Below are 288,358 nucleotides of genomic sequence, written 5' to 3'. Positions count from 1 at the left end.
TACTCCAGGAAATAGAGCCAGACTGCTCACTTGAGGGAATGCTATTAAAGGCAAAACTGAAGTATTTTGGCCACATAATGAGAAGACAGGATACCCTGGAGAAGATGCTGATGCTAGGGAAAGTGGAAGGCAAAAGGAAGAGGGGCTGACCAAGGGCAAGATGGATGGATGATATTCTGGAGGTGACGGACTCGACCTTGGGGGAGCTGGGGGTGGCGACGGCTGACAGGAAGCTCTGGCATGGGCTGGTCCATGAAGTCGTGAAGAGTCGGAAGCGACTGAACGAATAAACAACAAATACACCATTTACCTAACTTATTATGGGCAGTGCCAGGATATATCTTCTAAATTTCAAACATTGAGGCAAATCTTCCACTAGTCACCATTATATTGAACACTGATCTCATTCCAAAAGCATGCCACCTTTTCTCAAATTGAATGATGTCATTGAAATGCCGTCATCCAATGTTTGGTCCATTATAAAGCAAAGTACTCCATACACAGAGCCGTACAATTTCTTTACATCATCTGTAAACTCGAAATTAAGTTTTTAGATGAAAAGGCCACATTTAGAAGGGTCACTGTTCTCTTCAACAACGCTTCCTTTCTGGTAGAGTGGAGTCTAAAGAATTGCTGCATTCTGCAACTGCTGTTGGTATATGACTAACACTCTTGGATCTCTCTACAAACAGGGACATCCATGGAATTCTTGACACAGCGAACATGAATCAGCTACCCCCAGTATGATTTGGATTTTAAACTTTAAAGGGTCACCAGAGATACTAGGACTCATTAATATTGGCTGTGATCATGTCATAAAATTAAGCAAGACTAGGCCTATGGCAAAAGAGAACAGGACTGCTGTACCTTTAATAGTTGTATAAAAGGAGACATTTTGGCAGCTGCAGCTATTCCTACTCTTGTGTGACACGCTGAATCTTCCCAATGTTCCTAGTCCACTACATTTCTATCAAAGGTGCAGAAGTCTTGTCTTCCATTGTATCTGGATCTTCCTACTTATGGCACTTGCTCTAGGTATGAACTTAAGATAGTATGAAATTATGTTACAGTGCATTATGGAACATTCTGGAATGTCATATGCCAGGCAAGTCACATGGTAACCTTTGAACTTCAGCAGTATGAGGAGGCTGGGTATATTCCACCTTGGCTGAATTCTGCTCAATCTGCTGCTATATATCTCAGAAATTGCAGGTGCAGTTCTGTTCCAGTTTTGACCTTTCTCCCCTAGTTTTATTTTGTTTTGTTTTCCTGCAGCAAGGTGTTTCTCCAAACAGGTGTATTTTTCTGACCTTTCCTACTGAGACTTCTAGTGATTTGTACACTCCAATTTGAACTTCTGTGTTGCCGCACAGGGAATGATGTGTTTTCATTTGATCCTCCTGTTCCCCTTTCCTTGTTCACTAGGCCTCTTCTCATCTAGCACTCTAGCTCTTCTCTTTTGCCATTCCACTCTTCTACCATTCACCTGCCAGGTGAACTTGGACTTTAGCCAAATTCTCATCTTCTTTTTTTGAGATGATAAACTCTCTACCTGTGACCTTCCCCCCTCATCTGCAAGTTGTGAATATTTCTTCTGACCTTTGCTCCACTTAATTAGAGTTATTAATAAATAAAACAACAGGTAAAACCCCATGGAGTTTCCAATGCCAGAAGAATTCCTATGCCATTTTACATCACCTGGATCAGGGTAGGCAACCAGTTGGCTTCAGATGTTTTCATTCATTCATTCATTTATTATATTTCTAATATGACTAGAGGGCACGGTATAATTCTATACCGCCCCATGGCCAAAGCTCTCTGGACTACAGTTTACATAATCCCTGGCTGGGGCCAATGGAGGTTAACCAAAACATCTAGAGGGCACCACATTGCCTATGCCTGCTAGATCCACTTTGCCAAAATCAATATCTGCCCTTTACGGCAATAATAACAACAACGTAACCTTCAGCCAAGAAAAGTCTCTTGTATTGTCACATCTTCCACAGCCCCTTCTTCTTAGATATTTCCTTCTTAGGGTACCCAGCAGAAGATGATATAAAGATGAGCATGTGGACTGTAGATCAGAAGATAAGAATAGCCCTCCTGGATCAGACTATAGGCCTATCTAGTCCAGCATTCTGTTTCCCACAGTGGCTAAGTAGATGCCTCTGGGAAACCCAGAAGCAAGACAAGACAGCATTATCACCCTCTCCCACGGTTGTTCCCCAGAAAGTGGTATTCAGAGGCATGGTGCCTCTGATCCTGGAGATAGCATATAACCATCAGTGGCCAGCTGCCATTGATAACCTTCAGCTACTGGGTGGTATAGAAATTAAACAAACAAACAAACAAACAAACAAACCCTATCCTTTATACATTTGTCTAATCCCTTTTTAAAGCTGTCTTAGTTGGCAGCCTTCACCACATTCTGTGGTAGTGAATTCCATAGTTTAACTGTGCACAGTGTGAAGAAGTACTTAATTTGGGGTCTTCTGAATCTCCTGGCATTTGGCACTGATGTACATGTTGAAGCTAAGGGCCTAGGGCAAGAGTGGGCAACTGGCTTTTATATATACTGGCAGTGTTCATTTGACCCTTTCTCTAACTGTTAGTTCTTTGGCTTGCATAAAGTCCCACCACACATGTCTGGTCATAGAATGCTCTAGAGGAGGAATGGGCAACTTGTGGCCCTCCAGATGTTTTGGCCAACTACTCCAATCTGCCCTAGCCAGCATGGCCAATGGTGAGGGACGATGGGAGTTGTAGCTACACAATGCCTTTTGATTGGTAGCACTAGGAGCCTCTGTCTGGAAGAACCCATGGGAGTTAGTGGCATACCATCTCTGAACCTGGAGGTTCAACATGGCCATTGTGACAAATAGTTGTCCATGTATTTGTCTAATCCCATTTTAGAGGCAGATGAAACAAGCCTAATTTTCAGTGGCTATCAATGCTCTAAGGGTCAAAGCACTAACACGACAGTCATAATTCAGAAGGGGCTAAACAGACTTTGCCCCATACACTGGGGTCACCGGGGTTGTAAAGCAACTTTAGCTTCTCAATGGGAACACTGTGCATAACTGTTTTCTTACTGTGTGTTTATTTAGAACATTTAGATTCTGCCTTTCCTTAAAAAACAAGGCAAAAAAGTTCCAGACTGCTAATAACAGGAGTAATATAGTAAAACCAAGCAATTTAAAAAACAAACCTAACAAGAGGAAAGCAAGCAGAAAATCGTAAGAATTAAAAGCTATCAGCACAAGCACTACAAGTCAAAGAGAATCAGTTGGATGATTCTTCCAGGGAGATTGCAGAAATGGTGAACAATTAAGAATTTCTGAAAAGGAAAATTTTTATATTGCAGGTGGCAGAAGGCTATCAAGGAGGCAGGTGGGGCAGGGCTGATTTCCATGTAGGAGGCCCCAGGTTCAGTTCCTGACATCTCCAGGAAAGGCTGGGAAAGACCACTGTCTGAAACTCTGGGGAACAACGGTCGGTCAGTGTAAACAAAACAGAGCTAGACTGACCATTGGACTGATTCAGAAGAAGGCAGCTTCCTATGTTCCTACATCTCCCTAGACAGGGAGTCCCAGAGCCTGGGCATTGCTACGGAAAAGGCCCTCTTGCTTGTCACAATCAAATGTGACATTGTCTGGTACATTCCTAAATGGGAGAACCATCTCTTCCCATACACGGCTGTCTGAATCCTAAGACCATTATCAGCAATCCTTCTCCAGGAGCCCCACCAAAGGAAGTGAGGTGGGTGAGTACTGACAGGATTGATTCTGAGCACAGGGAGATAGTTAGCAGCTCAGATTCAGAAGAGGAACAGCCAGAACCAGGGGATGCATTTTGCCAAGCCAGTTCAGATATGGATAGGCGTACTTCTCAGGTTACTAACTCCCAGATGGCCAGGCCTGAAGCCCCCGTCCTCCTCTGTGAGAAGCCAGGAGGAGGAGAAGAGTGGGGGCTGTGAGCCTAGACTGCGGTGCAGAGCTAAGAGGGAAACATCGGGGCGTAGACCAGACAGTCGTCCCGGTTAGTGATGCATGAGAGGCGATGTAGGGAAGCATCACTGGAAGGGCGAGACATCCCTCCCTAAGTCAGTCTAGCCAGCAAGCCTCACTTCAAACTGCAGGCAACTTGGTGTTCCCATTTGAATCCCCTGCTGTCATTCCTTTGTAGCCTGAGAGTCTTTGAGGATTTGGATCTGCAATTAACCTGTTGATAATGCATTAATGGCCTGAGACTGAAACCTCTCTATTTGTGTGTGAGTGCATAAGAGGGGGCCCAAGGGAAACGTGACAAGTACTAAGAGGAGGGCCTTTTTGCTGTGGCATCCCAGCTGTGAAATGAGCTTCCCAGGAAGGCTCACCTGGCCCCTACATTGTGCTCTTTTTGGCGCCACGGGAAGACCTTTATAATTTCCCAGGCATTTTAGTTTTTCGGTTTCTGTTTTAGATCTGATACTATATTTTAAATCTTTGTACTGCTGCTAAATTCTATTTGGTTTTTATTTTTATTTTTTTATACTATCGTTTTATACTTTTATATTTTATTGCCTTGTATTTTATGATTTTAATTGTTGTGAACCCCTGGAGAGCTTTGGCTATTGGGCAGTGAAGAACTGTTATAAATAAAAATAAATAATAAATAATAAATGCGGGCTTCGGACACAAAAAAGAGCTTCTGATTATTATTTTAATACACATTCTCATATGGGAGATGTCCTCCCCCAACCATAAAGGAAAGGTTGCCATTCACTCCTATGGGGAAAGTGCTGAACCTGGGGGCAATGTTGCAGAGAGGACAAAATCTGCCCAGTACCCCTGCTTTTGGCTGGGCTGGACCAGGCCTACTGACAGCAAGCTGCAATGAATTTCTGTGTGCAGAACAAACAGAAATGCAACTTGCTAGAGCTCCTTGCAGCGCATTGGCCCTCTCTTCATATCCAACAACACCGTTCATAATGATGGGCATTTTTTCTAGCTAATCAACAATACAGACTTTGTGTGTTTTTTAATTTTCCTGTACCGCAGCTGTTGCTACGGCAGGCTCTATGGCTACAGCTGTGTTCATCCTTTGTGCTGTCAACTCAGTGATTTATGCTCATCCCTGAGCTTCTTAGTTTCAAGGCAGCTCCTGTTGATGATTTGGCAGTGCAAAAAAAAAAAAGTGGCAGAACAAAGCGTTCAGTAAAACCAAGGCCTGGAGGAAAGATCAGGTGTTAACATCTAATAAAAGCTGAACATGCCTGAATCAAAGCACATTGCAAGGTACCTCTTAAACAGTCCAGACAAGAACTGACCTAATGCCGAGGGTTTTTATTACAGTTGCAAGAAACGTACTAATTATAGAACCTGGACTGCATCATGAACTGACTTGTCAAGTTAACTTAGCATCCCAAGTATCGACAATTACATTATGAAGGCTTTTCCATCCTTAAATAACTTAGCGCGTTTGGCCACTGAAGCAGAGGGCAGCTAAATTTGAAGTGTTGAAAGAAATACAGCACGAGAAATAATGTTTTCATTGATGGGGAGGGGAGGGTTATATTTCTCAGCCCAATTAATGACTTGGTTGTTGGGTATATCTTTCTTTCTTTCTTTCTTTCTTTCTTTCTTTCTTTCTTTCTTTTAAGACTCTTTGGGTAAATTTCAAACATTTTCTTTCATAATGCCAGGTATTTCAACAGTGTAAATCAATTTTTACAGGTCACATGTGTTTGTTTGTTTTCTCAAATATGGAGTTCATTAAATGTGTGAAATTCAACATTAGCTGGAGGGTGTGGCCAGTGGCCACAGTAATGAATAGCAAATTGTTAAGGCTGGCTTCTTTCTCTGCTTGCCACGTTTTTAAAATGATAATTCCTTCATTTAAAAAAGAAAAGAAAAAACTATTCTTCCATTCTTCTAAACCAAAAAGAAAAGAAAAGAAAAAGAAAAGCCAGATTTCCTAAGGCTTGAAGAAAGACAGAAGGGGCTTAAAAAAACAGAGGATACTGGTTTGATGACATCAGTTGGATGCCCTGTAAACAGTCAGTGAACAAAGTGTGGCTATTCCAGAGGGTTCCTAGCACTACTAATCAGAAGGCTTTGTGCAGCTATTCCATCTTTTTCTCCTTAATGGATTTTCTGCAGTAAGAAAAAAGATGGACAATGTTGTGGGAAAACACAGGAGAGTTATGAGCAGAGAAGGAGAACCGTTTTGGACCCCCTGTAAAATTCGGGCAATGGCATGACAACAACTGCATCTGGAAGCACCCTTAATTTATCTGAATCAGGACCTGATTGGTGTATAATCTCCATTATTCCTTGGGAATGCAAACAATGGGCTGAATGATACAAGAGGAATTTAATAAAGGCTTCAGTGTTTTCCAAGGCATATTTCAATACACTTTTTAAAAATGTACCAGATGTTGATTGGCTCTTGAAAGAGGCGGATCATTTGACACAGTTTATACCACTCTACAGTGCTTCTAATTTGTTTTCTGGATACAGTTTAAAGTGCTTGTTTTGATCTATAAAGCCATAATTGAATTTGACCTTGCCCAGCTTAGAGGTTCACCCCATGCTTAATGCTTTATCATATCTATGATTTAGGAAAATTGCCATCTTGACCATACTATATGTGAATCAGATCTTTTTAAAAGGGCGCATATAGAGACGTTCTTGGTGGCTGCTCCACAACTGTGGAATTTCATCCCACTTGCTGACTAAGGCTACATTCCAGTGCACATTCTTAGTTTACTTCAAACTAAACTTGCATAGGATCAGGCAGTACTTCTGACTAAACATGCATAGGATTGGGCAGTCATATGCTTGCTTGCTTTAGTGTATTAGCCCACTGAATACTGTGGGGCTTACATCTGAGTAAATGTACTTAGGCTTGGACTGCACACCTCAAGTGGTGATGCAGGCCACTGATGTTGCTGGTTCTCAACTCCACACTGGCTCTTGAGGCCTCTCCACAGACACGTCAAGAAATGAACATTACCAAAATGGTAGGAAATGGTATGAAATCCAAAGGAATGTTGTTGTTGTTGTTGTTCAGTCGTTCAGTCGTGTCCGACTCCTCGTGACCCCATGGACCATAGCACGCCAGGCCTTCCTGTCCTGCGCTCTCTCCCGGAGCGTGCTCAAATTCATATTCATTGCATCCGTGATGCTATCTAGCCATCTCATCCTCTGCCGTCCCCTTCTCCTTTGGCCTTCAGTCTTTCCCAGCATCAGGGTCTTTTCCAGGGAGTTTTCTCTTCGCATTAAGTGGCCAAAATATTGGAGCTTCAGCTTCATTATCTGTCCTTCCAATGAGCACTCAGGGTTGATTTCCTTTAGGATGGACTGATTGGACCTCCTTGCAGTCCAGGGGACTCGTAAGAGTCTTCTCCAGCACCACAGTTCGAAAGCATCAATTCTTCGGCGCTCAGCCTTCCTTATAGTCCAGCTCTCACAGCCATACATTACTACTGGGAAAACCATAGCTTTGATTAGACGGACCTTTGTCGGCAAGGTGATGTCTCTGCTTCTTACTATGCTGTCTAGGTTGGCCATAGCTTTCCTCCCAAGGAGCAAGCGTCTTTTAATTTCATGGCTACAGTCACCGTCTGCGGTGATCTTGGAGCCCAAGAAAGTAAAATCTGTCACTGCTTCCATTTCTTCCCCTTCTATATGCCAGGAAGTGATAGGGCCAGATGACATGATCTTAGTTTTTTTAATGTTGAGTTTCAAACCAGCTTTTGCACTCTCCTCTTTCACCCTCAACAAGAGGCTCTTGAGATCCTCTTCGCTTTCTGCCATTAGGGTGGTATCGTCTGCATATCGGAGGTTGTTGATAATTCTCCCGGCAATCTTAATTCCGACCTCTGATTCATCCAACCCGGCATTTCTCATGATGTACTCTGCATATAAGTTAAATAAGCAGGGTGACAATATGCAGCCTTGTCGTACTCCTTTCCCAATTTTGAACCAATCGGTTGTTCCATGTCTGGTTCTTACTGTTGCTTCTTGACCCTCGTACAGGTTTCTCAGGAGACAGGTAAGGTGGTCTGGTACTCCCATCACTTTAAGAATTTGCCACAGTTTGTTGTGATCCACACAATCAAAGGCTTTAGCGTAGTCAATGAAGCAGAAATAGACGTTTTTCTGGAATTCTCTTGCTTTCTCCATGATGCAGCGAATGTTGGCGATTTGATCTCTAGTTCCTCTGCCTCTTCGAAACCCAGCTTGTACTTCCGGTAGTTCTCGGTTTGCATACTGCTGAAGCCTAGCTTGTAGGATTTTGAGCATCACCTTGCTGGCATGTGAAATGAGCGCAATTGTGCGGTAGTTTGAACACTCTTTGGCGTTGCCCTTCTTTGGAATTGGAATGTAAACTGACCTTTTCCAGTCTTGTGGCCACTGTTGAGTGTTCCAGATTTGTTGGCATATTGAATGCAGCACTTTAACAGCATCATCTTTTAGGATTTTAAATAGCTCGGCTGGAATACTGTCATCTCCACTAGCTTTGTTGTTACTAATGCTTCCTAAGGCCCACTTGACTTCACTCTCTAGGATGTCCGGCTCAAGTTCAGTGACCGCACTATCATGGCTATCAGGGACATTCAGATCTTTCCTGTATAGTTCTTCTGTGTATTCTTGCCATCTCTTCTTAATCTCATCTGCTTCTGTTAGGTCCCTGCCTTCTTTGTCCTTTATCATGCCCGTCTTTGCACAAAACGTTCCCTTGAGATCTCCGATTTTCTTGAAGAGATCTCTAGTCTTTCCCATTCTGTTGTTTTCCTCGATTTCTTTGCATTGTTCATTTAAGAAGGCCTTCTTGTCTCTCCTTGCTATTCTCTGGAACTCTGCATTCAGTTGGGTATATCTTCCCCTTTCTCCTTTGCTTTTCGCTTCCCTTCTTTCGTGAGCTATTTGTAAAGCCTCATCAGACAGCCACTTTGCTTTCTTGCATTTCTTTTTCTTTGGGACGGATTTCGTTGCTGCCTCCTGAACAATGTTACAGACCTCCGTCCATAGTTCCTCAGGCACTCTGTCTATCAGGTCTAATCCCTGAAATCTATTCCTCACCTCCACTGTATATTCATCAGGGATATGATTTAGGTCATACCTGAAAGGTTTAGTGGTTTTCCCTACGTTCTTCAATTTCAGCCGAAATTTTGCAAGAAGCAGCTCATGATCTGAGCCACAGTCAGCTCCAGGTCTTGTTTTGACTGACTGTATGGAGCTTCTCCATCTTTGGCTGCAAAGGACATAATCAATCTGATTTCGATATTGACCATCTGGTGACATCCATGTGTAGAGTCGCCTCTTGTGCTGTTGGAAAAGAGTGTTTGCTATGATCAGCATGTTCTCTTGGCAAAACTCTATTAGCTTTTGTCCTGCTTCATTTTGTACACCAAGGCCATGCCTGCCTGTTATCCCGGTGATTTCTTGACTTCCTACTGTAGCGTTCCAATCCCCTATGATGAAGAGGACATCTTTTTTTGGTGTTAGTTCTAGAAGGTGTTGTAGGTCTTCATAGAACCGATCAACCTCAGCTTCTTCGGCCTCAGTGGTTGGGGCATAGACTTGAATTACTGTGATGTTGAATGGTTTGCCTTGGATTCGTACTGAGATCATTCTATCATTTTTAAGATTGTACCCCAGTACTGCTTTTCCCACCCTTTTGTTGACTATGAGTGCTACTCCATTTCTTCTAAGGGATTCTTGCCCACAATAGTAGATATGATGGTCACCTGAATTAAATTCGCCCATGCCTGTCCATTTGAGTTCGCTGATTCCCAAGATGTCGATGTTCAATCTTGCCATCTCATGTTTGACCACCTCCAGCTTACCTTGATTCATTGATCTGACATTCCAGGTTCCTAAACATATTGTTCTTTACAGCATCGGATTTTCTTTTCACCGCCAGACACATCCACAGCTGAGTGTCCTTTCGGGTTTGGCCCAGCCGCTTCACTCTTTCTGGCGCTACTTGGAAATACCCTCCGCTCTTCCCCAGTAGCATATTGGACACCTTCCGACCTGAGGGGCTCATCTTCCGGCGTCATCTCTTTTAGCCTTGTGATACGTTCCATGGGGTTTTCTTGGCAAGAATACTGGAGTGGGTTGCCATTTCCTTCTCCAGTGGACCACATTTTGTCAGAACTCTCTGCCATGACCTGTCCGTCTTGGGTGGCCCTGCACGGCATAGCTTATGGCTTCACACAAAGCTGTAATGAGATGCAATAACATGCAGTCATTCACTCACTCCATATAATTCAATTCCATAAACCTTGTAACAACAGGTTTGTCTTGGAGATCTGGAGCAGTGATGCACATAATCTGTTTAAAATGGATATCTGTCTTTCAAACAACAGACATGAGTCTGGGGCCACCAAGGCTCAGGGTAGGCTTTGCACGCGGAAGGTCCCAAGTTCAGTCCCTGCCATCTCCAGTTAAAAGGATCTCAGGCAGCAGAGCTAAGGAAAACCCTGGCCTCTGCTACTGGAAAGCTGCCAGTTCACATAAACAATAGCGGACTAGATGAAACAATGGTCTGACTGAATATACTATAGCTTTGTATGTTCATAATAATGTGTAAAAGTTTAGATTGTGAGCTCCTCAGGGCAGGGACTCCATAAAACAACATGTACACTGATGGCAGTACAGTATATTGAAATATTAAATAACATAAATACCAAATACAGTTTGCTTTTCAGTCTTCCTTCATTGCCTAAGATCCTAAAGGTTACATCAAGGTACTTCTGGGCAGCCATGAAATTAAAAGACGCTTGCTCCTTGGGAGGAAAGCTATGGCAAACCTAGACAGCATAGTAAGAAGCAGAGACATCACCTTGCTGACAAAGGCTCGTATAAACAAAGCTATGGTTTTACCAGTAGCAACGTATGGCTGTGAGAGCTGGACTATAAGGAAGGCTGAGCGCCGAAGAATCGATGCTTTCGAACTGTAGTGCTGGAGAAGACTTACGAGTCCCCTAGACTGCAAGGAGGTCAAATCAGTCCATCCTAAAGGAAATCAACCCTGAGTGCTCATTGGAAGGACAGATACTGAAGCTGAAGCTCAAATATTTTGGCCACCTAATTAGGGATGTCAGCAAATTCTGCCACGGATCTCGGGGAGGCCGAATGCCAGCGCATTCGGCCCCCCGAAATCGGTGGTGGAACGGTCTGCCCCCCTGCCATCCCCCCGGGACGGGACTTACCTTGGGCGGATCTTCCTGGTGGCAGAGGCTCCAGCGGCGGTTTGGCGGCGGCGGCGGCCAGTCTTCCGATCGGCTGCCGCCGCCGCCATTTCCAGTTAAAAAAACAAACAAACAAAAAAACATGATAGGCTACGTAAAGATTTATGTAGCCTATCACGGCTAGATTTTTAAAAAACACCATGATAGGCTACGTAAATGTTTATGTAGCCTATCACGGCTGGTTTAAAAGAAAAGAAAAAAATGCGCATACGCAAATGGCGGCGCCCATGGGCGCCGCCATTTGCATTCCTTATTTTGGCACATCTTAGTCTATGTAAACATTTACATAGACTAAGATGGCGAAAATAAGGAACGCAAATGGCGGCACCCATGGGCGCTGCCATTTGCGTACGCGCATTTTTTTTCTTTTAAATCAGTTGTGATAGGCTACGTAAACATTTACGTAGCCTATCATGGCTGACTGCAGGGACGCAAACGACAGCGGCTATGGCCACCACCATCTGCATCCCTGCTAGCCAGCGGCCGGATGTCCGGCCGCTAGCGGAGCCGCCTAGCGGCTCCGCAGAATCCCTACAGAGCGGAGCCGGCCAGCCAGGATTCGGGGGGGAGGGACAGAGCGCCTCCCCCCCCAGCCAGAATTTCGGGGGGAGGGATGGAGCGCCTCCCCCCCCAGCCAGAATTTCAGGGGGAGGGACGGAGCGCCTCCCCCCCCCCATGAATGTCACCCTTCGAAAAGGTAAGTGACTTTCGTACATCCCTACACCTAATGCGAAGAGAAAACTCACTGGAAAAGACCCTGACCCCGGGAAAGATTGAAGGCAAAAGGAGAAGGGTCCGGCAGAGGATGAGATGGCTAGATAGCATCACCGATGCAATGAATATAGACTTCAGCACACTCCGGGAGAGAGCGCAGGACAGGAAGGCCTGGTGTGCTATGGTCCATGGGGTCACGAAGAGTCGGACACGACTGAACGACTGAACAACAACAACAACTAACATGGAGACACTCCACATGAGTGGATCGACAGATATGGGAAGAACCTTATAAATGCTATGGTCTCTAGACAGAGCTTGGCCACATGAAAGTGGGTTTTGGTGGCCACCAAGCATAATATGACTGCAATCCTCTATATACTTTCTTGGGATTAAGTCCCACTGAACAGCTTGAGTGGACATGTGCAGGACTGCATTGTGTATGTTTTTAACACATGAAATTGATGGTCTTCAATGATGTTTCATTCTGTTCAAACAATTTCTCAGCTTCTAGTTCCTTTCAAATGTTTGAGTGTATATCTTTCTAATTTATTTTTTTCTCCCATGTTCCCAATAATAGTTGCTGCTGGATTCAGTGATTTTAGAAAAAGAAGAAAACCCCAAGACTTATAATTATTTAATGTGACATTTAATAAGCAAAATTATTATCTCTAATTTATCATAGAATCATAGAATAGTAGAGTTGGAATGGGCCTATAAGACCAACCCCTGCTCATTGCAGAATCCAAGTCAGAGCATCCCTGACAGGTGGCTGTCCAGCCTCATCTTGAATGCCTCCAGTGTGGGAGAGCCCACCACTTCTCTAGGTCATTGGTTCCATTGTCGTATTGCTCTAACAGTCAGGAAGGTTTTCCTGATGTTCAGCCGGAATCTGGCTTCCTGTCACTTGAGCCCATTATTCTGTGTCCTGCACTCTGAGATGATCAGGAAGAGATCCCGGCCTTCCTCCCTGTGACAACCTTTCAAGTACTTGAAGAGCACTATCATATCTCTCCTCAGTCTTCTCTTCTCAAGGCTAAACATGCCCAGTTCTTTCAGTCTCTCTTCATAGGGTTTTGTTTCCAGTCCCCTGATCATCTTCATTGCCCGTCTCCGAACCCTCTCCAGCTTGTCTGCATCCTTCTTAAAGTACGGTGCCCAGAACTGGACACAGTACTCCAGATGAGGCCTAACTAGCGCTGAGTAGAGGGGAACTAGTACTTCCTGGGATTTGGAAGCTATGCTTCTATTAATGCAGCCCAAAAGAGCATTTGCCTTTTTTGCAGCCACATCACATTGTTGGCTCATATTCAGCCTTCCCGCTTGTAGTGTTGTTGAGCCAAGTATCCCCCATCTTGTAACTGTGCATTTGGTTTCTTTTTCCTAGGTGCAGAACTTGGCATTTAACCCTATTAAATGTCATTCTGTTGTTTTCTGCCCAGCGCTCCAGTCTATCAAGATCACTTTGAATTTTGCTTCTGTCTTCCAAAGTATTAGCTATCCCGCCCAATTTTGTGTCATCTGCAAATTTGATCAGCATTCCCTGCACCTCCTCCTCCAAGTCATTAATAAAAATGTTGAAGAGCACTGGGCCCAGGACTGAGCCCTGCACTCTGTGAGTCCGATCCTGTAGCCAACTGTGGATCCACCGGATCATTGTTTCATCTAGCCCACTTTGAGCTAGTTTGCTCATCAGGATGTCATGGGGCACTTTGTCAAAAGCTTTGCTGAAATCGAGGTATATTATGTCCACAGCATTCCACAGTCCACAAGGGAGGTTACTTGATCAAAAAATGAGATCAGATTCGTCTGGCGGGATTTGTTCTTGACCAATCCATGTTGGCTTCGAGTAATCACGGCATTGTTGTCAAGGTGCTTCCAGATGGATTGCTTTATCATCTGCTCCAGAATTTTCCCAGGGACTGATGTCAGACTGACTGGTCTGTAGTTCCCAGGTTCCTCCTTCTTACCCTTTTTGAAGATAGGGACAACATTAGCCCTCCTCCAGTCATCTGGCACTTCACCTGTCCTCCATGATTTCTCGAAGATAATAGACAGCGGTTCTGGGAGTTCTTCTGCTAGTTCCTTTATTACTCTAGGGTGCAAGTTCGTTCTGTTTGTTTCCCATACTATGGGCATTAGTATATAGACTTCGAAGACCATGTGCTTCATGGTCTGGCCTTCTTCCTACATGTGTCTGAAGACTATTATTAGGTGCTATTAGAGCTCTTCTCTCCATTGCGGTGCATGAGCCTTTGTCCATTGTTACCCCCAACTTTACATCTCCCTTCCCTGTAGGATTCAGTTTAAAACCCTTCTGATGAAGTTCTTCATGCTGTGGCCAAACACATTCTTCCCAGCCTTTGTGAGGTGCAACCCATCCCTTGCCAACAGTCCATCTTCCAGGAAGTATAGCCCGTGGTCCCAGAATCCAAATCTCTCTTATTGGCACCACCTTCGTAGCCAGTCATTTACCCGGAGTATTTTTCTTTCCCTTTCTATCCCTCTTCTAACTACTGGAAGGATGGATGAGAAAACTCTGTGGGCCCCAAAGTTCTTGAGTTTCCTTCTCAAAGCTTCAAAGTCTGATGTGATTTCTTCGTAGCTCTGCTTGGTGGTATCATTTGTTCCCACATGGATGAGAAGAAAGGGATACCTGTTAGTGGGCTTTATGAGTGCAGGCAACCCTTCAGTCACGTCCTTAATCCGTCCGCCCGGGAGAGCGCATACCTGGCGAGTCCATGGGTCTTCGCAACATACTTGGTTTTCGATCAGCAAGGAATCTCCCACTAATACTACTTTTCTTGTTGTTGTAGGTCTTGGTTTCATTGACTCTGCTTGACTGACCTTCAGCCTCTTGCTCGCTCTCATGCAGGTTCCCCTGTAACTTTTCCCCTGCAGTCCTCCAGCCTCATCCTCAAGTACCTGAGAATGATTCCATAGCTCCACTGCTTCCACTGGCACAGAGTGGCTTCTAGTTCTTCTGCTACTAACTGTCACCCTTTTCCAAGGAGTATCCTCTACTGCATTTTTCCTCACCTCAGCATTTCCCACTTCTGCCTTAGCTTGCTGTTTCTCTTCAAGCTTCTGTTCTTCACTTTGCTGCTGTAGTTCCACTGTTCTGTCCAAGAACTCTTCGTGTTCCCTTATTCCCTGGAGGGTTGATACTCGCCACTCCAGTCCTCTTACTTTTTCTTCCAGCAGTGTGATCAACTTGCACTTTTTGCATGTGTAGGCCATGTTGTTCTCAGGCAAGAAATGGCACACACCTTGCAGGTCACCACCACTGGAAAGTCTTGTCCTTCTGTAGTCTCTTGTCCTTTTTGTGTCTAGCTTTCTGATTGTTCTAGAGTAGCCTGTGCCTGGTCCTCTACTCATTAGAGGTTAAAAACAAAGTCCCACTGGTATGGAAATGTGTGTTACAAGTAGGGATGTCTGAGAATTCCTCCACAGACTCCAATGAGGCTGAATTCCCCGGACTTCTGCCCCGGAGACCATGGCGGAACAATCCCACTCACCTCCGCCTCCCGCCAGACCATCATGGAGACGAATCCTCCTCACTGGCAGCTCTGTTCCTTAAGCAATACGGCTGCCATTGCCGTCCATATCTCTGCTGAGCAGAAACAGGAAGTGATCCAGATGCAAATGGCGTCTGCTACGCCATTTGCGTCCCTGTTTTTCCTTGCGATAGGCTACGCATCTGTATTTACGTAGATATTTACGCAGCCTATCACGAGAAGAAACAGGGATGCAAACGGCGTAGCGGACGCCATTTGCGTCCGGATCACTTCCTGTTTCTGCTCAGCAGCAATAAGGCACAGCAATGGTGGTTGTATCGTTTGCGGAATGGCCGGCCAGCGGCTCCGCAGACTCACCGCGGAGTGGAGCCAGCCAGCGAGGATTCTGGGGGGGAGGAACAGATTGCCCCCCCATGGAGGAATGGATTGCCTCCCCCCCCTACAGACCCCCCCCCCCCGCAGATTCAAGGTAAGGGGATTCGTACATCCCTAGTTACAAGACAAATAAATTTTAAAAAATGAAAAAAATGTTTTTTAAAAAATGTTAGGGGCCTCCCCCTTGACCTCCCTCGCCAAACTGTCAGGGGGCCGTAGGCGGCCTCTTTCAGTCTACTACAGTAGCCAACTCCAGACACAGACAAAGCATTCTTTTCAAGGCTTTATTCCTTTTATAACTTAATAACTCTATCACCAGCAACTAAGCTATGAACAGCAGAGTAACCTATGCCCTGGGTAGGAAACAGTTGGTCCGCGTTTGAACAAGAATCGCTTGCAGACCCTGAACTTATGGGCTAGGGAGAGTCCCTCCCCTTTTCCCTTGGGTCCTCTGGATGCGACCGTTGCTTGCGTGCCAAATGGACGCTACGCCTCCTTTTCACACCCTCCATAGCTCGTCGCTCTTTGCGTCTGCGCTGAGCATTCAGCCAGCCCTCCTCCCGCGCTCTTTCACTCCCAGGACCGCTATCTATGTCTGGAATGCCGGCAGGAGAAATCTCTGCCAGCTGCAGGGCCTGGGAGGGATGAGCGCATTCCTCTCCCACGGACAGCTGTTCCTCCTCAGAATCAGAACTGCTCTGAGGTTCTATGGGCTCAGTGCCCACCCTGACACAAACTCCTGTTTGCTCCACCTGTTCGCTTTCTCTGATCGCTCTCTCTCTGGGAGCTTGCTTGCTTCTGTAGTCCCTATACCATCTGGAACAGTGTCCTCTGCTCTGCTGTGCTCAGCTGGGAGGCTGGAAACAGACTGAAACTTCCTGCCCACACAGCTGCTGGGAGTACTCAGGCCACCCCCCCCCCCAATTCAGTTGGACCTCTCAGGAGCACTGGGTGAGCTCACAGCCACTCAGAAGGAAAAGGACAGCCCCCTGGGCTTCCTCCAGCCCACTTGCCTCTTTGCCTTTGTCTCCTTTGTCTCCTTTGTCTCCTTTGTCTCCTTTGTCTCTTCTTCCACTGCAACTCCCCTGGCCAACTCCTGTTTGCTCCCCCTGTTGGCTTGCTCTGATCGCTCACTCTCTGGGAGCTTGCTTGCTTCTATAGTCCCTAGACCAGCTGGAGCAGCTTCCTCTGCTCTGCTCAGCTGGGATGCGGGAAACAGACTGGATTGAATCAACAGGATTAAAGTTGTCTAAAAGTATCCCTTAAATGTGAATTGAAAAGTACAATGCAAAAAGTTGAATTTTGACATTTTGCCAAATTTCAAATTACTGTAGACGTGTACCTTGGCTCTTAAAATCACCCTACCACCTCTCTTCCCTCAAATCCTGATTATGCATTTTCATGGATTTCATTTCAAGTAAGATTTTCTGTGACACCATTGTGTCCTTCACCATCATGACGTATCCAGGCAATTCCTGTTTTTGGGCACCCTGCTGCACTAAACTACAACATTACAGTGCTCTCGTTTTTATATCTTTCAAGACAACATAAATGTTGGATTAAAAACTAGCCTCTTAATACTTGGCTTGATATGGGATACTGATTTTTCCTCTTCTAAAGAAGTTATGCTTTCAAAACCTTTGGGTTTTATAAATGCAATCTGCATGTACGCACACTGAACATAAATAATCTAAGCTAATCATTGATAGTCATTTGGATTGGAGTGTGCATCCAGTCTGGATGGCTTAAGTGTCCCCTGAAAACAATGTCTGATAGATTAAAACCAATCTATCATTCAGTGTAAACATCCTGCTTTGCATAAAGTGAACCAAATCTTCCCATGCAAAATATGTTTAGGTACTACAAAACAGCTATCTGTTGAATTTAGCTGATTCAAATGGTCCTATCTGAATTCATTCCACCTCCACAGCAAATTTGCCTTTCACCAGCTGGTAGGGGATGGGGCTTTCTCTAGGCTATCTCCCCTGGTGTCACAACACAACAGTGGTAACCTTACAAACCAGCCTACTGCTGGGTTCAATGACTGGATGGCCTTCTATCCTCACAACCCACGTGGATCTGTAAAAGGTTTAACAGAACCCAGAGATTTAACCAGTGCTGTAAAGAAGCCCACAACAATTACTAGCCTGCAAACATTTTTGCAAGCCTGCTAAGAGACTGGCAACCTAATTTCTTTGCAAGTTTCAGAAGGAAAGGATGTCTTCTCTTTCATAGCCAGCATGGAAATCAGGCAACTAGCCTCTTAGCAGGCTAGTAAAAAAAAGGAAAAAAAGGTGCCTTTGTCACATGGACTGATGAGGGATGGAGATACCTGTCCCTCTCTGCCAACCCACTCACCCACCTGTATGAATTCCTTGCCACCTACAGCTACCAGGGCCCCATCTATATGGCATCGCTTTGACCCCCCACCCAGTTGCAACTGCGCAGCAGTGTGGCTTTGAATCAGCAAGCCCTGCAATACACTTGCGATGTACTGCGCGCTTCCCTAACAGACTCACTGTGCCCTTTTTTTTTTTGCTATTATACCGCAATGAACAGCTGTGCAGTTCCATGAGTGTGGGGGTGCGAGACTTTAGTGGCTGTTTTGTATTTGAGGGGCTCTGCTGTGTCTTTCCGTCCCTTTTTAGGTAAAAAGTGGGTGTTTTGTGCTCCTTCATTGTGACACCATCAGTTTCAGTTCCCCAGCCTGAGACTCTTGCGATGGTTCACACTCAGAAGCATGAGCACTACGTGCCTAGCCATCACTCCAAGATGGTGGCTGGAGTGATGTTGGTCCTCCCCCAACCTTCCCCCCACCCCCAGCCCTTGGATACTGAGTCCAAAAGCAACCGTTGCAAGGATACGAAGCTGCAAAAATGTGCGAAAGTGTGATTAAATAGATGAAAACGCCCCTCCGTGCCTCTCTAACTGCGCAGCTGCGAAAGGATGAGGGGAATAAAGGGTCGTCACAGAGTGATGCAGGCACTACGCACACCTACAACATGCCCCCTGCAAAATGCGAAGTCGGTTTGGGGAAGGGACAGACAGCTCACAAGCGCGGGGAAACCCGTAGCGCGGGGAAACGAAAAGCATCGCAGCAAAACAACTCCTTGGAACTCTGCATTTTCCAGGCGAAAACCATGGATGGCTGCAAAATCACGACTGTGTCATCTATCATGAGGGACCTCAACTCACACCCGCCCCGGAGTAAAAGCCGGGTGTAGATGGGGCCCAGGTGAATTTTTAAATAAAAGGCTGGATTTAACTGTTTAGAAAGGTACAGGGCTGGAGCATACCCAAGTGACTATCTATACATATCATGCTTTGTAAAATTCTCCCTTTTATTCTGATTTATTTGTCTAATACAACTACTTTTTAAAGTATGTCACACATTTTATAACACACATACACAGGCACTAGTACATATGTTTAATATGTAGGCAGCTGTACTTATTTTATAGCAGAAATGGCATTTAGGGTGCAATCCTATGCATGTTTAGACAGAAAAAAGGCCTACAATTTCTAACAATCTGGGAGTTGTAGGCCTTTTTTCTGTCTGAACTTGCATAGGAGTGCACCTTTAACTTATAAGCATAACATACGGTGGCAACTTATGCCTCGTCAAAAAGGAGAAGTATCACCAAAATAAGAGGACACAGATTTACATAAAAATTGCATATACTAATGTATATTGAATAGAAATACAATACGTCTCACTATAGTGGGGAAAATGTGACCAAGTGATCTGTGTGCCTGATGCTCGGTCTGCTATCCAGGGGTGATGATGGACAACTTCATGGTCCTTCCTCCCCCTTCTTAGGGTTCTTTGTCTTTAACCGGACTTAGACTGGACAGCCCTTCCAATAGAGGACATTTTTAAATAGAGGACTGTCCTTTGTAAAGTAGAACACCTGGCCACCCCAGCACTTTCACTGAAAATAAAGCAGGCCTGTCCTACCTTTTGGCAGAGTGACGCAGACATTTTCAGCAGCAAGTAAATCTTGGGTGAGGTTCTGTTGGTCGGCCCATGTGGTTCCCCCATATTCTTGTAACAATTTTAGGGATGTTTTCTAGATCAGCGGTGGGCAGAAGGTAGATCCCAGAAGCCCCTGCCAGCATGGCCAATGGCCATGAGTGCTGGGAGTTGAAGTCCAAAACATCTGGAGATCTACTTTTTGCCCACCCCACTGTAGGTATTGAAAAAATAGAAAGCAAAAGGTGGACACCAGCTTCTTGATGTAACTCTGTGGAGAGTAGTAACCCGTTGTGGGATGCATGTTCCTTAAGAACTGCTGTTTGGGAAGTGAAGGTTTCTTTCAAAGAAGATTGGGAGAAACTAAGGAGAGCTGAATACTGAAGAAAGGAAAGCGAGGCCAAAGTGAAGAAGTAAAAACAGGCCCTCTCAGAGGTCGAGAGAGGCCCAGGCCACTTCCATTTTTTGATGCTCCCAGTATATTAAAAAATGAAGAAAGGCCAAAACAGGGTTAAAAAATTGTAGTATATTTTAAATGTTTATATTTAACAAATTAACACTATTAACACAAAAAATGCAGTGCAATAATTTATAATAAATGTTCCTTTTTTATTTAACAAGTGCTTTTCTAGCATTTTTCTGTGCAAATTCACCCATTATTTCTTGCAGTCATACAGTCTATTTTAAGCATAGCAAGGCCATTCAGACAATCCTGTCCCATAGCTGAATGGTAGTAATTCTGCTTCAATGTCATTCACAAACAAAGTTATAGTACTGATGAATGATTCTTGATGCATAAGAAGTACATTTTCCTGTTGCTGATGAGTTTCTTCGTTGCAAATGAAATCATCAGTTGACTTTCTTGGTGCTATTGCTAACACATCTTTTTGTATACTGTCATCATGGTTAGATATTGGCACTGAAGTATTCTCTGCTGCTGTTGTCATTGCTGAAGTTTTGTCGTCTGCGATACTTTCTTCTGCCAAATCATACACAGAATCTTCTACTGCATCTGCTGGTGCATCACTTTCTTGAACACTGTCTTCGCATTCATGTATTAGCACTGAAATATTGTCTGCTGGAGTAGCAGAGGTTTCATCATCTGTAGCACTGTCTGTTGGGCGAGATGTGCTGGAAAATGATGTTATTGATCTCGATGCTTTAGCTGCTGCTTCACTTACTTGTTTACTCCGTCTCCTGCTTGCGCCACCTTCAGATCTCCTCTTCATAGTGAATGATGACCTATTAAAATATGGAATGAAAAATTAAAATATGGAATGAAAAATTAAAATATGGAATGAAAAATAAATTCAAACACATCATAAAACCAAATCTCTCTCAGAAATACAAATTATTAGAATTGACCAAGAAAGTTAAAACTTGACAATATTTTATTTCTCTGCACACAAAAAGTATAACAATTGAAGTATTTGTGACAGGTGTGAAACATCAGAATTTTTGAGGCAAAATGCCACTTTAGAATTTTCGATAAAACAGAGTATTATACCAGTTATGGTTTGAATGATAGCTATGTGTTGCTCATAATCGAATAGTCTGAATTCTACTTTAAATGTTCCACCACAGATGGCAATGTCTTATGACATAATTATGCTATTCACAAACTAATTACAGGATTTATATATATAAAAAATAGAAATTCATAGTGGACTACAGGTGGTGTTGCGAAGAGAAAACTCTCTGGAAAAGACCCTGATGCTGGGAAAGACTGAAGGCAAAAGGAGAAGGCGACGGCAGAGGATGAGATGGCTAGATAGCATCACCGATGCAATGAATATGGACTTGAGCACACTCTGGGAGAGAGCGCAGGACAGGAAGGCCTGGCGTGCTGCGGTCCATGGGGTCACGAAGAGTCGGACACGACTGAACGACTGAACAACAACAGGTGGTGTGGCCCAGAAATGGGGCACAAGTTTAAAGTTGTATGACGAATGTTTTCTTTTTTCAATCCTGTCAGTTTATCTCTGTGTCTGTTATGTATAACCTCATTTGGAGATAATGGCAATTCTAAATTTGAGGCCCTCCATGAAAGTGAGGCCCAGGCCAAATGGCCCTCCTGTGTGTGTCCCCTCCAGCCCCCTGGTGATAGGCCTTGAGTAAAAGAGAACCATCCAGAGAGGACCAGAGCTGAGGGAGGAGCCATAGACTTCTGGTCTCACACAGCAGCAATTCCATCACCAGCATGTGTGACAGAGCCTGAGGCCTACACCTGCATCTGTAGACTGTGTCACCAGGAACAGTCTGAGAGACACCAAATGCTCACCTGTGTCTAAACCAATTATTGGACTCCATCCCCTCCTATTTTGTTCTTTAGGGTGCAATCCTTTGCATGTTTAGACAGAAAAAAGTCCTACAGCTCCCAGCATTTGGCGACTTGTAAGACTTTTTTTCTGTCTAAACTTGAATAGGATTGCTCCCTTAGAGACTCACTTTAAATTAGGGCTGAGCTCAATACACACACACACACACCTTTGCAGGACCATTTGTCCCCTGCAAAAAAGGAGGGAAATTTGGTGATTTTGATGGGGCAGAATATTTTTTGTGGGAGGGTTCTTAGTATCACTGTTCTAGAGAGGTATACTGTTTGCCAAGGTTTTTCTTTTCCTAAGAAAAAGAAGAAAAACCGCTGACCACCTCATATTTATTAAAGCTAAGGCATACCCCCTCCCCCCAGAAATGGCTTAGAATTCCACCCCACACCTGCCAAAATGATTGATTCGATCTTCAGGGGACATTTCTGGCCCATGCCCATCATGATGAAATGCCTAAAAACCCTGGGCCAAATACTTCAGACCTGCTTTACTTTACATTCTGAGGGAGCAATCCTATGTGGATGGACGGTCGCCTCTGACCCCAGGGGTGACCGCCTATCCAGTGCAGGGTGGGAGGAGTGGTGAGGAGCAGACCTCCTCCTCGCTCCGCTTGCCCTGCTTTCATGGCTAGATAGCTGATTTCAGCTGTCTAGTCGCGAGACCTCAGAGCGCAGGAAGTGGCAGCTGGACAACACATAGGATGTGTTGTACCAGCATTTCCAACCTCACTGCTCCCAGGAACACCCTGTTTTCACCTCTCTGCACTGCTCTTATGAGCGCATAGCGTGGGGCCGATCCACGCTGCCTACAAGGCAGCGTGGGAGGGAGTGGGGGCTGGTTCTCTGGGAACCGATCTATCCTATGGCCATCTAGCCGCTGACTAGCAGCCATAGGATTGCGCCCTAAGTCATCTTGAGTAGTTTCTTTAACTTCCTCCCCTCTTTCCCCTTCCCAATTAAATAAATCCTAGCTCTTGTTTTTTTAATCTATTCTGCTTAATTGCCATTAGTTATTTTCCCTACCCCAGCATTCTTCCCCCTGATCCATCCCACTACTGTTTGAACCCAGGTCCCATAGTTTCCTACAATAAGGGAGTGAGATGAATGAAGCTTCAAAGTGGAGTTTGGAGAATCTCCACAGGTTCGAGCATCCCTGAATCTCCTATCCCTACTAAATTCAGCAACTCTGGCTTCTTAATAAATCTTCTCCTTTCTTCTTCCCACTTGGCATTAAATGCAGATGGTCCCTCTTCCAAATATTAACTCCCTGTTCCCTAACAATTGTGTTGTATATTATTTACGGCATATATATACACTATTGGAGAGATATAGGACTGGACCATACTGATGTAGCTTCCATGCCCCTATGTGGTTGGAAACATGAAAATGATCTGGGCCTATGTCATGATGGGTGAATCTGTTTATGATCTGGCTCACTATGGTTACTCACTGGGCAAGTTGTCCCTCATTTTTCTAGAACAGCTTTCCAAATCCAAGCAGCAGTTCCACATCTGTGGAAAAGCAAATGCTCTTAGACATCATGAAATTCAAATGAAATGGCTCTACAGTTAATAAAGCTATAGCTATTTTGGGCCAAATTTGTTAGGTCTGGGTGTTCCCTTTACAACTGTGCTTACTATATATGCTTTGCTTGGTTCCCCCCCACTCCTGTGGATTTGGTTTACAATCTGTTCTCAATAGCTACAATGGCAGAGTCTGTGTGGGTTATTTACTTTGGAAGGGCAAGTGTCTTTTGTCAAAACTACTTATTGTTGCTGTGAGACTGGAATGCTTTTGCAAATGAAAAACAGAGTTGGCTGTTATGATAAGCCCCAAAGAGCTGCCACCGAGGTTTTGGGAGCACATCCTCAGGAAACCTTGAAGGCTGATCTTCTCAAAAGCCCAAGAAAAAAAGGTGGCAATTTTGGAGTATTTGCTTTGCTTTCCTAAACATCTCTTTGCATCCTGCCACAGTCTTTCCACTGAATGAATTAGGTCAGGGATCGCCAACTGGCGCCCATGAGCTGAGTCTATCCCCTGCATCAATTTTATCTGTTCCCTGGATACAATCAGGAAAGGACTGTAGTTCAGTGGTAAAGCATATGTTCTGCATGCAAAAGGTCCCTGGTTCAATTCCTGTAATCTCCAGTTAAAAGGATCAGATAGCTGGTGACAGGAATTACTTCTTTGTGATATCCTGGAGAGCTGCAGCCAATCAAAGAAGACAATACTGAGCTAGGTGGACAAATAGTCTGTTCTGATATAAGGCAGCTTCCTATGTACCTATAGATGGCCATGCCAAATTTTAATCAAAATGTGATAAAAGTTTGCTCACAGTTTTACTCAAAAGGAAAGGAAAATACATTTTCAAGTTTTCTGAAGTAGACATATTTCATTCCTCAATGTTACATCTCTTTGTGGTTTTATATGCCTCGTTTAAGCTTGAGTACGTGTGCTGCATAACTGTGAAGTTCTCATTGCTAGATGCTAACAACTTTATTATGGAGCCGGACCACATGTGAAGGGGTTAGTTTATTTATTTCTTAACTGCATTTCTATACTGCCCAATAGCTGAAGCTCTTTGGGCAGTTCACAAAATAAAGATTAAGACCATAAAATACCTAACTATTATAAAACCACCATAATGTAAAATCTAAAACAATTCAAAACAGTCATAGAATGAAACTATATGAGAACAGCAGTGCACAAATATAAACACAGATATTTGAAACTGGAAGACTAAAAAGCCTGGGAGAATAAAAAGGTCTTCACCTGGTGCTGAAAACAGTACGCTGTAGGCACAGCAAAATACACTGTCTGGAGACTAAAATGGCCCCTAAAATTTACAGAAATTTCCATTCCTGAATTAGGTAAAATGCAGAACTATTTACTCAACCTATTCAGTGTAAGGAAGGGAAGAAAATAACTGTTTACTGATTTCTTGCCTATACAATAAGGGCAGTGATAATTATCTGTGGATGCAAGGCTTCTAATAATGAAGTGCGGTACATTTGCTACAGTACTAACAAATAGTACTGTATTGCCTGGGATCTATGTGTAATTTGAGTGTAAATCCTTGTTTTCCTCCTCCCTCTCAATCCCCTTTCGTCTTGTGTTGTGTCTTTTACCTTGTGAGCTGAGGAGGACAGGGCTGTCTTATACTATGGAAGGCTTTTCAGTGGAAGAGCAGGGTAAAAATGCATCAACAAATAAATATGCATGCTGGAGCGTATGCAGATGTATCACTGCAGTTTGCACTTAGATACCACTTGAGCTATAAACTCTTTGTAGCTTTTGTTCACAAATTGCACAAGGTAGTGTTTTGTTTTTTTATGACTGGCTATTGCAACCTTGAGAAAAGCCTCTAAGGGTTCTTAACTATTAACTGGATGAGGCAGCATTCAGATAATTGCTTTCTCTTGAGATCATCTTGATCCTATTTGCATTGTAATGAATGAGTGAGGTTGTTGAAGGGCAGCTTGAATATGGGCACTTCTCCTTTTTTTTTATGAATCAAAAGCCCGGTTATGTGCTCGTTTATGTGCAGGGCATGGATCTGTGAAGCTATGCATGAAGAATGTGGGTGTTGGTGCAGTGTGTGTGTCTCTGGCAAGCATCCATGAGTGAGCGATTGCCCCATACATTCATATTACTTGATTTCTTTTTGCTTGAGATACCTTTTCCCCTAGTGCAGGTTTAGGGCAGTGATGAAAGTAACTAGGTATGGTCAGAAACAGAGTACCAGCATAAGGAATTACTAGTATAAAATCTGACTATATTCTCAGAATACTGTCAAGAGAGGTAAGGGTAGGACTTAATTTCTAAAAAGTGAGGCAAAGGGTCTCAGGCCAGTATAAGAAGCGCTCCTATTAACTTCAAGCGTATGTGGATAGGCTGCAGTTGCTTGTAGTGAGAAAAGGGCACTCTGTACATGCTCAGAGGTAGTGCTCTTTATTTAATATTTCACAGCTGTTTCTTTAAGGGGAATGGCCAAAGAAGAAGGTGGCAGTAAACAGGCATGATTAAAGGAGGAGACACAGGGCTACAAGATCAGTCATATTTGCAAGCTGGTTGCTCTTCTCCTTCTTCCTTAATGCTACAGGAAACCAAAAAGCATCCTTGTTAGGTCTTCAGCCAAATGTGCTCCCCCCTGCCCCCCAAGTACATTTGGCTGTCGACTATTGCTTCACTGGTCTCCCTTAATTTGCTTTGTTTTTCCAGACACCCCGTGCAGCTTGCCTTGCTTGCAAGCATGGGTTTGTGAAATGTATTCTGTAACCATCATACCTGAGGTGCACCTGCATTGTGCTTGTGGCATCCTGTGGCTTTCATTGCATAGGCTTGTGTGCTTGTGTGTGTGTGTGTGTGTGTTAGTGGTGAAAGAGGACAGGTGTTCCAGCATCACAGCATGGGTTAAGTTGGATGTCCTTTGGAGGCACAGTTGACAGCCCAGAAAATTACCCTACACTAGCCCTACTGAAGTGAGTGGGACCATCCATTTCAGTAGGGCATGGGCAGGAGGATTTCCTGGTGCTCTTGGTATCCCCCCCCCCCCGCATTTCTATAATTACAAAATAAAGTTCTGGGAGGTGGGCTTCTCCTCTAGTTGGCGACTCACGGTATGCCTGGCCCTACAAACAGATACCTGGCCAAAACAGGTGAATGTCTGTCCTAGTTTGACCCATGCTCCTTTCAGGGGGACAAGAGACCCAGTGCAGATGGAAACCAACTGATTCAACATCTGGGAGAAACGGTGACAGGGGGAACATTTGAAAGGAGGAATAAATAGCCATATTTTGTTTCTCTCCTACAAAAATAAAATCCATTTTTGTGTTACTAAAAAAAGAAAGGAAAAAAGCGGGGGAGGCATCTGGCCTTCCACTGAGAAGGAATCGAAATATATAACTATATAGAAAACTCTTCTGGTTTCTAGGGAAACTCACTCCCCTCCTCCTTTGGAGTCCTGGGGGTTATGTAACAATCTGAACTAGCTCCCTTCCCAATCCATGGTCACTCTCAGGTCTCCTGTAGCAAAGCCAGCCACAGAAAAGGTTCCATCAGGAAAGTTTAACTCAGCGGCAGAGCGGGAGTCTGTGGAGGACAGGACACACACTTCTCTTGCTGGCCTGCTCCAGAAGCCTTGGAAAGCTGTCAGATGCTGGGTTGGTTGGGGAATGCTAGCGTTACGAAGGCAGTCTCTCCTGCCAACCTTCCTTTTTGGAGCTGGACTTGAGTAGCAGGATTCAGCATTTTTCAAACTTGGAAAAAAAGAGAGAAGATACTGGTGGAAAAGGGATATTTTAGGAAAACTCTCTCATGTGAACCAGCAGGAGCAGATGGATTTGAGGCTATTTAAAGAAAGACAATGTATTTTTAAAACTGTCCTGGCTGAGGGAGGCCAAACTGAGTGTCCTAACCGCGGAAAGGGGATTCTCCCAGTTGTAATGCAAGAATGCGGGGGCAGATCTTTCCACCTGGGCAGCCCAAATTCTCCATTCACTACGGGAAACAGGTTTGTTTACAAGATCCCCCTGCCCCTGAGGGTAGCCAGCGGACACTATACTGGTCCAAGCCATTCCTCTGTGATCAATACCATCCCCCCAGCTGGTCAATATTACCCCCAAACCCTGTGGAGTAACCCACCCACTCCCTTTTGATTTTACAAAAATGCTACTTCACAAGGAGAAGGGCATTGGAAGTGTTATATCCCCCCTCCCCGCCCATTAATATCTCACTCTCACACACACCTCTGAAGAAATAAGATATGTTCTTCATTTTGCCTTTCTCCCAGTTGGAATTCAATTTCTTAGATCAGCAAAACATGTATATTCCTCAAATCTTTACATTTTCCAAATGTTTAAAATATATTCACCACTTCCATGCACATATTCTTCTCATCCATGTAAAACATTTTCAAGTGGCCTTCCAAACATAAACACAGTTCCTGCAAGAAATATTAGACATGTGTTTTGCTTACTCAGTGGGAGGTGTGCGTGTGCATTTGTCTTTGTATAGGGAGAAGCAGCTTGACCACAGGCCTCTGGTGGTTGGGGGAATGAAGGTGGCCTGGCCCAGCACCCCTTTTACCTCCTCAAGTTGACTTTTACCAAGGTAAAGTAAGGTGACTATAAATTATATCACTTTAGTGTATGGGTGCTTCTAGATGGAAGGCTCCTAGTACTACCAATCAAAAGGTGTTGTGCAACTTCTCTTTAATATATTTTTTCTGGTAAGAAAAAATGTGGCTGAAGCACTGGGAAAACACAGGAGGGTTATAAATGGAAGACTACACCATCTGGATCCCCCCCATAAAGTTCAGTGTTTGCAGGAGGGTGATTTGCAAGATAAAAGCCTCTTCTAGAAGCATCCTCTCTTTCAGCTCCAAGGTGCATTCAACTTTCTAAGCAGCAAGAGTCTGCTTGGATGTAATTACCTGCATCCTCATAGAAACTCATTTCAGGATTTCCTGAAGGAAGCACCACTACTTCCCCCATTCACATAAGGGTTCATTCACATATGTCCCAAGCACTCTCTAGAGCATTTTTTAAACAGTAGTGGAAAATCCTAATATAATAGTGTAAAATGCACAAGAGACTGCTTTACTTTAGGAATATGTAGATAAACTTGGGGCATTTCCTGCTGTGGCATCCAAAAGTGTATATATGCACTACATTGATTTGCACACAACAAGGTACACGCAAATAAAATGCCATGTGTGAAGTACCCCTCATCCCACTGAACTCAGTGGGATTTAAGTGCCTATTTAAATGTGTGTGCCCCATTTCAATGGGATTTTAGCACATTTACCTTTCGCTTATTGCAGTCCCTCCCCACCTCCTCCCTGCCCCATCCCTAGTTGAGCTGCCTCATGAGAAAATCTTTTCTTCCCTTAAAATAGCATCATCATCTTTAAGGGAGGAACGTTTATATTCTGGAAGCCTTTTGTGAATATATTTTGGAAGACTTGTGAAGAAGTGAGTCTGATGTGTTCTTTCTAATGCGATTTTTATCTACTGTTTTAAATGTTTTGATATTTAGATAATTGCCTTGGATGAGAATAATGGCAGAAAAAATGGTATATACGTTTTTGAATGAAAGGAAAAAAGAAAGATCCACTGATTTCGATGACAGCGAGTTAAGCTTGTGTTTGAAATCAGTTGGATTTACCATGTTTACTTTTTGGCTGGATTATGTCCATTGTTTTTAGAGTGACCTGCTGACTGATTTATTTCTGCATAGCTTTATTCAAAACAATGGTGTTTTCAGATGTGAGGCTTAAAAAAAGGTATGCACTTAAATAGGTCTCTAATGTAAAACTTGCATTGGTTAGAATGCACATTTCATTTATCTCCTGCAAACATATAAACTGTATTCACAAGTGGCTTAAACAATGCAAGATAAATCCAAATTTACTGTTTAGGGTGGTTATCATGCTTGAAATAGAACATGGGCCAACTGCTTTTCAGAGCTGAATGTTTTCCCCTTCCAGATTTGGGAAAAGGGATGCAAAATTTATTTAAGAAATAGAAACTTCCTCCATTCAACTACTCAGAATAAGATACTGAGTTTCCTAGTCAGCTGTTTTTCTCCCCCTCCCCTTCCTCATTTTGCTTCACCTCCAACCTGAAGAACACAAAAGCTTGCTCATTACTTTGTGACATTTTAGCTGGTCCTAAATAAAGGCATTACCCTACTGCAACTTCATCAGGATATGATAGCTTTAGCAACCCTCCCATACTTTTATATTTTCATTCTGGGTGGTGCCAATTGGAAGTCTCCCAATTATGGGTCCCAAAGGCCACAGTGTGGAAGCCATTCCCATGGTTACTATGTCATTCATTTTAGTAAGTCTACAAAAGAAACCCACCACCACCACCACCCCACTTACCTGGAAGCTTCTTACTAGTGGTGCAATCCCATATAACTCTGCACATATGTTTGGGCAAAGTTGGCCACTGTTTCATTTGATCTTAAGAAAGAGATTAGATTCCCTTCATTAATAACTGTAACCTTCAGGTTCCTTACTCGGGTCTTGTTTACACATCAGAATGAAGCAGGAATGAGGTGGATTGGACCACGTCGCAGTGCAGGTAGGGTGAGTCATATTTCAATTGCACAACAGAAAGTTCCCCTAGCAGGGAACAGTCTAGTCTAGAACCTTTCTCCCTGATGTGCTAGCTTTTTTTTTTACTTGCAGATGTATATTTTTAACCTGGGGAAGCATCCAAAAATGGTACTCCCACCTGCCATCTGAAATAATATAGTCTGCTTTACCATCACAGGATTCTACTGCTTCATTCTCCTGCACGTGTAGAGTATGCTAAAACCAGCAGGAGAACACTTAAACCTCCCAGGACACTCTGTCACTGACCTTAAACTGGCCATTGTGGACCAAAGAAACTTCAAAGGGAGATTAGAGTGAGAGACTGCTGAGTTAGAATCCATCAACAGGTTCAATTCTATTGCCAGAGGCTTGAATTGGGATGTTTTGTTTTGTTTTTATCACACTACATGTGTTAATTTGTTTACCTAGTGCTAGGATGTTTGTGTTATTAGTGGCAACTGTTTTGTGAATTTTAATAATGTGAATGACAATGTCAGTACTTCCTGCATTTGATTTCCTTCTGACCTCAATGTTGACAATTCACCACCACCATCACCACCACACATACTGTACATATACCTGAAACTCTCAATAACACTGCATCTGTTGAAGTGAACTACAGTCCATGAAACTTATGCTAGAATGAATTTGGTCATCTTTAAAGTGCCACAAGGCTCTTTGTTGTTTTTGCTGTAATACATGGTTACTCCTCTGAAAATTAACACAGGTTAGAATAGGTGGTGGGCTCTCCCACACTGGAGGCCTTCAAGACGAGGCTGGACAGCCATTTGTCAGGGATGCTCTGACTTGGATTCCTGCATTGAGCAGGGGGTTGGACTCGATGGCCTTGTAGGCCCCTTCCAGCCCTACTATTCTATGATTCTATGATTCTAACCTTTAAGCATTTATTAAATGTGTGGGAGGATATCCACTTCTTTGCCACACTTTTAACTACACAGAGAAAATACACCAGGATGGTTACAGTGGCTAAAGAGATAACTAAACCATCCTGTTTTGTTCAAAAGGAGAGTGGGTAATGAGTGGTTAAAAAAAAGTGTGTGGGGGTGGGGGAGAGAAGCATAGAGCTGGGGTGGGCAAACTTCAGGCTTCTTGGGTCGACTTTTTTTTTTTTAACTAGAATCCTAAGATATAACAGGTGCAAAAAAATATAGCCTTAGAATATAGTCTTAGTCTTAGATATATAGTCGTAGAGCCCAGTCCTATGCATGTTTAGACAGAAAAAAGTCCCACAACTCCCAGCATTCCCCAGCCACCATGGCTGGGTGGGGAATGCTGAGAGTTGTAGGACTTTTTCTGTCTAAACATGCATAGGATTGTAAGTGATCCACAATATACATTCTTTAAGAGTCATGAGACTATGATTGCCAGTTTGGAAGAGCGTAGCCCCCCGCCCCAGTTCTGAAGGGGGATCTTCCTTTCCATTCCTTTCATTACACCTTGCTCATTACATTCCAGGTCTCCCCCCTCCTCTTCAATTGAGCTCATGCTGGCTGCCTTGTGCAGCTTTTTAGAGTTCAGCAGAGGTTGTGTTACATAATTTGGTCCCCTAGGCACCAGAGCATTTCCACCTAAGTGTTTCCAAAAGTGACACCGCAGAGGAGAGGGCAACGTGTTTCCCTCGCCTCGCTCCCAGTTGCTACTACACAAACCCCACCACAACCGAAAAGAACAAAACAAAAAACCAGAAGCAGAGACTCCAGAGATGTGATCTGGGCACTGAGGAGAGGATGGATGGAAAGCTCTCGTTTGGTGCCAGCCGGCCAGCAGTTTGTACAGCTGGAATCCAAGTTCATCTGTAAAAGAAGGCGACTCACCCTCTGCTACTTCCCATGACCACCTCTGACCCTGACAGCGATTTGTATGCTGAATGGCAGTTTCAGGGTACCCCAGAAGGTCAGGCATGAGGGCTAAAGAAGCTGAGTGTTTTTATTTCATTGACCTTACATTTTTATCCCACACCTTTTCCAAGGAGCTGAGGGTGGTATACATGATTCTCTCCCTTCCAGTTTTATCTTCACAACAACCTGTAGATGAAGGCTACTGGGATCAGCTGATGGATAAGGGCAGACCCAATATTGCAGTGGAGAAATGTGAATGGAGCACATACATCAGCCAGAGTGAGAGTAGAAGCAAGGAGCTCACTTCACCCCCTCCCTGCCAGAAGGAGCACACTGTTCCAACTAACTGCAATTTCCTGGGATTGCAGACTCTGGCCTCATCCATCCGCCAGAGAACCAAAGGCCACTGCACCCGCTGCCTTCCAGGAAGAACATCACAGCAAGCAGGACACCAACCTAGTCTCCTTCATCAGCCAGAGAAAGAATAGCTGCAGGCAGCTTGATTTGCACTTCCCTGCCAGTAAGAACACCTATAAGAATTTTGAAAGGAAGAACTTGTGCCTGAGTTTTGCTTTTTTCCTCCTCTCTCCCAGCCTCTTTTCCTTTAGTGTCGTGTCTTTTGGGTTGTAAACCTGAGGGCAGGGACTGACTCATTCTTAATCTTTGTAAGCCACTCAGGGAGCTTTGTCTGGCTGAAGAATGGGCTAAAAGTACTATAAATAAATAAAAACTTGTGAGGCTAGGTTGTGTGGACCACAGACCTTCATGGCAGAGCAGAGATTTCTGAACCAGGGCCTCCCCAGTGCTAATCCAGCCCTACCCTCTTTATCATGCTGGCTTGTCTTGCAGATTATGGTATGTTCAGACTCGCAGAATGTCCATTGAAGACCACTTCTGCAATTCTGTTTAATTATTGCAATGCGTATCTTTTAACCTTCGATTGATTGCTTTAAAATGGCCACAAGCCTCCAATCCCATACTCATAAATTATAATCACCAATTCCCACAAGCAAATCCTTCAAAAGTGGAGGAAAACTAATATAAGCCAACACCTTATCACTAATGCTAACAAGAACCCCTGCTTTACCACTCAGCAAGTGATGTAAGGATGAACATACCCAGTGAAAGTATTTGTCCATCTAGACCAGCGATAGACAACCAGGTGCCCTCTAGATGTTTTGGACTACTGCTCCCATAAGCCTTAGCCAGCATGGCTAGTGGTCAACAATTATGGGAGTTGTGGTCCAAAGTCATCTGGAGGGCAGCCAGTTGCCCACCCCTGATCCAGATCAGGTTCAGCAACTAGCCCAATTTTGTCTACTACCTACTGCCAGCTGCCATTATCTTGTTAGCAGCTCAGCAAAGTCTCAGGCAGAGAGAGAGAGAGAGCTTTTGTAGCTCCTGATTCTCTCTTAACTGGAGATGCCAGAGGTTGAATCTGGAACCTTCTGCTTGCAAAGCACATGCTCTATGGCAGGGCAGGCAGAAGGTGGATAGGGATTTACTGATAGATCCCTGGGTGATTTGCAGTAGATCTGCGAAGGTTTCTGACTCCTAATTGCTTAACAGTAGCAGTAACAAAACAAGTGTGCCCACCCAAATTAGGCTGCTGAAATGAAGAAAGCTTAGAATAACCAAGAGAGGAGTTTTGTGTGCAAGGACTGTGAAGGACCAAACATTCAAGTTCAGTTCTGGTACTGAAAATAAACTCCTAGGTTCAAAATGTGCACAGAGGTACCCTGCTTCTTAATTCTAAGGCTAAGGGTGCAATCCTCTGCATGTTTAGACAGAGAAAAGGCTTACAACTCCCAGCAGGAGTTGTAGGCCTTTTCTCGGTCTAAACATGCAGAGGATTGCACCCTAAGACTATATTCTAAGACTATATTTTTTGCACCTGTTATATCTTAGGATGCTAGTAAAAAAAAATATAATGTCAACCTGAGAAGCCTGACATTTGCCCACCCCAGCTCTATGCTTCTCTCCCCCAATACACTTTTTTTAAAAAACCACTCATTAACTACTCTACTTTTGAACAAAACAGGATGGTCTAAGGCACAATCCTATGCATGTTTAGACAGAAAAAAGTCCTACAGCTCCCAGCATTCCCCAGCCAGCTATGCTGGCAGGGGAATGCTGGGAGTTGTAGGACTTCTTTCTGTCTAAACACACATGGGATTGCACCCTTAAGCAACTCATCTGTAGTAAGTGATCTTGGGCATGATTTTTTGTTACTGAAAATACAAAAAGGAATTTAGCGTGCATTTGCAAGGTCACAATATAAGCGAGTCAGGTGGGGGCCCCTTTGATGTCAATGCCCAGCTTGATTAGCCTCTGGTTCTATCTACCAGCATCCTGTTTTGAGCACTGGCCAGCCAGAGTTTCTAGGAGGCTTTCAGGTAACAGAGCATAAAGCAGGGGTGTGAAACGTCTTTCAGCCCAAAGGCTGAACTGAACTGAATTTCGGAGGAGCTCTCTGAGGCTGCATTCCAGTGGTGGGCGGGGCAAAAGGGGAGGAACCAAAATACCAGCATGTTTTAGCTCAAAGCTCTCACTGCCAGTAACTAAGCCTTAGGGGAGGCATTGTTACCTTTTAGAATTGAGGGTGGGGGGATGCGCAAAAGCTGAGGAATTACAAAATGATCCTCTGTCAAGGGAAAGGGGTGGGGCCCGGGGAAGGGGAGGTGGCCATCTGGAGAACAGAGTGGACCAAATTGGGACCCTAAACAGACCATATTTAGCCAAGGGCCTGAGGCTCAACACCCTGGCATAAATGCAACAGCCTCTGTTGTTCATCTTCAGCTTGGTACCTGGGTATACTGTCTTGAAGGTTCCATTTTGCTGCCCCCCCCATTCCACATACAAAAGCTGACTGGACTGGCATATGATTCTGTCTTAACACTGATAAGACAGCATCCTCCACTGTACCTGAAGGCAGCAGGCTAAATTAGGAGGTGAAGAGCAGATTACATGGCACACAGGTCTCCCCACCAATTCCTTGCTGCCACCTCCCAGCATCTGCCAGTTGAGACAACTGTTTCATTCTGCCTAATGGTAGGGCCAGCCCTAGTGGATAGACTTCAGAGATGTCAGCTGGATAATCTAATGTGAATGTTGCTAGATCCTTAAAACCCCACATACTTAAAAGGATACTCAGTGATTATCTGTTTTCACCCTTGGTGAAAACTTTCCCGAAGTTCAACCCAATAATTATCTTCCATCCAAAATGGTGGTTCATTTGAGACAGTTATTACACTGGAAGAGGAAGAGAGGAAGTAGCAGCACTTTGATTAATAGCTGGGTCAGAAATGAAGCGTGTTTTAAGTCACATTTGATGAATCGGAAAGATTTAAGGACCTGCTTAATGGGCACACACACTTAAGGATGCAAGCCCCTCATTGTATGCTTCTCTGGGAGTAAGTCCCATTGAACTCAGTGGGGCCTTCTGCCAAGTAGACATGCCAAAGAACAGACATGTCCTCTGGCTTTCCATGAGACCTCTATTCCCATGGAGAGATGTGTTGCCTAGTGGTTAGTGCTGGATTAGGACTGGAGAGACCCAGCTTCAAATCCCCACTTAGCCACCAACATCACTTTGCAGCCATCAGTCACTTTCTCTCAGCCTAGCCTACCTCACAGGGTTGTTATGAGGATAAAATGTGTGCTTGAGAAGAAGGGAAGACCCATTGTACTCCAAGGAAATGGAGGATGCAAATATAATGTAATAAATGTAGTCATGGTGACTGCCTTTAGCTCGAACCAGTTCAGGGCCCAGGGCAGGCGAGTGCTCAGTTTGGCCGGATCCGGTCCCCCTGGGATTTATTTGTTTTCTTGGAAAAGTCAGCTGGTTAGATTAAAGGTTTTCCTGCAGTGGTGCTGGTGCTAAGGTCTCTCTCTTCCTCTTTAAACGGCTTTAAAAAAAATAAATAAAAAAAAATAAAGGAAGGAAAGGAAAGGAACCCCATCATCCATCTTTTTTCTCTCTCCTGGTCTGTTCTACCCGCTCTTCTCCCTCTTCGCGCTGCTCAACAATCGGTGCTTGTGCTGCAGCCTTGAAAGAGCGAGAGAGAGGAGAGAGGAAAGCCACAGGGCCGCCTTTTGGCTCCGACACAAGGAGACGTCATGGATTCCTGAGTGTGGAAGTTTGCAGGAAAGCCCTCCGTTTAGGAGATGGAGCCGATCCAAGGGTTTCCATGGCGCTGGGCATAAACAGGAGGAAACAGTGAGGGAATCCCGTTATTTTACAGCATTCAACGACTATAAACACTCAGCGCAGGGAAGGAAGTGGCCTTTCCCTCTCGAGTAACCCACACCTCGGAGCACGCAGAGAGAGAAGCGCCCTCCGCCTGCGGGACCCACGCGCGGATCTCCTCCACGCGAGACGGAGACACACACACACACAGACGAGCCTGTACGGGTGGAGGACAGCTGCCCTCGAATCCACGGGGTCGATGCGCGACTATGGTCTAAAGAAGAGCCGATCTAGATAGATATAGATTTGCTTTTCTTTCTCTCCCTCTCTCTAAATATATCTATATAATCACAATCCAAATGCAGAGAGAAACCGCATGCCGGCTGGTACACTACCACCACATCATGAGGTCTATGGATCAAGGTAGAGTCCTTGCTATTTTTATTTATTTACTTACTGATCTATTTATGTGTTTGTTTCCAGCTCTCTCTCTCTCTCCTCCCCCCCTTTTTATTTATCCCTAGCGTCGATTCTGTCGTTCGTGGGCGTTATGCTTCTCTGTGACTGCGCGTCGCCGACTGCGCGCTGTCTATCTTTCTGTCTCGCTCGCTCCTGCCGCTTTCCTGCTTTTTGGAAAAGGCTGGCCGCCTGCAACCCTCTGCGCAGAACAAGTAGGGAATTCAGTGGGACTTTCTTCTAAGTCAATACAACTTTCCTCAATGGGCCATTTTCTCAAGAGTTTGGAGATGATGTTGTCTGAAGGGACCTGGGGGGTGGGGGGAGGAAATAAGGGATTCCCCATGGGGGAGGCGTGCGAGCGCGCCACCTAAAAAAAATGAAAATAGTATAGATGATTGATGGCTTGGGGCTGGTGAGATGCTGCGTCCCGTCCCGTCCCGTCCCCCATTCTACTTGGAAGAATTTTCCTCTCTCCAATCTAGGCTGAAAGAAATCGCCTTTCAACTCCATCCAGAGAGACCTTCCTCTTACAAACCCATCGGAGAGGTTCGGGTTTGCTAAGCAGTTGGTGTGGTTTTGGTTTAACTCTTGATTAACCTCTTCAGAGTCCAGCTTTCAGGAGGCTTCATGGGTGGCTGTCACGTAGAGTGGATTATTTTTACGTTGGCAGTAGATGATTTAAGATCCGCTGAGGAGTTACCGTTAACCAGGCAGCAAGTGACAGATTCCCGACTTAAAACTCCGACTGTCCGATCCTATCCGTGCTTGCTCCGGAGTAAGCCGCACAGAGCTCAATGGCGCATAAGTATGCACAAAACCGCAGCCTCGCAGACCTCTGCGTTTTTACTCAGATGCACACCTCAGTTTACTCCCAAGTAAGCATGCCTAGGATCGCAGCCCTTAGGCTGCTTCTAATCAGTGCCCTTGTATACTTTCCCAGAGGCTACTTAATGTAGACATGCATCACCACCATCACTGTGATGATTTTGCAAGTTACACGCCACTTTCATTGGGGCAGTTACTTATAGCGGGCAGACATCCGTATCAAGACCCTGCCCTTAAATAGCGAAGGCTAAGGGCGTCACCTTCATACCTTGGCGGTAATAACATGATTGCATATTCCTGTTTTATATTAGATTACACGGACGCTTCATTGTTGGATATTTGGGGCTGTGGTGTGTACACTGCTAGGAGGATTTCTCTCTCGTCAATTTCAGCACCGTCTGAGTCCCGGGAGAGGCGGCTCTAGTCAATTTCAGCACCGCCTGACTCCCGGGAGACGCAGCTCCTGGGCGAGACAGAGCTGCGGAGATCCATCTGGGGGTGTCTGGTAGTTTGCGGGGCGCATCAAGCCGAGGCCCGTCTCCACATAGTGAAGGAAGAGTTAAGGGAATCGTGAGGGGAGGAGTTTTCGCGGCGTGTCACGGAGGCCGAGCAGAATGTAGGTTTGGTTGTGTTCAACGTGGACGGCTCCCGCGGCAATCAGGTCTGCGCAATCCTAAATTTGGGAGTAGTAAACTCCACTGAACACAGTGGGACTTCCTAAACACGCCCGGCATTGCGCCGTGAAAGGTGTCACTGAGGCCGACCAAGTCAGACGTTTCGGTTTAAATAAGCGGCAGCAAAAATAATAGGCCGGGGACTTCATGAGGTGCCCGAATAGAATCGCTTTCTCATAACGTTTTTGTAAATCTAATCTAGCAGAGAAGTTTGATGTTTTCTCAGGCTGTCCCGGTAATGAAGAATGTTACATTCTGTACGGCAGGGATGGGGAAATTGTGGCCCTCCAGATGTTGGACTACAGATCCTACCATCCCTGACCATTGCCCACGCTGGCTGGGGCGTATGGGAGCTGGAGTACCTGGAGGGGCTGCACGTTCATCACTCCTGCTCTAGGGGTGGTAAACAGCGTATTACTGGCAGCAGATTTTTAGGCTGCAAATCCTCCTCCTTGGGGGCAAGTCCCACTGAGCTCGCTTGAGTAAACACGTATAGGTGGATCGCACGGGTCATCTGGCTGTTGCCACCAGGAATGACCCATGCGTTGCGTGCCTGCCGCTGCGTCGGGCACGCTGTAGCTAAGGTCACAATCCTCGCTCAGCGGGCTTAGAGATCAGCATGAGGAGTCAGAGTAACAGAGCTCAGGAATGAACGGAACGGCTGAGATGCGGTGGTGGAAGGGCAGCGGCAATGCTGAGCTTGCAGCGGAGGTGAGGTTAAGGAGTGGTTAAGACGGGAAGAACGCTTGTTTTGGGGGGGGAGGGGGGAGGGGGGAGGGGGAGAGATGGCGTCGCTCCCTCTAGTTCCTTTTCGCATTCATCAGGTGCAGTCAGCGATGCAGTTAGTGACGCCCAGGGTCCCCACAAATAAATAGCAGCAAGTGATGTGTGCATTAAAGTAACAGAAGCAAACTTCTTTTTAGTATTCCTGGTGGTGCTTTCACTGAAGCGAGCTTATAAAATGCACAGCTGCGCCCGCTCAGAGTATAGCAGCGCTGGCGAACTTTCTAACCTATAAAGAATGCAGAAGCAGCTGAGAAATGTTAGCACACAAGGCCACGTGAAGGAGGCTCCCGCCAGGCCATTAAGACCAGCGCCTAAAAGCACGTGGCAGCTGAAGACGCCCAGTGGTGTGGAAAGGGGTGCTGCCTGCTTTAGCGGGGGTGGCGCTGTCAAGTGCAGCGCCCCGACTGGGAGGGAGAGAGGGGGATGCGTTTCCCTTCGCAATGCTCGCACGTCCGTCCACATAGCCTCTGTGGGCGATGAAGCCGTGAGTGGGCAGGGCGAGCTGGCTGTGGGGGCGGGGTGGGGGGGAGAGTTGCGGATTGGGAACAGGATGGCAGGAGCCACGCAAGGCCTCCCGTGTGCACACAAACGACCCGTCCATAAGCAGCGGTGGTTGTGTGCTGTGTCTGTGTGCACGCCGCGTTCATTGCTCCGGAGAAACTACCCCACCGTTACTCACAATGCCGAGTAGAAGACTCGCTTTTACCCTGAAGTGCTCAAAGAGTTTGCGGAGAGGGGGAGAGAGAGAGAGAGAGAGAGAGATTGAGATTATCCTCTCAGGCTTTACGCTTTGGGGCACCGAAGCGTGGCTGATTAATTCAAAATTCACACTTAGCATTAAATAGCCAAATAATATCTAGCATTTCTCTAGTGCACCCTGAGTGTGAAAGGCACTTCAGGGAAGAGCACATGCTTTGCATGCAGAAGACCCCGGATTCGATCCCCGGATTCGGCTTCTCCAGGACCAGGCAGGGCAAGGAAAGAATCCTGCTGGAAGCCCTGGAGAGCGGCTGCCAGTCGGAGTCAATAATATTGGGCTTGATGGACCGATGGCTTGACTCATTGTGTCAAGAAGCAGCCTTGACTCACTCTCTCGGTAATCCCCACAACGGCAATTTACTAGTCAGTATTATTATCCCTGTATTTCAGGTGACGGACAGAGACTGAGTATATGCCTTACCTAAAGTCATCCAGTGCGTTTGTGGCTGAGGTGAGATTGAACCGAGGTCCTCCTGGTTTGTAGCTCACACTCTGCCGACACACTACTTCACCAGCGTTCCCCAACCAGGCGCCCCCCAGAGGTATTGGACTACAACTCCCATAATCCCCAGCCAGCACAGCAGGGGATGGGAGCTGTAGTTCAACACATCTGGAGGGCGCCTGGTTGGGGAAGGTTGTATGCATTACAGCAGCCTTTCCCAACCTGGTGCTCTCCAGATGTTTTGGACTACAGCTCCCAGAATCATTGACCATTGGCCATGTTGGCTAGGGCTGGTGGGAGTTGAAGTCTAACACATCCTCGTTGGGGAGGGCTGCACTACAGCGCCAATCCAAAATATTAAAGGGTAACTAATCTAGTTCAGGTGATGTTGACTACATGGCTTATCAGGCTGCACATGTTTACCTGGGAGTAGGTCCCATTGAACTCAATGGGGTTTGACTCTGAATAGTTATGCATAGGATTGCACTGCCAATTCCTTGGCAAGTAGTAGTGATCATCTATCTATCTATCCATTCATTACATTTATTAATTGCCCATAACCAGAGTTTTCTGGATAACATGCAGCTTAAACAGTTTTACATTCACTCTTTAACCACCCTAATCAGGTGGTTGGAAGGTGGATTTTCCCAATATTTCACGCTCAGTGAAATGGGAATTTAATTTAGAATCCCTTTTAGTGATGTTGAATACAGGCGTGCTAGTAACCCTGGATTAACTAACACGGAGTACAAGCATCCCCATGCACACGAAAACCTTTGCACACGAACCCATCCCGCGGAAAACCATTCGACGTGCAGGGGCCTCGGGGCGAATGGTTTACGCGTCGCCGCAGTCACGCTGCTGGTCTTAAAGAGAAACTAGAGTGGAGAGGCGTGTGACTTGTTTCATCAGATGAAGTATGGTTCAGAGAGGAGAGAGATACTTGCTCTAGCTGGCCGGGGTGGGATGGGGAAAGACTCTCCCCCTTCCTGGCTGCGTCGTCCATCCTAGCGACTCCACTTCTCCTTTCACCTCGCTGGATAAACGCCTCGTTTTCTCTCGCTTGGCGAAAGTAGATCTACATTATTTCATAGTAAACCCAGATGTTGCTACCCAGTTGTAGGCACAGGACAGGCTGGGATAAACATAGTGGAGGCTGGTGGCTCTGATGTCCGTGGGGCTGGAAATCCGCTCGGGGCTTCAGTCAGAACTCTAAAGGAGCTATCCAAAGTGCTGAATCCTAGTCCCCAAATAGGTTCAGCGCACTGGGAAGCTGTTTTAGGGTGCTGACTGGTTCTGACTGAAACCCAGAGCGGATTTGCGGCCCCATCGGAGCCACCAGCCTCCACTGGATAAACAAATAGGATTCAAAGTCGCAGACAGAAAAGCCGTCAGCGAGCGATTCCCTTCGCCCCTTCAACCATTGGTTGGACGACCCCTCAGCCCACCTACCAGGAAGGCGGAATAGGTGCGAGAATGCACCATTATCTCTCCCCCGCCCCCCCCCCCCGTTCATAAACAATGAATGGATGAGCGAATCCCCTCCGTGCCATTCACTAAGCAGCGTTCAAATCCGCCCAGTTCCTTTGCGCCTCTCCACTGGGAGTCTCCACCCAGCAGCACCGAGATCAGCCAACGACTGGCAGCAGGGAACACGTGGCGTGACTCGAAAGGGAGGGATTGTACTTCAAGCATCTGCTGCTGGAGAAGGGCCGCTCCTACCGAGGAGGCCCGTCTCGCCCTGCGGACTGTTTCATGGCTCCCTGGCTGGCGGGGAAGAGCTGGGAGGCAGCCTTAAGAAGGCAGGCAGGCAGCAGCATCTGGCGTGGGAAAGATGAGGGTGATGCTTTCAGCCTCTGGTCTGCAGAAGTTTGCTTTTAATTAATTAATTCATTTTTCACTTGCAAAATTTGTGGGCTGCCCTATAACAACAACATAAAGTCAGCCAAGTTAAAAAATTAAACAACTGTGACAACGAACTATGATGCAGCAGAAAACATGAGAAGCAGAGAATTAAAAAGTGGACTAAATCAGATTTAATAGGCTAACGGGGCAATCCTATCCATGTTTAGACAGAAAAAAGGCCTACAACGGGAGTTGTAGGCCTTTTTTCTGTCTAAACTTGTATAGGATTGTACCCTAAACAACCTAGTATTAGTTATTCAAATACATATGAAAAACAGTCACATAAGTAACCATAAACCTACACCTATAGCACTGCAAAATGAGAGGAGAAGCCCACGCGTGTTATATAAGGTGAAGAAAGGAAAGTCAGATGTACGGGTGATTCTCAATTTAAGGTGCACAAGAATTGCGTACAGTATGTTAAGTCCCACTCTTGTAGAATTAGATGCAGACACCAGGTAAAAAACATAACCTTCCAATCATTAACTGACCTCCTTTAACCTAGGAAGTATATAATAAAGGAACTGTCTTTCCTTTAATACTGAAACCTAATTCTTGATAAGTTGTTAAAGCTATGCTTGGACTGTACCATTTCAGTCTGCAGGTGTGGGCTGCACATGGTTGAAGGCTCATCTATACCAAATCCCTTCCACACAACTAGAACATCAGGGAATAATCTTCACTGGTTTTCCAACAGGAGCAACTTCGGCTCCAGGCACTACCTCTGAGGCTGCTTGGGAGCCTTTCTTGGGCTGTGTGTATGTGTATGGGTGTCTCTCTTCTCCCCATCCCCAACCCTGGTCAAACAGCAACCCTGTGCTCAGCTGCAGGCCTTTTCTCACTTCTGCACAGGTCCACCTTGCGCTGTCTCACCTGCGCATTGAATTTCCCTTCCACCTCCAGTGGCTGCACTATTGCACCGCTACAGCTAGCCAATCACATTTCTCTTTGCTTCTTGGGCTCCTCCCCACCATAGCTAATTGGCTGATTGCTCCTGTGTTGTTCTCTCCCCGCCCCCCCCTTACAGCTGATGAGTGGTAGGTCTCCTGATGCTGCACCCCAAAGCCTCCAGTGGCAGCTCAGTTCCCAAGAGCCAGAGCCAGGCCCCCTGCTAGAGCAGTTAACAAGGCAAAGCTAGAGAGCCCCTGCTGAGAGTGAGCAGTTACTGCAAAGAGCAAGAGAGAGCGAGCGAGCGTGGAGTGATTGCATCAGAGAGAAGGGCAGAGAGGCACACCTGAGCTGACTAGGAGGCACCATTGGTCCTTCGGCCTTGCAGTAAAGAACACCCTGGCATAACTAACTTTCTGAATGCAGGATTTTATTTTTGTAGAGGGAGAACATTTGACCAAGTGAACCCCTCCTACTGGCTGAAGTCCAGATACACCTCAGTAAGAATTAGGCTGGAATTGCAGCAAAAGTGCTATTCAAGATTTCATGGTCCCCAGTCAGATACTTAGAGAAAGAAGCTGTTTCCATCCTAAAGAAGTTCTTTGCCCCCCACGCCATCCCTGCTTCTTGGCTTCCAAACTGGGTTCTAGAGACCCCTGCTCTTCTTCAAAAGGTTATCACAGGTTTCTGAATGAGAAGATCAGTAATCACAGAAAGGCTTCCCTGAAAGACAGCGTTGTTTTCCTGCCATGTCCAATTGCAGGAGACTTCAAGGAGTTTTCTAGGGGCCAAACTATATAAGTATTGTTTTAAACTGCAATTGCTGATGTGCTACCCTCCCTCCCCGAATCTAGTTGGATTCTATGGCATGCAGGGATGGATTTTCTATAAATCCTTCCCACCCTGTCACAGTTCCAACAAATATATTCCCTCCCCAGCTGCAATTTGATTTGGAAGGGAAGCTCCCACTGGGACCAATGGGAGCTTCCCTTCAAAGGCAGCTGTGGGGGTGGGTGGGGATTTTTTTTGGAGTCAGGGGAGGGTTAAGCCCCCTCCCCAAGGACTATGATCCCAAGCCAGATTGAGGGTCCCTCTGGTGGCAATTGCTGTTTAAAACTACAGTTATATTAAATGATGAAACTTATTTAACATAGCATATAGTTTAGTCCTACGATGTAATCTCAGTTCATACAAAGCAACACAATCCATTTGGTCTGCCCAGCACTCTGTCTAAGCTGCTGTCCCCCTAGATCATGCTCCAGAATCATGAGAGATACATGAAAAGAGTTTCCTGAAAGAGACAGGTCCGCACTTTTGGTCAGGACTGAAACACAGGGGCAGCATTAAGGCAGGCATGGTTGGGCAGCTGCCAAGGGCCCACACCCCAGCAGGGGCCCACTGACAAAAGTTCCCTGGAATTGTTTCTTCTCTTCACCATTGCAACCTGCTTGTTCACCTGCCTCTCTCTCTGGCCCAGACAATGGTGGGTGTGATCAGACTCTACCACTTCAGAATGCAACCACATGATTGAAAGGTCTACTCAGTCAAAAACTTGCCTGCTAGTTTTCTATGTGCAAGGAGCTTTTTCTTTTAACATAGAAAAAAGCAACATAAAATTGCCTCACTTGCATTCTGAAGTATAATAATTCCAGGAGAGCCGCATGACATTGTTGTTTTGAATTTATATCTCTGTTCGAGACACACTTTAGAGTGCTGCTCTTCATGATTCTGAGACATAGCTACTGTATACCCTGTGAAATCACATAATAGATGAATACTGGAAGTATGTTTTGGTAGATGTGATAAATTCATGTTTACAGCCTGCATTATTATAATTTAGCAAATTAATTTGTGAATACTAGTAGATTCCAAGAGCTGGGTAGGTAGGAATGCATAGCTACAGCTGATGTATGCACACCATGGGCAGTGCAATTTTATTCATGCTTACTCCAAAGTAAATGCCATGGGGTTTACTCCCATGTAAGTGTGCATAGGATTGCATCCTGATAAGTGTGTATAGGATTGCAGCTTTAGTCTTTAATGTGCCACAAGACACTGGTGGTGGTGGTTTTTCAAGATTCAGGTGTACTCTTTAAAAAGAAAAAAAGATAAATGCACAGGAATAAAACATTACATGAGGCCCCAAACCCCTAACTTTCAACATCTCAAACAGCAATTCATGGCCAAAATCTTAGCAAAAATTCATATTCAAGAGATAATGGGTGTGAACTTCCCTGAGTTGAGCAAACTCTCTTGCTCAACTAAAATAATTTCATCATTCACCTCTTTGGAGAACAGGCCTGGGATAATAATATCTTAGGAAGCCTTTTCCACTATTTGGCTTAATATATATACTTTTTATTATGATATGTACATTCCATTGGTTTTCAAGGCTGCCTTCAGCATTTTTAATGGGTACATGGAGATTATGAGCAATTTTTCCATTGGCGTTTCTTACCAAAACCACATTGTGCCTCAAATTGGGAGAAATATCTCTGACTCAGACTGACCCCAAAACTGAATGTTTTTTCTTTCTTTCCTTCAAAAATGGACCTGAAATAACATGGTTTTGCAGAGTGTGGGGGTGGGGATGGTCTCCAATGTGTAAGCTTTGTTTTTAAGTATAGGCATTTATAATGAGCTTCACTCTTAGCTGGAACCCATGATGTACAGTTAACTGATTGTTTACACATCCTCACCCACCCCTTAGTAGTTATGTCAGCTGGATCCCAATCAGCAGAAATGTGTGTGAATACCTTTGTTCCAGAGTCCAACTCTCTGGACAGTAGGGTCTCTCAAAATAGGGTGGCTGTATGTCCCGCTTTACAGAGGATAGTCCTCTTTTTGAAGATACCCTCTATTTGAAGGGCTGCTGTCCAATCCAAGTCTGGGTTAAAGATAAAGAACCATAAGAAAGGAGAGCAGGCAGGAACCTTAAAGTTGCCTATCAACTGTTAACACCTGGACAGCAGACTGAGCAGGCCATCACCAAGGTCTTCTCCCTGTGGTGAAATGTACTGTATTTCTATGTAAATGAGAGTATTTCCAAATTTGCATCTATAGCTTTAAATTAGCATATGTAGATTTTATGCAAAGCAGTACCCTCTTTTGTCCTCTATTTTGGTGACACATTTCTTCTATCTCAACTAAGACCAACTTAACTGAGACCAGCTAGGGCCAACTAAGGCCTAGTTCATATCAGTGGAGGCTGGTGGCCCCGAGTTTGGTGGGGCTGTAAATCCAGTCCAGGTTTCAGTCAGAATGAGCCAGAACTCTAAGGGAGCTATCCAAGGTGCTGTACCATAAGACCAAACTAGGTTTAGCACCTTGGGTAGCTCCTTTAGAGTTCTGGCTGGTTTGGACGGAAACCCAGAATGTATTCACAGCCCCACCAAAATCAGAGCCACCAGTCTCCACTGGTTCATATAGTGGTGTGGTTGCAGCTTGAAAATGGAACCATGTTTCTTCACATGAGCCCTTTTTAGGCATTCAGTATGAAGGGGCATTCATGCATGAGAGAGCTAGCCTTGCTAGACGCCAATGCCACGCACACTAAGTTGACACATTTGAGTCTTCCTCCAAGGGAATGCAAACCCTGATTGACCAGGGTTGACATTCCCATGGAGGGATCTGTACATGCACTGGCCCCCTTCAGACAGACACTGAGCCTGTGTCAGCCAGGGATCATGACTGGCATGCATGTCAGATCTAAGGGGCAAGGCTAGCCAGGCACGTCCTAGAGATCCCCTTCATGCATTCAGCATCTCCAGGTACCGAATGACTGAACACAGGGGTATGATTGTAAGGCAGTTTAATTCAGTCCGACCTTGTCTTCCCAGTATTCCATGTTCAGAGAGAAATCATTCCAGTATTGCATCCTATGACAAAGGGTCACTATCAGGGTCAGCATTGTTGGGCACCTCCTGAGGCCCATGCCTCAATAGGGGGCCTACTGCCAATCTCTGGAGCCCCTGGACCTGCTTCTCCTCCTCCTCGATGTCCCTTCCTGTTCACCTGCCCGCTCCAAGTGAGCAAGTAGAGACAGGAGTACCAGAAGGAGCAGTACCCGCCACATACCCTTTCCTCTCCCTCTGGGAGGTGGTGTTCTTGGGCCCAGAAGAAAAGGCAAGTGACAGTGGTGGGGGGGGGGGAGAAGTGGGCCGTCTCAGGGAGTGGGGGGCACTGAAAGCATCATGCGCAAAAGTCCCCCACCCTGGAACCAGTACTGGATTAATGTAGAATTGTAGGGCTGGAAGGAATCAGAAGACCATTAAGTCAGGGGTGGGGAACCTCTTTCAGCCCGAGGCCAAATTCAGCTTTGAAGAAGCTCTCGGGGGCTGCATTCCAGCGGTGGGTGAGGCTGAAGACAAGGGGGCATGGTGAAAGGTGAAAGGGGTGGGGCCAAAATGACAAAGAATACCAGCATATTTTCACTTACATCTCTTACTGGCAGGAATCAAACCTTAGAAGAGGCTTGTATCTTATTTTTGTATCTTTATTTTTAAGCAGTGTTATTTTAAGCTGTGTTTTATTGTTGGATTTTTAAAACAAATTCTTTTTAGTTCAAAGTTGTTTTTAGTTATACGTCGTTTGTCCATATGTTTTATGTAAATGGTTTTTAAACTTTGCATATTGTATTTTAATGTTTTAACTTTTGTACATCACCCAAAGAACTTGGCTATGGGGTGGTATAGAAATAATAATAATAATAATAATAATAATAATAATAATAATAATAATAATTTTCATCCTTTTAAAATGGGGAAAAACTGCACAACAGCCAGGAAACTACCAAACAATGGTTGGATGGGGGGGAAGGAGGCCTTCTCGAGAACCCTGGAGGGCCAGACTGGAACCCCAGGAGGGCTGGATTTGGCCCCAGGGCCTAAAGTTTCCCATCCCTGCTGTAAGGAATCAGAAGGCCACTACTCCAGGGCACGATCTTCCACAGATCAGGACTCTTATAAAATGAACCCAGACCATAATAGTCACACTCAGTGAGCAGGTGCAAAGTGCTTTACACAAAGGTTCCTGTAGAGCAGATTGCTCTGGATGTCTCAAGCAAGTGTGCCAAATCACAGGGCAGCCACCCCCAACCTGGTGACCTCCAGATGTTTTGGACTACTACTCCCAGGATTCCTGGGAGTCATGCTGGCTGGGGTTGATGGGAGTTGAAGTCCAAAACATCTTCAGAGCACCAGATTGGGGATGTCAAAAGCATCACAGGCTCACTAGCCAATAGGAGTGAATGTCCTTGTAACCCCCAATATGGCAGCCGGGCTCAGTTGATGGGTTACGTTTTTGTACAATGAATATTTTATTTGATCCTCTCCTGTGGTGAGAGTATTATTTACCACTTCAGGGCAAACTTAACAAATCAGGTTTGCCCAGACTCTTTTAATACCAACACTCTCCACTCGAGGGCACATTCAAACAAAATATTCACAGTTCATCAGTCACATGGTAAGGTGACCTTGACTTTATCAGGTCAAAAATAGAGAAAGCAATATGACAATTAGATATATGATTCTGAGTGTGAAGTGAAACTTTTATCAGGACACCTTCTAAGGAAATGTTATTGTACAAGTATTCATTGGTAAGGGAATATAAACTGATGTGGTTTCCCTTGATTGGCGATGGAAATACTGACAGAGCAAGTCATTTCAAAACTGATAACTATTCTGGACATAGAATCATAGAATCATAGAATAGTAGGGTTGGAAGGGGCCTACAAGGCCATCGAGTCCAACCCCCTGCTCAATGCAGGAATCCAAGTCAGAGCATCCCTGACAAATGGCTGTCCAGCCTCGTCTTGAAGGCCTCCAGTGTGGGAGAGCCCACCACCTCCCCAGGTAATCGGTTCCATTGTCATATTGCTCTTACAGTCAGGACGTTTTTCCTGATGTTCAGCCGGAATCTGGCTTCCTGTAACTTGAGCCCATTATTCCGTGTCCTGCACTCTGGGATGATCAAGAAGAGATCCTGGCCTTCTTCTCTGTGACAACCTTTCAAATACTTGAAGAGTGCTATCATATCTCCCCTCAGCCTTCTCTTCTCAAGGCTAAACATGCCCAGTTCTTTGAGTCTCTCTTCATAGGGCTTTGTTTCCAGTCCCCTGATCATCTTTGTTGCCCTCCTCTGAACCCTCTCCAGTTTGTCTGCATCCTTCTTAAAGTGTGGTGCCCAGAACTGGACACAGTACTCCAGATGAGGCCTAACCAGTGCTGAGTAGAGGGGAACTAGTACTTCCCGGGATTTGGAAGCGATGCTTCTATGAATGCAGCCCAAAAGAGCATTGGCCTTTTTTGCAGCCACATCACATTGTTGGCTCATATTCAGCTTGTGATCAACAACAATTCCAAGATCCTTCTCGCTTGTAGTGTGGTTGAGCCACGTATCCCCCATCTTGTAACTGTGCATTTGGTTTCTTTTTCCTAGGTGCAGAACTTGGCATTTGTCCCTATTAAATGTCATTCTGTTGTTTTTTGCCCAGCGCTCCAGTCTATCCAGATCACTTTGAATTTTATTTCTGTCTTCCAAAGTATTAGCTATCCCTCCCAATGAACATATGCAATCATTTATTTTTATTTACTTATTACATTTATATCCCACCAAGGGATTTATATCCCTGCCAAGGAGCTCAGATCAGCCTACATCAGACCACCCCCTCCCCAATTTTAAACTCACAACAAGCCTGTGAGGAAGGTTATGCTGAGAGATAGTGACTTGCTCAAGGCCATCTGGGAGGCTTCATGACTGAATGGAGATTTGGACCCAGGTCTTCTTGGTCCTGGTCCGACATTCAAACCACTACACAATGTTGGCTCCCAAGCAAATGTTCCTAATGCTTTGCAGCTAATGCTGCATCCTGAATGTGCAATAGTGGAGGAAAGCCAGTGGCAATTAAGACCCACTGGCCTTGCAAACACAAAAAATGCTGCCCCATTGGTGCACATGATATGTGATTATCTCTTGGTGATGGGAATGCTGTCCTGTTCAAGAGTTATCTCCAGCATCAGTTACTGCTGTAGCACTGCATCATCATTTGAGGACTGCCTTTGATGTTCTCTTTGGCAGCCATGAAGTGGTGCTAAAGATAGTATGGTGGGTGTTTCAAGTTGTGCATATGCTTAATTTAGCATGTAATGTGGGAACAGGCTTTTAAAATATCTGAGTGCCAGTCCCTGTTTAACTTGTACACCTCAGTAGACCCATCATTTCCTTTTTCTGTGAATGGGCACAATCTTAAAGGTCATGGCATTTGAGCTCAGCTTTTACCCCAGGGCATGGCCTCTCTCAAAGTAGAAAGTGGTAGAGTGCAAATGTAGAAGCATGAAGATCAATATGATTCATCCTCATATGGACATGGAAACTTCAAGAATGAATGTAAGCACCTCCTGTGAAAAACAGCCAGCAAACATGACTTTGGACGCAATAGGATTGCACCTTTAGTCTGGTTATTGTCATTGTCAATGTACATCGCTCTCTATGGAGCAAAAAAAAAAAAAAAAGCAGTCCCCTGACTCCAAGCAGCTTACAATCTAAAGATTGGTAGTGGGTCAGACAACAAAGTGAGGGGAAGGCAGAATGAGACAGTGGTAAGAAGCAGGAATGAGAGGAATGGGAGAGAGAAAAGAAACAAGGAACAAGAGAGGGGTGGGTGGGTTAGAAGCATGTCTGTTTTGCTGCCGAGACACATGTTTGGCTGTATGACATTCAAAGCCATTCCATATGCTTGTCTTGGCAGCACCAGAGACATGCATCTAAACCATTCTTATGTGGTGCAGGCATGTTAAGTCTCAGCTGTTAAAAATGCACGTGTCTGTAAAAACGAAAAAGAAAAGTAAGCTCAGAAGCGGTATGGCTAGTATTTTAAAACTCCACTCAAAACAGGGTTGCGTACGTAAGTACAGCAACCGTGAAAGTGCCATAAACATTGGCTTGGCCTGTTGTACTTTGTTCCATTCAGTTTTTATGATGCGGATGTCTGAGAAGCCATCCGCAAATATGATACAAATCATAGGGCTGGATTATTGCTCACAGGGACTCTGGGACTAAAGAACACTTACGGAAGAGAGGAAATACCCACCATATCAATAGAAGTGGTTGACATTTTTAAATGCTTAAAAAACACACACAACTGCTACTCTAACTGTGGTCCTTCGAGATGGCCATTGCTGTGCTGATATTTGCAGCGACACAGCAATGTGCAAGACACTGGAGAGCTGCTGTCAGTCAAAATAGCTTGTATTTGGCTGGAAGGGGCCGGCGTCCAGGGCCCTGCAACCCAGGGGTCCCCCAGATGACCAGCAGGCTCAGTGTCAGCACCTGGGCTGTCAGGCCCCACTGGGCGGACGCTGGTTAGCTCAACATCCTTTATTTCTTCTTATTTTGAAAAACATTGTTGCCAGGAGGTGACTGACCTGGCATGTACACAGTTACAGTCGCTCATTTTATTATTTTTACTTTTGAAAGATATCATCCTGTTCTACAACAACATAATTCTTATTCCCAAGTAAATGTGTTTAGCATCAGGGCAGCAGAAGCAAACTCCATTTTATTCCTGTAGTCAAGATGGTGCTGCTGTTTCAGTGAGTTTAAAATGCAAAATTGCACATGCTCACAGTACCTTCTTTTTAAAAATCTGGGTTAGCAAAGACCTTTGTTTTTTTCTGCTCTAACATATTAGAAATGTAGACGCAGTTGTAAAGCATGGGATGGATGGGCGTGGGGTGGGCAGGAGAAATGTTAGTTGTATGCTTCGCAGTGGAAGTAATAGACATTGACAGCTAAAGCCCCTCCCCCCCAATTATTAAGTTCAGCGTCTAAAATTACCTAGCTGCACCACTGGCTAGAGCAGCCTTCTCCAACCTGATGCCGTCCAGGTGGGTTAGGCTACAACTCCCATCATCCCCAGCCAGCATGGGGCACTAGGCTGGGCAAGGCTGGGCTAGAGGGACTGAAAATCTAAATCAGTACAAAGCACCTCCTTCTAAATTTAAGCTCTGGATTGCCTGTCATTCTTTTTTACAAAGTTCAACCTTTCTTCAATTAAGTTTCCCAGGGCCAGGTTAGACGTGATGTTAAAAGCATCTTTGCGTGTAACATGCAGGTTTTTTTAAAAAATGCAAATAATGTCAGCCAGGGGTGGCTGGGTGGTTGAAAATGATCAGGATCACAGTAGGTGTGGAGCCGATTGGGGATTTCCTCCAGGTGCAAATATCACCTTCAGAGGAGGGTTTTCTGCAGGATTGCAGCATGGGAAGAAAGGGTTAAATCCCATCCCATGCCCCTGCTGGAATCACAGTAATTATTAGCACCCTCAGCTGAGTTAAACAACCTTTGCATAACCCATGGTCTGTTCTAGGGTTATGTGAGGGTTGGTTGTTTAACCTTCATACAACCCCCTCTACTCAGGTTCGCATGATACGACAAGCCACGGCAACTGCCAGCTAGGGCTTGCATATTCAAAATAGTGCCTGGCATGAGCTGCACAGCCCAAGTGTTAATTAACTCATGGTGGCTTGTTGTGGTGTGTGAACAGGCCCTGTGGGTTAAGTTTCAGTTGTTGTTGAATCATGGGTTGTCATTCCATACGAACCCTGTATTATGGTTTAGCTGTGGATTGTTTATCACAAACAACCCAAAGTTCACAACCCAGCAACAAACTGTGGGCCAGTTTGCCTGTCACGACAAGCCACCATGGGTTAATTAACCCTTGAGGCATTGCAGCACATGACAGCTGCCATTTTGAATATATGACGCCATCCAGCAGTTGCTGTGGCTTGTCATGTCATGCGAACCCAAGTGGCAGGGGTTGTTTGAGAGTTAGACAATCCCCAAATAACCCATGGCTTGTTTTAGTGTATTTGAGGGTTGTCTAACTCTCAAACAAGCCCTGATGCCTGGGTTCACATGACACAACAAGCCACAGCAAGCCAGGCACCCACAGACACCATGTAAAAATTGTGCCTGCAGCTGCCTGGCACAACACAACAGCCCCTGTGGGTAAATTAAGCCATGGTGGGCTGTCATGTCGTGTGAACCAGGGTTGTTTGCACTTAAGCCATAGTTAACCCATAGTGCAGGGTTCTCATGTAACAACAACCCACGATTCAATGACAACGCATACTCAACCTGTACTCTGGGTTGTAATTACGTGCGAACTAGGTCTGTATGTTGAGATCTAGTTTGGGCCCCAATCTCAATCCTTTCTGAAAGGAAGTGTGAGATAGGTAGATACATAGATAATAAATCACCATCCTCATCATCCTCCATTTTGGTGCTGTACTCTTCATACTGATTTATGGTGAATCTACAGGCAGTTGTTAAAAGCAAAACTGAAAATGAGAGGAGTCCAACTCTATTAACTGGAAGGGCCTTGTACATCTCAGGGATTTCTTGAAAAATAAGCATAGGCACCTGCGTTAGTCAAAGTCATACGGGGAAGATAACCCAAGAAGGAGCTTCTTAAAAGGTAGAACTTGGCAGTAAGAAGGAAAAGGTGGGATAGCTAAACAGGTATTTGCCTCCATCAGCACATTCTTTTCACCACCTCCACAAACATTCTTTCACTCCTCTTAAAACTCTGATTTGTCATTTCATGTACACACGTGTCTTTAAAGATTTCTTTCTCTTGAAGTCGCTTCTTTCTTCTCAGCTCACCCAGTCCATCCAAAATTTCTCCCTTGCAAAGCCCATTGAAATGAATCAGGCTTGTGCATTGATGTCTGGTGAATTGCGGCCTATGATGTCTATGCATGCGTGTGCAGTAGTTTTCTTCCCTAGCTTCATATTTTCTTTTCGTTTAATGTCTTTGCTCTTTCATTATTTTTAAAGCCTGTTTTGAAAAGCAATATCCAAACCATTTGGGAGAGAATGCTGTCCATAGAATCAATGGGAATACGTCAGAGTAAGCTTTTTGAGGGAAATGGTGCACTGAAATGTGGCGGAAGCAAGCTTCATCCATGCATTTTCATGCTGGGAAAAGTTTCACCAGATGCATTTGTGCAGTTGTCAAAAGTGGAAGGGGAACCTGCCAGCAAAAAAAGAGGTGCCCCTCCCCTCCTAGCCTTTCTGGGTAGAATCCAGCGTAAGTCCTACTTAGAGTAGACCCATTAAAATGAATGGGACTTCAGTTTGTTGTTGTTGTTGTTGTTCAGTCGTTAAGTTGTGTGCAACTCTTTGTGACCCCATGGACCATAGCACGCCAGGCCTCCCTGTCCTCCGCTCTCTCCCGGAGCGTGCACAAGTTCATATTCATTGTATCTGTGATGCTATCTAGCCATCTTATCCTCTGCCGTCCCCTTCTCCCTTTGCCTTGAATCTTTCCCAGCATCAGGGTCTTTTCCAGGGAGTTTTCTCTTCGCATTAGGTGGCCAAAATATTGGAGCTTCAGCTTCAGTATCTGTCCTTCCAATGAGCACTCAGGGTTGATTTCCTTTAGGATGGACTGATCTGACCTCCCTGCAGTCCAGGGGACTCGTAAGAGTCTTCTCCAGCACCATAGTTCGAAAGCATCGATTCTTCGGCGCTCAGCCTTCCTTATAGTCCAGCTCTCACAGCCATACCTTACTACTGGGAAAACCATAGCTTTGATTATACAAACCTTTGTCGGCAAGGTGATGTCTCTGCTTCTTACTATGCTGTCTAGGTTTGCCATAGCTTTCCTCCCAAGGAGCAAGCGTCTTTTAATGTCATGGCTACAGTCACCGTCTGCGGTGATCTGGGAGCCCAAGAAAGTAAAATCTGTCACTGCTTCCATTTCTTCCCCTTCTATATGCCAGGAAGTGATGGGGCCAGATGCCATGATCTTAGTTTTTTTTAATGTTGAGTTTAATTAAGTTCCATTCATTTTAATGGGTCTGTGTTGGATTCTACCCTCTGCCTCCAAATTTACAACGCAAGCTCCTGTGCGTCTCCATTGTTGTTTGTTTGTTTTTAATCACTTGGCCACGTTTCACTGATCGCTCCGATCTCTTCGCCCTCGATTGGAAGGCCCCCTTTCGCCCTGACTGCTCTCTCTCCCCGCACACCCCGGTCTTTGGCTTTGAAGGGCCGGAGCGTCCTCACGCGTCCACCGCACTCGTTCCCCTCTCGGCGGTGGGGCAGCGGCTGCTCCACCCCGTCCCCCAGGCAGTCCCCTCCTCCCAGCCGCAGGTGGCTGCTGCGAACAGGAAGTTGCTACTGTGCGTGTAGCTACTTTCACGCTCTTGGTGTTGAACTGTAGCCAGGGGCGAGGAGCAGAGACTGGGCGGCTCTGTGGGTCCCCGGCGCCCTCCAGCTTCTCCTCGCGTGCAAACGCATCTTCCCGGCTTGCAGGTTTTACTGATGCAAGGAGAGAGCGGCGGGCGTTTCCTCGGGCTTGGTTACAAGCGTGCTACTCCGAGGAAACCCCAGAAGCTTACAGCAGCCTTGCAATTCATTGCTCTAGGTGCATTTAGAAGGGCTTTTTAACATTTTGTTTTGGGAAGGGGGTGCGGGACGTTAAGGTTTTTTAATATAGAGCTTGTGCGGGGAAGGTGAGAGTTTCCTCTCCCACCTTCTTTTGTCAGTCTTTCCCGCCCCCTCCCCCCTGCCCCCTTTTAACAAGAAAGAGGTCACCGACAGACATACAGATGGCTTCTTCCAGTCCAAACGATTCGAATCTGAACTCCCAGCCGGGAGACCCCGATCCGAATCCAAATATCAGCCCTCAAGAAGAGCTGGACTTCTCGATTTTATTTGACTATGACTATACGAACCCTATAGCAGGTTTGTGACTTCTGATTCTGATTATTTATTTTAAAGGTTGTTTTTTTTCTCCCCAACCTGGAATGGATATGCTAATATAGCTGGATTTATGCCATCAAGGTGCAGGAATACTACATACTATTTAACCTGTATTATTGGGTGCCTGGCATAAAACAATGGCTCTTTAGTACTTGGGTAGGGAACTAACTGTATCTGAGTAAGAGGCAGGTTGCGCTGGTACAGGAAAGCATTGTTTTCTGTATTTAACCCTAAAGAGGGCAGTAGGGAAACATTCCGATGTTTTCAGGGGTTGGTTGGGATTCAGTTGTGAGAAAATCGTTACCTTTCTTCTGTCAGCCTAAGGTGGAGTAAAAAGTTGGTGCATACATTTCTGTTTGTCATCCTGAGAGATGGATGATCAAAAGTTCTGATTGCTGAGGTTCTGATGGGATGAGCATATTTGAAGGAGGTTGACAGAAATTCAGTGGGCAATGAAATTATGACAATACAATATGAAATATACTGTCTTGGTTATTGTAGCAGATCAAAAGACTGCTCCCTGCCCTTTCTGGCTAATGCAGATATTTGCTTTAAACAACAACAACCCAATACAGCTGAAATATTTTCAGCCTGACAGTATTGTAGGTTGGTAGCACTTATCACTTGTATTGCAGGCATTGGACTTGTGATACAATACAGATCTAGAGGTGGTGTTTCTGTAGACATGGAAATAGCACTGAAATTCTTATTGGAAAATGGCTACTGTCTGTTAAATTTAGCTTGGTATAACTGGTGGGTTGAGTAACTGAAAGCAATCTCTACAGGACTTGACTGCTTTGTATAGAAGGCCAAACAGCAAATCAATAGTAAATTAATACTTTATGTTTGTAAGTTGCCATAGAATATCAGACCATGCTGATATGTATTAGGGCTGTTTCACACATGTCCCCCAAACATGGGTGTACTTGGATGTGAGAAAATGTGTGTGTATTGCCATGTTTTGTGTCACATGTAAATATTGTGCATGCACTTATTCATGTATTGGGAGCCCTCTATTCATTGCAGCCCCCCAGGCGTTCTCTTATTTCATGGTACATCCACGTTTGGAAGAACATCATATGTTAAATACTCCTGAGGGTGCTTTAAAAGAATGTTAGGAGGCTGCAGTTGGTACAGAACATTGCAATTTGCTTCCTGGTGTGGAGTGGTCACCAGTTAATCCAGGGTCATCACTGAGTCACCACTTAATGCTGATACTGTCAAGTTTATGTAAGCTTCCCCCCCTTCCCCCCCCCGCTAGCACTGTGTGTATTCTGCACCATGTTAAAATAAACTCTGCAACAAGGTTATCTGATTACCATTAAAAATACTAAAATTTACACTATATCTTAATATAAATTAAAGCAGCCTTAAATGACACAATTATTTCCCAGTTATGAAGTAGCCAGTGCTCTCCCAAATGCTCGACAAAACGAGTAGATATTACAGTGCAATCCTAGGCATGTCTACGCAGAAGTAAATCCCACTGAGTTCAAGGAGGCTTACTCTTGGGTAAGTATGTATAAGATTGTAGCCTTAGGGCATAATCCTATGCATGTTTAGGCAGGAAAAAAAAATCCTACATGCTGTCTGGGGAATGCTGGGAGTTGTAGGACTTTTTTCTTTCTAAACATGCAAAGGGTTGTGCCCTTAACTAATTTTCTGAAATGGTGTGTCTCTTTTGGTAGGGAATTGGATAGGAGTTGGGTTGTCATAAAAAATGCCTCCCCCCTGAGCTCTACCTAGTAGTCTTGAACTTTTGGGGGACCCTCTTAATTTTTTACTGTGTATTTGTATGGTGGTAGTGCTGCAGTGCAACCTACCATAAGTCAGGTTGACCTATAATGGGCCCCGACCCAACGTGACCTAACCAAGCTCACCTCCTGGACATTGGGAATATGGAAGAATGCTCATTTTAAAGAGCAGGAAGTGAGGGTTCATAAAGGAAGAATCAGCAACTTGAAAGAGAACAGCCTAATTGTAATTCAAATACAGACCATCAAACACAGACATACAAGGCCGGGAGAGAAGAGGTATTCATTCATTTATTAGCTTGGAATGTCACTCAACTGGCAAATGCCCTCAATCATAAAACTAAACAAGATAACAAAAAATAAAAATACAATAATACAAGTATCAAAACAATACAATATTTACATTTTAAAGTCATTAAAATATTAAAAACATTGTTCTTTATTCTTCATTGTTGCCCCATCGTCCTTTCCTTAAATGCTAATTAAAGCTTGAATGTTTTCCAAGGTGATGGGATGACTTTAATACTCGGTGCGGCATTTTGCAAACCCATTATTTTTAATGGCTTCCCTTTTCTTGCTTATTTGCGAACACATTGTCCGCTTTGTGAGCCCTTAGGATGGAACAGGATGTATAACTGTTCTTAATGGTCATTTTGAATGTATGATGCTACTGAAGGTAGTAGAAGTTGAAGACATCATACTATGATCATCATCAACTGACACAGCCAAAACCAAATTTGGATATATGGCTTAAATGCACGTAGTCAAGTGTATATTTGAATGAATATTTTGAGTATGCTTTGGCATCAGTATAGGATAAGGCATTGGTATAGGATAAGGCAGGGGTGAGGAACCCGTGGCCACGCTCATCTGTCTCAGCCAACATGGCTGTAGGTGAGGGTAATGGGAGTCCTTGGGATAAGGGAACTTGTACTATTTTCTTTCTTCAGGAGATAATGTGACTGAGTGTGCTTTACAGCACTTTGGAGTACGTTTGTACTTACTTACAAATAAGTGAGATCTGGGTCACAATCTAAGATTGTTAAGGGTATGCCATGATTTTTGAGCGTGCTCCTGCTAAGGGTACAGTTACTGCTTTATCATACACTTTTTGAATGAGTGAAAGCAATGAATGTAGCTAAGAGTAGTCTAAAATGGTATACTCTTACAGCGCCCAAACCGTGACTGAGAATATCTTTTCCAGTACAATAAAAGCAAGTGTAGTTGCTTATTTACATTTTCAGTGACGGGCCTAGAGAAATTAGCATGTTTAATATTTCTGCAGCACTAATACAGTGATTCAGTTAAATCATAAACCCAGTCTAGGCTTAGCTGAACTCTGAGACAATAAGGATTTACCCTTGGTTTCTTGCTGTGCAGGAAAAGAAAAAGATACTGAAGTGATTTCTTATCAAACCAACTTATGTTTGTTGCTGTAAGAACATAGTAACAAAATCTGACTTTCTTAAAAGCAAAATCAAGGCCTCAATATTAAACACATTTACTAGGGAGTAAGTCCCACTGAACTCAGTGGAAGTTGTTTCTGAGTAAACATGCATGCTGCAAATCCCTTTCACCTTGCTAGCATTATACAGTATGTTTGTGATAGTTAATAAGGTATTCAGTTTCTGTATGATACAAAGGGAACTCAGTGTGTTGCAGTGGTTTGTAGTTGGAAAGAATTGGGTTCAAATCCCAGTTCAGCCATGAATTTCACTGGGTAGTCTTGGACCAGTCTCTATAGGTGGGTTGTTGAGGATGGAATGGAGAAAACTCCATATATGTTCCGCAATGCTTTGAAGGATGCAAATTTATTGTAAAGATCCCTGTCAAACCTGAAACTTAAACTTGGTAAAATGTATGCAGTAGCTAGCTGGAAGGCAATACTTTTTGAGTTGAGCATTTTTGTGACTGACTCATAGTGGCGTTGGACGTGTGCTTACAACTTCCAAAGCAGCAATTCTTGATATGTGTGGTGCTTCAAATCGAATATGATTTCTGATGATGCGGCAGATTTTAATTCATCACTGAAAAAGAACATGCAGGTGTCCTGCATGTACTGAAAGCTCTGCTTGAGCTGGCGATTGCATGTCTCAAACCACCTTTGTTGTGAAGACATTTCTTTCCTAGAGCAGAATTGAATGGGAAAGATGCTAGTAGGTGTTTTGGTACTTGAGAGAGAGCAGGTGCTCTGTCATGCATGACCTTTTCTAGACATGGTTGTCACTACTGAATAGGACAGTGCATCCCCTGGCCCCCTGGTTCATCACATCAGATTAAGGCACATATAGCATTGCTCTATCCCCTATCCCGGCATGGAAATGATGACTAAGTAGGAAAATGATCATGTGTGAAGTCTGTAAACGCACTGATTCTAGGATAGGAAGAAACCCTCCTACCAAGGCAGGCTTGGTTAAAATAATACCATTTTTAAAAACCATCTTGAGTTTGCGACCCTATGCACACTTACTTGGGAGTAATTACCATTGATCTCAATAGAGCTTATTCATGAGTAAACATGCATAGGATTCTGGTGTGTTGGAATCGCAGCGATAAGTTCGCAAAGTGCTTAGAAAAACTGTGGAGCAGAGTTGCTGATTCAGGTTAAAATAATATTTTCCAAGGATTGGTCTGTTATTTAGGTTAGTAGTTTTGCAAATTGCTTTTCTTGGTTGTTTTTGTGGTAGGAAATTAAATGGCATGATGTGGTATATGGGCGAATGTATTGGCCTTAGATAAGGGTTCAAATCCCTGCTTTAGTCACAAAGGCTCACTGGGTGACATTGGGACATCATTATCTCTCAGCCTAACCAACATCACAGGGTTGTTGTGAGGATAAAATGGAGAGGAGTATGTATACCTTCTGAGTGTCTAGGAGGAAAGGTGGAATAAAAATGGCAATAAGAATACCATTATAATACTAGTGCAATGATTGTATGCATTGCTTTACCCAGCACTAATGCTGGGTAGAGTAAGCTGGAAAGACCCTCCAGGGACTGTTGTCCTTGTACTGAATGCTGTGTATTTCAAGATGGAAATAATTAGTGTAAGAGAGATCACAACAAAATATATAATCTGGAGGACATTCCTTGTCTTTCAGAAGACACCATTATGAGTCTGTAAGTAATCCTTTCTACATCAGTGATCTTTAATGTACTAAGATTAAAGCATGTTTACACAGAGATGGATTTATTTTTTTTAAAGCTTCAGTCCACATGTCTTCTGTGTGCCTGGCAGTTGTGGAACATTACTTTTTTCTAAATGATGTTAGCTGCATCTGAACTGAAGCTGGTAAAACTTCCAGTGTTGGGATGTTCACCAGAAATGTAACCATAGCTGTGCGTCAGTATCCCAGGCTTTCTCTTCTTCCTTCCTAAAGGTTCTCAAACTATGTGCCAACTATGCTTTTCCAGGTCAAAGGGGTGGAGTAGAATCACGTGAGCCTCTTTGTGTGAAACTTAGAACTGGTTCACATGTGCATGTTGAAGCCTGTGACAGAAAGGGATTACTTGCATGTGTGAATGGGTCATTGCAGATACAGTGCTTCAGGCAAGACTTTCATATCGACTGATGTCACCTCAGATGTACTGCTTTTCAGCAGAATCAATTCACAGATTCAGCAGCCAGTCAGGAAGTGCTGAGACATCAGATAATGTGTGTGAGTGTGGAAAGAACGGTCTTAAGATGCTCAGTTTTGCTTGTCTTAAGTCTGGAGAACAGACATACTGAATTGTATGGAGATCTAGTGTAGTAGTGTGATTAGAATTTTGGACTGGGTCTCGGGAGACCTGGGTTCTAGTTCCCACTTGGCCATGAAGCTCACTGGGTGACTTTGGGCCACTCACTGACTCTTGGCCTAACCTACCTCACAGGGTTGTTGTAGGGCAAAATGAAGTGGAGGAGGTTAATGTACTCCTTCTGCTCCTTGGAGGAAAGGCAGGATATAAATATAACAAGTAATAAATAAATAAATATCCAATGCAGTGAGAGTTCAAGGACAGTCAAGCAAGGGGGATTTCTGAATCTTCCTTCCCATTGCATGGCTCCCAGCATCATCTGAAAAGAAGGCTTAGGAAACTCTTATCAGGAAAGATATGGGACTGGGGGGGGGGCACAATGTAATGGGGAATTGGGCAGAGACATCTTATGGGAAGGGGAATCTAGTCACAAGCTGCCTCTGTCTCATTCCTACTGCAGCCCCTACCCCACATCCCTGGAGCCATGGCTCAGTGGCAGAGCTCCTGCTTTGCATGTACAAGGCCCCAGGTTCAACCCCTGGCATCTCTAGGTAGGGCTGGAGAAATTCTTGCCAGGAACCCTGGAGAGCTACTGCCATTCAGGGTCCACAGACTGGCCTAGATGAACCAGTGGACTGACTCAATATAAGGCAGCTTCTGATGTTCCTATCCCAGGACTTTCCTGAAGTTCCCCCAACCTTAAGAGAGTATTTGGGGAGTGGCACAGGGATCTGCACTGGGAAAGAGGGAATGGGGAATTCCCCTTGCATGAGCATCCTTGCACAAGGACTGCATTAGATACAAGCTGCTGTATGATTCAAAACCGACTTGTGTATAAATGTGGCATTATCACTGCTGCCTGTGTTTAACTTGCCGCCCCTGGAGGTAAAAGTATCAGTCAGGCATACACCCAAAATGGAATAACAAAAAAAGGAGTCAGGGGTACATTTATTTCCTAGCAACTGCCTGTGTGCTTCCCATGGGAGGCTGTCTTCGCATTTTCAGGAGTTTCAGATGCTGGGAACAAACCACGGAAGGATATAACTTTCCCATCCTGTTCATAAGCACCCAGACGCATCTGTCTGGCTAGTGCTGGAATCAGAATATTGGTCCAGGTGAGCCTTTGGCCTGATCCAAAAGGACAATTCTTATGTTCTTATGACCTTTATATTAAGGAAACGTGACTGTCCTCTAATGAAGCTGAATGGTGGGAAATTCAGGACAGAAAAAAGGAAGTACCTCTTCACACAGCACATAGTTAAACTATGGTATGTGCTACATTCATGGAGGATAAGGCTATCAAAAGCTACTAGTCATGAAGGCTATATATAGGAGGTGGGGAACCTCTTTTAGCTCAAGGGCCGGATTCAATTTTGGGGAAGTTCTTGGGGGCCACATTGTGGTGGCATGCAGTAATTTAGGCAAAAGGGGTGGGAGTGAAATAAAATGAAATACCAGCCTATTTTAGCTTAAACTGTTTCCTGCCAGTAACTGTGCCTTAGGGGAGGTGTTTTAGCCTTTTAGAATGGGGGAAAACTTGCAAAAGTCAGGAAACCACCAAACAATTGGTGGTTGGGGAAAAGGGGGTGGGGCTAGAGGAAGGTTATGTGGCCATCTGGATTTGGCCCCTGGGCCTGAGGTTCCCCACCCCTGCTATATATTATCTCTAGTATCAGAGGCAGTATGCCTGGGAATATCAGTTGCTGGGGAACATGTGAGAGGATGCTATTGTACCGATGTCCTACTGGTGGGCTTCCCATCACGTTGGCTGCTGTGGGAACCGCATGGTGGACTAGATAGGTCTTTAGTCTGATCCAGCATGACTCTTCTTATATATTATTATTTTTATTTATTTAAAACATTTGTATCCCTCCCTATATCCTTAAGATATAGTGTACAGTTAAATCAATTTAAACAGTATGAAAAAATAAATAATTTAAACAGCTAAAAGTGTATTAAACCATTAAAGAAGCTAATACCAATTAGAAAATCTAGAACAATAAAACAGTTAAAACAGTGTGCAACTTTAGGGAAATGAAACCAACGTCTGTGCCAATCAGGCCTCCAAGGAGAGGGCATTCCAAAGCCAGGGTGCCACCGCAGAGAAGGCCCTCTCCCATGTCCCACCATAGTTTACGTCTTGCACTGGTGGGATGCAGAGGAGCAACAGGTCTCAAATCTCAGGCAGGCATATATAGGGAGAGGTGCTCCCGCAAATATTGAGGTCCCAAGCCGCTTGTGTATAAAGTTCTGACCTCTCAACTAGAATGCAGAGGGCAACAGACCAAAAGAGCAGGGATCAATGTAAGCCATGAGTTGGGATTGTAGGTTCTCCAAGCTCACTGAGGAGGTAAAGCTTGTGTCTGAGGGCTGAACTACAGCTATATTAAATACATACTATGTAACTGGCCCTTGTTCTTTTATTTTCTTCTGTGCATGTGTGTGGGGCCCTGATCTGGATTGGGACCACCATACACAGATAGGGGAGATTTTTTTTTAAATTTTAATCCCCCCCCCCCCGAGAGGGGGCTAAAACAAGAGGGAAAAAAATTCCATTAGCACCTTTGGAGTTCCCCCCTTTTTTTCAGCCCATGCAAGAGCATAGGAGGGGTGGATTTAAAGAAAAAAGCAGCTGGGTGGAAATGTTTAAACCTACCCTACCCATGCGCGGTGGTTCCAATCTGGATCCAGGGCCCCACACACTTAGATGGAAGTAAATAAAACAGCAAGGATCACTATTTAATGTAGTGTGTAGTTTAGACCTGAGCTGTACCACTTCAAGTGGAGACTTATATGACTGAATGCTCCTCCATAAAAAATAAAATAAATCCTTCCACATAGAAAACCAGCATATGAAAGAGAAGGCTAATGTAGAACTAGTCTCCTCAACATCTAGTTTTATACATGCAGGGAATTTGGTATATGAAAGAGCATTCAGTGATGTCAGCCCCCATTTGCAGTATGAAGTGGTACAGCCCAGATGCAGCTTTACTGATTTGGTAACTTGAGGCCCAAGTGATAACGTTTTTTCTTCTGATAGATTGTCTCTGTTGAGGAATCTTGTTCCCATTATAAGAAACTCTTGTCTACAGTCTGTAGTATAGTGGTAAATTTTGAAGTGCAGACACTCATCATGAGCATCCCTGTAGCCTCGTCCCCAAGGAGAGTCCCAAATTGCAGGCAGCTGGGTTGATACATATCAACAAACCAGGTCTAGCAGTTTTCATCTCCATCAGTAGCAGGACTTTTGTAAAGCTAATGTTTCTTAGGGAGCAATCCTATGCTTGTTCAGACAGAAAAAAGTCTTACAACTCCCAGCATTCCCCAGTCATCATGGCTGGCTGGGGGATGCTGGGAGTTCTAGGACTTTTTTCTGTCAAAACATGCATAGAACTGCGCCCTTAATTGCCTTTTCAAGACAAAGCCATGCAACAATACTTTGCATTACAACACGGATAGCTCACAACAATGACCAAAGGCTTATTACCCCCAGCCACCCCCAGTGCATGCTGCCTAATTTCCCTAATTACCCTTGCGAGGTGTGGCTTGTGCGAAGGGGGGTGGCTGGGGTGGTTAACAAATACCCAGAACTCATGCTTGTAGGGTTGCTGGGTGGTTTGTTAACCGTTCCAGACATCCACCCACACCGGGTTCGCCTGTAACAACAAGCCACTCCCAGCAAGGGTAATTAGGGAAATGAGCTGACACTTGCGGGGGTGGTTAATAAACCATCGTGGCTTATTAACCACCTACGCATGTGAGAACCCAGTCACTGTGAGGGCTGATGCTAACCTCAAAGGGAACAGGGAAGCCTCAGAGAGGTGAGAGAAGGCATCATCCCAGCTAATCAAAACATCTCAGGGTTTTTTGACCCTGCAAGCCCTGGCTTCCTTACATCCCTGTCCACAATGCCTATCTATGCTAGCCATCTCATACAACCAACTGTTCTACCTTGTTAAGAGCTGCTGTAGCATAACAAAAAGTGTTTTCACACTTCCAGTCTCGCAGCAGCCGCAAAGTCACAAAGCCTCACCACCTGCCCTTCCATAATGTGCAATATGTGGGATAATAATGCTGGTCTACTTTTCAGATCTGTTGTAAGGATTATTTGGATGCCATACATGAAACATGTTGAGTACTTGAAATGCATGATGATAGCTGTAGTTCATTCTTGTATTTATTCTTAGGGTGCAGTCCTTTCCAGATGCCTGTCAGCCCCCAAACTCAGGCATCTTATGCAGAGCAGGAGGAGTGTGGCGGCTATCTTTGTCTCCATGCTTCTCCCGCTCTGCATTTTTGCTAGATGGGTGTTTTTGCCTGTCCAGCTAGGGCTCTGCAGAGGGGGTCAGATAGAGACCTGGGAGGGCCAAGGATAGCTTATGTCCCTGCTTTCCCAGTCCCTTCCCCTCCCTGCCCACAGAACCATCCCTTTCCCTCCTCTCCGAGGTTGCTTTTGCGATGTTGGAGAGGCAGCTGGCATTGTTCTCTCTGCACCGGCTGCAAGGGGGAGTACCAGGGGGTGGGGAACTCAGACTCCTGGGTCTGAGGTCAGAGTGCTTTCTCCGACCTCGATTCCAGGAATCTGAACCATCGTATGCCCCTCGCCCCTGATGATGTCTAAGAGCCAAAGGATTGCTCTCCCCAGACATTAGTTCCTGTTAGAGGTTTTCTAGTCTGGTCCTTAACTACACCTACACCTAAGATCTGCAGGCCTCCCTTTTGGGGACACCATTACCCACAGAGGTCTGTATATTGGGCACGCATGGAAGGACTTTCTCCTGTATTGCCCCCAAACCATGGAATGCTCTCCCTCAAGAACGACGATTGGACACCACTCCTTTGGCCTTTAGAAAGGGCATAAAGATACATCTTTTCAATTTGGGCTTTCAAAATGTACACTGTTAACGTTCTTACTGTTTTAATGCTCTTGCTCTCATTGTTTAAAGTTTTTATTATTTTAAATTGTTGTACACCGCCTTAATGGCTTTTTAGCAGATAAGGCAGTATATAAATGTTCACAATAAATTAATAAATTCCCAGGGTGCTCAGGGAGAACAGAGAAATAGGAGGAGGAAAGATACAGGTATTTCCAGGGTTTGCAGAAAAGGTGATTGTGAAATATATAGGTCTCTTGAGAAATGCTGTATCCTTGGTTTTCTAGTTGCCCTCCTCTGCCACAGCAATCCAGACCCATCCAGTGGGCTCTGCAGATTCACTTTATTTCCTTATGGAGTAGGGGATATGTCTGCTGTGGCTCCTGCTTGTTATGTTATCATTCCTAAACATGGTCATGTGCGAATCATCACATGGTCTTGTAAACTGGACTGTAGAAGAGATGCAGGTGACGTCTTGTATTGGACAACTTTGTCAATAGAAAATGCAGAAGAATAATGTCAGAAATCCCAGAATTTCTGGTTTCTCACAGCTCTTTGGGCTACGATGGAAAAATCAGGACAGATGTTTCAAAAGAAAAAAAAAGATCAGGAGTTTAGAGGCTGGATTTTGCTAGGTGTTGACTTCAAAAATGAGCACCAAGGATATTCATTTAAGCTGAGATCTACTGCGTGATACGGGTAGCAGTGGTTAATGCTAGAAATTATCTTGTCTTCTGCAGAAATCCTGTTTTGCTATTATGGTTAAGAACACGTATCTGTTCAGCCTAACAAGAATACTAACATTCCTTGGGGTTTTTTGTTCTAGATATCTAGAACATATGTGAATACTCCTATGTTCAGGCCAGTTTTATTTTCACATACTCAAAAACACCCTTGCATTGTTACATTTGTGTAATAAATGTGGTGGAAGTCCTAAGGCCTAAATGAATGTTTTATTCAACAATTTAAAATGCAGTGAAGTAATATGAATAAAGCTGGAACTTGTGGTTAAGTGAGGTGAGTCAAACTAGTTGCACACACACTCATCACCCAAGATGATGTTTCTCCCCCTGTCAACTCATAGTGCTTTTTAATCTTGGGTGGCTGATTGCAATTTAAGGCACAATCCTATGCATGTTTAGACAGGAAAAAAGTCCTACAACTCCCATTCTTCCCAAGATTGCATGGCTGACTTTTTTCTGTTTAAACATGCGTAGAATTGTGCCCTTAAACTATTTTTAATTGAAGCAGAGCATTAGCCTGCTTTTTGTAACATCTTGCCTGATGGAATGCTCTGGAGATCTCAAAATCTTGCACATCTTTTGTGATCTTTCAGTTAGCCTAATAAAGGTATTACACTATATGGACATCAGTAAGTAGGCACTCTAACTAAAATGAAGAATGCTGGCTTGCCATAAGGGTGGTGTAATGTCAACAACTTGGTTTTGTTTTAGTTGCTTTTTAACAAAGATCCAGCATGGGAGTGGTGGTGTCTCCAATTTCATGCTAAATTGTTTCATGTTAACTGGCAGGAGAATATTTCACAGAATCTGCAGTTGCTACGTTATTCAGGAAGGGAGCCTTTTAGAAAACCACCTTCCGTGTCGAATAAGTAGGGGTGCTGTTTGGTCATCCTGTGCTTTCCAGAGATGCATTCCCAAAAAAACAGCAGTAGCCCTTGTTGAGCCAAGTCAGCTTGGCATGATCGGCAGCTGAGTGTTTGCTAATTGCGTGCCCTGTTTCGGTAGCAATGAAGTCTGGACTGCTTGATTTAAATTGGAGTCAAATCAGGGAATTTAATCTTAAAAGCAGGAACTGCTGTGTTTGCATCAGCCTTCTTCTCCTCCCATTCCATAGTGGAGTCACAATGCTGCATTTGTACCATCACTGCTGTTCCTATGGCTACAGACTGTGATGTCACAAACACATGCATCGTCGCCATACCAGCTTGGACAGTGATTCCATACTTTCTTCTAAAGTGAGGCAGGGCTGGGAATAGGTGATCCACCTCCAAGAAAAACCTAAGAGCTTCAAGAAGGCATGCTGATGAGTCAGCAAGTAGCAGCTTCCCTCTGAGTCAGAAGTGGACCAATGTAGATGGGTGTGTCCAGGGTGCTTACCATATTGCTGCCGGTGCCACATATTACATATGGCATGTCAGTAGGAGGTAACTGGAGAGCCACTTCATGCAAAATGGGAGACATTACGTTTTGCATTCATGCAAAATTCCACCTGGGTTATAACCATTGTCATAATCATTTAAGCAAAAGCGTAAATGTAAAATGCATTTCTTTCTTGCTAGTGTGAAAGAAAAATCCAGTGTAGTGTTTCATCCTAGATGTCCCAGCTCTAGGCTGACTGAAATGTTGCAATGTCTTTTCCTGAAGGAAAAGGATGAAAGCCATGTGTAAATAGTCACTGATGGGGTGGTCCTAGGTCAGGGGTAGGCAGCCGCCAGAGGCTTTGGACTAAGCTCCCATCGGTCCTAGGCAGCATGACCAATGGTTAGGGATTATGAGATTTGTAGGCCAAAACATCATGAGAGCACTAGGTTACCCTAGTTGCCCAGGAAAACCAGTTTGTAACCAGCCTTTTCCAGCCTGGTGCCCTTCAGATGTTTTGGACTTCAACTCCCACCAGCCCCAGCCAACATATCCAATAATTAGGAATGCTGGAAGTTATAATCCAAAACATTTGGAGGGCACCAGGTTGGGAAAGATTGTTGTAGACTACAGTCCTAAACTAGGCTTTAAACTTTTAATAGATGAATAAGAACAAATAAAGCTTTCTTTATACTGATATAACAACTAATCCATCTAGCCTTCTGCATTTTTGTGAACCGCCCAGAGAGCTGCAGCTATTGGGCGGTATAGAAATAAATAAATAAATAAATAAATAACCCAGTACAACACCTGTCTAGAGTGTCTAAGGGCAGGTATTCTGTCTAGAGTGGGTCTCTAGACAGGTTCTCAAGCAGTGCTACCTTACACCCTTTTTAAACTGGAGACACTGGGGATTGAACCTGGGACCTTCTGCATGCAAAGTATGTGCTCTACCAGTGAGCTATTGCTGCTCCCTACTGAGCTTTGGCTAGCCTATTGGGCTTGTTGTTGTTCAGTCGTTCAGTCGTGTCTGACTCTTCGTGACCCCATGTACCATAGCACGCCAGGCCTTCCTGTCCTCCGCTCTCTCCCGGAGCGTGCTCAGGTTCAGATTCATTGCATCGGTGATGCTATCTAGCCATCTCATCCTCTGCCGTCCCCTTCTCCTTTGGCCTTCAATCCATCCCAGCATCAGGGTCTTTTCCAGTGACTTTTCTCTTCGCATTTGGTGGCCAGAATATTTGAGCTTAAGCTTCAGAATCTGGAGGTTGCTAGTTGGTTAATAATAAGTCAGCCAAGGTGCCTGGCTGCGATGAGTAAGAATCACTTCCCAGCAACCAGCAATGAGTGTTTTTATTAACTGGGGTAGATTTGTTTCTCTTTTTTTCATATAGGACTTCAAAATGCCACAAACAATTAACGTAAGTATGTGTAGGAGGTGGGCTAGTATTTTTTTTTCTAGACCAGTAACCCTCTTGTGTACTTTAAATATATATATATATATATATATATATATATATTTAACGAAGCTATCCTAAACATTTAAATCAGTTGGTCTTCTGTCCTGCAGAAGGGGGTGGGAATGCAAACCATTTAGGATGTTAGTTTGCAATGTGGTTTATTAACTAAGAACATAATCATTTGATGACTGATGAATAATGAGTGATGAAAATGTGTAGAGTTGCCACTTATGCATCGCCAAAGAGGACATGAAGAACCTCAAAAGAGGACATGAGTTTGCATAACATTTGCATATGCTAATTTATACGCAAATGTAGAAATAATTGCTATAATTTAAGGAGAAATACAATACACTTCACCATATATGCTTGGGGAGACTATGACCAGGTGCTCAGTCTGCTGCCCAGGTGCTAACTGCTGATGGGCAACTTCATGGCCCCTGCTCTCCTCGCTTTATGGTTTTTTAAACCAGACTTGGATTGGACAGCCCTTCAAATGGAGGGCTGTCCTCTGTAAAGTAGGACACATCAGGGCCCAAGCACAGAGTGTGTGTGTGTGTGTGTGTGTGTGAGAGAGAGAGAGAGAGAGAGAAGGTATGTTTTACCAGGAACTGAGGCCCCAGGGTGGGTTGGTGGGGGCTGCGGTCTTGCCCAGGCTGCAACCCTATTACTGTGAGGGGGAAAACTGATGTTAAATTGTAGATCATGCTTGAGGATATTTATGGCAACTTATTTCCTTGCATCATCCAGATCTTGTGAGATTTGCTGGAGCCAGTCAGAAACAGTGTTAGAGCAGGACAAGCACCATACTGAACAAGAGGTTGCTGTCCCAGGCCCTTCTCTAAAAGAGTGTGTGTGTGTGTGTGTGTGTGCTTGTACAGTTGAAACTAGTCCTTGTAGTTTGAGAGATAAATTTATGCTTCTGCGACACGTGCTCTCAAGAACTACCAGTCTCAGAGGTCCCTGTGCATAGGCACGAGGGAGAGATGGCTTGTAGGAGGGACAAGGCACAATAATGGTCAGGGATACTGATCCCTAGGACAGTGGGAGCAAGTGGTGCTGGTAGGCCCAAAATATATGTGAGTAAATGTCTAGTTCACACCCATACCAAATTGCCACATCTGGCTAGAAATACAAATCATGGGATTGTATGTGTGGGATGGGATCACAGTATGTGTGTGGAAGGGGGCCTGTGCTACAAGTTTTTAGTGGGCCCCCCAAAAGATGCTTGGGCCCTTAAAACCTGGCCACCCTAAGTATGTGTTAGTGATGCCCTATTCCCTAACAAATGTCAAGTGGAATAAAAGCAGCTTAAATAAATAAGGGTGTGACCTTATGCATGTTTAGGGAGAAAAAGGTTCTACAATCCAGAATTGGAGTGTGGTTTGTCATTTCAGGTCTAATTAGGAATGGAAGGTTAAGATCTTACATATGTGGCATTTTGATACTCTTTGGATTGAATAATTGGCACACTAGATTGCTAGCAGTAATGCAGTGTTCTCGACTGACACTGTAAATACACCAGACAAATGCTTATAGTGGATAAAAATAGTAGCTGATGCTAAACAAAGCAATAACGAAAGCAGACAAAGATGTGTTCAGGCAACTTTTTTTTTCCACTGTAAAGTAATTGACACTTATACTGGGTTATCGAAAAAAATCCAGCTTCAGAGCGTAAGGTAACAATAGTTAATGAGCCTTAAAAATTAGATCTGTAGGATAATAGTCTGGGGTTTAGTTTTATAATCGAGTGACATGTAGTGTCAGGGTGGACACTGAGCCCATAGAATCCCAGAGTAGTTCTGATTCTGAGGAAGAGCAGCCGCTCCTGGGAGAGGAGCGCGCTCATCCTTCCCAGGGCCAACAGCTGGCAGAGATTCCTCCCACCGGCATTCCTAGCATAGACAGCAGTCCCGGGAGTGAGAAAGCGCGGGAAGAAGACTTGCTGGACACACAACGCCGACGCAGGGAGCGGTGCCAAATGGAGGGCGCGGAAAGGAGGCGTAGTGCCCGGTTGGCGTGCAAGCAACGGTTGCGCCCAGTGGATCCAAGGGAAAAGGGGAGGGACTCTCCCTAGCCCATAAGTTCAGGGTCTGCCAGTGATTCTCCTTCAAACAGGGACCAACTGTTCCAACTTAGGGCATAGGTACTCTGCTGCTCATATCTAGTTGCTAACAGTAGAGTTGTTAAGTTGTAAAAGAGGAATAAAGCTTTGAAAAGAATCCCTTTGTCTATGTCTGGACTTGGCTACTAGATTAGACTGAGAGAGGCCGCCAAGGAGCCCTTGACATGTAGATTCTTTGCCGTGTATTGAGACAAGTAACAGAACTTGGTATAGATAGGATTGTTGCATCTGGAACACATGTCAAGACAGTTTTCCAGGTCTTGAATTATATATGTCCCATTTTATGTTGCTTACCTAGTACTTCTTGACGGACATAACCATCAAGGATTTGCACCCAAAGATTTGCATAGGCATTCTACATTGTTTTGCTCTGGGAATACCTACCACAACTGCTTGCAGCGTTAGCAAAAAAGTAAATTTACTAGTCTCAGGTACAAAGCCTTTACCAGCAGTAAATCCCATGGTACATTTGGTGTATGTAATTGGTGTACAGCATACACGTCCTTCTTGAACATAACTATAATTTGCATTAAAGACATTCATTTGAGGTTGGATGATCATTGCCAAAGGATTTGGTTTTTGCTTCTTAGTTTGGGTTACCCAAAATCTATATTCCCTAGAATTTGAAGGGAATGTTTAAAAATACATTGGTAGGTCAATGACTTTATCTTACAGGCTTTCTCAGTGCCACCTTTGTCCATGTGAAACAAACAAGGGATCTTTTTTACCCTCTGTCAAACGTAGAAGGCAATATGAACCGTATGTATGATCTTAACTTTGGGTAAGATCTTAAGAGTTCCAAGGATGCATTATATTGCCAGCATCTGTCTAGATACACTTTCCTCCCTCATCTATTGGAATGAAATAAAGCATTGTTTAAACTTAAATGTGGAACTGTGCAATACTTGTGTTTATTAACACACACCCCTTCCTTTATTGGCTCCCATGTTTCTGCCAAGATTCTGCTCAGTGGAGCAATTCTTGGTCTGTAAAATATTTGAAGTGAAAAATGAGACTAGTGAAAATGAGGCATATTTTGTCATGATTCTTACAGGAATCCTTCCCCCACCCCCAATAAATAAATAAAATTAAAAATGCCCCTTTCCTGGATTAAAAAAAAAATCTAGTAGAAATATCTATTACACAGGACCATTTGATTTATAAAAGGCAAAACCATGGATGGTGCAGGTTTTTCAGTTCAAAAAACTATTATGCGCATAAAAATGGATTTTAAAGAAACATTTGATTAAACAGCCCAAAAACAGTACACGTGTTTATAAATAAAGTATGTGATACAATTATGTAAATGATAAAAGTGCTTTATCTGTAGTGGTGACCCAGTTATAGAATGCCCACCCTAAAGAGGCTTGCTTGGTGCCTACTCTGCAATCTTTTCAGCACCTGGCAAAAACATACTTATTCACCAAGGCATTCTAACTTGCTGGAGTTCTAGTTGTTTTAAAGGATTTAAAAATCTGTTTTATTGTTGCATTGGTGCTGTGACTCAGTTGGTTGTACACTGCCCTGAAATCCTAAATAGGATGAAGAACAGTATTGAAATGTTTTAAACGAATAACAACAAAGAAACATCAGGGGAAATTAAAAGGAAAGAAAGGGGATAAGAAGATGGAAGAGACTAATGGAAATACATGGTGAACAGTTATAAAATAGTGATTTTTTTAATAAATTAAGCAGAAGGTCCATTTCAAGCTTTGGAGAGGGGAAGACAATCAAATAGTCACCCCTAGATGCAGCACGTGTGGATCTTAGCTTTGTGGGAAGTTGCAGCTAAGATCTGATTCTGGCAAAGTAGGCAAGGATCAAATTGGCCAGAGGTAGAAGACGTGGTCATAGACAGACTAGAGATTAGGCAAGCAAGGACCAAGGGCTGGTGGTTGGGTGCTGGGTTGGCAGATGAATCAAAGGGCCAGCGGTAGGAATGTAATCAAAGATAAACCAGAGGTCTGAGATAAGATGATCCACACTGTTATTCTGTTAGATTATTTGCTCTGAGTAGCAAAGCAATTTGGAACAGGCATTATATGCCATCAGCCATGCCCCTATTGGACCCTCACGTCACATGGTCCAGCTCTGGCCACCATATGGCGCTATGACAGTGTAACAGAGATTGGGCAAGTAGTGGCTCAGCCAGAAAGCTGTCCTGGTAACACAGGGAATAAAGTGAGTTTGGGCATTGTGAGTTCCTGGTTCAAGTCTCCCAGCAGATAGGCCCAAGGTATTTTGGAAGCCAGTGTAGCAATTTGGTCCAATAGCGGTGCACCCATTTTTGTTCTGCTGCCTTTATGCTGAGAATGAACAATGGGTTCATGCTTGGAGGCGCTTGACCTGGTATCTTCCGCGAGTGATCAGCATTGAGATGTAAAGGTATTGCCATCTTTTCCTAATGCACTGTCGCTAATGCCTTCTTGTTAACCCGCAATTGCTCAGCTTCTGCAGTGGTGTGCCTAGTCTTAAAAGCGACCCTTCTTTTTCCAGAAGAAACGACTCCTTCACATAAAACCATCAGCCCACCCTCTGGAGTTACTTACCCTCATGACGATGTCTCGGATTATGGCCTCAAGCCGTACCCCTTCGCTTTGTCTAGCCTTTCGGCAGATCACATGGGCAGATATGGACAGCCAGATAGCATAGGGTCAAAATGCTACTTGGACCCTGTCAAGGCTGCAGGTCTTGAGTTGGGCCCTAGGATTGAGATAACACCATTTTATGAACTGACTCACTCGGGGGGTCCCTTCAGCAGCAGAGACACAGATCTATCGGTAGAGCATCAATCCAGCTCAGCTACCGCTAGCCCAAGGTTTACCCTGCCTGTCCCCGGCTTTGAGAGCTACCGAGAACCGCTGTGCCTGAGCCCTCCTAGCAGTGGCTCCTCTGCAAGCTTCATTTCAGAGACAAATTTCTCTCCTTACACCTCACCATGCGTTTCACCAAATAATGGCCCTAGTGATGACCTTTGTCCACAGTTTCAAAACACCCATGCTCATTATTCCCCTAGAACCTCGCCAATAATGTCCCCACAAGCAACCATCGTGGAGGATACCTGCTTGGGGCCACGTTCACCATCACCACGTCCCAACTCAAGGTCGTCGTCGCCAGGTGCAAAGCGGAGGTACTCTTGCACTGAGCACTACGGGAGTCAGCAACCTTCAACTTCTCCACGGCAATCGAGGACCCCCTCTCCACAGGCCTCTCCCCAGATCCCCCTGAGAGAAGACGGATCTTCAGTCACTTACACCCAGTTGTCCACCTCCTCTAGCCTCATGGATGCAATGAGCAACCTCACCACTGATCCTTCCTGTGGAGTTCCCACAAAAATATGGAGAACCAGCCCGGATCCTTCCCCAATGTCTTCCCACAAAGCTGGCATGCCGTGTCATGTGCTTCAGCCAATCGAATACATTGGGTCTTGTGAGCAGGATGACCGGAGAAACCCACCACCGGAGTCTATCTTGTTGGTGCCGCCATCTTGGCCAAAGCAGCTGATGCCTGCAATACCCATCTGCAGGTAAGCAGCATGTCTTGTGGTCACTCCTCCTAACATATTTTTTATAGAATCTGGCCCTGATTCCAGAAAATCCCATTATGCATGTGTCTGGGATTGTGTACCTTTGACGTCTTTCCTAAACAGCAGCCATCACCATGATACCCAAGGGTAGTTTATAAAGGGTTCTGTGATGCAGTGTGGTGGGACCTGCTGTTTGGGTTGCCAGCCAGTCATTAAGTTGTATCCAATCTTAGTATAAGTTAAGTCCCATTCATTTCAATGGGTGTACTCTAAGTAGGACTAACATTGGATACACCCATTATCTTACAGGTACATCCAGTAAAAACACATTCTGGCATGTAACCGTTGGTTGGGAGCTGAAAAGTTTACCAAGGAAAGATTTTTGCTTTTAACTGCTATTGATTCCATCCCTAGATTTGGCCAGACCTTACTCCACTCCCTATCTCTTGCTGCACTTTGGGGCCTGTTAATGTCTGTGGTGTAGTGTGATGTAGTGACTGTACAAACCAGCATTACTTTCATGGCACCCTGCAAAGTGTGATCTGTGTTGGCAGGATCCAGAGGGATGAAAATGGCCCCTAGACCCCCCCACCCCAAAGTTACCCATCCCTGGGCTAGAATGTTGGACAGCCACTGGGGATACCCAGGTTCAAATCCCCTCTCAGTCATGATGCCCTTGAGGTGATCTCTCTAGTGACTTCACAGGATTTTTCTGAGAATGAAAGAAGGGACATGGGTGCTGTTCAGAGCCCTTTGAAGGAAAGGCATGTTAATTTTTTTTAATAAATATTATGTATAAAGTTTAGAAACTCGCAATCTTAGCTGCTGTTCCAAAAAGAGAGGTGTTTTTAACAACACTCCCACCCAAACTTTCTGTAATTCTGGCTCTTCTGCATGCTTCTTTTGGTTTAGGGCCTTAATGTTTTATAGGTACTCCTGTAACTTTACAGCTCTGTGGCCCTCTGATGTCAGGATCTTCTGGATTTGAACTAGGAAACTTCCTGGCCTCAGGTTGAGAGCCAGTCTGTGTGAGCTAATTTGTGCTGTGTGCACCTGGCCTTAAGAAGCCCTCTTTGAACATAGAAGGGTGACACCGTATGAGGCATATGGGTTGGCTGGGCCTGGTGTATATCAATATTAGTAGCTTGGTCTTTGGCTGGTCAGCCTTAGAAGGGACTGCAAAGGTTATCAAATTCAGCCCCCTGCCGATGTAGGAGGTCCACTAATTGGTGGCTATTGAGCCCCTGCTTAAAACCCTTCTGCCTGTTGCACTTCAGGCTATTGCTTACAAATCCAGCAGTTGATCTTGAGGAGTCTGAGCTAGAGAACCCATCCTCTAGATTTGGCTACAGCCACCCATGGCCCCCAACTGGCACTGACACTTTTCTGCATGATCAAAGCATGATTTCAGAGCCTTTGTGCTGTACTCGTCTAAGTCACCTTTAGCTGACATAGTGCAGTATCCTGCCTCTGCACCCAGTACACGTGGGGTTAACTTTGCTGCAGAGGAATGAACTCATAAAAAGGATTCCTAGGCACCTGTGAGGAACCCTGTGACCTCCTCCGCCTTCCCTCCCAGTGATGTGCTACAGAAGGTGCCATAGCTGAGCGGTAGGGAAAATGCTTTGTGTGCAGAAAATCCAACGCGTTATCCCTGGCATGTTCAGTTAAAAGGATCTTAGTTAGCAGGACTGGGAAAGATACCTATTTAAGATCCTGGACAGTCAATGTTAGTCAAAGTACTTGGGCTAGATGGACTGAGTTTAAGGCAATTCCATTATGTCTCCAAACTGAAAATAAAAAATACAAGATCATATGCACACTAGACTTTTACACCTTGGTTGCTGTTCATATGGGCATACCTCTATGTAATTGCAAGGTCTACCTATAAGCAGTAGGTAGAAGTCATTTGCTAGATGTAAATGACCATCTACCAGGGTCTTTTTGTTGAGGTTAGGTTAGAAACAAGCAAACAGGTGAATCCTAATGGGATGCTGTGAAGATGGGCATGGGGTTTGTGGAAGAGAACTTAACAGAGGAGGAGGATTTGGAGACAGGATTGAGGAGTGCTTAGCCCTTTATATACCTACCAATTTTCCCTTTCAGATTTCTCTGCTGTCTGGCTTTCTTTCAGCTGGGCTCATTTCTGGTTTCAGAGCCCAGTTATAGGGAAAGGAAAAATCAATTAAAAATGATTGGGGGTGTGGAGCATTTGCGGACGGTCCAGTTGTGGGATCAAGGTTAAGCATCCGTTCTTGCTCACTGATTCTCCCCTGCAAGTGTTCCCCCTGCAGTATGCCTCTGGGAAACCCAAACACAGGTTATGGTCAGTATCCCTCTTCCACTGTTGTGCCCAAGCAAATGGTATTCTGAGGCATATTGACTCTAAAGCTGGAGGTTCCATCTAGTGATCATGATGAATAGTCATTGATCCTCCGTGAATTTCTCCAGTCCCCCACAAAGGCATCTGAGCTGGTGGTCATCATCCAATCACATGTAAGCGCATTCCATAAATGGAATTATGTGTTGTATCAAGAAGGGCTGGATGCGCCTGATCTCGTCTGATCTCAGAAGCTAAGCAGGGTCAGCCCTGGTTAGTACTTGGATGGGGGACCGCCTGGGAATCAGGCTTCCTGCATTGAGCAGGAGGTTGGACTCGATGGTCTTGTAGGGCCCTTCCAACCCTATGATTCTATGATTCTAAGTACTTCCTTTCATCTGTTCTGAATCTCCTGCCAATCAGTGGAATGACCCCATTTTTTTAGTACACTGAGAAATGGAGAAAAAGTTTGCCATTTGTTTTAATGGAAAAAGTAGACCCTATTCTTGGTGGTTTTTGTTTTTAACGAATCTGCATTTCATAATGATGTTCAAACTTACTTTTGACCCCTCTGCCTAGCATTCCTGTGCAGTCCCTCCCACCGCTTGAGTGGCCACTCTCCAGTCATTCTGGCTCTTATGAACTACGGATAGAAGTGCAGCCAAAACCCCACCACCGTGCCCATTATGAGACAGAAGGAAGCCGAGGGGCAGTCAAAGCACCGACAGGGGGGCACCCTGTGGTCCAGGTAAGGTATTTTCTTGGTGTAGATGAGCTGTGGAGGATCTTAAAAGTTCGATGTCCCTTGCTAATCTAATGTAGTGCCACCTTGTTTGGAAAACAGGGGCAGAACAATGTCACCATAAAGCTTAAGTTACACTTTAGGCTTTCTGGGAACCATGGCACATGGCCCTTGTCGGTAGAACAGCCATGCTCTTGTTGTTTATGCCATTTTAAATTCCTGACATCAAGAGATGCCATCATGTTTGGGCATAAATAAGGTCCTTTTATAATCCTTTAACAAATAAAAAGAAAAGGCTATTGTAGGGGGAGCATGCTTTTGGGGCCACAGAAAACAAGAAGGTGTAAAAATATTTAGCTTGGGAAATTGAAGTGAAATATTATTGATGTAAAACAAATTGACAAGTTTTAACAGATAACTTCTTTGCTTAAAAAATAAATTAAAAAAAACACATCTTAAGTCAGTCTCCCCCAACCTGGTGCACTCCAGACGTGTTGGACTGCAACTCGCTTAATTCCCAGCCACTGTGGTCATTGATTGGCTGGGAATTATGGCAGTCCAACACATCCGGAAGGCATCAGGTTAGGGAAGGCTGATTTAAGTTGTCTCTCCAAATGAAATTTGAAGAGTTTTGAATTTCAACAGAATGTTGAAATTCAACAGAATGTTGAAATTTAACAGAATGTTGAATTTGTGCAAAATTTCATTTCAGGTGTTATTCACATGACTCAGAAAATACACCGGAAGAGCCCCCCGTCTTGCATTTTAGTAATTTGCATTGGCTGGAATAATTTTGTTGGGGTGATGCTGACTAAAGCAACCTGGATATGCCTTGCCTTTTGCAGGGCTTGCTGCTGCTCTAAATCAAGCTGTCACCTGGGTAGTTTTCAATCACAGTGTCGCCACTTTTTGCAATATCTTCTTTATGTGACGCCAGTAGGAAATCTTTTCATTGGCAAGTGAGATAAGGGGAGAGGAGGAGGTCAGCTGAAGCATTTCACACAGAGTCGGCACTTAGTTCAATGAGGCATTTGATAGCCTGCTATAAAGTTGATGTAGTTGTAAAGTGATAGGAGCACAGGTTAATGGGTTCATGAATCCATAGGGGGAAAGGTGAATGAGGCTGGAGCAAGAATACTTTTTGCAAGTTGGACTGAGGTCATGAAAGCAGTGAGATATCTTTAAGTTGCAGGAGAGGGCAACCTGTTATTGGACTCCAGCTCCTATCAGCCCCAACCAGCATGGCCAGTGGTCAGGGATGTTGGGAGTTGTAGTCAAGCAACACCTGTGGGGCTACAGATTCCCACCTCTGCCTTAGAGTATCGAAGGATGAGGTGAATTCTCTGTTTTTAATTGCAGGTGTGCACATTCAGGCAAACTTCAATGGGAGAATTCCAGTTCAGCTCTAATCTTAAATTATGGCAGAATCAAAATTTGACCTCTGAGCATAGTAAGGGTTCTGTAAGGAAACCTGCCAGCTGCAGACAGAACGTCCGTGCCCTTGCGGGTTCTGCATTCTGCTGATGTATGTTGTGATCCAGTAACGGCCAACACAACCACCAGTTCCAGGCTGGTGCTATCCAAGGTCCTGTGTATAGCTTTGTGTTGTTCCATGTCATCCCATCCCATGTTCAGAAGGCATAAGTGGGTGGGATTGTTTGTGATGCATCTGTAAGAGAATTCTTGACACCCTGGCAGCATTGCAGTCCCCGGGATTCTTTCTTTAGAGGAAAGCACAACAGCTAAACTTGTATAAAAAGCAGAACTGTAATGTTGATTGCTCACTTGTAATTCTTGCTTCTACTGTAGCAGAAGGGTGATCAGGCTTAGGATCTTGTTGCAGTAAATCCAGATGGCAGTATTCAGCCCATTAATGCAATTTATTTCCCTATCAAAGGAAGGTAGAGCCACCCTCTATGGGGAATAGTTCCTCTCTAAATCCTTGGCAAGTGTAGTTTCATTCATATGAACCATTTATATCAGGGGTGGGCAACATGTGACCCACCCCTCCGCCCCCCCAAATGGCGAAACATTAAAAAATGGTGTCTGGAGTGGCCATTTTGACCCCCTTTTTGAGCCTTTTAGTGCTCTGTAGCTACCGCAGAGCACCAAAAGGGTCAACTCAACATTAGCTTGTAAACAAGCTAATTTTGACCATTATGACGCTCCATAGCTGTTCCGGATGCCATTTTAAAAATTATTATTATTTTAGTTTTTCAGCACCAGGGGGGAAGAAGTGCTGCTCATCCGCGCGAGGGGGGGGTGTCTAGGAGGCAAAAATGTCCCCCAGATGCCCCGAAGTTGCCCACCCTTGATTTATATACCTCAGGTAGCTTTATCACCATCCATGGTTGCACCTCTAATGTATCCCAGGTGCTAGGGTGACCTCTCTCTCTCTCTCTCTCTCTCCTGTCTTTTTACACTTGTAACTCCTGCTTGCAGTTTTTCCATAAGCCTGTTACACAGTGCCTTTCGTGACATTGGATTCTTAGCCTCAGAATTGTGAGATGGCTTTGGAGATCATAGAATCAGAATGTATAAGAAGCTTGTGGATATATTTATCAGCCAAACCACCAAATTTTTATTTATTTATTTATGGTTCTTTTAATCCACACAATAACAAACATTTTCTGGGCGGATAACCCATTAGGGCTAGAAAGCGCTCTCTCTCTGTGTGTGTGTGTGTGTGTGTGTGTGTGTATAGAAGTTATTATTCTTGAGATACTTCTTCAGTTCCATGGGGGACACAAACATCCTTTGTAACAACTTCCAAGTCTTTAAAGTGGTTGCTACATTAGTCTGATGCAACAAAACCCCCCAGAGTCTTGTAGGTAACCTTAAAAACTTGATTGTGGCATGCACTTTCCTGGACTCAAGCCCACTTCATCAGATGCATGATGTCTTATGCTCAGTTGGCAGATATACACATGCATACAAACACATAAGCCCTATTCAGTGATTTTACCTCTCACACAATTAGAATTGCGTCGTGGGGAAGGTGGGGAGGTGCTTGCTGGCCTCACTTCCTCTTTCGTATCTTTACTGTCTTCCATGTTTTGGATGGGGAAGGTCTGATGGGTGTAGGCTCTGTGCAGGATTTATAAAATGGCTGCCATGGAAGGCATGGCAAAGAACATGTAACCTGCCCAAAAGACTGAGTACAAGGCCACAGTGGCGTCTCAGCCCCAGCGTGCTACATAACTCCATTGAACCCATAGTTTTCAGCAACAACACAGACCTCTTTCACAGCTATTCCAGCTGCAGGCACGAAAATGCATTAATTTAAAAGAAGACAGGTGAGGGATAGGGCACCTTTGTGGGTGCCAAAGAAAGTGCCTGGGGTTGCACTGGTGCCCGTGGGCACCATGTTGCCTTCCCGTGATTTAGAACCTGGGTTCTAAATCATGTGTGTGGGGTGCACGTGTAGAGCAGGCTCACCATTTCAGATCTTCCCCATCCTACACATGGAAAATGGCAGGGCCAGGGATTCGGTGAATGGAGTGGGGCCAGTGAGCCTGGCCTCCTCCTTTCCCTCATGAGATGAGGGTGATTGCTTAAATAGGGCTAGTGTGTGTGTGTGTGTGTGTGTGTAATGTAAAGAGTGGCTCCAAAGGCCACAAAATGCAAGAGGTACAGTTTGTGACCTTTTTACAGCTCCTTATACATGTTACATCTGTGTAGAGTGGTCCTGTGTAGAAGGTGGAGCAGGCCGGTGCTACAGGATCTGCCCCCAGCATCGCCCACCAAACAGCCCTGAACGTTTAGCATGGATGTCTGCAAAAAAGCACCTATGCTGTATGTCATGGGTGGGAAAGTCCAGCCCTTGACCCTAATGTGGTCCGCAGAGGATTCCCCATTCAGCCTGTGAAGGCTTGGACTCCCTCTGTGGGCCCCATCCGCTCCCTTCCCTAAGCCCCATTCCTGGCCTGGAGGCTACCAGAGGCTTGGAGAGGAGGCGCAGAGAGGAATCCCCTTGTTATCTTTGATCTGTGTGTGTGTGATTGGGGCTTCCACACATTTGGTATTTCTGACTGTGTGGAGCACCCACGTGGGTTCAGCTACTCACACTCTGGAACTGTTCACACAACACGCTAACCCACACTCAGTGGTTGAGTGTGGGTTGCTGTTGAACAGTGGGTTGTTTGTTGAACTGTAGGTTAGCATTTTCTTCAGGGTGGAAAACATTTTCCACCCAGGACATTTTCCACAGGGTGGCTTGATAACCATGCAATATGGCTTGTTAACCACCGTGAACAACCCAACAACAAACCATGCGTTCTCAAGGTGGCTTGTTTGAGAAAAATAACCCACATTTCATGGTTAACAAACTACCCTGCAGAAAACGTTCTGGGTTTAGACACCACGCTAACCCACGCTTTAGCAAATAACCCACACTCTACCACGAGTCATAGGCTCCCCTTTGCAGCTAGCCATGCCAAACTTGTAATTATTGAAGGGGCAGGGCCCAGAGAATGGCCCCGCTTCACCATCTACATGGAATAGCCCTACACATATATAACGCATGGAAAGGCCTTATGTAAAGCTAAAATCTACACAAGATAAACATAGTGACCATTCACAGCAGAAGCAGTTGACCATCGCACAATCTCCCTGATCTTGCTATGATTGCTTAACCCCTCAATTGGGAGACAGAAGCTTAGGTTCTGTTGAGCCCTACACAAATTGAATCAAATCTGTTAATAAATTCTATGTTGTGTGTACATATTGGAGTACATTTTCCCCATCCCTGACATTATTCAAGAAAGAGTTTTAGGAAGGAAATGCCTGCTATATTGAATGAAGTTTTGAAATATGACTTTGCTTATAATTTTTTTTTAAGTTTCCTTTTTTTGCCTGAGAGTTGACTTTGAGTGAAGGGAAGCTGCACAGCAGTGGATCTCATATCCTCCCCGGCTTTATCTTGTGGTTTTGCTCTCTGATGCCACTTCCTCCTCTTTGCATGCTTGGTCTCAGGAGTTTGGCACACTTCATCGAGGAGCGTGCGCTCGTAGGGTACTTCTGGAACACCAGAACAATTGTCTGTCTGTTAAAGTTGGAGCCTCTGGCAGGACAAGATGAATTCAACAAGGACATGGGCTTTTGTGTGTTTAACATCTTGTTCGAGGGCTGAGAATAGCAACAACTGCCTCTGTGTTGAGGACAAAGGCTGATGTTGACATGAAGCTTTTTTCCCCTCCAGGTTGGCACAGCCACCCAGTTCAGAGAGGATGTGGCACACACATCCTTTGCCTCTTCGTAAACTCCTTGTCAAATTCTACCAGCAATTATTTTAAAAGTTTGTAAAAAGGGATGGGCTCTCAGCTCAGAAAACTGGAATTGAACTGTGAAATTACTCAGCAGTAAAATACTCTGCACATGCCCCAAAGCACCTGTTTTTATAACGTTGATGTAGATGTGCTAGGGTAGTACCTGATCCTGGCTCCAATTAAGCCTAATTGTCTGAATTAGAAAGCCCAGAAAGGAGCAGAGAAAAACAAAGAGAATTGTTAACTTTGCAATTTATACTTTGAATTCTGCACTCAAAATAAGTTATCTGACAGCACAATCCTATACATGTGTACTCAACGCTAAGTCTCAATGGGGCTTATTCCTAGATAAGTGGGTATAGGATTAAGGAAATTTTCATATATTGACATGATCTGGGGCTCTTTCACACATTTGTGATAGCTGAAAATAGAACTGTGTGTTCAGAGGCAGATGAACACACCTTTGCTTACCAGATGTTGGAAGGCAAGTAGGAGGGACGTTACCTCCATCATGCTCTGCTTGTCATCTTCCTATGGGTATGTTAACAGACACGTTGAAGGGCTTACTAAGAAAATATATGTGAAGTAGCTTGAACACTCTTAAGCACTAAATAATATTAGTATTACTATACTAACATAAAATGTGTGTGGGTGCTTTCTTTGCAAAATGCATGTTCCTCAAAATGTTCCACTGATTCAAATCTCATTGAGCAAAATAACGCTTACTTCATGTTACATAATCTGAATATAATACCCCGCTCCGGGTGTTTTTATTGCAGAAAAGCAAGTTTGGGTCATGTGATTTTCAGGGGGAAGTAGTCAGGAGTGGGTGGGGAGAAGGGGTGCTTAACCCTTTCCCTAGCCACCACTTTTCTGCTGCAATTTATTTCTTTAAAACATTTTACATACCACCCTTCCTTGAGATGGATTCCAGGGTGGTTTGGAAGCATTAAACTACAACAGCTGGATCAAAAATGCAAAAGTTTAATAATGAGGAACAGATTAAAAAATTCACTTCAACAGCGCATAAGGTGCTTAAAATGCATGGGAAAACAAAAATATTTTCACCTGGCACCTAAAGCGAATGACAGTGGCGCCTTGCAAGCCTCCCTGGGGAATGTGCTCTGCAGTTGGGGTGCCACTGCTCAAAAGGCCCTCTCTCCAATAGACATAAGCCTTTCCTCTGATAGAAGAGGGACTTGGAGGAGAACCTGGGTAGGTGCCCTTATACTGCAAGCAGGATGATATGGGAAGAAGCCCTTCATCAAGTCTCAAGCTATCCAGGGCTTTAAAGATGAGCACCAGCACTTCAAATTGAGCTCAGACCCAAATAGGCAACCAATCATACCCTTTTAGCACTAGTGGGATGTAGTCTTCCCCAACCAGGTGCCGCCCTGGGTGTTTTCCTGCCGATTGGCCATGCTGGCTGGGGCTGTATTAGAGCTGAAGTCCAAAACATCTGGAGGCCACCATGTTGGGGAAGGCTGGTCTACTGCCTAGGGCCAGGTGTAGGCAACCTGGTGCCCCCCAGATGTTTTGGACTACAAGGCCATCCCAGTCAAAATGCTAACTACTTTTTTTATTCTCAGGGTTCTAGATGCTTGTTTGCAAGGAAACACATGTCTGGATCCCTGCTAGTGTGAAATAAGAGTTGCAGTGGGAAAGTGGCAGGCAGGGAAAGGGTTAAGCGTGCATGCGCGCACACGCGCACACACACACACACACACAGGGCAATATCTAACGGTGTCATTCCATTACGCAAATGATGTTGCGCTAGCAGAAACTCGGTTCTGAACTATGTGCAAGAGAAGAATCCAACCAAAGTTATGCTTGTTCAAGCACAGTTGTGCAAGTGGCTGTGCATTATGCTTGTGGAACCTGTTGTGCAACCCATTGCACATACCTCTTGTGCAGCCCGTTGTGCATAACTCTTGTGCGACTGGTTGTGCAACCAGTTGCACAATGGGTTGCACAAGAGCTATGCGCAACAGGTTGCACGACGGGCTACATAAGCATAATGCGCAACTGCTTGCGCAACTGTAACTTCAGTTCTAGCACAACCGCTTGTGCAAGTGTAATGGGCAACTGCTTGCTCAGCAGAAAGAGCTCCACTAACTCTATTTGAGTTTGCAGAATGACACTGCTGGATACTGCCCACAGGTAAAATGTCTCCTTTGAGAACAACCCCTTTCCAAAACTGCTTTCCCTTAATAACAGTAGCTGGTGTTTTTGGGGTTGCATATGTTTTTGGGTTGTTGTTGTTGGTTACATATATGTGTATGCAGTTAGACCCTTAGAGTCAGACTGTCTACAAAACACTTATCTCCTTAATATGAGGATTGTATGCTGTTATCACATTGCCCGCACAGGCCTCAGCAGTCTGGTGCAGAATAATGTGCATCAGTGTTTGTATATTAAAAGAACAAGAAGAAGGAAGTGGCAACAATTAGAAAAGACTATTCCCCCCCCCCCGCAACAGATCGCACCAAACTATGCCTTGCCTCCTTTCATGCCTGAACTTTTGCTTAGCACTAGTAACACCTTTTCATTTGCCCTGTTCTAGCCATGTTTCCTCATGTGTAAGCCCTATTGATTTCCATATCCTCACTTTTTTTAGCTTGTTTTGTGAACAAAACACACACAAGGACACTTAATAATAACCTTCACTTGTCTTTTCATTTTTCTCTCCAGTAAGAAATAAGGTAGTAACTGGCTGTTCTCTTGTGGTTTCAAGTCGGAGAGTTTATTTTTTTACCACTGCAGGCTTCCCTCTGTAACTCTACATTATATGTGCCTTATAAGTGCAAGCGTTTACTGTTTACTGAATTACTGCAGTAGATCAGAACCGTTGGTACAAACACAGGGTTGGACTGTCGGTATCACAAAGCAATATTTCTTCAGAGAAATGTTATCACAAATTAGGGATGTCAGAGAATTCTGCCATGGATCTCGGTGAGGCCAAATGCTAGTGCATTCGGCCCCCCGAAATCTGTGGTGGAATGAAGACCTCCCCGCCCCGCGAAAGGCACGCAAAATGGGACACCTACCTGCTGCCGTTCGCGCTGACTTGCGAATGGTGGCCGCGTCCGCAGCTGCCATTCGCTTCATCACTATAGCTGTGATAGGCTACAGAAATACTTACGTAGCCTATCACGGCTAACGCAGGGATGCCATTTGCGTCCCTGCGGAAGCCGTGATAGGCTGCGTAAGTATTTATGTAGCCACAGCAAAAAAAAGGGAATGCAAATGGCAGTGGCTACGGCGGCCGCCATTTGCGTTCCCTTTTTTTTGGCCGTGATAGCCTACGTAAATATTTACATAGGCTATTACGGCAAAAGAGAGGGGCGCAAATGGCGTAGTGGCCGCCATTTGCGTTCCTTTTTTTTTTGGCCGTAATAGTCTAAGTAAATATTTACGTAACCTATCACGACAAAAAAAAAGGAACGCAAATGGCAGCCGCCGTAGCCGCTGCTCGCTGTATTGTTGTTTTTTTCCGTGATAGGCTAAATATTTACGTAGCCTATCACGGCAAAATACAAGGACACAAATGGAGGCAGCTACGGCAGCCACCATTTGTGTCCCTGCAGGCTGCCCAGCGGCTGGATGTCCAGCTGCGGGCGGCCCCAGCCGGTGGCTCTGCGGAATTTCCGCGGAGCGGAGCCGGCCAGAGAGAATTTCAGGGGGAGGAATGGAGTGCCTCTCCCCCACCGCGAATGTCACCCTTCGAAAAGGTAAGTGACTTTCGTACATCCCTATCACAAATTCTGGACTGTGTGAATTTCACATATTTGGCAGTTCACTATGTGTTAGGTGAAACCTAGTGTGGAAAATAACATTCTGACCTACCTGTTTCCTTTTTCTCTCTTTTTCTTTTTAGTCATCAATAAAGCAAGTTTCTAGTCCTCATGATTCTGGAGAAAAGCATCAAAGTGTGACTACAGACTTTTATGAGAGCTTTGCATGTAGGAAGGACAGAATAAGGCTTTTTGCTCAAGGATGCACTCTTAGCAGCCCGCCCAATTCCCTATGGCTGCCAAACAACGAGTGTAACTTAGAGCCAAACTAAAGATGACGTTAAATGCATGAATACATTTAAAATGTATTTTAAAAACCCTTTCAAAATAAAAGCTGCAGGGGGGCTGATCAGGACTTTGGCACATGGGGGCAGGGAATTGACCCCCGCCCCCATGCTGCAGTCCCAGGGAAAATGTCCTCCCCCCTGCTGCTATTCTGGTGTAATGGCAGTTTTCCTCTTGGAAAAGATAGCAGCTTGGAGGTGTCACTAGGACAACATAGTTTTCATGTGTGGGGAAAACGATTCATCCTCCTCCCCACGCACCAGACTTAGTTTAATTTTTTCATTTCTTAGATTTTTCAGCTGTCCTTTATCCAAATGGATTCAAAGGGAGTGTACAATAATATTGTTTGGGCACCCACCCTCTCAGATATTATTTTGAACATTAAAAAGAAAATACATGTTCAGTGGAGTCATGCAGACTGGTCCTTTATTTCCATCAACATGCTTTGAGACACTCCAACTCCACCCCACCACCTCAGGAATCCAAATTCTTTGAAAATCTGATGCTTGGATGCAGAATAATGGGTGGGTTTTGTGGGGTTTTTTTTTGCAATAAATATAGATGCTTGTATTTCATTTAAGTTATACAATTATTTTGCATTCAGAAATTCTTCAGCACAGAATTTACACTGTTTTGCTCCAAGGACTTTCTAGTTCACTAGTTTTATGCCTATATATCTGAAGGGCCATGCTGTTTTTAGGAAAACATGTTATATCCCCTGTTAGAAGCACTGTGGGTGCAATGACAGGTAGAATTTCTGGGTTTGGATGTGGAAGACACAAAAATCCCTGCTCTGTAACACAAAGTGGACTAGTCTTCTCATAGGATACATGATATAAAAATGGCAAATACTTCTGTATGCTGAAAAGAATACTGATGAAAAAATAGTAATAATATGAGTTGATGCTAGTCATGAGTTGCAATCCTAAGCCATTCCTTTGACACCAGAGGGAGAAAATGTTTCAAGTGTTTTCTTATCTCCTTGTGTGCAGCAGGAAAAGGGAAGAGGTAGGAGGAAGCGATTTCTCACTGAGCTTTATATTTGCCTTTAACAGTAGACACGGGGGTTCTGTTTTCCTATTATTATTCTTTAACCAAAGGTTGATGAATGGGTCTCTGAGAATCACCACAGGATTATTGAAAAAAGCTGACCACACACATGCGTGCCCCATTTGGAGAGATCCTAAAAAGACTTCTCTCGGAAATACGATAGTTTCCATGAAGAAGTGACTAGGTAAGCTCTGAATGCGGTAAAGAACTCAAGCTATCAAAAGCAATGAAATAGACCAAATGTAATAGGGAAGGTCTTCAGGAGTAACCACATCAAAAAGTATGTGCACACACCCCAGATGACTATAGATTTTAACAAGTCCTAACTTACCATGGTGTATATATAACTACTTGGTAACCTGCTTGTATCTTGTCCTGCCAAGGGGTGAGTTTCTGATCAGGTGCTGTAGAAAATGTGGTGAGATGTTTTCCTCATCACTTGGCAAGATGACATAAACATACAATATTGCCATATACAAGGTCAGACCTAGTGCTGTGCTGAAAATTTCTCCCACATTTTTTGCGAGGGGACCGTTCTCATTCAATGTGATAGAAAAGAAATTGCTTTCGAAAAGAAATCCAAAGGAGGAGAAATTTTGGAGAAATTCTCATGGGTTGGGTTTGGGGTTCTTGGGCTTTCCTTACTTGTGAGGTGGCTGAGGAGTGTGCATGAGTGTCCTGTCTGTCATTGTACAATAATCTCTGTGGTGGCCTGTAGCCTCCTCGGCTTCCCACACTTCAGTTAAAGCCAGCATGAGGAAGACATCATGAGACAATTCTTCCCATGGGGCTTTTTCAGTTCAGGAAGTGCAGGTGGCCTGGGAGGCTGCAGAGCAAACACACCGCAGCACCCTCAGCCACCTCGCAGTGATTAGGTAAGTGCAAAAACGCCACCAAAAGAAATGCAAAATTCTGCCTCAAAAAAGTGCAAGGCTCAACACAGTTGATGCTGTTGCCACCTATAGAAGCAGTGCAATAACCCAAAAACATTTAGGAAAAAAATAAAGGACCTGTGTGACAACTCCTGCCAATAGTGAGCCCTGTCTGTGAGAAACTATTGATGAATTTCTCCTCCCCTAGGAGAAATTTGGTGAACCCCTCCCCCCCCCCCAATTTCTCTGCCTGCAACTGGCTGGAGAATTTTGAGAGGCCATTTGCGCACAGCTCTAATTTAACCTGGGAATCTCTACTTTGACTCGTGATGGCTCTCTACAACATTAGGCCTATGAGCCAAATGTAACCCTTTTGGACCCCCAGTCCAGCCCTCTGGGTTTTCTCAGATGGCCACTCTCCTTTTTGCTGTCCATCAATCGTTTGGTGGCTTCCTAGCTTTTGGGGCATTTCCTCCTCTCCTAAAGCTTAGTTAGCTTTAGCTCCTAAAGCTTAGTTGGCAATAAGAGCTTTTAGCTAAAATATGCTGGTACTTTTGGCATTTTGGCCCTGCCCTGTTTTGCCTTCAGCCCCACCCATCACTGGAGTGTAGCCCTCGAGAGCTTCTCTGCAATGGAATATGGCCCTCAGGCTGAAAGAGGTTCAACACTAAAGTCTGAGGCAGAGTGGGGTAGTTCCCAGCTTTGCCACCTAGAAACATTTTAGCTGAAGATGCCAAGGATTGAATCTGGGACCTTCTACATGCAAAGCATGTCCTCTATCACCAACCTATATCCTCCTTCAAATTTTGAGAGGTGCCAACCATGGCACCCTACTTCCCAGCACAAGTTAAAGAAAGTTTTGAACCTTGGACCTTGTGCATGGAAAGCCTCAAACTCCGAGCAGAACCGTGCTGAAACAGACCACACAGATAGCCGGCCAGCTAAATAGTTATATGCATGCTGTGGTAAGTTACCACTTGGCAAATGGTCCTCTGACTTAGACTTAGCCCTCTCAGTGACATAGGAAATCCTAATGTTTTCATCCCGCTATGTTAGTTTTCTGCTTATACCAATCTTGTAAACATTCGGATATTGCTAGTGTGACCTGTGCTCATTTGTTTTCTGGTCAAACCTGCCTAGGTCCCAATAACTGGTCTTTCATCTCCAGGTCTATTGCATCTCTATTAATACCTAAATTATCTCCAGTTTGCCCATTATCTTCTTCCACTGTCTTGAACCCTAATACCCACAGAATAGAGTGACCTAGAAAGTAGTAGACTCCATTAGCCCAGTCCTGACTGTAGTTACTCAGGCATAAGCCCCATTAATTTTAGTGTGACTTATTCCAAGTAAGTGTGTTTTTAAAGCTGAAGCATTAGATATGTATCAGTTTTCTGGCATTGTATCCTCCTGCCCCCCCAGACTCCTGGAACATCATACTATTGAGTCAGTATATGATTTACTCTGTAAGCTTAATTTATCAAAAGGAGGCAGAGCAAATCGGTAGGTCCTGTGAATTCATTTATATGTATTACTTTTTCCTTCTGGAAGAGTGGTCTATGTTGTCTAGACAGGAAGATGAGTGTGATCATCTTTAAAGATCTTGATTTGTGGAGAAAAGCATATTCCCTGGAAGCAAGATCTCTGGTAGAAAGAATGGGAAACAAACTCTTTCTTTCTAGTTCTTACTCCACCATGCAACCCAATTTTTGATTTCATAAAGCACGGTCAGAGCTGGAGCTCTTTAGACCCATACCTGCTAAGCTTCAGCAAAGTTGCCAGTGAGCCAGTGTGGTGTAGTGGCAAGAGTGTTGGACTGGGAGCTGGGAGATCCGGGTTCTAGTCCCCACTCGGCCATGGAAGCTCACTGGGTGACTTTGGGCCAGTCACACACTCTTAGCCCAACCCACCTCACAGGGTTGTTGTGAGGATAAAATGGAGAGGAGGAGGATAACGTAAGCCGCCTTGGGTTCCTTGCAAGAGGAAAAAAGGCGGGGTATAAATGCAATAATAAATAAATAAATAAATAATTGCCCTGTCATGTGCCTTCAAACCATGACCTGGGATCAGAGAACGTGCTAAAATGGGGGTGGCGAGTTCCGCCTCCTGCCCTTAAGTCCCTTAAAGCCTGAATTCAGATTCTACAGTATTTATACATCATTAATGCACAGTATCATATGTTTTGTATGTATCATTCAGCTCTGGTCACGATTAAAATCCAGTCATTGCTGTTCTTTCCCCTTTGCAGTGATAGAAATGTTTCCGGGTTGAGAGTTTTTGCTAGTGCAAAGGAGTTACGTTTGAATTTTTTAACACCTTTCTGCAGGTTAGAAGGAACCCATGCAAGGATGCTATGGCTCAGATTTCCAAAAAGGTGTAAACCAAGTTTGTGTACATGCACTGGGAGTTCTGTAGCTTTCACTCATGCATAGTTATGCTATGTGTACTAAGGTGGGATTTTTAACCAGCCAGTTTGTGTGCAAAGGAGCTGTTTCTGCTTCTATGTCACTAGTTGAATGTGCAAATTAAACATTCATGGTTTTATTGGCATAACTACAGTTTTGAAAACGGAGAGCAGACACCTCACTTTTGCACACACCAATGAACAAATGAGGGGATGAAGCTCATTGTGAAGAGGTGACTTCGTAAATTCACTTGTGCATTTAAAAAATACCACCAATAAAATCAGCCCAGAAAAGTCTCCTTGTTTTCTGAATGATGTTATTTATTTATCTGCCAGAGTGCCTAGCATTTCCTTGGGTCACAGACCCAGACTAGCAGTGTTAATGTTATAACTGTTATGCAAAAGAAGAAAAAACACACACCAGTCCATTTCTACCAAAAGAAAGAAATAAAACCCCAAAATAGAATATGGAAAGGTACACATCATGTCTGGCTTCTCTTTCCTTTTTTGGTAAATGTGACTCAAATGAGTTGGGTTTTCTCCAGTCTCCTCTATATATACACTTTGGGGGGTAGAGAGGCTTATTGTGAGTTGCTCACCTTATAATGCAGGAGGTGAGAGATCTTTTTCAGGATTCCCATTTCTAAAGAACTCGTATTTCTTTTTTTGCATGACTCTCCTTCAAATGTAGATTTTTTTTGGTTTGCTTTCTCTTTCATTGGAAGCAATGGTGTGAAAAATCAAGGGCAAAGGCTTAGCCTTTGGCAGCAATCTTCATTCCTAAAGGTGTGCATATATAGACACTTTGAGAAAGTGGTCATGTCTAGACTTGACCTCAGTGTGAAAACCTATCTCAGAAGTGGTATCCTCCCCAAGTCTCATTGCAATCTTTGGGGATTGGATGAGAAAACTCTTAAGAATAGCAACACGTGTTAAGATGGCTTGGGGGCATAGAGAAGGCCTCCTTCTGGGGCCTGGTCTATATAGGTGGTAAAGCCATAAGATGGTAGAATGGACATTGCCACTTTCCTATTGAATGCTCCCCTGTGTAAAAAAAACATGCAAAACAAAAAACCTCAGCAAGTAGAAAGCTAGCTAGAATGTTGTTGGTTGTTTTTTTTACTTGCAGGGAGTGTTATTTTTCAAACATGGGGGAGCATTCAAATCAGTGCTTGTTTCTGATATTTCTATATCTGTATCATCAGGGTGATTTACAAACAAATAGCAATCAACAATGAAATAACAATTAAAATGGTTGAAAACAGTTTACAACAAGGTTGGGGAAGTAAAAGCCTGTAGAAAAGCAATATCCTGGAAAGGGCTGCTGAAATGCACATTAGGGGAAAAAATAGTGTCACCACCTACAATTTAACCTAGTATAGTTAATTCTGCCACCTCCAGATTGTACCACCTCATTCTGCTGCGTTTTTAGATCAAGCCTGCGAAATTAGCTGAAGTTTTAGCCTTTTTCAGAATGTACTGAGATGCGGGGTGCACATTATGCCGATCACATGGACACAGCTGAAAACAGCCTGTGTGTGATGATTTACTTGCCACTGTGGCTCAAACATGAGGCATCAGCCATCATGCCATTTTGGTGTTTGGTCTGGAGAGTTCTGTGCCAGTGCTACCAATTCTAGGAGGCATAGAAAGTCTCCTTGCCAGGCACCAGATTGATGTGGTGACTGGCACTACATTTCATGGCTTTGGCAGGAGGAAGTAATCATTTTAAATCCAAAGTGGGCAGACTTTAGAGTTGTGGGATGAGATCTACTTTTGGGGTTTTTTTGCTAGATCCCTGAAAGATACCAAGTGGCGCTAAGTGTTTGCACAGGGGCTCAGTGGGGCAGACGTACACATAGAATGAAAGAAGGGTAAAGGGTACCTCTGAGCACATGCTTAGCCCAGGAACTGGTTTTCATTGCAAGAACTGAGCTCTCAGTTTTCTTGCACATAATTCCAGTCCTGGTCTGCCAGGACTGGGAGGCCAGAGAGAGAGAGAGAGAGACCCTCAGAAGCTTGGAGGGTGGCTACACAAGAGAAGGCCTTCTCTGTTGTGCCCCCCCCCTTTATGTAATAGTTGCATAAGAGCCTGTCTAGCCCAGGATTCTATTCCCACAGTGGCCAACCAGATGCCAGTGGGAAGCCCACAAGCAGGATGTGACCGCAACAGCTCCCTCCTGCTTTATTTCTCTGTTACAGGAGGTAGAATGTAGCCATCAGGAGTAGTAGCCATTGATAGCCTTCTCCTCCATGAGTTTGTCTAACCCCCTTTTAAAACTGTCCAAGTTGGTGGCCATCACTACATCTTGTGGTAGCAAGTTCCATGGTTTCACTATGTGCTGCGTAAAGAAATACTTCATTTTATTTGTTCATTCAGCCTCATTAGATGACCCCAGTTCTGGTATTAAGAGAGAGGGAGAAAAACTCCCTATCCTGTCCATTTTCTCCACACCATGCATAATCGTATACACCACAGGGGTCCCCCCCTGCTTGCCTTTTTTCTAAGCTAAAAAGCCCCAAACATTGTAACCTTTCCTCATCAGGGAGTTTCTCGATTATTTTGATCATTTCCCCCTTTTCTGCAACTTTTCCAGCTTTACAGTATCCTTGTTGAGGTGCAGCAACCAGAACTGTACGTGGTACTCCAACTGTGGTCACACAGCAGATTTGTATAAAAACATTATGATATTGGCAGTTTTGTCTTCAGTTCCTTTCTTAACAATCCCCATTTCCTATCATGGAATTTCCCCTTTCATAGCATCCACACACTGGGTTGACATTTTAATCAAGCTATCCACCACAATCCCAAGATCCCTTGGTCAGTCACCATCAGCTCAGACCCTAGCATACATATGTGAAGTTGGGATTTTTTTGCTCAGCTGTGCATCACTTTATACTTGCTTACATTTGCCTCTTTAATGCATATTCCCATAGTATGGAAAGATCCTTTTGGAGCTCTTCGCTGTCCCTTTTTGTTTGAACGTCAGCAAATTTGGCTACATCACTGCTCAACCTAACTCCAGATCATTTATGAACCAGTTAAAAACCACCAGTCCCAATACAGACTCTTGGGGGGACCTCACTGTTTACATCCCTCCATTATAAGAACGATCCATTTATTTCTACATGAGGCATTTATCCTGCACTCATCATTCCCTACTCACAGTTGTTTACTGGTTCTTTAGATTACATTGTGACCCTCCATTTTCACTTCTGTGTCTAAAGAGCACATACGGTGATTTTTTTTTAGAGCAGGGAAAAATGCTCTAAATGTGTGTTTATTTGTAAAAGTGAAAGAAAATGGTTTTTTCACTTGTGCATTTGCTGTACACAACTATACCACAGTGCCACCTAGAGGTTATGTAGCAGAAAAACAAGAAAGGAAAGGCTCTTCATGTAGTGCTGGGATCTCAATTCTGTGATGAAATCGAGAGTAGATACAGAAGATTAACAGTCCCGTGTAGAAAAGCTCGTACTTTCCACTTGCTGTTCTTTAACCAGTTACCAGTCCATAACACTGGGCCCTCCCCCGTGAGTTTTGCCTGGCAGTTTTTTGGCTCCAGCCAAGGACTTTTAAAAATTCTTCCAGAGTTTTAAAGATCTCAGTGTCCTAATGTTTCTGATATTTTAATTCAGTTGATATTACTGAAGTAATGCTAAATAATTAGACTCTGTTTTATTTGTGTTTTAGCCTTATGTGATTCTTCTTTTTCTTTCTGCTGTATAAATGGATATGTATAGTTGTTTGTACCACTTTTTACTTGCTGATTTTAGTGTTTAATCATACACACACACGCACACACACACACTCACACATATGTGTGTGTTTACTTTTTATGCACTTTTTGTCCCTCTGGGAAAATTTTTGTTACAGAACAACTCATAAATATAATAGCTCATTCTTCAATAATCCCTCTTTTCTATTTGCACCTAAAATATCTTATCTTTCTCTCTGTGTGTACCAGCCACCATGAGCTGGTGAGAACCAAGGCCAGGATACATGCTAAGAGCTATTTAGAATTTTTGGATATAGGATATTTGGTGCACTACTGTAACTCCTTTTTCAGTGAAGGGTGGGCATTGTTGTCATTTAATACTTATAATAATATCAGCATTGATGTATAGCGGGCTAGAGCAGGTCTTGGGATGAGAGAATGACCATTTACCTGAAACCAATTTCGTGCATGACAGAGGTGAGACTTGAAATGGGGATTTTCTGGCTTAGGCTGTAGGATGTACTCTGTGCCATAATTTGAGAAAAGATTTAATAAGGCCCTGCGTGCCAGCTTCCTTTCTAAACTCTGTAGTGTCTGATTAGAATGCTATTATCACCATGGCAACCCAAGCCACTATTTTCAATCTTTTTTTCAGGACAAGCCACAGCTTAAAGTGGCAGGGTGTCGTGGCAAACCTGTGTAGGGAGAACCGAAGAACATGTTTTGGACTGGGGAAATTTCAGTTGCCTTGAGTTCAGATTGCCTTTGTAAAGTTCTTTGGAGGATCCTGGGCCAGTTTCTACCTCTCAGCCTGAGCTACCTCACAGTGTTGTTGCGAAAAATGCCCTGTGCTCATCACCCTGAGAAAGGGTACAAGAGTGAGTGAGTGTGTGATGGCCAAACTTCAGGTTCCGATAAACACACTTTTAAAATGATGTGCTTAAATGGGCTACTTGTATTCTGAAGAAAAACAACTAGTTTCCAGTTTGGATCAGGCCCCACATCATTCTCCTCCCAAAATTACAGTACCTTTGGGTTTTTAGAGTGTTGGCAGGGAGGCGGGGGCAGGTTAACAGCAGCTAGGGGGTGGGAAGATGTTTGGCAGGAACCTGGATTGGATCAGTAGTAAATTCCACATCCGGGTCTGACATCTGCTTTTTCTTCAGAATAGAAGTGACCAGTTTAAGAACAATTTTTTTAAAAGGGTTGCGTCATCACAAGTTCTTTGGGCATGACTGAGTGAAAAAGAGAAGAGGTTTCATGAATCAGAAACAACAGAGTCTTGTGGCGCCTTGAAGATGAAAAGATGGGAGAAATATTGATTTTTGAGGTCACCTAAATTCTCTAAAAATCACTTTGAAGCTTGTTTGAATAGGAAAAATGCGTACTTCTGTGCAGATTTTTCAAAAGTGTGCACTTTCACCCCAATGACTAAAGCATTCAATATATATTCTTTGAAACATGTGCAATTCAAAGTGTGCATTAAAAAAAAAAATTGAACGCGATCACAAATTTCGGAATTTGTAAACATTTTTTGAAAAAAAAGCACTGTCTCTTAAGTTCTTCTCATTCAGGATTCTGGATGGGACATGTTTGCATGATTTGCAAACAGAAATGAAATTCTCTTATGTCCCTTATTGTAGCAAAGGTTTTTGTGGACTGGAGTCCACTTCATCAGATGCATGAATCGTATTGCATACATTGAGTTAATGGGTTTATATGAGTAAAAGTTACAAGTTTTTCTTCCCTTTTTTATAATCTTGCAAAGAATATGGAGCAGTGTTTGGTCTTCAGTACTATAGGGTGAAAGCAAGATGGCTGGCAGCTTTCCTTCAGCATGGTATGGCAGCCAGCAATGCATAGATGCTGCATGTGGTCTCTTTCCGGGGGGTGATGGTGGAGGATTAATTCTTCTATGCAAAGATACCTCCTGCTGACTGTTGAAATGGAGAACAAAGGAAGACTTTTTTGACCATGGATGCTATTAGCTTAATGTTTCTGGTCTCCGATCTTCCTGTCCTGTATGCTTTGTACAGCTTAATCAAGTTTTTTTTAACTATGTGGACCAAGTAATTGAAAACAAATTTAGCATGTCTCAGACCATCAAGTTCCCTTTCAGCTAGATGGCTGGCTATGCGGTAGACACGTCTGCTTTCAATTTTCAGTGATGTGAGAAATGTAGAATGGCTTGATTTGTAATTGTGAATGTTAATAATGAAAGAGATATTCCTTGGTCTCGAGCCTACATAGGCATTCTGGCTCTGTTACGCTTCACGTAACAAACCCCAATTCAAAATGTTGCTATTTTTTACTGAAAAGTTTTACTCTCAGCTTTTTTTTTTAAACTAAGTGCCCATTTTATTTCCTCAAAACATGTGCTGCATACAGGATACATAAATATTTGTGCAGGGAAAGATTACCATGAAAATTTCAAAACCTGCTTGTTTAAACACAGATATTCATATTTTAGCTGGTAAAGACTTCTTCTGTTTTTTTACCTCTGTCTGGCACCATAACTGTCAAATTCTGTTAATAGAAAAATATGGCAAGATCTAGCTTATAACATAAACATATATATTTATGTAGAGCTGTGCTTTCATTTTCATTAGTTTTTTTAATTTTTGTCTTGAAATTTGCATGTTTGATAAGAAAGAACCATCTGTCAAATTGCATGAAAATAAAAAGCGTTTATCTGCTTTGACAGTTATGTGCAGAAGGTCCCAAAGGCCACATTTGGGAACTTGCCTTAGCAGGAAAGGAGCTATGCAACTATGGAAGCTCTTCAACCTGACTGGAGCTGACATTTTGGCAGGATCTCTTTATATACTCTGTGAAAGCCTTCCTTTCAGCCCATGTGGCTGGGGGCAGGACTAAAGCAGAACAGTTCCAACTAAAATGGCTTGGGAGAGGGCTTTTAGAGAGGTTTTTTTTAAAAAGTGGGGTGGTGGTGGTGGGGTGTTGAACTCTTTCAGCCTGAGAGCTGAATTCAATTCTGGAGAAGTTCTCAAGGGCCACCTTCCAGTGATGGGTGGAGCTGAAGGCAAAAGGGGGTGAAGTCAAAGGCAAAAGAGGCAGGGCTGAAAAATCATATTTTAGCTTAAAGCTCTTGTCAGGAACTAAGCCTTCGGAGAGGCATTTCAACTACAGCTGTGCACAAATGGCCTCTCAAAATTCTCCAGCCTATTTGTGGGCAGATAAATGGGGGGGGGGCACTGAATTTCTTGTAGGGGAGGAGAAATTCTCGAACAGTTTCTGTCAGATAGGGCTCACTATTGACAGGGGTTGTAGCACAGGTCTTTTTTTTTTTTCCTAAGGGTTTTTGGTTTATTGCACTGCTTCTGTAGTAGGTGGCAACAGCATCAAGTGTGTCGAGGCTTCCACTTTTTTGAGGCAGAATTCTGAATTTCTTTTGGTGGTATGTTTGAGCATACCTAATCACTGTGAGGTGGTCAAGGATGCTGTGTGTATTTTCTCTCTCGGTTATACATCTTTCCATTGCTCTGCAGCCTCCCAGGCCACCTGCACTTCCTGAACTGAAAAAGCCCCATGGGAGGAATTGCCTCATGATGGCTTCCTCATGCTGGCTTTAACTGAAGTGTGGGAAGCTGAGGAGGCTGGAGGCCGCAACAGAGATTATTGTACAGTGACAGACAGGACACTCATGCACACTCCTCAGCCACCTCACAAGTAAGGAAAGCCCAAGAACCCCAAACCCAACCCATGAGAATTTCTCTGGAATTTCTCCTCTTTTGAATTTCTTTTTGAAAGCAATTTCTTTTCTATCAAATTGAATGAGAATGATTGAAAAACACACGGGAGAAATTTTCAGCACAGCACTAATTTCAACCTTTTTGAATATTAAAAAAATGTGCAAAAGCAGAGACACCACCAAATGATTGGTAGTCAGGATGGGGCCAGGGGGAGGGGATGAGGCCATCTAGGGAGCCTTGGAGGCCTGGATTTGGCCCACAGGCCTGGAGTTCAACACACCTGGCTTAACGAGAATATATTAAGGGACTCTGCCGAAGTGTATCTCAGTCAGGCAGAGCCTCTCTGCATTTGTTCAGACAAACATGGGGTTTGCACAGCTTCTGTGCTCTGTGTGGGTGGGGTGGGGGGCTTCCCTGGTCTGTGCTGTGTGGGCTAGGACAGCCTTTGGGGGGTTTGCACACTTCCTTTTAGTATCTAGGACGTGGATGAAAAAGAGATGAGGCTTCAAGAAGACAGTCAAAAGAAGACCAAAAAAATGGAGATGCTTTTAGATGATGATGATGAAGATGATGAAGATGATGATAATAATAATAATACAAGCAGGTGGGGACCATATGTACCACTCTGAGTTCCTTAGCGCAGGGGTGGGCAGCTTGTGGCCTTCCAGATATGGCATCAGCCCTAACCAGCATAGCCAGTGGTGAGGGGTGATGAGTTGTACACCAAAATATCTGGAGGGCCACAAGTCATCCACCTCTGCCTTAAAAAAAAAAAACAGCCAGGTACAAATTAGACAGGTAATTAAGGGGGAGAATGAAACTTTGCAAAGTTTGACTGTATAATTTTATTGTTTGCTCCCTCTCAGTTTTTATTGTTAATAACGGTTAATTTGTTTTTATGGTATGGTATTGTATTGTATTGTATTGTATTGTATTTATTTATTTATTTATTTCATTTCTATACCGCCCAATAGCCGAAGCTCTCTGGGCAGCTCACAAAAATTAAAACCAAAGAGCACACAATAAAACAATATAAAATATATAAAACATTGTATTGTATTTGTAATTCTGAAACTTTATGCCTGTATACTATTTTGGAGGAAGAGCAGTCTAGAAAAATTTAAAATAAATACAGAATGAACTAATTTTTGGAAGGTTTGTAACTCAGTGGTAGAACATATGGTTTGCATGCAGAAAGTCCCAGGTTCATTTCCTAAGTAGGGCTGGGAGAGGTACTGTCAGTCACTTTAGCCAATGGCCATATTAGCTAGGAATGATGGGAATTGCAGTCCAACACATTGGGAGGGAACCATATTGGGAACGGCTGCTATAGATAATATTGAGCCAGATGGACCAAAGGTCAGACTAGGACACCGTCCATTGTTCATAACATTAGTTTTGCACTTCAAATTAACTGGCAATCTTATATATTTTTTTACTACAGTAGTTTTTATAGGTTCTGGTTCTTGCAAACTATCTTGACCAAAAAGGCGACATCATAAATACAAGACTTTCCAGACACTTGGCTTCTCCCAGGTGGGATTGCACAGCTGTTGCTAATCCACCTACAGTGGAGGCACCTCCATAGGGCCAAATGGAAACCCCCACCCCCGAAAGAAGAAAAAGAATTGGGCCCCTCTTCTCAGGGAATTATCAAAGCTTTCAGCCAAGGCTGTCAGCAGTTGTAAGGCAATTTTCAACCAATCACATAAACCCAGTGAGCCTTGAGAAGGGCTGCCCCCTTGGATATCTGTTGGATACCACTTCCCTCAAATTGGCTAACCTTTCTCTATCGGGGCAGGGCCATAGAGGAACCCATTGCCACATTAGGAAGAAACAGCATAATTCTGAAGAGCAGATTCCCCCATCCCTTTGCAAGAGGCCTGGCTCCGCTAACAGGCCCAGTTGGTGTAAAAAGGTAGGCCTGACCTAGTAGGCTGTGATGTTCAAATATGTACCCCATTGCCCCCTCCCTCCCTACAAGGAATTGTGTTCAAATTTGTGTCCCTTCCCTGCAAGAAGCTCTAATTGGCAGACATGTAATTCCCTCAACCCCCCTGTATCCTCACAAAAACCTTGTGATAAAGTTGTGAGATAAAGAGTGGCCTAGGGACACCCTGGGATCTAGCTCTGGATCTAGTGTGATAATGAGGCAAGAAGTGTGTCATTTGCTAGGGGAGTGGCAGATTAATGCTTTTGAAAAACGCATTACAGGGAAATGCCAGTGAAAGGCTTTTGTCTGGCACAGAATGTTTATTCCAGTGTTTCTCAGACTGTGGGTTAGGACCCACTAGTGTGTCTCAGCCAACCTTCAGGTGAGTCTCAGTGCTGCAGACTGACAAGTAAGTGCCTCTTTGCTTGACTGCCCGATGTCATGGCCACATCCTGCACATTGCATAGCCAGGTGTGGCAGTGGGAGCCGGTTAGAGAGCATGACTAATATTTTTAATAATAATAATAACAACAACAATATTTTTAAGAAGTGGGTATAAAGAGGAATGGGATAAGACAGGGACATGTATTGGAGGAAGTGAATGTAAAAGCAGCAGGAGGGAGGAATGAAAGAAACTGACAGTTGGGGTACAAGTTAAGTTTGAAAGAAGGGGAGAAGATAAGACAGGAGATGGGTAAGAAGATTTTGAGAGGCGTGTGTGTGTGGAGGGGGTGGAGGAAAACAATATAAAATAAACAGTTTTCTCTACTTAGAGAAGTGGTCTCTAACCTTTTGGGTCGGTGGGCGCATTCAGAATTTTGACAGTGTCATGGGTACTCTCCCAAAATGGCAGTCATGGAGGGGCTTGCTCATCATAAAATGGCCAGTCAAAAAACACTCAGTTCCAAGAAGGCAAACCGGTGAGACTAATAGAAAAGTAACTAGCCCAAAACCCTAAGTACAAGGCAGAGATGGTAGGTCTGAGACGCAAAATAACCCCCCCACACACTCTTTTGAACCCAAATAAAGATTTTGAACCCAAATAAAGGGCAGCACTTTGCTTTGTAGCATAGCAGTCTCCCAGTTATTTTTTAAAAATATATATATTAAGAAATAAAATTAAAACCAGGAGAGGCAGGTAGCCTGATGGGTGCCAAGAGAAGTGCCATGAGCACACCCAAACTTAAACCATTTGGATTAGCAAATTCTTCCGGAAACGTGGAGGCTAAGTAATAATACCTCTAGAGCCAATGTCTGTACTGAATTTGAGGAAAGTTGAATTATGGAACTTCCTGCTACAAGGAAATAGCTGTGGCAAAGAATTTACCAATTGTCAAGAAGGGATTAGATACTGAAATAAAATGATATCAGTAAGTGCCAGTTGATTATGCCAAACTTCACCTCCATCTGCCACCATTTTGTGACTGGCTCTGGCCTTAGAACATCATTTTGTGACTGGTAGGCCTCAGTCGTTTTCAGCTCTCTCAAATGGGCCCTGGGGGTAGAACATTTGAGAGCCGCAGAGTGTTACCAACAGTGAGAGAAGCTTGTAGGGGCAAACCACTCTTTCCCAGTGTTCGGATCATGTACCCACATAGTTGTTGGGGAAGAGCACTCGAGACTGTTATGGCATATTTTTCTCTGCGAATTACTCGTGCTTCCTCTTCTGCTGCTTTTGCATCTCACGCAAAGGAGGGGTGTGAGCATATCCTGTCTTTTCTGAATACCTGGAAGCAGGGAGGGAGAGAAAGTGTGAGTCACTTACGCAAAAAGCAACATGCTAGCTAAATGTAATGCCGCTCCACAAGGTTGGTGTCATACTTGAGGGGCCCTTGGCAAAGTGCTCTCTGGTGGGCCCCTTCTATCTTGCTGGACCCTTGTAGGCTGGAGTCAGTGGTGGCGGCAGCAGGCAGTTGGGGCAGCAGCAGTGCTCTGATCAGTGCCAAGCAGCTGGATCTGGGAACTGCCATTTTAATTTCCCCCAGTGCCTCAGAGCAACACTACATTAAGGACCTCATGGGAAATTAAAAATGGCGGCTCTTAGAACCAGCTACTCAGTGCTAATCAGGCTGCTGGGGAAAGTATTTTTTTATTGTTTTATTTATTTAAACTACTTCTATATTGCTTGATATCTTAAAATCTCTAAGTGGTTTATTTCAAAAATACATATAATACAGTATAAAAACAATGTAAAAACAATATAAAGTAATAAATGCATTAAAAATGTTACAAGATCAATAAAACAGAGCAGTGTCAAAAGTTGATTACAAGTCAGGGAAAGCCTGAGTAAGTAGATATGTCACCAAGAGGCATTACCACAGCTTCCACCTCTCAAACCACATGTGAGAGAGCTACATGTGAGAGCCACATGTGAGAGAGGATGGGTGCCTACTACCAAGAAGACCTGCTAATGTGCCATTACTTGGCAACACGGTTGATTGTGGTTTGATCATGAAGGCTTCCTTGGAAGATCTCAGGGACTGATTTGGTTTATGTAGGGGAAGGTGGTTGGCTAGGTATCCTGATCCCAAGTTGCTTAGGGCTCTGAATGTCGGCCACAAAATGTTGAACATGGCTTGGTAGCAAATGTTTGAAAGAAGGGCTCAGGGCAGGGTCTAGTAATGTGCCCTACCAAGGTTCTGGGGCAAGGGCAGCCAACCAAGGGTGCTATATCTCTACAGGACAAGCCATGATGCTTCAGGTTCCACCATGGGTGGACTGCCTTCACCCATATCAGCCTGTCCACACTTTAAGATCAGCAAGAGAGGCCCTTCTCATGTGCTCACCTGTGAGGGAAGTTTGGAGGGCGACTACATGAGAGAAGGCTTTTTCCACAGTGGTACCACAGCTCTAAAATAAGTTGTCATTGCGGGTCCGCTAGGCTCCATCATTGCAGGCCTTTAAGAACGCCCTGAAAACATACTACTTTACTCTGGCCTTCCATTGATTATATTTAATCGGACTGGGTTGTACCTGCAGTTGTGTCTTTTGTTTTATGCTGGTGTTTATCGTTTTTTAGAATGTTTGCTGCTGCTGTTGTTCTTACTGTTTGTATTGCTGTTTTTATTACTGTATTGATTTTTATTATGTGAGTTTTATTGTTGTACACTGCCTTGGGAGGGCTCCTGCTTTGGAAGGCGGCCAAGATTTTTTAAAATACTACTTCTACTACTACTATTACTACTACTACTACTGATGATGATGCTTTAGACTCTTTCAACACACACCATATTGTGTGTGGAACTCTGGCAAGGGTGGGCTGCAGTTTTCTGGAACCAGTTATTAAGTTTCACACAACAACTTGTTGTATGGAGTAGCCTTCGTATGTCCTCGCCTTTTTATGTCCTCATTATTTTGCAGTGTTATTGGTATACTGGGCCCCCACAACTTCCCCCCCCCAAAAAAAAGCTGAATGCAACCCATAAGCTGTATAGGGTGGCCTGTCTGGTGCTTGACATCCCCCCCACTCCAGGATTTGAATGCCCAAGCAGGCAGCAAAAATAGGAGGTTTGTTGAACGCTTGGTGGGCCATCATTGCAGGCCTTTAGGAAGGCCCTGAAAACGTACTACTTCACTCTGGCCTTCCACTGATTATATTTAACTGGACTGGGTTGTACCTGCAGTTGTGTCTTTTGTTTTATGCTGGTGTTTATCGTTTTTTAGAATGTTTGCTGCTGTTGTTGTTCTTACTGTTTGTATTGCTGTTTTTATTACTGTATTGGTTTTTATTATGTGAGTTTTATTGTTGTACGCTGCCTTGGGAGGGCTCCTGCTTTGGAAGGCGGCCAAGATTTTTTAAAATACTACTACTTCTACTACTACTGATGATGCTTTAGACTCTTTCAACACACACCATATTGTGTGTGGATCTCTGGCAAGGGTGGGCTGCAGTTTTCTGGAACCAGTTATTAAGTTTCACACAACAACTTGTTGTATGGAGTAGCCTTCGTATGTCCTCGCCTTTTTATGTCCTCATTATTTTGCAATGTTATTGGTATACTGGGCCCCCACAACTCCCCCCCCAAAAAGCTGAATGCAACCCATAAGCCATATAGGGTGGCCTGTTGGTGCTTGACATCCCCCCCTCTCCAGGATTTGAACGCCCAAGCAGGCAGCAAAAATAGGAGGTTTGTTGAATGCTTGGTGGTCCTCTTACATATCATTGAAGGGGCTGCCTTTGGCTTGGTGGGTTACTAGTTGTGCAGGCCTGTCTTTTACAATTGTAATTCTACTCCCTCCAACCCCGCCCACCCCTTCTTCTCCTTCACCCCCTGCCTTCCCCTGAAACATGAACATACACAACAGCTACCACACCACTTTCTGTGTATGCACTACTGGATTTAATTCACTCAACTAGAGTTCTATAGGCCAGCCTTTTTCATGAAAAAAAGGTTTCTATTCTTCTTTTCCCTGTCTTTCTTTGGATACACACCCACACACCCTTGGATTTGGTATAATGTGACTGCAGATTATTTCTTTTGCTGCTAGATTATTTCCAGCTATTCAGAAGCAGGAAATGCTTTGTGAGCTGGCAATGTAAACTGCCAGAGACTTTGACTTAATGTTTGATTGATGCCTCTCACCTATTGAAATTAAGCCTTAGGTTTAGCTTTGAAGTTCATCTTTGCACATTATATAAGGAAGGTCCTGAACATCCTGTCTCGGTAGTGTGTTTGTTGTTGTTTTATCCAGGGAGGAAGACGGAGCAGTCATTTTTGGTTGGAATGCCCATTCACTCAAAAGAATATTCAGTTCTCCAAAAGAAGACCCATATTTTATTAATCAGAGATCAAGCTCTGTTTAGGTCAGCCTTTCCCAACCTGGTACTCTCAGATGTTTTGGGCCACAACTCCCAGCATTCTTGACAATCGACCATGCTGGCGGGAACTAATGGGAGTTGAAGTCCACAACATCTGGAGAAAAATAAGCTAGGGAAGGCTAGTTTAGGTGCTCTTTTGTAGGGACTGTCTTTTCAAAATGGCCAACTGCAGTGATTCATGGGAGATTTTTTTTTTCTGTGCAGCCTTACCATGCTGGTGTAAACAAGAACAGGGCACTCATTAAAATTTTCTCTAGTTATGGATACCATGAATATCTAGCTGGATGATAGAATTGTAGTCCTTCATAACTGTAGGGCACTAGTCTGGGGAATCCGTATTAGACAGATAAAAATAGCTTTCCCTTCTTCTTTTTAAATTGTTTAGATTTCTTAAATATACATTCCATAGGTTACAAATCTTGTGAAGGTCTGGATAAGAGCAAGTGATATGCTCAGCTCCACCCCCCCTCTATATTTCAGGAAGGATTGGAACCTGGATCTCCAAAATAAACTATTCCTATTGTCTGCATCCCACTGGCATCTGCTATCAGAAGTGTCATATCTCAAGATTTCTAGAAAGTAATCCGGGATTTTGTTGGGAATAACTGTAGTGATCAGAACAGGTTAACATTCTGAACCTGTTTGTTCCATCCTTGCAAAGTAAGACCACAAAAGTTAATAGTGCCTAAATATTTTTACTTGCCAGTTTGGGCATGATCATTGGTGGAAGATCAGTATACTAAAAGAAGGAAAAAGAAACACTTTGTATTTATAAAAGCTTCCTGTTGGGTTGTCTGGAGGTAATACTCGCCACGGTTGAGCAATTATTTATAAGACTGTTTTGTTCTTTGTATGACACTACTTATATTTTTATTTGTTTGCTGTACATGTAGTTGAGATGATGATGTAACTGATTTGGTCTCTCACCAGCTTCATGGTTACATGGACAACAAGCCCCTGGGCCTTCAGATCTTCATTGGGACAGCAGATGAGCGGATTCTTAAACCACATGCTTTCTACCAGGTCCATCGCATTACAGGGAAAACGGTCACCACCACAAGCTATGAGAAAATCATTGGTAACACCAAAGTGCTGGAAATCCCCCTGGAGCCAAAAAACAACATGAAAGCAACGTAAGGGCATGGTCATAGAAAGTGTCTTGTTGTATGGTATTAATAGATTCTTCATGTTCATGCAGAAGGCACCCATATTTAATTTGAACAGAAAGCCCTCAAAAGTGGAACAGTTATGCCCAGGCTCAATTCATGCAGGTTGACTTTACCATGGGCTCGTACCTCAGTTGGTAAAGCACATCATCTTCATGCAGAAGATACCTGGTTCGATCCCTCGCATGTCTAGTTAAAAGGATTATTTAGCGAGTGATGGAAAAGATCTCTGTCTGCCTGAAACCTTAGAGATGTACTGATAGACAGTATTAAAAGGAGATTAGACAAATGCGTGGAGGATAAGGCTATCAGTATCTACTAATCATGATGGCTATATATTATCTCCAGTGTACCTCTCCATACCAATTGCTGGGGAACCTGACCGGGAGGATGCTTTTGCACCCATGTCCTGCTTTTGGGCTTCCCATGGGCATCTGGTTGGCTATTGCATGAACAGAATACCAGACTAGATGGGCAATTGGTTTGATCCAGCATGGCTCTTCTTTGATTTTTAGAGCTGTTGTCAGTCAGTAGACTGTAGGGATGTTGGAGAATTCCGCCACATACTCCAGTGAGGAGTTTAGATTCTTTAGAATCCAGCCCCCCGGAGTCCGTGGCGGAACGGACTACCCCCCCTGAAGTCCTCCCGGAACGGACCTACCTGGTGGCGGCAGATGTGGCAGTGGCAGATGTGGCGGCAGATCCGGGTCATCTTCCGGCCGCTGCCGGCCTGCTGCCGCCTCAAATGGCGGCTGTTGTAGCAGCCGCCATTTGCGTCTGTGCCTTAGGCCGTGATAGGCTATGTAAGTATTTACGCAATTTGTGCCCCTGGTCTTTGCCGTGATAGGCTACGTAAATACTTACGTAGCCTATCACGGCCTAAGGCACAGACGCAAATGGCAGCCGGCATAGCAGCCGCCATTTGCATCTGCAGCGCGGCAGGAGCAGCCAGAAGTCCAGCCACGGCCGGCCCTGGCCGGCAGCTCCGCGGCTTTGCCACAGAGCAGAGCCAGCCAGGGAGGATTCCGGGGAGGAGGGGACTAATCGCCTCCCCCGCCCAGCGGATGCCCCGGACCGGAACCAAGTAAGCAATCCGCTCACGCCTAGTAGATTGCTTGAAAATTATTAGGAAAATTATTAGGAAATTATTGTGAGTGCAACAGCGGTGGTTTCCAGACCTCTAATACTGAGGCACACTTTTCCCCTCAATCAAAATTTATTTATTTATTTGCAACATTTATATACTGCTCCACATCTAAACAGATTCCAGAGTGATGAACAATAGAAGATAAAAGAGTAAAACACCATATTAAATTTTCGTTATTTTTTAAAAACAGAGTACCAGTACCATGGCTAATCAGTCAAGGAAGGCTTCCTGAGATAAAGATGTTTTCAAGAGTGCTGAAAACAAAACAATGTTGGTGCCTGCCTGACCTTCAGAGGCAGAGAATTTCATAGAAAGGGGGCCAGCACACTGAAGGCTCTTTTTCAGGTAGACTCCAGTCAGGCCATAGGCCCATGCGGAACCACCAGGAACATGCCATCTGATGACCTCAGTGGCCAGAAAGGATGATAAGGGAGAAGGCGCTCTCTCAGGTGGCTCACCTGAGGTACACCTTACTGTTAGAGTAAAGGTGGGCAACTTATGGCCCTCCAGATGCTTTGGCCTACAACTCCCATCAGCCCTAGCCAGTATAGCCAATGGTGAGAGATGATGGGAGTTGTATGTAGGGATGTGTGAATCAGCAAAACCTAGATGTGTGAATCGAAGCTCTCCAGATACCATCGCGAAACTCGTTCCGACTCGAGTTCGTATCAGATTGCAAGCTTTGGTTTTTTCTTTTCTCATGAAAATGCATGTGTATTTTCGTGTGTATTTTCCCAAATGTACACATCAGTTGTGCACATCTTTGAGATATATGCATTCTTCTCCCATTGATTAAAGCATATTTGTGCATGTTTTTCAGAAGTACACATTTTTTCATGTGCACTTTTCAAATGTACATATGCTGTTGGATGCATTTTTTTGGTTCACAAATCACATTGCAAGCTTGGAAATTTACAGACTTTGACCGCAGATTGCATCTGGAAGGTGTGAACAGTTTGTGCATAAGACTTATAAGTACCTATCCTCAGAGGAACTTACCCCACTTGTACAGCTGCATGAATTCTGGGGACATTCATGTTCTGGGACATGACTCCTGTTTCGAAGGATGCTTTCAAATGCTTAGCCTTGGCAGTGATTGGCAGCCTGCATGAAAGCTGTGGAAAGTGTGGGGACACAGAAAGAAACTTGGTGGTACTTTTCAGTGACAAGTTGCCTAGGATGATGGAAGGCGGCAGATCCAGGAGTCTTTCTATCAGCCAGTGCCACCGGATTGGTCTTCTGGTGTCACCTGACTTCCTAGACCAGGAGGATTATGGGATCTTGTATGAATATCCCAGCTGGAACTGCTTGTAGTTCCTTCCTTGGACCTGCAGTGCACAGGTGGTGCAAGGAGTGGGTAGCCAGTACTGGATCCACAAAGCTCCAGGTCTGATCCTGATGGTGCTTGACAGAGGTAAACTGGGAACAGATACTTTTGCAGAGATGCAGTGGGCAACCTCATCTGAGTGTAGGTAATTGAATGCTCCAACTGTCCCTAATGCAGAGAATCAGCAGAGCTGTCTTCCTCTGGCAGAGACTGGAAGTCCTACCAGAATCATCCAGAGATACAGGAGGCAGCTTCCTCTGTGGATGGGTCACTTTGGGCTCAATTGAACATTTTAATTACTTTTATTTCTCATTGGACTCTAGCAGTTCTCTCTTGGCACATGTTTTGTGACTTACTTGGTTAGATGGTGTTAAGAGGTACCAAAGCCATGTTAAGTGACCTTAAGAATGTGCTAGGGAACATAGGATGCTGTCAGACTACTTGTCCATCTAGCCCAGTGTTGTCTACTCTGACTGGCAGCTCTGACTCCAGGGTCTCAAGCAGAGGACCCTTTTAATCACCTGTTCCCTAAGATCCTTTTAACTGGAGAGGCTGGGTACTGATGCTGTCTGTATACAAAACCTATGCTCGGCCACCAAATTATGCCCCTCATTTCTAGAACAGCGTGTATGAAAGCCATCTCTGAATCCATAATCATAATAGGGTGAAAAAAAAAGTTGCATTCACTTTTTATTTTTAAAGTTTTTCTATATCCACAAAGCTCCAGGTCTGAGCCTGATGGTGCTTGACAGAGGTAAACTGGGAACATACACTTTTTTGTGAACTGCCCAGAGAGCTTCGGCTATTGGGCGGTATAGAAATGAAATCAATCAATCCATCCCTCCCTTCAAAATATATTGTCTTTCCTCCCTTGTTAATGCTTTCCTATGTTGTAAATACACTTGGGAGTAGGGATGGTGATCTCACTGGACAGGGATTAATTGAGGTTTCTTTTTATTCCACAGCATTGACTGCGCAGGGATTCTGAAGCTGAGGAATGCAGACATTGAACTACGGAAAGGCGAGACAGATATAGGCCGGAAGAACACCCGTGTGCGGCTGGTTTTCCGTGTGCATATCCCCGAATCCAGTGGCAGGATAGTTTCTTTGCAAGTGGCATCCAATCCCATTGAATGTTGTAAGTCACATTTTTTGCTATAACTTCATTGTTTTCCAGTTGTGTTACTAATACCCATACAGCATAGAAATAAACATGGGAAATAGCTAATTCAAACCTCTGCCCAGAGGAGGTATTCCCGTGCACCAGCCTCTAGGTTTCCTGCATGTTAATCCTTAATTAACTGGTTAAAGCCTAAAGCTGCAATCCTGCATATACTTACCTGGGCGTAAGTTGGACTGATGTCACTGGGACTTCCTTCTGAGTAGATGTGTTTAGGATTAAGCTGCACATCCTAAACAGATGCTACAAACCCACTGACCCACCTAAAGTATCACTGAAATGATTGGGATACTTCCAGAACAGATAGAAAGCTGAGATTTGGTATGCACATTATCTAAGACTGCCTGATTTCCTTGAAAATGAAACAGTTTTATGTCTCACACCAAATACATCATATGCAGACTACTTCCAGGCAGTAACTCCAAGAGAGAGCTGGACAAGCCACACATGTGATAAAATAGAGGGGTGTGGGAGTTTCCCTTCTGCATACTTGAATAATCTGCATGTTGGGGAACAGGGGATTTCCACTGAATATCTAACGATTGCAGAATGCGGGCTATACTCCTCCACCAGGTCGCCCATGGTGAAATTGTTTTTGGCCCACTTGCATATATTCACCCTCTTAGACACCCCCATCTCCAGCTATCATCCTTTTAGTGTAGGAGGGTTAAATCAGGAATGAAGGGTCATCAGCGTTTCACAGGACTGGACTTGTGGAAGGGTCTCCATTTTGGCACATCCAGGGAGTCTTATTCGTTTTTGGAGTGGTTGCACTTATGAGTCTCTTTGCTCATCCTGTGATGCTTTTTTGTTAGTAACCTGAGCTTTCTTGGTGGTTTGGGGGATTTCACAGAATCATAACGAGCTATTTTCACTTCTTTTATTGCATGACTCATGTTAGTGTACAAAACCCTGTTGTAACAAATAAATCGCCTGAGAAAGGTTGCTTAAAAGACCCACTCTGCGGCTTTTGATTGTAGTGTAATGCTTCCCCTAAGGCATGTCAGTCCTGGAGATGCTCCCTACTCCAAAATGGTGTTTAGGTTGCAAACCAAACTGGTGAAGAAGGTTGATTAGCGGGTGGAGCCTGCCTTCTCAGATCAGACCACGATCTATCTACTCCAGCATTCTTTTTCCCTCTGCACCCAGAGAAATACATTTACAAGCAGGGCATGAAGTTGGCCATGTATTGTTAGCATTTTGTATCTGATATCATAGAGGCTCAGTTTGGCTAATCCAGCTGTTGATAGTCAAATTCATGGAGGATTGAGCTAATTCTTCTCTTTAAAATAACAACAGTATTGAAGTTGGTAATCATTACCAAATGTTGAGATAATAAATTCCGTAAGTTTAATTATGCATTGCATGAAGTACTGCTGATTGCAATTTATTTGCTGTGTAGTGCTTTATCTGGTGCTCCTAAACATCACAGTGAATTGATAATGCACCTTTCTATGGCAATTTGATCAGCTTTAGTGGAATCTGAGAAGAAAACACACACACCGGTTAGAGTCTGGGACATAGCTGTTATGGACAAGATTACTTTTCCGCTTAGGGCATATGTGGGCGATCTGCAACCTGTGGGCCTGATCAGCCATCAGCTGCGAGGCGGGGAACAGATTGCTGTTTCCCCACTGTTATTAAGCTCTCAAAGATCCTCAAATTACCATCGTCTGACCTCTTTCTTACCCTCTTTTCTCCAGCAAAATGTCTCAGCACTGAGAGCCAATGAAATGCCAAGCTATCTTGGCATATTAGAAACTTGACCCTTCCATTCACTGCAACTATCTCTCTACTGGAAGATGGCTATGCTCCACTTAACGTGCAGTTAAGGGCTTAGCTTCCACAGAGCCTTACGTTCTGGCATCTCTCTTTTTTTGCAAATGAACGGTTGTTGTACACAGGCCTTGCATCTTTTCCCCCTTCACATTTTATGTACCAACGGTGCTTCTAGTTGTGGTATCGCTTCTCCATCTGCTTCTGTGAAAAATGGTGGCTTTAATGAAAAGCACATTAGCTAGAGATAGTAAAGCACAGCTCCTACTGAAATCGTTCTGAGAAGTATAATTCTTTATAGTTCATGAACTGGGCAGCAGGGGTGGTGTGGTGGTGAGAATGAGACACCTCTTGCATCTCATGAGCAGGATCATAAAGCCAAGAGGCACTTATTAGCTCTGAAATTCTCAAATTGGGGATGGGATACCTTTCTCCCAGAACCACCACCAATATTGATGGGTGCTTTTATTCTTTTGCTTTTGCAACTGGTTATTCTTGTTGATGAGAAAACCCTCCTGCAGTGGTTTAGAACATCCCTTAGGGAAAACGTCATGAAATAGTAAAGTCAAGTTAGTTAGCTGATCCAATGCTCCCGCCAATTGCTGCTCCCCTGAGAGACTGGTTGCTAACGACAGAGCAGCTGAGAACTCCCATTGGGAGGGAGCAAACCAGCAGCTGCAATGAAGTGAGGACTGTCTTGAGTAGAGAGGTCATATTGGGCTGCATGTGTATTGTGAGATGTGGCTCTCAGTAGAGCAAAGGGTTTGGAATAACTGGCTAATAAACTCAGTTTGTTAGAAGTTCTGAGTAACCAGTTAGGTCTCCAAAGTGGCCTTGTGTCCAGACATGTATGCAAAACTGGTGGCCAGGTTGAGTGAAAGAAAAGTAAGTTAAATTATCATATATACATGAGGTGTTGAACTTCAGGCTAGGGAACCAGATCCAGCCCTCCTGGGGTCCCAGTCTAGCCCTCAGGGGTTCTCCAGACGAACATGCCCCTTTCCCCAGTGGGAGCCGTCGCCAGGTAGTTCCCGCTTTCCCCCATCCAATCGTTAGGTGGTTTCCCACCTTTTCTGGCCCTTGGGTGGAAAGAGTCTCGGCACCCCTGATATATACTAATAGTGACCTTATTCTTTGAGTGTGGATTCTTAGGTAGCCAAAAAAGCACCATCCACACACAAAAGGGAGGTACTGGCAGGCATGGGGGAACCCCAAGAATTACAAAACTGTAAAAAAAAGAACCTAATGGGGGGAGGGGAAAACCCAAAAACAGACCAGTGAGGACTGAGCGTGCATAGTGTGTGGAATGCCAGCTGACTATTGCTGATATAGGGAGGGGGTAGAAAACACGGTGGGAGGAGAAATGGAATGATATCTTGGAAAAGAGCATGGCTGGCTGGCTATGACCCTGAATGGGAGCATTCCACACTGTAACATTTGTTGCGGGTCCCAATTGTTAGGTATAACAGTTCCCTGAAGAACACAACTATTTTTTCTCCTCTTCAGGAGAAAACTCAATCCAGATAGTAAGGTCTGTCCTTCATAATAAGGAAAACTCAATCCAGATAGTAAGGTCTCTCCTTCCAGACTTTCCCAACCTGGTGCCCTCCAGATGTGTTGGATTATAACTCCCATCATCCCTACCCAACAGATGATGTCGGCTGGGGAAGATGGAAGTTGTAGTCCAACACATCTGGAAGGGGGTGGGTTAGCGAAACCTGGTGTAGTCACTGCAAAATATCCTTATATTTATTACATCTTTATGTCACCATTCCTCCAAGGAGCTTATTTACTCCCCACAATTTTATCCTCATAAAAACCCTGTGAGGTAGGTTAGGGTTAGAGATGGTGACTGACTGAGGTTACCCAGCACATGGCTGAGCATGGATTTCATTGTGGCTCAACCTGGTCCCAGACTGAATATTCTGCTCACTACAACAGACTGTCTCTTTCATTCTCTTCTCTGCCCCTCCTATAACTATGTGATGATTATATGAAGATCTATAGTAGCTGGAAGTTACAAGCGCTAATCTGAATTTCCTTCAGCATTAGAGAAGTTAAGAGAAGTAAAATAGATTTTACAAACTGAGTAGCTTCTGCAGAAAGTTGGGTTTCAGTGGTTGAAAGTCTGGGCCTGGGCAATGCAGTCCAGTGGAAATCCAGTTGACGTGCATGTGCGGAGTGCTTTTCCCAAATACATACCTCTACCATGGGGCCCTATGGAGTAAGAATTCCTGACAGAACTACACAATATATTGGCAAACACACATTTCTTCAACTAATGTCTGCCAGTTAATGGTAGGGGTGTACGGATTACTTACCCCGTTCCGCTGGGGCCGTCTGCTGGGGGGGGAGGCGGTCCGTCCCTCCCCCCCAGAATCCTCCCTGGCCAGCTCCGCTCCATGGGGAGCCCGTGGAGCCACCGGCCAGGGCTGCCTGCAGCTGGACTTCCGTCTGCTGCTGGGCTGTGGCTACAAATGGCGGCCACCATAGCGGCCGACATTTGCGTCCCTGCGTTAGCCGTGATAGGCTACGTATATATTTATGTAGCCCATCATGGCAAAAGGCAGGAACGCAAATGGCGGCCTCTACGCCATTTGCATCCCTGCGTTAGCTGTGATAGGCTTAGGGATGTTAGAGAATTCCGCCATGGACTCCAGTGAGGAGTTCTTTAGAATCCGCCCCCCCCCGGAGTCTGTGGCGGAACGGAGCAATGCCCCCTGCCACCCTGCAAAATTTACCCAGGACGGAGCCTACCTTTGTCATCTGTCCGCTGTCCCACAAATGGCTGCCCCAGTCTGCGGCCGCCATTTCCTCTGTATTTTAGTTGTGATAGGCTACGTAAGTATTTACGTAGCCTATCATGGCTAACGCAGGGACGCCTTTTGCCATGATAGGCTACATAAATATATACGTAGCCTATCACGGCTACCGCGGGGACGCAAATGGTGTAGCGGCTGCCATTTGCGTAGGGATGGCAGAGAATTCCACCACGGATTCCAGTGAGGCTGGATTCTTTAGAATCCGGCCCCCCGGAATCCGTGGCAGAACGGCCTCCTGCCCCCCCGCCCCCCTGTGGAATCCCCCCAGGACGGAACTTACCTGGGGCGGCCGCAGCAGATTCGGCAGCGGCGGCAGATTCGGCGGCGGCGGCTCCGGCAGCGGCGGCGGCTCCAGCAGCTGGTCTCCTGGCCGGCCACGGCCAGGTTGCTGCGATCGTCATTGGCGTCCTTGCAGCTGTGATAGGCTACGTAAATATTTACTTAGCCTATCACGGCTAACCCCCCCCCCAAACGCAGCGTACGCAAATGGTGGCGGCTACAGTGGCCGCCATTTGCGTTCCGTATTTTTCACCGTTCTAGTCTACGTAAATATTTATGTAGGCTATTACGACGAAAAAAAAGGGAACGCAAATAGTGTAGTGGGCGCTATTTGCGTCCCTTTTTTCCCCGCCGTTCTAGCCTACATAAATATTTACGTAGGCTATTACGGCGAAAAAAAAGTAACGCAAATAGTGCCCACTACGCTATTTGCGTTCCCCTTTTTTTCGCCGTAATAGCCTACGTAAATATTTACGTAGGCTAGAATGGCGAAAAATAGGGAATGCAAATGGCGGCCTCCGTAGCCTCCATTTGCGTATGCTGCGTCTTTTTTGGGGGGGGGTTAGCCGTGATAGGCTAAGTAAATATTTACGTAGCCTATCACGGCAGCCTGGCTGGACACAAATGGAGGCTGGTACAGTGGCCACCATTTGCGTCCGCACCAGCCCGTCCGCGGATGGAAATCCGGCTGTGGATGGCCCTGGCTTGCTGCTCCACGGTGCTGCTGCAGAGTGGAGCCGGCCGGGCAGGATTCCAGTGGGGAGGACTGGATCACCTCCCCCCCCACCGTGAATCAATCCGCGAAAAGGTAAGTGAGTTTCGTACATCCCTACATTTGCGTCCCCGCGGTAGCCGTGATAGGCTTCGTATATATTTACGTAGTCTATCATGGCAAAAGGCAAGGACACAAATGGCGTAGTGGCCGCCATTTGCGTTCCTGCCTTTTGCCATGGTAGGCTATGTAAATATGCATGTAGCCTATCACAGCTACTGCAGGGATGCAAATGGCAGCTGCAGCCCAGCAGCGGACAGAAGTCCAGCTGCAGGCGGCCTTGGCTGGTGGCTCCGCAGGCTCCCCGCGGAATGGAGCTGGCCGAGGAGGATTCCAGGTGGGAGGGACGGATCACCTCCCTCCCCAGTGGACGGCCCCAGTGGAACAGGGTAAGTAATCCGTATACCCCTAGATAGGCTACGTATATATTTACGTAGCCTATCACGGCAAAAGGCAGGGACGCAAATGGCGTCCCCGCGTTAGCTGTGATAGGCTACGTAAATACTTACTTAGCCTATCACGGCTAAAGTAGAGGGGAAATGGTGGCCGCAGACTGGAGCAGCCATTCGCGGGGCAGCGGACAGCCGACAAAGGTAGGCTCCGTCCTTGGTAAATTTCGCAGGGTGGCGGGGCAGATTGCTCTGTTCCGCCATGGACTCCGGTGGTCCAGAGTCCGTGGTGGAATTCTCTAACATCCCTAGTTAATGGAAATGCAGGGGGTGGGGGTGGAGGTAGGATTTGCAGGGGAAGATAAGCAGATGGGAGGGGCAGTTTACTCCTTCACCAGCTTGTTGATTTCCATCTCAGAGCTTGGCTGGAGAAAAAATGGGAAGAGGCTGGGCCTCACGGAGCACTTAAAGATGAGAATCAGTAGGTACAGAAAAAGTTAAGCACCTCTTTCTTGGCTGACCTCTTGGCTGACTGTTCTCCCCAGGACATGGTGCCTCAATGTTAGCACTGCTAGGAACGCTGTGTTTGCCTTGTAATGTATATCTCTACCCTTAGACGTTAATCCCTGTGATAACAAAACATCAGATGTTGTTCCTTTTTCCTCCTTGGTTGGGCTGCACATGCCAAATAACAGTATTCTTCTCCATATCAGTTTGTGGGGAACACAGGCACGAGGGTGCTATTGAACTCATGTCCTGCTTGTGGGCTTCCCATAGGCGTCTAGTTGGCCACTGTGGGAACAGAATGCTGGATTAGGTGGACCTTTGGTCTGATCCAACATGGCTGTTTTTATGTTCTTAATGCCTTCTTATTATAAACATTCTTAAGGCGTGTGTGTGTATATGTATATGTATGTGTATGTGTATATGTGTGTGTGTGTGTGTGTGTGTGTATATATATATATATTCCTTCCAAAAAGAATCTGATAAATTTGGATGTTTCCCTATTATTCACAAAGTTCCTTTATGCCAGTGAATTTGGGTCGATTTTTGTTTCCTTTTAATCAACTTCCCTGGAAGTTTCCTTTTTTAATTTTTTTCCTCCTCTCCAACTCAATTTTCCCATAAAATTAGATATTTTGCATTTATGATATGTGGCACAGTTGTAAGTTCAGTGGAAAGAAATAGTCAGTTTAAAGAATGTCTTCATCTTGGCAGGCCCTCTGTGGCTTTCCTGCAACCAAGAAAGCCAGCTGGTAGATTGTCAACAGTAGGCTAGAGGCTAGTTAAAAGAACAGCAAAGAATCATTCTGGTGACTCCTTGGAGATTCGTCAGCTGGCTGTTTGCAGGCAGTGCACTTTGAATGCTTTTTGCATTTTTAACAGCCCTACCCGTGAACTTTGAACAGTGTATATCCCTCTCTTTTAAAAATGCACATAATTTTATTTTTATGGCTCTTCTCATAAAGCCTCTATATCAGGCAGGCTCAAATTCCAGGCTTAAAATGAACAATGCAGATCAATAGAATATATACAAATGGACTTATTTTACATAAGTTAATTTTGTTTGTATAGTTTCTTCTGAAAATCATTAATTTCTTGTGGGAGGAAGAGGTTGTAAAAACTGTTATATTGGTAGTAAGAGTAGTGTAGTGGCACTCTAAGAAAAGTACAGGTAGGTGAGTAGGATGCAGAAGCTCAGTAATTTGGCTTCTTGATGAGTGATGGTTTCTCTTTTAGAAGGAATGTTTCTAGCCTACATGGTACTAGGTAGTGGAGGAGGGTGGAGTTTAGACATTTAGAAGCAATATTTGCCAAAGACTAAAAAATAAAAACGGACACTGGTTAAGCCTTTTAGTAGTGTATCCAGTCGCACACCATCTTTTCTAAAATGTATCTCCCTAGTTATATGGACTAGAAACTTGCCTTTTTAATCAAAGAAATGGCTGTCTGAACTCAGCTTTCATCTGCCTAATAGATTACTACAGAGAAGTTACAAAGACCTTTGGGGCTGCTTTCCGCTTTTGAATTCAGAATGAGCAAGGGAAGGATGGAACTGATGTAAATCACAAAGTTATCCTGGATTTATACCAGTGTGATTGGCTACAGCAGTGGTACATGACATTTTCGTCCCCAAGGGCCACATCAGTTGTCTGTACATACTTCACTCTCATGTGCACATGCCACATTTTCATGTGTGCACCCACACCATGCCCTCCAACACACCATTTCCCCACACATACCACTCTGCCCACCACAGCCACACACCACTCCCCCACACGCCACTCCACCAGCACAGCCACACCACTCCTCCACACACTCACATACTCACTCATTCCAGCAGCAACAGATCTTTGTCTTGCAAAAATGGCATCTGATGGACAAAAAAAAGAAGGAAAAATGCTCTAGGAATGGGTTCCTGCCATAGAAGCCTTGTTCCTATAGCATCCTCAGAGCATCCTAGGAAGTAGGCAGGAAGGAACTTTCAAGCACCCCTGGGATGCTCTAGGAACGAAATTTCTAAGGGAGGAGCCATCGGGTCTGTTCCTAGAGCTTTTTTTTCCTGTCCCCGCCCCCCTTTCCAGCAATGACAGATGCTGGGGGTTCGAGGGCTGCCTGACAGGGCTTGGGGGGACTGTCTGCAGGCCACACTTTTTGCACCCCTGGGCTACAGGAATCAGGGAACTATAGCCATATTCAACAAGGCTGCAGTTTGCGAGCTGTCAGTCCTATGATGAGAATTCCCAGGATTCTGTCTGCCATAGTAATTAAGTAATTACCACCATCAAGGAATCCAGGCAGAATAAAATTAACAGTCCAAGGTGTTGCATGGTTACAATACACTAACCACACATTTCCATGAAGGATTAAGAGGAAGTACTTCTGAAGTCTAGTAAGGCATTCTGATAGCAAACCCTGCCCATAGCTGTTTTTTCTGCTACACCTAACATCCTAAACTTCCTAACAAAGGATATTATACAGATGGAAAAATGCAGAAAATGGCTGTTAAAATTATCAAGGGGTTGAAGCAACTCTCCTATGAGGAAAGTTACAATGTCTGGAATAGTTTAGCTTAAAGAAAAGGATTAAGGTGAGACATGATAGAGGTGTACAAAATTATGCATGTTGTGGAGAAAGTGGATAGGGAGACATTTTTCTCCCACTCTCATAATACTAGAACCTGGGGTCATCCTATGAAGCTGAATGGTAGGTGATTCAGGACAGGTAAAAGGAGGTACTTCTTCATACAGCACATAGTTAAACTATGGAATTCACTACCACGAGATGTGGTGATGGCTACAAATTTGGATGGCTTCAAAAGGGGGTTAGATAAATTTAGGGAGGATAAGGCTATCAATGGCTACTAGTCCTGATGGCTGTATGCTCCTTCCAGTACCAGAGGTATCATGCTTATGTACACCAGTTGCTGGAGAACATAGGCGGGAGGGTACTGTTGTACGTATATCGTACTTGTGGGCTTCCCAACCATGTAGCCACTGTGGGAACAGAATGCTGGATGAGATGGACCCTTAGTCTGATCCACCACTACTCTTCTTATGGCCTTAAACAGATGTGTATGTGCAGTGGAGCTGTTTCATATTTATGTCGACCACGTCATTGAACTGATGCTGGTCCCTGCTTTCCCACACCTGATTTATACTCTGATCCATCCCTCAACAAGACCCATTTTTATAGCCCAGTTTTAGGAGCAAAGTGAGCCCTGAAGAATGGGACCAGTACTTGTGACTGATGAAACTTGATCTGACTAGGGAACAGAAGGCTCTGCCTATCCATAAAGCAAATGGATCCATAAACCAAATAGAAATTGCAGGTGCACCCCCCCCGCCCATCCAGTTTATAGCGGGTACGGGGAGAGGGTTAAAAAACCCTTCACGCTAGGGTCCCAGTCTGGATTGGGCTCTCTGTACCTACTCTAGAGTAAAAGTTAAAAAAAAAAGGTAATGTCTGTTTTGGCCCTCAGACAGCTGACAGCCCGGTTCCTTGACACTTTCCTCATGTGACAGCTGACCATGTGTCAGTCTTATTTTATCCCATGCTGGAAATAGCTATTTGTGGCAAGAAAGATCACATGATGCGGTTTTCACCTTGTGAATGAGTTGTTAACTATTTGCTTAAACTGACCCTCACCATTCTCTAGAAATGATACATCGTCCATGTGGGGGTCCATTCATTGTGTCTTTTGGGGGAGGAGGACAGCAGCTGTCTGGCTGCAGATGGATAATCTCCAGTAAGTGGCCAATTTTTGGTTCTCTTGACCTTCAGATGACTCTCCTCAAGAGACAGTTCCTGTTGACTTGATTGGATTCATGAGTAGCAGTGAACTCCTAGAATTGTCTAGCCTATGCAGTCCATCAGCATCCATGGACTGCATAAGCATTTGGCATATCTACCCCCATTTTCATGTCACTGAGGGTCAGAGGGAACTGGGGAAGCCATTGCAGGAATGGGAAGAAGGGGCAGGATGGAGAAATAGAAATAGATTGAATTCATCAAGGTCAGCAGATATTTTTAATTTCTAGTCCTACTTTTGAGTGGGGGAGGGCAGGCATTCTTAAGAATAGAGAGAGCCAGTGTGGTGTAGTGGTTAGAGTGTTGGCCTGGGACTTGGGAGATCCAGGTTCTAATACCTGTGCAGCAAAGAAGCTCACTGGGTGACTTTGGGCTGGTCACGGACTCTCAGCCTAACCTACCTCACAGGGCTGTTGTCAGGACAAAATGGAGAGGAGGAGGATCATGTATGCCGCCTTGGGCTCCTTGGAGGAAAGGTGGGATATAAATGTAACAAATTGTCAGGGTGGACACTGAGCCCATAGAACCTCAGAGCAGTTCTGATTCTGAGGAGGAACAGCCGTCTGTGGGAGAGGAGCATGCTCATCCCTCCCAGGCCCTGCAGCTGGCAGAGATTCCTCCTGCCGGCATTCCAGACATAGATAGCGGTCCTGGGAGTGAAAGAACGCGGGAGGAGGGCTGGCTGGATGCTCAACGCAGACGCAAAGAGCGACGAGCTATGGAGGGCGTGGAAAGGAGGCGTAGCGTCCATTTGGCACGCAAGCAACGGTCGCATCCAGAGGACCCAAGGGAAAAGGGGAGGGACTCTCCCTAGCCCATAAGTTCAGGGTCTGCAAGTGATTCTCGTTCAAACGGGGACCAACTGTTTCCAACCCGGGGCATAGGTTACTCTGCTGTTCATAGCTTAGTCGCTGGTGATAGAGTTATTAAGTTGTAAAGGGAATAAAGCCTAGAAAAGAATGCTTTGTCTGTGTCTGGAGTTGGCTACTGGAGTAGACTGAAAGAGGCCGGCTAGGGCCCCCTGACACAAATAATAAATAAATAAATAAGAATATTCCAGGCTGGGGCTTACTGTCAGAAAAGCAGCAGCGGCTTTACCCCCATTATGTTTTCCCCCAACACACACACACACACACACACACACACACACACAGCTCATCTGGAATGTTGCTATGCCATGATGTAACATTGTTCAAACAGAGGTAATGTGGGGTAACATAGTAGCCGACAGGTTGCAGCTGATACTGCCTGAGGCAGCGGAGCAATGAAGTGATTAAACATGTGGCTGGGGAGCGGGGGGTGGGGAGGGGAGAAGGGAACATCTAGCTACCACTACTTCTGCTTTTCTGATGGTGAGCTCCCCTTGTCCCACATTTTAAGAATTTCCCCCACCCGCCCAATGGCTGAAAATGCCTTCCCAGTTTCCTGGCCTGCGTATTCAGCTCCTCTCTATTTTGTGCCTAAAGAGGGCTCTGAGATCTATTCATATGGCCAGGTGAGACACTAAGGTAGGTCTCAACCTTTGGCTGTGAAGTTCCTGGGTTCAAGCCCCAGAGACCCTGACTGCTAATACCCCAAAATGCAACTGCCAGGATTAGAGAGAATTACACTCTTTGCCTATGAGATGTCAGGACTAATGGTTAACAGCAGAAGATGGACATTGCTTGGGCTTTGTGTATGCTGTGATACTGCAGGAACACAGAAGAAGCACAGCGTGTGGTATTCGGTATAGAAACCAGCTTGTTGAGAATCTCAACTTTGATTTATTTCTGTTTAAAGCAAGTTTATAGCCCTTTGGGTTGCGAAGATAGGCTTTAAGGCACGTGGGCAGTACTTGATAACATCTCAGAAGCCAGGACCATCGTGGAAGGAGATTTCCAAGAGTTGGTGGGGTGGAGCTTCAAAGCTGTGCATAGCTCCTTATCTCTCCCTGCAATGAGCAAAAGAAGAATAAATTGCATAAAACGGGAGTGATTATGCATATTTGCTCCATATGCATACATTTATACAGAATTCAGCATTTCATAGTGCAAAATGTAGATTGCCTTGGTGCAGAATTTTGATACTTGTTGCACCGATTGCATGTACCCTGGGTATTGCCATAACACTGTGCAAGTGAAGTTCCCTATGACGTTTGCTCGACACGGAGGTATAAATACTTCTGATGAGCTGGATGGACCGTTTGCTCTGAACCAACATAATGTGTCTACTGGCTTTTGAGCCAGGGGCTTCCTAATCGTGTATAAGCCAAATGTCTCCATTTCGCCCCTTACTCTTGCAATCCTGAGGGTGGGGGGGGCAGCAACAACCAAGCCCTGATAACGGTCATTCCCTTTTTCCTCCCTTTCTCTTCTACTGAGGGCTGTAATGTAATTTTTGGCATGGAGGATCGGTAACATCTTGATTTGCAGGCGGTCAAATAAAATTAAGAAAGAAAATCCCCACCCGCCCCCAGTGCTATTAACGGGGCTGAAATGCTGTTTCAAGGCAGAAGTGAGTGTTGCGTTAGCAATTGCTTTCCTGCATTATGTCAGTGGCTGTTGCTATTGAAAGTAAACACCCCAACTGGATAAGTCAACAGTGTTATGTTTACACAGGGCTCATAAACTACAGTAGCTGTAGGTCTGCTTTATGGAGTGCCAGCCCCTGAGGGGAAGAGAAGGAATAGTGTGAAATAACAGGCCTACAATTCACCTATCCTGAGCCTTTAGAGGCGGTGAATTTACTGGGGATTAATACAGCATGCAAAAGAAAATAAACTTACTCCATCTGTGCCAGCGTATCTATTCCACACGACTCCCTTTTGTATATGGAACACCGAATAGAGAACATAACAACAGATCCTGGCGCCCTTTTGTTTCTTTTTATCCTTCTGGCATTTGGAAATTATGAACCTTGAAACTAGGATTTAAACTAGAAGCTTTGGAATGGGTGGGCAGCTTTTCCAAACCGAAAGCATCAAATAAAAATTTAAGTGACTTATCAAAAGCCAGAAGGCAATTTCCACATCGCAAAATTAAAATTAATTGATTTTTTAAAAATTATTATTCATTGCATCAGTCACAAATTTGCAAAGCTGTCTCTCATACCGGAATCAGGCACTACAGGAGATGAGATGGGCAAGTAACTCCTGCATCCATGTAGCTGCCTGCCGGCTGTCCGCTTTGACTGGAACTCCGGTTTAAAGTGTGGCGCAGGATGGTAGGCGGCAGTATTGCAACCAAAACTCTCCCCACAACCTGAGTTCGATCCCAGCGGAAGCTGGGTCCCAGGTAGCCGGCTCAGGTCGACTCAGCCTTCCATCCTTCCGAGGTTGGTAAAATGAGTACCCAGCTTGCTGGGGGAAAGGTAGTCACGACTGGGGAAGGCAATGGCAAACCACCCTGCTATAGTCTGCCATGAAAACGCCAGCGAAAGCGGAGTCCCTCTAGGGGTCAGAAATGACCCAGTGCTTGCACAGGAGGAACCTTTCCTTTCCTAAAACTGCTTCAGATATGCTGCTTTTCCTGTGCTCGGACAGCAGTATCTGCAGTACTGATAGAGAAGTATTTATCAGCATCTATGTAGCTTTATCTTTGATCTGTCTGTTCTTTCAGGGCCAGACTAGACATGACTTTTATCATGCAGTTTGGTGTTGCAGAGCTGTTTTTTTAATTTAACAAATAATCAGCATAGGGAACCAATGGGAGCTTTCCTCTCACTGCAGATAGCAGGTGCATTTCTCCCCCCACCCTGCAGATTCCAATTGCGACCAAAGCAGGGGCAAAAGTTTAAAGTTTGCCTCCCCATGTCTATAAATCCCGGGAAAAATTCAAGAACGAGGAACAATGTCATAGTCCCAATCTGCCCCCCCCCCGCCACCTATTTGTTCAACAAAAGCAACTATACAGTGTCAAACTACATGATCAAAGTCATGCCTATGTTGGCCCTGAGTGTTGTTGGAGACGGCAGAAGTTGTAGTCCAACACATCTGGAGGGCACAAGATTTGAGAAGGCTGCTATAGATGGCTGAGTGCAAGAATGATCTTTGAGCTTACCCACTTCTCCCAGCATGTATAGAGCTTTTGGTGTGAGTTGGGCCTATGTGCTTTACGGGAGGGAGATCCATGGAGAGAACAATATTTATGGCCTTTAGGAAGGTAGAGCATTATGTCCATGATTTATGTCCATTCATATTGCACTCAGGTCCTGCTTGTGGGTTTCCCATGGGCAGCTGGTTGGCCTCTGTGTGAACAGAATGCTGAACTCTTCTTTTGTTCTTATGCTATGCCTTTCCCAGACAAAGATTTTTGACAGAATTTCTAGGATAGGGGAGGCAGTGGAAGTTTGCTCCTCTTACTGGTAGGGACAAATGTGACTCATAAAGCAGCTCTCCTCGCATTGGCAGTGCAAAAGAGTAGGATTAAAATTAGTCGTTCAAAATGTGGTTAGGAATTACAGGGCCAGCCCATCGTCTTTTATTATTTTATTATTAGTTTGTTTTACACATTGTTAACTTTTTATAGCGGGTTTTATGTTTTTGTTTGTATATTGTGCATTGTTTGCTCAATTGCAAGCCTAAAATATCTCTCCCTGTTTGGCAATGGTCGATGGGCCCAAGTAAATAAATGAGATTAATTAACTGACTTCAGAGGAGAGTGTGGCAGCCTGATCCTTGGTCCTGTGCCCTTGCATGTAGGACATACACACAGGGCTGAAGTATGAACTGCACCCTGGACTGAACACTGAGGAAACTCCCTAATTGATCTGTTGTCTGTCTCTTTTTACAAGGTATTTAGAGAAACTGATATGTTTCCATTCTGGAGATTTTTAGAGAAGGAGCTAAAAAAACATTTGCTGCTTTGGTTCTCCTAATGTTAGAACCTCTGTGCTATCTAAACTTTGGAAATGGGCCATAGCCCAGTGGTAGAGCATGTGCTTTGCCTGTAGAACGTTCCAGGTTCGATCCCTGGCATCTCCCAAACCTCCACAGGATGGCTGGGGAACCTCCATGGGCCTGATCAGGCCCATGTGCCAGAGGTTCCCCACCACTGCTGTAGAAGGTCCCAGGTTCAGTTCCCCACATCTCCAATTTAAATGGATCTCAGTTGGAACAACCTCTGCTTGAATCCACGAGAGCCACAGCCAGTGAGTTTAGACAACATTGGGCTAGATGGAGCAATAGTCTGACTGTCAAAGACTACTGTATCAAAGAAGTAGTAGGACTTACTTCTCAGTAAACATGGGTAGGGTTGTGCTAAAGGCACCTTCATGTGTTCATGTGCTTATAGTTGTAACTTGCAGATCCCACACATAGAAATGTTCCATTTTTTTATTTTATTAACCATGTTTTTGTTTTGTTTTTTTAAAAATGCTTTATTCTTGTAATGATCTGTTTGGTATAGTATTTCCATTTTGCTCTCATCATAAGATTTTAGGATAGTCTGTGATAATAAAACAAAAACAACAGCATAAAAACTCAATACAGGACAACGTTAGAACAGCAGGATTGGGTTTTTTTTCTTAAGCAGTAAAAAAAGACAGATTGATAGCACATGTCTACTCAGACATAAGCCCTGCTGAGTTCACTTACTCACACTCCCACATAAGTATGTATGGGATTACAACCTAAAATGTTTTAAGTTCATATAGCTTTAAAAGGCCTGGGAGAATAAAAAGTTCCTTGGCTGATGCTAAAAAGACAGCAGCATTAGCACCTGGTGAGTCTCCTTGTGGACAGAGTTCCCCAGTGAAGCACCATACCTTTTCTTCCATCACCAGACCCTTTACCTCCAATGGCAGGTCCCTTGAAGGAGAGTGTGGGCAGATAACTTCCATATATAAATAGAGCGATGTGGGAGCAGATGCTCCTTCAAGTACCTGGGTCCCAGGCTGCGTAGGAGCAGTCTTTCCCAACGTGCCCCCCCAGGTTTTGGACTACAATTCCCATCAGCACCAGCCAGCATGATCTATGATCGGGGATTATGGCAGTTGTAGTCCAAGACATCTGGAGGGCACTATATTGGGGAAGGCTGGTGTGGGGGCTTTATAGCACCTTGAACTGAGCTTGGAAATGGACTGAGAACCATGGAGCTCTTTCAACTAATACGTTATTGGCGACCAGTGGTGACAGAATTCTGGTAGCTATATTCTCTACTAACTGCGGTTTCCAAGCAGTCTACACATCTAATGCATTAGAGTATTCTAAATGGGAGATCATTACCTCATGGGGAACCATGACCAGACTATCCCTGTCCAAGAGAGGTCACAGTTCGCATACTAGCCTAAGCACTCCAAGCCACTGAGGACCCTTGGGCCTCCAGTGACAAGGCTGGATCTAGGAATACTCCAAATATGCAAACCTGCTCTTTCAGGGGGAGTGCAACCCCATTCAAAACAGGTTGAACACCACTTCCTCGAACAGAAGGAGTTCTGGTTAAGCAATAATCTTGAATCAGGGAGCTATTTTATTAGCCGAACTTAAGCATTTAAAACAGAATGTACCTATCTGAAGTACATTTGTCAAGCTACATTGAAACTCCCATCAGAAATGTCCAGTCTTGGAGTCATCTCAGAGGAAATACTCTCAAAGACAGCATTTAAAGCTTATTTTCTCTTGAATACTGTAGATGGATTGGGGTGGGGGTGGGGGGTTAAATATCATTTACTCTTGAGTTTTCAGAACTATAAATCTCCTGTTAGTGGTAAATCCAATTATGAACTCATCAGGACTTTAACTGTTTACAAAGAATGATTAATCATACAAGCCATGTGGAAGAAATAAGCAACTTCTGTGAAAGTAATCTCAATATATACTACTGGCAGCCTTGTGGGCCAGCTGCATGAATAATAAACTATGAAGTGCCCTGAATTAAAAAGATAAACTAAAATTATGGGAATAATTAATTGTGATAAGCACTGAAGTGTATTCTGGAAAGTACGTATTGAAGAGTAGATTTTTAATCACCCAGCAAATGGCTCTTGGAAAGGTACAACCAACAGTGAATTAATAAACATGGTGCTAGTTTTTTGAAACTCTGCATACACATACTTTGTGGTATGATTTTATTGATCTGTGTATTTTCATGCATACTTCAAGCTTTTCTCCCAAAGTCTAATATTTGGAAGCCTACTTTGTGTTAATCTTACAGTATTAAACCCTCTAGAAGTGTAGAAAAGTTGTTCAGATGAACACCAATGAGCAGGGTACAGATAGTTCAATAGTAGAACACCTGTCTTGCATTAGGAAGGCCCAGGTTTGATCCTCAATGTCTCCTAAGGATCTCTGACAGCAGGATTGGAAAGACATCTGCCTAAGATCTTGAGAAACGCGGTGCCACTCAAAGGAGGCAATGCTGGTCTAGTTTCACCACCACTATAAATTCACTTTGTATATTCAGACCTGAGTATGCACAGTTTCCATGCGAATGTACAAAAATCAGTCCTCAAAATGTATAGTGCAGGTTTTTCTAGTAGAAATGGATGGATCGCCCTATTTCCCTTAAGATCTGCATTTTTGTATGACTTATTTTTAGCTGGATCTGCATTACAAAATTCCAAGAAGCATGCAGTCTGCATCCTGATCTGCGTACTAGTCCAGGAAGTGCAAATTAAGTTAGTTTGCTTAAAAATGTGGACCGAACAAAATTCTCCAATATCCCTGCTTTCTAGTAGCCACTGAAAGTAGCTTGAAGCCTGCTATGCAGCCACTCCGCTCCTAGTCTAGTGCTCATTTCTTGCTCATGGTTTGCCATTCTGTTGCTGCTGCTTTTTTTAAAAAAAAACTTGCCCAGATTGAACCTGCACATGAAGAACAGGTCGTGTGATTTGTTAGGGACAATTTTTTTCACGCCACTACGAATCTGTGAAATGTGGGCTGAGTGGAGGTATACACAAGTGAGGATTCGGCTCACAACAAAGTATTTGGACAGCTCATGTGCTATGATCATGGTCCAGTCTGAGCAGGAGTGGAATAAAATGCCCAACCACAAGCACAGAGGCCATGCGAATTGGCTGATAGTCAAAGGTTCACCACCTTTTAAGATAAATATCTTCTCTCCACTCTACCTCCACCCCCGAAAACACAAGGAATTAGCCAGGAAAGATGTTAAACTGTTGAACAGAATTCTCCGGAGACCTTCATTATAGGATTGGGATGACTACGGAGGAGTTTAAATTCAGGTCCTGAACTCCAAGGTCACTTAACCTAAACAGTTGCCCTAGAGACACATCTGGACCAGTCAAAGGAAAGGACTTGATCCTTTCCAGCTGTTGCAATTGTGGGGGGAGAATTCTCAAATTGCAGCTCTTCTGTATCATACAGATTATCATTACAAGGGATGGATATTATATGCTTCTACTGAGTTCCATGAATTATTTTATGCAATGATACTCTGTAAGGCATTCTTATGGAACCATGGTTCTCATAGCGTGAGTTTGGTCTCCCTTAGAAAGCTGGACAGTTGCTGAGGGAAGCGTACGTTCTCCTTAACTTCTCAATGCAGAGATGGCACATCTTGATTAAACTGCACCAGGAGGTAGACAACTGTTATTCATTATAAAACAGTGGAGTCCCAATTACAGGGAGGTAGATTGAACATACACATTAAGTAAGGTTCTGTGGATGAATGCTTTATGTGCAGGGTTTGGTCTACATAGCATTGATCTTTGGTGGCCATTCCATGATCCCTGTGAATCTAGGGATTTCCATCTCAAGGTTCAACTGGTTATTTTGAATGAATTTGTGAAATCCAGCTCCCCTTCCACGTTGGCTCTCCTAACCACAGCCTGGTCTTTTTGTCTCTACCTCCTGAATGGGGTTTTCCTGTAAAGGCAAGATCACAAAAATGCTGTATAGAACTCCTTGATGAACTCCTTTTTTTGTACTCTTCATCAAGGATGTCTAAAATGTATTGCAGGGAGATATATTTTTCTTTTTCTCAAGCTGCTAGGTTTCCTCCAGCAAGTCCCCACCCCCCACCCCCTGCAGATTAGCTTCCTGTCACCCTGCACTGCTGCAAGCTAGGGAACAGTCCATGGACAAAGGGGAAACACACACACACACACACACACACTCAAGCCCCCAGCACAGAGCAGAAGAAACAGTAATGGTTAAGGGAGCAGAATGAAGCCGTAACACGCATGCACAATTCCCAACTACCGGTATTGGAGGTGGGGGGTTGGCCTGCTTTGGTGGACATAATTTTGAAGGTCATATGCTTCTGCATACCTCAGGGTTTCCTGAGGATATGCTGAATCCTTTGCTTTGTGGTCGGTGGGCCTGTTTTGTTCCCAAAGTGATCGGCATGGGACCACTCTAGTTCAGTTTTAGAAGGAATGATGCATACATATACATATCCATGTATATAAGCTGGAGGGAAAAGTTATGGGGATTGGACACCTTCCTGCTACCCAGATGGTTCAAAAAATGTTCATATTTCAGCTTGGAATGAGTTATGCTTTAGTTCTGTTTAAAGGAATTCAGGGTTATCCATTGGAATCCAATCTGCAGGTGGTATATTTAAGGTTCCAGGACTGTAGTGTACTTGCACTCGAATATTTGGCCATTGATTTGGAAACAGACATGGGCTGATTCCAACTCATTCAGCCGAGTTCTCCTTTGTCAGGGACAAGAAGTAAGGCCAGCACAGCTGAAGCATTGGAGCCAGCTCCCAAATATTTCCAAATAAAAATGCTTTGAGTATAAGTTTTATTTTTCCTCCTCCTTTTTTCGGTCCTAAATTTAGCCGCACAGAGAAGTTCCTTTGGCAGCCAGGGGATGGTAATAGTGACAAAATAGACCCTGTTGGTAGTTCTGAAATTTCCTGGTTTAAAAAAAAAAAAAAAAAAATTATTTCATTTTTGTCTTTATTTTGTCCACAGCCCAACGCTCTGCTCATGAACTTCCGATGGTTGAGAGGCAAGATGTAGATAGCTGCCTGGTGTATGGTGGACAACAGATGATCTTAACTGGACAGAATTTTACAGCAGAATCTAAGGTTGTGTTCACAGAGAAGACACCAGGTATGCCATTGTTTGCATTATTTCTCTAATTTGGCTGATCAGAGAGAGCTGTGACATATAGAACTGGGTCCTAAAAACAGTTATTTAGATGGGGTCAGCATGGCCAGAAATGAAAGCAAGAAAATGATTTTATCTTCCCATGAACCCAATCAGAAAGGAGAGGTGAGGTGCTAAGATAAAACGGCATTGCCTCTGCCAGCACCAGGGAACCAATCAGGAGCAAGCTCAACACAGCTCTGGTGCTACCCTCCCCTCCTCCCACCAACCAGTTAGCTCTTTTGCTCATGTCTGGGACAGCCCAACATAGTACTAGTGCTGCCTCTGGTATCCTGCAAAGGTAGGATTCCCTTATCACCAGAGGTAGGCAGACAAGGGGACGGGGGCATGAGCCCTGAGAATAAAGCTGCTGCTGCTGCAAACATCATGCACAAATGATGGCCCCTTCAACTGTTCCCTGCTCTGTCCCTTGCCCTTAATAGAAAAACCACCTCTCCACTCATGCCCTGGTGCCCTGTGCAGGAGGTTAGGCAGAGGCTTTATTGCTTGTGGGTCAAAAGGAGCTTATGACAGTATAGGGCAGGTTAACAAAATGTAACATGAACATCTAATAGCGGACGATTTACTATAGGCAAGATTGTGTGGGTATTGGAATCCACCCCTTGCTTATTACATTGATCACATGAGTAACCCTGTAAAAAATGGGGTACTTGCCAGTAAAGTCATTCTTGTAGATATGGTATAAATTATATGGTATACTTTTTTTGCTTTCATCTCCTGATGTAACCCTGTGCAAGTATTTCATCCAAAGTCACCTGGAGGCTCTCGGGGAATAAATACTTAAAGAATATTGATGTACTGTGGATGAGTCAGAAAACAGAACTGTTGATCAGCAGAATGAGAAAACTGGAGCACAACAATGGAACCATGTCTAAGAACAATGTTGATACGTAGAAGTGCAGTAATGATCATGCTTTAATTAGGGCAATGTAAAATTAGTATTCATTGAGACATATTATATAGGCTGTCTGTATTGCAAAAGCAGGGATAGGCTTTTGGTCCTTTAAAGATCACCGAAGCAAAGCAGTACTGAGAGCCAGTGTGGTGTAGTGGTTAGGGTGTTGGACTGGGGCTCAGGAGATCGGGATTCTAGTCCCCACTCAGACATGAAGAACACTGGGTGGCTTTGGGCCTGTCACTGACTCTCAGCCTAACCTACCTCACAGGGTTGTTGTGAAGATAATATGGAGAGGAGGAGGACTATGTGAGCTGCCTTGGGTTCCTTGCGAGAGGAAAAAAGGCGGGATATAAATATAATAATAACCAAAAATAGAAATATTCAGCCTGTGCAATGTTATCCAGTACTGCAACAGCACAAGGGACGAAGCTCTTTTTCTGGAACTTCTGGCTTTGTGTGGAAAAGGAAAGAAGTACACCGCAAGGTGAAGGTTTTTCAAATTGCAGCTGCACTATACAGTTTTCAAATGGCAGATGAATGTATGACTCGTTTAGAGGGAACTGATCAATGATTGCTACCTCAGAGAAAGGTCTATTTCTTTTAACAAAACTGGATTAGGATTTCCCTGGTCAGAAAGTAGTTTGCTTTTGAGAAGAGAGAAGGGCTTCCCTCCTCCCCAAGATGGCTAACTAGCTACGCCCATTGTTACAACTGCAGTTCCTTCCACATCTCTTTTTTCACTACTGCAAACTGCAGGAACAGGCCAGGGAGCCACATTTAGCCCAAGGGCTGTCAGTTGCTGACTCCTAGTGTAAAAGATCATAGACTTGTCTCTTTGGATTCATCTTTACTACTCCTTCCCTTTGTGTTCATCATGGCCTGCTATGAATAGCAGCAGCTGTGCTTTGATTTCTGACCTGAATCATAGCTGACCTAAAAAAGAAAAGAAAAGAAAAAATATTTAACATGGACTCATTGTTTTCAGTAGGTAAGCAGCTCACAAGTTCAAACAACGGCAGTAATAAGAATACAGTATATTTCATTCACATGCAGTTATACAAAGTTAAGATTGACCTCTAAGGCTTTGATTCATTTTGTTAGTAATAGCTGCTGCTGCCAACTTTGTAATCTCTCAGGGACTAGCTCCATTCAGAGGTGTACCACAGGATCCTCATGTGCATTGGGGCTATTAAAACCTTAGAAGATGATGAAGAAGCTCATGCCCCTGCCCAAGGTGCCACATTGGAAACTGCTTCTGAAACTCTGAATCTTGTAAGAAGCAGCCTCCAGTGCGGTATGGGGAACTGCTATTTTTAAAAAAGAAAGTTGAAAGCCTCATTGTGCCTCTGTAGGCATGCACAGAGCTGCATGCATAATGGAGGCTGCTGGTTAGCAACCTTAGACCTGGCTTTCCTACATTTATCGGGATCAGACAGGAAGTCCCTTTATAATGTTTGCTTCAGGTGGCTTTGCAAAAGTCCAGAAAATCTGCTAGCCCACAAAAAAGTTAACCAGCCTGTCTACCCATACATACCCAGTTTAGTCATTTGTGGATTACTGATATTCTGGAAGAAAAAAAAGTGGGTGTGGGGAACCAACTCTAATTTGCCTCCCTCTGTTTGGTGCCCTGGAGGCAATGTTTACTCACCACGGGTGATCAGGCTAGTAGCTGTTTAGGGATTTGTGAGGCTGACCTAAGCCTAAACTCTTCCTTTAGTATGCTGCTTTGTTCTCATCTTTTATGGAACGCCACAACATCAGAGCATTACTTAAAGAGAAGGATGTACAGAGGACAATGTATTTCCATGTACAGAAGCAGTTGCTGGGGAACAAATACCAGTGTCTGGAGAAAAACAGCAGGAGATGGCTGTTGGCTTCAAGCACTTGTCATGGATTTCCTGAAGACATCTTGTTGATGAACTAGCTGGGTTCTTCTTACACTTTTCTATGTCCTTCAGACACCAGGAGGACTGACTCATTTGGAGGGCCATAGTTCAGTGGGTAGAGCACCTGCTTTGCATGTAGGAGATCCCAGGCTCAGTCCCCTGCATCTTCACGTAGGTATAGAAAACCTCCTGCCTGAAACCCTGGAGAGCTTCTGCCAATTGGTGTAAGGCGGCTTTCTGTGTCCCTAAGAAGCATCTTTCCCATTATGCAGTCCTGTGTTTTTGTATTCCATAAAGATTGGGCTGTGCTTTTAAAGGGCTTTCCCATCACGCTTCCCTGTCCCAGCTTAGTCACATCTTGTGAGATGTGAATGTTTAAAGCTTGTTTGCGAACATTGGTTGCAGTGCGCTGTTCTTCGTTTTGGAGCACCACTTTTGAAGGACTTGCAACAAGAACCTGGACACGTGTATGGTGCTTAGACCAGTGCACCTTTGTATATAGTAATTCATTCGAAGACAGGCAGATTTAGAACTGTTTACTGCAACCTTTTTTGAGTGCATAGTCTGACTTAGTTTGCATGTTTCCTACCAGAACGCTGATCGGCAGCTCAGAGGCAAGCGAAGCCACAATAAGCCCATTGTGGGTGGGTTGTACATCCTCCTCAGTGACATTGTCACTGTTAATTTCCTCTTTCAGATGGCTGAGGCTAAGCAAAGGCCTGCATTTTTATGAAAGGAGGAAAAAAGCAGAAAAAAAAAGCACACCAGCACTCGGAGGAGAAAGCATGCCTGCTTATGTCTCCGTTTCACTTTGGTGACTCACGGGAACATGTACATCCTAGCTGTACTTTCACTCGTCTCACGATCAGCCTAGCAGTGTTGCTTAGTTAACATGAAGCAAAATGCCAGCAGTTATGATGGGGTAGGTGAGTGGAATGGCCTTGCATACTGCCAAGACTCCTGCCCTGAGGCTGCAGTCCATTTTTGTATTAAGTCACACTGCATACCTAGCAGAACCCCCTGCAGTGAGGAGGCCAGGCCACCATTGCCAGGGGCAGAGGGCACCATTTGCCCTCACTTGTTTATTCAAGTGCAGTCTTTATTTTCTCTTATAGGATTGAATAAGAATGGGCAAAGGAGCAACGTTTGAGATTGTGAGGATTGCCCAAACATCGTCTCGCCACTTGTCTTGTGCCCGATTCCCATGTGCATTTGTGAACACTGCTCGCTTTGCGGGAATGGGAAACTTGCACAAATCGAGCAGCAACCAAATGGGAGAGTGTGCAAATCTCCCCAGAATTCATACAAACCTCCCCAAATTTGAGCAAATTTCCTCCATAGACTAAAGCGAGGCTTATTCGGTCTACTGAGGAAATTTGTGCAAATTGAACTGGGAATCAGAAATGAGACGAACACGAGCATGTGTTTGACAATTTGCGAATATTATAGCAGACTTGTTGTTGTGCTTGCGTTCAAGGCTTTGAATAGGGCATGCTTGCATGTTTTGCAAGCAAAACTGAAATTCTCATACATCCTTACAATTGAATGGCAATAGTTCACTCATGTGGAAAAAAGTAGATGGGATGCGTGTGGGGAAACCATTGGTATGAGGACCATACCTGTTGCCTCCCCATGGTGACCCCAGCCATTGAGAATTAACAGGACTGGCATCAACACCCAGCATCCTAGGCAGCTGCTATGGCCCGGGAGGCCCACTAGGGCCCACTGCTGATGCTGGCCCTGGGGCCCCTAAACGGAGTCTGGGAGCTGCCCACCATTTTAATCATATGCAGTGCCCATGATGAGATGCTGTTCCAGGTCATTAAGGGAAATTAAGACGGCAGTCACCACTGGAGGCCACCATTTTAATTTCCCACAATGCCCTGGAATGATGTTACATCAGGGGCAGATCATAGCCACCAAGCACAGATCACAGTGTTGCTGCCTGCTGCCATAAATAGGTAGGCCCACCTGAGGGACCAGCTGATGTAGGAGGGGATGCAGCAAAGCACACTTGGGTGGTGTGAGGTGTGGGGCTCAGATCTGGAGCCGGCCCTGAGAATCAAGTCTGCCCCTATCTGCACAGCCCTATCTTGGGTTCTGTTTCTTGGACACAAAAGAATGTGATGGAATGTTGAAACTGACTTCTATATAAATTGGGGCTGGGGAACCTGTGACTCTCTAGATGTTCTTGGACTCCAACTCCCATCAACCCCAGCCAGCCTGGCCAATGGTCAGGGATGGTGGAAGTTGTAGTCTGACACCATCTGGAAGGTCACAGGTTCCTCAACCCATGATATAAATAGACAGTTAACAAAGGGTAATACGATGGAAAATATCCCTAAATGAATGTAATTGTCACGCCACATAATGGAGCTTCCCAGGCTATACACAATAACAGTTGAAAGTTAATGCGCTTTCAGTCCCTAACTAAGATGGGGAGGTATGAGCCTGAAAGCCCCTAGTTATAATTTCTGTTCAGCCTTAGATAATCAAGTGATTTCAGGCAGTCCATTATCTCTCACTCTCATCCATCTTCCTCCTCATCTGTAATGGATGATAATAATGCTCTCCTACCTTATGGGGTTATTGTAAGCCTTTGGAGATAAATACACGCAGAATCTGAAAAGGAGCCATATAACGCTAAATACTGTTAGTTTCATGGGATGGAGAGTTCCAGTTTATTAGGGCCAAATGTGAATATTATGCTAATTGCTTGGGATCCATTGGGAAAAAATGGGTGGGGGGAGTAGTGAATTCTCCCCTCTTGGAGTACCATGGTCCCAATCGAAATTGGGGCTACACACACTTACATGAGAGTAAAAAAAATAAGACAAATCTCAGCTACATACCACACCATTAGCCTAATGTGTAATTTGGTTCACAGCTTGATAGGGTGGAGAATACCCTCTTTTCCTCAGTTCCATGCTTCTACTTCTCTACAGCCTATGCTCTAATCCAGTCTTCTCAACCTGGCACATTCCAGATGTTTTGGACTACAACTCCCATCATCCCAGACAATTGGCCATGCTGGCTGGAGCTGCTGAGAGTTCTATTCCAAAAGATCTAGAGGGTGCCAGGTTTGAGTAGGCTACTCTAATCTATCATTATGGTCATTGCCTTAGGTAGGGATGTTTGTCGTTGGGAAATCCAGTTCTTTTTTTGTTTGACAGAGCTCCATGGTGTGTACGACTCACTTTGTGTCTGTCAGCCAAGCTGTGGGCTGTTTCCCGAACTCCGGGCACTTTTTTGAGCATTTTTTGTTTTGCTGGGAAGGTTCAGCAATTTATTTATTTCTTTCTTTCTTTCTTTCTTTCTTTCTTTTCTATACTGCCCAATAGCTGGAGCTCTCTGGGCGGTTCACAAAAATTAAAACCAAACAACACACAATAAAACAAAACAAAATATATAAAACATTAAAACCACAGTAAACAATACAACCAGAATAAAACCTAGCAGCAATGTAGGGATTTAAAATACAGATTTAAAACAGCAAAGCTAAAAGTCTAAAGAGCTAAAATGTTAAAATGCCTGGGAAAATAAAAAGGTCTTCACCTGGCACCGGAAAGAATACAGTGTAGGTGCCAGATGTACCTCAATAGGGAGCTCATTTCACAGCCAGGGTGCCACAGCAGAGAAAGCCCTCCTCTTAGTTGCCACCCACCTCACTTCCTTTGGCAGGGGCTCACGGAGAAGGGCCTCTGAAGATGATCTTAACGTCCGAGCAGGCACATATGGGAGGAGGCGATCCTTCAGATAACCGGGCCCCAAGCTGTTAAGGGCTTTGAATATTAACAACAGCACTTTGAATCAGATCTGGAAATGGACTGGCAGCCAGTGCAGCTGAAAAAGTAGTGGCATAATATGACATTGTTGGCCAGTCCCTGTTAACAGTCTTGCTGCCCTATTTTGGACCAGCTGAAGTTTCCGGACCGTTTTCAAAGGCAGCCCCACATATAACGCATTGCAGTAATCCAGACGAGAAGTTATCAGAGCATGGATAACTGTAGTTAGGCTATCTCTGTCCAGATAAGGGCGTAGTTGGTATACCAGCCTAAGCTGATAAAAAGTGCTCCATGCCACTGAGTTCACCTGTGCCTCAAGTGACAGTTCTGGATCCAGGAGCACCCCCAAACTGCAAACGTGATTCTTTAGAGGGAGTGCAACCCCCTCCAGAACAGGTTGAATATCACCTAGCCGGGCAGACAAACCACCTGTTAACAGTAGCTCCGTCTTGTCTGGATTGAGTTTCAGTTTATTGGCCCTCATCCAGTCCATTACCGTGCCCAGGCACTGATTCAGAACAGCCACTGCCTCACCTGGGTTTGATGAGAAAGAGAGGTAGAGCTGGGTGTCATCCACATATTGATGGCACGTCAGCCCACACCTCCGGATAACCTCCCCCAGCGGTTTCATGTAGATGTTAAACAGCATGGGGGATAAAATGGAGCCCTGTGGAACCCCATGGCATAATTGCCATGGCACAGAGCAGTAATCACCCAGCACCACCTTGTGGAGTCGGCCTTCCAAGTAGGAGCGGAACCACTGCAGTGCAGTGCCTCCAACTCCCAACCCAGACAACCTATCCAGAAGGATACCATGGTCGATGGTATCGAAAGCCACTGAGAGGTCCAGGAGAATCAACAAGGTCGCACTCCCCCTGTCCCTCTCCCGGCAAAGGTCATCCCACAGGCCGACCAAGGCAGTTTCCATTCCAAAACCAGGCCTGAAGCCTGATTGAAATGGATCTAGATAATCCGTTTCATTCAAGAGTGCCTGGAGCTGTCCTGCAACCACCCATTCAAGCACCTTGCCCAAGAATTTACACAAATTTCTGAGCAGTTTGCATAAATTACAGCTGAATTTGTGCAAATCTCACAAATTCAGCCATAACTTGCATAATTTGCGCACATTTGGCTATAATTTGCACAAATTGCTCAGAAATTTGCACAAATTGCAGGACCTTCCCCTGCCCCGCCCCCTGGTGCAAAATTCCCAGAAAATCCGTGAACTGGCTTAACTTGCTGCAGATCGAGTCGGGCACTACAGCGGGAACCGAAATGAAGTCCGGGGGGGGGGGGGGCTGAACCTAGGAAAATTTGGCAAACTTCATGCCCCAAATGGAGTTCTCCAACCCTTAGGCAGAGCTAGAGGTCTAGCCAAGATACATTTCCAAACCTAGTCCTGCTCCTGTTACCCCAAACCAATCACAACCTCCAGGCCCTGAGAAGGAAGGGCCAGCACAAAACCTACATGCCTTTAAGACACGGGTGTGTGTGTGTCTATGTTTTCAAGGAGAGGCAGTGTGGTGTAGTGGTTAGAGTGTTGGACTGGGGAGACCTGGGTTCAAGTCCCCACTTGGCCATGAAAATCACTGGGTGACTTTGGCCAGTCACTGACTTTCGGCCTAACCTACATCACAGGGTTGTTGTGGGGATAAAATGGGGAACAGGAGGATCATGTATGCCACCTTGAGCTCCTTGGAGGAAATGGTGGGATATAAATGTAATTAATAAAGAAACTTGAAAGCACTCATTTACTTTAGCTTAGGGAGACGGAATCACTTCTAAATTGAATGAAGAAAGTAATGTTATATTCAAAGTTCCTGCTGTATCAGAGAGAGTGAGGGAGAGTTGTGTCAGCTGGACCTTAAGACTAAAAGTGCTGTAGGTGTAAGGTTGCAATATATCAAGCCTGCCCCATGAAAATAACTGACCCTTGCTATGTTGATTCGACCACACTACATATTAATGAGATCAGCAAGCAGCTTATAAAAAGGCATAGTCATTCTAAGCCTGGCACAGGAAATGGTGGAAGGAAGTGAACTCTGGGGGACTGGGAGTTTGCAAATTTGTGCTTTAGCTGCAACTGAATAAAGCAATTGTGTTTAAGGGACTAGTGTATGCACTGCACATGTAGTATGTTTATTTACACCATCTGTGGATGATGCATAGTGTGTTGAGTGCAGCCACTCACCCACTTTCCCAGGTGGTGGTGGTGGTAAGGGCGAGAGTAACAATTGCTTCTGAGTAAGTTACCCTTTTGGTCATGTCTGAATTCCTAAGATACTACATCAGTTCTCAAAAGACCGTGTGGTTTGGAGCGATGCCTAAATTCATTCTGAATTTTCACTACCCAGTGATCCTTGAGTTAACGAACATGTCTATTATTATTATTCAAATGGAAGCCAGTCTCCAACATTCTGTCGCACTCCTGTGTGACCAAGAAAAAGAACCCAGGGAAGACCTCTGCAGGGCTGTTAAGAGGAAACACAAGACAGTATTGTTAAAATGCTAATTTGGGGGACAAGCATGCTAGCTTAGTACTACTAATGACCATAGGCTTCATTCAGGCATAATGCCAAACCATAGTTTGGAACTATGGGAACTAGTCTAGGGCGCTCACGCTATCTTCTCCTTCCCACTCTACACAAGCCTTCTCCAACCTGGTGCCCTCCAGATGGGTTGCACTGCAGATGTGTCTCAGCACATCTGTAGGGCACAAGGTGGGGAAGGTTGCTCTGCACCATGGTTTCCAGTTCTGGTTTGTAGTCAAATGCTGGCTTGTGCAAATCACAATTTGCCTGCTTTTGGCAAAATATGAAATATGAACCAGAAAGTCCAGGTGGGAATTGGAGCAGAATTGATAGGGAGAAGGGAGAAAGAAGGTGAGGAGGGACCTTCCAAGCCCTAGGCTGATTCATGAACTCAAAATGATTCAGGTTTGGTGTGTAGACATGTGAGGTGCTTCATCCCACTAGTCCTTTCTACCCAGAATGCAGCGCTGCCTTTGGAGGCACTGCATATCCTTTCACTGTCAGTTCCTGCAGAGCAAAGGGATAGACCCCTGTGATAAATCATCTTCACAGACATTCATCTATTTGCTACGTTAGTGCAAGATGACCTCCTTGCAGTTTGATCTCCTCTCCTTATGGCTTACAATCCACCAACAAATATGCTTTTCAGTATAGAAAAAGCCCAGTTAGCAGTTTGCTCTTTAAATTGCCATTATTATTATTATTATTACTACTACTACTACTACTATTTTGCTTTTTTGGATAAAGTAGAAAGCTGCACAGGGGTGAATAATAATGAAGGTGCATCGATAATTTGATAGGATATCTCGTGCATTTCCCAACATCACTTCTTGTCCCCTCCAGAACTCATAAAGAAGGTTCTATTTCATCCTGGCATACAGTTGATCATTTTCTGCTGGTCCACCTGGGGTTTGTTTGTTTGTTATTAAGCCCTCCCAACTCATCTTGCCCTTAGAATTCTTCTACAAGTTCAAAACCCATCAGTAGTAAAGAAACAAACTAGCCATTTTTCTTTCTTTCCTATCTGATGATCATTTAAGGAATAGTTCATATAATAGTTGTTTACATTTCTAGTGACAGTGATAATGAAATTAGATTTAGGAAGGGTAAGTGAATAACTAGGTTGGAATCCACAAAATCCCCTGCTGTGCTGATGAACCTCCCCCACCCAGGGGAGTCAGTAGTCCCTCCCCACCCCCACCCCCAGTCGCTAGTTTGTGCGGAGTCAATACCCAGATTTATTTGGGTTTGAGAGAATGCACAACCCTGTTGTCCTGCAGCAAACCATTGGCGCTGCAAGAATTGGTCAGATTAGGCATAATAACAGTTTCCAGCCTGGGAATAGGACACCACGATCTCCTCACTTGCAGCTGTCAAGACTATCCTCACGAGGCATAGTAGGATTCTGTGATGGTTGCATAGCAGGTGGGCTCTGAGTTCCCTTTATATCGGGTATACCTGGGGATTATTATAGTACAGTTGTGCATAGACCCTACGTCTTGATGGTTGCATAGATTCTTAGGATTGGTGTTAAACTGAGAAAGAAATATCTAGATGTAATAAAACATTGGTGGGCTAATTGTGGCCATCCCAAGGTTGTGGCTTACGACCCCCACCAGCTCTCATCACTGGTTCTTCTGGCTAGGGTTGATGGGAGTTGTAGGCCACAACATCTGGAAGTCCACAGGCAGCCTGCCCCTGCTATAGAACATCTGAAAAGTGGTCCTGCCTTAATGCATTTTCCCCCATGTGTGTTATTCCAGTGCCACTTATGGTAGGGATGTAGCTGTCAATATTTGAGTGGGCTTTGTACTGCTAACTACTTTAAGGTTTTTTCAGACATAACTCCAAAACAGTTTGATGCTACAAGGGATGTCTGGATTTTGTTAAATCTGTCCTGTCTGTGTTTGTCAGGCATCTTTCATTCCGTCATCTGTTCATTGCCAGAATCAGTTTTTTGTATGACAATTTAATTTGTTTGCAAATGTGCATTTGCACCAATGTGCATTAGCCCCAATGTGCATTTCTGCAAACTGCCCCCCAAAGTTAAAAAATGGTCCACATGTCCGTGGACTCTAGGTGACTCCAAAAAAAATGGTCCGCTGCAGAATCCGCAGGTTGAATTCATAGAAATTTGAACTCATTTGGATCTGTTGCAGATTTCTCCAACTTCCCTAGGTGCTACATGAACAAGCCTCAGGCTTGTACCCTCTGTCCTGCTTCTCCTTCCAAAGAATGGTTAACAATTATGGTTTGCATATCATTTATAAAAATATAAGGAACATATTTATTTATATTAATGGCTTGCAGTCATCTGTAGGACACGAAAACCCTAGTCTATCCACACTTCTCTCCAACTCTGAAGTCACACTTTCTTATTCTGTTCTGTTTATATGCCACTACTCCAGATACTCTAGACTAGCATTCACCAGCCTGGTGCCCTCCAGATGTATTGGTCTACAACTCTCAGCATGACTGGCTGGGGGATGCTGGGAGTTGTAGTACAACACATCTGGAGGGCACCAGGTTGGGGAAGGCTGCTCTACATGCAAGGGAGGGTGCTCATACTCGCATGTGCCCACTTCCATGTTTCCACAACTTCTCTCCTCTCTACCCTGACCAGAAGAATTCCAAGGGAAAGGAGGTACCTTTTCCTTGAAAGATCCCATAGTCAGTATGGATGAAAACCATGCATTAAATCTTCAGTAAATTAGTCAACAGCTGTAGCAGCATTTTAAATGCAAATAATACAACTGGGGTACAATACATATAAGATGACATAAAATACTTGGGTCACATGGGTGGCATTGTTTGGCACCTGAAAGCCATTAAAACGTTTCTTAACCAATGGTTAAAAGAAAGCCAAGAGGCCCTGTGCAGTCTGCTCTTGTGCCTGTCAACAGTGTGGACTAGCAGAGGGTTTAGTGGAATACCCTGCTTGTCTGGACTGCAGGGTTTGAGAGTGCTGAAACAGCATTCCTGGTCCCTATATTTAGGCTATCTGGATTAGCTCCCAGAGTTGCTATATTCTTGGGCACAGCAGAATTATAGAGCTGTGGTATCCTGGGATGAGGAGATAAATGTAAACCAAGTATCCTCTGGAGTCCCATGCCGTATCATATGAAGAATGCTACCATAGCTGTGGATAGATGTAATGCTACGACACTAGACATTTGCTGAAAGCAGTGTGAGAATTTTTACCTTTACGGTGCAGCCTCTTGTTCGCTTGGCAGCAAGCAAAAGCATTCCTGTAATGCAGCCAGCAAATGTCAGATGGAGAATGGGGGAATCCCAGAAAAACATTGCAAAACAGGAGGGGGGTGTATATGAGACAAACACATAAGTACAGATCTTTTTCTTTTTTAAAAAAAAAGAGTGGCCGTGGAAACTGAGTTGCCATAGCTGAAAGAGAGTCACTGAGACAGGGTGGAATCCAGTGTTTTGGAAGGTCTCCCTGCATGACACATGGTTTTGGAATTTTGCAGCTGGTAAGCCCTCATTAACAAAGGCAACTACAACTGGCCTAGTTTCTCTGGCTTGCTTTCTACTACGGGGGCGCCTAGAAACAAGCCTGTCTGTGATTATCCAGCTTTTCAGTGTATTCGTTTAAAGACAGTGATTGCTTTTTAATGCATTTGTCTTGGAACGAACAAAAGGCAGAAGGAGAAAGAGCGAGAATCTTCTATCACCTGTCGAAAGCTAATTGATCACATTAAAAACCTGGCATAAGGAGTGGAATTCCCTATCCTCCCACTTAGTCATCGCATCCTGGTGTGACTCATTTTATTACACGGAGGTGCCCAGTGGTTTTTATTTTGAGTGGAGCTTTTGTTTCATGAAATATTTATGCGTTTTTCTTTATTTTTTTGCTAAGTATAATTCCATAAATTGGCAATATGACATTAGTTGAATAGATCTGGAGCTATGGTCAGCCCCTGCTGCTTCACAGCTTGGCTACTGGTGGTATGTTTTGTTGCAACTTGAATTGACTTTTTCAAACAATGGACTTGAGAAGAGAGTGGCTCTAAACTCATTCTCTTGGTGCAAAATGTCAGTGTCGGGGCGGGGCTACAACTCAGATGACTAACTCCCCTGGCACTTTCCCAACCAAAGCTTGACATGTATCTTTGGCCTCGATGAATCATCCTCGAGTTCTTTCTTGATCTAATGAAAGCATTGGCCGCAGCTCACCATCCAGCCAGGCTTAATTGGCTATAATGGACAGTCTCTTGACCCACAGTAATTGAACAAGCCCACCACAGAATTCAGTCTTTCTGAAGAATGAAAATGACCTGTTGGCTTCTGAGTGTCAAATTCTTTTGAGCTGCAATAGAAGGTTTCCTCAAATTACAGAATTACCCCCCTGTGTGATTAGTCACAGGGCAGGGAGGAGGATGCAGAAGAAAATAAGAATGGCCTTGCTTGATCAGTCCAAAATTCTGTGCAGTCCAGATCTCTTGCCTCCAACAGCCATCAGCCAGATGCTCCTGGAGAACTGAGAAAGCAGGGCATGATGGGTATAACCACCCACTGTTGCTTGACACTTGGCCCACTTCAAGCTTTAGTTGTGGGCAGCTGCTTTCATGGAACAATGGGTGGCTCTGGATAGGGATGCTCATCTGTATCAGCATCAAAAGAGGCGTTCAGTCAGTGCAATGGAGCCTGGATAAATGTTGCAATGAGGAGGTGCATCTGCATTGGTACTGGCTATGTGCACAGAAGGCTCATAAGGAAGATTCCTTATGCTGAGTCAGACCATTAGCTACTGGCCAAATTTGGCCCTTATTTTTGATCTTGAAGAATTTTTGCTGGTGTGAATCAGAGGAATTTCATCAGTTGCAATTGACATTTCTCTCTCAAAGATGACTGAAGTCTTGCTCATGCTTTGTGTTACCACATTATTGCCCTGATCCAGAAATCTTACATAGTATTGGGGGCAGTTGTGTGCATTTTTTTTTTACTCAAACAGCGCTCCATAACCAAAGAGTTTGATGCAATAATTTAGTGAGGGCTTCTCCATTATTTCAGTGGCAAAGGGCAGGCTACATGTGCCAAAGCTCCATGTGCACATCATTGCAGAGGTTCTGAGAAATACTAGGAGGTGAGGGCACTCTGGGGGAAAGGGCTTCAGTCTGCAGAGCAAAAGTGTTGACTCCTACAAACAGCTAGCTGAGGAATTTTCCTATGGTAGTTCAGGCCAGCCAACTGGTCCACCATTCAACTTTCTTGTCTCTATCATAATGTTGGTTTTACTTGCAAAGTGCTTTATGGTCTTCGTTATGGTTACCATCAGACCTGTTATGTGCAATAAATTACTATTATTCAGATTTTACAGATGAGGAACTGAAGCTGAGTGACAGGCTGCAAATATGTTTCATTTCATTAAACATCAGTTGGGAGTCTTGCCAGTGACTCTTGTGAGAGGTGGGTTGCACCCATAGTGGATTGTCCAGGGTCATACTGCAAAGGTGGTACTCCATAGTGGATTGTCCAGGGTCATACTGCATATTCCATGGCAAAGGTGGGAGTTGGATCTAGATTGGTCTCTCAGATTGAGTCTGGTTTGTATTGATTGGATCAGATGTGCTATTGGAAGCTGCAGTAGACTTTTTCTCCACAATCACTTAAGTAAATGTTACTTACTTTGGATATTTTATTTGACTGTCTGTCAAGTCTCTGCTGTGAAAACCTCAGAGTAAGCTTGTGAGAAATGAGAAGAGAATTTCCCAAACCTCGCAGTCTGTCCCCCACGCCAGCTCAGCTAAGCTGCGGCAGAAAATACGTTTTTACTGCCATTTCACAAGCCCATAGTAATGAGTAAGGGATCATGAGTAATGTGTACAGCTCAGCGGACCCTTTAATTGGCTAATTAAGCCAAACAACTCTGAGGGTACTGTAGCGGATCAAGCAAGATTTACCTAATGCAGACTGACATCTTGACTTCCCCTAGAGTTTGGCTCAAAACTTGTGGTCCGATCACAGCTCAGGCTAGACAGCATAGAATTACACTTTTCCTTAAAAAACTCCTTTATGCCTGTAGAGAGTGCTGACACCATCAGATCTGGGCCTGAAGCATAATTTCATATTAAGTCTTCTGGTGCCAAAACAGGACAAAACATGTCACTGTACTGTGGAGTTAGTTTTGCCCCAGTAAGGATGGTTTGACATGTATGCTTACCATGCTGCGGTCTGGATTCTTTCATACGCGTGGATGGTGTTTGCTCACCACACTTACAAGTGTGCTTATGTGTTCCAAGTACATATTCCAGTAATACGTGTCTCAAAGACAGATGTGAGGACCACACACACCAAATTCCTTAGCCTTTCAGGGCTCATCTACAGTATCAACGTATACTGGTTTTTATCATTCATTCATAAGAAGAGCCATGCTGGATCAAACCAAGGGTCCACCTAGTCCAGTAATCTGTTCACACAGTGGCCAACCAGCTGTTGCCCAGGGACCCATAAGCAGGGCATGAGCGCAACAGCACCCTCCCACCCATATTCCCCAGCATCTGGTGTACATAGGTGCACTGCCTCTGGTACTGCAGGTAGCACATAGGCATGAAGACTAGTAGCTATTGATAGTCTTTTCCTCCAGGAATTTGTCCAACCCCCTTTTAAAGCCATCCAAATTGGTGGCCGTCACTACATCCTGTGGTAGCAAATTCCTATAGTTCGACTATGTGCTGTGTGAAGAAGTCCTTCCTTCTGTCTGTCCTGAATCTCCCACCAATCTGCTTCATAGGATGAGCCCAGATTCTAGTATTTTGAGAGAGGGAGAAAAATGTCTCCCTATCCACAGGCTCCACACCATGCATAATTTTGTAAGCCTCTATCATGTTTTCCCTTACCCTCCTTTTTTCCCAGCTAAATGATCCCAGCTGTTGTAACCTTATAGGGGAGATGCTCCAGCCCCTTGATAATTTTAGTTGCCCTTTTCTGCACTTTTTCCAACTCTACGATACCTTTTTTTAGGTATGGTGACCAGAACTGTACACAGTATTCCAAGTGTGGCCGCACCATAGATTTGTATAAAGACAGTATGATATTTGCAGTTTTATTCTCAATTCCTTTTCTAATTATGCCTAACATGGAGTTTGCCGTTTTTACAGTGGCCGCACACTGGGTTAACATCTTCATTGAGCTGTCCACCACAACTCCAAGATCTCTTTCCTGGTCAGTCACTGCTAGCTCAGATCATCCTACCAGGCTGTACTTGAAGCTGGGATTTTTTGCCCCAACGTGCATCACATTCATTCATTCATTCATTCATTATATTTATACCCCACTTTTCAGCTAAGATTGGCTCCCAAATTGGTTTACCAGTACAATCCACGCAAAGGTACAACATAACAGGCATATATTGGAAGTCTCTTCTGGTCCCTGGTAGTTGATGGCATAGTCTAGGTTTCAAAAGGAGGACGCAGAAGGAGCTGCAGAGGGACACAGGGTCTGGCCAGTGCAAAGGTGAATAGCTATAATAAATGAATATGGTATGGCTTTATTGAATTATTATAAATACTAGGGACCCGTTACCATCATCCATATAATTAGTCCCATGGCTTATCACTGCCATTTACCTCTCACCATGAACATCCACCCTGTTTTTCATGGTCCCTCTTGCTCCTGGCCAAAGTCTGAGAAAGACCATGAACCACCACCACTCCTAGTCCAGGGTGAGGAGGAATTTGAGATGGCCCAAATTCTGGATTCTGGGGAGTGTCGCCTGTACTTGGTGGACTGGAAGGGGTATGGACCAGAGGAACGATCCTGGGAGTCTGTGGAAGACGTCCATGCTGTCACCCTGCTGCATTGGTTTCACCAAGCTCAGATCTGGGTGGCAGCCTGGGTGAATGGGTGGGGGATTGTGTCATGGCCCCAGCCTTGAGCTCAGAGTGACAGGAGGATAAGCCTGGCCAAGTCGGCGATTGCTGTATCACCAGCTGGGCAAACTGGATCAGGTTCCTGATACTGGACCTGAGGCTTGTGGTCAGGAACTTGCAGAAACTGAGCAAGGGTCTTTGTGGATGCCTTTCTGTGAGCCCAAAAATGCACCTGAGGAGTCAAGTATCCCCACCCTTCACTGAGCCTGTCCAATGGTTCAGGGGGTGCTCCAGGCAGGAGGCCGCAGAAAGGAGGAGAAGTTTGCAATTCACTTAGCATTGCATTTGTGCGACCCTGATTATTTCAGTGAAGGATTAACAGGAGTTGTGCTTGTCAGATTACACGTTTTGGCCATTGATGCAATGAACAGGGACAAACCAGTTGCTGCATGTGGATACCCTCCCCCAGCAGCCTGGCTTGTTGAACTGTTCTGACCCCTCCCCAAGTAGCAACACCAGCATGTCTGTTCCTGCATTCATCCCTTCTTTACCCCTTTAATAAAATACAAAAAAGAAAGAAAGGAGAAGTTCCCATCTTCAGGCCCAGGGGTGGGTCCTTTAAGGATTTACACCAAGGCTGGGCAATTTGTGGCTCTCCAGCTATTGTTGGACTGCAAGTCCCATCATCCCTCACCAGTGGCTATGCTGGCTAAGGCTGTTGGGAGCTGCAGTCCAACAACATCTAGAGGACCACAAGTTGCCCATCCCTGATTTATACTCTTCAGGCAGTGGGGTGAAGCTTGGGAGGGGAAGACTTTATGTATTTCCTTTAGAGCTCTTGCAGACATGGTGGTGGTGGTGGTAGTATTTGGAGGGGGAGGGGGAGGAGAAGGGGCCACCACACACAGGCAGGTATGGTTTTCCATTTTATCTGTCTCTATTTGGGGACTTCCACACAGTGGTGCAGTTAAGTAATTTTAGATGCTGGAGTTAATGGTCTTATGCCTCTGCCCCCTTTAGACGGGAATGTGTATTTCTTCACTTACTTCAAAATGTGACAAGCCAGCCCTGCAGCATTTGGGGATCCTACTACTAACTCTCATGAGAGGGGTCCCTGGGCATCTGCCTCAAAGCCTTGCCCTGATGGCACCACTGCTTTTCACTGGGGTGGGGAGTGGGGGTTATGTCTTGGCTGCACTTGGTGTACCCGTGATCAGCAAGCCCATAAACAACTTGCCCTGATCCACTCAACAGCCTTCCAGGGAAATCTGAGGTATGAACTGATGTAGTAAGGTCCACACAAAGGAAGGGACCATGTTGGTATGAGAGAGATTAGACTGTATGTTGGTTTCTTGGAACTTCTTCCTGCACTGACCGTTTTATACAAAAGGAAAGAGGGGAAACCAAACTGGGGGATGTCGGGAAGTCTGTGCAAATATACCTGTCATCTAACTCCGTAAGTCAGTTGCACATAGATTGCAGATTAATTTGTAGTAGGGCTCTCTTGAGGTTACTGCCTCTGCCCCCCAGTTCAGCAATTTATATCCCACCTTAATCACAGGTTGCTAAGTGGCTCACAACAAAATATAATAATCTGAATAATCTGAAACAGGCAGCTGGCTATCAACAATGCCAAAATTTAAAACTAGCAATAAAACTGTTATAAATTTTCTGCTGTTTTCTTCCAAGCAGCAGCTCAGTAGTAGCTAGAAGGTAAAGTATAACACCACACCATAATAACAACAGCAATCTGTCATCTCTCTTAAAAAATATTCTTGAAAGTGGTGTGCCTTCCACGCCCCACCCTTTAAAATCAATAATGTCAAGTGAGTTTGTACCACCTCAAGGACTGAGTTCCATAGCCTTAAGCCAACCACAGAGAAGCCTGTTTTACACCCCATTGCTGTTATCTGTTTCAGAGATGGTGTTTTTAATAGAGTCCCTCTAAGATAAACAAATCTTAATAGGCAGTCCAGAGCAAGGTTTGAGTGTGGACTTTGTAGGAAGAGCTCTCACTTGAGATTTGTCGGTCCTAAGCCTTGAAAAATGTTAAAGGGCCTGGAAGTTAATTGAATACCAGCATGAATAATATTTGAAGCATTACGAAAAAGAGAGTTCCTCTGAGTATGTGCAGGTTGCATTTCTATCACTGCTCATAACTGAAACCAATCCAGGCACTTCTGGGATTAGAGAAGAAGACTTCCATTCAAAAGTTGAATATCAGACTAGAACCAGGGAGAACTGAGGTCAAATACCAGCTCAGCCTCAAAAGTCACTATGCCTCAACCCAACCTACCTCACAGGCTTGTTGGGAGGATAAAATGGGAGAGGAGAGAATCATGCACGCTACCCCATGTTTCTTGAAGGAAGGTTGAGATAATATCTATTTATACATACATAGTACTCATATGCCGCTTGATATTGTAAGATCTCTAAGCAGTTTACTTAATATTAGAAAGGACTAGATGCACACGTATTTCACTTTTATGTAGCTATCCCAGTCTTCCTTCTCCTTAAAAATGGCAAATAATAGGCACTGCTATGGAATCTGATGGATTCCTGAATGCTGGGGGATTTTGCAGTACCCAGACCTAGCAATTCTGCTGATTTCCTTGTCATGCTATGGAATGATGAGGTGTGACAGGCCATCAACACAATTGCTCCTGAGTGCCCCCTCTGGTAGTGTGGAGTTCGGATGGCCCCTCAGTTTACCAGGGAGCTTTGGACAGTGAAACAGACCAGCGGATGGCTGGAGCACAAGTGATGTAAGACTCTTTGAGAGGGTGACTGAACATGCATGAGAGCACATAATCGTGCCTACTGTATGATAGTGAAGGCTTACTTTGTTACCGTCATCACATCCTCGAATAATCATGCCACCGAGCTCTTCTGGATGGTTCAGGTGTTGCATTCACTGACCGTAGCAAATCTAGTATTGGAGCTTTTGGAGGCCTACGGTGATGAGTTTGCCAAACATTTGGGGGATAAAATTGCTCACCTTCATGGCAACTTAAGCACCATAATAGTTACAGCGTCTGTTGAGGTGTCCAGTACATCATCTTGTGGGATCTGTTTCAGTTTTTGAAGTCTGAAGAGGTGGACAAGACACTTGCATCTGTGTGACCCACCACATGCTTTCTTGACCATTGCCTGTCATGGCTTCTTTGAGCTAGCCACGGGGACAGACGAGTTAGATCAGGGGAGTGGTGAATGCATCATTGTGTGATGGTGTGGTCTCTGCTGCCCTGAAGGAAGTGATGGTGCGACCATTCCTGAAAACACCCTCCCTAGATCCAGAGATCTGTCCTAACTATTGTCCAGTCACAAATATACCCTTTTTGGGGTAAGGTGCTCAAGAGAGTGGTGGTGTCTCAGCTGCAGGCACTGTTAGATGAAACTGATTATCTCGATCCATTCCAGTCTGGGTTCAGGCCTGACTTCGGGATGGAATCAGCCTTGGTCAACTGGATGGATGAGGGAGAGAAAGAGCATGACCCTGTCACTTCTTCTCAATCTGTCAGTGTTTTTCATACTATTGAACATAGTATCCACCTGGACTGGCTCCATGAGTTAGGAGTTGGGGCACTGTTTTTCGGTTGTAGGGAATAACATTGGGTGACTATGCCTCAGCCTCCTGGCAGTTGAAATGTGGAGTACCACAGGGCGCTATTTTATCCCCAATGTTGTTTAAAATTTATACGAAGCCATTGGGAGTGCTCATTAGGATATTTGGGGCAGCTCTATTTTTCTGTGACATCTGAATCAGGAGTAGGGATATATTAAAAATTCATTTTAGATCATTGTTGATCAGGATTTACCTAGTTCACACCTCCCGGACTAAAAACAGACTTGAGGTCAATCTGCTGTCAAAGTCTGTACATTTCCAAGTTTGCAATGTGATTCACAGACCACAAGAATGCATTGGACAGCGTGTGTACATTTAAAAAATGCAAATAAAAATTACATACGTTTGAAAAATGTGCACAGACTTTAATCAATGGGAGAAGAATGCGTACATTTCAAAGATGTGCACAATTGATGTGTATGAGCTCCAGGGTGGCATTTGGAGAACAGGTATATAGTTTGGTGATGTCCTGGATCCATCTTTGTCTCAGTGGGCTAGAGCACCTATTGTCAGTCTTGGTTGGTGCATCAACTACACCCATTCCTGGATAGGGATAGCCTAGCCACGGTGATCCATACACTGGTAACTGCACAATTAGACTACTATAATGTACTCTATTTTGGTTGCCCTTGTGCCTGGTTTTGAAGCTGTTGCTACTGCAGAACACAGCAGCGAAGATATTATATTTTTATTTTTAATGTGAACCGCTTAGGGATTTTAGTACATTAAACGGTATAAAAGTATTATAAATAAATAATAGAGGGGAAACCATCCTTTTTCCCTTAACAAACAAACACTGATTTCTTATATTTCTAGCCTTGTCTGCTTTGCCATAAACTCACAGCAGGTCTAATATTTAGAGATGTTAAGGGAAAGGCAAATATTGACTATCTAAAATTAAGGCTTGTACACTCAAGATTATAAGAGCAAAGCAGTGAGACAGATGGAGCATGATATATAAGCAGAAAGGTCAGTACAATTGCTGTGAGATGTTTACTGTTTCATATAAAGGGTACCGTGTTTAAAAAACCAGAATTGTCCCCGGTGATGGATTTGCCAGGGAAATATTTGCCCCCTGGGCATATGGACACATCTGTGCAGAATTGTCTGTCATCGTCATCAAAGTGTTCAACCATAAATAAATGAAACACTTAATAGTGAAGGGGGAACATTCATTTTGCCTGTCTTCCCCACCACCACCAACTTCACAACATACACCCCCCTCCTGTAGACTTTGGAGTTAGTCTAAAATATCATCTGGTTATACTTAACATTTTAGATTCACAAGGTTTTATTAGTGCCGTCCCAGTGGTTTGGTCACTAAATGAAATCAAATGTTTCTGTGGCTTTAGCATGATTCGCTGGTCTCTTGAGTACTGAATGTGATTTTGCAAACTGTGCCCAGTTTGCGTTAGATCAGTGTTTATTGATTGCACTTGTAAAGCTTAGTCTCCACATGCAACAGACTAAGCTGGCAATGAGGTGGTAGAGTCCTGGTGCGATGGAGTGGACTGTACCACTGTAGACTGCAGTTGTGTTTAATGTTTTAATGCTCCCTCATGTAAAATGTTTCAAATGTTTTAATGCTCCCTTGTGTAAAAACTCCCTGTAAGAACAAAACTTGCACAGCAGGCTCACATGGTTGAACACCCTTGCTTAGCATTCTCAGGAGATTCTCTGAGATTGAATTTGGCTCTTGGGCTGAAAGAGGTTCAACACCCGTGTCCTACATCTATTCAAAAGCAAGCAGATGGGCTAGAGACAAGCAGGTTAGAAGGAGGTGAGGTAGAAAGCCAATGTCACGAGGTGCAGCAGCCTGCCCCAGCAGAGAGCAGCCCAGATTGAGGAAAGGCACCAGGACTCTATATTATTTATTTATGCATTTATTTATTCAATTTACAACCCGCCTATATACAAAATACTCTAGGCGGCATACAGAGTTAAAAACAAAATTTCGCACACAAAACACAAACAAAAAAACAGTACAGCCTAGAAACAGTATGTAACAATTAGCAAAGAGAAATAAGGATTCTAAAAAGGGAAGGCCTGCTGGAATAGAAGAGATGTTAATTCCTGCTTTAAAATATTCAAAGAGATCAGCAGGTGCATTTCAACCGGCAGGTCATTCCACAGCTGAGGGGCGGCAAAGGAAAAGGTCCTCTGCCATGTGGTTGCCAGTCTCACATTAGGCAGCCGCAGCAGATAGCCCTCAGAGGACCTTAGGTGGTGGACTGGGATGTAGGGGAGGAGGCGCTCCCTAAGGTACCTTGGACCTATACCATGTAAGGCCTTAAAGGTAAGAACCAGCACTTCATATTTTTCCCCGAAGCAAATTGGAAGCCAGTGTAAAGATTTCAAAACTGGTATAATATGGTCTCCGCAGGATGTCCCGGAGATCAACCTGGCTGCCATATTTTATTCCAGTCAGAGTTGCTGAACTAGATAAACAGGCAGCCCCAAGGACAACACATTACAGAAATCAAGCCTATAGGTTACCAGTGTTATTAGGTCCACATGTTTCAGAAACAGGCAAAGCTGGTGTATGAGCTGAAGCTGATACCAGGTGCTTTTCACCATCACCTCCACCTGCGGTGCCAGGAACAGGGTCGGGTCAAGAAGCTTATCTAGCAGTATCACCAAATTGGCCCTCTGGAGACAGCTGAGCTTCCAGGTTAGGTTAGGTTCCACAGCATCAGGAACTGCTGTGGCAAACCTTTGGCTGCAGTGGCCAGCAATTTTCTCTTCCAACCAGCAACCCTGCATGGCTCTTTGCCCTTCTGTATAACTAGCAGAAGGAGAATAAATGGTTGCAGAATCCAGCTCTTGGCACAGAACGATGCTAACTGCATCATGATGATGATGATGGATTCAACCGTGTCCAGTGCTTGTTAGCACAATGAGATCCTCCTCCTCCTCCTCCTCCTCATTATTAACATCATTATTCTTATTATTGAAGCACAGAATATACCTGGGCTTAAATGTCTGCCCAATGTTTGGTCTGTTGCTTTGTCGTCTAGGTCACCTTGACTTGGCTGATTGTGTGTGACAGCACTGTAATTAACCTGTTTAGAAAGCTGACTGTTCGCTTGAGATGTTCAGCTGCTGTGCTTGCCCAGGGTGGTTGGCTAATGATGCATCAATACACTGCATCTGGAAACTGTACATGTTAGCTGACTTCAGAAACAATGGAGTACTTTGTGCCTGTAGAAAACCCTCTTGGGAAAGGGCAGGGGTGTAAACTGCAACCACCCCAGGGGTAGTCCCAGAGGACCTTCTGACTCAGACACATCTGAGTCATCACTCCTCCTCTACCTCTCTCTTCCCCCCACCCTGAATCCCAAGGGACAATTATTTTATTGCAAGCTTCTAGCAATACAGAAATGGCTTGCATGATTTTTCATTGGACTGGTTATTCTGACTCGTAAAACTGTCTCTAGACCTCGTCCTTAAGGAAGGTCCCAAGTGCCATAAATATCTTTGTGAATCAGGTGTGGCTTGCAGCTCATAACCATCCTGCAGGGACAGGAGAAATTGCGCCTACATAACGTCATCCCACAGAAGAATTAAAGAAACTGAAGTATCAACTAAGGAGTCAGCCCTGTCAAAGTCCCACAGCAATGTAACAGTGGCTCCCAGTGAGGTTGTGTGCTCCCATTTCCTCTTGCTTCTCCCCTCTCTGGAGCAAATTCTCTGTCTGTCTGTGTGTGTGTCTCTCCCCCCCCCCCCCCCACGCACACACCACTTTCTTTGGCCCTAGTTATCAGAAACAACAAATAAGATAGTAAGATTGTATGTGGGCTGTATCACTTCAGACTGCAGGCGGGGGCCTACAACACATGATGTAAGTAATTTAGCATTTGGGGGCAAGGTAATCGAGAAGGCGGTGTCTATTCAACTCCAAGCAGTCTTGGTGAAACTGATTACCTGGATGCATTTCAAACCAGCTTCAGAGCACAATACGGAGTTGACACTGCCACGGTTGCCTTCGTGGATGATCTTTGCCTGGGAATCGATAAGGAGAGTGCATCCCTGTTGATTCTTTTGGTTCTCTCAGTGGCATTCAATACCATCGACCATGGTATCCTTCTGGATTGCCTGAGGGAGCTGGGGGTTGGGGGCACTGCTCTGCCGTAGTTCTGCTCCTTTCTCTCAGGACCGTTCCAGATGGTGTCGCTCAGGGATAGTTGTTCCTCAAAAAAGGAACTGTCATGTGGAGTCCCTCAGGGCTCCATCCTATCCCCGATGCTGTTTAATATCTACATGAAACCACTGAGAGAGATCATCAGGAAGTTTTGGGCTGGGTGTTATCAGTATGCTGATGACACCCAGATCCATTTCCCTTAACATCTTTATCCAAGGAAGGTATGATTCCTCTGAATTACTGCATGAAGTCAGTAATGGGCTGGATGAGGGAGAACAAGCTGAAGTTGAATCCAGGCAAGACAGAGGTGCTCATCGTGAAGGGTCCTAATCCAGGTATTTAGGTATGTCAACCAGTTCTGGATGGGGTTGCGCTCCCCCTGAAGGAGCAAGTTCGTTGCTTGAGGGTGCTTCTTGACCCAACCCTGCTTTTGGCACCCCAGGTGGAGGCAACAGTGAGAAGTGCCTGTTACCAACTTTGGCTGATATGCCAGCTATGCCCATTCCTGGAACATGTGGACCTGGTAACGGTGGTGCAAACGCTGGTAACCTCTAGGCTTGATTTCTGTAATGCGCTGTACTTGGGGCTGCCTCTATATTTAGTTCAGAAACTTCAGCTGGTACATAATATGGTAGCCAGGTTGGTCTCTGGGACATCCCGTGGAGACCATATTGTTGTTGTTCAGTCATTAAGTCATGTCCGACTCTTCATGACCCCATGGACCATAGCACGCCAGGCCTTCCTGTCCTGCGTTCTCTCCCGGAGTGTGCTCAAGTCCATATTCATTGCATCGGTGATGCTATCTAGCCATCTCATCCTCTGCCGCCCCCTTCTTCTTCTGCTTTCAATCTTTTCCAGCATCAGGGTCTTTTCCAGTGACTTTTCTCTTCGCATTAGGTGGCCAAAATATTTGAGCTTCAGTTTCAGTATCTGTCCTTCCAATGAGCACTCAGGGTTGATTCCCTTTAGGATTGACTGATTTGACCTCCTTGCAGTCCAGGGGGCTCGTAAGAGTCTTCTCCAGTACCACAGTTTGAAAGCATCAATTCTTCGGCGCTCAGCCTTCCTTGTAGTCCAACTCTCAAAGCCATACATTACTACTGGGAAAACCATAGCTTTGATTAGATGGACCTTTGTCGGCAAGGTGATGTCTCTGCTTCTTACTATGCTGTCTAGGTTTGCCATAGCTTTCCTCCCAAGGAGCAAGCGTCTTTTAATGTCATGGCTACAGTCACCATCTGCGGTGATCTTGGAGCCCAAGAAAATAAAATCTGTCACTGCTTCCATTTCTTCCCCTTCTATATGCCAGGAAGTGATGGGGCCAGATGCCATGATCTTAGTTTTTTTAATGTTGAGCTTCAAACCAGCTTTTGCACTCTCCACTTTCACCCTCAACAAGAGGCTCTTTAGATCCTCTTTGCTTTCTGCCATTAGGGTGGTATCTGAGGTTGTTGATAATTCTGCGTATCTGAGGTTGTTGATAATTCTCCCGGCAATCTTAATTCCGACCTGTGATTCATCCAACCCGGCGTTTCTCATGGTATACTCTGCATATAAGTTAAATAAGCAGGGCGACAATATGCAGCCTTGTCGTACTTCTTTCCCAATTTTGAACCAATCGGTTGTTCCATGTCTGGTTCTTACTGTTGCTTCTTGGCCCTCGTACAGATTTCTCAGGAGACAGGTTATTGTTGTTGTTGTTGTTGTTGTTGTTATTATATTTATATCCCGCCTTTTTCCCAATACTGGGACTCAGGTAAGGTGGTCTGGTACTCCCATCTGTTTCAGAATTTGCCACAGTTTGTTGTGATCCACACAATTAAAGGCTTTAGCGTAGTCAATGAAGCAGAAATAGTCATTTTTCTGGAATTCTCTTGCTTTCTCCATGATCCAGCGAATGTTGGCAATTTGATCTCTAGTTCCTCTGCCTCTTCGAAACTCAGCTTGTGCTTCCGGTAGTTCTCGGTTCACATACTGCTGAAGCCTAGCTTGTAGGATTTTGAGCATAACCTTGCTGGCATGTGGAATGAGCGCAATTGTACGGTAGTTTGAACACTCTTTGGCGTTGCCCTTCTTTGGAATTGGAATGTAAACTGACCTTTTCCAGTCTTGTGGCCACTGTTAAGTGTTCCAAATTTGTTGGCATATTGAGTGCAGCACTTTAACAGCATCATCTTTTAGGATTTTAAATAGCTCAGCTGGAATACTGTCATCTCCACTAGCTTTGTTGTTAGTAATGCTTCCTAAGGCCCACTTGACTTCACTCTCGAGGATGTCCGGCTCAAGTTCAGTGACCGCACTATCATGGCTATCAGGGACATTCAGATCTTTCCTGTATAGTTCTTCTGTGTATTCTTTCCACCTCCTCTTAATCTCATCTGCTTCTGTTAGGTCCCTGCCTTCTTTGTCCTTTATCATGCCCGTCTTTGCACAAAACATTCCCTTGAGATCTCCGATTTTCTTGAAAAGATCTCTAGTCTTTCCCATTCTATTGTTTTCCTCGATTTCTTTGCATTGTTCATTTAAGAAGGCCTTCTTGTCTCTCCTTGCTATTCTCTGGAACTCTGCATTCAGTTGGGTATATCTTCCCCTTTCTCCCTTGCTTTTTGCTTCCCTTCTTTCCTCAGCTACTTGTAAAGCCTCCTCAGACAGCCACTTTGCTTTCTTGCATTTCTTTTTCTTTGCGATGCATTTAGTTGCTGCCTCCTGAACATTGTTACGGACCTCCGTCCATAGTTCCTCAGCCACTCTGTCTATCAGGTCTAATCCCTGAAATCTATTCCTCACCTCCACTGTATATTAATCAGGGATATGATTTAGGTCATACCTGAATGGTTTAGTGTTTTTCCCTACGTTCTTCAATTTAAGCCAAAATTTTGCAAGAAGCAGCTCATGATCTGAGCCACAGTCAGCTCCAGGTCTTGTTTTGACTGACTGTATGGAGCTTCTCCATCTTTGGCTGCAAAGGACATAATCCATCTGATTTCGATATTGACCATCTGTCCATGTGTAGAGTCGCCTCTTGTGCTGTTGGAAAAGAGTGCTTGCTATGATCAGCATGTTCTCTTGGCAAAATTCTATTAGCCTTTGTCCTGCTTCATTTTGTACACCAAGGCCATGCTTGCCTGTTATCCCGGTGATTTCTTGTCTTCCTACTTTAGCATTCCAATCCCCTATGATGAAGAGGACATCTTTTTTTGGTGTTAGTTCTAGAAGGTATTGTAGGTCTTCATAGAACCGATCAACCTCAGCTTCTTCGGCATCAGTGGTTGGGGCATAGACTTGAATTACTGTGACGTTGAATGGTTTGCCTTGGATTCGTACTGAGATCATTCTATCATTTTTGAGATTGTACCCCGGTACTGCTTTTCCCACCCTTTTATTGACTATGAGTGCTACTCCATTTCTTCTAAGAGATTCTTGCCCACAGTAGTAGATATGATGGTCACCTGAATTAAATTCGCCCATGCTTGTCCATTTGAGTTCGCTGATTCCCAAGATCTCGATGTTCAATCTTGCCATCTCACATTTTATCACCTCCAGCTTACCTTGATTCATTGATCTTACATTCCAGGTTCCTAAACAATATTGTTCTTTACAGCATTGGATTTTCTTTTCACCACCAGACACATCCACAGCTGAGTGTCCTTTTGGCTTTGGCCCAGCCGCTTCACTCTTTCTGGAGCTACTTGGAAATACCCTCTGCTCTTCCCCAGTAGTATATTGGACACCTTCTGACCTGAGGGGCTCATCTTCCGGCGTCATATCTTTTAGCCTTGAGATACGTTCCATGGGGTTTTCTTGGCAAGAATACTGGAGTGGGTTGCCATTTCCTTCTTCAGTGGACCACATTTTGTCAGAACTCTCTGCCATGACCTGTCCGTCTTGGGTTGCCCTGTACGGCATAGCTTATGGCTTCACTGAGTTACGCAAGCCCCTTCGCCACAACAAGGCAGTGATCCATGAAGGGGGGCTCCATCTTACCTTGTATGTTTACCAGAGGGGAAGTCAACATGTCAGAATCTGTTTTGCACCACCTTCCATTTAATAATTTCTAATGAGGAGGCAGTTCACACATAATCCTATATGTAAATGACTGATAAGTCATTGAGTGGTTTACCTGCATGTATAAATCAACTCTAAGGGCAAAATTAGAGGTGATGATAAATGCATCACTTGAAATGCTGTGCTGGTTTTTTAAATTGTTAATAGTCGGGTGGGGTGGGGTGAGATGGGGGCTTTTCATTGTGACTGCAGCATACAGGCAAAGAGTTAACTCTTTCCTCCCCCACATTGGTCCTGATGAAAATCCGCACATACATTGGCTATTAGTCCTGGCAGGCTTCCTCCCATAGGTGCCTATGGGAGCATGCTTTCCAGGGCTAATAGCTGCCACAGGGAGAGGCTGTTTCAATTGGGAACGCAGCAGGGGAGGAATGGATTAACCTCCCTCTTCATGTGCTGTGTGGTTCCTGACAAAAATTAGCCTGCCCCCACAGGAACTATTAGTTTTAAAAACAATCATGGCACTTCAAGTGACGTGTTTAGCATTACATCTAGTTTGACCTGTATGGCGTAATCCTATACATGTCTGCTCAGAAGTATGTTCTACTGAATTCTGTGGGGCTTACTCCCAGATGAGTGGGTATATGATTGTATGCACACATAATTTTCATGATTTTGAAATCAGTGAGCTAGGTGGAAAATGCTGGATTTAGACATAGGAGTTTTTAGTTGAACTCAATGTTTAGCTGTACACTTACCCTATAGTAACACTATGCAATTAATTGTACCTTTTAATTCCAATTTCTGCATTTGCTTTATGTTGAAATCTAAATTATTTTCTATAGCATACAGTACTACAATTCACAGTTCAATGTGTGGCAGTGATACCCTAAATATGTTGACATGTTGGTTAATGGAGAGATTAGGGATGTATGGATTTTATTAAATCTGTTCCATCTGTGTTTTGTGCATTGTAAGGTGTCTTTCATTCTGTCATCCGATCATTGATGGAATTGAGGTTTTTTAAAAAAACAATTTTAAACATTTTTTTTCTGTTCTACTTGTGCAAATTCACATTCACAATTCCCCCCCCCCATTGGAAAACAAGTCTGTGGAATCCACGTGACTTGGAAAAAGCCAGTCCACTACAGAATCCATATGTCAGACTCATAGAAATCTGAAATCATTTGAATCCATTGCTCATTTCTCCAACATCCCTAGTTGGGATAATGCCTGCATTATCAAGTAACCTATATGTAATCAAGCATTACCTATTTGTTTGCTTATTATTTGGTTGTACTTGGTTTGTGATCTCTGGACACTGTACAATGGCAAAACCAAAACAACATATACAGTTGGTTCATCAGGATTTATATTTTTCCCTTTTAATTGCCATTTGATGCATGCAAAATAAAAAATAATTGCCCAGGCAATAGCATTGTTGAGAAAGACCAAAAGGTTTGAATGAGCTGCAACTTAAATATGAAGAAGAAATTACAAAAAGAAAAAAAAGGCCTTTCATGGGAGTGCTGATAGAATCAAGTGTGGAAGTGGTGATTTTCCATTCCATTCAGCGCTAAGCCAGCTTTGCCGGAGTATACCTGGGTACAATCCAAGGAAGTTTAAGCATGCTTCAAGTGCCAGTGAAATGGCTGTATAAGTTTTGCACTGGCTGTAATATGCTGACAAAGTAGAGAGGAAGGAAAGAAACTGGTGTAAGGTCTTAAGAGTAACAAGGAAAGGCTGAAAAGGAACTAGGAAAGTTTTAGCTCAAGGAAGAGGCTAAAGTTTGTGGGAATGTAATAACATTTTAAAAATTTGTTAAATGGCAATGCAAAGCATGATCCTTATCAGATTTTTCCCCCTCTGTGCCAGTTGAGACAGTTGATCAAGACATGGTGGATGTAAACACCATTTGGAAAGACAGTGACTGGGGTAGGAGAAGCATTTGCTACTGGACAAATTTGCAAAGCCAGGCATGAATAGCAAATATCCGGCCGGCATGCTTCTAGTTTTATCAGTTCTGGATAATAAAAAGGGAATGCTTAGGATGACTATTAAAGTCCTTAAAAAATGCTACTACTTTTCAAAAGTCAAACACTTTTACAGCTGAACAGGAAGTTGGAGCTGGTGTGTTGTAGAGGCTAAGAAACCACAATCTTATGCATGTTTCCTCAGAAGTAAATCCCATTGTGTTATGGGGCATACTTTCAGGTAGATGAGCATAGGACTGCAGCCTGAATCTGGAATTCTCCCATTTGAATCTTCCCTTTGCCATGAACTCACTGGGTGGCCCTAGGAAAGCTACTATACTCTCAGCCTTAGTGTCCCATCTGTAGGATGGGGAATAATAATAACTACCTAACTTACAGAGTTCTTGTAAGAATTACAACAAGATAACATAGGCAATGCACTGTGGACACTTGAAAGCACCATAGTGTGGCTGGAGGAGGTGAGGAGAACTTGATGATTTTATCTATATGTGTCTTCCATACATTCTGGAATGCAGTTTTCATGTATGACTTTATTTTTTTTTTCTCAGATGGGCAACAGATTTGGGAAATGGAGGCCACAGTGGATAAAGATAAGAGCCAACCTGTAAGTAGTTATCAGCACTTTCTTCACACAAAGGCTGTACTGCAGCACAGAACTGGGAGCACTGGTAAACTCATTGACATCAATGGGTTTCTTCTGTTTACTTCTTTAGAATATTTGTAGTTTGCTTTTTAACAAATAGTTCTGAAAGTGGTTTACATAGGTAGCTTACAAATATGTTTTCAATAAACCTTAGGCTTACTGTGTAGACTGTGGCCAGGAATGCATTATTCAGTATAGTAATTTAACACTGATTTTGGATGTATGAACGTGTGATCCAGTGCAGCAGAAATTTGTGCTGCTTTCCCATTTTTAGCCACAGAAACTCAAAAGGTCCTTCCTGTGCTAGCAAAACTTTGCTGTCTAATAACTAGCAATGGGAACCCCATATTCTCCTGGACTTCTGGATTATGGCCATAATGTTTTATGCCTTGATTTTTGCACCGTGGTATCACTTTCATAGCTCTAGGCAGCTAAAATCCTTAAGAAATTGCAGAAAGTAACTGTAGCCTACAGGGAAGCAGAGCTACCCCAGGTAAACTAATTTCCCACCAGAATTGCCATCTAAATGTACTCAGTAGCCTAGATGTAAGGCTGAGAGACTACCTCTAGCTTACTGCTAGAGATGTTACCCATTTGATGAGCAGAACCTTGCCTTAGGGCCAAACTAAAAGTTGTGCTAATCACATATATTGTGTGCAGACCCGTTTTGGATCAGGACCATGGAGCTCTGGGAGGGTGTGCGTGTTAAACCTCTCCCCCACACTCACACATTTTTTTCTGAAAGGGGGGGGCGGGGAGTTGAATAAAAATCTCAGTTGGAGTCAATGAAGAACATAATATGTTGTCTTGGTTGGCAAGGCAAGGTAATAGAAATGGGGGAAATATGAGAGTTTGATAGGTCAGAGTATTTCTGTAAGGTGGAGACTACTGATACAGAAAACTGGCAAGTTTCAGATTTTTAGCAAGATCAACTACATTCTAGCAGTGGATAAACAATCTTTCTGGTAGGCGTTCCATGGCATATTAACCAAAATGACTAATAAAAATTGAGTATTTTCTAATATATTACTGCATCATCCCCATACCCATTTTTTTTTCCAGAATATGCTTTTTGTAGAGATACCAGAATATCGGAACAAGCACATTCGTACACCCATCAAGGTGAATTTCTATGTGATCAATGGAAAACGGAAAAAAAGCCAGCCACAACATTTTACCTATCACCCAGGTAATTCTTTATGGAAAGGGGTTTGTGACATCACATTTTGTAAGAACCTGTTTACTGTTGACTAATCTTGAAGTATATTGATTTAGTTATTTATTTTATTTAAAAATGTATATCCCGCTTAATCAAAATTATTGGGTACTCCAGCGGCCACTATCTTTCAGATAACTCTACAGTTAAAACTAGGGTTGTCCATCTTGGGGAAATCTGGCTCTTTTGGGTCCACCGGATCCCCGTGATGCCCTTGATTCAGCTTGCACTTGCAGGCCAAGCCGCAGGTCAGTTCCTGAAACTCAGGAACTTTATCAACTTTTTTTTATTGGCAGAAGTCACAGTTTGCACAAAATCGCAGCTGTAAATATTTGCAGAAATCATGCTTTGCGTAAAATTGTGGCTGCTAATAGCACGATTTACACAAAGTTGTGGGGGTAGATTACCAAATTGCACTGTTTACGGCTACAATTTTGTGCAAATCACAATTTGCACATATATTTACATGTGCAATTTTGCACAAATCACAACTTGCGCAAATAAAAAACCCCCCAAAAGCCATGAGCTGGCCAAACTCGTCGTGTGCTGAGTCAGGCCAGCTTACAGATAAGCAAGCTGGAGTTTGGGGGCCTAAGCTGGCAAAACATGCCGAGCTCCATCCCACAACCAGATTCCTCTGACATCCTAAGTTAAAACAGATAAACCCAGCTGTAAAACAGTAAATCTTAAAACCAACAATGAAGGCCCATCGAGCAGTAAAATAAACATCTCCACCTTATTTCTGCATCTGTAATTATTTAAAATTTTCAAATTTAATAGAGATACATTTTTTTTCACATCCAGTACCTAATTGTTTAAAAACATTCAAATCATTATGTAGGAAGAGTTTTATACTTATGTATTTACACATACACAAGTATGTTTACACATAAGTTTTTTTTTTCTTTGTAAGCTTTCTTGTTTTTTGAACTGATGACAATATAACAATAATGTCATCTTTCAAACATGTTTAGCATCCAGCTTTTTCTAGTCTCAGAATTTAGATTACTTTGGTGTGGAACTGAGCTGTAGTTCAGTAATAATCCCATTTCACAGATAGGAAACTGACATTGAGACAGCAGTTTATCCAAGACTACTCAGTGTTTTTATGGCTGACCTGTTTCAATGCAGTCTCCATTAGGCCACACTGAGGGTTCAGGATGATTCTGTAATATGTACAAATGGAAGATGCGTTTATGTATACATACGGAGATTGCTTGTACTATTCCCATTTTTCAGGGTCAAATCATGCAAGCCTTTTAGCATAATTTGGATATGGTTTGCTGGCACTCATTTTGGTCATTTTCCCTGCAGCTGTAGGCCTGTTTTTATTTCTTTCTTACATTTGTATCCTGCATTTTCTCCAAGGAGCCCAAGGCTGCATACACGATCTTCCTCTTCTCTGTTTCATCCTCACAATAACCCTGTGAGGTAGGTTAGGCTGAGGGTCAGTAACTGGCCCAAAGCCACCCAGTAAGCTTCATGGGCAGAGTAGGGACTACAACCTCGGTCTCAGCAGTGCTAGTCCAACACTGTAATGGTTAGAGCGTATGAAACAGGGAGATCCAGTGTAGTATAGTGGTTCAAGTCTAACCACCAGCTCTTCTTGTTTCATACATGCACAGATATCACTTGATTCTTCTACAATTGATGCTGATTTCATACCACTTGCTGCTGACATTAACATGTGTGAATTGCGCCTTAAAGATAGAACAGCACAGATAGTACTTTCATTTCACTTCATTCAGTGGATATGGGTTCACATATTCAACTGCCAGTCATTATGTACCATGACCAAGTGAAGCCTATGCCTATGTAAAACAGCCCTTTACATATGGCAGGTGAAAGTGTTAGCAGGTTCCACTGAAATGCATTGTTTTGGAGTTGATGGGAGGAGACATGAAAGTTCTGTCTGTGGCGTTAGGCCTATAACGGCCCATTCACACACTGAGGCTATCTCTTAACGTTGTAGTTGAACAAGCGACCAACATGCACGTGTGAATCAGGCCTAAGACTGTGGGGGGAAATGTACAGTGTGTTTGTTGTTAGTGTCCATTCCTCTCTCCTCCCCTTAATGGTTTCATAGCTATTCGTTTAGAACTGTGTCCTTTGTGCACTTTGTTCCAGTGCCTTCCATCAAAACAGAGCCCATTGATGACTATGATCCAGCTTTAATCTGCAATACAGTACACAGTGGTCTGAGAACAGTAACACAGCCTTATTATTCACACCATACAATGGTCTCCGAGTCTCCATCCTGTCTTGTGGCCACAATGGCTTCCTGCCAGCAGTTGCGTTCAAGCCTGTCTTCTCCTGAATCTCAGTATCCTCAACAAAATCCAGGAGCCGTAATATATCAAAGAAGCAAGAGTCTCAGTCCTAGTCACCTGGGCTACCAGCAGTCTGGCTTGATGGCTGCACAACTTTCCATTCCAGATGTTCACAGGTCAGTGCTGGTGCACACGGGCTCTCCCAGCCAAAGCTCAGCAGTGCTCCATCATTCTCCAGCCAATCAGCAGTCTTCCGCTGTGATCCACTGTTCTCCCACAACCAATCAGCAGCTGAGATGTGAAAGCCATCAAGAATTTCAGCACATCATGTGTAGTGAAAATTTCACACCCAGTGGAGCGAGACCCAGCCAAACTCAGGTCACCCAAGCACAAAGGTTAAGCCCAAATTCATACCCTACCGTGATTCAGCAGCAGAGAACGGCCAAAAATGGACCACCAGTAAGTGATCAGAAGGAAGCAGTGCCAACCGGAGTCACTGTCAAACAGGAACAGAACCTTGACCAGGCCTACTTGGATGATGGTAAGTAACACTACTTTGTAAAAAATATCCTGTTCATCCAGTCTGCACTCAGTAAGAAAGCAATGCGGCTTCTTTTTTCATAGGGTATAAATATGTGGTTTGGATAACACAGTGCACAAAAACAATAAGTTAGAATTCTGGGGAATCCTGACTTATCATTCACAAGCAAGTATGCTAGTGCTCACTGCCCAATTGCTCCTGCTTGGTTCTTCCAGCTAGCAGGAGCAACTTCAGTAATCTGGAAATTACCAACAAGAAAAAGCTTAGTATTAAGTCTGAACCCAATTCCTGGCTTGTTTCTCCCAAACGTGCCAGGAATTGTAAGCCAAGTTCAGTCACTGGCTTCAGATTCTGGCTCATTAGGGAATCGACAAACCAGGAGTCTGAGTTAATCCTAAGCATTTTCCTCCTGGTGAGTTCTTTATTGCAGTTTCTTCCACTGGTGGGAGGAGCCAAGTGGCAGCATGCACCAGTGTGCTTGCTTGTGTGAATGATCAGCCTGGATTTGCCGGAATCCTGGATTATGGTTTTGTGGAAGCGTGGCCACTCTGTGTGCGTGTGTGTCACTACAAAAACTTTTCTATTACTGAATTTTGGAAGCTAGTGCTATGCTTTAAGATCCTGAAAAAAACAATTTATTTAATTCTATGGAAAACATTTGTCTTTTTATCAGATGTCTTAAATTTGGGGGGCATTTTTGCAGTTTTCACAAAGATGTGAGTTTGGGGGATGGAACCAGGATGCTGAAACTAACACCTTAGTAAACAATTCACAGAATAAGTGTAGATGCTGCTCTTGTAAATGTTGTTAAAACTTCTCACTAAAAATTCTATGAAAGATGTGGTAGGCCTGCAGGTCATACTCTTCCAGATGTTTATAGAGGTACTAGAGTGTGTTGATAAATGGAAGTATAACTTCTCTGTTGTAAATTCTGATGTTTTTGCTTTTGGAACTGATAGAAAAGTTATAGGGAGACTTTGTTTGAATGGATCCCACATCATTTGCTTCATCCGCAAGTTATTTAATTGTTTCAAGCAGTAGTACTGTTTCTTGTAGTTGTAGTACATGTCTGGGGTGGGGAAACCAGTACTGATTCCATCCCTATTTTAGAACTCTAGTTAGATTTTGCAAGAGTAGAACCAAGCTCTAGATTATAACAAACTATTGACATGTCTGCCATTGTAATGGGAGAAGCTTACTATGGGATCTATGTAAATAGAGAACAGTGTGAGGCACAGGGAACACATTCTACACTGACTGCAGCAACAGTATTTTCAAGTGCAGTGGTTTACTTTGTTCCATAGGAATGAATGGCAACCATTCATTTATACAAGAGGAAGTGAAGACATGTTCTTGGGAACAACCTCATTGGGCTAAATATGCCCCTTACTACTACTTAACTGTTTACTTTAGAACTGAAGAATGACCTAAGTCCTGTAAAACTGAATGAGAGCCATTTAGTGCCAAATGTACTGCTTTCAGTTTTAAAACTCATGCCCCCTGCAGGTCTGCACTTGTATTTTTACAGGAGCCGTGGAAGTTTTGTTGTTTAACGAAGTTATAGTGGCTAGGACTTGGATGAGGTAACTTGCAGCTGTACCATGTAGAGCAGAGATAGGCAGAAGATAGATCTCCAGATGCTTTGGACTTCAACTCCCAACATTCCTAATCATTGCCCATGGTGGCAGGGACTTATAAGTCCAAAACATCTCGAGATCTACTCTCTGCCTACCCCAGATGTAGAGGCCTGAGTGAAAAGGCACTACCTAGTGACTTTTTGTTGTTGCTGTTCCCTCATGATTTTTGACCAGCTGAAAAATATTCATGGGGATTGACCCTCGTTGTGCTTTGGAAATGGTTTTGGAGCATCTTCATTAGGTCACTTTGTGAATACCCCGAAATGTCAAGAGGGGACAGCTGTTACATATATTTGCAGATTTTGGGAGTATCTGGGTAGTGTTAGCATGAAATATTTTTCCTCCCAAAGGAAAAAAATAGCAACTAACTAAACACAAACCAGAAATACCAACCAGGAAGTGAAATACTGATACCTGTGCTAGCTAATCGTACCAATAAAAAATTAGTACCACAAGCAACAGTCCTGTTTATTCTGAGCCACTTCCCACTCTCTGTCCCTGCTATCCCTAATGAAGTGTTGGTCTTCATTTTCCTTTGATCTATGTTTAGTTTTCTGACCGCCATGATTCCTTTCTGTATTTCCTAATATCTCTCTTCTTGAGGGGTTTTGGGTTGTTTGGGATGATCCTCCCTCCCCCGCAAAGGCTGCCTCCCATAATTGTGTCTCCAGAATTTCTAGTTTCACTTCTGTAGTGTCCTGAGCAGGTTTCAGGCAAGCACACTCTCCTGTAGTTTCCTCGTTCAGCAAAATGGTGGAGAAATGAGAAGGGGTGCTTCATTCTTTCTGCATGTCTGTAATGGACCATCTTGTGTGTAGGAAGTAGTGTGAAATGTGTGCATACTTTCTTGCATGTTATTTATCAACTGTATTGAACACTTTTTCCTGAAACAGCTCAACGTGGCTTACAAAAGAATTTCAAAAAACTACCCCCAAACATAAAAATGCAGGAAGAGCAACAGTTGCAACCCATTGGAAAAGTTCAGTGGACTTATCTATAAAGATTTGGGTTTGGAGGCTTTGGGAGCATTTATTAATGGACAACCTCACCCACCACATGAAGGTTGTTAATGGTCATGTAAAACCTGAAACAACTTATGCAGCATGATACCCACTTTTGTGCTATGCCGCTCATACTAAAAGCCTCCAGATCATTATAAGATTTTGCTGACTTACTAAAAGAAAACAATTTCATTTTGAAATCTTCTTTTGTGATTCTGGACTCAACTAAATCGGATGTGTCTGATTGTTTCCTTTAATTATTTTCAGGTTATGTTTAGCCCATATTCACTCTAGTGAGAAAATGATATTGCCCACCCCCCACAAAATTCCATATAAATCAGTATAGCACCCTAAAAGCCCAGCATAAAACTATACTCGGCCAGTTCTTTGAAAATTTAAAACAATAAATGTTGAAAAGCCTGAGAGAATAAAAAGAAAACTTAGGGCGCAGTCCTATGGACTGCAGCCACACTACTCAGAAGCCTCTGACCCTGGAGGCTTCCAGGATCCTTATGCCTTGCCAGGCTGAAGCTAACAGAGTGGAAGGAGTAGCAGAGGCAATCTTTGCCTCCCCGTTCTCTGCTCTTCTGTTGTTGTTGTTAGATGGGCTGAAAAGTCTACCAAGGGTGCTTTGGAGCGGAAGGGAAGGAGGCTGGAGGAGGTTCAGGATAAATCATATCCCAGCTTCTTCAGTCTCCTCCCTTCCACACCCAAAGGAATGCCACCTTTCCCCCCACTCCAGGGTTGCTTTTCCTACCTTGGAGAGGCAGCCAGCACAGTTCTCTCCATGCCAGCTGTGAAGGGGCAGTGATGGTGGGGTCAGAGATCTCCAACTCCAACCTCAAAGGGGGGAATCCAAGCCATCTTATGGTCCTTGGGATGCTCACCCAGGGACCATAGGATTGCTCTCTTTACCTGACAATGAAAGCTACACAGAGAAGTCAGCCTAGTGGGCCGACTGTAATAATACATGAAGATGTCTTGTACTGAGTCATACCACTGGTCCATCTAGCTCAGTACTGTAACTGACAGCAGTCCTCCAAAGTCTCAGGAAGAGGTCTTTCCCAGCTTCCTTGTTTTTTTTGTTTTGTTTTTTTAAACCAGATATGATGCGGCTTAAACCTCAGAACTTCTACATGCAAAGCAGACGTTCCACCACTAGAGCTACAGTCCCTCCCCAGAAGCTGGCCCATAATTTTGGCCATGACTGAGAGCGGTCACAAACACACCTAGATGGTACCTTTCTAAAGGAAGGTACTCAGAACGGATCCTCCACAGCCAGTTTCAGAGAACAGGAAGGCAACATTACCCTTGGGTATGGTTTGTATTTGCTTCAGACCAGCAAGGGAGATCTGTCTCCCCAGCTGATGCAGATGGATATTCAGATGCAAATGGGCCATGGTGTCATGGTGCTTGTTCAAACTCTGTTGAACTTGATGGATGTGATAGTGAACTACCCAGAACCACTGGTCAAACAAAAGCAATGGAAGGACTACCTTCTCCCATATGATCTTATCAGTGCACTTGGGTTGTTATCTGAGGCCTTGCTGTGCTGAATTTCCACACCACCTGAAGTGCAGCAGGTGGTGACACAACAAGAGGGCCTTCTCAATAGTGGCACCAAGATTATGGAATTCTTTTCTGAGGTAGACTCATGTAACCCCATTATTGCTTGGTTTTGGGGTGGACAAGGAGCACAATGCTTTTTCAGAGGACATGTGGGAGTGAATGAAAGCCCTGAACCAGTTCCAGATTTGGCAAGGGGCGGTGGTTGGACTGTCTATTTGTCCTAGCTCGAACATTGTTATGCAAGCTGCCCATGCGTTGAATATATTTACTTTACCTTTGTGTTCTTAGAAAGTGGATGTGGAATTGTTAGAAGATGCCTCCATGCCATGGAAGTAAATGAACGTTTTCCAGATGAACTGAAGGGTGTTCCAGGACATTAAAAGCAATCATAGGCCTTGTTCAGCGGTGCTAGATTGAATGCTCCTGTCGTTCCATGGCAACTGCATGGGGCTTCAGCAGACAAGCTGTGATCCAGTTCAGATGTCAAGGCCAAATCTTGGCTTGACAATAATGAGTACCCCATGGGCCCATATGCTCCTTTCCCCCTCTCCCTCTCTTGAGTTTGAATTTCCTCCTTCCTTTTCTTCTTTGTCTAACCAGGAATTGCCTCCAGCTCCAAACCATTTGCAAACCCATTTCATATCGTAGTTTGGATTCCTAGTTAGCAGTAACCAGAAATTGCCTGATTTGGATGTCACTGGAAACTATGGCTCCAGGAAACCAGGAAAAGGAGGCAGGAATCCACTCATTTATAGGAGGGAGAGTCAAGCTCATGGGGCACTCACAATCACAAAACTATGGTTTTTTGGCTATGATGACTGAACTGTGCCTGTGTGGAAAGTGTCCCCTGAAGGTAGAAATTTTGAAAACCACCAGAAGGTAGGATGGAAGTTACATACCCATGGGCGATGCTTCTTTCAGTCCACCCTCAGCTCTCTGGAGGGGAAAAAAGCACTTGACTTGTCTCTAGCCCAAGGCATCAAATTTGGCCATATCTCAGCCACAAGATAGGAAATCATGTAGAGCTAAAATGGTGAAGATAGCTAAAATGGTGAAGATAGCCTCTTGCCTTTTAAAATTTCCCATTGCCCAGAACATGATCACTCCTACTTACACTGTAATATTTTGATGTAGTTATTCTTTTATGCATGGCAAGCATTGAGCTTTGAAGATAGGACAGGAAATGTGAAGTTTTCCTTCTGGTTTCCCTTGAACTCTGAGGGTGAGTGAGTTTGTATGTTTTTAAAGGCCTGTGGTTTGATTACAGAAATGATAAGTTATAATTAGAACAGCTTTTCATAGCAGGCATGGCCATTTTTCTCACCATCATCCTGGAGTGCAGGATTTTGCTGGAATAATTTTGGTTGAAGTTGATCTGATCTGAACCAAATTTATGAAACTGACCCAGTAATTTGAGGAGGAATGGTTTTGTGAAAGCCCCCCTTCTTTCTCTGGTTAATTTAGCTGATTCTTCAGCATGTTTACTCATGAGTCCAACTGAAGTTGATAGGCCTTACCTCTAATTAGATGTGCATAAGATTACACTGTTAGTCTTTGATTCCCCCATCCTCCTACATTTGAACGGAACAGCATCCTGTGACTTTATATTTTTAACAAGCCTGCTTGGATCACTGCCCTTTCTTTGGAGGGGAATTTAACATTGCACCTCTGAGATCAAGTGAGCTGCTGGAGGAATATCTGTCCATTTTTTAAAAGTGTGTGTTTCTCTGTAGATGATCAACTGCTGTCCACTATAATGGTGGCCTCCAGTGTGCCAAAGGAAGCAGCAGTGCTTATGGTGGCAGCAATTTTTATTTTCCCAACATTCAAGAAGCACTCAGAACAGGGATTTCTGTGGGAAATGAAATGGTGGCCACTCTGATTCTTTCTCCCACAAAAAAGAATGTAATTTTACCTGCTAAATATAGCTACAACAAAACAGCTGATTTAGTGATTTCGAGATAGATGAAACGGCCGAGAAATTGTTCTTGTGAATTTGGCATGGCCTGAGTGTATGTGTATTTCTCACAGCACATAGTTAAACTGTGAAATTCTCTACCACAAGTTGTAGTAGTGGCCACTGACTTGGTCAGCTTTAAAGGGGGAATAAACAAATTCATGGAAGATGGCTAGTAGTCATGGCTATGTTACCTCCAGTATCAGAGGTGTTTGTATATCTATATCTACACACACACACACACACACACACAGAGAGAGAGAGAGAGAGAGAGAGAGAGATTGATGAAGCTTCCTGCTACTGAGTCATATGATTGGTCTTTCTAGCTTAGTATTTTGACTTTCTCACATCTGAGATAGAATCTCTTCCAGCTAGCTACATATGAGATCTTTTTAAGTGGAGATGCTGGGATTGAATCTAGGATCTTGTGGATGCAAAACACGTGCTCTACTACGGCATTAAGTCTTCTCTTTTTTTTTCTTCTGCTCATGGCAGATTTCCATTGAAGAAACAGTGACCTGTAGCTTGCCTCCAGTTAGCAATGGCTCTTTAGTTTTCTCGTACCTTAGCTGCAAACAAGGTGTTCCTTTCTCTAACAACTCAGCAAAGTGTCTAGTCTAGGATAGTCTCGATGACCTTGTAGTTTTCTACCAGCAATGCACTTTTTCAACCTGTGATCCAATAAGATGCATCTTCTTTCCTAGTTTCTCTTAGAGGATCTTATTCCTTCTCATGTGGTAATGCATAATTATACCTGCAAGGAGCTTTATGCATTTTCATAGGTGTTGTTTCACGGAAATTGCATGGAGGTTTGAATGGCTGTTTTGCAAAACACACAAAGATTCTTGGATAAAAGGTGCCACATACTTGGTTTGATGCCAGGTACATCTATTATAAGGCTTTTATTTTAAAAAAAAAAAGTAGAAGCTTAAACCCACATATAGGGCTTTTTTCAAAACGGTTCCTCTAGCGGTTTTCCCCATCATCTAACAACAGGCAAGCTACAACCCCCCTCCCCCCAATAAATCCAAACTCAGCACCGGAGGAAGGAAGAAAATAAACTGAACAATTAGAAGGGAAAAAAAGTGGTTCTACTGGCACTTCTTTGTTCTTGAATTCAGGAATCCTTTAATTGGTCCAGTGCAATGCCTATGGGCAAATTTTGCTATAAAGCGTTTCCTGTTCAGAAGAACATACAAAATCTATTAAGAGAGCAAGATTGCCACAGAACGGAACTCAAGAGCCTTGCTCAGAGTACATATTCACAATTTGTGCTTGCACCCCTCACACTCAGGGTCTCTTGGGCAAAAGTAGAACCAGGAAGAAAAATCCCTCATCTATTGGAAAAGAAATCTTGTTAAATCAAAATGCAGTGCTGGGGGCAAGATTTGGGGGCAGGGGTCCTTGCAAACTGAGAATTTGCCCACACTGCTTGTGACCTTTTTGGGTGCTCCATGCAAAGTGAGGATATGGAGGCACTGTGGGTAGTGGGCCATTTGCTAATTCTCAGCTTTGCCATCTTTTGGAACTGACCCCAACAAATTGTCTCAACAGAAGTCAAAGTAGCCCTTGCTGAGTAAGGATCATAGTACCCCAGTACTATGGCAGCTCCCATTGACCAAACTTAAGCCAGATTGGATGATACCTCCCTCATCCAAACCAGCCCGTTGCATGGAGGGGAAAGAGTTTGCACTGCCCTTCCACCCAAGTGCTCTGTCTCTGCTGTCCCCACACATCCACATGGAGATAGAATGTCACAACATGGTCAATGCTCATAAGATCTAATGTACGTTGGCCAGAATCATGTGGCTGATTACCAGATTTTTTTTTTCTGGATGATTGGCCACATAATATTGGCCTTTGTGCATTAGATTTTCAATACACAGGATTGTATCCAATTGTAGTTTCAATGACTCTATTCTAAGTATGACTAACACTGGATATAACCCATAGGTGGTAACCAGATGTATTGTGGATATGGGAGCATGGTGGAGATGCGGCTAGCATATGGGGTGGGCGATGATGGCAGGCATGTCTCTCTGATGAGATGGACTGGACTGGGAGAGAGGTTCAGTTCAGCCCCTTTGCCACAGGCAGAAACTATAACTTTCTATGTTGGTGAAAAGCATTTCCATGTGCTTGAGGAGTGTAAAATGCAGCACTTGCCCATGAAAATGAGCTATATAAAATGTTCACCTCAGGCAAGGAGCTGCAACAGGTAGAGGACAGAAGCAGACGGGTTTCTCTTCCCCCTTCTCCCCACCTCCCCCAGCACACTTTAACACATGTATCCTCAATCCAAGGTATTTTTTTCTTCCTTTAGTAAGAATGTAGAAAATGTACCAGATCCTAGCTGCACCAGTTTCCTTCTGTTCAGATATGTTTATTTTACTGGTTGTGCTGTGTGCAAAATACTACAGGTGAAATGTGTGCAAACTTCACAGAGTGACCAGATGCAAATGGAGCCCCTGTACTTTTAAGAGCTGTGTGGCAGAGAGAGTTGTATCAGATGTGGCATGTCATATAGGGTTGGGGGAGATGCATCTGGTGAAACTCCTGCTTCTATACAACTATTACAGTTACAGCAGTCCTGTCTTCCTTTGCATCAGGTCACCCTGCACCTTAGGTTGACCAGGTGACTTATTTTACAGAGGACCATCCTCTATTTGAAGGTGTCCTCTGAAGGGCAGTCCAGTCCAAGCTTGGTTTAAAGATAGATAGCCATAAGAAAAGAGAACAGGGGCCTTGAATTTACCCATCAACAGTTAACACTTGGGCAGCAGACTGAGCAACAACACAGTTCACTTGGTCTGTCTTCCCCACTGTGGTGAGAGCTCTTGTATTTCTATTTAAATGATAATTATGTCTAAATTTGCACTTATACATATAAATTAACGTATGCAAATATGTATTTTGTCCTCTTTTTTAGTGTTGCTTTTCCTCTTTTTTTGGCAATGTATAAGTAGGGATGTCGGAGAAATCCTCAATGGAACCAAATTAGTTCAGATTTTCATGAATCCGACTCACGGATTCCGCAGTAGGCCAGCTTTTCCCCAATTGGGCCGATACTGTGGACTTGCAGACCGATTTTCTAACTTCCCCGAATTTTGCACAAATTTTATCGTAGAGAAATATGCAAAATAAAAAAAAACAGCCAAAAATATGCATTTCCCCCATAGGATAAAGTGTGAAAATGAGCATTTCGGAGAATTTGTGCATTTTTGCATGTATGAAATTGTGAATTTGCACAAATTCAGAAACAAAAACAAATCCAATTCCGTCAATGGGTGGACAATGGAATGAAAGGGGCCTAACAATCTGCAAAACACAGACGGAATGGATTTTACACAATCCCTACATCCCTATGCGTAAGTGGCCACATTACCTTACATTTACTATTCTAGAAAAGCTTGCAAGCTGTGCATCAGTTCTTTGGAAACACTCGCTCACATTTTATACAGCGCTTCCCCCCAAATTGCAAAGCACTCTGGGTTCTTTTTGGATTGCTACTGTTCCCATTCTACAAACAGATTACTGAAGCCAGGAGAAAGAGACTTTCCTAAAGGCATGCAGTGACTCCATGCTAAAGACAGGACATGTACTCTGCAATCACAGAGCAAACCAAGGTCTCTACCCATTGTACCAAACTCGCTTGAAAGCAGCCAACAGTTACCGGCACTAAGAAATCCATTTCTAGATGACACACCACCACTTTCAGTTATGATTTTGAAATACAGTAAGAGTTACCCAAAAGAGGAATGTGGCTGGGAACGCAACCGCAATAAAGCTCATTCCCAGACAAGCTGAGTGAATTACTTCACCATCACTGCACGCTGTAGTGGACAGTCTAAATCACGAGTCATTTGCTAAAACAGGAAACATGTTTGTTTTTCTTTCTCAGATTTGTTTGTTTATTTATTTAATCAATTTATAAAGCCACCCCTTAACATAAGTTCTTTGGGCGGCTTACAAAATGAAAGCAGTGTTAAAATACAATATAAACCAGTAAATATAAACAATTAAAATAGGGGGTTTAAGATAGTAATGTCGCAGTAATTTCCTTTAAAAAAAATGTTTGTGGTCTTCAATCTGCTGATCTCTACTTCCTGCCCTGCTTTGAGCTCGTAACTGGATCCTTCCACGCAATCCTTTGGATTGCCAACACCTGATCCTTGTGGATGTTAACAGACTCTGCATGAAGCCTAAATTCAGATTGTTATTATTTCCCCCACTGCACACTTTAGAAAACACTTTCTAGTTGCTCTCAGATTTGGCTCTGCTGTGATTTAGCCTGATGCTTTGCCTGAAGAAACGTTTTCATGTTCTGTGGTTTGGCTACTTCCGGTCCATTTACTTTCCTCCCCATACTCCTGAAATCCATTCCTAGATCAGAGACCTCTGAATGGCTGTCCTCTATCTGCCCATCTTTGCTTCTTGCCCTGCCTTCAGCTTGTAAATGGATATTTCCATACTGTCCCTTGCATTGCTAGCACCTGACCCCAACTCTAGGCTTTATGCGTTCATTTCATTTTTCTCATGTGCTTCCTCCAAGTTGGTCAGGGCAGCATATATGGATTCCCCTGCCGCTATTTAATCTTCGTAACAACCCTGCAAGGTAGGTTAGGCTGAGAGAAAGTGACTGGCTGGCCCAGCATCAAGGGAGGCATGGCTGGGCATGTGCCAATGGCCCACACCCCAGCCAGGGCACAATAACAAGAGCGCCCTGGACTTACTCCTCATCTTCACAAATGCAACCTACTTGTTCCCCTGTCTCTTGCTCTGGCCCAGACAATAGTGGTGGTGAGAAGGAAGAGCAGTAGATGCCATTGCCTACTTGCTTCCTGGCTCTCTGCCTGTCAAGCAAGCAAGTGGTGGCCGGAATGGGAAAGAGGATGAGTTGCAATAGCAACTGGTGACAGTGGTGGTGAGAAGGGAGACCCACTGACTGGGGTGGGCACTGAGGGTATTTTGCTCATGGGCACTCAAAAACCTGGAAGCCAGCCCCAGATCACTCTATGAGCTTCATGGCTAAATGGGGATTTGAACCCAGATTTCCCGGTTCCATGCCTGACTTTTCATCCAAGGGCTGCAAAGTGTTATTTTTCTGGAAGGAACTGTTAACAGCTGCAGATGCTGAGCGGTTGAGGATTTCTGACATGGAAATGGGGAAAAGGTCACTTGCTAAATTTCTGTGTCCAACAGATATGAAAGCAGGTGTGGGCAACTTGTGGCCCTCCAGATGTTGGCCCTACAACTCCCATTCTCCCTTACCATTGGCAACGCTGGCTAGGGGTGATAGGAGCTCTAAGCCCAAACATCTGGATGGCCACAAGTTGCCCACCCCTGATTTAAAGGCTCAAGAACTCTGCTAGGAAATAGCTACCCTACCTTAACCTGTTCTGCCTTATTTATAAAAGGAATTACAATAAGTTGCCAAGGCTTGTATTCCAAAACAAGGACTTACAAACATAGGCCACATCATTACTGATAGTTATTTTTTTTACATTGGAAAGTTTAACTCAGTTTTCAAAACATTAAAGAAAACAGAATTAAAGACATTTAGAGATTTTAGTGTCATAAAAAGTACATAACAATTTTCACTGAATTTCTTTTTCATACTCAATGGCTACTTAGACTATTATTATAAAAAGGTAGCTCCTGGGCAAAAGAGACCTTGGAATTATTTATTAATAAGTTTCAGTTGGATGTATTTGTTTCAGCCACAAGCCTTCACAAATCCTAGTGAGCATTTAGAACAACGTATTAATGGTACAAATCTGAACACATCGAAAACAGCAGGTACTCTCAGGTTCAATAGTAAGCAAATGTGCGTATTGACAATGCAATGCTATACATGTCTACTCTGGTGTAGGTCCTGTTGCATCCAGTAACACTCCTAGGTAAGTGGGCATGTGATTGCAGCGTAATAGTGCAATCCTATGCATGTCTACTCAGAAATAAGCCCTATGGAGTTCAATAGGACTTACTCCCAAGTAAATGTGTATGGTATTGTAGCCTTCAAGATATATGACCTTATCTGCCCTCTAAAACTGCAGAAGGCATTAGCTAGAATCTAAGAAGGGTGAAAGCGCTTCTTCATGAGAATTTATCTATGTCAACTAAATAGTTTTCAAACCTGTGTAGCTATTTAAGCATAGTGTACCATTCTGCTGGCCTAGTCTTGGCCGAAAAATCTAAGCCACATCGGATAAACACATTGTGTACTCTGTTCTTGGCTGCAGTTGGTTTGATACAATAAAGCAATTGAATGAAAAGCCAAATGTCTGAATCGTTGAGGCCAATTTCTGGTACTAGTTTGAAAGTTGGGCTGACTGAGCTTAATTGGGTCTGCTCCAACAAGTAAATGTTTGGCAGTCTTATCTTCGGGCATGAGCAATAATCTAAAAAGGTAGCTGAAAAGGTACGAATGCACCTTCATTTCTACTTCAGTTTCTGCTCTTAAGTAAACAGGGCTTACATCTGTGGGCTCCTTATATAGATCTGGGAGTTTTGTTCTAAAAGGGCTTGAGTTAAGGTGCCCATAGAAACTCCATATTTCTGCTCCATGGAATAACTGCAGAAACAGTTTGTACTCCAGATTTTTAAAAATGTGGGACACCAGTTTACCTCCCTGGGTCCTTAAACTCCAAGAATCAGTGGACTAGCATCTAACTTAATAGCCTTAAGATGATTGAGAGAATGTACATGCAAATCAAAATACACACTTGCGTGCAGCCAACTACACCTAAGTGACATGGGGCATCTTTATACCAGACTAAAATCCTGCATTTACAATGGGGCTTTCTGCTTCCATTTTAAATGCAGGATCACAACGACTCCCTTTTTCACCCGCTTCCTTTCCCCCTCCCCCCTCCTCCCCGTATCTGAGTCTTCCATTATCTTTCATTGATCTTGCTCCTCTTCTTGCTGCTTTTCCTCTTTTCACGGAGGGAACTCTAGCAGAACACAGCGGGGTAATTTGGTAGCTCATTATCTGCGATCTATTTAAAAACGGAACAAAGGGCATTTAGTGCAGGAGACACCTGGAGGTTCACCGCGTCATCTAAAGAGCCCGCAGACTTCCGTGTGGGAGCAATCTCAATCTCAGGATAAAAACTCTGTGTGAAAAAAGCCATAGGAATTATTTCCATGCAGCAATGTCGTCATATTTCACAGAGCTGTCATTCATTGCTTAAAACAGAGGCCAGACTTTGCTGATGGGCCCTTTTGTAGGTTTTCCAAATATAAAGATTCAAAAGTCTGGATTTTACCCCCTCTACATATCTTCTTAAATGTTCTGTGCTTCCCCCACCCACCCCATCCCACACACACCACTGCCCTTGCCAGAAATGAAAAAGAAATTACCTGGTAGTGAATCATGTCAGTTTTCCACCCCTTTTGCCAATTCCTTTTTGTAAAGATCATTTGTATATTAGGGGAAGCCTCCTATCTAGCCACAGCAGTAGTTGGCATGAAAGCATGACTTGAGTTATTCACCAGCTCTAGAAAACTTTGTTAAGTTGGATGCTGTAAGTTTCTTGCGAAATGTTTCAACCAGACAGGGGCTATAAAGAAATAAAGTAGTGAAGAAACTAGAATTTAGGTAAACTATAGACTAGATTGATCTAGCAAACCTTTTCCATCTGTAATTAGAAGAGAAAAACAAACTCAACAGTATGCCTAGAACCAACACAAAAAACTGACTCATCTGCAGAAACAATGATGGGCCCAAAATAACAACATGTTCGTTCTGAGCAGTTACACATAGGCATCATCTGGTTGGTTTAAATCTTGCTCCATCCTTCCTTTTCCAGGCTTTTTTGAGCCTGGAAGATGGAGATTACGGAGTAACCAAGGTTCCCATTTGTGCAGGTTAGGGAGAAAGCCTTGATGCCTCTGGTAAGACCCATGCTTACACTGTACAAACCAGAGATGGGGAACCTGTGCCCCTCCAGATGTTGTTGGACTATCACTCCCATCATCCCTGATCAATGGCCATGGTGGGACTGATGGTGTCTAGCGTCTGGAGGGCCACAGGTTGCCACTCCTGGTGTACATTATGTCTACCCCTGGTCTAGGCAATATATATGTCTTAGGTTGATTGTTAGAGTTCCCAGCCAAAGATGTGGCTGCTTTTAAATCCTAAATGACCAGGATTGTCAAGCCCAGTCCTTGAAAGAAATTGTGTGACTTTGAGAGTCTCAAAGAAAGCAGAATTTCACTAGGTGTGGGTTTCCCATCAATTGCAATTTCAAGAGAGAATCCATACTTCATGCAGTATTCCCTCAGGTACTTAAAGGCACAGAAGCGATCTCAGGGTTTGGCAGCCAGCCCTGTGCATGACACACAAGAGAATCATGAGTTACCCACTCATGTAGGTTATCTGTACTGCCAGATGGAACCAATAGGGTGGTTGGAATGGGACACACATCTGCAGTTATTCCTGCTGCTCTTCCACTTCCTCTTCTTCTCCACCCATTCCGAAAACCTGGTTGTGTGATTTTTAGGGATGTACGAATCCCTTACCTTGCTCCGCTGAGGGGCATCCGCGGTGGGGGGGAGGCGCTCCGTCCCTCCCCCCGGAATCCTGCCCAGCCAGCTCTGCTCCGCGGCCAAACCGCAGAGCCACCGGCCAGCTCCGGCTGCCCACAGCCGGACATCCGGCCACTGGGCAGCCCTGCAGGGACACAAATGGCAGCTGTTGTAGCCGCCGCCATTTGCGTCTCTGTATTGAGCTGTGATAGGCTACGTAAATATTTATGTAGCCTATCACGGCAGGGGGAAAAACCCCAGCATACGCAAATAGCGGTGGCTACCGCCATTTGCGTACGCTGGGTTTTTTCCCCCCCTACCGTGATAGGCTACATAAGTATTTACGTAGCCTATCACGGCAGGGGGAAATTCCCCCCCCTGCCATGATAGGCTACGTAAATACTTATGTAGCCAATCACAGCAGGGGGGAAAAAACCCCAGCGTACGCAAATGGCAGTAGCCGCCGCCATTTGCGTACGCTGGGTTTTCCCCCCCGTGCCGTGATAGGCTACGTAAGTATTTACGTAGCCTATCATGGCTTGAAGAGGAGGAAGCGAATGGCAGCCGCAGGGCGGCCGCCATTCGCAACGCAGCGCGGACGGGAGCAGGTAAGTGCTCCGTTTAGCGTGCCTTTCGTGGGGTGGGGGCAGCGGGGACTTCGTCCCGCGTGCCTTTCGTGGGGTGGGGGGGCATGGGCTTCGTTCTGCGATGGATTTCGGGGGGCCGAATGCGCTGGCATTCGGCCTCACCGAGATCCGTCGCGGAATTCTCTGACATCCCTAGTGATCTTACCCAACATTTGAGTGCATTCCTCCCCTTTCTCCCTGACATGGCTGTAGTTGGGTTGATTTGTCCTGGGGTAGTGTAACAACCACAACAAATTTCCTTTTGCTTCTGAAAACCTGGGTCAAGAAGTGACAGTGCCCACGGATGCAGGAAGCCACAAAAGAACACAGCAAAAGTCTAGGTTTCCTGGGTTCTGTTCTGTGGGTTAGATGGTGCAATCTGAAGTATTTGTAGCAGTAAAGGGTAGTAGTAGACTGTTCAGGAAGGGAAGGCTATTCCAGCCAGCCAGCCAACCAGGGATTGGACATAAGTGTTCATGTATGTAGAAGGGGTCACTGAATGAAATATATAGGCATTAGGAGATTTTCTACATGAGGCTGCTAATCCACTGTATCTACTTTTGGTTTTGTCGCAGAATTGAGATCTGAGCACTATATGAAGAGTGTTTCCTGTTTTACTGATACATAACCTCTAGATGGCACTGTGGTATAGTGGAATATCGCAAATACACAAGTGAAAAAAACATTTTCTTTTGCTTTTATAAATAAATACCGCATTTCCCCTGCTTTAAAATAGCTCGCCGAAAATGCTCTTTAGACACTGAAACAAAAGTGGAGGGTCACAATGTCGTCTAAAGAACCCGTAAACAATTGTGACCAGGGAATGACAAGCACACAATAAATGTCTCACGTAGAAAAGTTCTAGATTGGGGTGAGCAACTTATGCCCCTCCAGATGTTTTGGTCTACAACTCCCATCATCCCTCACCATTGGGTATGCTGTCTAGGGCTGATGGGAATTGTAGACCAAAAATTTTGGAAGGCCACAAGTCCCCTATCCCTGCATTAGATGAAGGGCAGTCAAAAGGAAACCCCTCCTTCAAACAATGCACAATGTATTTGTGGAATTCACTGCCGCATGATGTGGTTATGGGCATGGATTTAAAGGGGGATTAGACAAACTACTGAGTGATAGGTTTATTAACGGCTATTAAGCATGATTAGGGATGTGGGAGAAATCTGTTTGGTTTGCATTTTAATGTGAACTGACCTAATTTGCACTCCCTGAACTAATACACAAACTGGAACGTAATTACCCTTTGGTTTTTCTCTTGTCTAAATTTTACAGTGTAGTTCTCTGATCAAAAAATGTGTACAAAAACATACATTAGGGGGAATGGTGTACAAAAAGGTATAAATTAGGGGAAATTGTGTGCCAAAAATATTTATTCTAAGGAAAAGTGTGTACAAAAAATGTGTATAAATGTTCCTTTAGACTTTAATCCTCCCTCCGCCCCAGCATTCACAAACTGATGCAGACACATGGTTAAATTGAACATTGATGTTCAGAGGCGGCAACAGTGGGGAAATGCCTTTGCCATCATGACCTCTTTTGTGAGCTGTGGAGGTATCCAGTTGTCTACTGTGGGAAGCAGGCTTTTCAAGTTCTAGTGTTCGCTTGCATAAGCTTTTTTTTTTTTTTTTTTTGCACAATGGAACTGATAATGATTGTCCAAGCCAAATTTTAGATTGTACCACTGCTGTGATACTCCAGATGGGGAGATCATATTTTGAATCCCATCCTTCATAAAAAAAATAAATTATCTGCATGTCATCATGAGTTATGTCATCATGTCATACCTCGACTTCAGCAAAGCTTTCAACAAAGTGCCCCATAATATCCTAATGAGCAAACTAGCTCAAAGTGGGCTGGATGAAACAATGATCAGGTGGATCCACAGTTGGCTACAGAATCGGACTCAAACAGTGCTTATCAACGGGATCTTCTCAAACTGGGGAGAGGTGATGAGCGGGGTACCACAGGGCTCAGTCCTGGGCCCAGTGCTCTTCAACATTTGTATTAGTGACTTGGAGGAGGAGGTGCAGGGAATGCTGATCATATTTGCAGATGACATAAAATTGGGCGGGATAGCTAATACCTTGGAAGACAGAAACAAAATTCAGAGTGATCTTGATAGACTGGAGCGCTGGGCAGAAAACAACAGAATGATATTTAATAGGGATAAATGCCAAGTTCTGCACCTAGGAAAAGGAAACCAAATGCACAGTTACAAGATGGGGGATACGTGGCTCAACAACACTACAAGCGAGAAGGATCTTGGAATTGTTGTAGATCACAAGCTGAATATGAGCCAGCAATGTGATGTGGCTGCAAAAAAGGCCAGTGCTATCTCGGGCTGCATTAATAGAACCATAGCTTCCAAATCCCGGGAAGTACTAGTCCCCCTCTACTCAGTGCTGGTTAGGTCTCACCTGGAATACTGTGTCCAGTTCTGGGCACCGCAATTTAAGAAGGATGCAGACAAGCTGGAGAGGGTTCAGAGGAGGGCAACAAAGATGATCAGAGGACTGGAAACAAAGCCCTATGAAGAGAGACTAAAGAACTGGGATGTTCACCCTTGAGAAGAAAAGACTGAGGGGAGATATGATAGCGCTCTTCAAGTACTTGAAATGTTGTCACAGAGAGGAAGGCCAGGATCTCTTCTCGATCATCCCAGAATGCAGGACACAGAATAATGGGCTCAAGTTACAGGAAGCCAGATTCCAGCTGAAATTCAGGAAAAACCTCCTGACTGTTAGAGCAATACGATAATGGAACCAATTACCTAGGGAGGTAGTGGGCTCTCCCACCCTGGAGGCATTCAAGATGAGGCTGGACAGCCACCTGTCAGGGATGCCCTGACTTGGATTCCTGCATTGAGCAGGGGGTTGGACTCGATGGCCTTGTAGGCCCCTTCCTACCCTACTATTCTATGATTCTTTGATCATGTTAGTATATCAAGGAGACAAGTTTAGTGCACCTCCACCCTTAATGTGCTAATGTATTATATTCAAGGACCTTCATACATGGGGGGAATTTTAAAAATGTGAGCCTCCCACCTGTAGTTCGAAGTGGAATCACCCAGAGTTCTACTACCTAAGGGTCAAACTAAACGTTCTTCAACTGGCCTATTTACTTCAGTGTAAGTGTGCATGGCCCCAATTCGGAGGGCAGATTACCCTCTCCTGAACTCCCCCCCCCTGCAATTGAGTTTTAAAAAGAAAGAAAAAACATCTCCATTGATTCCAATTATCTTCCATGTTTGAAGAATGTTTAGGTTGGCCCTCACCAGAACGTGCAGAACAATGTGCAGGAGCATCAAGAGTTCTTCTTCTTAGTCTTTAGAACACTAGTACTAGCACTCTGGAGGAAACAAATCCATAAACCCAAGAATGATTTCTTGTTACTCTTTTAGAGCAAGAGTAACTCTAACGAATCTCCTGTGCTGATCTTCCAACCAGCACAGAATTAATGTTTGATTGTCTCAAGTCGGGTCCACTTTGTTGTGAAGCCACATGCACGGTGTGTGCGCGCGTGCATCTTTTTCTATCTCTGATGCAGTAAACCCCAAAATAATAATCTTTTAATCCATCCTGTTCTGATCTAAGGGGCATCTTTTATATTCTATGGGACTGTGATGTTCTGGAATATGGGACAACCCTTTGGAATAAGACTGAGAGACATTGTTTAAAATAAGGGACACATGGTAACCCTAAACTAACATGGAAACTGCCAAAACTTGTATGCAACACGTACAAAATAATTTGAACTAGAATATGAAAAGCAATCAAATACAATGAGTTTGAGCTCACTTTCTCTGTTTCGTATGCAAGTCAAGAAGAGACCAATTAAGCATTCCTCCAAGTGTGGGATGGGTTAAGTCGGTTTTGGTGTATGTGTATTTTTAAAAAATATAAAATTACTTCATCATCTATGAATGAATCAAGTCAAATACAGGATCAAGAAGAAGGAGATGCATGAATGACTCCTCTGACATTTGCAATGTCTCCGTCAGTGCTGGTTTATTTGGATGGCTTTAAACCTCGATGGAAAAAGTGAGGATGACTGAAGGCTAGCTGTGACTCGCAGTTATGTGTATCTTTCCTCCAACTTTTAAAAAAATTAACCAAAAGCATCCCCAGAAGGCTGAGGGTTTAAGCAGATGAACAACCGGTGGGAAGGTATGCTTAACCTCTTTCCCTCCAGTCATTTTTCTGCTCACATCTTTTCCCTCATGTCTAGTGATTTTGAGTTTAAAAAAAAAAATGGGTGGAAGGGAAAGGGTAAAGCTGTTTTTCCACTCAGACTTCCAAGGATAATTCTGATTAGGAGAAATGTGAGTACAAAGATCATGCAACATCTAGTAATGGGTTAATGAAAGATGATGCTTTGGGGATCAAGAGGATGAGGCAGTGTGGGAAATTAGTAATATTACCTTTTTTGGATTAAAAATATGTTTTGTGCTTGTAATATAATGTTGGATTTGGACAAGATTATTACCCTCCATCATAGCCAGTATCTGATTCAGTAGATAAACATCAGAACATAAGAACCATGCTGGATCAGACAAAAGATCCATCTAGTCCAGCATGCTGTTCACACAATGGCCAACCAGCTGCCTGTAGGAAACCCACAAGTAAGACATGAGTGCAACAGCACCCTCCCGCCCATGTTCCCCAGCAACTGGTGTACATAGGCTTACTGCCTCTAAGACTGGAGGTACCATATAGCCATCATGATAGCCTTGTTCTCCATGAAATGCAGTATCACAAGCCAGTGCAGAGGAAATGTACTGATTTTCAGGGCCCTAGAAATCTGAATATATCACCCAATGAAATCAACTGACTGACAAAAGAAAATATTGCTTAACACATTTCAAAATTAATGTAAGCCATCCTTTGCCACAAGGTGTGGTGATGGCCATTGGCTTAAATGGCTTTGAAATGGCTTTATACACATTCACAAAGGAGTCATCTATCAATGGCCATTAGCCATGATACCCAACTGTGGCAGAGGTGGAATGCTATGGAATGCTGGTGTCTGGGAGACAAGCAATGGGAGAGAGCTGTTGCACTCATGTCCTGCTTGTGGGCTTCTTGGAGGACTCTGGTTGGCCACTGTGGGAAATAGGATGCTGGACTAGACTGAGCTAGTAGGGCTCTTTTTATGGTCAGGGTTGCTTAGTAGCATCCAGCCTTTTCTCTGTGAGAGCACATTGCATGTGCCATTTCTCATCTGACAGGGTACTAAATGTTTGAAAACCAAGCAAGGGAGTCACTTAAGGACTGGAGCTGTGAGTAAATGGTGTGGGAGAGACATCAGTTGACTGTTCAGGCAATAATAATAATAATAATATAATTGATGATTATTCAAATGGTACTCCACTCTCCCACAAATTAACATACAGTGCAACCCATCAGGAAGTAGTACTCCTGTTTAAGCCTCACAGAAAATAACAAGAGCATGGTAGTCTGTTTTCCTGCCACTGTTGCCCTTAATGGCATTCCTAATCCCCTGCTTTGCCTTGTCTCCATATAGATTCACTTCTGGGAGTGGCAGTTCACTTGGATCAGGGTTGAGAAGAACCTGGGGCCATCCCTTAACTCCTCTCTGAACTCAGTAGAGCAAACTCTGAACTTTTTAATGCTTCAGCTGTTTGCGGGGGAAAAAACCCTACCATCTATCTCCTCTCCCTCTTTTTAGTCCAGTAGAACTTGCATTAAATCCTCCCCACTTCCTCTCCCACCCCCAACCTAGTAATCCTCCATTGATCACCTCTGTTTCAGCTTTCTTAAAATGGGCACATTCTCAAACATGCTTGCACCAGGTTCATTTGTACATGATTTTTTAAATATCCAATTCTTCCTCATTATAACACCAACAGGAGGGGATATAAAGAAAGGGGGGATGAATGAGCCATAGTACAGAAACATTATCAACAGGCAAGTCCAGACTTAAATAAATCTAGAGTTGGGTAATAGTGTTGAAAGTGCTCAGAGAGAAAATTTGGTTCTCCGGGTATACACACATTTTCACATTTCTTTTGTCCCACTATCATCTCTGCTCAAACATGTTTTACAGGTTTTAAAAGCAATACAGCCCCACCCCTCGCAAATCCTGTTTAGCACAGCCTAAAGTACAATGAATGTACAGGCCATGCCCCTCTTTCAAATCCACTTTAGTTCCATGGAGGGAAAAATCAGTCTCCAGACTAGGTTCTTCTAACTTTTTTTTTTAAGGCCATCAGGAACATATTATTGCCATTAGAGAAGTTTCTCTAGAGCTTGACCTTCTAAGTAAAAATGTTCCCTGTGTTCTACAACCCATTAAAAAACCCCCAGCCCTCTCCTTCTTGTTTGTATGCAGAGAAAGTCCCCCCAACCCAGCAGTGCAAATAACTAGAGCCTTTAATCACAGCTAGACCATAATATTTACTAGCATTTCAACAATATTGTGGTAAACGGATCAAGACGTTCATTTCCTCTTTTGTACGCAGCAAGCAGTACATGCAGCGCACGTCTAGTTTGGCAGGAAACTTGTGTTGCTACATACAGATGCTCTGCACACAAAACCCAGCAAGGTTTATTGGGATGGTGTGAGGCAAAGGAACAGAGACAGGCTTTAGGAGGAAAGAAGGCTTCTCCTTTTGTTCACCATGTTGGACTTCCTTTGTGTTGTCTGCACAGGCTGATGTTGAAGGAAAGACCTTAAAGCAGGAGTGGGTGATACGTGGCCTGGGGGCCATATGTGGCCCCCTGTGGCCTTAAGTGCAGCCCTTGCCACCCCTGCTGCTGCCCCTGCACTGCTGAAGTTCGGTGGTGCAGCAGGGACAAAATTGGCAGTTTGCTGCCAAAATTCAGTGGCAAATCGCTAAGGAGGCAAATCAGTGGCAAATCACAATGAGGGTTGACTTTAGCCTGGGGTGGGCAATTTGGGTGGTCCTGGGGCCAATTTCCAGTTCCCACTCCTCTGGGTGCCATACTCCTGTCACAGCACCACCTGCAGCGTCCCCCCCAAATCAGTGGAAACTGCTAGGGAGACTCAAAAGGGCCACATTTCATTGGAAAACAAGCACGATTTGGCACTTTTGCATCTCCCTCGCAGTTTCCACTGATTGCTTTGCTGCTGCAGGCACTGCGGTCCTCAGAGGAGTCAAGAGGCTGGAAGGTGGCCCCAGGACTACCCAAAGTTGCCCACCCCTGGGCTAAGGTCAGCCTTCAATGTGTGCTGAAAGAAGTGCGCACACATTGCTTGTCTAAGCAGTCCAGTGTGGGTTGCACGGGGCCAGTCTGTGCAACCTGCACAATCATTTGGTCAAGCTTTTCTTGGGCTGTTTCACATCAGCTTGCAACGGGGCAGAAGTGCGTATTTGAATGCTCGCCCAGGAACAGAATTTCCTACACATGGAGAATTAGCATGGCATGGAGAATAGTTCACCTTAGCCATCTTCGTGACATGCTATTTTCTCATGTGCCAATAATTTTTCTTTAAGCGTGGCACATTCAAACATGAGAGACCCCAAGCTTGTAGTGGTATAGACCAGGAGTAGCTTCAAGACTAGATTTGGCTGATTCTGTCTAAACCTATCACACACACACACACACACACACACACACATAAGACAAGATGCTAGGGCTGATAGCAAATGCTATGGTAAAGGTATGCAGAGACATTCTCTTATTATCTCACATATTTGATACCTTTGGAATCAATGTTTAAATTCTGCTACCAGCAAATAGTGAACCACAAATGTTTCAGCAACATTAAAAGGCCCTGGTGTGGAAGATGCCATTCACGTTGATGGCACTATATCCACTTCCCCCAACCTGATGCCCTCCAGATATGTTGGACTGCAGTACCCATCATTCCCAGCCAGCTTCCTCTGTGGGGATGTGTGACTGGGGGTGATGGGAATTGGAGTCCCACACATCTGGAGGGTGCCAGGCTAAGGAAGGCTAGACAACAACAACAACAACAACAATAATAGCCTACAATCCAGAAAATTAATGTTCCTGCTTTGAGAATAGGAACATAGAAATCTGCCTTATACTGAGTTGGATCCTTGGTCCATCTAGCCCAGTATTGTTGACACTGACTGGCAGCAGTGGCTCTCCAGGGAATCAGGCAGGATTTTTCCTGCCCTACCTGGAGATGCCAGGGATTGCACCTGGGACCTTCTGCATGCAGAGCATGTGGTCTACCAGTGAGCTATGGCCACTCCCCAGCAATAGGAAGCACACTATAGTGGCTGGCTAGATCAAACTTTGTTATGATAGCAAAACAAATTCTATGGAAACCATTGTGTAGGCTGGCTCAGGAGAGCTGGGGAAAGCCTTGTGTTGCTGATGTTTTTGGCATTGTTTTGATCTGGATTGAGATCCTCGAAGTCTGTTGGGGGAATCCAGGAGAGAGCATTCCTCTTTTTCCATATCCAAAGTGAAGCCCTGCCAAGCTGGCATAAATGCCCTCCTCTTTCCAGGGGCTTCTTTCCAAACACAGTGTGTGCCGCCTCCTAAGGATAGTCTTTGCCATGGCCAGGCTTGGTGGAAAAGATGAAGTCTGCATGGATTAGTGCAGGAATTCATTTGGACTGATGACTTGGGTTTCCCTCTGTAAACAGCAGTAGTGTTTTCATCTTCTGGACTGGGCTACACATTTCAGATCCCTCCTCCTCTTCCTCCTCTTCTGTGATAGGCTTGCCTGAAGCTTAAGCTGTTCTGGAAGGCACATTGCAAAGCCCTGTTTCTGCACATGGAAAATAGCATGAAATCAATGTGGCATATATTTTGATTTACCCAGTTCTGTTTTCAGATGGGTTTCTGGTTTTAAAAAAACCCTTTAGGGATAGGCTTTGCAAAAAATATTTTTATTTCTAGGTGAAAGGAAAAATAAAGTTTCCACTTTCGTCATTAGCCGCCTATAGGCATAACATTTAAAAAAATAGCTTTCCTTTTCACTGATTTTCTTAAAACATTGCACACACTCAAAGCTCATTCATAACACTGTACAGTTAAAACAAACTAGGTCTAGGTATTTTAGCATGTGCCTGTAGAAAAAGATTATTCAGAGATACAAAACAAGTGATCAGCTTCTGTTAGTAGAGGAGTATGTAGGCTTTCAAGTTAGACATCTTCATCAGGCAGGAGTGCAAACTTAAAAATAATTAACGTGGAACCAAACAGGGAAAAACAACATTAAGACTTCTGTATGTTTCCTAAGTGCCAAGGTAGGCCAGTATTGTAGATTACATGTTACTAATGGGGGCGGGGGGCTGAGGCTGAGAAACAATAACCCACTATCCTACATCAGCATACGATAGGAGTTACAGTGGAGTCCTATGCATATCTACTCAGAAGTAAGTTCTGTTGAGTTAAATGGAACTCACTCTGAGGTATGTATAGGATTGCTGTTAGCCTATCATGGGCTGTCTCACACCAACAAATGGCCTCCACATGAACCCCCCCAGACCATTTCTGGACAGCACAGACAGCACATAGGGAAGTTCATTGTGTGAGCTGGTGCTCAGTGGACATGCTCCTGCTGTAGGCTGTTTTGATCAGGGCTGGATTATCGAATAGGTTAACAAGGCTCTGACCAAGGGCCTGTGATTTTCATAGTACAATCCTAGTGCAGTCTACTATTTTCCCCCTAAAAATTTACCACTTCAAGGAGCCCTTCTCAGCAGCCTGGCCTAAGGCCCATGATTTTCATAATATGGCACTAGTTTTGACAATGATGCCAGAGCTGAAGAAAAAAATTAAAATATGAATTATGGAAGTGCTTTGGTTTGCAGAACAAAAAAGAAAGTTTATTAAATGATCCACCAAGACTAAGTGAGACAGACACACACACAAATGTTTGAGAACCACTTTTCTAATTAATTCAAACAATAAAATGCTAGCTTCTTCCTCCATTCTTTTTTTTATATAGTAATTTTTATTTTTTTAAAAAGAAACACAACAACAACATAAACACACAATACACATACACTAAAATATCTCTTAAGATTGTAAGATATCTACCTTTGGCTCCCCTTACACAACAAATGCTTATTGTTATTCTCTACTTCTTATCTTAGCTGTATATCATACATTGAGTTCACAGACATTATCTCATTTCTCTCCTAATTTTTAACAATAACAACAACAAAAAGAGAACCAACCATCTCAAAGTTCATTTCATTTCATTTCATTCATTTCATTTCATTTATTTCATTTCTATACCACCGAATAGCCGAAGCTCTCTGGGCGGTTCACAAAAATTAAAACCAAACAGCACACAATAAAACAATTTAAAATATATAGAACATTAAAACCACACTATTTTGAACAAAAGTTCAAAATCCACATACATAGATATAATTTTTCTCTATTTATTGTACAAATTCTATAAAAGGTTTCCAAGCTTCTTCCTCCATTCTTAAAATTTGTTTTAATTTTGGATTCAGTGCAATTGCATTTTTAAAAACCATTTTTATTTTTAATTTTACTTTTTTCATTATGTAGATGTTGATTATAATCTTCTTGGGCCAGGAACTATTTTTTCAGCTATGTTACTATTGAAAGCCCCATGTTTTACCTGTGTCCCAGCTCAGGAAGAAGTGTGTTGGAGGGAAGAGCCAGATGTGTTGCTGGCCCTTTGTTCAATACACGGTAAAGCCCCTGCTAAAGATTTACCCGCTGATTCCAGGATGCTAGATCCTGCATAGGTCAGTGGTAAGCCAAGTGAAGATAGTTTGCAGGCCAGCTTTGGCTTTGTGGCGTGCCAGTGGCTAGCCATAGCCTGCAGCATCAGGTTGAACTGATTTATGACATCAAATAATCAAATGACATACACATAATGTAATTTTCATCACATACTCCAGTCAAAATGAGTCTGTAGCAGTCACCTTCTCCCGTTCGTGAATTCTGGGTATTGACTTGCATTGTGTACATCATGAAACAGCTTCTGACAAATGTTCCCAGCTGTTGATGTGTATGATGCGGCAGTGCCTGAGTCGGTATTCTGGACACTTTTGCTTCATGCTGGGTATTTAGTCTCCTTAGGAATGGGAGCAGCCGCCACAGTTCTGAACCACAGGAAGCAAACCAAGCCCTGATGATTTCCAAACACTCAACAGCTGGTTGCAGATGACATAAAAAAAAGAAAAGAAAAAAGGCGGAAGGAAGGAAAAAATATAATCCATAGCCTGTTGCTTTTTTGGGTTATTTCCTATGCTGCCCTCGCACAGTAACATGTCAAATCGTAGTGGGTGGTACACAAAACCTGGAAATACTACAGGCCAATATTTTGCTTCTAGAAAAAATACCCACCCAAACAGTTTGAGCTGTCACTGTCTGTGACATAGCAAGTTGGTAGCAGAGTTGTGGGAGGCATATAAGGGGAAACCTGATGACTCAAAATAGTGTTGAGTTATGAGAGTGGCTGTGGGACACCATATCTAAATCACCAATTCAAAAATGGCTTGCAAATTAACAGGAATCGAAACAGTCTAGTGACCAACCAGCATCAAGGAGAAAAGGTGATTGACATCATAGGCCTCCAATGGGTCTCCAGGATGCCATCACTGTCCTGTTTTGCTGTACCCTATCCCAGCCTTTTTAACAGAGGGGAAAGCACCATTTCAGCAGCTCCGATGACTACAGGCTTGCCAGAATGTGTGACTGAACCAAAACCTATCACCTATCTTCCTTACACTATAAGAGAAATGAAACAATGCAAATAAATGAATCAAGTACCAATCCAATAAAACAGTTTAAAAACAGCTTAAAAGACCATAGAAACATAAAATCAACTTTAAGAGCAATAATCTGCAAAAGTCGACATATATTTAAAGTAGGCAGCTGTCAGACAGGCCTCCCTAGAGTGGCTATTACAGATCTCGGGCACCACAGTTAAAAAGACCCTGTCTTGGGTACCTCCACCTGCTGCATTTCTGAAGGCTGGAAACTCAAAACAGAGTCTCAAGAGGAGGAACAAGGTCCTTGGGCAGTCTAGCAAGGAGGTAGACAATTCTTACATCATTGGATCAATGCAAAACTGAAGGCACCCCTCCATGTGGATCCATAATATATGCTGCAACCCAAGGAAGCAAAACAAATAGGTGTGATCAATTTAAAAAGGAAGAAATGAGCCCATTTCTTTGAAAACAAATATGTTTCTAGTCCTAAAAGTTCCTGGTAGAAACCCAGAAGCCAGAGTGATCTGCAAGTGGGATTTTCTGAGGATGGGTGGAGGGTTCGTGTTTTGCATAGCTTTGTGGCCCTTCCTGTGAATTGCAGAAGTTAAAATAAATTTTGCACAATTTCAGCACCTGCAGCCACAGATCAGTTTATTTTGCTTAATTTGCAGAGGTTGTAGAATGCAAGTTTTATTGATGCAGAATCTTGATTTTTAAGCACAGAGTAGCATACAAAGCCCCTGTCTATGTCTCATAAACGAAGGTTTATATCCCCCTACCTAAATGCACTTGCATGGTTGCAAAGCATTTTCCAACCATGTTTTGTTTTTTTCATTTTTGGCATGAACAGGCAATCAGGGAAGGTAATTCCAAGTCTGGAAGATAGTTGACTACTGTTGGCTACAAATAGGTGACTGGAGAGCACATTACACTGGGAAATACCATCTCCGCCTGCATCCAGCTGTTAACAGATTCCTAGTGTGTACCGAATTCTACAGCCAAGTCTTTGCAGTACTGTGAATTACAGGGGAGTGTTAGTTCAAATTTGCAGCTGGTTTGGAGTTCTTTCCCATCAGAACTTGCAGTGAAATCCTTCCTTTTCCTTTTTCAACTGAGCAATCCTCCATATATCACTTCAGTAATGACATTCTTAAGAATGGGCACGTTGTTAAGCATGCGTGCAACAGGTATATTTACACTTATGACTTTTGATATCCAATTTCACACAAACTCCTCCACATACATACATTATGACTTCAAGAGGCTGGGATATGAGGAAAGAAAAAAAGAGCAATCATGCAATAACAACACTTTTAGCACACAAGCTAGAGCCACAGCTAACAGTTTTTCAGAGTTGAAAATGCTTTGAGAGAGACATTGCTTTCTGTAGTGTACCCAACTTGTTTTGATGTGCTGTTACCTCTGGCTAAACAGAGGTTGCAGGTTTTTGAAACAGTACAAAAACCTGAAGGAGTGGTTTAGCAGAGGCAGAAGCGAGATGAATATACACATCTCAAACCTTGATACTTCAATCAAATCACTTTGAACCTTCTGAAAAACTTCCAAACTGCTTCCACTCTCCCCAAAAGCATCATTCACTCCAAATGTAACAGAGTCTTGTGGCATTTTAAAGAATATAAATTTATTATGACAATCTTTCATGGACTGCTGTCCACTTTATCAGATGCATGAAATGTTATCCTGAGTTGGCAGCTATATATATATAAAAGGTGTCCCCAACCAGTCGTGTCCGACTCTAGGGTGCGGTGCTCATCCCCGTTTCTAAGCCGAAGAGCCAGCGCTGTCCGAAGACGCTTCCGTGGTCATGTGGCCGGCATGACTGAACACTGAGGTGCACGGAACGCTGTTACCTTTCCCGCCGAGGCGGTACCTATTTATCTACTTGCAATTTCTTGCTTTCGAACTGCTAGGTTGGCAGAAGCTGGGACTGAAGATGGGAACTCACTCCGTCACGCAGCACTCGGGTCTCGAACTGCTGACCTGCCGACCTTCCAGTCTGCAGTTCAGCGTCTTAACCACTAAGCCACTGCGGCCCCTAAAGGAAAGGTTCCTCCTGTGCAAGCACCGGGTCATTACTGACCCCTAGAGGGACGCCGCTTGCGCTAACGTTTTTGTGGCAGACTGTAGTGGGGTGGTTTGCCATTGCCTTCCCCAGTCATGACTACCTTTCCCCCCAGCAAGCTGGGTACTCATTTTACCGACCTCGGAAGGATGGAAGGCTGAGTCAACCTGAGCCGGCTACCTGGGACCCAGCTTCTGCTGTGATCGAACTCAGGTCATGGGGAGAGCTTTGGTTGCTATACAGCCGCCTACCACTCTGCGCCACACACATACCCATAATTGGAGGGGTAAATTGTCACCAGTGAGGTTAGAGGAAAATGCTTGCAAAAAGTACAACCACATTAAAGCTTAAATGTATGTAATACATTTGTTACCCTTTAAGATTCCACAAGACCCTTTGCTGGTTTTGCTGCAACAGACCAACATAGCTCTCTCTCCAAATATTTTCATGTGTAACTGGGACACCCATATTTTGAAGCGTTACATGCGACATCAACACGTGATTAAGAAACTAAGGTTGAAATCCTACGCACACATTATATATTTAGGAGTAAGCTCCAATGAATGCAGTGGGACTTGCATCCAAGTAAATATGCATAGGATTGGGTTGTTGGGGGCGGGGGGCATGTCTTGCCCAGGTAGCCTGGAGGAGAAAAACAATCCCATTACCATAGTGGTGCTAAGAGGGCTCTTCTGGGCAAAGGGACAACAAACTCTTGGTGGGGAAAACAGGAAATTTCGTAGAGCTTTGGGACAGAGGGAGGAAGCATGTGTGTCTCTATGGTCAGCAGATAGCTCTTTCTGAAGTGAAGCCAGACTGAAGGGACAGAAGTGCAGAAGGAACTGATGGAATAGGGTTCTAGAGAACCAACTTTCCTTAGGCATTCACTGCTAGATGGGCTTGGCTTGCTGAGTGACCCTGAAAGCAAAATGGGTTTAAGAGAGCTTGTAATGAAGGATAAGAATGGAGCTACCTTAATAATAAACTTAAATAAAATTTAATAAAATGACCAATATTTATTACAAAGTGTAAAAGTATTTATAAAAAAATTATATACTAGGATGTATAAAATTATACCAAAACAGATACTAGACAGTCCACAAATATGATGACGTTGCTGGTTTCTAATACAATAATAATAGGCTATACAGGTACAAATAAACCTGTCCCAGATGCATTTCAACCAATGAGGTCTTCGTTAGTGGAAGAAATAATTTTACCATAACTATAGCCCAAAAAACTAAATACTGTAAGCTTAGTTAGTAGGACCTGCAAGACAAAGGCAAGGACAAAAAGTACCCCCACCCCCACCCCCAGTCCATTAAATTAGGCACACGAATTTAAACTGATAAAAAAATTATTAGTCTAGTTTTTATTGGTCTAACCCTTTCACACTACTCACCCTAAAATCAAAAGTGTGCAAAATAGCTTGCTTTAATCAACATTCTTTCCTCCTTCGAACCTAGAGAATTACTGTTAGTGTCACCTACTCGTATTGAAAGTGCCCGGAATCATCATCTTCTTCTCCTTCTCCTTCTTCTAAACTCAGAGTAATTCTTTGCAATATACTGCAAACAATATTTTTGAGAATATTTATGAGAGAATGAAGGGTGTTGCAGGACAAGTTTCATATTGTCTTGCAATTACAGGGCAGCCCAGGGGATTTTGATAGGGTTTTACAATTTACATTGGCATTGTCTTACCACCTCTGTACCTAAACAATATGCTTTTGTATACCAGAGCCTAAACTGATCTGGGCGTCAGTCTTTGATACTGTGTTCCAAGCCCAGGCTCAATCCTGGAACAAAAGGTGTGATATAGAGACCCATCTGGAGCCTGTCTTGATTATAAGAGAGGCTGCTAGCTCAGGTAAGCCCTTATGTGAGGACCAAACTGGACACTGCACATAGCCATCTGTGTCTTTCCTCTGATATTTCTTAACCAAATGTTGCCTCTGAGGCTGGACATTTCAGTGCAAGAATGGCAATGAGGAGGGGCTGCTTAACCCCTTACCCTTCTGCCATTCCCCCCCTGCTTTTTGTCCTGTGAGCAGCTGAACATGAGGCTGAACAAGGCACACAGGTCACCTAGTCAGTCTTCCACAATATGGTGAGATGTACTGTATTTCCTTTTAAATTATAATAATTCTTTCTAAATTTCCATCTATACATATAAATTAGCACATGCAGATTTTATGCAAATCACTGTCCTTTTTTGGTCTCTTTTTTGGCAACTAAAAGCCAATGTGGTGTAGTAGTTAGTGTGTTGGACTAGGACTCAGGAGATCCGGGTTCTAGTCCCCACTTGGGCCACAAAGCTCACTGGGTGACTTTGGGCCAGTCACTGCCTCTTACAGAGTTGTTGTAGTGATAAAATGGAGGGGAGGAGGATCATGTAAGCCAGCTTGGGGTCCTTGAAAGAGGAAAATGGGTGGGATATAAGAGTAATAATGAATTTTTTAAAATTAAAAATTCATTAGTGGCCACCCTACAGGCAAGTCCCAGTAGGGACAGTGTTCCACAACCAGGGTGGGGGAACTGCTGAAAACAATTTAGTGCTACCTAGGAGAAGCCCTGAAATGAGGGGAAACATTCATTTCTGGAAGGAGGCAGCTCTGCAGAGCTCCCTTATGTGAGCTCTGATGACTTGCCTTCTTCCAGAAACGAATGTTTCTGCTTGTTTCGGGTTGCTTCAGAAGGACTAAATCGCCATTGTGCAAATGTTGCAGGCCACTTGTGTAACAGAGAGCATAAGAGAATCAGCAGAGCTGTAAGCGCCCCCATTTGATTCTGCCCCATGTTTCCTCAAAAGTAAGCCCAATTGAGTTAAATATGTCTTACTCCCATGTAAGTAGGTTTAAGATTGCAGCCTCTGTGTAGAAGGGAAGCTAGGTTAAGAAAGAGTGCTGCCTCTTTTGTCTTCGCTTGCAGTATGTTTTTAAACCTTCTCTTCTGAAAAAAAACTACTAAAAGAGATGCAGATGGGATGCCTCCTGATACGACTATCTTAAACAGAAAGTCTGAAAGACTTACCCCTGTATGAACATCCTCATAGTTTAAGATCTTAGAGGCCCGGTCATATGTCCCACCAACAAGAGAAGGCGAGGCTGGAAGGAACATCAGGACCTCTACTGGCATCCTGCCCTTGGAATGTCCTCCCTACGGAGCTTAAAGTAGCTTCATCTTTGTTCTTGGTGGGCCATCAAAACATTTTTGTTTGCATGGCTTTTGGCTGATTTAAAATTTAATTACTTCTGCTCTGTGGATTTTTTTAAAGATAATTTTTCTAAATCTTAATTTTAGTGATATTGTTTTTAGTTGGTAAGTTGCAGGCCCATTTTGAGCCGAAAGGTGACTCAGAAATAATTTTATGAATAAGTAAATAAATGTCATGATAAGGAAGAGAGTGCTGTGCTTCTGAGCTTGTGAAAAGTTTACATCCTTACTGTTAAATAATATGGCTGATCCCCACTCATCTCTGACATTGGGGCAGATTTGCAGCCTCCAGCCTTGGAGGCAGAGGTAAGCACCAGCACCTTTTTTCAGAAGATATTATCACCATGTAAAAAATTAAGGGGAATTTCCATGTCAGAAAATGATATGATAATCAGGTTATAGATACAGCCCTCAAATATACTGGATATTTTTATATGCCCACTTGTTGCCTGCTTCTTAAAATTTCTTTTAGAAAGAAATTTGTAATGCAAACCCGAGTGATTAGTCTTGGCCAATGAGATCTTTTACTGACGTCAAAAACATTCCTGCAGTCTTCTGTGGCGTCTCCTTAAATTGCTCTTGCCATTAATCATGACCACACAGTAATTAGCTATTGGGCCATTTGCATCAGAAAGCGCCACACTCTTCCCTCTAGTGACTGATCCCATCTTTGCGCAGATAATTTGCGTTTGGGGGCTGCAATGAAATCACCAACTTATATGTGAAGGAACTCTGGGGAGGGAGTTGTGTACCTTACCCTAGCCCCAGCAGGATAAATAGTTCCCTGGGCAAGGAGTGCCTTTGGTCCCCTCTCCCGCCGCCGTAGTAGTCAGTTTTTCAGGGCTACCCAGGGGATTTATGGGGCCTGGTGCAGGTATGATGTCCAATGAGAATGACATTGTTCAAAACCTTGATCTCTCTGCCACTGTGCTACAGTTTGTACAAGCCAGAGTTCAAAAAGCCACATTCTGAGCAGTGGCATTACACTGTGCAACACAGCTGAACTATCACAGGTTTTACTTATAATATATATTTTTTTGGCTTTATACCAGTTCCTGTCTTTTGGTAAGCATTCTTTGTTTTAGAATATCCATTATTTTTATCTTTTAAAAATAATAAAGACAAGTTATAAATAAAAAGGTATCCAACCAACCTCTTACAGCTTACAGCTTTATTTTATTATTTATTTTGTTATATCGTGCTTATAGTGTTTACAGTATTTAAGTGCTAAGTGTTCGTAACACTGACCTAAAGTAAAGCTGTGTTCAACTGATTTTTACCTAGCGCAAATGACATCACAGTGGAAATTGAAGAAGAACCATACTTTAAAGCTAATTGAAAGAAGATCATTTTTGCAGTTAGTGCCCAAACAACCTGTAGAACCTTAAAAGAACGGTTAGAGGCGCTGGCTTTTTGCCACCCTAGCTCACTGCAGACAGTACGTTCCAAAAACACAGCCACTGAGCTAAGCTAGGAGCCCCCTCAGCTCGACGCCATGCGCAACCACCCAGCTCGCCACTCCTGAGGCCAGCCCTGCCCCAGGTCACTGCTATTTTAAGAGCACTATGCTGAATTACTGCTGTAGCACTTTCTGGAAGTGTAGGGGGGACTTGCAGGCGGCACTTCAATGATGACTGTTTTGTCATAGCTGGATTTTGATTCTGAAAGTAAAACGAGTTACTCTTGGCTGTCCACATTTTTGGTGGTGGTTGTTATTAGGATTTTTACCTCGCTTTTCAGACAAAAAAAGCTTGTGGGGTGGCTTACAAAGGTCAGTAACACAAAGTCTCTGCCTTCATGCTTATTATTTAGTTGATTTGATTTGTGCCCCGCCTTTCTACTGAGAAAATGGCACTCAAGGTGGCTTACAATCATACATAAATAAATTAAGTTAAAACAATAATAAAACAAATACATTAAAACATGATTAAAACACAACAGTAACAGAATAAAACAGCACCCAACCCAATAGAACCACTTACATACCAAAGGCCTACTTTAATAAAAGCATCTTTGCCTGCCAGCGGAAGGACAGCAGGGAGGGAGCCAACCTAGCCTCCCTTAGCAGGGAGTTCCACAGCCTGTGAGTGGCCACCAAAGAGGCCCTCTCTCACGTTGCCATCAAATGCACCTCTGAAGGTGGTGGTGTCAAAAGAAGGGCCCCTCCCGAAGTTCTTAAGACCCAGGCAGGATTATATGGGAGAAGGTGGTCTTTCAGGTAGCCTGGTACCAAGTCGTATAGGGCTTTATAGGTCATAAGCAGCACTTTGAATTCTGCCCAGAAACAGACTGGTAGCCTGTGAAGCTGCTGTAACAAGGGAGTCACGATACAGCACTGTGTCCATTGTTCATGCTACATATGATATAAATAATTAACTAGGAAGACAGACACTATTAATGTTCCTGCCCCAAATGTATGTATTTATAATAACATGTATCCTGCCATTAACTGACACAAGGCAATTAATAGCAAAACAAAACCAGATGAGACAATATCACATATAAAAATTACACATTAATTAAAATACAATAAAAGACTGGATTTTAAAAACAATGCAAAGCAGAGAGAAGCAATACAATAGCCAATTCTGAGGGCTTTAATTCAACCCCTCTCTCCACCCCCTGCCTCCACCCCCATCTTTAGTGCCTATTTAAAAGCAGGCAATGTAGGGGCCGAACATTGCCTCTGGAGAGGCCATTCCATAATCAGGGCATCGCAACTGAAATGGCCCTCTGCCTAGTTCCCACCCTTTGTCAGTGCTGGGATTGTAAGAAGGGCCTCAGAAGCTCAGTGAAGTTCTTTTTGCGTGTCTGGGGCTAGCCAAACTCTCCAGTTTAGTAAGATGGTGTCCACTCCCTGAGAATGTCAGCACATGAATGAATATACCCTACTTGGAAATGTTTTGCTTAATTTCAATCATATGGAAACTAATATTAAACACACATTTAATATCTTCTCTGTAATTTTCTAGCTATCAACCTGGGAGAGCCAAATGCTTGACTCAGACACACATGCTTGTTCTTTCCCCAACATCAACCCAAACCATCTGGCTATGAGCATTTGCAAAATGCAAGTTTTATTTCAGAAAATCTTTTTAAAAAACCCACCCCAAATCGTATTTTAGAAATACTTTTTATTTAAAACTAAATCAATAAAATATACCACATGCTAGAATTGCACAGGACCGCTTTGTTTCTCCACCCTCAGTGAGGAAGATTCCTGTATTGGTCCTAAAGACAGAATGAATCTATATTTGTTATAGCTCTGTTGAGGATTTGAGAGGCTCAGATCCCTTCTGCATTTGAAGAAAAGTCCTGCGGCTCTGCCCCTGCCTAGAAAAGAGTTGCATGCAACTTGGAACCTTACCCTGACAAGGACAGATTACCCTCCCAAAAAGATATAAATGGGACCATTTTGGATCCTATCAGTGTTACTGTTAGAATGAACTAACTGTGGCTCCAAAAATACAAAAACAGCATATCCCAAAACGTTTCTTAACTTTGCTCCAATGGTTTTATATATGCAATTCATCCAAAACAAAGGAAAAAGACTAGTTTATCCACTGGCATATGGTTTCACTCATTTGCTTGAGTTTACTACCCTGTTTTTGCATTATGTGATTGTGGGGCCACGTCATATACTTATCCAGAGACAGGCCATCCTCTTCCCTTGGTGGAGGAGTGGGTGTGCATCCCTCCCCATTCTGCCTGTAACAGAGCCAGTTCACATGTAATGAGAAGCCACCATGGATGAATTCTCCTGTGCAGTGCTGGCTGCCATTTTGAAATTGAAGCTGCAGGAGGGGCACGCTGCAGCTTAGCGTTACGTGTGAACCTGGCAAGGGTGGGTTGTTGGGGTGGTTAACAAACCACCTGTGGCCCTAAAACAGGCCATGGGTTAACCACCCCATCAACCCAGCCCCGCCAGGTTTGCATGTAATGCCAAGCTGTGGCATGTCCCCACCAGAGCTTAAATTTTCAAAATGCAAAATGCCAAGCCAACAAATTCACGCACAGTGGCTTGCTGTTACATTTGAACCAGGTCAGAGCATGATGCACGTGCTCCACATGGGAGTACAATTTGCACAATTGTCCTCTTTGTTTGAGGAGAGAATTGTGTGAAAGAGGCCTCCATGTTTGTAAACCTCAATATGGAGCATTCATGTCTTATGTAGGGCATAAACTGAAACCTGTAGCATAAACTCAAATTTTCTCTATTTTCAAGGGGCAGTCCCTACTTTTCTGTCCCTAGTAAATCAGTTTCCCTGTTTTGTCCACGTTTAGTGTATGCTTTTTTAAAAACAACAACGTAGAACCATAGAGTAGGAAGAGATCTTGTGGGCCATCTAGTCCAACCCCTTGTGTGACTGAAGAAATCCAGAGCTAGAGCATCCCTGACAGATGGCTGTCAAGCATCAGCTTGAAGACCTCCAAGGGGGAAGAGGCCGCCCACCTGCTCAGAACTGGTTCCATTTAGGGTGGCTAGGTGTCTTACTTTACAGAGGACAGTTCTTTATATGAAGAGCTATCAGAGGACAGTCCTCTCTTTGAAGAGTTGTCCAGTCTGAGTCTGGTTTAAAGATAAACCCATAAGACCCATAAGAAGGGAGACTCATAAGAAAAGAGTAAAGATGAAGACTCCTGCTCTCCCTTCTTATGGGTCTCTATCTTTAAAGTTAACTCCTGGACAGCAGATTGAGCAGGCACACAGATCACCTGGTCCCAATATTCCCCATTATGGTGAGATGTTGTATTTCTATTTAAATTATAGTTACTTTGAAATTTACATCTATGCATATAATTTAGTATATGCAAGTGTTACGCAAATTGGTCCCCTCCTTTGTCCTTTTTTTTTGATGATGCATTTCCTCTTTTTTTGGCAATGCATAAGCGGACATCCAAGTTCAATTGTCGAAGCGCTCTTACCATTAAGTTATTTCTCCTAATCTTCAATTGAAATCTACCCTCCAGTAACATAAGCCCATTAGATTTAGGCCTGTCCTCTGTGATAGCCTTCTCTTCTCCAGGCTAAACACACCCAGTACCTTCAATCTTTCTTCACATGATTTCTTTTCCACACTCCCTGACCATCTTCATTGCCCTCCTCTGAACCTGTTCCAGTTTGTCTTCGTGCTCCTTAAAAGTGTAGTCCCTCAAAACTGGATGCAGTATTCCAGATAAGGTCCAACTAATTTTAATGAGAGTTACTACAATTCTCATTCTTCAGGGTTCAACTTGCTCCAGAGGGCAATTTCAGAGCGGGAAGCCAATGCATCGTCTCTAGTATTGATGCATGTGCAGCCTGCCAATTCACACACGACGGGTCCTGAGCTATGTTTTGAATTTTTGATAGCCTATTGTAGGATAATAATTTTTCTAGTATATCTAACAAAAAGAACAAACATACCATAAGCTTTTAAATCAGTGGAAGATAGGTACTTGAATAGTAAATTAATACAGTGAAAAGGTGAAATCTTTGATATATAATAGTGGGGAGGGGGAAGGCTGGGCACTAATATGAGAAGTGGGATGTTATAAACATGTCTCCATTTTTGTCTGTGAATGTTGGATGGTATTCCTTGGAGGGTCGTTGGCAGCATAAGCATGTGAACCAATCCATACAATGTCTGTATAGGGCTTCTCTGCTTGTGTGGTACTATAGTCTGATGATGCAGTTTGTTAAAGTGAGCTAAGGTTGTGCCTTAGGGCATGGGTTTGGACTACATGAACTTCAGGCCCCTTTTAGCTCTCTGATTGCAGAGCTATAATCCGATACACAAATTACCTAGGGGTAAATCCCATTGAACTCAGTGGGACTTACTTCCAAGTAAACATGCATAGGATTAGATGGTAACTTGGTTTTCTCCTTGTCCCTGCTCACCATTTGTTGCTTAGTCTTACAGTTGCATCTATTTTACAGTAATAAATCCCTATAACCAGGTCTCCAGAGAATTAAGCAGTCTGCATGCCCGCAGTACCTTCCTTCACTGATTAACTGTGTGAAAGTCCTCTGGCCATCTGAAGTATAATGACTTTTCAACTAATCTCTTACAGGCTCAGGTGTGACATTAATGATTGACAGGGCTGTTGCCATTTGTGTATCCAACTAGAGTGGGGCACTGCAAATCAGAAAAAGAGCTCACCAGCTCAGGGTGTATAAGGAGAAGGCATCTTGCTGTGAGCAAGCATCTCTGTCTCCGCTTGAGTTCCAGTTGCACAGGAACCTTGGAAGAATGAACTGTAGCACAGTGGTAGAGAACATGCTTTGCATGAAGACAGTCCCAGGTCAATTCCCGCTGGCTCCAGTGAAGAGGGTCAGATTGCAGGTGATTTGAAAGACCTCTGTCTGTTTTGCTGGAGAATTGCTAGGGTAAACAATATTGGACTAGAATGGACAAATAGTCTGACCTAAAGTTGGGCCAAATATCCTCTCTCCTGCCAGCCAGCCACTTTTGCAAGATCATTTCTCCCCTGAAAAAGTGCATAGAGGATTGTCAGGGACAGATGAATACTAAGAAGCGGGAGGGCAGGAGGGCTTACCTTTAAAAATGAGGTGGTCAAAGTTTTTTTTTTTTTCTTTCTTTCGAAAGAAAGACAGACCTGCAGCCACTTGTATTTAAAAGTAAGACCACCTGCTCCCAAAACAAATTCTAAGGCTTTTCCCACCCCCAAAGATTCATCCAGCATTCAGGGGCTTCAACCCCCCCTTTTTTTTTACAAAAATTGGTGAGCCACGTACTTTGGCCCAGCCTTCCCTAACCTCGTGCCCTCCAGATATTTTGGAGCTCCCATCAATCCCAGCCAGCATGGCCAATGGTCAGGGATGCTTGGAGTTATCTGTAACAGGATGGCTGATGAGGATGGAGAGATTTAACAGTGACCTGCATCAGGTTTCCTGGAGTAGGGGAGTCTTAACCTTGCTCTCCCCCCAGCATTCCTGATGCAGATGACTAATAACCTCGTGGAAATGCAGTCTGAACCACCACCACCCCACCCACCCCATCCCCTGGTCTTAGTGAGTAGGGAGGGGAGATTTGAATATTCCCATCACTGCATGCTTAGATGTTTGTGTGCACATGTGTATGCATACGTGTGTGTCTCCTGCCCCACATTGCATGTAGTCCTCAGAGCCAAAAATGTTGCTCACCTGTGTTTTAAAGGAACAGGGACCAGTTCTGAGCAATGTTCAGGCAACCCTTAATTTAAAAGCTGCTGGTGCATTAACAGACTGGAAGAAGATGTCTAGAAAAGGAAGAATTAATGGCGTTTCTACCGCAGTAGCAAAGAGCTTTGTGGTTGGCAATGCATTTTTATTATAAAATAGGTCACTTCCATTTAATGTTTCTGTCAAAGCAAATATTGTTATAACAAGTGCAATAGAATTTTAAAGAGTTCTGACAAGAAAAGCAAAATGGAACTGAAGATGAGGTCATGTGTTGAGAACCTTTGTAAAGATGCCGGCAGTCTTTGTCTCACTCTCTCAGGTGATAAGACATAGAAATTATATCCAGAGCACAAAAAAGGAGTTGTTCGCTTTTTCCCCCTAGTAGTTTTTAGATTTGTGCCACTTGTAGCATGCTTAAGTTTAGGCCGGGGGTGGTAAATCTCCAGGGGCCAATTCACCCCTCCTAGAACCCACCAGGGGCTGCACCTCTGCCTCCAAGCCACCCAGCCAAATTCATCACTGAAATTCAGCACCATGGTGGCAGGGGCAGGAAATAAATCTGCAGTTTGCCACTGAGGTTTGGTGACAAGGCCACAAAAAAAGCCCCCAGTTAGCTTTGTTTGGAAGCTAAATAAGCCCTTTTGCCATTGCTACTGCACTGCTGCAAATTCGGCAGCAACAGTGGGGACTCCACAGAAAGGCAGAGTGTGTGGGGGCAGGGGCTTGGTTTAAGCAGTAAAATGATCATGATTCAGAATGATAATGTACAATGGTGAAAGTGAGTGAGGATAGAGTATAAGATTTACTGATGGTTTAGTGGTGGTTAAAGAGAGTACTTGCCTATGAGCATTAAACGTTTCAAAACATGTGCTCAGAATGTTATCAGTGGAGGTGGGAGAAGTGCTTCATTTTTAAAGAGAGGTGTGAAGGTGCAGATGTGCATGAGATTCCTACCGTCTAGCCTAGAAAGAAGCTCAGATCCTTGATGTCAGTGTTTGTGGGACAGAGAGCAGTTGCTCACTGGTGAGGGAAAGACATATGTGGGATGTATGTCATACTAAATGTGAGCAAATGCTAAGGCCGGCTATTAAATTACAGCTCCAGTCCTCAAGGCATTGTGTTGGGTTGTAAAAATTGAGTTGTTTTGCAAATCAGGCATTTGTAGGTTACATGTTCACATAAAATGTAGTTGATACACCTGTAAGTGAAATAAATCTTTTTTTTAAATCATGCACAATTTAATCCAATGAGAAAACTACATCACATCTTCAAAGTAAAAGACTTACCTACTGTTTACCGCCTATTAACACTGAACTTGTATGTTCTCATGGATTTTTCATCCTGGTTACACAGAGTACCTGGAACATGGAAACCCAGGAAAGGTACTTTAAGTGTACCCTCTGCTGTCTCAAGCAATTTGTGTGAATGCTGGTTGCTTAGTCCAGGTGTATATAGGGAAGTAATTCATGTTTTAGCATTTAATGTGAAGCAGACACCAAGCATTGTAACATTTGACCTTATAGGAGGGTCAAAGGTTACATTTGTTTCTCAAAAATGGTTTTGCAAATCTTTTTCAGAGCTGATAGATACACACCTTAGCTGGATACAAAACATTATATGAAACAGAATGACTGTTTTTTGATCCAAGCAATCAAAGTCCAAGGTAATTGACATTTTCCTGACTTTTGTCTAGCTGCAGCTTTTCTTAAGCTTTCTTGATTAATTTGGGTTTCTTCTGTAAATGTCATTTTGGTTTTTGCTCGGTTGAAAGGCTGATTGCAGAAATCTCTAATATTTGGTGGGTAGGGAAAATGCAGTTGGGGGGGGGGATATGCGGGTCGCATGCGCTGTTTAAAATCCCTGAAATTTACCAGTAGTAGCTGCCCCTTCTTTTAATCATCAGGATCTGGAGTTTGTGTGGTATGTCATAAACATTTTCAAAAAATGAATGTATTTCCCACACCCACTCCACCTCCAGAATCATTTTGCTATTTATTGGGCCTCTGCACTGAGTTCTTTAATGCATGGGTGAAACTCATTTTGTCTCCAAAAGTCCAATTCATTTCTGTGCTTAGGCAGGGGTTCTTATCTGCGATCTAGCAGCATAGTGCAGAGAGGAGAATGTAGACTATAAAGCAGATAACTTTTTCTTTTGCCATGAACTAGGGGCTTGATCCAGCTGCTGCTACAGTAGTCCATCTACCCCCCACCCCACCCCATTGTACAACAAATAGATAAGCCTTAGTTAGTCATGATTACTCCCATTTTACACAGACCTAACTTATGGCTCTGCAGCAGGGCCCTTGTATGCTACTCTGGTAACAACCCAGAAATGTGGGGCCATGCCAGTATTGCAAGGAGCTATGCTGTTACTTTAGGCAGGGCAAAATGTGCCTGAGGCGACAAAGTGTGAGGAGGTAGATGGTGCTCAAATCATAAGGGCGAAGGTAGGAAGGCCCTTAATAAAATCCACAAGCTGTACTCCTAACTCACCCCCAATTTTAGCCAAATTATGCCTCCTATAGCCTTCTGAAAACAACAGCTACGAGGGATTTTATAAAAGGTAAGAGAAGGCCCCCTGCAATTTAAGCACTGGTGGTATAATGAGGAAGGGTTAGCTCCTCTAACCTGCACACCCCTTTTGATATAAGAATGATATCACCCCACCCCTGCTTTATACATGAGCAGGACAGACACATGACTAAACTGTGTAGCTGCCACCATCATGTCTGGTATGACTCGCAGGGCCAAAACAGACATTACTTGAAATGGGTGTGTAGCAGCTACATCTATTTTTTCCCCATTTTTTATACTAGAGTAGGTGCAGGGGTCTGTGAACTGGATTGGGAACTTAACACATATTAAAGTAATGTCTGTTTTGGCCTGCAATTCTCTGGTTTACAAGGAAACTATGGTTTGCATTAACCCTGGTTTGCTTCAGTGTGCATGAAATATGAAACCATAATTAACACCCGCAGGGGAAGGGGGAAATTCCTCCGGGGCGGGGAGGAGGTAAGCAGAGAGAGTACTCATTCCCAAAGTTGGCTCTGAGTTTGCAAACAATTTTCAAGCCATCTTTTAAGTGTCTAATTTTACCAAATTTGGTACAGGGAGGAGGTGCAAGCCAGCATGACTTGTATAGTGGCATGCAGTGCCTTTCAATGAATATCAATTGCTGCGAGGGGGGCGGGGGGATACTGCCTTCAAGCCCTGCTTCTTGGCTTCCCAGAGGCATCTGGTTGGTCTTGTGGGAAACAGGACTGTGAACTAAATGGCCTCTTTGTCTGATCCAGCAGGTCTCTTCTTAATGTTCAGTCTCAACCCTGATGATTAACTGGGAAGGGGAAAAATTAATCTGCCAATTACAGCTATGCAGCACTGTCTAGATCAGCCTTCCCCAACCTGGCATTGTCCAGACGTATTGGACTACAACTCCCGTGGCTGGGGGATTATGGCAGTTGTAGTCCAACTCATCTGGAGGATGCTAGGTTGGGGAACGCTGGTCTAGACTGAATTTACACAATCAAATTGGTTGATTGTGATTCATAATTCACAGATTATGAATCAATCTGTGAAGCATATGTTGAAGAGGTTGCAGGACAACTTCAGAACATGCTCAGTAATCGCAACTCAAGCCACATTTACTTTTCCATTGGAATGGTTCTGAAAATGGCTGGAGCTTACCAAACGTAGATTAGGTCTCTAGTTTGTTTTGCACATGCCAAAGCAATTGCACCAGTGTATAAAGGCATGGTGAATGCTGAAAGGGATTAACTGATGCCATGTGCACATCATACTGGTTGGGTTGTGTGCATATGCTTATATTCAAGGATACAGGCTGTTCTTGGGTGCACACCCTCTTTCAAAATATGTTGCCCACTGCAGTGTAACCTTATGTACACAGCACTCCCCTGTATCTAAACCTCTGATTATCTTAATCTTTTGGATGTCTTCCCAGCCATTTGGCTAAATGAGGGCACATTTTTATTAGATATTTACAAGAATCAAAGCGCAGTATTCAGGCCTCAGGAATTTTTGGACTCTTCACCACCATCCCCACCCCCTTTCCCCTCCACTGCAAAGACAGAATGAGTCATAAGAAGCTCTAGATATCTGCTGTGCAATCATCAAAAATACATAAAAATATGAACAGATTGGAAAAAGTGAATATGGAACAGTTGTTTACTCTTTCATATGATACCAAGGGTGGGGGGGGGGGGGAGACAAGACAAGACAAGAACGTGCAGCAGGTTTAAAAACAATATGCTTCCCCCTCCCACACACACACAAACAATGGTTATTTGACTTGCAGGATGCATTCAAAATTAGTTCGAAAAGGGATTAGATGAAGATAGGGCTATTGATGATTCATTCAAGGTGTGTATGTAGCATGCACTGCACAGCACACTACAATAGAGCAGACAGCGGAAGGAAACATTACATATAAAACTTGTTAGCCAATTAAAGAATGTGTAGTTAATTAGACATCTGCCTTTTTTGCCAGTTTAATTAAATCTGCATGTTACCAAAACCCCAACAGAGATGCTGTATTTGAAATAATGAAAGAAATATAAGATAACTTAGAGTATAATAAACAAAAAACTTTTTGTTTAGACACAACTAGACGCTATATTAATATTTGCTTTTGCTTTTCCTATAAAAAGAAATTTAAAAATCAACATGTACTTAATTTGCTGCTCCATCAAGTAAAATTTGTTGCTAATTAAAATTGGCCCCTACCTGTTAATCAGCCAAACATGAGTTGAATAATCTACCAAAACTGATTTAAGCTTTCAGCCTGAGTTGCATTGTATTATTGTAAAAAATAATGGGGGGGATCCATATGGCATAGATCAACCCATTGCCAACACTGACTTCTGAATGTATGCTGGCACCATGATTCTAATTACACAGCAATCGCATCAGGATTTAATATCGGTTCAGAGCTCAGTAACACACCAGTGTGCAGCCTATTCGTCTGTCACACCCTGGCACGCCATTGCAGTTCAGCCGCCTGTGAAATGCATTCAGGCACACAGATTTAGATAAGTATGCTGCCAGTCATATTCTGAAATTTAGGATATGCTTAAACCTTGAAGCCTGGCTGTGTAGGTCTCAGGTCTTGGTCAGCTCTGGGGAAATTAGCCTAGAGAAGTTACAAAACTATTGCTTTACAGTGGTTGTCTACAGCTTTAAGCATTTGCATCTAATCAACCACGCTCTCCAAAGCCCCTTGTCAAAGTTGCAGCACAAGTCCATGTTGCCACTTTAATGGTCCAATCAGCTTCCACATGTCCAATCAGCACTGGGGATGAGTTGTTTGGGGCTGTGACCAGCAATGGATGACCACTGGAGATATTAGCTCAATCCTGCACATTACAGTTAATACATGTGTTGTTTCTTGGTTAACTGAGAGCATTGCTGTTGCAAATAGAAGTGCTAAAATAATCACAAGAAGACATATGCTGGATCTGCCACAGTGCGCAGAACTGGATTGTCTGACTATCCAGGCATCTGTTGGTCCAACAGACTCCCTCAATGTTCTGTGACATGTCGTAACACAGATTAAGGCATCTTCGGGCTGCAATCCCAAGCATGCTTTCTAGGAAGTAGTGAATCCCACTGAATTTGGACTTACTTCCAAGTAAACTGAGGATTGTGCTGGAAAACACTGGTGCTTTGTAGACAACTTCACAGTATTGTCAGGATGCACAGTATAGGGTCATTCATATTTGCAAGGGAGAGAAGATGTTGCCATCCTTTTAGTGTATTCACTGTCAACAACTGTGCTCCTGTGAGCTTGTGGTCATCCTGCAAAAATAAGTTTCCCCATTCACTTCAGACGAGGGGCAGCTCTCCACTGAAATCAGTGGGACAATCCTTGTGGACAGGGAGCTCCGTACAGTCATCGGACTTCTGCACTCAAAAGGAATTTTTGAAATGGTGTGTGCGTATGCACACAACTGCACACAATTATAGTTCATGGGATGCAATGTTCCCTTATGAAAAAAAGTCATTATACAGAGAAAGCTACCATGTGAGCTAGGCTAGAACCCTTTTCCCTGACATCTAGATTTCTATCTGTGAGGGTATTTTTTTTTTATGGAGCAGCATTCAGTTATATAAATTTCCATCTCCAATCTGGAGTGGTACAGCCCAGAAGTTTACCACCTCAATGAGGCCTTACTTTTGCATACCTATGTGCAGAATTACGTCTTGTGGATACAGCCCAAAAGAAATTAAGTGGAACTGCAACTCAATGAAATGAACAGAACTTGATTTCGATTAATTTCTCTAGAAATAGGGATCACTACACTAGCCTTGTATTTAACAATTTGCCTGGTCGCCATAGGCGACTCAGAATTTTATACAGGTGAGTGCATGGAATTCCATGGTGGAGGAGGGATGGATCTTCCACCCCTTCCTCCATGACCTGCAGAGAAACCAAGCAGGCTCATAAAAGAGGGTCAAAGCATTCTTTTTAAATGTTTCCATGGTGGCCACAGAAGGAGGGGGGCGCTTCTTCCTCTGACGCCAGCATGAAAATGCATGGAACTAGCCTCTTAGCAGGCTAGTAAACATTTTTAGACAGTAACTTTTGTGGGTTTATTTATAAGGCTGCACTACTCTGAATTGTGCTTTTTTTTTTATTCCCAGAAGCACTTGCCTCAGTAAACTTGATGAAGTGAATGTAGTTTTGTTTTTAATCCAGTAGGGGTTTTCTTCACTCAGATTTAAAATGTTAATCCCACGCAGCCATTTCCTCCCCCACTCCCAACACACATACACTTTTTTCTTTTCTTTTTTGGCTTGTCACAGTGCATTCTAACAGGAAAAATGTCACATTTCCAAACAGGTTGATTTTATTAAATAAAAGGAAATGTCCCTACAATGCAGGGTTTTTCCCCCCTTCTTTATATACTTAAGTATGTGAACAAATGTGTTGATAAATAAACCAGCCTGCAGCTTCATCCTACTTGTTTACTGAAAGGAAATGACCCTCCACTCCCTCATTAGGGTTGGTGCCCACCTCTTTTTACCTAACTGCTATTTTTAGCGCTCAAGAGACTGAAAAATTTCCATTGAAGATCTGCTCTTCTCATTTCCTGGGTAGAGAAAACAGGAAGCCTTTTAAAAAAGTTTCAGCCTTCAGTTTTGTCATGAAACTAGATCAATTTCACCTCCCACTGGCTGCTCCCTTACACTGCAGTGTTCCAGGAAGCCAGCAGACTTGGTAGCAAATGTGCTTTCTTGAGGCAGCTGTCTTTTTAAAGACACAAGAAAGCAGTTCCTCAAACACACACATATAAAGAGATACAGCCTGATATGTTGGATTGTAATCCGAATGGGATGCGGTACATTAATCATGTTTGCAGCACAGTCCTGCGACACGTTTACTGAGAAGTCCCACAGAATTCAATGGGAGCAAGTGTGGATAAGACCACAGCTTTTAACACATCTATTCACACATATTTATGGGGCAGGGGTGGGCAAGTTTTGTCCCTCCAGATGTTTTGGCCTACAACTCCCATCATCCCTCACCATTAGTTATACTGACTAGGCCTGATGGGAGTCGTAAGCCAAAACATCTGGAGGGCCATGAGTTGCCTACCACTGTTACAAGGGAAAGGTTCACGGTACTTTGGAGGACATGGATCTTTGTACTGAAATTTTGCCTTTTACCCCAGTCATGGAATGTACTACCAGGGTCTGTAGTTCACTGGTTTTCAACCTTTTAATTTTTGGTCAAGGAACCTCTGTAACATGTCATCATACTGGACACCCCACACAGTATCACACACATTTTTTTTTAATCAACAACAGAAAATAAAAAACTGGTAATAAGTAAATTATTTAACAATTACAAAACTGGAAAGCTCAATGTATGCACTAATTAATAATAATAACTTGAAATATAATTCAATAGCATTGAACAATCAGAAATGTAAGAACTCTAATCAATGTCAGTTTCAGAGTTCATGAACGTTTCAGTGCGAAACCTGGTGAATTGCCTGAGGTGGGAAGCCCTAAACATTTGGAGAAACCCTAGGATAGAGGTCCCTGCCCCCTTAAAAAGGATTGTTTTAAGAAAAACCTTGGAAAATGTTAAGGCAGTCTTCTTTCACTTTCTAGCCTCTAGTCTTGTTCTTTCTCTCCCCTCTACCCTTTTGCCTTGCTATTTCCCCCTCCCTCCTAGCTTCCAGCCTCACTATTTCTTTCCCCACTCCCCGGATCTGTAGTGTACTTTTGACTAGCCAGGCCCCCATGGCAGCCATTGTGTGACTTGCCACATCCACTGTGGTAGTGCCCGCAGTGGTTTCTCAAATGTGCCCATCAGTCCAAAAAGGTTGGGGACCCCTGCCCCAGGGAATGTTCACAAAATCAAAGCGTTTCACAGAACCTTGATTGAAACATGCTGCTTCATGCTGCCATCCTTCCCAAACCTGGCACCCTCCAGATGTGTTGGACTGCAACGCCCATAATTCTGTTATGGCCATGCAGCTGGGAATTATGGAAGCTGCAGTCCAACACATCTGGAGGGCGCCAGATTTGGGAAGACTGCTTTAGACAGAAGCATGAAAATGCCCTCAAGACCTGCTTATACATTGGCTACATTCAGACGTAACGCTAAGCCAGCATTGTTGAGAATTCTGGCTTATTGTTCACAAGCAGCATGCTTGCGCACACCACCGAATCACCCCCGCTTGACTCCTCCTACCAGCAGGAGCAGCTAACTAACCAGAAACAAACAAAGAAGAAAAAGCTTCCTGTTACAACTGAACCCCTAACAAAACAGACTCTGAAGCCAGGGTTTGAAGCTATTTTCCCATTCTTCCTCTGTTCCCTGATCAATGAACATCAAGTGTTTGGAGGTTTGGGCACCTGGATAAAGGGCCACACACAGGGGAAGGTGATTTAACTATTTCTCATTGAAAATCCCTATCCCCAAGTTGCTGTTTGCTTCTAATTTTCTTCATTTTCTAAATGAAAGCATTACTTTTTAATTAGTTGTGTTCTTGTGCTGATATTTTTTTGTTATGCTCAATGGTTTGGACTTTTATGTGTATTGTGATTGCTGTGAGCTTACTGGAAAATGTGCATAAACACCAGTAATTGTGGACATTCACATGAAGGCCCAGAGAATGTGCACTAGTTGACACCACCGGAAGGGAATATTGCATATCGCCCACTAACTTTGAGAAATCACCAATGAATGCGAGATAATGTGAAGTGATCAGAAGGTTGTTTTTCTACACTGCACGGGTAGTATGCGTAGTCCCCCCAAGTGTGGAATACATAATTGAGCAGCTAATTCTCACACTAATTGATTGACAGTAGCCACTTGTGTATATTCTCTATCACTTGGAGACTTTGCATACAGGCCGGGCAATGTGGAAAAATCCTGTTTGTGTTGGAAATATAATAATAGTCCATGGGGTTCTTCCTACTTCAATTCTGTTGCTTCCTTCTGAAGTTTGAAAGGAAACTGCTAGTACCAAATTTGTCAATGGAATTTTGAAAATGCTGGCTGTGATGGATTTTTTTATTCATAACAAAATTGTGAAGGTTTCTGGTATTTTATACTGTAAGCCTCTTTTCATGTCAGGGAGAGGCATGCAGTCATTGGTAGGACTGCATTTATTCTGCAGCAGTTAGGAAAAGTTCAGGTTTGGGTAATGGCCTCAGAATTCAGCATCCTGACAATCCACCAAGTGGTGTTGTATTTTTTTGAAGAAGTTCTTAAGGCTGCATAGATAGGCTTGCCAGTCTGCGGGCAATAGGGTGGCCATGTAATTTACAAAGTCAGCCCTCTGTCTGAAGGTCACCTGGTCACAGTCTTCCCCACTGTGGTGAGATATATTGTATCCCTATTTATTGCTAAATATGCATCTATACATATAAATTAGTACATGCAAATTTTATGCAAACATATACCCTCTTTTGTCCTCTTTTTTGGTGATGTGTAAGTGGCAACCCTAGTGGGCTATGTTTGGTGGAATCTCTGAAGGGAACCTGGCAGGATTTTCAGTGGTCAGTGGAGAGGGATGGATGAGTGCTGTGTATAGTATATACAGGCACAGATTTCACCTGTTCCTGGCTCAGAGTTTAGGTTAAAGTTGGCGATATGCTGCATTATATATGTGATTAACAGCTCCCAGGTGTGAGTTGTCTGAAAAGAATGGCTACAGAGAGCTTCGGCTATTGGGCGGTATAGAAATAAATACATACATACATACATACAAAAAATACTGCTGGTGGATCAAGGCAAGCTAGTCAGCATTCCATTCATAGTCAGCATCCCATTCATAGTCAGCATCCCATTCATACCCAGCTTCCATGGACATCTCAGTCTTGGGAATTGATGTTTTTCAGTTAATGTTCATGTCATGTTTTGTGATGCAACATTGCATCAGTTTGAGGGCAATCCTTGATCACATTGATGTGAGATATTTTGAACCCCTTCCACAAATTAACATGAGTCACAATGCATTGGAAGGTTCTCCTGTGCACAGGCCATTGAAATTAATGGGAGCTGCACAGTGATGCAGACAGATTGCACTTTATGGGTCAGATCCGCCTGCCTGTGATTCTGCCAGCCTTCATGGCACCTAGAATGTCTTTTGAAGCAGCTGCCTCTGTGCAGAAGTGCATCTACTGTATCCTGTCCTGTCCCACCATATCCTCTGTGGTTTGGTGCCAACTATAGGTAGTGAAAATGACAGTGCAGATGTTAACACTAACCACAGTTGGTCCAAAACCTGAAAGAGAAAGAGAATGCCCATGAGTAGTACATGCTTGCAAGGCACATCTTAACTAACAGCACACTGCCTAACACAGAGGTGGGCAAGTTGTGTCCCTCCAGATGTTTTGGCTGACAACTCCCTCCATCCCTCACCACTGGCTATGCTGGCTGGGAGTTGTGGGCCAAAACATCTGGAGGGCCACAACTTGCCCACCTTTGCCCGATCACCTAAAATAAGGCTAGGTAATCAAACAGCATTACACCTGCATTGAGCTTTTATTTATATAAGATGCTGAAAAGATGCATTATTACATCACATTACCTGTTGTATCCCTCCTTTCTTCCAAGGAGCTCAGGAAAAAATGCACATGGTTCTCTTCCCTCTCCCTATACACACACATATGCACGCACACGTGCACACATTTTATGCTCACAACAATCCTGTGAGTTACGTTATGCTGAAAGACATTGACTGACCCAGGGCCACCCAGTGAGCTTCATGGCTGTACTTCATGGCCTAGATTTGAACCCAGAACTTTGTAGTCTTAGTCCAGCCCTCTAACCACTACACCACACTGGCTGTCTGAATTGCCCTTAACAGCAAACCACACTGAAGACATCATTTTGGGCTCCCTTTAATCCCCTGCTTTTCCTTCCTCCCTTTAATCTCCTTCCTCTTTTCCTTCACAGTTAACGAAATTATCAGGAAAGAGTTTTCTGGACTCCCTGCCAGAAGTCAGACATAGAAGAAGAGATTTGCGAGACAACTTTTACTGAATGCTTCCGTACCTGACCTCTTAGATTCTTCTCCTGCCCTGTCAGCCTCCTGCTTCCTTAACTGATCATCTCAAGGCACCGGTTCAACACCAGGAACAATGCACTGGCATCAAACTGACAGCTTTGACTAAGCAACTCGGCACCTCTCACTGTAAACATCAAAAAGAACACTCTTCCTTTTGTCCAAAGATCATGTTGTTCTCATGTAGTAATGCTTGTGCCTCACACAACTTATTAATATGGCTACACACACACACACACACACACACTGGAAAGAGCTATTCAACAGAAGAAGAAGAAGAAAACAAGAAGGCATCAATCCAGAAACCTATGCTGAAGTAAAGTAGGATTATATGTGTGCTGTGAACGCTGGATGAATTACAAAGTAGCCAATTTAACAGAAAATCATGACTTAGGTTTCTAGAACGATCAGATCCCCACCACCATCAAATTACTAAGATAATGGACAAGCAGACAAGATAATGCACAAGCAGACAAGATAATGCACAAACATTAAGCCAGAAAAAATTATAAGGGAACCAATCTGTGCATGCAGCATGGCTTTTGTTCTTATCCAAACAGAGGAGTCTGGAGTTTTGAAAGCAACTTGTCATGTAGCACAGGAGGGCTGCTGTAATGGAAAAAGGAAGAAAGCTACACTGTGTGGGCACAATTGATTGTGAACCTGTAAAGCAGCTTTCTGGATTGTGGCTTTATCATACTGTTGCTCTGATCTCAGAATGCACTGAAGCCACATATTGACTGATTCGGATTAGAAGAAAATTCAAGGCACAATACAGCCAAAAAAGAATGTTGAAGGCCCATTGATTTCATTAGAAGAGATTTGAGTCTCTGCTTAAGCTTCATTTAAAATCAGTGGGACTTGGCAGGAGTGTGCCTTCAATTTCCTATTAATGTCTCGCATGCAGTACCCAAAAGGAATAAACAGATGTCTTTTAAGTTCCATCCCAGCCTTACAAAGGACAGAAATGTTGTTTGTTATAATTATCTCAACTTGAAATGGGACCTGCAGCCATATTTTAACAGACGGACTTCTGTAGATCCATCATATCTCAAGTCACAGTAAAAATCTCAAGAGCAGGTATCCCTAAAAGATGCCACAATTTTATTCATAGGAAATGTGAGTTGCAAAGTAACTTAAATGGTTAAACCATAGATGGTTTCCTGCTTTGGTCCTTATTACAGCAGCTAGCAACATGCCCAGAAATCTCAGGGATCCTTCTTAATTAGGTTGTAACAGTGGTGGATTTTTTTTTTTTCTATGAAGGATGTTTAAATTTCCTAGCAAGGATTATCGACATGTACTCAGCTTGCAGGTTGGCTTCTCTAATACTTCTGTTGCAAAGAGAAACCACAGCGTGTTTGGTGTCCTTTGTACCATATCTGTGGTAGTTTAGCCAACCTCCTTTCTCAGCCACTTGGTCTAGTGCAGAATTGGAAAGTGAGGGTCACTGTACACATCTTTTTAGACTGCATATGGGAGATTGGATGTTTGAATGTTTCTCCACAATATTTCCCTGCCTATGGAAAAGGAGCATGTTGAGAGGACGGTGCTGCAATAGCCTTCTATCTGATATACTAGTTTTCCACAGGTTATTTTTTATGGAGGAGCATTCAAACATGCAGTCTCCTATCAAACATGCAGTCTCCTATCTGCAGTCTGAACTGGCACAGTCCCAAGAATTCTGTACCACATAATTTAACAGCATGTGTAGATTGACTCAAACACTCTCCGACAAATGAACTTCTTAAAGAGTTAGTAAACCTATTGTTAAATTCCTGATTAGGGGTTGGATCCAGATTTACGCTGGATCAACTGTGCTGGGGGAAGTGGATTTCCCTGTCCCCTCCTTCCCATGGCAGCCCCTCAAGCCCCCTGAAAATACTACACATAGAGTCAGGAGACCCTGCTGAATGGGGTGCGCTGTGGTGTGCGGGGATCCCCAATAACCAGGCAGAGAAACTTTCTGCAAGCAGAGCCCTTCCTCTTGTGGAAGGCCGATCCTAGACCCAACCCTAACAATTTGATTCTCCCCACAATTCATGCTGAACAAAAAAGAAGGAAGTACCATGTCATATTCTCTGGCCATTCCAAACAATAGGCAGGAGTCATTGTCACTACAGCACAGAGCTATAACAACTTCTCGTTGTTTCAGCTCTACTAATAATGGATTTGTAGTAGTCTTGGCACCTTTCTCTTCATACTGTTGGCCTTATCCCTCCCCCAGCGTGCCAGTATCTATATGGGCACAGAAAGTGGGACCAGTTCATCTGCATGGATGCACTTATGCAATACTGCCAAAGATAGCTAGATTCCAGGAGTTATGCTGGCATAGCACCCTACTAGATGATTAAGTCATAAATTACCAGACCCATACAAATTTAGACGAGAGTTAGACTTCCCACCAAAGGCTTTACATTTCAGTGTGTCTCTGTTTTAAGAGTGAGACCACACAGAAACAGCTATAACATTAATTTTTCTTGTCAGACCTAGGAGCAATACTGAAATTAAAATGCAACTTGTTTAGCAAGACACCAAAAGTAGCAGGGGAAACACTTATAAAGAGTCTGTCTCTTCAAAAAAAAGAAAAAAGAAGGCAAATGAGAAACAAAAGCCCCTGCCCCCAAAAGCCAAGTATGTTTTCACCAGTTTAAATAGCCACACTGTCCATCATTACATCAGCCAAGTATAATTTCTGATAAATATACATGGTTAGAATATATGATGCTGGTGAGTATGAATCACAGTTAAAACTTAATGTGGGTAATATCAGAAGTCTGTAGTTGTAGTCTCATGCTCTCTTCTTTGCAATATGACACTGTTTTCCTGGCACTGTAAAGAAAAAAAAAACTATGGAAAATTATATAGTTGCATACAGCAGGATAGTATAAGGGCTAATAATAACATAACTGATAAGTAGTAAGTAACCATTTTGCTAACATAATATCAAAAGCTTTAAGAGATCTTATAGAAAATTTACCAAAGTGATGACCTATCTAAGAAGATGGAGTCAGCAAAATGTCTCTGCTCACCTGCTTGTTTACATTTAAATATTACCATGGTAGAACATTTAAAGCCCAAGGAAAGGTTGACACAAGTTTAGGCTGTCTCTGCAGGGGCAGCTCAGCAGATGTACAAAACTGCTTGAACACAAGCCACATAATTCCTCATGAACTGAAAAAATTGAACTTTCCATACAACAGAACAGTCGGCCAACCACTTACTGTTTTGTTGTAAAGTATGTTGAGCTGACTTGGAGGCAGGATTGCTAGGTTGCAACCTAGAGATTTTCCCTTTATCTTTAAATCTGCTGCTGACTTCTGTCGTTCAGGCCCCCCACCCCCCAGTCTTTTTGTCTTTACCCTCCCCTGTTTGGTATAAGATGGAGAACTATAGGAGTACCTCACAAAAGATGGGGAAGGGCAGGAGAGGATGAAAAGGCAGTGGGCGGGAATGGGCAGCAGCAGATGCAAATGGAAAGGGGGATTCCCCAGGTTGCAACCTGATGACCCAACTGTAGGCTAGGACTGATGTTTTCATCATATGTTTTTCAATTGCTCTTGAAATTTTCCTTTAAAGTCAGTTGTGCAATTCATAGTCATTTGAACAACAAATTCTCAGACCCCATCTTGACATCTATTTTTCAGATCACATCTTGGAGTCATTTTTATGTCAAGTAAAGTAGTAGACAAAACATCCTTTGACCTTTTTCTCTTTCTCGTTCTTTTTCCGTTTTGGTCACTGTTCGTCCTGCAGAGAAATGCCACTTTAAAAACAGTTGTTTCTCTTGGCTTGATTCAGATGAGCCAGCATAACATGCAGAAAAATGTAAAGATATGACGCAACTTAGGCATGGCTTTAAGTACCAAAACAACAGCGATGGAAACCAAATCCTTGGCGGATTTATAGTGCTTTTGGACACTCATGTTTAATATGCCAGAAAAGGCATGTACAGTTCTGATCAGGTTTACACAATAAAGGGACTAGAGGGCATATTTTCAAAAACTTTGCAGCTTATTAGGTAATTTCAAAAATAATTTTGGTATAGATTTTTGCTGTTTGAGACAGGCAAGCCCAGAACTCCCTTGGAGAAGTGGAACTAGGTATGTAGTTCTTCGGATTCCAGCCAATATTTATTATTTTTAAGTGTCTAAACAAGGAAGTATTGAACAATCAGTAAAGGGGGATAACAGAAACAGCTCTATCTACAGTTTTACAGTCTACCCTCTTAAAAGTAGTTATTACCAAACTGCTTATTTCTAAGGAAGCCCCATTTACCTTACATGCTTGAGGCTTACAGGTCAATTCTCCTAGGATTGGACCTGAAGTTCCAAGATAATCAATGCAGCCACAAGTCAATTTTAATTCCAGGACTCTGACTTCTGGTTTGTAGATGACAGAATTTGATAGTCTTTGCTCTATTTGAATTTAAAATTGCTTATTGAAAATGCTGGGTTAAAGCTGCATTTCCATTCAAGAGCTATGTAGCAGGGCGGCATAAATTTTTGGTATGCTAAAGTTCTACTACAGCCACGGGCTGTTTTCAAAGGCAGCGTTGTATACCTTGTTTTTCCTTTTCTCCCACCATCATGGCAATACCTCCTTTTATCTTTACTTATGGTGGTGCCTCTGATTAATCCAGAGATGGGTCTGCATTCTTGCAGGGACATCCTGTCGGTGTAAAGTCATGCCAGATGATAAAAACATCAGTCCTGAGTAGGTAACAAATCCAGAGCTTCACCATCTGCTAATGCAGCCATTTGGTCAGTTCTCATGAACTTTGCCTAAAAAAAATTACAGAAACATAAAACGCAGTCATGATGCTCTTTGTTCTCACTGCCATGTCCCATGGAGATGAAACCTCAACAAACTGTAGTGGAACAGTCCTATTGCTTAATTTAGTCCTTCCCTGCAAAGAAATGACAGGGAGTTTCTTAGGTGCAGTGCTGTGCCCCATCATGTCCACCTTTCCAGATGGGTTACAGTTTCATATAATATATGTATATGTTCAGACTAATGTTAAAAAAAAAAGGTTGTGGCTATGTGAAGGCAAGCTATCTTACTGTAACTGCTTTTGAATGTTTTGCAAGCAACTGTTTATTAGTAGTAAAGCCTTAACCAGGTATATATTTATTTCTGGAACAAGGGACCTCTTTTATAAGCAGTTGCATAGATCTCTCTCTTTATAAGTAAGTGGATACATTAAGGTAGCTAGGTAATTCTGAAATTGTCCATGTACTAAATTATTTCTTTTGGCTCTGCAGTAGTATTACAGTATTAATGTTTGTAATGTTGATGCAGGGGACGGGGGGAGGGGTGTAAAGTAACATCAGGTTCACCTTGGACAAGTTAATTGCCTTGTGTGAGTAATTTGTTCTCAGCTTATCTGGAAGACAGCCATAGCTGCATATGAGGAAATTCTGTCTTTCCTCAGTTATCTGAATGTTTCACTACAGTGCCTTCCTGCCATTGTACCAAAAGTCCTCCCAAGGCATTGTCTGTAGGGTGAAAAACCGTAATGCGTTTTCCATCAATGTTATACCGTGCTAAAGTATAAGCAACATATTGTAATTCAAAGATCATCTCTCTCTTTCTTTTCAACTTCCATTTTTTCTATCCCAGCTTTGCCTGCAAATTACAGGATTAGCTCCTATAAACTTTTGCACCAAAAAGACAATATAGAGAAAATGAAACCATCCATCTTAACATGTAAACAGTCAGAGGGTGTTTGGGCAAATGCCAGGAAGAGTTTCCTCATTTTTTAATGCATTTTGGAAGTACAGAATGTCAAAGGAGAAACTATGTGAAGGAAATTTGTAATTGAAATGGTTACATTTTAATTACAAAGTAACTCCCCACCCCCTTTTACTTCTCTCTTGTTTTTGAACATAGTGTAAGATCATCTGAATTTCAATGGTAATAAGATGAAAGTGTCTGTTGGATGTGATTTTAGTGGCAGAAAGAATGTCGAATAGTTAAGGTTTGCACTCAGTTAATACAGCCTGTGGGCACAATCCAGCCAAAGCAAAGCACTTTTCACTTTGCCTTTGCTAGATAGTAGTTTCATGTAATAAGTATGTAATATAGACTGCACAAACCCATTGATTTCAGAAAGAGAGAGAAAGAGTTAAATGTGTGCCTAACTCATCAATCAGAGTGAGTGAGACTTGGAAAAATGCTTATATTTGGCTTGATTGTGCCCCTTGTAAATATGCGTCTTTTCTATTGTTGGAATACATTGCATTCTAAATGTAGAATATTTTCAAAGACAGCACTAGGTTATTATATTAAAAAAGCTGCTTCTTGTTTATGTATCTCAAACAGTTCTTGAAGTTAGTTAGCACAATATATTTTGGGAAAAATATATATATTGTACTATAAGATCTTTTTAAAGAAGAAATTGTCTACTATGCTTTTTTCACTGTCACAAATAATGCAGCTGCTCCATGCTGGTATTTATAAGGAGTTGGATTTGCATTTTCGTCAGCTCCAGCTTTAATAAATGCTCTTACATGGAAGTATGCGCTTTTGAAATCAGTGGGTTTTCACCCATACAGAGCAGGGTGTGGAGCTGCTCCCTTGTGGCTCCACGAAGACTCCCCAGCTCCCCAGCAGCTTCCACTCATCATCTAATGAAACGAGTAGGGGGCTAGACTAGAGGCTACCTACAAGGCCCCTCCAACTCTATAATTCTATGGAGTGCTTAAAAGTACTCACATTCAGAATGTATCTTACCTTTTCTGGGTACTTTAGAAGCTATTTGGTATGACCCTAGAGTCCATATAACTATGTTTAAGGTTCTGCTCCATTGGATGCTCATTGACATTTTAAGTACAATGTAAAGGATTATTTGCTCCATTGAATATTTCACTTGAAATTGCAAATGACAGTTATCTGCTTTATTGACAAATTAATAATCTTGTCTCATTGCCAATTATAAGGTTTGTTTATCCATTTCTACTGCCTTGTGTATAATACATGTAACAATTAAAAAAACACAACTTCTCTAGTATTTCCAGGGCATTGCGCAAATCATCAAATGAAGGTGCTGGTAGCAATTGTACAATCTCATGTAGACCAAAGTGAATCGGATATATAGTCATTATGCCAAATGCCTTATCCAAGGCCCTTGTGTGTGATCTGTGGGAGACTGAGAATCTTGACATTTTTTTCATTTTTAAAAAGTTAATGTTTAGTCCCCATGGTTACAAAGATGAATGTCTGTAAATGTGGTGACAAAAATGCTTAAATGATCAGAAAGGAGGACACAAGCAACAGGATGCACAAATTCGATTGTTTAAAGTCTACATTTTCCAAGATTTTCAAAGTGTTATCTCAGGTTTGTTGCATGTGGTGACAAAGACTATCAGAAGCACATTGTAAAACATTAAGCATAATGGGGCACCAACAGTATATTGGCACCTTTTGTGTTAAAGAAAATGATATGCAAATTGCATTCTGCAGGTCACTAATATATACTAATTAGCAGTAGCTTTCCATCTTATGATGAATTTATTCTTTTACTGAACAAGTTGTCAATTCCTAATACAGGCTGCCATCAAATGGTGGGCAAGAGTTTGGGTGTATGCTACATCAGATTGAAGTCTATGACTATTGAATTTAATTGAATTTATTTGCACTAATATGTATGTGTGTTCATCTCAGATTATCCCAAACTTGATCCAGCAAAGCTGGAGGACTTCAATTAATTGCCTACCATCTCCTGGAACTGCCATTTGTAAATCAAGGTTAACTACAGTGAGCTCCAAGAGATGAAGCGTAATACAATCCTGCTTTTGTTCAGTAGTAGAATACTCCACAACTAATCTATATTTAAGGGACGTTTCCAGAAGTGGAGCCGTTGAGACCTATGCTGTCATAGAGCATTGGGATATCAACAGCTATGAGCTATTAACTTCATGCCATTGAATATCAGCTGCTGGGAGCAACCAAGAGGAAAGGCAACAGCCTGATGTCCTACTTGTGGGCTTCCCAGAGGGCATTTTGCTGGCAAAACAAGATGCTGGACTAGATGGCTCTTTGGTCTAATCCAGCACGACTCTCCTTAAGCAACACCAAAGGTTTTGATTTCCTACATCTGTAAGACAAATGAAAGAGCTACACTGACCGGATCATACTTTTGGTTTAAAGATGGCTGTTTCCCACTTTCTGCTGGACTTCAACAACATTTGCAAGCAAAACATTGAAAACATCTGTTTAGCATCACTTGTGAAAACAGCCCAAGGGACAATTCAACATGGGGAAGAAAGACTCTTTGGATCACATGGAAATCACTATTAACACACATGGGAAACAGGGTGGGGGTATTTCTACATGCTCCAAGGTAAATATCCAGTCTATATTTGCAGATAGCCATGTATATTTACTGCATTGTCAACAAAAAGACACCTAAAGGGAAAGCAGCTTTTAAATTGCTCTGTTATGGATATATATTTTAAACTAAATTGCTTGTTCAAAATGTCTTCAGCTTAAAAAAAAAAAAAAAACCTGAATGAGAGGTTGTATCTGTTATATTCCCCCATGTAATGTTTTAATCTCCAGTTTAATTGTGATTTTACTTTTTTTGTAAAATATTTTTATACAGCTTGTATTATTATAGTCTAGCAATAAATCAAAGGGCAACAACTACTGTATGCGTGTTCTACTCATGTGCTTGTACTTTTGTGTAATTAGAGGGATGTTGTGAAGGTCTAATGAAAAGCCTCAAAAAGAATATTGCAGCAGGACTTTTCAAGCATCTAATTACTACTTGCATGAGAGTCAGCCTGATCCAATTAAGCCATACACTTACTGTGAAGCTGGAGCCAACAGGACATGTTTAGGACTAGTTTTGCTGAACAGCTACTTTGATAACTGTATTGGAGGTGATGGGCCAAAGCCACCAACCCCACCTCCTAAAGTGGCGTGCCAGCCAGTCACATTATCTCAAGCGCTACTTTTTTTATGCTACTCTTTCAGCTCTGGGTTGGCCAATTGGCAGCCAGATGGGCAAATGCCTGGAAGCTGATTTTGGCCCAAGTGCTGTCAGTTGCTTGCTCTCAATATAGAGCTTCCAGAGAGGTGGCTATGCTATTCTGTTGCAGACAACAGAAACACTAGTCCAGCACTAGGGCTCTGTCAGGAATGCCCCTGTTGCCTTCTGAATCCTCCAATAGCCAGAATCAACACTCAGACAAAAGGGCTGCTTTCCCAGGCTTTAATTCCATTCAACCTAATTAAGCTTACAGATGCTAATTGCCTGAGACTTGGGGGAAATACAAAGGAACAGCCTACTAGGGGTTTCTAAGAGTTAGGACATCAGTTGGTCTCCATTTGGGGAAAAGCACAGCAATTCTCTGAACTTAAGGAGTAGGAGGGGAAGGTCTCCCCCTCTCCTGTGGGGCCTCAGGGCACAGCGGTTGATGTCAAGCCAATCGGGCTGAGCACCTAAATTCGGCTCCCGCAACCTCTCGCTTGCGCCTGCGCCTCACGTCTAAAAGCTCAAGTTGTCCCTCCCTTTCCATGCCAGGGTCCCTGTCACTCCCAGGAATGTGAGCGGGGGTGGGGGTCCCACTCCAGCTGCACCTCTGAAACCTGAGAGAGTTCCTCTCCCATGGATTGTATCTCCTCCTCAGAATCAGAGCTGCTTTGGGACTCTATGGTCTCAGATCCAACCCTGACAGGCTCTTTCTGTGAAATGGGGAATTAGCAACAAGGCAAGCCAAAGATTATCACAGGGATATGATGATGACACACACACAACTGGAATAGGGCCAGCAAGTAATTGGTTAGCTGTTTAGAGAGGTTTGGGGATGGAGAGACAGACAGATAAGCAGAGCAGCATGCTAGTGAGTTTAGATGGAAGAGGGGTGAAAGGCTGCTTCCCAATAAAGAGATTGGGGGGGCAATATAAGCTAGGTGGATACATGCAGGGTCTAATTAGACTGGGAGAAAGAGTGAGTGAATATGCAAATATTGCTGCATGGAGACACAGGTAGCTGCTCTATAGTTGAGGCAGGGAACAGTTGAGGGAGAGAGGGAGGAGGAGCAAGGATTTATAGGGAGACAAGGGTTGAGTGAAGCACAGATATGTGAGAGGGAGAAAAAGGGGCTCTCCATCAAGGGTTTCCTGTGATTCAGGGATTCATCAGGTAAACTGAGATGCTGGAGTGGTTGGTGACTAGTTGCTTGTGAATTGTGGATACAACATATCTTAGCCATCAAAGCACACCCTGTCAAGGGCACCGAGAGGCAATGAGGAGAGGACCGAAGGCTAGGGATGCCTTGCTAGGCCCCCTTGAGTCCTAACCTTCTGAGAACAAGTAATAAAGACAGAGCTGGCAGAGGAGACTTGAGGAAAGGGGTGTTGGAGAAATCTGTAACGGATTCAGATGAGTTCAGATTTCTATGAATCCAACCCAGTAATTCTGCAGCAGACCACCTTTTTCTGAGTCGTGCAGACTTGTGGACTGGTTTTAACTTTCTAGAATCATAGAATAGTAGGGTTGGAAGGGGCCCACAAGGCCATTGAGTCCAACCCCCTGCTCAATGCAGGAATCCAAGTCAGAGCATCCCTGACAGGTGGCTGTCCAGCCTCATCTTGAATGCCTCCAGGGTGGGAGAGCCCACCACCTCCCCAGGTAATTGGTTCCATTGTCATATTGCTCTGACACTCAGGAAGTTTTTCCTGATGTTCAGGTGGAATCTGGCTTCCTGTAACTTGAGCCCATTATTCTGTGTCCTGCACTCTGGGATGATCAAGAAAAGATCCTGGCCTTCTCTGTGACAACCTTTCAAGTACTTGAAGAGCGCTATCATATCTCCCCTCATTCTTCTCTTCTCAAGGCTAAACATGCCCAGTTCTTTCAGTCTCTGTTCATAGGGCTTTGTTTCCAGTCCCTTGATCATCTTTGTTGCCCTCCTCTGAACCCTCTCCAGCTTGTCTGCATCCTTCTTAAAGTACGGTGCCCAGAACTGGACAAAGTACTCCAGATGAGGCCTAACCAGTGCTGAGTAGAGGGGAACTAGTACTACCCGGGATTTGGAAGCTATGCTTCTATTAATGCATTTGCCTTTTTTGCAGCCACATCACATTGTTGGCTCATATTCAGCTTGTGATCGACAACAGTTCCAAGATTCTTCTCGCTTGTAGTGTTGTTGAGCTACGTATCCCCCATCTTGTCACTGTGCCTTTGGTTTATTTTTCCTAGGTGCAGAACTTGGCATTTATCCCTATGAAATGTCATTCTGTTGTTTTCTGCCCTGCGCTCCAGTCTATCCAGATCACTTTGTTTTCTGTTTCTGTCAGAAACAAAGTATTAGCTATCCCGCCCAATTTTGTGTCACCTACAAATTTGATCAGCATTCCCTGCACCTCCTCCTCCAGGTCATTAATAAAAATGTTGAAGAGCACTGGGCCCAGGACTGAGCCCTGCGGTACCCCACTCGTTACCTCTCCCCAGTTTGAGAAGGGCCCATTGATAAGCACTCTTTGAGTCCGATTCTGTAGCCAACTGTGGATCCACCGGATCGTTGTTTCATCTAGCCCACTTTGAGCTAGTTTGCTCTGAAATTGTATGCAAATTTAGTTATATGAAAAATAAGAAAAAACATCAGTGCTAATGAATGATAATTTGGGTTGGAGGGATTTGCACATTTTCAGAAGTACACATTTGTACAAGTGCTCACTTTCCAACATGAATGCATATTTGGGAAATTGAGAAAAATCTGATTCCATCAATGAGTGGAGGACGGAATGAAAGACACCTGACAATCTGCAAAACAAAGACGGAATAGTTTAACAAAATCGTTTTGTTACCCTACCTGAGGGAGTTGAGGGAAGGAAGGGGAAACGAAGCCATCTACAGGTAGCAAACTGAGCAAACCAGAACTGCCCCAATGCCTGAAAAGCTATCTGGAGAGGGATTTTCCCCTAAGAAAAGTAGGAAAGGAATAAGTGGAGATGATAAGATTTCAGTTTCCCACCATAGGGGTTTCATGCAACGCTGTAGAATGAAAAAGGAGTCCTGTGTAGGGGTGTACAAAGCTTACTTACCTGTCCACTGAAGGGGTGCGTGGGGGGGAGGCGATCTGTCCCTCTCCCTGAAGTCCTCCCTGGCTGGCTCCGCTCTGCAGCAAGTCCGCGGAGCTGCCAGCCGGGCCCGTCCACAGCTGGACTTCCGGCCGCTGCCACACAAATGGTGTCCAGCGTAGCAGATGCCATTTGCATCCCTGCCCTTGGCTGTGATAGGCTACGTAAATATTTATGTAGCCTATCATGGCCAAGGGCAGGGACGCAAATGGCGTCTAGTACACCGGACGCCATTTGTGTCCACAGCCCGGCAGCGGATGGCTGCGAAACGACGACGGACCTGGACTGGCTGCTGCCAGTTAGGGTCCGTCCCGACCGGCCTTCGTGGGGTGGCGGGGGGGGGGGAGCAGTCCGTTCTGCCGTGGACTCCGGGGGGCTGGATTCTAAAGAATCCGGCTTCCTTGGAGTCAGTGGCGGATTTCTCTGCCATCCCTAGTCCTGTGTGCATACTTTGGGTGGAGGACCCTGACCCTGAGGATGTAAATCAAATGTTGTATTTATTTATAGGAACAGTGGTGGCTGGCACTCAGAGCTTTCCTTGGCCAGGGCTCTGGATTAATGGATTACAGAGGCATGCTCAGGATGGCTTGAGTGCAGGACCTAGGGGCAGAGTGAGCATTTACATATATCGAGTTCTCACACCTCTTTGTATAATGAGGATCAAGCCACTTCTAGAGTACATTGTAAAAAAAGGACAGCAGCTATATATTGGGCTATCTTGCCCCAATTTCAAAACCTGTGCTTTCTCCTTTCCAGGCAAAATGGAGATAATTGGAGATAAGATGCCAATGAGATACTTAAAATGACAGTGAGACTAAGCTCTTTGGAAAGGAGACCTTGTTCCTTAGTCATGTACAGACCTCTTATGCAATTTACTGTGCTGCCCCACATGTCTGTTAAACAATTCATGTTTGATCACACAAAGACATTCAGTTTCCCTGTTAGTGGTGCTGCATCACATAATCGTACTTACAGACAGCCATTGTCAAAAACTGAGTCATTGGTGCAAATAACAGAAAAGGGACAAACAAAGCTGAACATTTTTAAATAGTCCATTGTCTTGAATATCATTATGCAGTGTTGCTCATATGCAGACTTAATGCAAGATAGCAACTGCTGTGCAGAAATGTGTGCCAAAAATTTTAAAACAAATACGTTTTTGAATATTTCCGATGATTTTAAAAAATGTTTCAGCAAAACAAAAACAAACAAAAATCAAAAAACACAACTCCTTCTAAAGGCCAACCTTCAACCTAAAAATATCTGACTATGAAACTTAAGTGGAGCAAGTCACATATCCCCTAAATCTCAGGTGTTCTTTCAGCTTGCAAAGGAGAAGAGCAAAAGAACGGAGGAGGGAAGCCTATAATGGTTGGGGCCATCTCATTCTACCCCCAACTGGTCTTCCCACAAATATTCCAAAAATATATGAGTATGTTTTGTTTTTCTCCGAACAGAAAGGTGTTCACAAGATCTCATTCTGCCCTCTGTATTCCTAGAAAAGCTGTAGAACCAACACTGTCCAAATCTAAAAAGCAGCTATTAAGGTAAACCAGGCAATGCAAAAATTCCTACACTAGAAAGGTTTGAGGTATATAATTGCAATATATAACCCTGCTAAGCCTTTCCATTCATGGTCAACAGTGATTGAAGTATTTCTCTTTAACTGAAGGAGATGGTTTACTTCAGAAATAAAAAGAAAACAACTTCCACACCACTCATAGCTTTAAAATAGAACTGGCTCAGCAGCTGTACATTCTGCGTAGCACTTCACTGCCCCCTTGAGGGAAGCTGCTGCCACAACTGACATCAGGGTCCCCCTCTGATTCAAGCCCCACAGGGAAATCCATGTTAACATGCCACACGCTGTGAGCAAAGTGCCCCCGCGTTGTTGATGACACAGGCGCTCATATTTCATGTTAAGCGGTGCATGGAGCTAATGAGAAAGAAGGAAGAAGAAACCCCAGGATCTGGCAAAATTCCAGGCAGAGATCTATACAGTGTGCTGTAAACACACACACACACACACACACACACACACACACTGACCAAATTAGTAAAGCCTTCCTTTGAGAGCAAGCTGGATATGCTGCTAATAAGCAGAGATGGGTCTGTATCAAATGCTCCTTTGTGGTGGTGTTGGTGTTATATTTATATAGTGCTATCAGCGTGCATGGCACCTTACAGAGGACAAGTCCCTGCCCCAAGGAGTTTACAGTCTAAATTTCAACATGGACAAAACAACAGAGGAAGGACAAAAAAGAGAAGGAAAGAGTTTCTTCCTGTCCCCACCCAGTCTTCTGTCCCCATAGACCATTTCCCTTCGCTTTCTCTGTCTCTCCACTTCAGGCCTCTAGCCTTGTCATTTCTCTCCGCCCTATCTTTTTCCTCACTATTTCTCTCCCTTTCCTGTCCCTAGCCTTGCTCTATATCTCACACTCACCCTGTTTCTCTCTATTCCCAGCCTCTAGCCTCACTCTTTCTCTCCCCTCTACCCCATTGCCTTGCTATTTGCCCCACCCTCCCAGCCTCTAGCCTCACTATTCCCCCCACACACACACATCTCTTTTGACTAGCTAGGCCCCCGCAGCAGCCATTATGTGACTAGACACATCCTCCATGGGAGCCATTTTTTGGTGGTGTCCACAGCAATTTGTCAAATTCCCAAATGTGCCCATGGGTCCCAAAAGGTTGGAGGGCCCCTGCTATAGGAACTAGGAGGAGGGTCACAAAAAAGCTGGATTTTTAGGAGAAATTTCAAGGAAGTAAAAGAGGGGGTGTCATACAGGTTTTCTGGAAGACAGTTACGGGACAGCATGTAGTGGAAAGAAGGAGACAACCCAAGCCTTCAGTGAAAAGTTGTAATGCAAACATGGCTAATCATTCAGTGATAAATTTTAGGTAAGCAAGAGGCTCCCAGAGTTGGAAATTCTGAAGGGAATGGTACCAAATGTCTACCCTTCTACCTACCCACCCTTGAGATCTTAGGGAGGAAGGGCTCCTGAAGGAAGGAGGAATCGCGAAGACTGCCTCCCTGCATTGTACAGCACTTAATAAATAGTCACTCCCCTTGCCATGTTGTGGAAGTTACCAGTTAAAGACACCCAAAGGTATGAATAACAACACAAATGAACAGAACAGAAAATGGCGGCAGCTTCCTATAATGTCCAGTCCCTTGACCCATTTCCATTTACAAGCCCCAGTGAGTGGTCCAAATGGAGGCACAGAGTTCAGAGATTCTGGATAGCTTCAGGGTTAAAAAGTAACCTGAGGAGGAGCAGATTAATACACTGATTTACCTAAAGGGGGACCAAGCAGATGCTTTCATTCAGGCTGAGGGAGGGAGATTCAAAGAAATATAGCGATGGAACATGTTGAAAAGCATTTCATTGTGAAGTGCAATGTGATTTTTGAATGGATGAAGTTTAATTCACATGTACAAAAAGAAAATGAACTGCTAAAAGATTTTATTATCTCTCTATACTCACTAGCTGAACACTGTGGATACGGGCCTTTCATGATGAGATGATCCATGACAGACTTGTGGCGGCCAGAGACCTCAAGGTGTCTGAAAAACTGTGATTAGATGAGGGGCTCACTTTGGAAAAAGCAGTCACTACAGTAAGGCAACACGAGAGTGTTAAGAAATGACAATCAGACCTCCACTGCAGCAGCAGTACCCCTCAGGTGGACAGTGTTTCTACACAGAGGGAATGGGCACAGCCAGAGCCAGCCCACCCATGAAGCAGAGTGAGGTGCCCACATGAGGTGGCAGAGCTGGAAGAGTGGTGAACTGCACCACTCCCCTACCCCCAGCCAAAGCCCAAGCCCAGAGACCCTGCCACCACCTCCAGCAGATGCAAGCAGCAAATTACCCCCAGCCCAGCCCCAACTCAGAGAGCCCACTGCAACCTCCAGTGGGTGCTCTAGAGAGCCTTGCCAGCCGCTTTCCCACAGTAGTCTTTTCCACAGCAAATAATTGCCTGGCAGGAGTGTTCGGAGCAACCACCAGCCCTCAGTTGCTGTGGGGCTCTGGGGCTCTCGTGAGATCTTGGCACATGGCCAACACCTCACAATATTTTAGCCATGTACAGAGATCTCATGAGAGCTTGGAGCCACCGACATCTCATGAGATCACCATGCAGCACCAAAGAAAATGCAGTGGGCTCTCTGAGTTGGGGTTAGGGGTGGAGCCAGCAGGGAGGGAAGGTTGTGCAGTGGTGGCAGGGAGGAAAGGAGCCAGGGAGAGTTGTGCAGAAGTGGGAGGCAGGGTTGCACAGCAGCAGCATGAGTTCTTCTGCTTCAGGCAGCAAAAGAGCTTGCATCAGGTCTGGGCACAGCACATGGGAGCTACAGAGACAGTTCAGAAGATGAACCCAGAAAACAAGAAGAAAAATGCCAATGGTGTGCTGAAAAGAAACACAGAAAGGAACGTTGCCCAGCAAAAGATTCAATTTGTTACAATTGCAAGTAAAAGGGCATTTGTCCATAGCATGATTTGTAGGAGTAGCAGCAGGGCAAATTGCGACTACCTCAACTGACTTCCTTGGATCTGTGACAGAGAGTCAAGATATGAGAATAAAGACATAGCAAAAATCAAGATGGATGGACATCCAATGGAATTTAAGCTGGACACTGGGGAAGATGTCACTGCTATCATACAGGCTGCATTTAGATTATACTCAAGGCAGAGATTGCTAAAGTCAGACAAGAACCTAGGCCACCAGGAGAACAACTAGCAATAGTGGGGAGGTTTATAGCAACCATGCACTGCAATGATAAAGAAATTAGAGAAGTAGTTTATGTGGTAAAAGGCTTAGAATGACCTCTGCTGGGACTCAGAGCATATGAGGGCCCGGACTTGATTAAGCATCTGGGACACACGATAGCAAACATTATGTCAGCATTTAACCCACAAGTAGAATACCACACAGTCTTCCCAGGTCTGGGCGGGATGGACACATCATATTAGATCAAATTGAAGCTGGACCTTAAACCTTTCTTCATTTGTGTTACCAGGCAAGTGCTGATTCAACAGCACAACAATGTCAAGAAAAAGCTGGAAGAAATGATTGAAATGGAGGCTATTGAACCAGTGGATGAGCCCATAGGGTGGTGTGCTCCTTGGTTATTACAGATAAGCCAAATGGAGATGTACGTATCTGCATCAATCTGACCCAGCTGAATAGAAGTGTCTAAAAGAACTGCATACCATGCCAGTGGTGAAGCACACATGGGGGCAGTTAGCCAAAGCCAAGTTCTTTTCCAAATGAGATGCCACCAGTGGATTTTGGCAAATACCATTGATTTAAAGCTCTATGAAGCTAGCTACATTTGTCACCCCCTTTGGGCATTGCTGTTTCAAAAGGCTCCCCTTTGGGATATCCTCAGCCTCTGAGCACTTCCACAGAGGATGAGCCATTTGCTTTAAGGTATTGAGGGTGTTCTTTGTCACATGGACGATATTATAGTCACAGGGGTCGCTACAGAAGAGCATGATAGTTGACTACAGCAGGTCCTCAACCAGCTTCAGGAGGCTAAACTCACACACAACAAAGAGAAATGGACATTTGGTGTTTAACATGCATGTTTCCCAGGACATGTGATTGGTGGACAGGTATCCACTCTGAGCTGGAGAAAATAAAGGCTACTGAGGATTTTTCAGCCCCCAAATCTGCCACTGAAATCCAGCAGTTTCTAAGAATGGTAAATTTTCTGAGACACTCCCTGCGTCATCTCTCAGATCTTCAAGCCCACTGAATGAACTGTTGAAATCAAAAAATGATTTTGTTTGTGCCCAAGTCTGGAACATGCCTTCCAGGGGATCAAAAAGGCTCTGACCACTGCACACGTTCTAGTGACATTTTATCCAACAAGATAAACTATCATTTCAGCAAATGCCTCATCATATGGACTAGGAGTTGTCCTGAAACGAGGTCAAGATGATGGGCAATTTCATCCAGTTGCCTTTGCCTCAAGGACACTGTCAGCTGTGGGAAAGCACTATGCACAAATTGAGAAAGAGTCATTGGCTATCATATGGTCATGTGAACAGCTCCAAGATTTTATAGCTGGACTACATTTCATGATTGAAACAGGCCATAAACTATTGCTTCCTTTTTTCACTACCAGACAATTGGATGACCTCACACCTAGACTGCAGCACTTTCAAATGCGGATGATACAAATTCATGAATACTACCCATGTCCTTGGGAAAGATCTGATGCCTTCTCTAGGCACCCAGTGGCAGATTGCAGAAATGGAGTTCTAGAACAGGAACTTACAGCCCACATTCAGTCCATTGATTCTGGCCTTCTGGCATCAGACAATAAGTTGCAGGAAATATGGGTAAATGAACAGGAGGATGCTACCCTGTGTAAAGTTGCAAAGTATAGTGAAGAAGGCTGGCCAGAGAAACACAAATTAGATTAGGAGTGCCAGAGGTTTTGGCAAGTGCATCATGAGATTGCTGTTCAAGATGGATTGTTGATGAGAGGGACCTGCCTGATCATTCCTGTCAGGGTGGACACTGAGCCCATAGAATCCCAGAGTAGTTCTGATTCTGAGGAAGAGCAGTCGCTCCTGGGAGAGGAGCGTGCTCCTCTTTCCCAGGACCAACAGCTGACGGAGATTCCTCCCACCAGCTTTCCTAGTTTAGTTAGCAGTCCAGGGAATGACCAAGCACAGATAGCAGACTTGGTGGATGCGCGACGCAGACGCAGAGAGTGGCGCCAGATGGAGGGTGCGGAAAGGAGGCGAAGTGCCAGGTTGGCGCGCAAACAACGGCTGCGTCCAGAGGCTCCAAGGGAAAAGGGGAGGGGTTCTCCCTAGTCCTTAAGTTCAGGGGTCTGCCAGTAATTCCCTTTCAAATGGGGACCATCTGTTCCAACTTAGGGCATAGGTACTGTGGTGCTCAGATCTAGTTGCAATCGGTATAGTTGTTAAGTTGTAAAAGAAGAATAAAGCTTTGAAAGGAATTCCTTTGTCTGTGTCTGGACTTGGCTACTGGTTTAGACAGAGAGAGACCTCCAAGGAGCCCTTGACAATTCCATTCAAAATGTACCAAGATAATCTCTCCCATATTTACAGTGGACATCAGGGAATGACAAAGTGTCAAGCATGGGCAAGGGAATCAGTGTGGTGGCCTGGGATTTTGACTGAAACAGAGGAAATGGTGAAGAGATGCCTGGTGTATACCAGAGGATACTGCCTGATATGAATCATTCCTGCCATCAGAATTTCTGGAAAGGCCATGGGAAAAAGTGGCACTAGATTCTTTCATTTTCAAGGGACCTGGTGCGTCCTGTTTACAGATTACTATTCTTGCTTCCCCAAAATTTCCAGACTAGAGAACCTGAATGCCAGTACAGTGATCCTGCACTGTAAATCCACATTTGCCAGACATGGTATCCCTGAGCTGCTCCAGTGACAATGGACCTCAGTTACTACGTCTGAAGACATCAGAATTCCAGAAATTTGCAAGAGAATATGGATTCCACCACCAGACATCTAGCCCCCAGTTCCCTCAGAACAATGGATTTGTTGAGGCAACTGTTAAATACTGAAGATGCAACTGAAGAACAATACAGATCCACATAAGGCCCTAATGGAATACAGAGCTTCTCTTCTCTCCAATAGATACAGCCCTACAGACCTACTCATGCACCATCCTATCTAAACTATGGAAAATGGAAAACTACAGCACAGAGAGACAGAAGAGAAATTATGACTATTATCATGGTGCCCAATTATGGGAAGACTTAGAGCCTGGAGAGGTGGTTTGGGTTTGTGACTAATGAACATGGGGAACCATCAGCAAGAAGGTACACATGCCTCATTTTTATTGGGTGGTTACTCCAAAGGATAAACTTAGATGGAACATTTTGCATGAGTCTACTGAAAAGACCCCAAACAAGGAAATGAAAGCAAACTTGTATCAAATGTGAAATAAATAAATACGTAAGTAAATAAATGAACCATCAGGGAAGAGGAAACCCCTGCTGGGAATGGGATTCAGCACCAGGAGGAAGAACTGTTGCTAACAGGTGAACAAGAATCATCCCCCCCCCCCCGCGCTCGCCATAAAGAGCGGGTGGGAGGTTCACCCATCACAGGGGCTGGATTTATAGAGTCATAAGGAACCAACTGTCTGGGTTGGAAGAATCTTAATAACAATAGGGGGTGGGAGAGGAGGGTTTTTGGGGGGTTAAAGTGGGGACATATGAGAGTTGTTCCTCATTCAGGGGTAAAGGGATAAGGCCAGGGGCAGGGTGGAGTCAAGACAGAGCAGAGCAGAATGGAGCTGGGGGAAGTTGCATTGTACAGGCGGTTAACAAACAGTTATTCACCTTGCCAGGTTGTGGAGCTTATTGGTTAAAGACACCCAAAGGTTTGGATAGCAATATATCCCCTTCCGCCAACACAAGCAAAACTCATACTAAGTGATACTTTGGATCCAATCCTTAGATTCAATATCTATTTTTTGATGGAAGTAAGGAACAAATATTCTGACATTTCCTACAGTTCTGCTTTGGGTCACCAGTCATAATTTTAGCCATTTCATTCTGCAATGAGTTACTGGGATAGCCCTCACACCAGCTGTAGCCCATATTCAGGTCATCCTATATTGTGACAAACAAACAAACAAATAGGTATCCTTATTCTTTCTGCCCTGCCCAGTTTTAAATTCCCCATTTTGTTTTAGCTATCTACTACATGCGTAACTCAGAATGATGTGCATGAAGTTCCTAAGAATACATGAGGTTCTACAGGCAGTGTCTCATCCAGGAACATCTCCATTTCCCTACAAATCTTTGATGAATCAATGTTCAACAAAGCCTCCCCTCCCATTTATTGACTCCATTATCCAGTATTTGATGTACCAGAGATATGGGCTTATTCTGCACATTTTGAGTACAGTGCATCACTAAGATCTCTTGTGCAGAGTGGTGTAGCCAGGGCTCGCAGGGTTGAAGAGTCAGGACTATTTAATGAGCAAGGAAGATGACATCATCTGCACCCCCCATGTCCCAGAGTCCCCTATTCCCTCTGAGCTTAGCTCTGATCCTCACAGTAGGTGGGGGAACACTGATTTTCCTAGCAACAGTGTGTGTGTGTGTGTGTGTGCGCGCGCGCGCGCACCAACAGTCACCAACAGTAACATTGTTGTTGTCCAGTCATTAAGTCGTGTCCGACTCTTCGTGACCCCATGGACCATAGCACGCCAGGCCTTCCTGTCCTCCGCTCTCTCCCGGAGCGTGCTCAAGTTCATATTCATAGCTGCCTGCATTTTTGGACTCTCTCTGAGAATGTGGCTATGGAGATTGTCATGATGAATGCCTGCACTTCAGCATTCACTGCCTGCTAAGTTCCCCCTTCATTTCAGTAGGCTTGTACAAGAGTGGTTACTGGTGGATTGGGCCTTTTGCTATTCCCACTCCCAAATGTGTGTGTGTGTGTGTGTGTGTGTTTGTGTGTGTGTGTGTAACTAATCAATATCCTTTGTAATTCTTGGTTGCCCAGAAACCACCAACCTTGATGCATTCTGCTGGCTTATGCAAGAGAATCGATGTTGTTTATGAACAACAAAGTCATTGTGATGGCAAAAAACATGAGTCAGCTCTATCAGCAAAAGGGATTGCTGCAGCTGGGGGAGACTCAGTGGACAGAAATGCCTGAGAAACCCAAAAGAATGCTCACATGCATCCAAGCCAACAAGAGATGCAATATCTCCTCTTGGAAAGAAAAAGGGGTGGGGGAGGAGGAGGAGGAAGGAAACAAAAATGCTTCTATGTTGCCTAGTGACTGACTGTTATAGCAACAGTCTCCATGGGAAAGTGGAGGATTTGTGAATGAGATTTGTAGTGAGCTTGTTTCGGTTGACATCACCCTCACCACAGCAAACTCAGCACCCCGTAGTCATTCATGGGACAAGCAAAGCTCTTCTCTGAAGGCCACTGGAGAGTTGCCTAAGTGTGAATTGTTGCCTTGGGGAAACCAATTTATAATTAGCATTAGTGACACTGAACACACGTGTAAATAGCCTACACTGGCACCAGTTGAGGTGGCAAAAGTGGTCCTGATGGCAGGTGACACTGGTGAGGGCTGAATGTTTGAATACTTCCCCATGAAGAAAAAGTCACCACGCATAGAAAACTAGCATTTAAGGGAGAAGACTAGAAGGTACAAACAAAACACTGAGTAGAGGAGCAGAACAGCGGCAAACAATGGGTTGGGTCCAGATTTACGCTGGATCAACTGCGCTGGCAGAAGTAGCCTTCCTTACCTTGTCCTTCCCAAGCAGTTCCTCCAGGCCCCTGAAAATGCTACGAAGAGAATCAGGAGACCCTGATGAATGGGGGGAGCTGTGTGGGGGCAGGGGGGCCCCCTCAAAAGTCAGGTGGCGGATTCCGTAAGTGGAGGTCTTCCTCTCACAGAAGGTGCCGTCCTCTTGTGGAAGGCCGATCCTGGATCCAACTCTCTACCCCTGTTCTCCACGCATTGACTGGGCAAGCATACAGGCCTATGCACATACATCTGAATGCATGCATGGTTGATCCAGGATCCTCAGTTTTCACTGGTCCCAGATTGCATGTGTTTTCTCTGCAGATCTGTGTTTTATTTGGCCTGGACTGAAGTGGGATGTTTCTTAATGCTGCTGTCTTAGGTTTAATGTATTTCATGAATGTTTTACATTTTACATGGTTTCTATGATATTCTTTAACACGTATATTAGTTTGGTTATATTGTAAGCTGCTTTGTGGAGGCAATTTGTCTAGAAAAATGGGAAATGGATACTTAAGGAAATGTACGTAAACCAGGGAATAGTTTATTTCTTCAGGTAACAGTTGCTAAGGACATTAGAATGTTGGTGTGAGAGGCAGTTAAAATGGAGGGTACTGGGCAGTCGGTGAGGAGAAAGGGGAGGTGAGCTGTGTAAAGCTGATGGGAAGGAAGGAAGAAACTGTTGCTGGGATTCTGTGACATGAACTTAGTAAGGTGCAGCTGTGATCAGGTAGTGGAGTCTGGAGGTGGAATGGTACAGCCAATGCTGGCTCCAAGTGTTTGAGGACCATTGGGAAAGACATCCTCAGTGGGCCCCCTCCCTAGTGAATGTGCTTTCTCACCACTATTATCACCCGTTGCTATTGCTCCTCATCTTCTTTCTCATCATTATTAGCACTCCCTTGCTTGACGGGCAAAGAGTCAATGAGCAAGTAAGCAGTGGCATCTACTGCTCCTCCCTCTCTTCATCACTGCTGTTTGGGCCAGAGTGAGAGGCAGGTGAACAAACAGGTTGCAATGGTGAAGAGAAGGAGCAAATCCTGGGGGCTCTTGTCAGTGGGCCCTAGCAGGTGCCTGACCATACCTGTCAGGTTTCCTGATCCCCCCCAGCGCACATGCTCAGGCAATCTGACACTGGACACCCAAATCACTGAGATTTCTTTATTGCAGGAAATCCCACGGCAAAAGCTTAATGGTTACACTCTTCAGAAATCATATAGCTGTTGGTCAGTAGCTATAGGCTCTATGTAATTCCAGAACAGGCCAAAGCTAAACACTGCTACCGTGACTGAGATCCTCATCAATGTGGTTTCTCTGTTGCCATCTCCACGGTTCTAAACACAAGAGAAGGTGCCACAGACATACAGGTGTATGTGCATATAGTCTTTCTTCACAAGGGCCTGACAGTCAGGGGCAGGGCCAGTCCCTCCATGCACTGATCATACCTAGATGCAGAATGTGCGCACAGAAGTCCCAACACCTATTTTTTAGGTGAAGGTGATGACAGATAGAGATAGAGATACTGTAACAGAAACCCAAAGCCTAGGAAACCCTCTGTTTCTCATCTAAGTTCCATATCTCTGCCCAAAGACTCTCTGAATCCATGATCTCCAAAACAAGCCCTCACATAGGCCGCTGTTTTGCATGAATCTACTGGAGACATTTGTTTCTTTTCGTTAATCCTTTCTCACAGGAAACCAAAAGGTGGTTGCTCCCATTCACTCCCCTAAACCAGTTCCACTGGGTCATTGGCAGGTGCTAATGGCTGATTCCCTTGTCTACTTGTTGCCCATCATGCAGCCCAAGGAAAGTTCACTTTCTGCCTGATTGGCTGGGTTTCCCCTTCCTCACCCAGCCCTTCTCCTGAACCTCCAGAGATAAAAAGAGTACATTCTCCTAAGAGCTTATGTCATTCTCTGGAATGCCTGCTACAAATTGCCTAAGATTACCCATTGAGTTCTGCATATCATCTGAAGATACTTAGTGAAGTACTAGCAGCACAATCCTATGGGAAGTAAATCCCATTGAGTTCAGTCCCACAAAGTCCTTCAGATATTATGTAGTTCAATGAATAAATAAATGTTTTTATTTCTTTTGCCACAGTTTTGTATTTCACCCATCCTCTTATACTGCTTCCAACAAATCTGTTACTTTTTGTTTGAACTCTGAAGTTGATTAAGCTCTTGGCTAACCATGGGAACTAACCTTATCCATTGTGCCTGGCCATTCGCTTCTGCCCCAAGAAAGAAGAAAGTAACTAGGAACAACAGGATTGACTCTTAGGTTCATGGTGACCAGCAGACTTGATGAGAGTTGCTCCTTGACTCTCTGGGAAATCTCTCTAACTGGAAGTTAGGAAGGGAGGGGCCATAGCTTAATGGTAGAGCACTTGCTTTGCAGGCAGAAGGTTGCAGGTTCAATCCCTGGCATCTCCAGGTAGGGCTGGAAAAACCCCTCCCTGAAACTCTGGAGAACCATTGCTGCCAGTCAGTGTTGACAATACTGGGCTAGATGAACCAAGGGTCTGACTCAGTATAAGGCAGCTTCTCATGATCCTAAGTCCCTCCATCTTAGAGTCAGGGGATATTCAGAGGTGGTGGTGACCAGGATTCCCAAGTGGTCCTCCTCAAAATAAATTTGAGAAAGTGTGCCTTTGTGTGTGCCTATATCAGCCTCCCTATATCAGTTCTTGGTTCTAAAGGAAGCAAAGCCGAGTGTAGCCAAACACGTACCCTGGATTTTAGGAAAGTCAATTTTAATAAACTCAGAACAATGATCAATAAGGTCCCATGGCAAGCAACTCTAACGAGAAAAGGAGTCCAAGATGGGTTGGAGTTTTTAAAAAAGGAAATTCTCAAGGCACAATTACAAACAATTCCAAAAAGGCAGAAGACAACAGAAGAAGCCAATGTGGCTTCACAAAAAGCTTAGAGAGGACCTGAAATAAAAAAAAGCACACATACAGGAAGTGGAAGGAAGGCCAAGCTACAAAGGAAGAGTACAGGCAGGTAGCACAGAATTGCAGTGATGGTGTCAGGAAGGCTAAAGCTGAGAACAAGCTGAGGTTAGCAAGGGATGCTAAAAGCAACAAAAAGGCTTTCTTCAGATACGTGCATAGTAAAAGACAGAGGAAAGAAATGGTGGTTCAACTATTAAATAAGGATGGCAAAATGATAACAGATGACAAGGAAAAGGCAAAAGTGCTCAATTCCTACTTTGGCTCAGTCTTCTCCCAAAAGAGGGTCTATGAGCCCCTTGGCAAAGGCGAAATACAGGCTGAAGGGGCAGGATTGCAGCTTGAAATCGAAATGCATATGGTCAAGGAACACCTAATTACTTTGAATAAGTTCAAATCTCCAGGGCCAGATGAACTGCATCCTAGAGTAATAAAGGAACTGGCAGAAGAGCTCTCAGAACCACTGTCTATTCTCTTTGAGAAATCATGGAGGACGGTGAAGTGCCAGATGACTGGAGGAGGGCTAATGTTGTCCCTATCTTCAAAAACGGCAAAAAGGAGGAACCTGGGAACTACAGACCAGTCCATTTGACATCAGTCCCTGGGAAAATTCTGGAGCAGATGATAAAGCAATCCGTCTGTAAGCACCTTGAAAACAATGCAGTGATTACTTGAAGCCAACATGGATTTGTCAAGAACAAATCCTGCCAGACGAATCTGATCTCATTTTTTGATCAGGTAACCTCCCTTGTGGACTGTGGGAATGCTGTGGACATAACATACCTCGACTTCAGCGAAGCTTTCAACGAAGAGCCTTGTGATATCCTGATTAGCAAAGTAGCTCAAAGTGGGCTAGATGAAACAACTATCAGGTGGATCCACAGTTAGCTACAGGATTGGCCTCAAAGTGTGCTTATCAACGGGATTCCCCTTTGCATCCCCTTCTCAAACTGGGGAGAGGTAATGAGTGGGGTACGGCAGAGCTCAGTCCTGGGCCCAGTGCTCTTCAACATTTTTATTAATGACTTGGAGGAGGAGATGCAGGAAATGCTGATCAAATTTGCAGATGACACAAAATTGGGCAGGATAGATAATATCCTGGAAGAGAGAAACAAAATTCAAAGTGATCTTGATAGGCTGGAGCCCTGGGCAGAAAACAACAGAATGAGATTTAATAGGGATAAATGCCAAGTTCTACACCTAGGAAAAAGAAACCAAATGCACAGTTCAAAGATAGGGAATACTTGGCTCAAAAATACTACAAGCAAGAAGGATCTTGGAATTGTTGTCAATCAGAAGCTGAATATGAGCCAACAATGGGATGTGGCTGCAAAAAAGGCAAATGCTCTTTTGGGCTGCATTAATAGAAGCATAGCTTCCAAATCTCAGGAAGTACTAGTTCCCCTCTACTCAGCACTGGTTAGGCCTCATCTGGAGTACTGTGTCCAGTTCTGGGCACCGCACTTTAAGAAGGATGCAGACAAGCTGGAGAGGGTTCAGAGGAGGGCAACAAAGATGATCAGGGGACTGGAAGCAAAGCCCTATGAAGAGAGACTGAAAGAACTGGGCATGTTTAGCCTTGAGAAGACAAGACTGAGGGGAGATACGATAGCACTCTTCAAGTACTTGAAAGGCTGTCACAGAGATCTCTTCTCAATCATCCCAGAGTGCAGGACACAAAATAATGGGCTCAGGTTACAGGAAGCCAGATTCCGGCTGAACATCAGGAAAAACGTCCTGACTGTTAGAGCAATACAACAATGGAACCAATTACCTCGGGAGGTAGTGGGCTCTCCCACACTGGAGGCATTCAAGATGAAGCCAGACAGCCATCAGTCAGGGATGCTTTGACTTGGATTCTTGCATTGAGCAGGGGGTTGGACTCGTGTGTTTCATTCTTGCATTGAGCAGGGGTTGGAGCTTTTTAGGCCACTGCTGTGGTTTGCTGCCAAAATTCAATGCAATTATTTTGCTTTGGCTTCTGCTACTGCTGAAATGTGGTGGTGTGCCATGGGGGTGCAGGCTCCAAGGAGTTCTGGAGTATATGTGAAATTGGCCCCTAGAGCCCCCAGAGTTCTCCACCCCGGCATATAGACATCATGACTAGTCTACCACCCATCTTAAAATGCCTCTAATTTAGGATAGCCTGGGAACTTACCATTGCTCCCAGATGTCTAGCGCACATCTGGGGGTGATCACCAGGGTGGATGTAACCACTGGAAGTAGTGCCAGTGTTCTATATCACGCAATATTCACACATAATTATCCATTCTTTTAATTAGAAATTACTTAATCTTTGATTTAGTATGACCATTGGGCATTACTGTATAGTTTTAACAAGACTCAAGGTTCACAGGCAGGACATAAACTATCTTGCATAAAAATGTATAAAAGCCAATAAAAGATACAAAATAAATTACCCCTTCCCCAGAAAACAAAAGGTATTCACTTGTGTTCTGAAATTAATTTATAACTTTACAGTTATAGACTGAAGATGTTTATTATGAATCTATCTGGCTGCTACAGCAAATAATGTCATTTTGTATGGGGTGAATATATCAGTGTCTGGCAGTAGAGACAGATGCATAAGCAGGCCAGCCTTTATAAAGGGCCACTAATGCAGATGCATTACATTTTCTCTACAAGGGTGCACATGGGTGTAAGGGAAATAGTATTGGTTGGCTCCACTCAGAACAGTTGTATTTGCACTGGTAATTGATCATAAATGTTCCAAGTATTGTGTTCAGCAGCCTTCAGCGGTTAAACAGAACGTACTTAATATCAAATTCTATGGTGCTAAACTTGGAACAGATTATGCTTTTGGAATTAAAAACATCTCTAAGTACTTCAGTTCTGTTGGCTTTTTACCGACAAACCACTGGCTGTATATTTAAGGCAGATGTGAGAACTGGTGTAGTGCTTGCTAAGCCAGGTTAAGAATGTTCAGTGGTTCTGAATGCCCAGTCCTCCTGTTGAGGAAGTGGCCATGGTGAAATCTGGACAAAGCAGATCAGACAGAAATCTGGAGCAGAGGACTGACAGGCAGGGAGCGTGCATCTTTTGTATTCCCTCAAAGGTCAAATAGCAGAAAGCAAGGGTGGCCGGAGACAAGTCCTTCAGAACCCTGGACAGGTCCCAAAGAGACAACTTGTTCTGGGAAGCAGCGGGTGCTAAACGGAGTCCTTATAGTTCTTGAGCCTAACTATTTCTCTCAGCCTATTCCTGCTTGCTGAAGAAGGAAGATACTTAATGGGGCCTGTTTCTGGCCTGCAGGCTGGCACTCCATCACCTCTCCATCATCTCTTGATGGACACACTGCCTGCAGTGGTGAGAAGGTCTGGTATGTGGGGACCTTGGAGGCAAGGTTGCTTATTCCTTGGAGGAGTTTGGCACAGAGGCTGCAGTACTTGAGGGCCTTGGTTCAGAGGTCTCTGGTTCAGAGATTTTAGATTCTGATGGTCCATGGTTGATGGACTCAGGCTCAGTGTCAGCACCTAGATCAGGTGCTTCAGCTGCTTCTCTCCATCTAATCCAGGGTCCAAATCACTGCCGGTATTCTGGGTCATGACACCAAATACAACTCCTCCCTCCCTCCCTCCCTCCCTCCCTCCCTCCCTCCCTCCCTCCCTCTCATCTTTCTTTCCTTCCTTCCCTTTTTGTCATAGACACTTTCTTGCACTTACAAAGGAATAGACTTTGATAATTTGGTACAGCATCTTACCCTACCAAATCTTACATCTTTTAACATCGTCACAAATAAGAGCCATATTTTGTTTTAAGAGTTTCCAAATGCAGGATGCTAAGAGTGGGACTACTTGTTATCATGGGAATTACATGTTCCCAAATCCACATTTGCCAAAAAAACACAAATAGGAATAAGAGATATTTTCAGGGGAGATTCAATGGGCAGAAAGCTTAACCCTTCCCATGTCTACCAAATCCTCCTATCCTTATTTTTATTTATTTCCAGACTTGGAGACTAGCTGCAGGGGAAAGGTTAAAAACAGCAAGGAGGGACATTTTGCAAGGGAGAATCAGTTCTCCCCTGAAAATATCTACCCCACCCTTGCATTAGCATTATGAGACAAATACATGGTTGGGAATGCCATTTTCCCTCATAATGTATACCCGTGCCCCTAGTATCTGACTAGCAGTGGGCTGGACCCAAAAAGTTTGTCAGAAGCTTTCCTGCTGAAACAGCTGAGCCCTTTTATTTCTAGCAGTGCCACTGCAAACCAAAGGTGTGCTCCGGCCAAAGTTAAATTTGAAGACCATGCATAAATCTCTCCCACTGAAATCAATGGGGCTTAAGCACTGTAAGCTGTGGCTGAATTGTGTTCCAACTGGGCAGATGCTGAACTGGAGGAACTCCAGCTATTCAAAGAGAAACTTCCAATATATCCAAGATGTCATTGACCAAGCATTTTTGTCAACTTTCCTTTCAAACACCTCAACTATTTAGATGTCTGCTACATTTCCTTTGTTACAGTTCCATGGAGTTTGGAAACCTCCATAAGCAAGCCACACAGTCCAAGCAATTAACCAGATGAGCAACCTGTTTCTCCCCTTGCCCCTTTCTCTTTCCAAACAGTGTCTGTCATGTTCACTCCCATTCTTAAACACCATACAAAATGGTAAGGGATTATCCACATGAGTCAGTTCCAGCAAATGATACCCCAGCAATACCAGCCTGGATACTAAAATCCTTCCTAAACATTTGAAGGCAACTGGCCAATCACACCTCCCTGAAAAGGGAATGTGCAACTGCAGAAGAATCACATTTCTCATAAAATTTCATATGGTATGGGAAGCTGCAACAGGGTCTCTCCAGATGACCGAATTAAAGAGTCACTTTGAGAGTCATTAAATCTCCTATTTCAGCAAGTTTGTTATTCCAGTCTATCTTTACTACTTAGTGCCCAACTCCGTATCACAAATGTGTATAACAGGACTGAAAATGAAATAGGCTTTTCTTTAAAACACACACACACACACACACACACACACAAATGTTTTGGGTGGGGGAGATTTGAATCAGAGAAGCAGTAATGTGCTTAATCTACATTCAGCTCTCAAGGAAATTTAGGATAAAATATTTTAAATAAAAAACAAACATATAAACAAACCTTCCCCACCCACTAGTACTCCCCCCAAATTACCCCCTCCCCAAGAATCTGCTTTTCCTTTAAAAAGCCCCCTCCCAACAAACCCTAGCTGTTAAGGTCCTGTTGCATGCATTTGTGTGAAATGTGTAGTTAGGGCCTTTTGCCCAGAGATAACAGGAACCAAGTCACAAGGGAATATATAACTCTGAAGCATAAGCAATATGAGCAACAGCTCCTTATGCCCAGTACTTAAGCTTCATTCAGGACCACAGAGCTTCAACAGTCTATAACATTTTCAGATGGAACATATGGTTCAAATGGCACATTGAGGAACAAACCACCCATGAAAAGTAGAAACGTTATTGAAAGATCCTCATATGAACAAAGACCTACAAAGATTCTTCCTGTTAATTGGTACCCTCTGATGAGTTACATTCCAGAGATTCCCTATGTCGCTGGACCATGAAATGAATACCCTTCTTTAATAAAACAATAAGACTCCAGCAATAAGTTCTTCCAGATGCCATGCGTTTCATGAGTGCTATGTCAGATTTTATCCATCAAGCCTCAGAGTTCTCCAAGTGGGATGGGTAGTTAGTAACGGCAATGAGAACTTTCTCTCCGCACCACACTCAATATTTTTATGTGTGGCTTTACTGGACAAGGAAGTGGCATGCGGACTCTCATACTACCCACCTCACACTTTCGGCACAGCTGAACAACCTGTTAGCAGAAGCAGTGAATAAAGCACACTGAATTAAGAAAGTGAAGGGGTTGGCAAACTTTACAGAGTCATAAAGAGATAGATCTCTGGCTAAGCAGCCAGAAGTATAAGACAGCAGAGCAAATCAAACCAGGCTTCTAAAACAATGAAACCACCACCACTACTACACAAAATAGTGAACATGCTAGTCTTTTTACACACACACACTCCAGACTAAAAGGAAATATATCTGGCTTCTAGGCACCCACTGTTCTTTGATGTATGCAGAGCTGTTAATTAGCACAGTACCCTGAGTGATCCTTGTTACTCTGTGTACTAACTGCTTTAAAACGCTAAGGGCAAATTAACTCTCAGCTTGCCCCCTTTCTTGGTGTGATCCCCTACCATCACTATTCCAACACCATTCAGGTGGGGTGCTTCTCCATTTGTAGGGATGTACAAAAGTCACTTACCTTTCCGTGGATTATGTTCATGGTGGGGGGGAGGCGTTCTGTCCCTCCCCCCGGAATCCTCGATGGGGGGGTGATCCGTTCCTCCCCCTGGAATCCTCGATGGCCGGCTGTGCTCCGTGGTGGCTCCGCAGAGCAGCCGGCCAGGCCCAGGCCAGAGCTGTCCGCAGCCGGATTTCCGGCCATGGAGGGCTCTGGGTAAAAAAACAACAACCCACGTATGAAAATGGAGGCGGCTATGGCCACTGCCATTTGCATTCCTTATTTTTTGCCGTCTTAGTCTACATATTTACATAGACTATGATGGCAAAAATAAAGGGGAACGCAAATAGTGTAGCGGGCGTTATTTGTGTTCCTTATTGATTCGCCATTTTAGCCTACGTAAATATTTATGTAAATATTTACGTAGGCTAAAATTGTTACTTAGCCTATCATGTCTCTGTAAACAAAAAACAAAAAAACCCTCCGGACTGCAAATGGTGGCAGCAGCAGCTAGTCAGAAGACCCGCCGCCGCCACTGCCCGGAACATCCACCCCAGGTAAGTCTCGTCCCAGGGGGGATCCATGGGGGGGTGGCAGGCTGTTCTGCCACAGATTTTGGGGGGCCGAATGCACTGGCATTTGGCCTCACTGAGATCTGTGGTGGAATTCTCTGACATCCCTATCCATTTGTGGCACTGATTGCTGAGGATCAATGGAGCCACTTCATCTTTCCCCATGAACTGTTTTCTTCTTTTGGAGCTCCCATTTGTGAGCATTTTGTAAGAATGTGTTTCCTCCTTTTTGCTTTAGTCCTTAAATTAAAAAAAAAAACTTGCAAGGGTGCTATCAGGGTTGGATTGGAGCCCATAGAGTCCCAAAGCAGTTCTGATTCTGAGGAAGAGATAGAAACCGTTGGAGAGGAACCTGCTTGCTTTTCAGAGGCGCAGCTGGAGGGAGAGCCCTTCCCTGCTCACATTCCTGAGAGTGACAGTGATCCTGGCAGGGAAAGGGAGGTACAACTGGAGCTTCTGGATGTGAGGCGTCGGTGCAGAGACAAGTGAGAGGTTGCGGGCACCGAGAGGAGGCGCTCAGCCCGCTTGGTGCAATGACAACAGCTGCACCCCGATGCCTCACGGGAAAGGGGTGGACTCTCTCCTCCTAGCCCTTAAGTTCAGAGGCTTCCCGCCCTTTCCCTCCAAATGGAGACCAACTGACTCTCTATAGCTAGAATCCCCTGGTAGGCTGCTCCCTTAAGTTTTCCTCTTAGGCTCAGGCAATTAGCATCGGTAAGCATCATTAGGTTGAATGGAAATAAAGCCTTGGAAAAGAGCCCTTTTGTCTGCATGTTGATTCTGGCTACTTGAGGATTTCAGAAGGCAGCAAGGGTGCACTCCTGACAGGTGCCAGGTTTGCCAACTTGTTCCTGAACCTGCTGCTGATCAGCTGTTCAGGGGGCAGGAAGAGAAAGAAAGAGTTGCTTCCTGGCCCACCCGGTCTTCTGACCACATAGAACTTTCCCCCACTTTGGGGACCCCTGCTATATGTGATTGAGGAACCCTGTCTTTTGCAGGTTTTCCAGCTGACCCAGAGACTACCCTATATACATACAATAATTTTCCAATGATGGGTGATGTAGCAAAGTCTTGACAAGTGGATTTTTTAAAAACATGGGGACTAATCATTTATAAGTTTCATCATGATATGAGATACTAGCTCCCCAACACCGGACACTCCCAACATTGTGATGGTTTCCCAGCAGGTTTTCCACCCAAAATCAGACATGGGAGAGGTTCAAATAATTTCTTCTTCACCTAAAATGTTTCAGAAACCACACATCTATCCAAATCTGTTTACTATAGTGGTATGAACCTCCTCATAGTCAAAATGCCATTGCTAGCTTCCATTTTAATGTTTATTCTGCAACCTGATTCTATAGCTACGCCTGTGCATAACAGGGAGTTAATGTGTCTGAAAATGCACTTCCATATAAACCATGATGCTTTTTTCTTAAATCTCAGGAACTTATGCCTGGTATGGAAATATGTGTAGATGCCTGTTACATATTTGTCTTCCTATGCTATCTCTGTAATGTTTTGCAACTGGTTCTTATTTCATTTTGATCCAGAAAATCAAAGAGGAATTTGGCATAACCAACTTGTATGAAAGCTCATAGATTCACTTAGTTGCCCCTGTGTGTTACAATGACTTTTATCAGTAGATAAAAGTTGTTTCTTCCAAATTCTTTAAAGGGAACACAAAGACAATGAAGTATAGCAAGCAGCCTTTCATACTGGGTAAGGACTCTTAACAGTGCAATCCTGTTTACTCAGGCATTTGCTCTCAGTTCAATGGGACTTAATCCCAGATAAGTGCATATAGAATTGCAGTGCAATCCTATGCATATTCATCTGAAGTAGCTCCCACTGTGTTCAGTGGGATGAACCTCCTAGTAAATGTATATAGGATTGCAGCCTGAGTTGATTAATTATATCAGTTTTCGTATGAATAAACAATAGTTCTTCTGTGTGGGCGAGAAAGAGGCATGCCTCTTCAAATATGGCAACTGCCATCTGTGGCTTTTGTAACTGCCATTTATTAAACATAATTTTCAAAACAAATTAAAATCTGCTGCCTGGTTAAGGAGAGCACCTTTTTTTCTTTTCTTTTTTCCCTTAATGCTTCCATATTGACTCATCTCTGCCTTTGGACATTGTATAAACACCAATGTCATCTAATATCATCATAGGGATTAACAACCACACCTTACCTTAACTTGTATTACCTAACCTTTATTAATAAAGAACATATTAAAACTTTTAACTTGCATTAATTTTGTCACTGGAGGCTGGTGGCTTCGATGTCAGTGGGCAGTGAATCCAGGTTTCATTCAGAACCAGTCAGAACTCAAAAGAGGATATCCAAGGTGCAACTTGGATAGCTCCTTTAGAGTTCTGACTGGTTCTGAATGAAACCCAGAGCAGATTCACCACCCCACTGACATCAGAGCAACCAGCCTCCACTGAATTTTGGGCAGCATCCAGTCAGACACTAGGGCTAATGTAAATGATGCTGTGCTAGCATACAGGACTGCTAGCACAATGCCAATAGTGTTATATGGTGTGATGGGATTTCTGGTCTCTTACGCTAGTGCAATGTAATTTATGTTAGCGCTAGTGTCTGATTGGATACTACCCTTTGTTTCTAATGCCCCATGTGCTATGCTTTTCTTTTCCATTCATGTTTGCTATCTGCCTGTTACTGTAGGTGAAATCTGTTTTACTGCACCCTGACAGCACTATGGGGCTGACCTTCAAGCCATGCAGAGCCAGGTCCAGACAAAAAACCGTTGGTGCTTACCCGCTGCCCCCGGTGAATGGTGGCCTCTGATGGTCAAAAAGGATCATTGGGCAGCAGCCTTTCACCAGAGTCTGCTCAGCAACACCACCTGCCTGCTGCTCCTGGCATAGCCAGCTGGTGTTAAAGCTCGTTGATTCACATTGGCAGGCGTAACATCAGCTGTCGGTTTTAGGGACTCGGGCTATCCGTGGGCCCCTTGCCAGTGTGTGGGCCTTGGCAGATGCCCAACAATACTAACCTCTGACGCCAGGCTGGGTGCCATGTTGTGGGTTGGAGGCACACAAAAAGGAGCAGACACCACACTTCTGAGCAGTATGCATAAAACCACGAGGCATGCGATGTGCTTTCTTCGTTCCCTTTCAATTGCTGCTCTTCATAAAACGGCTTTCCAAAGACTGGAATTTCAGGAGTATCGGACAGCTGATGGCAAAATGCACTTTAAAGCCCCAGTCAGTTATTCAAGGGTGGGACAATCTAGTATAGGGGAGTTGGTTCAACATTACCACTGCAGTACCTCTGAGCTACGGCCCCTCTTGAAACCTAATCTCAGCACATGAAGGCTTGGCAGGTTTTCAGGTGTCTCTGTCTCTGTGCCATTAACAGCAGCTTGCTGTGAAGATCCTAGAAGATGATAAAGTTTATCTCCGTGCTGTGAAATGCTTACCCTGCTGGTTTGTGTGCACATGCTGTCATTAAAGGCAAAAGAGCACGTGTGTTCCTCTCCCATCGCTTGGCAACCTTATTACAATATTCCTGAGTACACATTTTCAGACATTTCTCAAAGCAAGTGTAGAAGTCTCGCCAGTAGGATGGGCCTCATAACGTTTTGCCTTTGACGTGAAATCCAAGCCAGGGATCCTTAAAAAAAAAAAAAAAAAGGAATGTAACATTGGTTTGGCTCTCGTAATGAAAAGTGACTGTCTAATGTTTCACAATAAAAAGCAGAAATGGTGCGGAGAACATTTGCTTAAACTGTCTTCATCTCTTCAGAGCTAGCAAAAAGGGAAGGAGAAAGAATGAAGTCTGCTATCCCAGCAGCTGTGAACACAAAGAGGTATCCTGAAACACCAGGCTTTGCTATGACGGTACTCTTAAAGGGACTTTGTTTTGTTGGGCAATGTTAGTATGAGCTTTGGTCCAAGCTACATGTGACACAAGAGTTCCATGGCTGAATCTCTGGGGGATTGTACTATGTCAATCATGGGGGGGGGGTGTTTTGACCCTCACCCTGACAAACACACCATTTCTCCAACCTACATGCCCTCACCAAGCTGCTTTTAGACCCATGGATGCAGGGAAACACAGTTGTTGTTGTTGTTTTTTCCTATGTGGGGGATATCAGGAACCTGGGAGGGAAATTTAGATTGGGAAATAGTATATAGGGAAAGAGTTAAACACAGGATCATAAGACGAGCCCAGCTAGATCAGACCAAGGGTCCATCTAGTCCAGCATTTCATTCACACAGTGGCCAACCAGCTGCCCACGGGAAACCCACAAGCAGCATATGATTGCAACAGCACCCTCCTACCCATGTTCCCCTGCAACTGGTGAACATAGGCATATTGTCTCTGATACTGGAGGTAGCATATAGCCATCAGGACTAGTAGCCGTTGATAAGACTTCTCCTCCAGGAATTTGTCCAATCCCCTTTTAAAGCCATCCAAATTGCTGGCCATCACTACCTCTTGTGATAGCAAGTTCCATACTTAACTATAAGCTGTGTGAAGGACTTCTTTTTATCTGTCCTGAATCTCCCACTGATCAGCTTCCCACTAATGACCCCATAATGACTAATGGCTAATGCGGGTTCTAGCATTATGAGAGAGGGAGAAAATGTTTCTCTATCCACTTTCTCCACACCATGCATAATTTTGTACACCTCTATCATGTCTCCCCTTACTCACCTTTTGTCTATGCTAAACAGTCCCAGATGTTGTAACCTTTCCTCATAGGGGAGTTGCTCCAGCCCCTTGATCTTTCTTGGTACTTTCCCCAACTCTACAATATCCTCGTCTTCTTTTTTTAGCTGCGGTGACCAGAACTGTCCACAGTATTCCAAGTTTGTATAAGGAGAGTATGATCTTGGTGCTCCTTCCCCAGTAACACTACTCCAATAAAACTGGCAAACATGACTGGAGACTCATAGCATTAACACCCCAACAGATACTGCTTCCCCATTAGGTTTCTAGGGAGGGGCACCAGTACCACAGTATTTTCACAGAGAGCAACTCAGCTTTCTCTGTATCTCTCCTGTTCCTACTCCAAAACCTGCAGGGTGGTCCTTTGGTTCTTTGCGTAGCCTGGGTTGCCTGTTCCCCTTATCTAGTGGGCAGGAGGGGGTGGGGTTAAGGATTGGACATATCCACTCATCATCTACGGCATCTTGGGCCATCTTAGCATATCACCTTTGCCAGTTCTTAAGAAGCATTGCCTCAGGGGCAGGACTACCCACAGCAATCTTAGATTTAAGAATCACAGAGTTGGATGGGGTGCTGAAGGGTCATTTTGACCAAACCCCATCCCATAACAATATGAATTGCTTTGCTGGAGATCAGTCCAAGCAGTGGAGCTGGTGGCTGTGATTTCAGTGGGGCTGTGATTCCGTTCTGGGATTTAGTCAGAACCAGCCAAAATGCTAAAGGAGCTATCCAAGGTGCTGAATCTATTTTGGAGATAAGAAATTAGTTAAGCTGATTTCAAACCCACCTTAAGACTTGCTGTGATGTCAAAAAATGTGAGGTTTGGGGCTTACCTAATTCTGTACCCTCCCAGTGTTATAAATGATGATGTTATGATGGCATTGGGTTTTATGATGGTAGTCACCAAACTATGGTTTGATTCTACAGGAACTAGACCTAGCCTGCTTGCTCTCTGCCCCTTCCATTCATTCCTCTCCTTGCAAAGTTTGCTTGATTTGTTGTTTTGTTTTAAAATGCTGGGGGTGGGCAACTTTTGGGGGGTGTCCTGGAGCCATTTTTGCCCTCAGACCCCGCCAGGCTGCACTCCGAGGGGCACTGCAGGACACCATTTTATATATATATATATATATATATATATATATATATATATATATATCTCAACACCACCACCAACAAAATAAGAATTTAACCCTCCTACACATTTGGGATCATAACTGACCCCACCGGGATATTAGAATATGTACAAATTTCCTCTCTAGCCTGTGCCATTTAATATTGTACAATGCAGTCCTATACATGTCTACTCAGGCATTAGCCCCACTGAATTCAATGCGGTTTACTCCTAGGTAAGTGTGTATATTATTGAAGGTTTTGAGTGCAAGCCTACCACCACCAAGCCCAGTGTTGATGGCAGGAGGGGATTAGGGCTCTCCACTGAATTCCACAAGTGGGGTCATTGCAGAGCTCAAATGCCATTCCTGAAAAGCAGGGCTATGGAATGTTCTTCTTTGTCAAAGGCCTAGGGTGACCATGTGTCCTGCTTTACAGAGGACAGTCCTCTATTTGAAGGGCTGTCAGAGGACAGTCCTCTATTGGATGGCCAGTCCAAGTCTGGTTTCCACATAAAGAACCATAATGGCAAGCAGGGGTGTTGAAGTTGCCCATCAATGATTAGAACCTGGACAGCATACTGGGCAGGCAGACACACAGGTCACCTGGTTACAGTGAGATGTACTGCATTTCTATTTAAATTATAGTAATTATTTCTAAATTTGCATCTATACCTATATATTAGCATATGTAACTTTTATGCAAACCTGTATAATGTCAGACTTTGAAGCTTTGGGAAGGAAACTCAAGAACTTTGGGGCCCAGATAGTTTTCTCATCCATCCTTCCAGTAGTTAGAAGAGGGATAGAAAGGGAACAAAAAATACTCTGGGTGAATGACTGGCTATGAAGGTGGTGCCGATGAGAGAGATTTGGATTCTGGGACCATGGGCTATACTTCCTGGAAGATGGGCTGTTGGCTAGGGACGGGTTGCACCTCACAAAGGATGGAAAGAATGTGTTTGGCCACAGCATGAAGAACTTCATCAGGAGGGCTTTAAACTGAATCCTACGGGGAAGGGAGATGTAATGTTGGGGGTAACAATTGATGTAGGCACATGCACTGCAACGGAGAGAACAGCTCTGATAGCGCCCAATAATAGTCTTCAGACACATGTAGGAAGAAAGCCAGACTATGAAGCACATGGTCTTCGATATCTATATACTAATGCCCAGAGTATGGGAAACAAACAGAACCAACTTGAACTCTTAATACAAGAGGGAAATTATGACTTGATAGGTATAACTGAGACTTGGTGGGATGACTCTCATGACTGGAATACAGCAATTGAAGGATATAACTTGTTCAAAAAGAACAGGAGAAACAGAAAGGGAGGTGGGGTTGCACTGTATGTGAAAAATACATATCTCTGCACAGAAATACAGGAGGAGGAGCTTGGTAGCCCCATCAAGAGCATCTGGATCAAAATAAATGGAGCAAAGAGTAAAAGGAACCTGGTGGTCGGAGTCTACTACCAGCCACCCAATCAAGGAGAAGACAAGGATGAAACTTTTGAAAAGCAAATAGCCAATGTTTTAAGGAAGCATGATGTAGTAGTAATGGGGGACTTCAATTTCCCTGATATTTGTTGGGAGACAAATTCTGCAAAACATGGCCCCTCCAGGAAATTCCTGACTTGTGTGGCGGATAACTTCCTCCTACATAAAGTAGAGGAAGGAACTAGAGGATCGGCTATCCTTGACTTGATCCTAAGCAACAGAGATGACTTAGTGGATAAAGTAGCAGTTACAGGAACTCTGGGGGAAAGCGACTATGTTGTACTTGAGTTCTTGGTTCTAAGGGAAGCAAAAGCTGAGTGTAGTCAAACGTGTACCCTGGATTTTAGGAAAGCTGATTTTAATAAACTCAGAACAATGATCAGTAAGGTCCCATGGCAAGCAACGCTAATGAGAAAAGGAGTCCAAGATGGGTGGGAGCTTTTAAAAAAGGAAATTCTCAAGGCACAATCACAAACAATTACAACAAGAAGAAAAGGTGGAAGACAACAGAAGAAGCCAATGTGGCTTCACAAAAAGCTTAGGGATGACCTGAAAACAAAAAAGGACACATATAGGAAGTGGAAAGAAGGACAAGTAACAAAGGAAGAGTACAGGCAGGTGGCACAGAATTGCAGGGATGGCGTCAGGAAGGCTAAAGCTGAGAATGAGCTGATGTTAGCAATGGATGCTAAAAACAACAAAAAGGCTTTTTTCAGATATGTGCATAGTAAAAGGCAGAGGAAAGAAATGGTGGTTCAGCTATTAAATAAGAATGGCAAAATGATAACTGATGACAAAGAAAAGGCAGAGATGCTCAATTCCTACTTTGGCTCAGACTTCTCCCAAAAGAGGGTCTATGACCCCCCTGGCAAAGGCAAAGTACAGGCTGAAGGGGCAGGATTGCAGCTTGAGATTGATAGGAATATGGTCACGGAACACCAAATTACTTTGAATGAGTTCAAATCTCCAGGGCCAGATGAACTGCATCCTAGAGTAATAAAGGAACTGGCAGAAGAACTCTCAGAATCGCTGTCTATTCTCTTTGAGAAATCATGGAGGACGGGGGAAGTGCCAGATGACTGGAGGAGGGCTAACGTTGTCCCTATCTTCAAAAAGGGTAAAAAGGAGGAACCTGGGAACTACAGACCAGTCAGTCTGACATCAATCCCTGGGAAAATTCTGGAGCAGATGGTAAAGCAATCCACCTGGAAGCACCTTGAAAACAATGCCGTGATTACTCGAAGCCAACATGGATTTGTCAAAAACAAGTCCTGCCAGACAAATCTGATCTCATTTTTTGATCAAGTCACCTCCCTTGTAGACCGTGGGAATGCTGTAGACATCATATACCTCGACTTCAGCAAAGCTTTCGACAAAGTGCCCCATGATCTCCTGATGAGCAAACTAGCTCAAAGTGGGCTAGATGAAACAACGATCTGGTGGATCCACAGTTGGCTACAGAATTGGACTCAAAGAGTGCTTATCAATGGGACCTTCTCAAACTGGGGAGAGGTAACGAGTGGGGTACCGCAGGGCTCAGTCCTGGGCCCAGTGCCCTTCAACATTTGTATTAATGACTTGGAGGAGGAGGTGCAGGGAATGCTGATCAAATTTGCAGATGACACAAAATTGGGCGGGATAGCTAATACTTTGGAAGACAGAAACAAAATTCCAAGTGATCTGGATAGACTGGAGCGCTGGGCAGAAAACAACAGAATGACATTTCATAGGGATAAATGCCAAGTTCTGCACCTAGGAAAAAGAAACCAAAGGCACAGTGACAAGATGGGGGATATGTGGCTCAACCACACTACAAGCAAGAAGAATCTTGGAATTGTTGTTGATCACAAGCTGAATATGAGCCAACAATGTGATGTGGCTGCAAAAAAGGCAAATGCTCTTTTGGGCTGCATTAATAGAAGCATAGCTTCCAAATCTCAGGAAGTACTAGTTCCCCTCTACTCAGCACTGGTATGAAGGATGCAGACAAGCTGGAGAGGGTTCAGAGGAGGGCAACAAAGATGATCAGGGGACTGGAAGCAAAGCCCTATGAAGAGAGACTGAAAGAACTGGGCATGTTTAGCCTTGAGAAGAGAAAACTGAGGGGAGATATGATAGCACTCTTCAAGTACTTGAAAGGTTGTCACAGAGAAGAAGGCCAGGATCTCTTCTTGATCATCCCAGAGTGCAGGACACGGAATAATGGGCTCAAATTACAGGAAGTCAGATTCCGGCTGAACATCAGGAAAAACGTCCTGACTGTAAGAGCAATACGACAATGGAACCAATTACCTGGGGAGGTGGTGGGCTCTCCCACACTGGAGGCCTTCAAGATGAGGCTGGACAGCCATTTGTCAGGGATGCTCTGACTTGGATTCCTGCATTGAGCAGGGGGTTGGACTCGATGGCCTTGTAGGCCCCTTCCAACCCTACTATTCTATGATTCTATCTTCTTTTGTCCTCTCTTGAGTTGATGCATTTCCTGTGTTCTGGTGATATGTAAGTGGCCACCCTATGGAGGCTGCATTCAACACTGCATTGAATGTGTGACCTTTTGGTTGAACCAGTATCTGATGCACCTGTATGTGTATCTGTTATGCAAATTGTGAAGTCATGAAAGAACCCACTGAGGCTTCCGCTTCAATGTGATCGTTGTCTTCATTTTTATTCATAGAAGATCCTACCTCAGTAGAGGAGTTGGCTTAGATGACCTTTGAGGACTACAAACTCTAATGAAAACACCTTTTAGAAAGCCTTCATAGACAAAAACCAATCATGAATAATCACATGTGCCCTGAACAATGCAAACATGTAGTTTATAAACACAGAGGATTCTCCTCTTTGACAGAAAATGTGTTCCCGTTCTTTATTTTCATTAACACTAATGCAAACATTAGTCCCATAAGCCTGAGGAGAGGAAGAACAACTCTCATGTAGCAACCCACCCTACCCTGACATCACCATATAGCTGATCATTCCAAATTACTGTTTGTGGTCAGCTAAAACCTAAACATGTCTGTGATATTCTTACAAAGCCAAGTTTTCCCAGCTATAGATCTGGTTACCAGTAATTGCTCATGTGCATATATGAGTGAACAGCCAACATTTCCAAAGTTGTACACTTCATCAGTAAAACAACAACACCCTCCTGTGCAGAACCAACAATCTGGGAAGCATGAGCTCAAGCAGATTGATGCAAATGAGCCTTGTCAATTTAGAGCTTTAGCTTTCTCCATTGCAAATGCCAAGTTTTTCATTCACTTTGTGTAGGAAATTGTAACAATTTTACTTGGTCACTGTTTTTTTTTGTTCTGTTTTTCTGGGAAGCAGAGAAATTGACAGCACGTTCTTTTCTCAAAGAGCCAACTTAGCCCAGGGCTGCTGGAGACCTACAAGGCAGTCATAGTTACTGAGTCCAGAAGCAAAATGGCTTTGTCATTTTATTTCTTACTTATGCTGAGGCAAACATACAGTACAGGCAGTTGGCTCTCTCCCTAGTTGAGGGGAACATAGTATCAATCAGGTTGACATCACTTCCAGTGAGCTATAAACTGCCCACCCCTCAGTCAAGCAGGTCACTTGAGCCATTGACCTCCTCAGAAACAGGACTCATTTATGTTACTATAGCTACATTCATAAATAAAGGAAAGCAATATTGTAGGTGTAGGGGTGAGTTAAGGGTGATTTTGTAGGCTGCGCTAGGGCTAGCCAAAGACTCTTTGGTGCTTGAAGCAAAGGACAAGATTCCCCCCCCGCCGAATTCCATGTACAGAAGCCAACCCAACTGGAAGTTGACTTGTACTTCAAAGTGTCCTCATAGGTCATGATTGATTGATTTAAAATATTTCTTGGCCACCTTTCATGGCAGAAGCCCTCCAAAGGAGGCTTACAGCAATAAAATACATAAAAACAGTGAAAATATTAAAAGTGATAAAACATAAAAACAGTAAAAGCCAACAATAAAACCAGCAACGATGTTAACAGCATTAACAGCAACAATAGCAGTCATATCACAAGAAGGCCAAGGTAAAAATCATATGTTTTCAAGGCCTGCTTAAAAGTCTGCAATGACAGAACATGGTGGACCTCGGATGGCAGCTTGTTCTAAAGATGTGGGACCACTGCAGAGAAGGCCCTCTCATGTGTGATCACCTACCTGACTGCTCTCACAGGTGGGCAAATGAGAAGGGCCTCTCTTTCTGATCTTAAAGTGCGGGCAGGCTGACATGGGTGAACTGAGCTCAGAAATGCACCGGTAACCAGTGCAGCTGGCACAGTATAGGCGTTACGTGATCGAATCGCCTCATCCCCACCAATACTCAGGCAGCCACATTCTGCACACTCTGAAGTTTCTGAACTGTCTTCAAAGGCAGCCCCACATATAGAGCATTACAATAGTCCAGCCTGGACATGACTAATCCGTGGATAACTGAGGCAAGGTCTGTCCTTTCCAGATAGGACCACAGTTGGTGTACCAGCCTAAGTGGGTAAAAAGCACTCCTGGACACCACAGCCACCTGGGCTTCCCCAGTTAGCTCGGAGTCCAGGAGGACTCCCGGACTGCGCACTTGGTCTTTCAGGGGGAATGCAATCCCATCTAAGACCAGTTGTAAACCTCCATCCGAAGTAGTTGGTTTCCCAACCCACAGTACCTCCGTCTTGTCTGGAATAAGTTTCAGCTTGTTCACCTTCATCCATCCCAAAACAGACTCCAGACACTAGTTCAAGAGTTCCACAGCCTCCCTAGGATGTGCAGATGGAAACAAGAGTAGAGCTGAGTATCATCTGCATAATGATGACATTTCAGCCCAAACCTCCTGATGACTTCCCCCAGCAGTTTCATGTAGATGTTAAAAGTATGAGGGACAAGTTAGACCCTTGTGGCACCCTACAGGCTAATGGCCATGGGGTGGAACTGAAGTCCCCTAGCACCACCTTCTTACACCGGTCCTCCAGAAAGGACCAGAACCAGTATAAAACTGTGCCTCCCAAGTCCAATCCAGATAAACGATCCAGAAGGATACCATGGTCAATGATATCAAAAGGCACTGACAGGTCCAGAAGAACCAACAGGGTAGCACTCCCCGTATCCATTCCCTGGCGTAAGTCATCAATCAGGGTGACCAAGGCTGTTTCCGTCTCATTGTTGTTGTTTATTCGGTCAGTCGCTTCCGACTCTTCGTGACTTCATGGACCAGCCCACGCTAGAGCTTTCTGTCAGCCGTCGCCACCCCCAGCTCCCCCAAGGTCGAGTCCATCACCTCCAGAATATCATCCAACCATCTTGCCCTTGGTCGGCCCCTCTTCCTTTTGCCTTCCACTTTCCCTAGCATCAGCATCTTCGCCAGGGTATCCTGTCTTCTCATGATGTGGCCAAAGTACTTCAGTTTTGCCTTTAATATCATTCCCTCAAGTGAGCAGTCTGGCTTTATTTCCTGGAGTATGGACTGGTTTGATCTTCTTGCAGTCCAAGGCACTCTCAGAATTTTCCTCCAGCACCACAGTTCAAAAGCATCTATCTTCCTTTGCTCAGCCTTCCTTATGGTCCAGCTCTCGCAGCCATAGGTTACTACAGGGACTACCTCTCATAACCAGGCCTAAAACCTAATTGGAATGGATCTAATTAATCAGTTTCATCCATAATGGCTTGGAGTTGTAAGGCTACCACACATTCCAGCACCTTGTCCAAGAATGGCAAATTTGACACAGGATGGTAATTATCTGGAACCATAGGATCTAAATTTGGTTTCTTCAGCAAGAGCCTCACCACAGCTTCTTTCAAAGCTGCAGGGACCTCTCCATCCCTCAAGGAGGTATTTACCACCTCAGAGGTCCAGATATCCAGCCCAACTCAGACAGATGTCACATGCCAGGATGGGCAAGGATCTAAAGGGCAAGTAGTCCTTAGTCCTCCAAGCAGTTTGTCCACATCCTCAGGTTGCACAAGCCAAAAGTATCTATAACATGACTAGATGCGAGCACCAGCCCCATATCAGACTCTGTCAAAACAACGGCATCCAAATCAGCATGAATATGAGCAATTTTTAGGGGTGTACGAAACCCCACTTACCTTGCTCTGCTGGGGTCCGTGGGGGGGGGGAGGTGATCCGGTCCTCCCCCTGGAATCCTTGACGGGGGGGAGGCGATCCATTCCTCCCCCTCGGAATCCATCTGGCTCCGCTCCGCGGCTTGTCCGCGGAGCCGCCGGCAGGGCCGATCCACAGCCGGGCTGCTGCGGACGCAAATGGCGTCCTGCGTAGGGGACGGCATTTGCGTTGCTGCTGTAGCCGTGATAGGATACGTAAATATTTACGTAGCCTATCATGGCTAAAGCAGGGACACAAATGGCATAGCGGACGCCATTTGCATCCCCGCTTTAGCCATGATAGACTACGTAAATATTTACATAGCCTATCCCGGCTAAAACAGCGACGCAAATGGCGTCCCCTATGCAGGATGCCATTTGCGGCCACACACCGGAGCAGGGGCCAGCAGTGGCTGGATCCGGACTGCTGGAGGCAGGTAGGATTTGGTCCGCAGGGACTTTGCGGGGTGGCGGGGGAAATTCTCTGCCATCCGTAGAGATTTTATCTGCAAAGTATCTGGCAAATTGTTCACAGCGGGCCTCTGAAGGTTCAAGTTCTTGTGTTCTAGGCCTATGCCCAAGAGGCCTTTAACCACACGAAAGAGCTCTGCTGGACGACACTGAACAGATGCGATGGTGGCAGAGGAAGAGGATTTCTTCACTGCCGTCACCGCCACAGAATAAGATTGCAAGTGGATTCTTATCTGTGTTTGATTGTATTTGTTCTGAGTCTTCTGCCATTTGAGCTCTAATAATTGACACAGTTGTTTCATTGCCCTCAGCAACTCGGAATACTAAGGAGCTGACATGGTTCTACAACTAGGTCGAGGACGTTTGGGAGAGATCATATCGATAGCCTGGGTCATCTCATTCCAAGCAGTGACCATGACCTCAGCAGGACTGCCAGCTAAGCCTGCAGGAAAATCCCCAAGAGACCTCAAAAATCCATCTGGATTCAACAGTCTCTAGGGGCAGACCATCAAATTTGGTCCCCCACCCCTGCAGAGGTTACAGGTGGCCTGAAGGTCAAAACTGATCAGATAATGATCTGTCCATGCCAAAGGAGTCACTACTGGCTCCCCCACCCGCAGATCATTTTCTCCCAATCCAGCACAGCAAACCAAAGATATTATGTTGGGCAAGATATTATTTGAGACAGGCCCATGGTTGACATGGCAGCCATGAAATCCTGAGCCGCTCCTGACAAAGTAACCTTTGCATGAATATTAAAGTACCTGAAGACCATAAGCTTTGGGGTCCTCAACATCACACTCGAGACCACCTCAGTCAGCTCAGGCAGGGAGACTGTTGGGCAGCGGGGTGGGCAGTACACCAGCAGAATCCCTCTCCTGTCTCAGGTGCCCAGCACCAGGTACAGACACTCAAAACTGGCTGACTGTTGGATGGGGAATCTGACCAGGAGGATAGAATCCCTATAGACCAAGGCTACTCCCCTCCCTGCCCCTCTAGTTGAGCTTGGTGCTGCACAAGAAATCCTGGCAGACACATCTGGGAGAGACTGACTCCTCCCCATTCATCCAACCAGGATCCAGTAACACAAGCCAGGTTGGCATGTTCTTCAGCTATAAGCTCAGAAATGATGTTACCTTTCTGAGTAGCTGACCTGGCATTCATCAGCAGCACCTTCAGGCTAGAGGGGACTGCAGGCAAGACACCAAAATCACTGAGGTTGGAAGGCGGACTGGAAGGGGACAGAGCACACAGGTGTCTCAAGCGCCTTCCCCTCTCCTGACGTCATTGCCTCCCACCACCATAACACCCTCTGCCCAGCACTACATCTATAGTGGCCCCAACTTCCTCTATTGGTAAACACATTTCAGGCCCACTAAAACCACATTCCAGGCTATGGTTAGCTGATGGTGCTCTCCCGTATTACAGACTGGCACACTGGAAGAGGTTAGGTGGTAGTAACTCCCTCCAGGAGTAGATGTTCCTGCTGCCGTTTTTGCTGGTGTACCTGTGTCTTCCAAGCTGGAGGGGAGATTCTGCTGTGCACTCCTGTGTGTGTCTCCAAGTGCGATGCTTAGCATTGCACTTTGCGCAACACCAAGGTGTGCGTAGAGGTGCTGCCTCTGCATGCCACACCTTATATACTGTATACCTGCAGGAGACAGCAGAGGGTGGGCTCAGTTTGATTGATAGGCTGGGAAGCCAGCAAGACGTCTCAAACAACCAAACTCCCTGCCTCCTTCTCTTCCTCCTCCTCCCAGGTGATGAGCATACCTTGTGACAGGAAGCAGCAACAGTGGTCCAATGAGCCCTGGGCAACTTGGAGCAGACATTTAAATTTCCTACAATGCCCTGGAGCATCTCCCAATGTAGTGTCACACCAAGGCATTATGGGAAATTTATCTGGCAGTTCCAAGTAGGTATGGCCAAATCTGTCAATTTTGAGTTGTCTCTGTTTCTCATTGTTCTAATCTTAAATTTGGTTCCTCTCAAACTTTGAGAATTTCTCCAGTCTTAAATTCAATTCGTCCCAAACTTTGACATTTAAAAAAAACCCCACTTTGCATGAAAACTTGTATGCATTTTTGCAAGCTGTTTTCCTAATATAATGCATTTTAAATATTATTTCCCCTAATGTATGCATTGGCATATACACATTTTTTTGATTGGAGAATAACGCTGCAAAATTTGGAAAAATTTTGAAGAATAACTGAGTTTCAGTGTGTCTATTGGTTTGAAAGTGCAAAATGAACTAATTTCTGCCCTATCCCTAGTTCCAACTGCCCAGCAGTCTTCCAAATGGGACCAAGGATAGTATCACTGGTGGGCCCTATTGGGGCACAGAAGCCTTAAGGATGCCCTTTCTTTCTTTCTTTCTTTCTTTCTTTCTTTCTTTCTTTCATTCAACACTTGTATCCCACCCTATATCATTAAGATCTCAGGGCGGCGTACAGATAAAATCAATGTAAACAGTTTAAAACAATAAATAATGTAAATAGGTAAAAATGCATTAAATCATAAAACTAGGTAATACCAATTTAAAATCTAAAACAATAAAACAGTTAAAACAGTGGGCAAACACAGGGAATCCCATTAGCTCTCAAAGTCTTTGGTAAAAAGCCATGTTTTAACTTGATGCCAAAATGAAACCAGCATCTGTGCCGATTGGGCCTCCAATGGGAGGGCATTCCACAACTGAGGTGCCAGAGCAGAAAAAGCCCTCTCCCATGTCCCACTGTAGTGTATGTCTCGCACTGGTGGGATGCAGAGGAGAGCTCCTCCAGCAGATCTCAATCCTTGGGTAGGCATATATAGGGGGAGGCGCTCCCTCAAATATCGAGGTCCCAAGCCGCTTAGGGCTTTAAATGTCATCACTAGCACCTTGAATTCCGACCAGAAACATATTGGCAGCCAGTGCAATTCCTTGAAGACCAGCGTTATGTGATCTTTACGTGATGTTCCAGTCAACAGTCTAGCTGCTGCATTTTGCACTAGCTGCAATTTCTGAGTCGTCTTCAAGGGCAGCCCCATGTAAAGTGCATTGCAGTACTCTAATTGGGAACTTACCAGCACGTGCACTACTACGGCTAGATTACCCCTGTCCAGGAAAGGCTGTAGCTGGCAGATCAGCCGAAACTGGCCTCAAGTACTCTGGGCCATGGAGTCCAGCTGGGGCTCCATTGACAGGGATGGATCTAGGAGTACTCCCAAGCTACGCACCTGCGCCTTCTGGGGGAGTGCAACACCATCCAGGACAGGTTGCTTACTAAATTCCTGGACATGGGAATCACCAATCCACAGAGCTTCTGTCTTGTCAGGATTCAGCTTCAGTTTATTGGCCCTCATCCAGCCCATTACAGCCTCCAGGCACTGGTCCAGCACCTTCACCGCTCCAGCTGACTCCAACAGGGAGAAGTAGAGCTGAGCATCATCAGTGTACTGGTGACACCCCACCCCCAAACTTGCTAGGTGCTGCTGCTATAGCTATACCTATCCATCTAATCTCCAAAGACAGCGGATGCAGAGAAGTGCTCTCACTAAAATCCTAATAGAGTGGGCAAGTTTGTCATCTTTCTGAGGTCAGTTATTTGAAATTCAGTTACAAAAGGGAGACGTGAAGGTACTCCTCAGCAGAATGTGGTTATGCAAAACAAACATTCTTGCTCCTAGCCTGATGCTTTCTTTGCTTATTGCAATCTCAGGCTGATGTTTCTGGAACATGGTAGGAACATTTAAAAGTATTTCATTACCACTGTCTGTAATATATGCCACTTCCTATTATAACAGTAATTTTCCTGCATTATCGTCTGATTTTTTTGTAAAGACACATCAGTGGTTCAGTTAGGAATTACGCCTTCCCAGAATTTTATAACTGTGTGGTAAAAATTCTCTCAAGACAAAAACTTGGTTTTATGAGATTACAGCTGAGGAGGGAGAATTGTGTGTGGGGCAGGGGCAGGAAGGATTGACCCTCAAAAAAATGTTGAGGGATCAAAGCGAAGGTGAATTTTATGTCAATAACCCAACAAAATCAAATTGGCTATAATACCTCAGTAAAATGATGGGGGCCTGTTTGCATATTATGGGCTTGGCGAGTCTCCAGGTGGTTTTCTAATAAGGAGAAAATGCTTGGTAGGAGACCAAGAACATTATTCATAAAATATGACCATTTTGGTACTCTTCATCAATGGCAGATGAAGTTCTTTTAGGCATTCAGATATGATGTCTGTATGTTTCTGCCCAAGGACAATAAACTACCATTGATACAAGAGATCACATCTTGTTCCCTTTAGTTCAGGTGAGTAATACTGTTCATCTTACTGGATCTATGGAGAGCACCAGACAACATCTCTTCTTGCACATCTAAAGTGGCCACTTGTGAATCTCCAAATAAGAAGACATGCATCACCAAAAAGGAGGACAAAAGAGGACACTGATTTGCATAAAATTTGTATATACTATTGTATATGCATACAGTACATTAGAAATAATTATTATAATTTAAATAGAAATACAGTACAGCTCACCATAATGTGGAAGACTGTGCCCAGATGCCCTGTGTGCCTTGTTCTTTCTGCTATCTGGGTGCTGCTGATGCATAAGGCTCCTGTTCTTCCTGCTTATTCTTGCTTATCTTTAAACTGGACAAAGATTGGGCAGCCCTCCCAATAGAGGATATTTTCAATATAGAGAACTGTCCTTTGCAAAAGAGGATACATGGCATATGGGGCAATGTTCAGGATGTATTTGGGCAGTATTCCAGGGCAACTGAAAAGTATTCAAATGGGTTTTTTCCCTTCAGTGATTCAGAGTGGTTGAGCACATACTTTATATACAGAAAGTCCCAGGATCAAATCTTGATATCACCAGGTAACAGGACTGAAAAAGATCCTGAGATCATGAGCAAGGGTGGAGAAAGTCCGGCCTGCGAGACAAATGCAAACCTTCAGGCCTTTCAGTCTGGACCTCCAGATTCTCCTCAGGACACACCCACTCTCCCCAAGCTATGTCCCCTCACCAGCTCTGCTCTGGCTTCATTATATTATTTATTCCTTCTTGCTCTGTCCCACAACTCCAAAGCTGACCTTGCACATGCTGGGGAAGGAAAATGACTGGATGCAGATGTCTCTTTTTGCATTGTGTGCTGAACACAGGTAAGAGTCACATCCGTAACTCCACCCACCTTTGGTTCTGGCCCCACCCACTTTTGACTCTGGCCCATCCAGATGGAATGTGAACCACAAGAGGTATTGACTGAGGTTAATGCAGACCTCAACAGAAAAAAGATTTCCCATCCCTGCCCTAGAGAGATGGACCACTCTGTACTGAGTATAATGATTCATTATAAGGAAGCTTCATATACCTAATTCAATATTAGAGGTCTCTGGTGTTAGCCCAAATTACTTAAGATTCTCAAGGCTGCTTCCCAGTTAATTTATTGGAAGTGGGTATTGTATCTACATGCTACCTCCAGTATCAGAGGCAGGATGCCTATGTACACCAGTTGCTGGGGAACACGGGCAGGAGGATGCTGTTGCACTGATGTCCTGCTTGTGGGTTTCCAATGGGCAGCTGACTGGCCACTGTGTGAACACAATGCTGGACTAGATGGAACCTTGTTCTGATCCAGCAGGGCTCTTCATGTGGTCTTATCTTTAGAATGCTGCCATTGTTTTGAATGACAATTTATACTCCAACACAACAAATTTTGGGCTTACTTGGAAGGAATGTTCTTAATTCTGTTGTTCACATTCTCTCCGAGGCTGACTCTACACATAGCAGTTATACCGTTATCGTAACTATTGGTGCCCATTGGTGTCATGTGTACCAGTAGTTATGATAACGGTATGATTATGGTATAACCGCTATGTATAGATTCAGCCCTAAACTGAACCCTCATGTGAACAGAAGGGAGAATCCTTACAGATAGTACTGTGAAATGAATATTCATGCCCCACACCTCAGCAGATGCAAAAAGATTTTACACCTCTCTGCTTCCTTTTCATACATTCTGCTGCCACCCCACTCACATTGTAATGCTATCACAAAGCCTCTGAATTTATACCTGCAATTTTATATATTATAATCTCAAGAAGGCATCAATAAGAGAAAGCAGAACATCTCTCAATCGAATGTTCTATTGAATATGCATCTTATTCAAAGAGCTAGAAATGACAGTTTGTACCTAAACATAATATGCCCACCCCCTCAAACACTGCAGGCATGGATTTAATTGAAAGTTTAAAAAATGCAGTCTCCACTGTAAAGTAGCAGCAGAGGGCTTTGAAATGGAAAGAAAACTGAGAAGTTAACATTGTTGCTCACTAAACCTCACTTGTTTAAAAATGTGTCATTCATAAGCTTAACTAGCTAAAGCAAAATAAACCTTAATCACATTGCACAAGACAATTAGTTTGGGTAACTAGAGTAATCTTAATATTAAAGAGCAAACAATATTTGAATTTCAATCAGACAGAGCTAGGAGTTTTAGCAGGCCCCTCAAAAAACAGAACTGCAAAATCTGGATCATAATGCAAACATCTACTTTGCTTCTGTGCCACATTTCTTCTGAGCCAAAGTTTGTTTCTGACTTGTTACTATATTAGGAACGTAACTTACTCTCTCTTCTCCACACATACATGAAAGTTCAGAAGATATTCTGGAGAACGCTGAGCCAGGGCCACAAAGAAAGGTGTATAAGTGCAGTGGCAGACCCCATCAAAAAAAATTCTGGGCAGGGAGGGGGACACAGAAGGTGCAATGTATATTTTTAGGTGAACGAGCTGTGTCCCACATGTTAAGATCTCTGAAAGAAAAATAACAGTATATTTCATGCTCAAACAGCCATCCTAAACATATTTTTTCTGAAATCATTTATTGATTAATTTAGGTGTTTTTATATACTGTATACAGCAAACATTAACCAAATTCAAATTACAGTAAGGAAAAAGGTTTTCAAACAAAGTACACTTGCTACACAAAGTGCCTTTCCTTCAAGTAATGACAAGAATCTAGCAATGGGGGGGGGAGTGGGGGGGCAAGCTCCTTGTCCCCCTGGTGCCGCCCCTGCATAAGTGGCATAGTGGAGTAGGGTTATAGTGGAGCAGGAAGCAGAAGCTTGGAGCACAGCTTGGAGACTTTTTTTTCAGAGCAGGAGCAGTGACATCACCAGGGGGCGCCTCCTTGCTTTGAAAGTGAATGAGGTGATGAGGCTTTCACATTTTACACTATTTGTGATAGATCATCACCGAGGTAGTAGGAAAATGACAAAAATAAACAAGTAGTGGCTGCATATATCTTTCCTTTCCTTTGATGGAGTTCCTACTTGATGCTAGCGGTTTTCAATGGTAACACATCTTTGCAAGATTATTTGCATTTCTAATTGAAAGCTAAAGGTTGCATTTCAGCATGCTGATTTGGATCATAATGCAAATGTCTACTTGCTTATAAGCCATGTTTGTTCTGAGCCAAATACATTTCACAGTTGGAACCTATGTAGTGAGAAGAATCACCACTGAGTTCAATAGTGCTAACTTCCATCATAAGATTGCATAGGATTGCAATTACCCCCAATGAACTTAATTGTAAGATTTTATTAGTGGTTTATTTGTTTGTTTGTTCTGGATGTCTGTGTATTATGATGGCATTTTTAAATGGAGTCTTAGCTCCTGTGTGTATAAATTGGAGCCTAGTGCTTAGACGCACTTAGAATTAGAGAATTCTGAGCCCAGGAACAAGCCTGGGCCAAGGAATTTTGCTACTTGAGGTGAAAATGTTGTCCCCTCCCATTCTATGTACAAAAGTCAACTGGACTGACAGTTGACTCTTTCTTCAACACTGGTGAAGTGACAGTGACTTTCACCACATCAGAAGGCAGCCTGCTAGCTTAGGGGGCACAGGGAAGGCCATGTGGTACATAGCTCTCTCACCCAACACCTTGCTGCTATCTCCTGGTGTCTGCCGCCTGAAGCGACTACCACACTTTGCCTAATGGTAGACCCAGCCCTGTCCAGGAATGTGTCTTGAATACCAGAACTGAATGGAGCTCACAGTCCTTCCACAGAAAAATCCGCTCCTGGTTGCCCCCAAGCTCTCTTCATTTCAGCAGTATAACTCAGGGTGTGTGTGTGTGGCGGGGGATTCATTTTGTTGTTGCTGTTGTTAGAAAATTGGGAATCAGAAACCTTTGCAAATCACCAAGAGATCTACCATCCCTGCTATACATTATGTGGAGACGTGAGACAGGTTCTTCTCAGCTGTGACACCCTAGTTATGGAATGTACTCCCCTCAGAGGTTTGAGTGGCACCAACACCAGCCACAATTTGGCATCATGTTAAGACTTCACTATTTGCCCAAAGTTTGGGGTCTTATTGACAGCAGCTAGGTTTTGATCTGTTGCTTGAATTTTAATGCTGATTTTATACTGGATGGTGGTTTTATGTGCAATTGTTGTTATTGTTGCATGCTACTCTGAAACCTATTGATATATGGTGAGTTAGAAATATCTAAATAATAAATAAATAATAAGAATTTAAAATACTTCCTCAGTTCTGGCTCCTCTACATCTTTCCCTGCCTTCTTTCACATGCTCTTGAGTTTATTGCAAAAAAAAATGTCATTTTGTGGCCACAAGAGGGAAGCATTTTCCTTTCTTCATTTCCCCCACCCTTGTCCAACTGTGAGCAAACTGTAAGTCCAAAGATGCTGCTGAACAACAGTTGGACAGAGGTTATTGCTTCTTTAAAGTTGAAACTTCTACTCAGGTCAGTCTGTCCAAAACAAAACAATGACATAAGATTCAAACTGCCTTTTCCAGAATTCCACAAATTCTAAACACAAATAACAGAACACAAAGGGATCAGCAATTCTGTTAATTTTGGTTTAAGAACCTAAGGAGAACATAAGAAGAGCCCTGTTGGATCAGCCCAAGGTCCATCTAGTCCACCAATGTGTTCACACAGTGGCCAACCACCTGACCATTGGAAACCCACAAGCAGGTTTCTCTCCGATTCTCCTTTTCCCAAGCTTCATTTCATTCCATCCCATTTGCACATCAGTTTATGACTTTTTTCTTAGTCCGCATGGAAATGCATAAATATTTTTGAATGCATTTCTCCTAATGCATGCATATTTGTATACACTTTTGCCTACTGTATTGCATTTTGCAAGCTGTTTTCCCTTATACAATGCTTTTGTGTACTTTTCTTTCACTCATTTTTGTGAGCACTTTCCGCAAATATATTCATTTTAGTCCACAATTTTGTTTGGACAACTGCACCGCAAAATCCAGAGAAATGCAAGTGCTGAAGGCCAACTGCATTCCAGTTTGCATACTGATTTGGGAAATGTGAATTTGGTATGTTTCTATAAAATGCAGACTGAATGAAATTATTTGCCATCCTTAATAAAGGGTGCATGGTTTGATTGTTTTTGTGGACAGACTTGGCACCAGGGGTGCTCAGTTCAAATCACAAATCTGCAGGCCTTTTAAACTCAGAGTTGTTGTAACATGGTTCATATCCGAAATCATCTCTGCCTCTAAGAGCAAGCATTTCATCCACGCCTCCATGGTCATGCTTGGGTGATCCATAGCTTACAATGAATTCTACCCAGACAAGATAACAATGCAGCTTTTAAATGTATAATTTCTGAGAAACCTCTGCCAAGGATTGATTACTGTTATTCAGTGTATTTCAAACTTTGATTCACCCACTGCACTTACACGGGAATCAGATACTGAGAAGAGTTCAAGGGATGTTTTAAAATTAGATTATTCATTTTAAAATCCCATGACTAGATAGACAATTTATGTATTTATTATTTTCTTTACTTGTATACCACTTAATGTAATAAAACCTCTAAGAGAGCAATGTTACGGCCCCTAGAGAGTGTCTGGGGGGGGGGGGGTAGGACACTTTGTATTCCTGGATCCAAGGTGGGAAGCAGGGCTCCAACCTCAGACCCAGGAATCCGAGCTCCCTGCCTCCTCGCCGTCACAGACAGTGCACCGGCAACCTCAGAGGGGTGTGTGCCAGTGGGCGGGGGGGACCAGGGAAACAGGGATATGAGCTATCACCAGCCTTCCCCAGTCTCCTTCCCTTCCCTTCCCCTCCCCTCCCCAACACCTCAGCTAGATGGGCGAAAAATGCCTGTCTAGCTAAAATGTAGAGTGGGACGAGCTACTCTAAAATGTAGAGTGGGCAAAAATCACCTCCGTCACTCCTCCTGCTCTGCATTGGATGGCCATAAGCCTCTGAGTTCAGAGACTTATGGCCAGCCCTATAGGATTACACCCTAAGTGGATGACATACAAAAATATTAAAAATCACAGTTAAAAGAACATAAATAACACTAAAAAAAAGAAAACATTAAAACAAGAAAGGTAAGATAAAAAGAAACAATAAAAGGAGGCAGTAAAAGTAGAGCAGCAGCATGATGATGAATTATAAGCCAGGGAAAGCTTACATGAACAAGTATGTTTTCAAGAGCTCTTTAAAACAAACCACATTTTCTGCCTCCCAAACCATACAGGGAAGGGTGTTCCAGTGGGTGGGTGCCACTACTGAGAAGGCCCACTTTTGAGATGTTATGTGGTGACATTCTTTTGATCACAGAACAGCCAACAAGGCCTCCTCTGAAAATCTTAGTCAGCTAGGTATCCTGGTCCTGAGTTATTTAGGGCTTTGTATGGGCCGATCTACACTTATGGGGTTTTCCGCTTCCAATGAAGTTTCACCACCCATCTTTCACACTACACAGTACCCGCCTTGAATTGGAACTGGAATTTCCCACTTCTGTGCTCCCGCTTTCAATACCCTGATATCCTGGTATTTCCCCTTAATGTGCTCTGATTTTCTGCCTTCACTACCGTATCTGGTCATAGTCCCCTCCCCTGCCTGTCCATATACGGCGGTGTTTGTATTTCCCTCCTGTCCAATCACAGCTCTCGACGGCCCCATGTCATCTCCCAGCTGCTGATCGCATAGCCATGTCATCTTCCAGCTGCTGACCCCCTACTATCCCCCACTTTGGATTTTTTTTTTTTTAATTAAGGCATTATCTTCAAAGAATCGTGGCTTCTCCACAATTTTTTTTTTTTTTCTAATTCAGGCATGATCTTTGAAGATTCGAAAATTCGAAGATTTGAGCCTTAAACTCTTCGAAAATAGGAAGGGGTAAAACTTAGTCTCATTTGAAGGGACAGAACAACCCCCTGCTCAATGCAGGAAGCCTGATTCCCAGGCGGTCGCCCATCCAACTACTGACTGGGGCCGACCCTGCTTAGCTTCCGAGATCAGACAAGCACGCGCACATCCAGCCCTTTGCTTGTTGCTGAGGAAACATTGAGTGCTGAGGAAGCTATGCAATCAGTAGCTGGAAGACGACATGGGGCCGTCGAGAGCTGTGAGTGTGGTGGGCGTGGAATCAGCAGAAACAGGAAGAGTTTCTGATCCTCCATTGAGATCCTCTGTCTTTAAGAGCAGGAAAACAGCACAGCACTCGAGTGTGAACCAAGCTCACGCATTCGATGAAGCACCGCAACGGGGAAAATGGCTGAGTGTGGATAATCACATTTTAATGTGAGAGCGTTTAACCCAACAGGACACCGAATTCATTGCGATGGCAGGCGCAATGTAGATCGGTCTTAGTCAACAACAGAACCTTGAACGTGACTCGGTAGCTAGTAGGGGGGCAGTGCTGTTCTTCTAACGCAGGTGTTAACATGTACATGGCTGGGTGCCCCACTGAGCATCCTAGCTGGTGCTTTCTGCACTAGCAGCAGATTTTGAACCAGGCACAAGGGCAGCTCTGCATAGAGTGCATTGCAGTAATCTAATTATGAGGTTACCAGTGTATGAACCACAGTGGTTAGGCTATCTCTATCCAGGTAGAGGATAACCTAGGGATGGCGGAGAATTCCGCCACGGATTCCAGTGAGGCTGGATGCTGTAGAATCCGGCCCCCCAGAATCCGTGGTGGAACAGCCTCCCGCCCCCCCGCCCCCGTGGAATCCCCCGGGACGGCACTTACCTGTGGAGGATGCGGCGGTGGCTCTGGCGGCTCTGGTGGCGGCTCTGGCGGCAGATTCGGCGGCGGCAGGTGTGGCGGGTGCGACGGTGGGGGCAGATTCGGCGGCAGGGGCGGCGGCGGGGGCAGCGCGGGGGGTGTGGCAGCGGTGGGTGCGGCGGCACAGAGGGTGCAGCGGCGGCGGGGGCGGCGGTGGCTGGTCTCCTGGCCGGCTGTGGCCGGGCGCAGCATACGCAAATGGCAGTGGCTATGGCAGCTGCCATTTGCGTTCGCTATTTTTCACCATTCTAGCCTACGTAAATATTTATGTAGGCTAGAACGGCGAAAAATAGCGAACGCAAATGGCGGCCGCCGTAGCCGCCGCCCTTTGCGTACACGTTTTTTTTTTTTTTTGCTTTGCCGTGATAGGCTATGTAAATATTTACGTAGCCTATCATGGTTCAATACAGGGATGCAAACGGCGGTGGCTACGGCCACCGCCATTTGCGTCCCTGCTGCCCAGCAGCCGGATGTCCGGCTGCGGGTGGAGCCAGCTGGCGGCTCTGCGGAATCCCCGCGGAGCGGAGCCGGCCAGGCAGGACTCCAGGGGGAGGGACGGAGCGCCTCTCCCCCCACCGCGAAGCAAATCCGCAAACTCCCCCCACCGCGAAGCAAATCTGCAAAACGGTGACTTTCGTACATCCCTAGGATAACCCAGTTGCAACCCCACACAGAACAGGTGAATAACTCAATTCCTGCACCTGGGAGCTGCCCACCCATATGGTCTCTCAGAATTCAGTGTTAACTTATGGCTAAACTCCACACTGCAGCATTTTGTTGCAGTTCCCATTTGTATAGAGCAAATGACTGGAGACAGAATTTCTGCAGAACTTCTATGTTACTTTTGAATTATTTCCTTCACTTTGACAGATGGGCTCAAGGGAGAGTTTCATGTGGTCTCCTGGATGGACGTTTTCTTATCTCATCTTTCGAAAATGAAAACATTGCAGAAAATATGGATTTTTTATCAGCATTGAACTGAGGTGGTTGCTTTTGTGATCGACAGCATTGTGGAGGTGTCGAAGGATTTTTTGAGCTCTAGAGTATTTCTTTGAGTATTCGGACTGTTTTGCTGGGGGTGGGGCTTCAGAGCATTTGAAGTATTTATAAACTAATAGCCTACATTTCATTTGGTTTTAATACTTGGACCAGCAGAGACAAGTAGCTTTGATATCTGAAGAAAGCTGAGTTTGCCTTTCTGTGGTTTCTCCTACCTAATTTGAGTTGTTTGGAATTTACTCACTGATAATACCTTTTGCAGCTGAGGCAATTAACAATCGCTGTAAATATCGGACAGACTTAAGGATGGTCGACATGTCTGGGGAGTGTTTGGTATCATTTAATCATCCAGACAAGACAAACTCCTGCCATCCCCAAAGTCTTTGCTCCCAAACAATCGGTCCAAGTCAGCCCGAGTTGGGGGACCTTGTGTCCTGTCATTTTTACAGCTTCTTATTTCCACCGAAGGTAACAGGTTCCCCTGCACATTGGAGAAGGGTTTGGACATTTGGCCAGCTTTGCTTTGTGGAGGCTGAGAGTTCAACACTGGCCTGTCACCATTTCTGTTTAAAAGAAACTCTACAAGTGATGTTTTACTTTAAGAGACTTAAGAGTGTCTATGATAACTATTTAAGTTGCACAAGCAGCAGTGCCGGGGAGGCTGTGCAACTGACTTGGCTAATAAGGTAGGAGCGAATTCCATCTGAGGAGAAACTAGGAGGGCCTCTGGGGGGGCCTCTGCAGTAAGGATTAGGGCTAAGTTTAGATCTTAGTATTGTACTGGACAAAATACTTTAATCCAAGTCGTGTTCATACATTCAATTCTTGGTTTATACAGCTCTGGGGCTTTTACACGTCACAATTTTGGGAGGGGGTAAGGGGGTAAGTTAAAGGCAGACCGCCTTATATGGAGGGGTCAAGTAAAAAAAGAACAAGGCGCCCTTCATTCCCCTCTTTAATTCCAAAAGCCAAACAGTCTAAAATTGACTGGTACATAGATATAAATCTTAATTTATTATGCTTCACCCCATTACAAAATCAATATAACTTACTCCGGCAGGAGGACCCTCCTGATTATCCAAATGGTCATGGAGCTGGTTATGTAGCAACCCAAGCTGTCACCCCCTCCCAGCTCACACCCCAGCAAACGGAAATATTTGATATTAAGCAAGTTGCAGAGCTTTGCATATTGCTGTCCTCTACAGTGGAGGCAGTCTTCAAGGCTCTCAAGCAACTTGAAGCAGAAACTGCATTAATTCAGAAATGAAATCTAGGCTTGAGCAAATCTCAAATCATGTAGGGATGGCGGAGAATTCCGCCACGGATTCCAGTGAGGCTGGATTCTGTAGAATCCGGGCCCCCGGAATCCGTGGCAGAATGGCCTCCTGCCCCCCGCCCCCCCCACGGAATCCCCCGGGATGGCACTTACCTGGGGCGGAAAATACACGTAAATACTTACGTAGGCTAGAACGGCGAAAAATAGCGAATGCAAATGGCGGCTGCCATAGCCGCTGCCATTTGCGTACGCTTTTTTTTTTACTTTGCTATGATAGGCTATGTAAATATTTACGTAGCCTATCATGGTTCAATACAGGGACGCAAACGGCAGCGGCTATGGCTGCCGCCATTTGCGTCCCTGCTGCCCAGCGGCCGGATGTCCAGCTGCAGGCGGAGCTGGCCGGTGGCTCTGCGGAATCCCCATGGAGTGGAGCCGGCCAGGCAGGACTCCGGGGGGAGGGGCAGAGTGCCTCCCCCCCGTCGAAGATTCCGGGGGCAGGGACGGAGCACCTCCCCCCTCACTGCGAAGCAGATCTGCAAAACAGTAAGTGACTTTCGTACATCCCTAAAATCATGTGGAACTACTTATGAGCTTAAAGGAACAGGAATGAACCCCAAGCAGAGGAAAACCTGCATCCCAGGATCTAGTAATTCCTGTTACTACCTCAAGGACTGATTTGAGTCCTATAGATTACAAGCCAGTAATCTCTTCGCATCAAGCGGCCCTTGATGTCTTCCCTTTACAAAATGGCTCCCTCCCTCGTTGGCAAGGGAAATCTAGAATTCTGTCAAATCTAAAAAATTTGCTGAAGCTGGGCCTAACACTTGGAGATCTGAAATCTTTTCAGATACTCCCGACATTACGATACCAGAAAAGATTGGTGCTGACCCTCTCTTCATCTTGGATGGTGAGCAAAATACTGGCATCGGAGGGTATTCTTCAAAAATTTAACATCAGAGCCAGACAGGTATACCAAAACAGGGAAGTACAACCCTTATTTCCATCTTTGGGCCAAGCTAGATCTTTCCTTCCAAAACACAAGATCTATTTAATGGGGCACCATTGATTGATTTAACTCTAGATCCAGTACAAAGTAAATTACCAACCAAAGATCCTGTATCCGCTAGTTCCCCTAAGGCAGTGCCAAATTTTGATCCTATAATTGTAAACTTCTCTGATGACTCTCTGTTGCAAGAGAATCCTGCACAGAGCAATGCTCAGCCTCCTCAACATATATGTCCAAATCTAAGAGAGATAACAGCAGAAGTAAATTTTCTGGCATCCACAGAAAAAGCCCCCTCTTCACAAATCTTCATTCCTTCATCACAGCTAAAGAATGGGGCCATTTGTTGTGATGTTAGACTCAATGAAATTACTGCTATACCCTCCCCTTGACTAGCAGGAAATAGTGCCCCATTAACTTCTTTGGTGCTGTCTTTAATTTCTTGGAATATAACAGGATGGTCTAACAAGCTGAATGACCATTCTTTCTTTGAGCTAATTACTTCATTTAAGATAATTTTATTTCAAGAGACCTGGCTTTTGAAAGAATTATTATTTATTATTATTATTTTATTTATTTATTATTTATTTATTATTTATTTATTAGATTATTTATTTGTTTGTTTGTTTATTTATTTATTTATAACAACAGATGCCAAGGCTCCAATTTCTAAAGGCCGCCCATGGGGTGGTGTAGCTTGTGGAATTGCCACATCCCTTGAGGTACGCCTGGATGAGCTGATTATCCACACCCCTTGATTTCAAGCTATTAGTCTTCAATTTAGAGGACTACATTTGATAGTGATTAACATTTATGTTCCTCCGAGGGGCTCGCTTCATTATTCCGCTCAAATGTGGCAATTGCTGGATGTATCAATTGGGGCCATCCAACTGAAGTTTCCCAGATCCATGATCATCTTCGCTGGTGACTTCAATGCCCTCATTGGATTATCTTGGGATCTGGTCCAAAATGATGAAGAGGGGTTGGACAAGTGGAGTCCAATTTGGGATTTACCCATAAGACAGTCCACAGACTGCTCAGTAAATAGTCACGGTCATTATCTTTGCTCGCTGCTAAGGGTGACAGGTTTAATCCCGTTAAATGGTTTAACCTCTAAAGATCTTGGGAGTGACTTTACTTTCTTCAATCACTGGGGGGCAAGTGTGATGGATTACATTCTGATTTTAGGGGGTTGCCTAGACAAGGTCAGACACTTTTCAATTGGTCCTTATCCAGAGCAGGACCATCAACCAGTGAGGTTAGCAATACTCATTCATAACTCCATGAGGAGAGAGGAAGCCAGGGCTAGAATCAGAGGTCCACTCAGGAGTGCCAGAATAAGGATTCAATGGCAAAATTTGGATCAACAGGAATTAGGTCAAATTCTGGCTTCCAATAAAATGAGATAGCTATTTAATCTAATAATGGATGGTCATATTGGAGAAGCTAAAATCGACCTATTCCAGACTACAGAGCTGGAACCCTTGTTTTTCTGCACCCCACGACTGTTAGGCCCTAAAACCTCTTCAAACCATGGTTTGATTCAGACTGTAAGCTACAAAATAAAAAACTATACAAAGCTCATAATATGCTTAGACGAAGGGCAATTACCCCCTTCCAATTTGGTATTTTGAGCAATGCCGATTGTTTAAAACTCTAATTAAAAAGAAAAAAAGGGAGTACTTCCTTTCCCAGCGGGTAGAGCTGGGGTCAGCCCTAAAGTCTAAGGATAGAACAATATTCTAGAGGCTGATAAATCAACATCACAAGCCAAGTCCTCCACAAAGTTTATCCCCCATCAGTCCATCTAGATGGAATTAACACTTTCGAAAGCTGTTTTATGTAGTAGTGACAGAGATAGATGTAGTCCAGAGGACCTGGTAAACCAGCAAGTGTGGCCTCCTGTAACCCGGGAAACAGTTATTAACTTAATTACAGGCTTAAAGAAAGGTAAAGCCCCAGGTTTAAATGGTATAACTGCTGACTTTTTGAAAGATCGAATTAATTGGTGGGCCCCATTGCTTGCATCCTTGTTTACAACTATTGATGTCTCAGGAGTTCCCAAAGGAGTGGGTTATGGCAATTGTCATCCCAGCCCATAAGGATGGTTCTAGATCTGACCCGAGAAATTATAGACAGTCTCCTGTACATGATTGGCAAGCTCTGTAGTAAATACCTTTTACAGAAATTAGAGCCCTGGTTAGAAGAGTCTGGAATCCTGGCTGAGGAACAAGCGGGCTGTTTTCTCCTACACCATCTGATTGGGAAATATGCTTCTCCACCGTACAAAGTGCTATTTGCAACACTTATGGATCTGAAAGCCGCATTCAATTCAATCTCAAGAGTGAGACTATGGCAGAAACTCAGAGATCTTCAGACTGACCCCCATTTGGGAGCGAGAAGCCAGAGACTATATACAAATTCCATCATGCAAGTCAGACTGGACACTAGCAGAACATTATCCAAAGTTATTCCGGTCAATAGGGGGATAAGACAGAGATGCCTACTGGCCCCAACATTATTTAACATATATCTGAATGACATGGTAAATGCCCTGTCTGGTCCACAGTTCTTTCCACCATCTCTGGAGCACCGTCCGGTTTCTGTAATATTAGATGCAGATGATGCTGTCATCCTGTCTTACACCTCGATAGGGATGAGATGATTGCTGGTGGCTCTTTCCAAGTTTTGCCAGCAAGAAATGTTGACTGTAAACTATAAGAAAACAAAGGTTATGGAATTTGGTAAATCTAGAAAGATCCATCAATGGTCGCTGGATGGCCATAACCTAGAGTCAGTAACTAAATAGAAATATCTTGGAATCATTTTTTCAAAAGTTGACAAATGGGATAAACATATAAAAGGGACAGCAGAGAAAGCTAAGATTACAAACAGGGCAATCCTAAGGTTTTCAGCTGGGAGGAGAGGGCACTTAATTTCCCCATTTTTGGAACTTTATCATTGTAAACTATTGCCACAAATGCTTTATGGGGCTGCTCTATGGGCAAATTCAAACCTGGCTGAGCTGGAATCAGTTCAACATGGGTTTTTAACAAGAGCTCTAAATGTAGCAAGAAGCACCCCAATGGCCATAATAAGAACTGAAACAGGGGTCTTACCCATCTCGGGCCTGGAAATGAATGCAGCAGCTCATCTCTGGCTCAGATTGATTTTCCAGCTAACCTCACCATTGCTTCAGTCTGCTTTTGAAGAGATGAACCATGTGGCCAGGTCATAGTCAGATACAATGAGAAAGTATGTGACCCAGATTGGTTTCTCATATGAATTCCTTTTATCAAAGGGTTATGATGTGGCCAAGTCGCTCATAAAGCAGAGGATAGCAGATACATCATGGCAAATGGACACAGCCAAGGTGGCTAATTGTAGGTCAAATGAATTATATGCTGGGTTGCCAGCTACATTCAAACAGGCGGCACAATATCTGGCACACCCAAGTCCCTATTCATTACGGGTTCTTATGACAAAATGCCTACTGAACAGTATTCCCTTGAAGGAAGTAGAGGGGAGATTTCATAATGTACCAAGGCCATGTTGGCTATGTCCGTTTGGTTGCAAGACAATAGAAGATCAAATTCACTTTCTGCTAGAGTGTGCTAAATATAACTTGAGATTCAAATATGTTTTTCCACTCCTAAAGAAAAAGAGGTTGAAAACATCAAGCGATAAGGTGCTTATGCTATTAAATGGATTGGATTATTATGTTGCTTTTAGAACAGCAAAATATATTAATTCTGCTCTGAAAGTGAGACAAGGGGCTTTGAATTCAAACCCCCAAATTTTGCTTAGTTCAAGGAAAGACAAGCCAAAATGGTTTGGTCATAGGTTTTAAATATTAAATTTTAAGGGTTGCTGAATTTCTGGAGGTAACCAGTGGCTGTATTTTAATTAAATATGTTTTAGCTGTATGGCCTGGTTCATTGTTTTGCAAATAACTTGATTGACTTATGCTAGATTCAATTCAATCAATTCAAATTGAATTGATTGACTTATGCTAAAGTAATGAGTTTAAATGCAGTGAAATGATTCCACAGGATGAGGTTTGGAGAGTCACTGTCTCTTGCAGCCTAATCTACCTTGCAGGGTTGTCAAAAGGATAAGGCAAGATGCCGTTCTAAGCTCCTTAGTAGAAGCATGGCATTCAAACATAATAAATCAAATGGAATGTTATACAGTATGATTTAATTTCACTCCAGGGTATGGTCTGAAGGCACATGATACTGAAACCTTGCTTGACCTAAGCAGCAATGGGGCCTAGGAAGTGCCTGGATGGGGTATACCACCCAGGAAACCCTTGAGTTCCATGGACGAAAGATGGGATATAAATGTAATAAAATAAGTTCGAGTCCAGGAGAATGCAAATAAATGCAACGAGGACCTGTTCTTGTTTGTTTGTTTATTACATTTCTATACCATCCAATAGCCAAAGCTCTCTGGGTAATCCACAACAATTAAAACCATAAAATACAGATAGATAGATAGATAGATAGATAGATAGATAGATAGACAGACAATTTAAAACTACAGTATAAAACCAAAGTAAAAAAAAACAGCAGCAGCTGTGTAAATATGTCAAAATACAGTAACAGATTTAAAAACAACAGAAACTAAAGAACTAAAATGCTTGGGAGATTAAGAAGGTCTTCATCTGGTGCTGAAAAGACCATAATGTTGGTGCCAGGCGAGCCTCTCTAGGGAGGACATTCCAAAACTGGGCAGCCATTACTGAGAAGGCCCTCTCCTTAGTAGCCACCTGCCTCACCTTATTCAGCAAGGGAATCCAGAGGAGGGCCTCTGAAGGTGATCCTAGGTTCTGGGTAGGTATATATGGGAGGAGACAATTCTTCAGGTGACCTGGCCCCAAGCTGGTAATGGCTTTGGAAGTTAATACCAGCACTTTGAATTGGGCCTGGAAACAGACTTTATATTTCCGTTATTTGTCCTGGAGAAGAAGAAAGGACCATAGCTCAGCGCCAGTGGTAGAACACATCTTTGCGTTCTCAGCATGTCCAGTTAAAAGCAACAGGTGGTGGGGGGACTCTGTAAAAGTGTTGGCTGTTAGACCAGACAATTTAGGCTAAATGGGCACATGGTCTGATGTGGTAACTGGCAGGTTCCAGTGTTGTCTGAGTAAAAGCATGTATTCAAAATAGGCTTTGGAAGTAGATGCTGGGGATGGAACGTTTCTAAGCAATTGCTTTAGGACTGACAACTGTGTGCACTTCTGTCTGCACATGTGAATGTACATATGGTACAGATCCTCTTGGGAATCTGCTCGCATTTCTCGCTGTTTCAAGATTTCTTATTTTGCAGCTCAGCCAATTCCCACTCTCAGTGTAATGAAACCTCATAACACTGGTGGGGATATTAATATCAGTGTAATTAGTAAGGCTATTTATACCTCTACAAGGCAGCCCTAACTGAGCAGAAAAACTGATACCCAACTACAGATTAACTTCATTTCAGTGGGTAGTCATTTGGGCACTTATTCTTACCCAGGATTGCATGAAAGCAATGCAGAGATGCATTGCTCTGGGGAAGCCAGTGGGGGAGAGGGGCACAGGGAAAGTATGGAGGAAAATACACAGGAGCCTTTTGAGAAATGATACATTGCTACCTTGATTAGATTTTCCAGTCCAAGGTGCAAAGTGATGCTATAAATTAACATCAATGCTAGTTATTCAGCCACCAGCTAGGCCTCTACCCTCTTCCCTATGTCCCACTAGAAGACAGACAGACAGATGGACAGACAAACTGGATGCCTCTGGTTTGGCTTATTTAACCAATGTGGAAACATTGGTTATGTTTGTTTGTTTATTTTTACATATTACATTTATATCCTGCCCTTTATCCTCTTGCAAGGAACCCAGTGCTGCTTACATGGTCCTCCTCCTCTGCATTTTATCCTCACAACAGCCCTGTGAGGTAGGTTAGGCGAGACTGAGTGATTGGCCTAAAGAAACCCAGTGGGCATCATGTCTGAGTGGGGACTAGAACCGGGATCTCCCAAGTCCGGCACTTTTAACCACTACACCATGCTGGCTCTCTTTTTAGGTTTTGTTGGTTCTGGCAATGTGGACCTGAAATCCATACCTCCACCAACTTCACCACTGTGAAATGTGTGTGTGTGTGTGTGTGTGTGTTTTGGTCCTTTGGGAGTGAGAACAGGGGCAAAGTTTCCATCACTGCCCGCAGTATGTCCACTCCATGTTGCTGCCCGGTGCAGTGACACCATTTCCTCAGTGCTCCCTGTCCAGAAGATGCTGGTGTGAGGGCAGGAAGCATTCTTCCTCCTCCTGCCCTCATGCTGATCTTGCTGTCCCCACATGACCCCCTCCAGGAACTGAATGAACTCATGGAGGAGGTTGTGGGGCCACGTCAGCTAGCCCCATCCACCACCATTGCCACACTCCACTGCAACACTCCTCCAACAAATGTCTGTTTGACATTCATCAGAAGGAGTTGTCCACGCATACAGATGTATGTGTGGAGAGCTCCTACAAGCAAGGAGGGGCCCTGGACATTCGGGTTCCCTCCTTGCATGTAGGAGCTCTGTGCATGTATAGCGATGCTTGGAGGGGATTGTGTATACCCACTTTCATGGTAACATTATACAAACCGGCAACAGCAGCTGCAAAAAGAGTGAATGGGTTGGGTACTGCTTCCTCAAACCTTTTGCACCTTCCCCAAGCCCTTCAAGTCAAAAGAGTTCTCAAAATAATGTTTAGTGCACCTCTAACCATCTTTGTAAGTCAGATGTCCGGTGTCATTAATAATGGTGGGACTCCTTTGGTCTTGAATTAAAAGGCATGGCATAGCAATCATTCTGCTTTTATTGGAGGCTCTCTTTCCAATATTAAGTCTCCATTAGCAATCACGTATGCCTCTTCTGGAACGATGACCATTAATGTATATAAAGCAACCGTCCATATGATTCATTCATTGTGTATCATGATTAGTGAGATAGCACTAAACTGCATTGAATTATACTGTGAGGTTATTACTTTAACTGTCAGCACCATGGAGTTACCGATGTGCCTCATTCGACTATGTTTCTCTTTCCTAAACTGATCACATGCATGTAATCTCAGGGACCATGTAGGATGATGCACATAGTCAAATAGATTTGGCTAAATGACAGCAATGCTGAGAACAAATGGAATCCACTGAAAATTAGGGCAGTGCCAGCTGGATTAGTCCCATGGGTGATCCCAGCCAATCAGGGATCACACAGTGAACACAATGATGCAACTTATGCTACATACCCAATGGTCATGTGATGACATCACTGAGAGCAAATGAAGTCAGCAGAAAGAGATAAGAGAAGGCAATTTAAATGAATTCGCTTTTCACAAGCAGTGCCAAACATCATAAAAAAGGCACATTTTTAGACACCGTCAAAAATGTTTACAACAATAGTTAAGATTCTTAAGCTGCAGTCCTATACTCATTTACCTCAAAATCAATCTCAGATTTTGTTGTTTAATGCAATGAAGTGTGACTACATTTTGAATGAGGCATTCTTTATAAAAACATAGAAAGCAGCTGCCTTTGATAATGATAAAGTAGAACAGCAGGATGGGTGAGAGGATGGTTGATGGATGGATCTGTTAATTTTGGTTTCTCCCCATTTTACCTTTTTCCAGCCTTTAGTTTCTTTCATCCCGTTTCTGCATCAGAATTTTTCCAAAAAATCCACATGAAAATTCATATACATTTTCATGTGCATGTCTCTGAATACATGCATTTTGTACACAATTTTGCCAAATATATGCATTTTTAGAAAGCAATTTCCCCTAATGTAATGTGTTTTTGCATGTTATTTTCACAAATATATGCATTTGTGTGTGCACTTTCCCCTAATATTGGGATTTTCTCACATTTTTTTTTTTTAAATTGGGAAAGTGCACCTCAACATTTGGAAAAGTGTGAATATGGAAGTATAATTGCATTTCAGTTCATGTATCGGCTTAGGAAGTGCAAATTAGTTACGTTTGTATTACAATACAAACAGAACCAATTTCTCCTCATTGCTAAGGGAGGACTGTATCCAGGAAGCAGAGATCATACCACAAAAATGAAGTGTTTTCCCAGGCAGAAAACACCCCCCAAGCGAGCAAGGAAGCAAAACATGAGGGTGTTTTGTAAAAGAACAGCAAAATGGCAGCCCACGCTATATGTAAAAAAATTGCTGTTATTTTCTAAAATACCTTTATTTATTATTGCCCTTCTTTGGATCCTAGCTCAAAAGAAAGTGAGTGAGCTTCAGGCTGCAATTAATCAGGAGTGTGTCCCATACTTTGAGTCTGGAATTGTTACATTTTACCTGTTGGTTTAAAAACATTACTGCTTTTTGTTTTGTTTTGTTTGGCAGCACCCCGGAGCTGCGTGAAGGGAGCTGCATGAGGACAGGCACAGTTTCAACAAGTGTAGCCTTCCTTCCCCCTCACTGCTTCTCAATGACATGAAAAACTTAACCTCCTGCATTTCTGCCTGTCATGCAGCTGTTAGAGGAACAGACGATCTACTGGCTGGGTGGGTACAAGGGGAGGTCCCAAAGATGCTAATGGAAATGTAATCTGGAGAAAGACAAGGTAACACTACAATTTTTAAGCCTTAAAATAACTTGATATGTCATCATTTACACAATTAGCAATTGTGTGAATTTTTTTAAAACTAATTACCATAACTCTATGTACCAAGACTTCAGTGTTAAACATTCCACAGTTTTCCAGCTTTCAGCTATTAGTCTATGAGTTAACATGAACATGAACACGATTAATTCTTTAGAACCAATACTGACATATATAGGGACATATAGAGTTAGATTTGTAATATTTGTCATTTCTAAAAATATCATGTTCCAAAACTGTAACTACTACATAGGAATATATAAACCTTGATGACTACAGTTTCTCCAACATTTTGCATTACTTGTTTTTGCTGTCCTTGTCATATGCACCAGCATAATATACTGGCAAAATTATTGGTGTAACAATGTTAAAGAACTCTCCCTAAGAATTGCTCAAAGAGTTTACTTGATTGAGTCATCC

General features: G+C 43.9%; 1 protein-coding gene across 2 annotated transcripts; it reads left to right on the top strand.

Annotated features, from left to right (window-relative positions):
* Window positions 1-55,209: 55,209 nt before the first annotated feature.
* Window positions 55,210-220,482, top strand: NFATC2 (nuclear factor of activated T cells 2). 2 transcript variants are annotated; one of them, XM_084854162.1, is made up of 11 exons: window positions 55,210-55,797; window positions 74,364-75,393; window positions 78,293-78,461; window positions 107,239-107,441; window positions 110,914-111,086; window positions 131,339-131,479; window positions 162,776-162,831; window positions 163,933-164,059; window positions 166,214-166,897; window positions 207,940-208,025; window positions 217,797-220,482. In XM_084854162.1, exons 1-10 carry the CDS (start codon window positions 55,662-55,664, stop codon window positions 207,981-207,983), a joined length of 2,763 nt encoding a protein of 920 aa, XP_084710288.1. In that variant the 5' UTR covers window positions 55,210-55,661; the 3' UTR covers window positions 207,984-208,025; window positions 217,797-220,482. The 2 variants fall into 2 exon arrangements, with proteins under 2 accessions (XP_084710288.1, XP_084710287.1); XM_084854161.1 differs by lacking the exon at window positions 207,940-208,025.
* The last annotated feature ends 67,876 nt before the right edge of the window (window positions 220,483-288,358 follow it).

Source organism: Heloderma suspectum, chromosome 4 (assembly GCF_057233095.1).
Source record: "Heloderma suspectum isolate Gila_16-S chromosome 4, 16-S_ref, whole genome shotgun sequence".
Classification (NCBI taxonomy): Eukaryota; Metazoa; Chordata; class Lepidosauria; order Squamata; family Helodermatidae; genus Heloderma; species Heloderma suspectum.
The sequence above is the reverse complement of the archived record's forward strand: the minus strand, read 5'-3'. Positions and strand labels throughout refer to the sequence as shown.

Bases quoted from the DNA above. Each gene is read 5' to 3' on its own strand.
- NFATC2 (XM_084854161.1), top strand. From the start codon at position 55,662: ATGGCTTCTTCCAGTCCAAACGATTCGAATCTGAACTCCCAGCCGGGA. The intron at 78,462-107,238 runs GTAAGGTATTTT...GTCTCTCACCAG, and splicing joins GGGGGCACCCTGTGGTCCAG to CTTCATGGTTACATGGACAA. The intron at 162,832-163,932 runs GTAAGTAGTTAT...TTTTTTTTCCAG, and splicing joins ATAAAGATAAGAGCCAACCT to AATATGCTTTTTGTAGAGAT.